General features: G+C 37.2%; 8 protein-coding genes across 10 annotated transcripts in view; 3 read left to right on the forward strand and 5 right to left on the reverse strand.

The window, feature by feature from the left end:
- Positions 1-17,358, forward strand: part of LOC306858808 (palmitoyltransferase ZDHHC17) — a 21,129-nt gene extending 3,771 nt beyond the window's left edge. The window contains exons 2-17 of the mRNA XM_079399551.1: positions 2,329-2,432; positions 3,773-3,895; positions 4,204-4,281; positions 5,782-5,926; positions 6,270-6,334; positions 6,412-6,574; positions 8,188-8,313; positions 8,394-8,536; positions 8,637-8,737; positions 11,255-11,379; positions 12,105-12,167; positions 12,313-12,406; positions 12,687-12,770; positions 13,380-13,537; positions 14,008-14,102; positions 14,559-17,358. Coding sequence (XP_079255677.1) covers positions 2,329-2,432; positions 3,773-3,895; positions 4,204-4,281; positions 5,782-5,926; positions 6,270-6,334; positions 6,412-6,574; positions 8,188-8,313; positions 8,394-8,536; positions 8,637-8,737; positions 11,255-11,379; positions 12,105-12,167; positions 12,313-12,406; positions 12,687-12,770; positions 13,380-13,537; positions 14,008-14,102; positions 14,559-14,697 — 1,806 coding nt within the window. The 3' untranslated portion in view covers positions 14,698-17,358. The remainder of the gene's footprint in view (positions 1-2,328; positions 2,433-3,772; positions 3,896-4,203; positions 4,282-5,781; positions 5,927-6,269; positions 6,335-6,411; positions 6,575-8,187; positions 8,314-8,393; positions 8,537-8,636; positions 8,738-11,254; positions 11,380-12,104; positions 12,168-12,312; positions 12,407-12,686; positions 12,771-13,379; positions 13,538-14,007; positions 14,103-14,558) is intronic.
- Positions 17,359-18,108: 750 nt separating this feature from the next.
- LOC306858813 (cysteine and glycine-rich protein 2) lies at positions 18,109-30,184 on the reverse strand. Its single transcript, XM_079399560.1, has 7 exons — positions 30,065-30,184; positions 23,861-23,981; positions 22,344-22,512; positions 21,114-21,243; positions 19,392-19,485; positions 18,637-18,812; positions 18,109-18,398 (listed from the first exon to the last, which is right to left on the reverse strand). The coding sequence occupies exons 2-6, from the start codon at positions 23,970-23,972 to the stop codon at positions 18,736-18,738; spliced, it is 582 nt and encodes a 193-aa protein (XP_079255686.1). The 5' UTR covers positions 23,973-23,981; positions 30,065-30,184; the 3' UTR covers positions 18,109-18,398; positions 18,637-18,735.
- Positions 30,185-33,685: 3,501 nt separating this feature from the next.
- LOC306858806 (transcription factor E2F7-like) lies at positions 33,686-49,353 on the reverse strand. Of its 2 annotated transcripts, none has more exons than XM_079399549.1 (13): positions 49,163-49,353; positions 48,575-48,673; positions 48,215-48,490; positions 47,952-48,102; positions 46,544-46,765; positions 41,043-41,201; positions 40,823-40,960; positions 40,581-40,733; positions 40,420-40,489; positions 38,598-38,916; positions 37,224-37,395; positions 35,782-36,104; positions 33,686-34,817 (listed from the first exon to the last, which is right to left on the reverse strand). In XM_079399549.1, exons 2-13 carry the CDS (start codon positions 48,671-48,673, stop codon positions 34,668-34,670), a joined length of 2,232 nt encoding a protein of 743 aa, XP_079255675.1. In that variant the 5' UTR covers positions 49,163-49,353; the 3' UTR covers positions 33,686-34,667. The 2 variants fall into 2 exon arrangements, with proteins under 2 accessions (XP_079255675.1, XP_079255674.1); XM_079399548.1 differs by having other exon boundaries at positions 40,581-40,739.
- Positions 49,354-49,684: 331 nt separating this feature from the next.
- LOC306858805 (conserved oligomeric Golgi complex subunit 5-like) lies at positions 49,685-128,322 on the reverse strand. The gene is made up of 22 exons (XM_079399547.1): positions 128,244-128,322; positions 127,945-128,084; positions 127,733-127,790; positions 126,583-126,637; positions 126,342-126,411; positions 123,157-123,277; positions 104,688-104,818; positions 84,041-84,200; positions 83,836-83,948; positions 83,191-83,268; positions 78,806-78,887; positions 74,036-74,237; positions 72,109-72,270; positions 71,011-71,110; positions 67,130-67,240; positions 65,487-65,549; positions 62,519-62,622; positions 59,808-60,045; positions 56,543-56,619; positions 54,662-54,788; positions 54,169-54,248; positions 49,685-52,243 (listed from the first exon to the last, which is right to left on the reverse strand). The coding sequence occupies exons 1-22, from the start codon at positions 128,290-128,292 to the stop codon at positions 52,132-52,134; spliced, it is 2,433 nt and encodes an 810-aa protein (XP_079255673.1). The 5' UTR covers positions 128,293-128,322; the 3' UTR covers positions 49,685-52,131.
- Positions 113,546-125,915, forward strand: LOC306858810 (G-protein coupled receptor 22-like). The gene is made up of 4 exons (XM_079399553.1): positions 113,546-113,850; positions 114,812-115,742; positions 115,977-117,309; positions 125,457-125,915. The coding sequence occupies exons 2-3, from the start codon at positions 115,693-115,695 to the stop codon at positions 117,271-117,273; spliced, it is 1,347 nt and encodes a 448-aa protein (XP_079255679.1). The 5' UTR covers positions 113,546-113,850; positions 114,812-115,692; the 3' UTR covers positions 117,274-117,309; positions 125,457-125,915.
- Positions 128,323-128,550: 228 nt separating the features above from the next.
- On the forward strand, positions 128,551-145,959 carry LOC306859056 (tRNA-dihydrouridine(20a/20b) synthase [NAD(P)+]-like). Its single transcript, XM_079399863.1, has 13 exons — positions 128,551-128,837; positions 128,913-129,034; positions 130,015-130,132; positions 130,525-130,647; positions 131,321-131,547; positions 131,964-132,213; positions 134,708-134,803; positions 134,873-134,973; positions 139,139-139,286; positions 139,368-139,503; positions 140,126-140,237; positions 140,323-140,423; positions 143,842-145,959. Exons 1-13 carry the CDS (start codon positions 128,731-128,733, stop codon positions 143,875-143,877), a joined length of 1,677 nt encoding a protein of 558 aa, XP_079255989.1. The 5' UTR covers positions 128,551-128,730; the 3' UTR covers positions 143,878-145,959.
- LOC306858807 (solute carrier organic anion transporter family member 1C1-like) lies at positions 145,768-188,991 on the reverse strand. The gene is made up of 15 exons (XM_079399550.1): positions 188,685-188,991; positions 180,592-180,743; positions 173,234-173,375; positions 167,453-167,585; positions 166,612-166,730; positions 165,616-165,762; positions 165,317-165,415; positions 161,933-162,178; positions 160,452-160,616; positions 159,841-160,036; positions 158,389-158,554; positions 156,092-156,261; positions 149,631-149,695; positions 149,389-149,506; positions 145,768-147,065 (listed from the first exon to the last, which is right to left on the reverse strand). The coding sequence occupies exons 2-15, from the start codon at positions 180,727-180,729 to the stop codon at positions 146,825-146,827; spliced, it is 2,145 nt and encodes a 714-aa protein (XP_079255676.1). The 5' UTR covers positions 180,730-180,743; positions 188,685-188,991; the 3' UTR covers positions 145,768-146,824.
- Positions 188,992-207,752: 18,761 nt separating this feature from the next.
- The window catches only part of LOC306858801 (cGMP-inhibited 3',5'-cyclic phosphodiesterase 3A-like), a 98,724-nt gene continuing 18,118 nt past the window's right edge, over positions 207,753-288,358 (reverse strand). The window contains exons 2-17 of one of the 2 annotated variants that reach the window (XM_079399536.1): positions 258,894-258,944; positions 241,533-241,796; positions 233,148-233,305; positions 228,882-229,003; positions 228,262-228,424; positions 223,713-223,786; positions 223,364-223,512; positions 221,850-221,987; positions 221,115-221,226; positions 220,821-220,922; positions 219,311-219,510; positions 216,747-216,950; positions 216,292-216,453; positions 209,263-209,545; positions 207,903-208,307; positions 207,753-207,852 (exon numbers count right to left, since the gene is read on the reverse strand). In XM_079399536.1, the coding sequence (XP_079255662.1) occupies positions 207,913-208,307; positions 209,263-209,545; positions 216,292-216,453; positions 216,747-216,950; positions 219,311-219,510; positions 220,821-220,922; positions 221,115-221,226; positions 221,850-221,987; positions 223,364-223,512; positions 223,713-223,786; positions 228,262-228,424; positions 228,882-229,003; positions 233,148-233,305; positions 241,533-241,796; positions 258,894-258,944 (2,577 nt within the window). In that variant the 3' untranslated portion in view covers positions 207,753-207,852; positions 207,903-207,912. Of the gene's footprint in view, positions 207,853-207,902; positions 208,308-209,262; positions 209,546-216,291; positions 216,454-216,746; positions 216,951-219,310; positions 219,511-220,820; positions 220,923-221,114; positions 221,227-221,849; positions 221,988-223,363; positions 223,513-223,712; positions 223,787-228,261; positions 228,479-228,881; positions 229,004-233,147; positions 233,306-241,532; positions 241,797-258,893; positions 258,945-288,358 lie in introns of both variants that reach the window. The other variant, XM_079399535.1, reaches the window with a different exon arrangement.

Genomic DNA, 288,358 nt, shown 5'->3' on the forward strand with positions numbered 1-288,358 from the left:
AAATCACGGTTGATATTGCTTCCTGTTGAACATTCATATGTTAACTAGTACGTTTGAAGTTAAAGATAATATTTACCATATCCAAACCGCAGGCCGTTATACATTTCATAAATGTTTGACTAAAACCTTTTTTCTTGATTTCAGAGGGCATAGTTCAGCCAGCTAGATCATTTTCAGCAGGGTTCTGGCTGTATGTTGTGTTATTGTGCTGGATCATTAACTTTTGATGGATGACCCCATTTAATGTACTTGCTGCTGGACTGACCTCTGACCTCTAGAAGAGCCTTTTAGAAATAAAGATTTGACTGTACATCCTCTTCATGCAGATTCTCATCAGAGATGCTTTGCTGTAGGGTAATTGTGGATTCGGATGATCTCGCTAGGCTTTTCTCTGGACGTGTGGCTGCTGGATGAAACTTTGTGTTGATAATATGTGTAATCGTGTCTAGACGGATCGGTGTGCGCGGTGTGTTTGTGAAGGTAACAACGAGTCACAGGGCTATGTATTTAGTGGTTTTTGGTGCAAGTGTGCAGGTTCTTGCCTATTTAGGTTACTCTGTCCCTGCTGTTTACTCTTCACTAATGAGTTTAAGGATTATTTGAATGCCACTGATTATAAATCAGCAGTCTCGTTTACAGTGTTTTGCAGTTTATCATCTTTATATGTGAATGACTGTGACTGGGGTGTGTGTGTGTGTGTGTGCGCATCTCTCACACACACACACAGACACACAAACACACAAAGGGAGCTCGGTGTGTTTGCCAGGATTCCCTTGTGTCCTATGGGTGTTTTCTGTTTGCCCTTTGCATGTGTTTCAAGCTTTTGCTATAAGGTGTCTATTTTAAATATGTGGTGTTTAAAAAATTTATGGTGGGTAATAATGTCTGTAGCCTAATATTATAATATTAGATATATAATAATATTTTAATGTTTTGGTTTACAGTGAATATTTTCTACATTTAAAAATCATAAAAATATTTTTTTTAGTGGAGTTTTGAGTGGTCCTTCAGTATATAAATCAGTCTAAAAGCATACATTTAAATGAAATAAAACCAAAAAATATATTAAATTAAATTATAAAATAAAATAAATGCAATTAAATAAAAACAATAATGGAGGTTCAGGTCAGAATGGCTTTTAATACAATGGACAGAGACCCTCCCCACCAATCAATAGGTCTGAAGCTTCTGGACATCTGCTGGTCATTACACACACACCCTGACCTGTGACCTGTGAGCACAAGCAGTCTGAGGGGTTTATTAGTCTAATTATAATGTTAGACAAAGTTTCTTGAACAGCTTTCTTGCTGACCATTAGTATTAAGCTGCATATTCTTGCTACTGTACTGTTAATTTGATGTATAAATAGCATTTGTAATGATTAGTTAACCTCCGCATACTGCCATAGTTTTCCTAGATGGACTGAAAAAAAATTGATTAGTAAATGTGGTAATGAATGATAGTTAGGTCATCATAACAGTGAAATAAGCTATATTTGCGGTTGTGTTTCAGTTAGGGCTGAACGATAATGAAGTTCTAAAATAACTGAAGATATCAAATATATACATAGATGGGGCAGATTTTTGAGTAGTGGTTAAAATATAATATAAAATAAAAATGAAACACTTAAAATGTAAATTAAAATGATAATAAATTAAATTATAATATAAAAAATAGCCTAAATAACTAAATAAAATGAACTGATTTTCTGTAAAAAAGTAATCACTAATAATCACAATTATTTTGCTTAATTATAACAGTTTTTAATCATGATTGTTTAAAATTGGGAAATGAATTTTTTTATTTTTTTTATTTAATAAGCATTATTGCACTTTCATGTAAGCACAGAGAAGGAAACTGTCAATTCAGGATTTATTTGACTTTATGTAGTTTCCTGATTCATTATATTTAGAATTTACATTAATAATAATAATAAAAAAAACAACAACTATGTAATGAAAACTGGTAAAACCTTAAAAAGCGTCTCTCTGGAGCTAAAACAGTGAAATTCGTAATATAAATTGTAATAAACTTACAATAAAATGATGTAGTAGAGATTCATGTTTGGATATCACAAATATCACAGACGATTATGCTTAAATAATTGTGACGAGCAGAAATTGTGATCTTGGTTGAAATATGATTAATTGCGCAGTTTTCTGTTTTCCATGATATGACGCCTTTAAAAATCTCTTTCAGTGTGTGTGTGTTTTTAGAGACTGACCGTATGTATGACACGTTGTGTCCAGGATCCTCAGTGTCATTCATCACTCATCCGTCTATCTGATGGCTCTATAGAGATGAACTGACTGGGATTCTCTCCCGCAGGAAATTAAACCCCAGAGTCACTATAACCATGACTACAGTGAGAGCGTCAGCCGCAAGAGCCACGTGGATGACTACAGCACTTGGGACATCGTCAAAGCCACCCAGTGAGTCCACACACACACACACATCGGAACAACTGTCTACACAAATATCCCCCACCCAGAAACAACTAGACGATAATCATGTCATCAAAACCATGTCAGATGAGCAGCATGATTCTGTATTATCAGAGAACGCAAAAGACTTTCCATTTTTTTGACAGTTGTTTGCTGGCCAGTGTTAAATTTAACAAAAACTATGACCAAAAAAAATAAAAACATTATTATTTTTTTCAATAACTAATAAAAACTCTGTATATCCAAAATGTCTCTATATTGCTTTCAACATAAGAGGAGATAAAATATAGACCTTCAAGAGTTTTCATGTTTTAGGTTGCCAGATGTCAAGAGTTTAAATCCCCCATTATGGAGTCCTATGAAATCTCTTATTTTTTCCCAAATTCTGTTTTATTTTTTCATAATTTAATACATTTTTTCTGTTTAAATTAAATTTTTTCTCTTCTTTCTATTTGAATTTTCTGGACTATGTTTTAATGGGCAATCAGAAGTCATGTTTAATCATTGATAATCATGAAACTTACACAACTTAGCAATAATTCATAAAACAATTTACCAAAAATTAAATTTTTAGGACCCTAAAAATCTATATGTGTTCTGTTTTACCAAATTCTGTGTTTTGCATTTGAATTTTTCTGGATTCCATTTTAATGGTTTAATTCAATTTTAATAATCGAAAGAGCATGTCCAATTAATTCATAAAAATGTATTTATATAAACTTAATTTATTTATTTATTTAACAATAATTGGCCCTATGATTTTTTTTTATTTATTTTTTTTATTGTGTGCATTTTAATTTTACTGGTAATCAAAAGAAGGCATAAAACATTAATTTAGTTGATCTTTTAATCATATGAAAATTAAATAAATTATTAATTGTTTTGGTAAACAAAGTGCTACACAACCTTGTTTATGATTGCGGTTGCTGAATAAATGTACTTACACAACCTATGTGTCACAATACAAAGACTTTTATGTTTTGATAGAAAGACATGAATATAATTCAGAATTATTGGAATTAATTCTAGGAAAGTCTCTGTTTTAGCTTTTGAGAGACCAGTTTTCAATGTTTTCAATGAGTGTTTGTTTATATTTATTGACTAAAACTAGACTAAAATTCCAGAACATTGTCAACTAAAACCTGACTAAACTAAAACAGGACAGGTTGACTAAATATGATAAAAAAAAAGACATTTGACACAGGACTAAGACTAATTAAAAAAAAAAAAACATCTGACAAAGCGAACACCAATGTTGGCAAAATAGATAAAAGCTGCTGTTCAGGGGTGTTTTAATATGGTGTAATTTGAGGTGTTTTTGTGCTCAGGTACGGGATATTCGAGCGATGCCGTGAGCTGGTGGAGGCCGGATATGACGTGCGTCAGCCGGATAAAGAAAATGTCACACTTTTGCACTGGGCGGCAATCAACAACCGCATAGACCTGGTCAAGTACGTCTCTCTCGTATTCATTTTATACACATTCCACGCTCTCTCCTGGATCCCTGGATTTTTTTCCTCACGTTATTAAGACAGAACACACATGCGCACACAGAGGAATGGATAGAGTTATTACTCTGTCAGCGCTCAGATGAGAAAAGCTTGAAATTCCATTAGAGAGGCTGTGTGTGCATATCCTCCTCTTAATAAGCGCCTTCTCTGGCACAGTCATTCATTTTACGCTGCTCTCGTTTCCAACTGTAAGATAAATCCTATATGTCTCGTTTCCTGAATGCTGTCTGTCGGTCCACTCTTTTTAGGTACTATATATCTAAAGGTGCCATAGTCGACCAGCTGGGAGGAGATCTCAACTCTACACCACTGCACTGGGCTACAAGGTGTGCGTTTGAAATGCAATACCAGCATACTGCTTATTGCAGACCACCTCGTATATACTGTATACTGCTTGCTATTTAATTAATTACTATGAAGAAATGTGGTTTCATGACCTCAGTGTTAATCTGTGTAAAAATATTGTGAATTTTTTATTTTATTTTTTTACTTAAATTTTCTGGTTTGTTCATCTCACTGGAGATGGAAGGGTAATTGAAATAAAGCGGAAATTAAATAAAAAACTGAGAAACTTAAATGATGAAACTTAAAATTAGCTGAAATAAAATATGTTTTAAGTTGAAGTACTAAAATTACAATAACTAAAGCTGAAACAAGTTAAAGTAGAAATACAAAAACTAAAACTAATAAAAAATAATGAGCACAAAATTTCTCAATCTTAAATTATAATTAAAACATTTTTCGGGGAATTGAAATGAAGCTGAAATGAAATATAAATATTAGATAAACAAATTATCTAAAATAAAAAGTTGAAGTTGAACTGAAATACGTTTAAGTAAATTTTAAATAAAACAAATGTAAATTACTTAAACTAAAAATTAAACCATCTTTGAGTAATTGAAGTTAAGCTGAAATTAAATGTAAATATTAGATGCAAAAACTTGCAAAACTTGTTAAAAAGGAAACATATCTGAAATAAAATAAGTTTAAAGGTGTAGTACTAAAATTATAAAAATTCAAATTGAAATAAGTAAATTAAAGCTAAATAGAAATATAAAAAAATTAAACTAATAAAAATGGCAATGCAAAACAATATTACTGCAACTTAAATTCAAATGAATACATTTTTAGTTAATTAAAATAAAGCTGAAATTAAATATAATAATTAGAAGGGGGGGGGGGAGAAAATTAGCTGAAATAATTTGAATGTGTAAAATTGCAAAAACTAAAGAATTAAGTTAATGAAATCTGAATAGAAATAAAAACAAAATAAAAATGACAAACAAAACAGATATGACTAAAACGTCAACTAAAAATTTGACAAATTTAAAATGAGAAATTAACTTTTTTTAAATTATTTAAAAAAAAAGTAAAACAAATAAATACAATAATAGTACATACCTGTATATTATACTAAAACAGGGATCCTCAAATCTGGCCCAAGAGTTCCATTTTCCTGCAGAGTTTAGCTCTAAACCTAATCAGACACACCTGAGCATGCTAATCAATGTCTTCAGGATCATTAGAAAATCACAGGTAGGTGAGTTTGATCAGGGTTGGAGCTAAACTTTGCAGCGCATTAGCTCTCCAGGACAAGATTTAAGGAAACCTGTAGTAAAACAGTAGTGCATTACATTGTGAGATGCATTGTGTTCTGTTGTAGTTTGTGCGATGTGTTAGGTTATCCAGTTATTCAGTGCATACAATAATGTGCATAGTGTGCACACTGCAAAAACAGTGCAAGTATGCCAGTACTGCATGTATGTTTAGTGTGTGCGTGATGTTTTATTAATGCACACACCTCTCCTCTGCTCTCTCTCATTCAGACAGGGCCATCTCTCCATGGTGGTGCAGTTAATGAAGTACGGCGCTGATCCTTCTCTCATCGATGGCGAGGGATGCAGTTGTGTGCATCTAGCCACTCAGTTTGGACACACCTCTATTGTGGCGTATCTCATTGCCAAAGGACAGGTACACTTGTTTAACGCTTAGAAAACGCTCTGTGGGGCACTGATCTCATCAAAACAAAAAATGACAGTCACAGCCAATCAGAATATTTTGATTGTGATTTTGAGCCAATGAGATTTCACTGTGGGTGGAGCTACTCAGGAAGACACCCTATCACTCAATACTGTTTATTAACATGCCAAAGAGTGGATTTATCATGCATTTTGTTGTGCTTGGTCCATTTTCAGCCTGCAGGGGGCGTTTATGACATTTCCATCCATGGAGGTTTGACCTCTAGGAAAGATGACACTGTGTTTGAACTCAGTCTGATCTTTCTTTTAAGTCTTCTCTGTGTCGTATTTTCCAGGATGTGGATATGATGGATCAGAATGGCATGACCCCTTTGATGTGGGCGGCTTATCGGATGCACAGGTGCGTGTGTATTGTGAGAAGAAATGTATTGTTTTGCCAATGCCAGATGTAAAGCTAATTAGATGGGATTTCTGCAGTGTTGACCCGACACGGCTGTTGCTGACGTTTAACGTGTCGGTGAATCTGGGTGATAAGTATCATAAGAACACTGCTCTGCACTGGGCGGTTCTGGCTGGAAACACTACCGTCATCAGCCTGCTGTTGGAGGCCAATGCTAATGTCGACTCACAGAACATCAAGGTAAAGTCCTACACTAGCATACTGAAATCAAGTGTGTAGATTTGAGGTACTTTTTTTTCTAAATTACCGTATTGACCCCAATAGAAGACTACTCTGATTATAAGACACCCCCCCCCCCCCCCCCCCCCCCCTTTTCAAGATGTACCTTTTGGAAACTAAATCTTGTTTTTTCTTCAATTATTTTCATATTGCATATTTTTCCTATTAAAATTTTTGTTTTGAAAGCAATCACAGTTTTAAATATACACTTTTTGATAAACCATAAAAATAACAGGTAGCCTGAATTATCTGAATTATACAAAAATAATCCTATCCATCTCATAGTAGCCTAGCAAAATGTCATTAACAGTAGAAGTGAAATCTTATTGTAGTCTTCAACTTACGTTTGAAAATCACTTATAGAGGAAGTTTGGTCCCATCAGGCTAACATGACAGTCATAACTCATGCCACTATAAGCTTTTTTTTTTTTTCTTTTGTTTTCACTTGCGATGTTCTAACATTACAACACACATACAGTACATGCGTATTTTATGGCACACTCGTTTTACACGTATTTGGCACCACCTATTGTTGTGGGAGTATTATTGACATGTCAAAGTCTAGACCCTGAATATAAGACGACCACGTTTTTTCAGATGCATTTGCAAGAAAAAAAAACATTGTCTTATATTCAGGTCAATACGGTATAATTATCGGCATCGGCCAGAAAGTTTGCTTTATGGCCACTAAATGCTGAATGCAGAACTTTTATTTTGACACCCATTCTTCTTTATTTAACCGTTCTGTCTGATAATTGAACAGCAAATGCTGTAACACCTTTTCATACTGTATGTATTCAACAAATATTAATTTTAAATAAGTATTTTAATATTTAATGCCACAAACCTCGCTAACTCTAGTTGTTAGGGATACAAATGCTTTTTTTGCTGTGTGCTGTATGTAAAATTAATGTTATGTGGTCTTTATTTGAGAAAATATGATTCCTAGTGCGAACTTTCAGTTATAGTGTTTACTTCCTTTTTTTTGGTATTTTTAAACTTCTTGATTTGTGAAAAGTAGTATGATAGGATTACACAATCAGAAGTTGCTATGCAAAGTATAAATCTATTTTACTTATTTATGAGCAAATAAAAAAAATAAAAAAAAATTCAAATTATTTATTTCAAATTATTTCAGTAAATGTTGTTTAAAATGAATATAAATTACATTGCAGTAATTAAGTATATGTTATATCTTTATATAATAGAGTAATTTCTGCTTAGTGTTATTGTAGTATTATTTTTATACTGTTGTAGATTTTATAAATTTTTTGTATTTTCTTTTTTCATTTTAAATGGTTTAATTTTAATAATTTGGTTATATGCTTTTGTCGTGTATGATTTTTTTTTTTCTTCAAATATTTCTAAATAGTTTAAATTTTTTTTATTTTAGTTTTTAGTTTTACCTTAATTTTTTATTTCAGTTAGTAATTTTAAAAGGTGAAATTAAATTCAGTTTATTTTATTTTTGATTTGGCTTTATTTCAGTGAACACAAATGTATAATAGTTATAGATTTAATTAATGATGACCACACTGGTGCACATGACATCTAATAATATTTATTGGTTGCAGGGGGAGACGCCACTGGATTTGGCCAAACAGAGGAAAAATGTGTGGATGATAAATCATCTGCAGGAGGCCAGACAAGCCAAAGGTTACGATAGTCCCTCGTACCTGAAACGGCTCAAAATGGACAAGGTAGAGCAACCGATCAATTACTATTAAGGAGAAATCACAATGTATTGTGTGCACTCTGACGTTTCTCTGTCCGTGTGCAGGAGTTCAGGCAGAAGGTGATGTTGGGAACTCCGTTCCTGGTGATCTGGTTGGTGGGATTTATCGCCGATCTGGACATTGACTCCTGGCTCATCAAGGGTGCGATGTATGCAGCGGTGTGGCTCATCGTGCAGTTTCTGTCCAAGTACGACGCCGTATTACCCATCTGTGGTGCTGCTCAGCCTTTTAATGCATTCTGATGTGAATGCGAAGCGTCATTGCTAATATTTGATCTCTGCTTCTAGGGCTTTCTTCGATCACTCCATGCATAGTGCTCTTCCTCTGGGCATCTATATGGCCACTAAGTTCTGGATGTACATCACCTGGTTTTATTGGTTCTGGAATGATATCCTTTTCAGTTGCTCCATCATTCTGATGAGCATAATAAGAAACTGATGCAACTCAATTAGGCTGATTCAACCCACTTAATTGGAATATTGTATTTAGTTCTTCTGACAAAACATAATTTATCAGCAAAAGCAAATCCAGCATTTGCCTTAGTGATTCACATAAGCATCCATTTATATGTTGGTTGACTCAGATGAACATGCGTATAAGAGTGCTGACAGCAGGAAACCAGGTCAGCTTTTTATCCAAGAGCTAAAGAATTTGATATCTTCCTTTGAAAACGCCTTCTTTTTCTGTCTTTGTTGTTTTCCCGACATGAAACTTAAAACTGGGTTACTGAAGTGACCCAATTTATTTGGCAATATCTCACTTTTCAGTGTTGAAAGATCTGACAATGATCTGGTAGAGAAGATTGTTTGTTTAAACGGACTTAATGAAAAGAACTGATGATAGAAATATGGAGTTTAGCAGTATGCTTCAGCGTCTGAATGTTTTCATCCATTCACACTTCATGAAAACAAACTGAGAATATCCCTCTTTCACCCACGGTTTACTGAGGCGAACTTGAGTTAGTGGGTTTTTCAGGAGATAATTCGTTTTAAGTTGTGTTGAAGTGGAAAAGTGTAGGCAGATACATCATCTTTGATGGGCTAATTTTCCACAGAAAGTTTTATCAGGAGTGACTCGCACAGTAAATGTAGTGAATTTGACACCTTAAGTGATATAGTGTGGGTGAGAGAAGGGCTGGGCGGTATTGTGCAATGGTAGAAATGTGTCAAATACTGGTAGATATTTCCACACGCTTATTGGTGCTGAGTGAAGCTTTACATTTATTTACAGGAGAGATAGACACAAAATTAGGTTTTGCAAAATAATAAATGCAATTGGGAACGGATTTGGAGAAATGCATCATTCCATCACTTGCTCACCAATGGATCCTCTGCAGTGAATGGGTGCCGTCAGAATTGCTGATTAAAACATCACAATAATCACAAGTAATCCGCACCACTCCAGTCCACCAGTTAACATCTTGTGGATTATTGATATGTTTTTATCAGATGTTTTGACTCTCATTCTGACGGCACCCATTCACTACAGAGGATCCATTGGTGAGCAAGTGATATAATGAATGTTTTCAAATCTGTTCCTGTAAACAAACAATATCATCTACAACTCGGATAGCCGGAGGGTCAGTAGGTTTACATTTTCGTGTGAATTATTCCTGTAAGGGGTCTTTGTTATTAAGCAGTCTTTTGTTATGAATAATCTGATCCATCAATTTGTGTCCATCAATTTGATCAATAATCAAATAAGATGGAGCACTTTTCATGTGTGATGTATTTATTTTTCTGGATTATCCAACATTTGGCATTCCTCTGTAGTTATTTAATATATATAAATGTTTTTTTGTTGAATTTCCAGCAAAAATATATTGTGCTATAAATGATGACTGTGATATATAATTACTCATACTGTGATATAAGATTCTGTTCATGACGCCCACCATTAGGTGTGAGAGAAAGCAAGTACAAACACAAGAAAGCCGAGTTCTTGTCTGGTAATGACAAAGTTGCATTTCTGTGGTTAAGGTGCTGTCAAACATTAGTGGTAAAATAGGATTTCTTCCTGAAGCTGACGCATTTTCTCATCTCCTGAGCAAACCAAGACGTGACTCGTGTCTGGATCTGCATCTCGAAGGAAGCTGCTGAAATGGGGTTCGTGTGGCTGTAATTGGAGGTTGTGGAGTGATGTTTAGTGTGCACAGAACCGCTGTGTGTCAAGGTACTTTAGGAATAGAAACGATGCGCTCAAACCCTGCTGCTGAAATCACTGAAATCAGACTGAGAGCTCTGGGTGGATCTGTTTCCCTCTCCCCTTTATCATCCAACAATAGATCATCTCCTCTGAGGATTGAGCTCTTATTTGTTTTCCTGCTGTAATTGTTGCCTGTATGCAGCTCAGCTCAACGAAACCACCGATCCCCTTACAAGAGAAACAGATTTTCTGCATTTGTCAATGTCTTTTTAGACATAGTTTGTCTTTGGTTGATGGAGATGCTCGTGTTACATCCAGATGTCAAAGCCACAAGGCAAACAGGAAATGTTACATTTTTAAAGAAATGATTCATTGAAATGTGGCAGCTCGGAATTCCACGGAACTTTCGGTCTCTGTTCAAAAAGTCATTTGTCAAACTCTGTTCTGTTTAAACGGGATGAGAGAAAGTACATTTCACTAATTTACTAAACTTGTGAAGTTTCTTAGATTTTTAATAGGACTATGAGTTTGCATGTCTTAAGAGGATCACAGTTTGATTGACTACTAGCTCAGTTATTATTTTTTGTTGTAAGATTTGCGAATAAATCATTCTTTTAAATAGGTTCTTTTCACTAAATCAGTGGGTCTTAAACGATACATTCAAAACAGTCTGATTCAATTAATTGGTCCAAAAAAAGTATTAACCCTGTTTATTCTTTTGCTGTGCCATATTAAACATAACTTCCTTAACTCTCCACACATCTCCCTTTCGTCACCGTCCACCTGCCCTTCCTGCTCAACAGTCTGGCTCTCTTCTACAACTTTGGCAAGTCTTGGAAGTCTGACCCTGGTATCATCAAAGCATCCGAGGAGCAGAAGAAAAAGGTAAATCGCTCTCAGGCCATCCGAGATGTAGCTGAGTTTGTTTCTTCATCAGATTTGGAGAAATGTATCATTCCATCACATGCTCTGCAGTGAATGGGTGCCGTCAGATTGAGAGTCCAAACAGCTGATAAAAACATCACAATAATCTACAAGTAATCCACACCAGTCCAGTCCAGCAATTAATGTCTTGTGATGCCAAAACCTGCACGTTTATAATCAACAAATCCATCATGATGATGTTGCTTCTGGCCAAAATACAAGTCCATAATCTATAATATTGCTTTCTCCAGTGAAAATGTTGTCTCATCTGAATCAGGAGAGAAATATGTACTGATTAAGCCCTGTTTACAAGCCAAAACAGTCCAAAATAAATATGTGGGTGGATTTTGATATGAGAGGACAAAAGTGAACATCATAAACATGCAGGTTTTGGCTTCACGAGACATTAATTGCTGGACTGGATTACTTGTGGATTACTGTGATGTTTTTATCAGCTGTTTTGACACTCATTCTGACGGTACCCATTCACTGCAGAGCATCCATTGGTGAACAAGTGATGGAATGCTACTTTTCTCCAAATCTTCAAGTGGTATGATTCAGGGCTTCTTAACTTGTGCCAGTAAGCAACCATCCGGAACACTGATGCTTTATGCACAGGAAAGCACCACTCATTTTCTTCAGAAAATGTAAAAATGCTCTGCTGTTTTCTCTTCTTCTCTCTTCAGACTATAGTTGAATTGGCAGAAACAGGCTGTCTGGATCTCAGCATATTCTGCAGCACCTGTTTGGTAATTATGACTCTCTTCCTTTCTGCACACCGCTGCTTGAACACAGTCAGTGTTGGCAAGCTGATAACTCAACAGTCTGATTTGCATTGCAATTTCCATCGAGGTGCCCGTGCATAAAACCCTCACTTTAACGGCCTGTTCACAGATACGGAAGCCGATCAGATCGAAACACTGCGCTGTTTGCAATCGATGCATCGCCAAGTTTGATCACCACTGCCCGTGGGTTGGCAACTGCGTAGGTGAGTTTTTCAGTCATACACCTAAATTAAGTCCCACCAACCGTCCATCTCACATGCTTTTCCACCTGACATTAACATGAAAAGTCAGAGATTGGCTAGGAAATTGTTCACTATTGTGAAGAAAGCCCACTTAGCATTCCATAATCCAAATCTTTGACTAATTTGAGTCAAATGGGCTCAAATTTACATTCTCTCAATAGATAGTTGAGGGAATGTAAAGCGGCAGATATGACTCATTCCTTTCATTTGTCTGTTTTTTCCTCTCGTTGTTTGCGGACAGGAAGTGGAAACCACCGTTACTTTATGGGCTACTTGTTCTTCCTGTTGTGCATGATCTGTTGGATGATATACGGATGCATTTGCTGTAAGTACACTTGGGTTTGCATGGTTTTATGCGATCAATGAGATGATAAATGCATGTAGATCAATTTCAGAAGAAAATAGTATTCATTTTTGTTACACTCTACAAACAGGTTTCATTTGATAACATGAACAATACTTAAACAGCATTTAGACTCAACTGTGAACTAACATTAAATAGTGTTAAGTGCTGTAAAAATATAGTTAATTCGTAGTTCATGTTAGTTAATGCTTTAAAGGGATAGTTCACCCAAATATGAAAGTCTTGTCGTCATTGTCAGAAGATATTTTGAAGAATGCGTGTAACCAGTTGACGGTAGCCATTGACTTCTATAGTATGGAAAAAAATACTATGGAAGTCAATGGGTACCATCAACTGTTTGGTTACCAACATTCTTCAAAATATATTTTTTTATGTTGAACAGAAGAAATAAGCTCATACAGGTTTGGAATGACTTGATGGTGAGTAAATGATGACAATTTTCATTTTTGGGTGAACTATCCCTTTAATTAATATTAACAAATGAGACCTTATTGTTTTTATTTTTTGCATTAGTAGCATACATATGTATAATATTGATGAAGTGAACGTGATTGTGGTGTGTTTCTGCAGACTGGAGGATTCACTGTGCTACCAGCTACACTAAAGACGGCTTTTGGATCTACGTCACCCAGATCGCCACCTGCTCGCCGTGGATGTTCTGGATGTTTATCAACAGTGTGTTTCACTTCATGTGGGTCGCTGTGCTCATCATGTGCCAGCTCTACCAGGTAAGACACACTCAAGTCCAGATCTGTTACAAAAGCAAGAAAGCTGCCTACCTAGGCTACCTGGGAAGGCGTGGCCTAATGGCTAGAGAGTCGGACTCATAACCCAGCAGGAATTGTAGGTGGGGGAGGTGAATGTACAGCCACCTCCATATATCTTCCACCCTCAATACCACGACCGAGGTGCCCTTGAGCAAGGCACTGAACGCAACTTCTCCCCGGGTGCTGCCCACTGCTCCGGGTGCGTGTTCACGGTGTGTGTGTGCACTTTGGATGGGTTCCAAGTATGGGTAACCATACTTGGCCACATGTCACGTCACTTTCCCTTTCACTTTTTACATTTCCAGAAGCCTTTGTTTAGGTCTTCAGAATCCGTTTTAGTCTGCATGTTAACCTGTAAAAATTGAGTCGACTCACTAGGGTTTGGAACAGTTTTTGTGGTTTGATGTGAATGTTTGATGTGTCCTCCATAGATCGCTGTTCTGGGCATCACTACAAATGAGCGCATGAACGCCAGAAGATATAAGCACTTTAAAGTTACAGCCACATCCATCGAGAGCCCTTTCAAGTGAGTCCTTTAAACTCATTTCAGGCACTGAACATAGAGGAGGATGGTTTGTTTGTCAAGTGACCGTGACCTTTATTTAATATAATATAAAATTAACTCAAACTTGAGAAACTAAATTAAAACTACTCAAATATTTGAACAATGACTAATACAAATTTCAAAATGAATAATGCACAAAATACATTTAAACAAAACATTATAAATAAATGCTGTGCAAAAAAATGAAAAGCTAATAAGCAAAATAGTAATAACACTTTCAGATAATAACTAAAAAAAACTATTTAGGAATATTTGAATAATAAGTAATAAAAATTACAAAATGATAAAAATGACAAAACCTCCTAACAAAATGACTAAAAATGAAACCGAAATTGCTAAACTGAATAGTTTAGTCAGAACTATGACAGAATCAGTTGTTTTTAAGTTGCTCCCTTAACGTTGCTCCTGTGTTTTCAGTCACGGCTGTATGAGGAACCTCATAGATTTCTTCGAGCTGCGCTGCTGCGGTCTGCTGCGGCCCGTGGTAGTAGACTGGACCTCCCAGCACACAATAGAGTACGGCCAGACGTCCGGCTCAGGATACCAGCTGGTGTAGCGCGGTGAAGGAGCGACAGAGCGTTAGAGAAGATGGAGCGAGAGGGAGAAGAGGGGAGAGGTTTTCCTGAAGTGCTATTCAACTGGGACCATCTCCTTCACCGAGACTGCAAACCTCACCCAGTCAGGATAACGCATGCTGTCATTGGTTACCGTCACCAACTCCACCCGCCCACCTACCCAAGACGCAGGGACACGAGGAACAGGAAGTTTAATGACATCAGAGGCAGATCCTCGATTGGTCAGCAGAGACGTTTGTGTTTTGTTTCGCACATCGACTACTTTTCGTTTTACCTTGGTTTTCTTCCTGTGACCCCTTTTTTGTTGCTTTTAAAGTGATATCAGCTCTTCGTCGTGTGCAAGTCCTGGTTCAACCTGGAATTCTGTGTAGGAATGAGAATTAGCATCGCAAAAGCATCAGGCGATAATAGCGTTTGTGGTTTTAAGGAATTGTTCTGGCCAAAATTAGACTTTTTATTAGTATTTATTCATCCTCATGTCGCATCAAAACCATGTGACTGACTGTCTTACGTGGAACACAAAAAGAGATATTTAGCAGAATGTTCAGGCTGCTCTTTTCCATTCGAGTAGAAAGTGTTGTTTTTTCCTACGGAGAAAGTAATATGCATATGTTTGGAACGATATGATGATTAGTAAATAACGGTAGGTGAACGATTCCTTGAAGCTGCCTTGATTCGTCTGATCATGAATCAGATCAAAACAGGCATCCTATTGACACGCATTCATACGACTAGAGAGATGCCCTGTTTAAATAATGTGACTTAACATATTTATTTGAACCTATTTATGTAGTATTTTTCGAAGAGTAATTATGGTATCATGAGGTCATTTTACATGTCTTCATTTGGGTTTTAACATTTGCAGCATGTTTAGTTTAGGTGGGGTGAATCCCACGAAACGTGTCAAGAATATGAAGCCAGGTCACGTTTCACCCAAAAGTCAAAAATATATATTTTTTTAGATTATATTGTTTAGAAAAAATGAAGCCTGTTTGTGCATTTTATTGTTTTCATGAAAATGAAGTACATTTTCTCCATAATTCTCATTACCATCATGCACAAAGTATTTATATTATACTGCTTTTAAATTATGCTATTTTTGAAATCATTGCATTACAGATATTGTTTAATGCAAAACAACAAAAATACTGTATTGCAATGAGAATTACAACAAAAACACCTGAACGCATTATGGTAATGAGCATTGGGAAAGAGCAATGTGCTGAATTTACATCAATATAATGTTACAACAATGCAGAACAGTCTTCACACACACATATATATATATACCCACATATGTGCACATACTTATTTTTTTTTCACATTTTAGGTTGAAATGAGACCTGGACACGTTCTTGATGCGTTAATGAGATTAATCCTTCTGCATTTACAAGAAATAACACGCTTGTATGTGAACCTCTATATTTATTATCTATGAGTAGTTTTAGGAAGTGTATAAAGTTGAAATGCTGTTGAATAGCCATTAAGTGGACCTGATAGCTGTATGAACTTAAAGGTAGATGCCGTTTAACACGCCAGAGGGGCTCCTTCTGTCTTTTACCTTTTTTTTTTTTTTTTTTTTTTGTGGCAGCGACATTATTCGTCTGCCTACAATGCACTGATCTTTTTTTGTTTTTGTTCGTCGTTACTGAAGAAGCAAGCTCGTTTCCCCAGCGTCGCTGAGGGATCTTCATGTTTACGTAAAAAGAGGAAGCTCCTCCCCCTTTTTCTCTCCTCCATTTCCTCTTCCTGTTGGTGTGGCGTTGTCTTGGCAGCAGCAGCAGCTGACAGGATGAACTGATGTAAAGAATGTGCATCTGTACATATACGAACTAGATTCATTATTCTGTGAGTGACTTTCGTTGGTTTTTTATTTTCGTCTCTGTGTTAGTTGAAGCTGCTCCTAATTTTTTTAATCTTACCAAAAAGCGAAAAAACAAAAAAATCGACTATCAAAGTGTATGACTATAGCTTTTAGTGGCGTCTGGCACTGCTGTGTATAGACCTTTGACCTTGCAAGTCTCCACTGCATGTGTAAAGCCTGGACATAGTGATCACCCTGTCATCCGAAAGATGCCCCCCCCATCCCGTCCCGTCTGTAAATAGTGAATGTTCAGTATTTGCAACCGGATTTTTATTTTTTTTAATTCTTTTCTGTTTGCTTATACATTTTAAACCCGATGTGTGTATCGTTCTTGCGTGTCCCTCATGCTCTGCGACCGATCGGAGCTCTGCAGATGTATTATATCTGAATGTCCCATTCTCGTTGATTAATATTCAGCCTAAAGGGTTTCTTTTGTATGTTTCATTGCTGGGTTTGTTGTACCACTGGATGTACAAACTGTAAATGCCAGAGAAGGAGACGTGAGCAGACGCGGTCGATGGGCCCTGTGCTGTAATTTTGGGATTAGGCACAGTGACGGTCATTCATTCATACATGTGACACTGTTTTTAGAGAATATATTCACTCTGTTGTCCCTCTGCCTTTACGGTTTGGCCGGCTGTTTTCCCACCATGTGAAAAGCACATGCTCATCTCCAGTGCCTCAGCTGAGATCAGGACGTCACCCTACTCTGCTTCAGATGTAACTTATTGGGCATGGTTCAATTTTAATGGCTTTATTAATAAAACATTCGAAGGTGAAAGGCCTGTGCGTTACTTTTCAATATCACCACACGGCAGAGGCAAAGTGCTCTGACACTGAAGATGCTCGTACAATGACTACTCTATGAAACATTAACGCCAGTAGAGGGTTCAAAAAAGAATATTTTGCATAAAGAAAATTTACTTTATTTTTTAGGACCATTATTTGAATGACAGTAACATTTTCCCAAATTCTAATTACTGTAAAAATTTAAAAATTTAGATCAAATACTTAATTGTATTTAATCTAAATGTATTTTAAAATGTTTTACATTATGGTAATTATAATTGGGCTCAATTGTAATGAAAATATAACATTTAATGGTTCTCTATAAACAATTAGAGACTGTAAAGGGTTAAAAGAAGAAACTTAACCCAATTTTTTTGGGTTGGGGGGGGGGGGGGTTGTCAAATTTAATAAAAAAAAATTTTTTATTTTTTTTTATAAAGATTGGGACATTTTCCTAAAAAGTAGCATTATATAAAATAATTGTATATAAAATTAATTTATAGTAAATATATCACATTATTTAATATAGAAATAATTTAAAAATCAATGATTTACATGCATAAAGAAAGCCATTGTTTATGTATAATTATAAAACATAGTTCCGGTCCTTGATTCTGATTGGTTGAGTCGCATTAGAAGCTGTTGTAAATTACTCAACATACACCTTTGTTTACATTTGTGTGTTGCTCGGCTACCACTTTGTTGGAACCACAACCATTTCTGAGGAACTACATTGTTTGGTGGAAGAATAATGATTTTATTAATATCATTACACTTTATTTGCTCTGTTTTATTTTCTTAAACCTTACTACTTATATGGAATAACCGTTTTATAAAAGCAATAAGCCCCGTGAAGCCATGGTTTACAGTGAATTTACAACAGCTTAAGGGGGTTGTAGACGCCCCTTAGCTCTTATAAATTCACTGTAAACAACAGCTTCTTGGGGCGTATTGCTTTAATAATTACTTCTTTCTTTTGAAAATTGGATTGTGACATTTTCCCAGTACTTGAGAAATGAGAATTAGAGACTAAGGTCCGGTTTCACAGACAGGGCTTAGACTAAGCCAGGATTAGGCCATAGTTCAATTAGGACATTTAAGTCATTTTTATAAACATGCTTAGAAAAAAAACATTACTGGTGTGCATCTTGAGACAAAACAAAGGCACTGATATATTTTAAGATCAATCAGAGCAAGTTTATTTCATCTGAAACAGCTCAGACTTACATTTTAGTCTAGGTCTAGGCTTAAGCCTTGTCTGTGAAACCGGGGGTAAATGTGCTTAATTATCATGAAAATACAACACTCAATGGTCCTTTTCTTCTTTTGAAATGACTGTATTATAAAAGTAAAGAAATGCTGACTATCATTGAGCATGAACCAGAGCTCCTGCTCCCTGACCGTATCCAAATCCTTTGGGTCCGAAGTTCTTTGCATAACATGCTGAAAAACAGAAACAAAGACGAAATTAAGCACAAATGTAGATAATTAGTGAGCGACATGTCATAGATGAGGTTTATATTCAAAAGTGATGAGCTTTCACTGTCATTGCTCAAAGAGTTCAGATGTTTTAAACATTAACCCTTGATCGTAATCATTCAAGAGTGTCTGGTTAATCTAGTTATTCCGCTTGTGGTTTTGATGTTGCTCCGTGTTATCAGAGAAACGTCCTGTATGTATATGACAAATAAATAAACAAACAATGTGGGCTCAAAACCACAAGCTTGAGAGGCTGATCATGATGCTTTATGGAATATTCCAGTTTATTCTTTATTTTACAGGGACATTTTGCCCCCCAAAAATGTAAATTAGTTTTTAATTTATCACCGCCCAAGAAGCGGGTGACTTTTTTTCTTCAGTAGAGCAGTAAAGATGATTTTAGCTGAAACTGTGGTCATCTTTGGACTGAGGGAGGAGTAAATTAACAGCAAATTTAAATTTTTGGGTGAACCATCACTTCAATGTTGTATATTACCATTTAAATCAGGATTGTCAAACCCAGTTAAACTACAGAAATCAGACCTTTGCAGTAGATTTCTCCGTCTTTCTCCGTCTGAGTGGTCGACTCCAAGCTCTTTCCACATTTGGCACAGCGAAAGCAGTTCTTATGCCACGGCTGCAAGACCGACACGAGAAGAAAAACATGCTGTCATGAAACTCAGACAAAGAAAAGATGAGTATAACCAGCTGACATCAAGCGCTCATGACTTCGTGGTGATTAAACCGAGAAAGACAGAAACAGGACGAGACGCTTCACACTCGGATCTGCTGAAGAGGTTTTTTGGCAGTAGATCTGTCCAAGCATCTGCAAGCTCTCATGAGGACATAAAGAAAGTGTCAGTTGAGTCACTGTAAACTTGGTGAACTTCTGAACCCGGTGATGTTTGTATAAATGTGTTACACTTCTGACCCGGTGACTTCAGAGTGAGTAATACAGGTGATGTCATTGTGCGTGTGTGATCTCAATAGAATGAGAAATCATGATCCCAATCTCATCAGTTATGCATAACGCATATGTAATAATATTATTTGTATTAGTTGAATACATGTCAGGGTTATTATCATTAACTAAAACCATTTTAAAAAAATCCAATCCATTAATTGAAACAAAATACAAAAATTTACATTTTTAAATATTTATAAAATGTAAAAACAAAACTATATATAGATAGATAAATACACAAATTAAATTATAAAGTATTAAATTACATAAATTGATATTTAAAAATATATTTTTTTAAATATATATATATATATATAGAGAGAGAGAGTTTGTTTATTTATTTTTATTTATTAGTTGTTATTGTAATACTTTAAGTTAATCTAAACAAAAATGAGACAAATTTCATTTCAACAAGCTGAAATGAAGTAAAACAAAATATGTTTTTTATGATTCCCATCTGATCAGTTATGCATAACACACCTAATAATATTATATTTATTAGTTGAATATCAATCTTATTAATTAGAAACATTTGACAAAATCCATTACTTGAAATAAAATACACAAATTGAAATTTAAAAATATAAACACATTAAATAACCATCAATGTTAACTAATTCATAATTGCATTATAATTTATTATATTTATTTAAATTTACCCCAAATAAAAGTTATGTATTTTACTATATATAGAGAGAGAGAAAGAAGGGGAGAGGGAGATAGTTTATTTATTTTTAATTATTATTTTAATAGTTAATTCAAAATATTTCCTTGGCCACAAGCTGAATTTTTTTACTTTTCTATTTTCATTAAATTATAATTTTTTTTATTGTTTTAGTTAACAATAATAACTCTGATATATTATAGTTAAACGTTAATAGAATATTATGATAATTTTATTATATATATATATATATATATATATATATATATATATATATATATATACTTTAATATATTATTAACAAAAACTGGGAGTGATGACAGATACATTAATTAACTACAGTTCATGTTGTGTTGTTTTAATTAAGTTTTTATTATTATTATATTAGATCAATTATATTAAATCCTTGGGCCTGTGGTTGAAAACCCCTGATCAAGATCAACAAGTATCAAGAAACCTTAATAAACATGTTTCTTAATTCTCTAAATATTTGAAATCATTTCTTGGAGTGTCTGTGTGATTGGAATCTGTTTGTTATTATTGCTGTAACAATGTACTACATTAACATGCACTGATGATGCTTGTATGTGCATGAAGAAAGTAAAATGTGTATAATGTCCAGGTCTGATCGGCTCACCTTCCCAGCGCTCATCACTTTCTCAGCGGCGTACACAGACTCTCCACAGCGCGCACACTTCTCCGAGCCGCCGAACTTCTGCGCAAACTTGGACGGGTTTGGGTTGGTGGTGGGTCGGTGAGTTTGGGTTCTGGTAGGAGACAGAGAGGTCAGATGCTGTTTTCTGGAGCGCAGCCTAACGAGGGGCCCTGAATGAGCCGCTTTGTGTCGGGTGAGTATGAAGAGGGCGCCTGGGTCTGTACAGGAGCTCTGCTTACATAAAAGATTCTTTCATAACAATAATCACCTGACGGCGAGCCTGAACACACCCGAGGACGGATTTGCTTCCACAACAAAATGACTTTACAAAATCCTCTAGAAATCGTACAATAATACACTTCTGGCCAAAAGGAATAATTATGATTTTTTAAATGTTTTTGAAAGAAGTGTCTTCTGCTCAGCAAAGCTGCATTTATTGAATAAAAATGCAGTTAAATTATGAAAAATTATTAGAATTTAAAAGAACAGTTTTCTATTGTAGTACATGTTAAAATGTCATTTATTCCTGTGATGCAAAGCTGAATTTTTAGCTTCATTACTCCAGATCCTTCAGAAATCATTCTAATATGCTGATTTGCTGCTCAAGAAACATTTCTGATTATTATCAATGTTGAAAACAGTTGTGCAAACTGTGATACACAACCATTCAAAAGTTTGGGGTCAGCAAGATTTAGGAAATAAAGAAGAAAATAAAGGTTACAAAAGATTTCTATTCCAAAAAAAATGCTGTTCTTTTGAACTTTCTATTCATCAAAGAATTCATCAAAAGTGTCATGGTTTCCACTAAAATATGAAGCGGTTTTCAACATTGCTAATAATCTGAAATGTTTCTTGAGCAGCATATTAGAATGATTTCTGAAGGATCATGTGACACTGAAGACTGGAGTAATGATGCTGAAAATACAGCTTTGATCACAGAAATAAATTACATTTTAAAATCTATTCAATTAGAAAACAGTTATTTCAAATTAAAATAATATTTAGAAAATTTATATTTTTTTTTTTTGTCCAAATAAATGCAGCCTTTTATAAGTAGTATATGTACCAAACCACGATGACACACATGCAATAAATTATGTGCATACCATTCATTATTTAACACTGACTACATTATAATATAGTTACAGTGTACAATATAGAATATTCACCATATGAACTTCTTTTTGAAAAACAATAAGTGCAAACGCTCACTCTTCTGGTTTGATGCCCAGTCTCTCACCGCGGTCCATGTTGAGCGTTCCTGCTCCCTGACCGTAGCCGTATCCTTTCGGCCCGTACTTTTTACCGTAGCAGGACTTGCAGTAGATTTCCTGGTCATGGATGGCCAGTGTGGTGCTGTCTAACCCCTTCCTACAGACCACTGGAGGAGACAAAACACAGATTTTTTTGCTGCTTTCCCCATGCACAACTCAATGCAACAAGTTTTAAATGGATTTTAGTATGTTGTTATGCAGCTTACAAAAGGAAATAATATATATCTCTTGAAGTTAGAGACTTAAACAAACCTTTAACTCAAAGTATGAGTAATAATAATAGTCATGCCACTACTAATAATCTATCATTTTAACCCCATGATTAGACGCTAGAATGCAATACCATGTGATTTTGACTGTTTTGTCAGCTGGTACGGGAGAGACAAACATGATTCCACAGCAGGATGGTCAATGCCCTTTACTATTCATTCAGCTCAACAAAACATCCCTGAACTCCATCATTCTCATTATAAATGTCAGGTGACTGTCCACATTTGACCAGTAAGATCCTCGAAACAGCCAGAGTCGATTACAAACTTTAGTCATTAGTCATAGAGGAAATGGTTTCAGCGCTCATTAACGCATCATCGTCTCGTTCTGAACAGAATGGCTTTTGTGGCCCATGGCAAATATACACCACTCATGTGGGCCGCATTGTTTTTGTCGTTTTGGTGTTGCAAAGCGTTAATGTGAAGCATGTGCATTCAGCCGTAGTGAGATCTCACTAAAACACAGCACTGGTGTTTGGACAAATGAAGTCAGAAAAATATGGCTGAATATTGAGAAATATAAGTTTTAATATTTAAATTTGAGCTTATTTTTATTTTAATAAAAAATGCTGTCACCAAATCTGTCCAGTTCATATGCAAATTAAAATTACAAACCCCCCCCCTTTTTTTGCCTTAACAAAACAAAAAGCACATTTAAAGGATTTTAAGCATTGCACTTTTGCAACAGCATTTATATAGTAATTTGTTACTTTTTGTGTTTTTTATAACCCTTAAGTATATGTTTGGTGAACTTAAAATGTATTCATTCATTAATTTATTTATTGAAGTAATGAGAATCACCACCAAAACTAATGGCCATTACAAATAAAATTAAATAATCTAATCAAATTAAAAAATACAATTATAAAATAAAATAAAGAAGCATCATTTATATAATCCTTTATACCTATTAAAGTTCATGTTTGCTGATTTATTTATAATATATTTTATTTATTTTTGCAGTAATGTGAATCACCACTGAAAAATGGCCATTACAAATAAAATAAGATTATAAAATAAAACTTTGGAGGGAAAACATGCTTAATCGTCACAAAAATAAAGGTTCTGTTTATGCAACGCAAAACACAATTGCTTTATTTTTTCCTTTGATTTTGGGGTGAAATGTGGCCTGGCCCTATATCATGAGATTTACCTGAACAGTAAAGTGCTTTTATATTTTACTTACTGCAGAGGAAGCAGCACTTGTGAAAACTCCTGCCGTCACACTGGACCTCTTCAGCGTGGTACACCGTCCCGCGGCAGGCGCCACATTTGTTTCCTCCACCCCAGTATGGCATGATGAGAAACTGTGAAGAACAGAGAAAATACAATTAACTCTGGAGTAGCATAGCTTTAAAAGGAAACAAGTCCATCCTGTCAACCTCAGCAAAACGTCCAGGTGTGCTAGATCTACATCTACAGGCATGACCACATATATATTTCCATAAAAACCCACTTCATCCGTCTGAACTACAAACTACAGACGGTAAACACCCTGGAGACGTCTGAGACCCCAACATAAAAACACACCGAGACCACCAGGAGCTACAGGACAATGGAGAGTCAAACAGACCCAATGAGCCTTTTGTTAAAAGGACAATGTCTGGAAGTAAAAGGCAAAACAAGCGTCTGAATAAAACAGCAGTCAGACATTTCAAAGGGTCATTTCAGTTTGCTCAGTTGTTCTAGTCAAATAAAATGATATCAGACCTCTCCAACAATATTCAAATAAAAGGGCTAAGTGCTCATAAACGTCATGGCCTCAACTCTCCAGGAAAACATGAGCTGTTCTGTGTAAAATGAGATCATAACTCAGAATATAAATGAATGTAGCATGAAAAGAGTGATTATGGGCTGAACACATGTGCAGGCATGAGGGATCTCAAACCATCATCATGTGTGAATGCATGCACGTGTCTTATATTCATATCTCCACTGTTAAAGAGCAGGCCAGTAATGTTTGTGTACATCTGAGGACATGAGAAAACAGGGTACCCCCAGGATCCTCCAAATTAAATTCAAGGCTTTTTAAGACCTTTTTAATACCATTTCAAATGAAATTCAATGCCAACTTCGTACCCATTCCGACAGAAGTATGAGGGGAAAATGTCAAATCTGTATAAATTTCGAACCCTAGAAAATAATTATGTACAAGTAGGCTACTTGAATTAAATAAAACATTTTATTTAAATTATCAGTTATATTTAATACATACGCAACAGCGTAACACACATTTGATTTGTAATAAACAAATAATGCCTTCGCAGCTCTTGGTTGCAATAGGCCTCGCGGTCATTTCCTGGCACAGGCTTGACCCAAACGTAATTCGGATTCCTTGGCCACAGCGGATTAGACCGACACTTTCCCATTTTATATAATATTACGAAATATGAAATATCCCATTATATAATATTGTGAAATATTATTTCAATTTAAAATAATTGTTTTCTATTTTAATATACTTTAAAATGTAATTAATTCCTGTCAAGCAAAGCAGTATTTTCAGTATCACATGATCCTTTAGAAATAATTCTAATATGCTGATTTTTTTGTTGTACTGCTTTTTTATTTATTTTTTTATACTGTAATTTTTGGGACCTGTGATATTTTTAAAAAATAAAAAAGTGAAAAAGAACAGTGTTTAGTCAAAATAGAGATTTTGTGTTACAATATTAACTATTCAAAATTTTGGGGTCAGAAATTTTTCTTTCTTTTTTAAAGATACTTTAAAAAAAGTTTAAAGAAAGTTAAATAAGCTTTATTCAGCAAGGATGTGTTAAATGGATAAAATTGATAGTAAAGACTTCTGTTGTTAGAAAATATTTCTATTTTGAATAAATGCTGTTCTTTTAAACTTTTTATTAATCAAAGAATCAAAGAAAAAAGAAACAGGTTCCAAAGAAATATGAAGCAGCACAAGTTTCAAGGCTGATAATAAATCAGTATATTATAATGATTTCTGAAGGATCATGGGACACTGAAGACTGGAGGAATGATGCTGAAAAATCAGCTTTGATCACAGGAATAAATACTATTTTAAAGTATAGGTATTAAAATAGGAAACCAATTGCAATATTTCACTATATCACTGTTTTATCTGTATTTTTTAAATGAATACAGCCTTGATGAGCAAGAGACTCAAAGTCAAACACCTGATAAATAATTGACCTTGTTTTTGAGTCTATAATATAGCCCTAACATAATATATTATCAAAACAAACTATTTAAACTGATAGAATAGAATAGAATAGAATAGAATAGAAACTGAAGCAAAACTTAAGCTGAGATCTGTAAATTAAATATAAAAACCGTGAACATATGAATTCCTCTATAGCTGTCTAAACATCGTTATGAAGTACAGTTTGTACAATACTCTTGTGTGTGACTGAACATGTTTCAGAGTTTTGTTACCGTTCTTTGCCCATCCTCCGTTGTTTCCAGCTCTTAATCAAGCCACTCTTCTTTAATACACGAGGACCTTTTATTTCACATGACGTTGCGTTTGTGTTGTCTCTCGTGTTGAGTGCCCTGCAACCATTGAAGTATTCAGTTTCTACAGCGACTCATTTGGTGCATCGTTCTCTTTCTATGAAACCGGTTCTAACTCGGTCGTGACATCAGCTCTATATCGGTTTGCCCGAGCATTGCTATTCTTTCCCTTTTACTGGCGGCATTCAATCAAATGCGCGGCCGCGGTGGAAGAAGAGCGCGGTCGCGCGTGCGCTCCGCTTAGAGAGAGCACTGCGTGGGAGCCCTGTATTTAAGACAGGGCAGTGATACATTTTGGTAGCCCGACTGGAAAACGCAATAGCCCCGGGACGTCGAGCTAGCGATTTTGCGAGCCCTGCACAGTAACGGGTGCGCACGCTTTCTGCTATGACGTGGAGCGTGAGGTGCACTCAACGTTACGCTGCATGAATTTTTAATTAGCCTACATTAGTAACAGCTAATTTTGTTACGGTATGAACTTAATCCTAGGAAAGGGGAAAAAAAAGACCTTCAGGGCCGGCGCTCCGCACACGCACATCACGCACTGCGCGTAGGGCACCAAGTGCTTGGGGGGGCACCAAAAAATCTGGGTCGTGAAAATATCATCACAATATAGGCTACTAGTATAAATAACAAATAAAATATTTCTAGCATGTTAATATACAAAAGTAATATAGGCCTAGACCAAATTAGTCGAGAAAAAGGTGAATCTCTGTGCCAGTCTCCCTCTGGTGCCCCCCCTTCCCCACCTCCCAGTGGTCTGTTCAATTATGCTTCAATCAATTTCAAATTTGGCCGACACCGACCTCAGACATGGCCTCGAAAAGGCACCAAGAGTCGGGGGCGGAAAAAAGAAAAAAGAAGAGACAGCGGGATGATGCTGGCGCGTCGCTTGCTGGTAAGACAATGTTTTAAATAAAAATGTTAGTTTTGTGCGTGTAGTATGCATGTCCAGGGGCGTCGGCGCGTCCGCGTCGCTAGTGCAAAAGATCCGGGGCTTTAGCCCTGCATGTTGAGTCTTTTATTTTAACGGGGTCCGGGGGTTTCTCCCCCGGGAAATTTTGAAACTTGGGCTGTTAAAGATGCAGTTTGTTTGAGAAGGAAAGGAAGGCCAATCGTTGGGGTCCTCATCGTCATATTTGAATGACAAATAAAGCTAATTTTCCCCCTAGGTAGGCTATACGTTACAGATGTGTGTGCATATAGCTATTAGTGCAGAACGTTCCCTATTGTAATTTCTTCGCTTCAATATAATGCCTATCTGCCTCTTGGTAAGGTGAACTTTAGAAAAACCCTGCAACTGAACGTGATGTGATTTTGCCAAATTAGACCGCTTAGATAAAGTTTTTTCGTTGTTCTATGCGGTCATTTTCAAGAGGTTCGGCCAAGGGCGACATCTGTTGGTGAAACTGAAATTAGAAAAAAAAAAACACACAATCTCAGTGTTTGTATATTTTCATATTCACAGAGTTGTCAAATTATTAGGGCTGGGAAAAGATTAATCTCGATTAATCGCATCCAAAATAAAAGTTTGTGTCTACATGATATATGTGCGTGTACTGTGTATAATTATTTTGTATATAGAAATTATATATACAAAATAATTATACAAAATTTTTTTTTCAAAGCTGAAACTCATCAAAACGTACCTGCGTTCATCAATGGGGCAGGAACGTTTAAGTGGTCTGGCTGTCATCAGCATCAATGGGGACGTGGCTCAGAAACTGTCATATGATGACCTGATAGCTGATTTTGCAGCTAGGAAATGTAGGCGTGTGCCTCTGTAGGGCCTCTGACAACTGATGGTAGTGAAAATGTTTAATATAGTTCTATAGAATAGCAGAATGGTCTCTTTATAGAGATGTAGTCCCTCTGTTGAGTAAATTCTACTGTGCAGTTATGTATGGTTATTTGCAGTTTAAAATGTGCACTTTAAAATTCATACTTCATAAAATTCATACACTTATACCGTCCCAGGAGAAAAACAAGTACACTTCCATAATGCACTTAAAGTGCTCTATTTTCGCGCACTAATTTTGTACTTAATATACTAAAAAGTATCCTTTAGTACTCCTTAAGATAAACTTAAGATCATCTAAGTGTGCTCAATTGTGCTATTTTGAGACACCATGAATATGAACTAAAATGCACTTTTAACATACTATCTTTGTATTTAAAAAATGTATTTAGCTACCACTTGTAGTACACTTGAGTGTACTAGTGTATGAAAGATGGGTTCAAGTGTACTACAAGTGGTAGCTAAATAAATTTTTTAAATACAAAGATGGTATGCTAAAAGTGCATTTTAGTTCATATTCATGGTGTCTCAAAATAGCACAGTTGAGCACACTTAGATGATCTTAAGTTTATCTTAAGGAGTACTAAAGGATTATTTTTAGTGTATTAAGTACAAAATTAGTGCGCGAAAATAGAGCACTTTAAGTACATTATGGAAGTACACTTGTTTTTCACCTGGGGTTATTTGCACTTTAAACTTTTTTTGCACTTTTAACTTTCTGTGTTTACATTGTTCTGTTCCAATTATTTATTTGCAGCAGTTATTTTGGAAGTAAAGAGAACCTAACTAAGAAATTCTGAATGGTAGTTATTTCTTTGGTGGTGGTGGGGGGGGGGGGGGGGGGCACCGCCAAGCGTTTGTGCTTAGGGCACCCAAATGGCTAGCGCCGGCCCTGTTTGTAACGAAATCCAAGACTTTGTATACCAAATTCAAGGCTATTAAGGCCTTAATTTGAGATTATCAAATGTAAGACTTTTTCAATGCTTTTAAGACCCCGCGGGTACCCTGGAAAAGTACAATAAATGCATAATACCAATATTTTGAACACTAACACAATGGAGAATGAATATCACGATCTATAGAGCAGTAACACACCAAATAATATGAATCTGATAGGTTCTGCAACATTGCTTTGTGTGTGTGTGTGTGTGTGTGTGTGTGAGAGAGAGAACGTGCATCAAATAATTAAGAGAAAATCAATCATATCAATCATGCAAAAATTGCATAATTATCGACGAGGAACATTTGTTCCATTTACATGTTTATAATGCACATTTGTGACCCTGGAGCACACAACCAGTCATAAGGGTCAATTTTCTGAAATTGAGATCTATACATAATCTGAAAGCTGAATAAATAATCTTTCGATTGATGTATGGTTTGTTAGGATCGGACAATATTTGTCTGAGATACATCTATTTGAAAATCTGGAATCTGAGGGTGCAAAAAAATCTAAATATTGAGAAAATCGCCTTTAAAGTTGTCCAAATGAAGTTCTTAGCAATGCATATTACTAATCAAAAATTAAGTTTTGATATATTTACAGTAGGAAATTTACTAAATATCTTCATAGAACATGATCTTTACTTAATATCCTAATGATTTTTGGCATAAAAGAAAAATCATTAATTTTGACCCATACAGTTGGCTGTTGCTACTGATGACTGCTTTTGTGCTCCAGGGTCACATTATAACTCCCAGGTAAATATTATACATGTATTGAATCCGTGAATATTAAATAGATATAACATACACGTTAAACGTAAATATTAAATAAGCAGAAAATATATAAATAAATATAAAGTAGTGCTTTCTTTCGGAGGTTTTGTCATATATTGTGTCAGTTTTAAATATTACAAAGAATGCATTTATTGATTTGAAGTATTTGTAGAACTGGCAGCTATCTGAAAACACTTTTCCACACAACAAACCTACTTCTTATTAATATTTAGCGGAGTTTTCTAACTTTGAATCCAACTGTTGAGAATGAGATCAATAGCAGAATGAACTCGATTCAATATAAACGTATTTTGGGCTCAATAATCAAAATCAGTTTCTCACACACACGCTTTAACACACGAGGTTGTTTAAAAACGCTCCTACCTGAGTTTTCCAGCAGATTCCCAAACTGTGTGCGAGCTTCAGACAACAGGCTGGAATATCAACCAAATTACAGAGGAAGAGGAGTGTCACACACACACACACACACACACACACACCCTGAACTGTGTGTTACTTCACGAACTTGACGCACATAGCAGTGGGCTGATTCATAAAGTTATGCTTCACTTGAACTTTTAACATCTTAAAAGATTTATTTATATGTATGCAAGTGTGCACTAAGAAACATAACCACTGACTGATGAGTCTGTTTACACTAAACCCTTTTAAAACGAGGCTTTGTTGGTAATGTGTTCCTTCTCTTTTGATTTATCCTGCCTGTAATGTGTTATCAGACATACCTGAAGAACATTAATGATCTGTAATGTGTTATCAGACATACCTGGAGAGCATTAATGATCTGTAATGTGTTATCAGACATACCTGAAGAACATTAATGATCTGTAATGTGTTATCAGACATACCTGGAGAGCATTAATGATCTGTAATGTGTTATCAGACATACCTGGAGAGCATTAATGATCTGTAATGTGTTATCAGACATACCTGGAGAACATTAATGATCTGTAATGTGTTATCGGACATACCTGAAGAACATTAATGATCTGTAATGTGTTATCGGACATACCTGGAGAACATTAATGATCTGTAATGTGTTATCGGACATACCTGAAGAACATTAATGATCTGTAATGTGTTATCGGACATACCTCGAGAACATTAATGATCTGTAATGTGTTATCAGACATACCTGGAGAACATTAATGATCTGTAATGTGTTATCAGACATACCTGAAGAACATTAATGATCTGTAATGTGTTATCAGACATACCTGGAGAACATTAATGATCTGTAATGTGTTATCAGACATACCTGGAGAACATTAATGATCTGTAATGTGTTATCAGACATACCTGAAGAGCATTAATGATCTGTAATGTGTTATCAGACATACCTGGAGAACATTAATGATCTGTGATGTGTTATCAGACATACCTGAAGAGCATTAATGATCTGTGATGTGTTATCAGACATACCTGGAGAACATTAATGATCTGTGATGTGTTATCAGACATACCTGGAGAACATTAATGATCTGTGATGTGTTATCAGACATACCTGAAGAACATTAATGATCTGTGATGTGTTATCAGACATACCTGAAGAGCATTAATGATCTGTGATGTGTTATCAGACATACCTGGAGAACATTAATGATCTGTAATGTGTTATCAGACATACCTGGAGAACATTAATGATCTGTAATGTGTTATCAGACATACCTGGAGAACATTAATGATCTGTAATGTGTTATCAGACATACCTGAAGAACATTAATGATCTGTAATGTGTTATCAGACATACCTGGAGAACATTAATGATCTGTAATGTGTTATCAGACATACCTGAAGAGCATTAATGATCTGTAATGTGTTATCAGACATACCTGGAGAACATTAATGATCTGTAATGTGTTATCAGACATACCTGGAGAGCATTAATGATCTGTAATGTGTTATCAGACATACCTGAAGAACATTAATGATCTGTAATGCTTGCCATTTTAAATAGATGTGACAAGAATCGTTTTATCAAGAGAATCGTTTGCCAACATGTTTTGTTCGTGAACATCATGAAAATGAATAATTATTTTAAGGAAAAAGACTCTTTCTAAAAGTATTTACATGCCATGTACCTATCTATTTACACTGTTTCTAAGAAAGGAAAATGTGCGTGTCTTCCAGTAGTTTTAGGCTATGATTTGTTCTTTTTAAAGCTAGCTGTTATGCTAGCTAGCTATTATGGACAAACGTTCTTCCAGTTTGTTCAAAGTTATCTGGTTTTTAATAATGCTTTTTAAAACGGAAATGTCATTTATACATCATCCATGGAACGTTTTCTGCAACATTTAAATTGAACGTTCTATCATTTTTCAAATGTTACTAAATGTTTCAGAGAACATTCAAATGTAACATTCCCACAATGTTTGCAAAAGGCTCAAATGGAACGTTCCCTTATATAGGCTAAGCAACAAAAAATATTTTAAACAAATAATAAAAAAAAAGGTACAGAAATAACGTTTTCATAACTCACTGGGAATGTAAGTAAAACGTTCATAGAACATATTGCACCCAGAATATTACACCCAGTGCACAATTGATATGAATAATGTTGACACACAGACGGGCATCATTAATTATACTAATTAACTGAGCATTGAGGACAATTTGATTCTGCATGTGTGAGGTGTGGTGGTAAAAGAATGTGTGTGAGAGCAGCCTGATGAATGATGAATTAAAGCTATGCAGAAATCAGCTCCTGTAATTACCCAGCATGCATCACTTGTCATTTTGGGAGCTGATACACTATGATATCAATAAAACTGACCAACATTGACCCCAGAAAGTGTTTGGAAATTGAATGTCACCGTGTAAACATAGAATACTAAGCCAAGTGTTTATTTGCACACTTTTCCATCAGAACATTTCTGAAAAAGAATTTTGTTAGATTAAAAAAAACAATAGGAAAAAATATACTGTGTGCATTGCATAATTGTATAGTTTAAAAACACATTTAGCTGTTTTATGTGAATAATACAGCAGCACTCATATCTTCCAGTCCTTCATCTGGAATGCACATAACACCAAATGAAGGAATTTATAGTGAACGGCACAAGATTGGAAAGAAAGAGGGAATGAAAAACAGATGTAGCATTCTGTCCATCCTCCTTTTATTGTAAAACTGGACTCAGGCTAAGGAATCTAGGAAGCGTGTGAGAAATTAAAACATAAGATTTGCTTATTTAGGTTTCCTGCATGGGTCTGTTTCTTGAAAGAGCTTCTGGAATGTAATCAGCTCATTCTTGTGCCACATTTACAGAGTCTACGGTATTTACCTTCAATGTTTTGTTCATTTTGTGGTCTCAGACATGATTATTTTTGAGAACTCAATAGTCTTTTCTGAGGTGTACTGGTCTCTTAATGGCAAAATTCAGGTTATTGCCATTCATAAAGGGTTTATTGTGATTATAAAATTGGCATGGGTTGTAATTGTGTGTAAACAGCATAAATGGACATTGATACGCCGCCAAGCGTTGTACTGTGTTGATCTAGATTAGATAATTATACAAAACTATAATACAGACCACACACACACTTCTAACTAGGGGTCTTTGCTGAGGCCTGCTCACTGTTATTAATGCGCACACCCAGTAATTTGAATGAACTTTTTAACCATAGGAATTAAAGTTAAGTGTAATTCTTGTTAAACATAATGCAAAAAGAAAAAAATAAACTGAAACTCTCTAAGCTAAGAGAAGTTTATGCCATGCTGAAACTGATATTTCAAGGAAAAAAAAAAAAAAGTTGTTTTAATCTCTTTAAAGACCATTATTAGAAAGTTAATGGGATGACATGGTTCCATGTGTTTAATTACATATGCACTGATAACACTCAGAGGACAAATTATGAAAGATTTGTCCCTTTGTTTCTGAGAAGAATCATGGAAAATGTCTTGCGCATCATTTGTTTTGTGTATGCTGCCATCGTGTGTTCGCCCTTTTGCACTGTGCTCATACACATATGAAAGATTTAACAAACATTACATTTGACATATATTTATTTTGTATTACATCTGTGTCCATACATAAAATGATTGAAAATACATCTGACAAACACAAAAGTACCATACAGATTCAGCTTTAAACATCCAACAAAGACATTTAAAAACAGATACAATTAACATGTATACAAAATATTCAATGCTACGAGTTACAGTACAGTAAAATAACTGTAAATACTGTACAGCTTTATGGATTGTGGTGCAATATTCAATCCAGATGTTTCCAAAAATAATTTATTACTAGTCTAAGAACAGTTCATCCATAAACATACTTTGTTTCAAAACAGTACAGTACTGTGATATTTCTGCTTTGCTCCAGTGACTGCAGATCATATTCACTGGTCATTCAAGTATGTCTTTGTTTCCATTTCGTTTCACAGATGTAGCATCTCAAACTTAAACAGTGTCAAAAATTACAACCATTATTTTCTTTTTTGTCCTAAATACACTCTGTGGTGAAGGCATCATGTAACAAATACATTTCTAAGGCATGTCGGCTTCACCAATATGGCGCTTGTACAAGCGGTTTACCTGCGAGATAGTGAACATACTATAGAGCAGATCTGTGTAGTTTTTTCTCAGAAGCCTATCCAGACTTAATTCATTTTCACATTTTTAAATACGTAGTGCTAAAGCTGGATTGTTGGTTTTAGCCTCTGGAATACTTTAATAAATAATAACGGTAAACAAAATCAGGCAATATACTGGTAGGATGACAAAAGAACTCCAAAATACTATCAAAAGTGGTGGCGGGAAAACATAAACACAGCCACAAGAGTGTGTGTAACAGACTATTTCCAATATCACACTAGTATCTGCCCTCTTATTCTGATGTTCACTAGTTACTAAACAGGAAATGGTCATTATTTCAAGTCAAATTTTGCGGTGTAATGCTGTTTCTGTCTTTGGCACTCTAGCACCACAGAAGCATGAAAACGTAATGACACAAATGCAGCGGCTAATTTAATTGGCTGAGGTGTGTCCGATGTCTAGCCTCCTCTGGGCGGAGCCTCTTTTGCGAGCCGCAGGTGGGGTGCTGAGAGACCCAAAGGTTCCAGGCGTCTCGAAGAAAGATTTGGACCCCACTGCCGCTTCCTTTGGTGTCACAGGAGTCTGAAATAGCAGAAGTGAGAAGGTCAGAAACACTATATAAAAAAATCTACTACCATTTATCATTGCATATTATTAATATTATCTCTTTTAAACAGTAATGATGCACCAAAATGATTGTTTTGTTTTTTTTGTTTGAAATTAAAGTTTTCATTTAGCCAAAAACTGAAAATAAAATTTATTGAATAATTATTTGATTATATTTATTTAATAATAAACACTCAAATTGCATATATTTAAATTGCACAAAAGGCTTTTTAATGACATAATTAGGTTTCTACTCCAATTCGTTGTTCAATGTAGAAAATGAACGAAACATGAAGAGGGTTGCACACAATGCATGACAGTGAGTTAATAAGACGTTAGATCGTGCAGGGATCATGTTTGTGACCGATTTTATTAGAGACATGCTAACTCCGACACCGCGCTGAAATGCTCATATATAATGTGTGTGTGTCAGTGAGAGTGAGAGAGAGAGAGAGAGAGAGAGAGACGGTAAAACAGGAAAAATTACAAGTGAAAGCTTATAATAAACCCTACTCTTAAAAGCGCTCATTTATTTCCTTCTTGGACAACAAACCAATCACAGTCTTCAAAAGACTGTGTCATAGCTAGCAACCACGCCTCCTCACTAAGATACAAGTTTTTGTCTTTTCCTCGCTCAGTTGCTCTCAGATTGGTCCTGAATCACTTTTAAACTAAGACTCCTAGTTAGAAACTTTTAAGCTAAATTAGGAGCTCTCTGAGAGGATTCTTAGAATCTTTAAGAATATGGGCCCAGATCAATTTGAAGGTTCTGTCAAGTAACTTTGAGAGAACCTTGCCAGAACGTTAACTGAGAAACGACATAGACTAAAAGATCTCAGTTCATCCAGCCATTAAAAGCAAGAAATTGACATTTTTACCTGTTGCAGACTGAAACCGGATAGTCAGTGCATCACTAAAGAGTAGTATGCAGTAAACTGACCTGTGTTTGCGCTGGCTGAGGGCTTTCTTGTGCTCGTGGTCCCTGTGGTGAGAGTGTGGCTGCTGGTAGTCCGTGCCCATGATGCTCAGGGCTGTTCAGTGTTTCTGCCACACCAAACGCCCCTCCTGCCATCACAAAATGAGCCGGTGACAACACGGTGGGCACGCTGAAACTCAGACCACTGCTGGCAGCCCCCTCAGCGCCAGAGGTGGGCACTGCACCCGCTATGAGCGGCGAATGCACCAAAAAATATGGCATAGCTACAGCTGGCATGTCACCCTGTGTGTGTCCCGCTGGCATGAGGAAGTTCAAACCGTTCAGACCTACAGAATTTAGAATCATTAGAACGAGTATGCAATCAGAAAGACTGAGTATGTGTACATGGACAACAATATTCCGATATTAACACGATTAAGACAATACTCTGATTAAGAATCTGCTATGAAAACATATCGTGATATCGTCAGTCATGGAATCTCTGATGTCAGCCCAGGTCCAGTTGTACGGGGGTACTAGACGGTGCTAAATACCCTCAAGCGAAAGCAATCAAACTATCCAATGTGTTTTTGAAGTGTTGAGCATTGTATCCAATAAAAGACATATCTGTTGATTTCTTCAACACAGTGGCCAATCAGAAACTATGTAGTTTTTCAGAATTCACTCGCAGCTGACAGCGCCGGAGTTTTGCATGCTCGTGAATCATCTCATGATGACTAACTAAGTGCAGGTCGCCCATGCACACAGCAGTGATCAACCGTTTGACGGCAAACAAAAGAGCATGGCTTTAACAACACCGCCGTCCGTTGGCATTACAAATAATTAACTGCACTTGAAGCATTCAATAAATTAAAAATGAAACACCCAAAACTGCATCATAACGAAGACGAACTATGTATATGTTTATATGTGAAATGCTGGAGGGAATGTCGCATGGCGTCACATGGGGATGTAGTTTGTGGATGAGTGCTTACTGTAGACTCAAACAGTTTCAAACGATTCAGTCTGATTTGGTGAACTGGCTTGACCGATTCACTAAGAAGAACCGGTTAAATAGAACGATTCATTCGTTAACCATACATCACTAATATGCAGATTAGAAACGATGTCGGGGAAGAAAGCATTGCATTTATGGGGAACCGAGGAAACAGAGTTCAAGTTGTTGACGTAAATAAATTAAAACAGCGGCCATGTAACACACCTATACTCTTTCTGAGTCCATCATTTGTGCTGTGCAGTGGCATATGTGAATAATGGCTGAAACAAATAACCACAATTCTTAGCGAATAATGGAAATTGCATGTAAACAGGAGTGAAGAGCTTTGCTCTTGACAAGTAAACATCATAATGCGATTAAGTCCTTACTCTGATTATTGGAAATAATCGCATTATTTGTGCGCATGTAAACGTACTCGATGACATTCATTGCTCAAGTTTTTGTCTACCTGCTGTGTTGGGAACATAGAGGTAATGAGAGGACAGCAGGGGGTCTTTAGGGCCGGGTGCTCCCGCATCTTCCTCATTCATCGGCCCAAACGAGGCCTCGTCCCACGGGGAACCTTCTCGAGAACAGATAGGAGACCTTCTGGCGCTGGAGCTCAGACTCTCAGTCTCACCCTGTGAGACATTCACAAAAGTTAGAGAGTTCAAATTACAGATTTCATAATGACAGTTTATAATACTGCGGATGCCGCCATTATAAAACCAATAAGCCACTCAAGACTGTGCATTACAGTGATTTCACCATGCTAAAATCGATCTTCACATATACTCAACAATTCATATCATACTCAATAATATATATACTGCCTTCCAAAAGTTTGGAAACGCCCTAGAAAAGTGGGGTTTTGGACAATATTGGCATGAATTCTTTTTAATTTGTGATAATTTTGCTCTGATAAGGGACAACACAAACTACGAAAACATATTTTATTACATAAACAGTTTATACATAGAAAAAAATTTCATTTTAGCAGCTATTACAGCTCTGCATGATCTGGGCATCCGAGCTCTCAGTTTATTCAAACTTTGACTTGATACTGTATATTACTCCAAGCCTCCTGAAGGATTGCCCAAAGATGATTCACACTGGTTGGACACTTCTTACGGACATCACGGTCCAGTTCCTCCCATAGTAGCTCAATTGGGTTGAGGTCGGGTGATTGGGGAGGCCATTCCATGACAGACATGATGCCAGCTGACTGTTTCCTCTCCAAATAGGATTTGCACAGCTTGGAAGTGTGCTTGGGGTCATTGTCTTGTTGGAAGTTGAATCCAAAACCACACTTTGCCAGGGATGTTTCCAAACTTTTGGAGAGCAGTGTATATATTATTATTATTTAATTACATTTTTTGTTTTTGTCTTATTTTATATATATATTTTTTTACTATTATTTGATTACGTTTTTTGTTTATGTCTTATTTTTGCCTTATATTTATTGTTTATTTTTGTTAAGCTATGTTTTATAATTACAAATGTATTTTAATGTACATTAACGTAAAGCTATATAAAATTTGTAATTATAAAGTTAAAATGTTCCGTGTGACTTTATTTCAGATACTTCAGTTTAAAACATATTTTATTTGTATAGCACCTTTAATTTTTTGTATTATTCTTTCCTTAAATTTTTGTCATTGATTATTGTCTAATTTTATTTATGGATTTTTATTTTTTATATTCTGAGCTGCATTTTGTGTATGAAAGGTGCTATACAAATAAAATGTTATTAAATAAATTGAAATATTCGACAGAAATAACCCATAGTAATATGCTAAAATACATATATGCATACAGTTTTAATCTGACTCATAACACCCACCATTTCACTTTCTATGGAAGCAGAGCGCTTGCTTCGTTTAGCTGCCTGATCATCATCCTCTTCCTCTTGTCTCTCTCTCTTCTTCAGATGTCCCTCCCTGTGGCCTGAGACGGGTGACCTCTGGGTGACGGCGTCTGGCATGTGTCCGCTGTACACCATGAGCAGGGGTGTTTGAGGCAGACCGGGCAGGTACACTAACGGGTGAGGAGAGAACTGGGCAGAAACGGGCAGTGATGCATACGGCACGTCAGCCTGAAGAGGGACTGCTAGTGACGCCAGTCCAGTAGACGACACTACAGCACTTCCACTGGGCTGAACACTACAAATGTACAGAACACAGTAGTTAGTGATCAGTGCTGTTGTTGTTAATTAAAACTAAAAATAGCTTTGGTAATTGAAATAAAGCTGAAATTAAATATATAAATGCTATATGAAAAAAATGAAACTAAGTAGACTGTTGCAAGGACAACTAAATGAAACACATAAGTTTAAATTAAGGTACTCTAATTTTCTCTCACACACACACACACACACACACACACACACACACACAAAACTAAAGCTAGAGAGATATGAAAAAATGGTAACACTTTACAATAAGGTGTCATTTGTTAACATTAGTTAATGTATTAATTAACATGAATGAACAATAAACACTACATTTATTACACTCTTTATTAATCTTGGTTAATGTTAGTTAATATAAATACAGTCGTTCATTGTTTGTTCACAGTGCATTAACTAATTAATCTAACAAACAAAACTTGTGATTTTAATAACGCATTAGTAAATGCTGAAATTAACATTAACTAAGATTAATAAATGCTGTAGAAGTATTGTTCATTCTTAGTTCATGTTAACTAATGTAGCTAACTAATGAACCTTATTGTAAAGTGTTACCGAAAAAATAAAAGCACTACAAAATTTAAATAAAAACCTGAATATAAAAATGCAAAATATTAATATTCTAATCAGAAATTTCTTAAAATCTAAGTAAAATTAAAACATAAAATCAAAAAATGAAAGCCAATTCAAAATATTAATATATTCTAAATAAGAATGACAAAATTACTGAAAATCTAATTAAAATAAAAATGAAATCTGAACCCCCCTCCCAAAAAAGCTAATTCAAAATATTCATGTTCTAATAAGAAAAATCTAACAAAAATTAAAAACTAAAAATGAAAAAAAAAAAAATAAATCTAAAAAGAAAATGAAAATCTAAAAATAAAAGCTAATTCAAAATGTTATTATAAATACTATAATACACTGTTAAAATGATTTTTTTTAAATGTTCAAATTATTAGGTTTAAAATGACAAACTAACATAATAAATTAACGCTAAATAGAGATACAAAAACATTTTTTTAATTAAATAATGACAAAAGCACAACAGAATTGAAATGAAAATCTAAAAATAAAACCTAATTTAAAATACTATAATGCACTGTAAAAATACATTTTCAAAGATGAAAATAAAACCATTATTGGAGGACATTTAATAAGAAAATACTAGTTTTTCTACTTGGGTTCAGTGTTACCTCGTCATTTCTTTATATTTTTTACTAGCAATTTCTGAGTGAATTTTTTTCTAAATGTATTTTCAGTGTAGTATATAAATAACACTGAATTAACATTGTTAGGGTAACACTTTACAATAAGGCCTCATTTGTTAACATTAGTTACTGTTAGTAATCAAGGGCACAATGGTTATGCTTCACGTTCGAACCCACAACCTTTCAGCCTAGATCTTTACCCTAAACGGCTAAAGTTTGAAATGTGTCAATTTCTTCAAATACAAATTCTATACAGGTGCACTCACCTGTCTCCAAACCGCAGTCGGCACACTGCGCCGGTGTTCACACTCTTCCTAGAATAATCCACCGGCTCGTCTGAAAACACAAAAAACATTGCCTAAACTACAGCTCCAACAAATGTAAATGAGACACTAACATTATGGAAAGTGTCCAGCTCAGCTCTCACCTGCAGAAGCTCTGTGAGGTGTGCTGGGGGCGGAGCTTATCCGCCTTTGATTGACAGGAGGTGCAGGAATGACCTGAAAGGAGGAGTGACGCGTTATCTTCTCCCGTCGTTCCCCAGTGGTGCTGATCTGAGCTGCTGAGACTCTCAAATCATCTGAATCTAAAAGACATGCAACAAATAATCACAATATATTCACACTGAAGAGACTAAAAGCAATTTTCAAGTGTTTAAACAAGACGTACCGCTGCTGCTGTGGAAATCGGCGGGTCCGATCCATTTGAAGACAGGTTTACGACTCTTTTCCTCTCGTACGTGAAGTTTCTTGATCAGGTTCAGGCTGGTCAGGACATTAGCGATATCATACAAACGTCGCACCTTAGCTAAACAAACACAAAAAAGATTGTGAGCTACACTTAATCAATAAAGGAATGCATATTATTTTTAACATTAAAATGGTCTTACTTTTATATTTGCTGTGGCTGGACTCATCCTGACCCTCTTCGATCAAAATCTTAGCAGCCATATCGAGGGTCACGGTCTGTGTTTTGGACACCAGAAACAGCATGACAAACTTCTGGCTCATGATTCGGAGCGATTTATCCTTTCGTCTGCTGGAGGCTGCTGTACGAGAGAGATAAACCATGCTTACAACACTGTAAAACATGTCAAAGTTGTTGTTCCATGCATTAGTCTTTAAAATAAAGTTCTTTGTTGAATCATACAGCAACTGAAGATACAGTAAAAAATATTTTTTTGATGGAATTATGCCATTTCAGTTTTAACAATTGTGGCGCTAGGGCTGGGCAATTTTTCAGATTTTATCAATTAATTCGAATTTAATGAATAGAAATATTACCAAACGTTAGAATTAGACAAAATGCCAATGATAACTAAAGATAAAAAGAACCGCATGTCGGTGCTGGTGATTAACCGCTCACATGTGACACGCTCATATCACTAGGAACTTATTTTAACTTGAGCGCCGTGTTTTTACAATGCCGTTTCATGCATGAGATGTGAGCGCAACAGTCAAACGCGTCCATGTTTACAAAGAAAAACTATGGAAACGCAGCACAAGGGAATAAAAAAACCTGTAACATATTGTATTTCTGATATTTCATGTTTGCACCATGGTGACAGACTGAAAGCAGTTGTTCATTGTTTTTACAGAACATTTATTAGTTAATAATACTGGTGCTATACCTTCAGTCATTTTGAATTACCTTGACTTATTTCTGAACATATAATATGTACAAGACAAGTTTTTACAAGATGTAGTTCATGCATCTTTTCTGCAAAGATAGTGAAGTGATTTGTTTAACATTTACATCATGTTAACAACTTCATGTGTGGTGCACTTGGAATAAAATGGTCTTTAACTAGATCGTTAACAAAGAAAAAGTTATGCTACTTTAATCATGTTATAGTTACATTTTCAAGTTGACTAGTTAAAAATCGTAAAATAATCGCAAATTGGTCAAACGATCTGAAAAAAATTGAGATTTTTATTTTTTGCCATATCGGCCAGCCCTATGTGGCACTAAAAAGACAATGGAAGACATGAATAAATTTGAGGTAGCAGAAAATTAGAGTTAGTGGACATGAGGAATGGCATGATTGCTCGGTGAATTGGCTGGTCGAGTGACTCCTGCCCTCATGACGGGACGTTAATAAGCTTTTGCTAGAAAGGAAAGCCGTTGCTTGGCGACAGCGGCCACATGAGACAAGAAGCCATCAAACACAATAACCACATCAGAGGAGCCAGACGAGGACAGCAGGACACTTCATTTCTTTATCAGGAAACACAAAGAGATTCATTTAAATGCTCAAATCTAGAGAAATTAAACACTTGGCTACTGATGTAGATTTGAGACATCTGTGTAGCATTTGGACCAATCAGACACTTTTATTCATTATATTTAATGAATAATCCAACAAACAAGCAATCTGTGAGGGTCTATGGACCCTTCCCCCTGAAAGAGCACCCTAAAGGGCTGATAAGACTGTTTTATTGCTCAAAAGTATGTGAGATGTGACGTGCCGTAAGAACGGACCCTTCTGAAACCCACGCAATGCCCATACAAACAAAACTTTCCTCCTTGTCACTCATAGACAAACCTTTCTACAGATAAACATGCATCCCAGGACATTGTGTGTATGATTTTAACTTGTATAGTTTCTCTTACATTGTATTTGTTTTACGCATGCTTTATGAGTGAAGTACTAGTTAATGTAACCCCAACTATATTAATGCTCATTTGATGACGCACACTTTGGCGTACACCACCTTCTCATAGAATGGCAGGTGTGTGTGTAAATTAATCAAAGTATAGACTGCCAGAGCCTTTCGAACCATGCTCTCAGACAAAGGGTCATCCCCCCCCCAATATTTCCAGCCTCCCACTTGGAAATTCAGCCTTTCTCATTGGTCAAGCCCACCCTGAAAGGTGTGACTCTTCCCAGACTTTAAAGGGCTCACGCACAGGTCCGCCTCGGCTCTTCTACTAAATCTTCCGATTGCTGTCTGTGTGGTTGGACTCACGGAGCACCTGAGCTGGCAGGCCACAACATAGAGCCGTGTGTGGTCTCTCCAGCCTGGGGAGATGGCTCCTGACCACTGGAGTTTAATACCACTGGAGTTCATCTTCACTCAGCCCTGGAATTCACCATCATGGAAAGGCCCTCGCTCAGACATGTCTCTCTCCCTGCTCCCGTCTCTGCATCTTCATCTCTGGATTGCAGCCTGCAGTTCCACTGCGGCCCACAGGCCCCATTTTACACCCAGCCATGTGCTTACTTAGGAGAGATGACTCTCTCAACCCCAACAGTCAAGAACAACCTTGGAGTTTCAAGAGATTGCAACTTCGGCTATCGAATGGAACCATCCAGACCTCCTACAGAAGCTTCACGGGACTCTCGTTCTCATTGCAAGTATCCAGATGCAAGTATCGTTCCCTGCACCACACAGAGGTTTGTTTAAAGCTATCGTATACTGTGCTTTGAATTAGAGACTGATGGTTCTTTCAGATGGTCAAGTCAGCCTCATTTCTCCTGTTTCTGTCCGGTTTCATTCATCCAGTCTCACTTACCCTTCCCATGTACCATGTATATGTGATGTGTGTGTGTATATATATATGTGTGTATGTTTAGTCATGCGTTTGTGATTTAGTTAATAAAACTTTATGCACAATACATGAGTATTTGTTTCTGATTCCCTGCTTGCAACAAAGTCAATTTAACGATTTCGATCTTGTTACATGCTCTGAGTAGTACTGTACCTTAAAAAGGGTATTTCTCTTACCCTAGAAATTAAGATTTCTTTGAATTCATAAATAATCAATACTGAGCATTCACTAGACGACCTGATCAATTGATTGTACTGTAAATTCAGCTTTATCAAGCTGATTCCATTAACTTATCCAAATATTATAATTGATTATAAAGAGTTATGGTTAATTATTAATATTCCCCCTTGAGCTAAGATTATTATTAATAGTGTATTAAAATCACTTGCCTTGGACAATTATAAAGTTTATCTGCATCATGCTAAATTATTTAACAGAATGACTGGGGCTAAAGTCATTAAGGGCTTTTATTTTGGAAGCAGAAAACACCAGAGATTTCAAATAGCCTCCATATTTTCTAATGAGCATTTTATAAATAAGTTGATTACATTTGAAGCATGGAAAATTACATAATAGAGCTTTTTTGGTAAAAATTTGTTTTGTTAACACAAACAGATTTAAAATGTCAGAATTAACAAAATTACTTATCATATTTACCATAATTTCTAAGTTTGTGGATCCGATAGAAAAAAACCACACAAGATTGCTACTACTATAATATTGTTTTTATTAAAATTTTAACTTTTTTTAATTTTTTTTTAGAATGTTTTCTTTTTAATTTGAGTAATTTTGTTGTGTTTTTGTCAGTTTAATATTTTCAGTTTTTTTTTTTTTTTTTAATGTATAAGTCTATATAGGTTTTATTTATTTTTTTCCCATTTTTTTTTTTTGTTATTTTAGTTAAAGTAGAAATGCTGCTTTGGCAACTAAGTGAAATAAGTATTTTTTATGTATTATTTCAGTTAAAGTTTATTTCAAGTAAAGATGTTACGGATATGGTTTTAAGTTTAATATCTCTATTATATTAAGTATAATAACCTGAATTTATTCATTTAAATTAAGATTTATTTGTAATAATATTACTACATATTCTAAACCCATGTCAGCTTACATTACACTATAGATACGTATGAAGTGTATTTTTACTGAATTGAGTGTAGTTTCTCCAAACAAAGGTCAACGGTGATGTGATTTAATCAAATCATCGTTACAAGAGCTCAGCAAACAGAAACACATCTAAACCTGCATCTTCCTCTTCCTCTGAATAATTAGTTTCCCTCCTCGGCCTGTCTGTGAGAGCGTGGCACATTTACAACAAAGAGTCCCGGTGCTGACCTGGCAACCAGTGTTGTGAAACCCGGGACGCTGTTAACGGGTGACCGATTAATGCAGCACATGGGTGAGACACTAATAATGGTGTTAATGGGGCAACCGTCACAATGGTTTTAATGTAAACGGTTTGTGCAATATAGTGAATCATACAAATGACAGTATATGGATCATGCAACCTGTTTTTGCAATGCATAACGAACACTTTTACAAAAAAAAGTATGAACAGGAATATTTGTGTCATACTCTAAAAAAATAATTAAATACTAGTTACTACATCTTCAACAGTGTAATTAGATTACTGTACAAATTACTCTCTCCAAAAAGTATTTAATTACTAATTACTTTCTAAATCCTATATCAACCTCGACAAGTTAATGATACAAGGATAGACTTATAGTTTATATTTCAAATAAATAATAGATAATTACATAAATTATTCTGGTCACACTTTAGATTATAAAGTGAAGTGACATTCAGCCAAGTATGGTGACCCATACTCGGAATTCGTGCTCTGCATTTAACCCATCCAACGTGCACACACACAGCAGTGAACACACACACACACACACACACACACACACACCCGGAGCAGTGGGCATTTATGCTGCAGCGCCCGGGGAGCAGTTGGGGGTTCGGTGTCTTGCTCAAGGGCACCTCAGTCGTGGTATTGAGGGTGGAGAGAGCGCTGGACATTCACTCCCCCCACCTACAATCCCTGCCGGCCCGAGACTCGAACCCGCAACCTTTGGATTACGAGTCCAACCATTAGGCCACGACTTCCCCCCCAAAGAGTCCATTAGAGTCCATAATCTGTGATTAGAGTCCAATTCGCAGTATTAACAATGACTTTTTCCTCAAAATACTCCTAATTACTGCTCACTTTAAGTTTAAGAATTGGGTAGGATTAAGGATTTAGAACAAGGTCTTGCAGAACAAGACATTAATATGTTTTTTAAGTAATAATAAACAGCCCAGTAATATTCATGTTAATAACCAACTAGTTAATAGTGAGAATTGGACACTAAAGTGTTACCAATATTCCTATTAGCTCACCAAAGTATTTAAAGTGAGAAGGGAACATAAAAAGCATGCATTTTAAGGTTAGACTTTAAATTTTGCTGTTAAATCCACTATTGTATTGTATATAAATGTTCGGTAACACTTTAGAATAGCAAACACTTATTCACTATTAACTATGACTTTTCCCTCAATAAAGTCCTAATTTGCTGCTTATTAATAGTTAGTCAGGTAGTTGTTAAGTTTAGGTATTGGGTAGAATAAGGTCATGTAGAATAAGGCATTTATGCGTGCTTAATTACTACTAATAAATTGCTAATATTCTAGTAATATGAATGCTAATAAGCAACTAGTTAAGTGACCCTAAAATAAAGTGTTACCAAATGTTCTAGTCTATATACAGTATTACGTTCAATTAAATAAGAAGTAACTGTAATTAAATTACAGGAAAAAAAAAAAGTAACTAATTACACCCAACACTGGTCATACCGTGCATGTTTTGCATGTGGTGGGCGGCATGCGGGCTGCTTCCTTCTCTCTGGTCCATCTGCAGATGGTAGCCCTGCTCACGGCCCGTCTGATGGAGATCCTGCAGGGTCTGTGGCAGCGCTGAGCGTCCGTGCCACACGTACAGGTTCTTAGCCATTCTGCTCACCAGCATCAGAGACTCCAGCACGTTCACAATGTCGTAGATCCGTCGCCTCTCAACGCCTGCGTCACAGAGACAGTCACTACTTGTGGACATTTTGCAATTTTTAATTAATAGCATTTTTAGTTTTGCTGATGTGATGGAAGCACTTTTATTTTGATGGCATACAGGACTTTTATTTTGTGCATGAGAACTGTTAAAGAAAGTAAACGCCAGTACATGAAAAAATCTAGCGTTTGCTTTTCTATTATTAGTAATAGATTGGTATAATACTTACCGTCAGCATTCAGCAAACACATATTTATTTGTAAAAAATACTATAATTGATTACAGAATCAAGAAGTTGCCATCTGAAGTATAATTGTGTTTATGTTTTAGATTTTTTTGATAAAGTTCAGATTATTTTTATGATTTTCCATCTTCATTAGTTTAACAAATTAATAAATTATTACACAGAACTGTTAAACAAAGTAAACTGTATGCAAAAATAGTGTTTGCTTTTCTATTATTGAAGTTGCCATCTAAAGTATGAATCTGTTTATTTTTGATCAAATTCTAATTTTTCGTGATTCACTTTCAAATTTTGTGATATATCATTTTTTCATGCAGTTCTCGTTCAAATAATTTATTTATAATTTTAATAATTAATTATCATTATCAATTTTTATTTGAACAATTACTGTATTAATAATTTAATAAATGACAGAATCAAGAAGTTGCCATCTAAAGCATAAATCTGTTTATTTTTACAGATTTATTTATCAAGTTCAGGTTATTTTTCCATATAATTCATTCGCTGTTTTCATTACTTTAATGTCTGTTTAACAGTTCTGTCTAATAATTATTATAAAGAACTGTTAAACAAAGAAAGCAAACTGTATACTGTATATATTTGCTTTTTTATTATACTAGTAATAGATTGGTTAACACTATAATACTTTCTCATCTACCGTCAGCATTCAGCAAACACATATTTATTTGTGAAAAATACTAGGATAAAAGAATCAAGTTGCCATTTGAAGTATAAATCAGTTTTTTCTAATTATTTTATCATGCAATTCACTTTCAAATAATTTATTTCTAATTTCTGAAATATGTAAATATATATAATTTTAGCAATTGTTCTGCATGACTTTAAATTAAATAGTGTGGTATCATATATATATCTCTGCCATATCCAACCACTAGTCATTGTATTTTATACAGAAATAAGGGATTTGATTATGATTAGGAGTTATTTTCTCTTACCCAAGCGTGTGGCCACCTCATCCAGAGAAATACTGATGCTTTCAGAGGTTTCTGGGTAATCAGGGTACAATGCCAGAAATTTCTGACACAAAAGCCCCAAACTCTTCTGTTTACGGCTGGGTCTCCTCTCAGAATCGTCTAACGCTTCATACTGCAATAAAGAGAGATAAAACCAGCTAAAGCTATTGAACATATTAAGATGAAATGCTGTTGATAAAAGTGCCTTAAGTTTCCAAACATTACATTGATTTAGACTTTGATACCTGACACGAGTCGTCGAGTTCTTCCTCTTCATCCTCCTCTTCATTTTCAATGGGTCTGAAGAGGGTTTTCTTCATCTCTCTGTCACGGATATCTGGGCTGGCGGCGCTGATCAGCATCTTCAGGTTGGCTGTCGGGGTCCAGGGGTCCGGATGGACCCTCTCTGTGTGTTTGATGGGGGTTATATGGGTGATATCTGGGCTGGAAACTCTCTTGTGTCCATTCACAGACTCACACTTCAGTGGGGTCGTTTTCCTTCTGTCCATGCATATGTTCTCCTGAAATCAGGTATGAGTTAAAATCTAATGCGGGAGGAGATGCATCATCATATAATAATGCTTTATTACATTTAGATCTCTTACTTTCTGGTCATTCATGTTGCCAGTATCATCTGAGCCGGTCTTATTCACTAGTGTCCTCACACTAAGCAAATCCTTCAAAGTTAAACACTTCATCTCCATCTAAAAACAGAAAAATGAATCAGTCAAAACTAGCACATTTAAGCTATTAGTAAATTACACATCTGAATATAAAGTATTAATGATATATTTGTTACACTATAGTTGCCAAAAGTAAAAAACACTGCGTTATTATATGAAATGATATCAATATTAAGTAAGAATCATATGATTTAATGACTAATGATCAAGATCTGAGGATGGTGGCAAGATTTTGGCGCAAATATCCAAACCAATCAGATTCTCAGAATAAATAATATGATGATTAAACTTTTAAAGTAACTTATATTGATATGATTGTCACTATATTTTACATTATACAGCTCAGCAGCATGCTATATCACATTAAAATCATTTCATATAAATCTTTTTCTGATTATTTGAATACTGGTAAAATGTCTGTCAGTGAAAGTTTAAGGAGATTAATTTACATTATTATTTTTTTTTTTAAATATTAGATCATGCAAGTGAGATTTAACCTTATATTCTTACCTTAAAGTTCCGTCCTTGGAACAGAAAAATCCTAAAGACGTAAATAAATCCTTTGTAAAGTTGATCCTTCCTTTTCCTCCTTAAATGAACATCATTTTGTGTCTAAATAAGAAGATCTGAACTAGTAATCTTCTTATTTCAGTCGCGCCGCTGATCAGAATCACCCGCTAAAGCTTGTTTTCTGGCGCTCTGAAGAGTTACACCCTCCCTCAGCCAATCACGTCGCCGTTGTGCAATTATATCGACGGTGATTGGCCGAGCGAGGAGGAAATGCCTCACAGCGACAGTCGTAGCCAATCAGAGACGCGTTCTGACCAAGCCTGTGGGGGTTTGTTGGCGGGGCAGTAGGCGCGCTCTTCATTGATCTTCATTGAGGTTTTAAAGGCGCCGTTGTAACTCAGCGGGGACAGAATTAATCATCACAGGTGATTAATTGACATTAAATAATTGCCGAGTGTCTCCTGACAGATTGTAATGACAAGCTCAGGCAGGACCAAAGATGAGTGACACAGGTGGGGTTTTGGCGCGACTGAGGGTTTTGTCGCGGGAAACAGTGTAATATGAGAAGATACCCCACATAAGCATACTTTCAACGACATAAACACAGAAATAGAATAATATATAGCTAATAATAGAATAGATCTAATGAACCTGTATAAACACCAAATAAAACCGATATTCAGATGTCATAAAATATACATATTATATGCATCTATGCACACATTGCCTAAAACGAAACTAGAAAACTAAATATGTATGAGTAAATATGTAAAATAACTATGTCAAACCATATCAATATCATAAAGCTTTCATTCCTAGTGTGTTTTCACTCAAGTTTCCCCTTTTAACCCAAATGTTTCACAGACATATCCAAATGATGTGTCATTAGTAACTTAACCCTTTGAAATAATTGTGTTTTATGTACTTAACATATTTCTGCAGTCATACAAATTGTTATACATCTTCACCCAGCAATTTTAATCTCTGATAACATTCTAGAGTTATTATTATGCATGAAAAAAACCTTATACAACATTGATAGGAACACAGAGATAAAATACAACCATCAACGTATTTAAAAAATGTTACTTTTTTGTAAAATATAACATACAATTTTTATATTAGTGCTACCAGTAGTACAACATCAGTATTGAAATTTTTGTAACATTTGAATTTTTTATTTAGTGCAATATTTTTGTGTAATTTTCACTAACAACTGCCATTGGATTTATATTGTATACCTAAATTAACTGTTATCCCACCGGTCACGATTGTGACTGTCAACATGTTTACTCATTCTGTGACCACACTCAACAAACCTGAATATATGTGAAGACGCCTTAAAGATAACGTGGACCAAAAATCTTTGTGTTAACATACTTTACTAGCCTTTCATTTGGAGCTTTGATGCAGGCATCTTCTCAAGGTGCAAACAGGAAATAAACTGTGACAATTTGCACTAATCATGTGAAACTGCACATTTTTAATTGATTTTTTCCATATTTGCAGGAAGTGCACTAAAACATCAGTCGGTAAGGTTTTTAGAGCTTTATAAATGAAAACCTTTTTTATGTGAGCGGTGGGATTAAACGGGTTAATGCACTATTGTTTAACTATTGTGATTATCAGATTATTGCTTTTTTTTTATTATTTCAGTCTCTTTTTATCAATATTCAAGGTCTTCATCCTCTGACTGCTTTTGTGAGAGCTGAAATACCATACCAAGATAATGGGTAAGACTTCATTTCCATCTTACATGGATTTTAATCATCTTAAAATAGCTGTATGTAAAATATCTTGGGGTTGTTTGGGTGCATGTTACATTGCATCATCTTTAATGCCATTTATGTGTCATAATCAGTTATTTATATGAGATCAAATATGCACTGTGGCAATGTGAAATATTTCAGATTAACTGTCTGTCTGAGACGCGCACACAAAATTCCTTTAATTTTTCAAGGAGAGGTTAGTCAAGTGGATGAATCACATTTGCATGATTATGCAAAACTGGAGAGAAAGAGAAGCTGAATTAATGTTTTAGAGCAGCATGCTACTGGTAAGCCCATAGACGGCACATATTAAACAATAAAATCTGGGATTGTGCCATGTAAATCAAATAAAACAGTGTGAAAAGAGTGTAAGAAGGAGATAGACATGAAAAGAGGATCTCTTGTCTCTGAAGATTGGCTGAAGTGGCCCCTGGTGGCAAAGGAAAGACATTGAGGATTCACAGACAGGAAGAAGAACTGAACCAGAGCCGAATATTAAGAGGCAGCTTAATATTCACCAGGCCTACAGTAATGCAGCTAACAGCCTGTTATGTACTATTATTAACCAATGCTACCAACTATTACTTAACATGCTTCTGACTTAAAAGGATCTCAAAAACGCCATCTATTGTTATTCAAAATTGTGTGATAGAGATAAATACAGGTCCTTATTCAAAGTCATTTTCCTTTTACTGTCTTGAATATCTACTAGCACCAACAAAAGTTAGTATTTGGACAGTTAAATCACAATTAAAATGCCCAGGTGTCATTGCATTAATTTTATAGTAAGTGTCATTGCAAAAAAATGCAATAAAAAAATTATCCAAACAATTTTCATCTGAAAATGTAAAAAGTTAACTCGTCAGATATATAAAGGTTATAGGTTATAGTAATCAAAACCTGTGATGAAGGCATAAGACGTTCTTTAATCAGCATTTACATAATGTGTTTAGTAATAATTTTGCAAAACAGATGATTTTTTTTAAATATGTGTAGACTTGTTTAGTAATCAAACTGACTTAGTAATCAAACAACCCATAAAAATACCTCATAAACCTATACACATTAATTTCCGACTTCAGCAAAATAATCATCATAATGTAATGAAATATAATAAAGACTTATTTTGGTGAAGACAAGTGTATTGTTATGATGAATTGTCTACATTATTCTGATGAGACATGGCTGTGTTTGCAGATCCTATGATATGCTTGAGGCCTTCTGCAGCAGCTGGAGCATGATGGGATACACCGGGGCAAACTCCTTCCCCTGCCTAGCTCGGACAGACTGCACATATGCCTCCAGCGCTCCCCTGCAACAAAGGAAAGTCACATTTTAATTACCTACTTTAGCTAAATCAAAGAAAAGCTGCTGTATTTTCTCCAAAGCACCACTAGAGGATGCTGATGTTGCACAGAGAAGTTCAGTTCTGGTCTAAACTACTCAATTATTACCATGTTTTCTATGAATAGGGATTTTTAAAAATAATTTTTTAGGAACTTTTGACTCATAAAATGCAATTTCTTCCCAATTAAAAATTTTAGAGCTTAGCTTTAAAAAAAAGAAAGAAAATATAGCTGCAAGCAGCGATTACCAGGGTTCGAGCTTTAAGGCCTTATGGTATAATTTTAGGGTTTAGGCCAACCAGCTGACAGTGAAACACATCGAAAATGGACAATAGGCTCACAGACACACACATAGAAATGAAATGGTTAAACTATCATATTAATAATCAGTAAGCATGCTTACACGCACACATTTTGTTGCAGATATAGATATTTGAAATAAATGATAGGTGAAAATACTTTTTGCAAGTCTTCTCTTTTTAAGAGTTTATATGTCATTTTCGGGTTTCTCTGTCATCATAATATGGCAAAATTGTAAAACTGTTGAACAAAATGTTAAACTTTAAATGTGATTTTAAATGTTATAAGAGTGATTTTATAATGTGATTTGATTGATTTTGAGTTAAAAACTGAGGGCTAGTTGACAAAAATAGTGTTTTTAATCAGAAATACTTAAAGAACAGTTTGATTGACAGCAGTGATCCTAGAGACAAAGTTGATCAGAATGATAAGATCTATCGTATGATATGAAGATATAGTGTATAAGTGAATAATATGAACATTTTACTGCAATTTGAGGTTGTGTTTTTGAGGCCTTTTTAACTGTTATAGCGCCACCTATGGTCCGATCTCCATGAAACTTTGCATGGCTGTTGAGGGTCATGTGCAACATGTTTTCACCAAGTTTCATAAAGTTTTTGTTTAGGGTTTATAAGCTTTTTTGTTTTTTGAGATACGCTAATGTCCTCATAGACACTTGTGCCACTTCGGACAAAGACACTGCATACCAATTTTCAAGTCGATCAGACCAACGGTTGCCTAGTTATAGCCATTTATGTGTTTTTCTGTCTTATAGCGCCCCCAAGTGGCAGTTTTTTTCTATTATTTGACCAAAGATTGAGCTTGTACACGTGTGTACAGAGTTTGGTGAAGATATCTCATTCCGTTCAGGAGTTATACTTCAAATAATATTTGGCTAACGTTAGCATAGACGTTAATTGGCGTACTGTTTTGTGCGAAAATTGAAATTTCAACTTTTTTTTGATAATTTACAGGTGAAAAACCTAGTACTATTTCGGAAAAATATGTTTCAGATATAGGTCAATTTTACGGGAAAGTGGTGCGTCGTAGAGCGAAAAACCCGCATATACACTTTTGTTGGTGCTGACCCACGGATCGCAACGATGTAACGTTTTTGAGTCTACGATAAACGGTTTACAAGCTATGGCCAAAAATGTCTGAAATTTTAGTTTTTTGCTTTGTAGCGAGCCAGACTACTACCATCTGACCAAGTTTCAGCTTTCTACGCCTTACGGTTTGGGCGTAGATCAGTTTTAGGGAAGAATAATAATAATAATAATTTAAAAAATCTTAATTACAAGAGGATTTCAGCACTGCGTGCTTGAACTCCTAAAAAGTATATTAACTTAAGAAATGTCTGTGATTTTTCTATATATGGAAATCACAGTCAAGATCCAACAATAATGGAAAACCTGGAAATATCATGGAATTTCCAGGCCTGAAAAAAGTAATGTCAAGTAAATACAATCTTTAAAAGCCATAGAAATATCAGGGAAATATCATGGATAACAGATGGTGTCACTGGAAAGGTTTATTGTAAAAGTGGTGGCAATGGACAATTTGAGGTGCAATTTTGAGCCTTAGATCTTACCTAATAAGAGTGAGACGGTCCTTTTCTGATGGATGGTCATCCAGCCATTGAGAATAGCGAGAGATTGACCACTCCGCTCTCTGTTTATAAGGGAAAGCAAGCAGTATTAGTGGTACACAAGAGCTCTACAAATCCACCCATGCCAAAGGTCTTTTAGAGAACCCTCATTTTATAAAATGGCTAAAAATATCTTCATCTTTTCCAGTCCGAGCACTCAAAATGAAATGTGTCATTTAGCAGAAGCTTTTATCTAAAGCAGCTTACAGTAGGTCAATCACAGGGACAGTCGCGATGGGGCAACTTGAGGTGAATTACCCCGCTCAAGGGCATAATAAACAGGATCTGACCTCAAAAACCTTTTGCTCACTAACACCCGAACCTAAAACCTCAATCCTTGAGGATCTATAACCAAGAGGTTTCAATCTCTCCGCATTAGTGCTACTCTCTGTGTGTGTGTGTGTGTGTCTGTGTGTGTGTGTGTGTGTGTGTGTACCTGATGTGGTGATTTGAGTTCAGCCGGGGCCCGAGTCAACAGGAAATGCAATATGGTGCTGTATGGAATCAAATCTCCCAGCGCTTGACTGCTAGCGATGTGCTCATTCGTTTGAAACAGCAGCGGTCTGAAACAGAGACAGACAAATATATTCATATTCACCGGGAATCACAATCCGGGTGTAATTTAGAGCCAGAAATGAATGCTGAAGATTTGAAATGTAGGTGCATATAAAAAAAATGTCAAATAAAATTCACCAAATGCCTGTGACATGTTAAAGTGGAGCTCATATGACGTCCTCCAGCGGGTTCACTGCTGACAAGATGCGAATGATATTTCAGTAACAAAAACAGTCCCAGTTTCAGCCTAATCTTAGATTTATTTTTGTGCCAGTGCAGTGCTTGAATACAATATAAGATTGTAGGGTGAATCTCATCTTAAATCATTTTAACTGCACCACTATTTTCATGAATGGAAAACAATGCAAGTCTATGCTTTTTTATACGCATTTTCTCCTCGCCAACCAAAAATCATACTCTCAACCAACCAATCATCTCTTCTCAACAAGCTGCGGTAAATACAACTTACACAGTTCAAAGTGAATCTGATTATACTATTTTTATTTAAAAAAGTGGAAAACACTGCAAATCTGTTTTTTTTTTTTATACGTTTTATCATTCACCAGCCAGAAATCACACATCCAATCACTTGCTGTAGGTAAGAAAAAGCTGCACTAAGTACAGATGAAATATGAGATCGCAAAGTGAATCTTTTTATATTATGAATCTTATTTTAAATCATTTTAATTGCATCACTATTTTCATGAATGGAAAACAATGTAAGTCTATGCTTTTGATACATTTTATCGTTCACCAGCCAAAATCATACATCTGATGGCTTGGGTAAGTAAAGGCTCGGTAATAGTGTAACCAGTTTTGCTCAGCCAGCAATAAAAGGGTGCTCTAACAAGAATGCAGAAGACAGAAGCCTCTTCAATAGTAATAGTAGTACTGATATTTCCATAGCAAACATCCTTTTCATATGCAACCCAAGACAAAAGAGGAAATTGTAACTTGTAATAACATCCTTCCCCTGTGGTTGTCAGAAATCATTTTGCATGCTTACACACATGCTTCTTGAGTAAAATAAAGTTGTTAGTGGGGAATCGGGCCTTGCTCATGAGGGATCCAGGCACGGCATTCGCTTCCAGAGCTGGCGTAGATAGCAACGCTTTAATTTGATTGGTGTTTATTCGATTGTCTGGAGGAAGTATGGAGAATGCATGCTGCCTTAATCAAACCTGAACGTTAAGTTGTTCATTGTACTATAAAAACCTAAATTCCAAAATAAATAATTTTTGGACGAAACATTAACACATGTATATAATGCAGCTTTGCAAAAGAAAAGACATGTTAGCGGTTTAAATGGTGGAACAAGATATTACATTCTGATGAAAGGTTGCAGCAGAAAACCTTTTTATTTGGAATAACATGCACCGATAAATCAAGACCAAGAACGTGGAGCGGTCATGAGTCAAACAAAAACAACAAAGAAGCAACGGAAGGTGAGCATTAGAGCATTATCCAGACAGATCATGTGACACTGACTTCTCCTCAGCTAATCAGACGAGCATCTCCATTAATAACCTTCCTTTCTCTCTCTCTCACTGTTAATTAACAGCAATATTCAGAGGGAAGACTCCAGGTGACCTATTTGTCTCAGCGGGGGAAGGACGGGGACAAAGGATATCACAAATTGAGAGCATTTGTGTGAAAAATAGACACACAATTACTGTGTGAGACATCAGGAGCTGCTTGTAGTCACTTGAGGACAGGAAGATAAAGTCACCTGACAGCATCCAGACTGTAAATAAAGACTCACCTAAAAGATCGCAAGAGACGGTACGCTTTCCCCAGGTCTGAAACCCGTCTGCAGAGAGGAGCCACAGCCAACTCCATCTGTAACATGCACGAGATGTTCACTCTCAGATGCAAAGAATCATTGTTTTCGTGACACATGAGAACTTGACTGTAAAACATGTAGACACTTTGCATTAGGGTGGATGTCAATTACCTCAAATGTCATTGCATCTTGTGACGTCAGACGTAATGTGACGAGTCTAAAGACGCCATGCATTTAAGCGCTACAGTGAGTGTTCAGTAAATTAATGCTTGAATTTTGCAGTTTCTCACAGAAAGTTAATGTATGACATCTGAATGCTAAAGAAAATTGATTATGGTAGTCATGATAGTTAAACTGAAGAAAAATATAGAGACTTGGCGAGTACTCCCTTAACAATGATTGGTCGTTGTTCAATCAAAACGGTTACTTTACCTAGATTTCTTTATTTGTTTCAAAACGTTCAAAACCCAGTCATTCTTTAAAACACTTGATACTGTGATCATGCCGTTTATCTGGGGATATAGAGCTCATGGTATATCTAAAGTGCATATTTGTAAAACAAAAGAGGTAGGAGGCCTAGGTCTTCCCTGTTTTCAGCATTACTACTGGGCAGCCAATCTAAGGGCATTAATGTATTGGTGGATTGCATGCCCCGGGAAATTGAACGCTACCATTCCTGCTTGGCTGGCTATTGAGAAGGATATGCAGGAATCCTCCCTCCCTGCTTTAATTTTTGCAGAAAACAAACCTATCAGAACATTTCAGAAATGTAACCCTATTGTTGTAAATTCTCTTAAGATTTGGTATCAGCTCAGGAAAATATTTAAACTCCCTCAGACTTGCTTATTTAAGGCCCCGATATACTTCAAAAGAAGTTCGTTTTCGTTCTTCGTTTGGGGGCAAAAAGAAGTTCGAAAAGGTGTAGATTAATGTAATCTAAACACAACAACGATGCAATGAAGGTGTATCTAGGTCTTTTATTAAACTGGATAAATTATTACACGTTTTTATGTGGTGTCATGATTTGATAAAAATTAAGGTTTATTATTGTATGTTCTTTTGGCATTTCATACTGTATACCTTTTAAATTCGCTTTTTGAAAGAACAACAGCAGCAGTATGGTGTAACATTTATTTGAAACACATGCGTAATTGCCATGGACCAATGGTAGCTCAAAGGTGTTTCGAAGCCAAAACGAAGTCCCCAGAAAGTTCGGTTTGGTGGGCTGTATCGAACTGCCAAAACGAACTTCGTTTCGGCCTGGTTTTGTTCGAAATGACGTCATATCAGTTCGTTCTTCGATTTTGTTTGAAGTATATCGGGGCCTTTACCCCTATAGCTTGCAATCATGCATTCCCTCCCTCACAGACGGATAGAACTTTTTTATCACGGAAAGAAAAAGGAGTTCTGTCTATAGGAGATTTATATATAGACAATGTATTTGCTTGTTTTGCTCAGCTTAGACAAAAATTTGGGCTACCTTCCTACGATATTTACAAGTACGGAATTATGTTAAAAGTAATATCTCTAATTTTGAAGTTTACAAGTCCCCTGAATATCTTTATTTATTTATGACCTCGACTCGAACATTTCTAAATATGTTGAATATTTTAATGATTCTAGAACTCCTTCAATGCAATACTTAAAGATGTCATGGGAAAAGGACTTGGGGATAGATATTTCAGAAGATAAGTGGATTAATGCCCTCCAAGGTATTAGGTCTTGTTCCGTCAACTCTAATTTGCAGTTGATTCAGTATAAAGTTGTCCATAGATTACACTATTCTCGTACCAAATTACATTCCATATATCCCTCGGTTTCATCTTTGTGTCTTAAATGCAAGTCCAATGAGGGTACACTGGCTTATTTATTTTGGTTCTGCCCAAAAATGTGTAAATTTTGGACTGAGGTTTTTTCTTTCTACTCAAAGGTACTTAAGATTGATTTTCCTCATGACCCCTCTTATTGCAATATTAGGCTGGGCCCCCTCCGTAGAGAAGTATACTCCCAACCAGATCCAAACAGTTCAATATGGGATGTCCATAGCAAAAAAGACAATTTTGTTGATGTGGAACAAAGAGTTTGCACTGAAATTTGAAACATGGCTCACAGAACTCAGTAATGTGTTACATATGGAAAAAATTCGATATGAGATTGCGGGTAAACCAAAAAGATTTGTACAGATTTGGAAATCATTCTTTGAATATTTGGAAGGTGACCCATGATAACTGAATTTAACCTTTTTCTTGAAGCGGGGTGGTTAATTAGATAAAATAGCAGTGTGTAACTATTATGTATTTCCATAATTGGGTATTTATTAGTATAAGATATTCCTGTTTTTTCATGTGTATATGTAGAGACGGCTGTATATGCTTTTGTATTGGTACACGAGTATGACTGAGGTATGTTTATGGAGGTGTATATGTTTATTATATGTGGGTGTATGCATATGTGCATCAGTACACTCATTACAATGTCATTACAGTTGTAAATTTCTATTTTTTTTCTCTCTCTTTGATTTGCTGGCATGGGGGTTGGGGGATTGTTCTCTAAAATGTGAAAAGCTTAAAATAAAATATTCAAAAAAGATTAAAAAAATGATTATGGTGTTTTTTGTTATTTTGGAGCTCGACATCCCTATTTCCAATTTACTTTGTGTTTCATGGTCGAAAAGAAGTTAAATATGGATTTGAAACAATATGAAGGTGAGTAAATGACAGAATTTTTACTTTTGAATTAATTATTTGGTCTAAAGGGACCATATATTTTATTTGAGATCTACATTGAATTTTCAGTGAATGCTTTTATTTTGCTTGTTTCTCACAGAAAGCTAATGAACAACATCAGAAGACTTCAGAAGAACGATTTTATGTTTTTTTTTTAATCATTTTGTTTGATAGCCACAGTTCCCATTTACATTGTTTAATTGGCCAAAGAAATCTGAATGTGGATTTTAAACAACACAATTTTCAATTTTCTTTTGAATTAATTAGTTGGTGTAAAGGTACAATATATTTGTTTTGAGAGCTACAGTGATTTTTTTTAATGGATAAATGCTTAAATTTAGCTTCTTTTTTTAAATCACAGAAAGCTAATGAATGAAATCAGAAGACTTTGGAAGATTTTGGATCTTAACAGCCCCAGTTCCCAATTACTTTGTGATTCATGGACAAAAGAAAATTAGTGAGAGCCACAGATTAAGTAAAAGTGACGAATGAGGAGGGCTGACCCTCATTTTTCTCACCTGAGCAAAGTCGGCCGCCAACCTCATCTTCCCTCCCTCTCCGAGTGAGCGCAAGAGGCTGGCGTGGCGGATGAAGAGGGTGATGGCGCGCTGGGCAATGATCTCTGTACTATCGTAAAGGAAGTCCAGACACTGCAGCGGGCGGAAGTAGTCGTTCATTACTCGTGCAATGAAGCCCTGCAGCTCACGCATGTACAGAGAGCATGGCACGTCCGGACGGCCACCTGCTGGTAAAGGACTGGGGGTACACACACACACACACACACGCGCAAAAATAGTGTACTGTAATCTTGTAATGTGAGCGTAGACTACAGCTACAAGCAACACATTGATTTCCTTTGTCACATAATCAATATCATAAATGTGTAGCTACTGGAACTGCTGAAATACACACGCACACAATATCAGAAAAGGAAGGTCGTGTTAATGTGTTCCTTACACATATAGGAAGGTCATTTTTGGGTGAATCTCACAATAACTTTATATTTTTTATATTTTCCATTGAAATAATAAAACAATTGTCTTTTAAAAAATGAATGTGTTAGGATCCAATTAACATTTATTTCATGCTTTAAGCATATTTGAATTTTCATCGTACTGTGTTTGTGCATCTTGTGAGTTTTCGTTTATAATTCTTATGATTCTCACTATTGTAATACAGCATGTATTTACTATATTGGAGTACAAATACTATAATACAGTGGGTTTCAAACCTCTCCATGAAGTACCCCCAGCACTGCACATTTTGTATGTCTCCCTGTATCTGATACACCCACTTCAGGTCTTGCAGTCTCCACTAATGAGCTGATGAGTTGAATCAGGTGTGATAGATGAGCGAGACATACAAAATATGCAGGGCTGGGGGTACTCCAGGACAGGTTTGAGAACCACTGCTATAATAGATTGAGCAGCATGCATCGCAGACACTATTATAAACACAACCATGATATATGAATAATTTCATAAAAAAATTAAGTATGCGTTTTCACAAAAATGTACCATAAATGGTACTTCATTTATATGCAATACATATTTCTTGTATTTATTTCTTTTCATTTTGGACTAACATATGACTCGGATATTGATTTTGTGAGATTAACCCTTTTAGCTCATCTCCAAAGGAGGAAAACTCTTGTGCGGCTGCTGCTGACAGGGTGAAACTGGGGGTGTTTCTGGACAAAACCGTCTCTATATAATGTTTATTTCTGTGCTGTCTTCCCTCAGGAATACCTGACAGCGGGGACAGAAATAAAACAAGCCTGACTCCAGTGGCTCTGTGGGGACGGGAGATGTGGACAAAAGAAGCCACGCTGAATCATAGGGGTGACGGTTTAAATGTTATCAAACGCTGGCACATCACTCTCTGTTGTATTCACTGGACCACCCAGACCAACCAATGAGAGCAAGTGCAAGAGAAAACGAGAGATGAATGCAGAAGACAGTCTTCAGGGAATGTGTCCATTATAACAGCCAAAACCACACATGTACATCCCCACATCACGAGGGTGTTCACGTGTCTGTTGCACTCGCAGTCTCATGGCATCAGAGATTCAGTCTTTCAGCATGAGGACATGAATAACTGAATGGTGAATGAATTTGTAAGTTTAAAGACTACATATAAGGAAATCATAATAAAAGTCAAAGAGGAGCTAATCTAATTTAGCAGCTAGTATTAAATTGCATCACCCTGCCATCATAGCACTGTGATTTCCAAACTTAGAAATACCGGCAGTGCCACCATAACTTTTTTAAATGGTGAAGAACTATGACGACAGCACACCCATTACACTCGGTCTCTGCTTTAAGAAACAATTTATGTTGAAATATAGTGAGCTAAAGGAGACCTGGTCTCATAACTGCCCTCAACAAGACTAAATAGGGCAAATAATCCCAAATGTCATGTTTAGTGTTTGAGAAAAAGCCCACGAGGGGAGAACACAGTCTTTGTACAACCATAAATTCCAATTTTGACATTTCTCATTTGTTTTGTGTGGTATTTTGAAATGGTCAAATATATAAATATGGGGACAATTGAGTAAACCTGGAGTGTTAGGTTTCTCACTTTTTAGCTGCAGAGCACTGATGCTGCACGGCATGAGGTGAATCATTTACATAACACTAACTGGTTAACTACTTACTAGTCCATTAGAAAAAAAAACAACTGCTTGGATTATGGTATTCCACAAAGCTTTGCACTTAAAGGGATAGTTCACCCAGAAATGAAAATTACCCCATGATTTACTCACCCTCAAGCTATCCTAGGTGCATATGACTTTCTCTCATGAACGCACATAGGACAGTTAGCGTAAGCTAGAGATTATGGTTTGTAAAGTTTTAAATATGGATATTATTCTTACACAAATGCACTGATTCAAAATCTCGACCACTATTCACTGCCATTATAAAGCTTGGAAGAGCCAGGACATTTTTTTATATAACTAAGAAAGTCATATTGACCTAGGATAGCTTGAGGGCGAGTAAATCATGGGGTCATTTACATTTTTGGGTGAACTATCCCTATCCCTAAGTTGAAAAATAACTATATTAAATTTCCAAGGTGATAAGTGGATACAACTGAAGTTCTTTAACAGTGTAACATGTACTGTTTATGCAGGCTGAGTAGCCTTACATGGAATGGTACGCAATGTATACAGTATATACTGAGCTGTATGCAGTACATATTATAGTAATACAGTGAATGTGTTGCTTACCCAAAGAAATCCTCCTGGTGCATAGTAATGAGTATTGCTTCGACAGAGTCGGTAACAGAATTTAGCAGTGGCTGAATGGCACTAGTCATCAGAGCCTGAACCGACTGCAAGAGGCACACAACAAATATAAGTTAACTAAAGAATGTGAATTAAACAAATGAGACAGAAATATCCATGATATCATTCAGTCAGACATTATTGAACGTGTGTGAAGGAGTAGTTCTTCTGAAGGTCATTGGTTCTTGTAGTATTTCCTCTCTCTCTTCCCATGTGATTGCCTGACATTTGCTGATGGGTCATCAGCCTGACCATCGTGTGCGTCACCGCAGCTGGCCCCCCTCGTCCAAGGCTCTTATCCGGCTCTCCATCTCTGAGCGACATCAATGCAAACCCAATAGGTCTCTCTGACCAAATAGGGCCGGTCATCGGCAAAATCCCCTGCAAGCAGGAGATAAAGAGCAAATCTCCGCTGCACATCTCTTCCTAAACTCCTTCACAACAAAGTAGGTAGTCACGTACTCGGCTTTCCCGGCATTCTTTGCTCAGAGTGGCAACTGGATCTTGGGTGGTGCTGGTGCCCCGTTTCGTTCTGTTGCATAGTTTAGTTTTGTTCTGGTTCAGAACAGTTCCTGTCGGTGCTGACAGCCTTATGGTTAGTGTGCCAACATGTAGCGCAACTGTACCTCTACCCCAGTTTGATTCCCAACTTATGGTCCTTTGCCGACCCTGCTCCCCTCTCTCTGCTTTCCTGTCTTATCTCCATTGTCCTACCAACAATAAAGGCATAAAAGCCCCCCCTCCCCCGGCACACATTCCAAAGGGAGCATAGGTGGTGCTCTTCTGAACTGTAAAATAACCATGCTTTCATGGACTTTATGAGTCATGTGCAAATAATGGCCACAAGACTGTACCAGGGTTTCTGCAAGTATCATCAAATCTAATTTAAATACTTTTTAATGCCATACATGACCCATATAAAAATCACACAACTGGTCAAAGATTTCTAATATTATAAATCTCTTCTGCTCACCAAGGCTGCGGTAATAGTACTATATATATAATAGTATTATAGTATAATATATATTGAGAAATATTATTTTGATTTAAAATAACTTTTCTATGTGAATACATTTTCAAATCTAATTGATCATCTGTGAGTATCTGTGATCAAAGCTGAATTTTCAGCATCATTACTCCAGTCTTTGGTGTCACATGATCCTGTGCTGATTTGTTGCTCTGTTATGATTACTGGCGCTCAATCATTCATAATGGTTCTATAGTCAATATTGAATTTTTTTTTCTGCTTCATAGTTTTGTGGAAATCGTGATACATTTTATTTTTCAGGATTCTTTGTTGAATAGAAGGTTCAACATAACAGCATTTATTTTAAATAAAATCTTTTGTAACAAAAATGTCTTTACTGTCACTTTTAATCAATTTAATTTGTCCTTGGTGAATAAGTTTTTAATTGTATTTTGAATGGTAATATATTATGGTGAAATGTTTCTTGAGCAGCAAATCAGCATATTAGAGCGATTTCACTGAAGTAATGATGCTGAAAATTCACATTTAAATCACAGGAATAAATTATTAGTTATTATAAATTGAAATAATATTTCACAATATTACTGTTTTTATTGTATTTTTGATTTAAAAAATGCAGCCTTGGTGAGCAGTAGAGATTTCTTTGAAAAACATCTTTAACACCAGTAGGTGACGTTAAGCCACTGTGTTAATGAGTGAGCTTTTGAGTCATTCGTTCAAGAGATTCATTCAGACGGCTGATTCATTCAAGAATCAAGGAAGTGCCTGTCTTTATGAATGGATTACTGACTCAAATGATCAATTCAAAAACGCTGAATCATTCAGTAACGAAACATCGCTGTGTGCTGCTCGGAGATTAGTGAATGATTATTACTAGTTTATAGAGTGAATCAAATCTATGTCAAATCTGCAATCTGGCTGATACTTGGGAATCAATACTCTCTTGGTCGCCTCATGATACATCATGATTCATATGATTCATAAAAACTCCATTTTCATTTTCAGTTTGTTCTGCGAGTTTCTTTGTGCTGTTGCGCTCTTTTGTTTTGATTTCTCCACGAGAGTCTCTCTTTTACACAGAAAGCCTCAACAGTTACTGTCAATCGATTATTCACCATTACCTATCGTCATTTACAACGAATGTAATACATTTTTTATGCCCTGCGGAAACGCTGTGTACCTTCACATCATGTGAACCATTCGAGACAGGGATATCGAGATAACATGCCCTGCATGGGAGGAGAGCACATCCTCAACTCTGAGGACAGCGGGTGGTAAAGTGTGGTAATTTGTTTTTACGTTGGACTGTTGTTTACTCTTAAAGATCTATGGTAAAAGCATGTGTGTATCCGTACAGCTGGCAGGTTTCGTTAAAAGAGACGAAGGGGAAGAGAATGACCAGTTTACTCATCTGATAGCCAATTTACCTCAGGGGACAGAGCACCGAATTCAGAGAAGCTCAATGTTTACCCAATTACTTTCCAAAACCACCTCTAGACTCTGTGTGTGTTTGTGTACAGCTGCAGCATCTCTTTCAAAAGTCTGACCCTTTGTTCGTCGTCCCTTGTGTTCACCTGTTAATCTCTGTCAGATGCACAAATGCTCACAACCTGATGGTGTATCATGCACCACTATCTGCATAAATAGTGCAGTGTACTTGTAGCCGAAAAGCACCATGAGATGAATGTTGTGAATATAGAGGACATTACCTGCTGAGAGCTGATATTTAAACCAAAAAGATGTATACAATGTTACTAATATGACCATGTGTAGTTAGGCCCTGTTAAAGTTACTAACATGTATCGCCAGTGACCAATTGTGATGTTTTAAGCATATTGGTATTTTAGTCAAGAAGCTATATGTCCCTCATATGATCTTTGTAGTGATTTTGGTGTAAACAGAATTTTGTTGTTTGTGTTTTACCTCTAAAGATGCTGTGAGGGATTGCTCTGCTGCAGGAGGGAAGGTGCCCTGTCCAGATATAACCTGAAAACAACTCAAAGTCAGCAATCATTTAATGTTTAGAGTCCTTGAACATTAATTCCTGTCTTCACTCAAAAATCCAGGCCCTAAAAAATAATCTTACTGAAACAAGCACCTTCACTTTTCACCAGTAAAACTTTGATCACCTCCAGTTTAAATATTTAATCATAGAGAAATCTCTTTTTATTAACTTATTAATCACACCAGCAAGGAAAAAGCTTTGGCTGCTGCTGGCATGTTTTTTTAATGGGGCAGACTGGGAACTACATCAGCTGGAGCTAAAAAAGCTACTTGTGAAAATATCACCACTCATATTGTACAGATATGACTGGTGGTGAGTCTGCAGTTTCAAGACTCTCTCCTGAGAAAAGACTGAGTAAAGGCATATGCGGTTTATAGACAGGTGGACTGTTTTCCGCACAGAGGAGTTTTATAATACAGCAGGACTCTATAATTTCATGCTGACTTCGATTTAAACTCCCCACACTTTCCTTGGTGTGAAACAGTGATTTCATACATCCTGGTGAGTGAATTTGTACGACCATCTGTTAATAAAACACAGCTTTAGGAAGCACATCATGACAAAGTATCTATGGGATGCCAAACCAGAACTTTGGTTTGATTTCTCATTATCCAGACGAATACTAAGAAAAGAAATTTAGACAGATTGACGCATTTTGCATTTTGTAAAATTGGCACATGCCAATCAAACTAACTGAATAACTATTATTTTTGTAATTGGAGTTTTAAAGGGGTAGTTACCTTTACTCACATACTTTATTTCTTTAATATGGGAAGCACAGAGGAAAATTATTATCATTATGTATGGAGAGCGATTCACAATACAATGGAAATGAATAAGGACCATATAAGTAGTTCTTAGGTCTTCTGGACTATATTTTGAGTGCTTTGAAAGCTATGTCAGCATATTTCAAAGCTTTGTTGAAGTCATTTGGACTATTTGTGATCCAGGAGCACAAAACCAGTCATAAGTAGCACAGGTATATTTGTAGCAATAGCCAAAAATACATTGTATGGGTCAAAATTATTTATTTTTCTTTTATGCCAAAAATCATTAGGATGATTAAGTAAAGACCATGTTGCATGAAGATATTTTGTAAATTTCCTACCGTAAATATATCAAAACTTAACTAATTAGTAATGTGCATTGCTAAGAACTGTTAAGGCGATTTTCTCAATATTTCGATTTTTTTGCACCCTTAGATTCCATATTTTCAAAAAGTTGTACCAAATATTGTCTTATCCTAACAAACTGTATATCAATGGAAAGCTTATTTATTCAGCTTTCAGATGTAAATCTCAATTTTAAAAAACTGAACCTTATGACTGGTTTTGTGGTCCATGGTCACATTTTTTGTAGTACTTTTAGAGATTTTTGAAAAAATTTGAGCATTTTTTTTTTTGAGAATACTGTTAAAATGAGACTCAAAAGAAACCTAATGTTTCTTAGAATGTAGTAAGTTATATGGGCTTGGAACAACACAAGGATGAATAAATGACATTGTGCAGTGAAAAAAATGTGTAGTAACTATAGTGTCTTGAATGAGAGCTAGTGTTCTTACTTTAACCACAGCTTGCTGCAGACGGAAAAGAGAGTTCACCACGGCAATGTTTCTCCTCTGACCCTCTGTCAGGGGTCCGATCACCTGACTGGCATCCCCCTGTGTACACAGCTGAGAGAAATACAGACGAAAGAAAGAAGGGAGAAAAAAATGAGAGATTAAAAAATATTGAGCGTCACAGCCAAAGACTTCAGTAAATAATCAAGGAGTCAACATCAAAAGCGAGACGACCACAGGCTCCCACTAATTTCCCCAGATGTCCCAGTGTTCGTCTGAGGTCAGAAGCGCGTTGCTCAGTGGTGGCACAGCGGTCAGCATGCTGAGACACGGGCGTCACCATGGAGCTCAGACAGCAGAAGCAGCTGGCATTGTGGGTTGGAGGGCGAGCAACAGGGAGATGAAATAGAAGAAGGATTTGCCCAGCTCAGTGCCACACCACAGGAACTAACAAGCAAAAGGTTGTCTCAGTCACGAGCGAACCACCGCACACAAACACGTATTCGTGCCGAACTGCTGCCTCCTGACACAAACAAACAGCTGCTACAGACAAAACAACTCAAAGCTGAAATCGTAAAAAAAACAGCACAACCTCCAAGACAAAATGAAAATAAAATCGGGGAGAAAACAATATCACACATCGTCTGCGAGGAAAAACCACATAGGATAGTGGCAGCAGGGGTACCATGGCAACAGTCTAAAAATGGCAAGGTAACGGTTAATTAACGTTTCCTGTGGCAGGTGTGGAGATGCCAAGTAAGGTGCAGTAACGTTAGTGATGATTCTAGGTGAGTTGCTCCTTTACACCTGATGTTAAATAAAGCGTAGCCTCCGGTGTGTATCTGCAGTCCAATACAGTAATGAACCATTCTGAGATTAACTGCTGTGCCACCCTAGGTCTGCGGTAAACGTGCCTGAATACCAAAAACATTCTCATACCTCTGTAATCCTCACGGAAGCGTGCTGTTGTCAAATATTTCCCCTGCAGCTAAACCAGATTACAGGAAGCTACTATAAAACTCAAACACTGACCTATTTTTGAAAGAAAGAAAAAACTTCCATTAGGGAGAATGTCCATTAGTTACTGTAACTATAGTTTAAAGGGACAATTCACCCCCAAAATAAATCCGTCATCATTTTCTTACCCTTATGTTGTTCCAAACACATAAATCTTTGGTTAATCTTAAAGGCATGAATTAAGATATTTTTAATGAAACCTGAGGGGCTTCTGTTCCTCCAATGAATGTCCAGGTAACAAAAAAAAAAGACAAAATTTAATATTCATCATTTAATGCAATCTCTTCACAAGATTTTTATTAAATCGCTTTATTCATATTGATTTCTTTTATGATGCTTTTATAACCTTTTTGGATCTTCTAAGTTTTGGTTGCCTGGACTTTCAATGGAGTAACTGAAACCTGTAAGGTTTTATTAAAAAATATCTTTTTTTATTTGTGTTTCAAAGATTAATTTAAGTCTTATGGGTTTGGAACAACATGAGGGTGAAAAAATAAAATGACAGAATTTTCACTTTTTTGTCCATTTAAGTAAAACCATATAGGATTTCTAAAGAACAGAACTGAAGAAAGCTGGCAATAACTGCTTCCACGGGATCAACTGATTGGATTGCGACAATGTACATCATCGGGACACTGGCTACAGCTCAGCTGAATCATAAGGAGAGGTTCTCTGATGCAAGAAGCACTCTTAAAGCCTGGGGCTATCATCTATATGGCGCATTGGGCAAATATTATCCCTATGTGTTGGAAATCATTCTCCTTGCATGTGCACTCTGCATAAATCTGTAGATCGGATTTGGTTTAAGTCCCATTCCATTATCACAGCAGGAAGGATATGAGAGGTCAATCACTTGAATACAGTCCTTCACTTTGTCTTCATTTATATCCATTTATTAACTGTTGGAGTCTGTTTGTTGCCTGTGTTAAACTGGGTTTAATCAAAAAGAAACCGTCTGTGTCTTTCTTGAATTGGAGAGCTTCTTGTTCCCTATATTGTGAGGACATATTTCTGACTGCTTGAAAGATTTATGCAATATACTACGGTGATATCATTTCCAGAAGTAAGTCCAAGGAGAGGTCAAGATTTGGCCCTGAACTGGCCTTGAATTGAGTTCACAGGGTTATGATGGCTCATCACACACATCTGTAATCCAGGAAAGAACAAAACCCTCGTTATTCATCTGCTTGCTGACATAAGACAGATCGAGTCAGTGGGCCAGTGATTCGAGGACAGACACCGGACTAATCCAATCACACCCTCCCTGGCGAGGAACAATCAATCACACCTCCAGCTCACAGTGAATGGAGATAGACCTATATGAACAAGTTGGGTCATTTCGCCACAGCTGTGAGGCAACTTAAACAGCTAAGAGGAAAATAAAAAGAGTTGGATAACATGAATCAGTATGCATTGAACATTGAACCTTCATAATGTTGAAGTGAAACCAAATATTCAGCACAAAATAATGTAGAGTCAAACTTGATTTTATAATACTTGGAAAAAGTCATTTAAGATACCAGAAGGTTACAGGTGCATTTCCATGACATTTCTCAGGCGTTAACGATTACTGGAAAAGCACAGAAAAACTAGATTACTTGATAGAGACCTTATAGTCCGGTCCTGCCTAACCCAAACCCGCTGTCCATCCATAATCAAACATAACTAAACCTAACCAAGGTGTTCATGAGTATTGAAAATTACAAGCATGTTGACTGCTCTCGTTCTATATGATGAAATATTTAGAGCAGAGTACACCTTAAAAAATTATTTTGCTACAAATATTTCCATGACTTTGTTTGGAAATGACCATTTTTAAATGCTTGACATCTCCAGGTTTGAAGAAAGTAAAGGGTAAATGTGGACTACATGTTGTCTTTAAATAATTTTTGGTTTTATCTCAGAAGTCAGCTGCATAATCTTTGGAGAGCAGGACACATTTAACTGAGACTGATTAAATGAAATGAGACTGAACGAAAGGATTCACTCACTTGTAAAGCTAGTTCAGCTTTGTAGTTTACTCAAACTCTATAGATCTACTGATTTACTGGGTAACACTACTTAAAGCCTTTATGTATAACGGATTATAAAAGTTTATTAAAAGTTACAATGCATTACTATTATTCATAATGTGCATTGTATCTTGTCATAAATAATTAGAACTGGATTTAAAATGCACAGTGTAACAGTGAATTGATAAGTGTTATAATGTATTAACTGTGGTTACAATTATTCATGAGTTTGTACAATGCATGTGCATTAAAACTACTTTTATAATGCATTATACATAAAGGTTGTAAGTAAAGTGTTACCATTTATTGATCTCATTTATGGATCTCATTGTAAAGTGATGGCTGTTATCTTCATGTAACTCAATCACTACTGACAATGAGACTCAAGCCACTCTGACCACTTCAATAGCTTAGCACACAAGAAGAACACATCTATGAACCACAATATAACAGCAGAGAAGTACATTTAGCAAACTAAGAGCATGAATATTGTGTTGCAAACTGATTTGTCCTCCAACTACTGCATTTATTTTTTTGGTCAACCAACTACCGACCAAGCATTGCATTCTCGATCTCACCTTTGCCTGATTTGTGTGGCTTCTATTTATAGACCAAATCAAGTAGCACCTCTAACTAGGTAGGTTGAAATCCGCCCTGCCTCTTGTCCAGGTCACAGCTCTCAGCAGGTTCTCGGATTGTCTGACGCTTGTTGAGATGAGTCCCACCCTATCTCGGCTCTCATAATGAGCTCAGTCGCCGACCATGTGTGTCACCTCCCTGGCAGGGTTGAGGGGCATGAGAGCAGACAGCCTCCTGCTCAGCCTAGCTCGTTATCTCTGTGTGTGTGTGTCTTACCAACTGCTCTGACTTGACGCAGAAAAGCTGCACAGTCTTGGCGGCGTTCTTGGCCACTGCGATCGTCAGGCCGGAATCCACTGATGCCACATTCAGCTCACTAAAGTGTAAAAACAACATATAGGATCAACCGTTAGCAAATTACAGTCAATAAAAACAATCAGAAGTCTGCTTCTGGTTAGTCTAATCACTATATACTTTCCAGTCCATTATTAGTCCTTTAGTACATTTTAGGATTATATGAAAAGTAAATATATTTATAATTGACATTTCTCTTGATTCCAAATGCTTGCAGTGCATTATTGGATTTTTTTCATGAAGGAAACATGTAATACTTTCATAATACTGGGCCAAAAATGAGCTTTCTTATGGCCCATTGCACGGCACGGCTCAGCTTGCTTTACTTTGGCTTGGTTTGCTTTTCCACGGCAGTTTAGTGCCACTTCAAAATTGGTGGGATTATAGACTGGTTGTTATAGTGCAACGGTCGTTTAAAGCAAGTCGTTTAAAAAAAGATGCAAACAAATGATACTGCAGTGGCTGTTGCTGACTATTTAAATCTAGCGGGTTGTCTCGTATCGCAAATCCAATGATGCTGGTGTAGTGACGATTCTCTCTGACCAATCTGTAGTGTTTACACATCACATTTTAGTTTCGGTACAGCTTGCTTGGAACCTCAACTGAGGTGGTATCAAAAAAAGTGCCAGGTACTGTACACAGTGCAAAACTCCCCAAAAGTGAGCTGTACTGAGCCAAACCATGCCGCACCATGCAGTGGAAAAGCAGTATTAATTCAGTTTCTACATTATACTTAGTAATACCTTATCAGTGGTTACTATCTCAAGTTATACTATCTCAAGTCCATATGGCAGAAATGTACGGTAAAAATCAAGCAGTTAGTTAATGTCATGTAATCAAACAGACGGTGAACACTATTAACAGCAATGATTATATATTACGATCAAACTTATAGCAAAGTTTGGTAGTTTTGTATGTCGTCTGAGGGTTGACAAAACTACAGGCAGCATTAGAAGGCAGCACAGTAGGGAAACGATGATGGAACAGAATTATAATATATTATGCATATTGGAGGTGTACCTGGATATTGTTTTTATGATGCTGTCAAGTTCATCAATAGAGGGTGGGTTTCGGCCCCCTTGAGGGAATACAAGATTGATGGGGTCAAAGAGGCGGGACAGAGACTTGGACAGGTAAGCTGCTTCATATGGCTGAAGGGAGTCCTTTAGGTCCTTCTCTGGACTGGAACAAATAAAATGTCAAAAAAGTTATTCCCTCGCTTAACTGTAACTGTAAAACAAGTAAATGACAACACGTGGTAAGACAAAGTGTTTTCTGACAGTTGCTCTACCCTGATGATTTTAGACATTCATTTCCAGTGTTCCTATCATCAGACTATCATCACTTTATGTAATCTGACTTAACACGATATGTCACATACTCTGTGTGTACTGCGTGTATGTATGAAAGATACCTAAATCTTGAATTTAATCAGAGGCATGCCCATAGAGATAATTACAAATTGAGACTAAATCAAAAGTGCAGCAGAGCAAACTGAACAACACTTAATGAAACCACAGCCTACTTACATCAACTTTTCATTATATTGTAAAGTCTGAAAATGAGGTATATTTTAAAATATTATTTGACAGCTCTCATTATAGTAATGCATAGAATCTCATTTTCATCCCTATAATGAAGTTAAAATAAATCATTTTTTAAAATTGTATTCATACATCATGAATGTATTAGCTGGCCTTTATGCTGATTTAAATAAACCATCTCAGACTTAGTTTTTTTTTTTACTGTAATACAGTAATGAATTGCAAAAAAACTGGACGATAATAGTAATGTGAATTAGAGGGCAAAAAGTCATTCATTATCATAAATTATGCACACACCTTAAAAAATATATAGTTTGTGGAAATCTTGACAATAGTGTTAAACAGGCTAAGAGAAACAGCATCATTAATATCAGAAACTAAAAACCAAATGAATCTTTCTATTAAAGATGAAAAGAGCGCAGTGAATTAACACATAATAGGTTTCTCTATAATAATAGATCTCTAAACGTAACTCAGCGGATGCTGTACTGCTTGCAGTACACTGAATTCTACCACAAAGCAAATCGTTTTATAAGAGCCAAATATAGATCTACTGAATCTCTCCAAAATAAAATACAAAGAAAATAGTTTACCCCCCACATCACCCTGACATATTAAACACATTTGCCATTTTTTGACAAGATGCTTTAATAATCTTGGCTTTAATTGCTGGTTGTCATGCATCTTGACATGCTTTTTTGAGCTGTATTATGTGATGCAAGCAACTGCGTAAAAATGTGGGCCGTTTAGGGGACAATTGTGATTATGGGATCTTGGTGTTTGATCAGAATAGTGGCAGAAATGTTGACTGCATTCTGAAAGATTGTATGAAAATGTGTCTGAGCGTAGAAGCTTCCTAAAGCATTTTTCCATTCAGGTGATAGACAGAAACACTGTCTGACTGATGAGAGCAGTTTTGAGAGCACTTTGCTGGTAAACAAAATCTTTGTTGTGCCACCAAAATGATTAGTAAGATGATAGTTGTGTAGATAAACTTCTGGCTTTTATTATGTGAAATTGTGGCATTTCTGTTTGACTGCTTGCACTTAGCATCTTAAATTTATAAGTCAGTCATCAATTATTTCAGCAATTGATAGCTGCAATTTAGTTCTAAAAACAAAATATTAGTACGGCCTCACCTTGAAATTTTTTTTACAATAGTTTCTACAAAAATACCATATTTATAACAGTTACTGTTGTAACCACAATAAATCTGCGGCAGCTTGGTATTAGCCACCACTGTCTTAAAAAAGAAATAATTCCTGTAGCAGCTACTGTATTTTGGCAGAAACTATTATTTATCATGGAACATTTCTGTATGGACTAAACTTCATTAAACTGTTCAATAATAAACAAATGTTGGAGAATTAGTGTACATGTAACTGTGTATGTGTGTTACTCACTCATAGTCTGGTTTGGTCCGGGTGAACAGATCTTCAGTATCATGCTCTAACAGTGGCAGTTCCACATCTAGACCTGCACCACTGCTCACAAGCGCCCCCTGTATGCTTGTGCTGTACTGCTGCAGCCTCTTCCATAGCTCATTATAAAGCCTCAAGAGTTTGGGATACTCTCCCTCCAGGGCCTGCTTCAGGAAGGTTGATGCTGAGAACAAAAGAAAAAATTAATTGAGAACAGGATGCATTTAAAGAGAAGATGGTCACATAAGGAGATTTCGCACCAGAGTAAATGCTGTGAATAAAGGCTGGTTCAGAGTTCCTTCTGCCGGTGCAGATGCAACCAGGAAAGCGTCCCAAGGGGGAAACTGGTTCTCTAGGAACCACCATGCTAGCTAGTTCCTAGAACTGAGATCCTAGAACTACACAGTCCGTAGTTGTGTCTGTCCCAATATTGACATTTTAGAAATACTGCATTACTACAGTAGTTTAAAACCGCTAAAAAGGATGCAAATGCATAGACTTGTGATTACAAAGAATACAACAACAGACACTTATTTCTTTTGAATGATATGTAGTGAAGAATCTAAAGTCAATTTTAAGTTCATGTTGACTTTAATGGTCAGTTTCACTCTAGTATAGAGATCAGGGTTATAAAGCCTACATTGTTGTAAATGCCATTTAATTAAAAAAGGTGTTGCCTGTGACAATGGCAAGCAGTGAATTAAAAAAATTCAAATTCTTTCTTTGTGCCTCAGTGAGCTGAAAAACCAAATCCCTCATCTCAAACCAATCTAACAAAAACAATGTCTGATAAAGAGAATACACTTGGCAAAATGAGAGTCAAATGAATGGAATTGCATAAAAATGCCTCTTCATTAATATGGTAATAACCCAACTTTACAGGTGATTAAATGCTCATTACGAATATTATGCAGATTGTTTCCTATGCAGATTGATTTGATGAATGCATAATTGAGTAGTTCAGAGGCGCGAGCATCTTAAACCGTTTCCATCTTTGTTTTGGTATCACTCGAACAAAGACGAGTCCTGGTAGTTCTACTCTACTGATGGAATACTGACTATGAGCTGCAGCCATGTTCAGCTGATGCTACGTTTCTGATTTATTGCCGGTAGTGAAGCTTAAAATTCCTCACTTCTTAAGACTGCCATGCAGCAGTGTTCAAACACAACCCATAACTGTCAAGAGAATCTTTCCTCAGGGAAGGTGATGAGGTGCATGAAAAAAACAACAAATAAACGTCAGTGGTTGAAAAATGGCATCTTCATTGAACAAGTGTTAGTCAGGAGCCAGGTTTTGCCTTTCATGTTGTGATACAATAATGAAATTAAAACATTAATAATAAAAACAGAGCAGAAATGACCCTAAACCAGCACTATTCCTGTTAGCAAATTAATTCATACGGGTCCCCAGGGTTCAAACAATGCTGAAGGCCAAGTCAGGAAGCCTACACTGAACACTGAGAGGAATATTGGCTTCATCCTTTGACCTGCTCTTTGAAAGGCAAACAGTTCAGGAAAGAATTCTGGGAAGAGGCAGGGAGCTGTCAGTAGTCACAAAACATATTTTAGGACAGAGGAAGTGATAAATCATTTATAAACAGATCTTCTTTGAAGGCTTGTGGAGCATTGATGTCTCAAGACCATAACAAGTCCATAATAATCGACCCGAGAACTAAAATGTTTTCTGATGGCCTCTTGGAGCCACAAAGTTTGTGAGAGCATCTTCACCTCGAATATTCTCATTTTGTGAGAGTATTTTGGCATAGTTCCCCTTATAGCTGTACAAGGTGAGCGCCCTAGGGTCTGTAGAATATCAAAGCAAGTTTGATTAAGAGGTTTCAAATCAAGCTTGATAATGGCTTAGAAGAGGGAGTAATGCACAAGCATTTGGATAATGAAAGTGATGCAAAGGCTCCTATTTGCCTTCTATTGATCAGGGGGAGTGAAGCACAAAGCATCATTAGGTTGTGATAACACAGGCAGGGATCAATAGAGCCACACCATCAAGGCCAATGTCTAAATTACAGTGTCTCTGCAGGGAGGACGTGCTGCCCGAGATCTTTAGCTCACTAATTAAGATGGGCACAGTTGCAATTATGAGTCAGTGTGATCTATTAATGTGGCAATTCTGTGATATTGAGTGGTTTTTGTTGTAATACAGCTACCGAAATGATGCATCAATAAAGTGAGTAATGATATTTACATTTCTTAATTTGACTTGTTCATCCAGAGAACATTTCCTCTCAAGAAACCTAAAGTTAATTGCCTAGATCAAGAGCACAGTTTTGAGAATGCATGGACAAATTGTTTTAGATTAAACTGTTTGTTAAACACACAAATATAATTGTCACCAGCCTAGAAAAACATCAGTTGATATACAATACAAGTGTCTAAAAGCTAGGTCTTCAACCCTGCTCCTAGGTATCCACTGTCCTGTTCAGCTACAACCCTAATCAAACACAACTGCACCAGCTAATCAAGTTCTTCAGGATAACTTGGGAAAAAAATAAATCACAGGCCAGGTGAGCTAAAGCAAGTTGGAAATACACTTTGCAGGACAGTGGATCCCCAGGAGCAGGGTTAAGCTCAAAGTATACTAGTTTTTTTTACACATACTCAAGCACAGTGCTTCCCAACCTTTTTTCTGCCATGGCACAGTTTTGATAAGTAAAAAATCCCACGGCACACCACTAAGCACTAAAAAAAGATAGAAAGGAAGAAAGTTTTATGCCCAATAATTAAAAAATGCGTCATCGGCGTTGGTGTTTTGGCTTTATAATATATATGATCAAACACTTGCAGTTAGCATTTTCTGAAAATTCATGCTCAAATTGAGTTAACTAGGTTTTTGACAAGCGAATGACAGAGATCTGCGTTTTGTCCGTCATTAGAACAGCCGCATCTGAGGCAGTAAATTAATCACATTCGTTTTGATCAGTTTATAGGTTATAACGTTTAGCCATATGGGCGTAGTGTTATCAAAAGTACAGACTACAATACCATTCGGTACTGAAATTTTAAAAATGTCCATTTCCCGCCAACATTTGAGCGCTGTTGAGCAGATTCTTAAACAGCGCTGATTGGTTACGGTGTTCACACGCTCAACAAATATGACTCTGATTGGCTACAATGATCATTGCTTCTCCCTCTTCACCGAGCGCTTACACAGACGCACATGGGAGTGTTTGAAAGTTGCATCTATCAGCTAAGAATCTGCTCAACAGCGCTCAAATACTAGCAGGAAATGGACGTCTTTAAAATTTCAGTACCGAATGGTATCGCGGTCGGTACTTTTGACAACACTCTATGAGCGCTCAGTTTTTCTTGTCTAATACATTTGGCCAAAATCTCATGATATAAAAGATGAACCGCTATGCACAGGATATTTAAAACATACCAAAGTATATTGGCTACAACTAGACGGCAAATACTAAGACTCTTTTCTGCTCTTCAAACACACAAAAACATTTGTGCACCGTGGCACTTCATTTTGAATGGAGGCGGGGTGGCATTATTAGGAGACAATTTGAAGATCTAATGGCGTTACGAGGTTAAGTCACATGCTCTTTTGAATGATTTTCATTGGTTAAATATTTTTAAAACCCACATACAGACTTAATGCTTACCAATAGCACTGATTTAATGAAATATAATATAATAGAGATATGAAGTTTTTGATAATTTTACACGGCACACCTGACAACCTGTCACGGCACACTAGCGTGCCACGGCACAGTGGTTGGGAAACACTGCTCTAGCGTATGCATACAGTCGAATGCACATCCTTTCAAAGTATACTTCATTTGATAGCGTGCACGAATGCAGGCAGTAGACACGTGCTCTAGAAAAGTTCACCTTACCCTGTCTGTGCTATATTTCTCCAGAAATTATGACTGATAAAAATGTCATTTAAACTAAAGTTGCTGCTCTCTCATAACCCCTTCACACAAGCTCTTGTCAATTCATCTGTCTGTTGTTGCAGTCTCCACTATTTTGTTGTTGTTCAGTCTCTTTAGTTTCATTTTCTACTGTGAAACAGCGGCACGGGCCAGTGTTGCCACCTTGTGGAACAACCGATTAGTGCAAAACCAAGTCAATGCGCATGTGCGACATGCTTGTAAAAAGTATGCACGGGTACAAAAAACGGGTGGTGCGCATGCTATTCTGGTAACAAATTTTGCCCAAGTAAGTGGGTCTAAAATCTATCCAAAACTGGGTGGAAAAAGCTATTCTGCAATGGTACTTCCCAAGTTACAGGCTAATTTAAAAAGCAATAAAGAGGGCCTAAAGCCTTGCTTTATCCTGCTCCTTTGTGATAACACCATGAGATCAGAGTAGAGATCATCGTTTTGTGTCTATATTAATGATGGCCTCTCTCTCATTGGCTGTATCTGAGCTCTAAAAATCATCAGAGGTTATGGAAGTGTAAACGCTTCTCCAAGGAGCCGCTTGGCTTGAGATTATAGTGTGAAGTGGAAGTGAAGAACAAACAATATCTGAGAAATCATACAGGCTTAGGTAGTAGAAATAAGGGTTAACAGAGTCAGCCTTCTCAAAAGCAACTCCAGAAGAGAGTACATGGGTAATAGAGTTTGAATCCGACTGCAGTGTGATGAAAAGAAAGCAAGAACGGAGAAGAGAGAGAGACTAGGCGCAGGAGGGGAGCTTGTGTAACACATTCACGCACAGAGTGAGCTTTTGAGATGCATGGCGGGGCATCGTCTTAAACAAAAACCCCAGACTGAGACTCACCAGCTGTGGCTTTCTGCAGCTCCTCGGAGAGCGTCTGAGTGACTGAACTCCAGAAGGTGTGCAAGATGTCAGGCTGCCCATCCTGATAAGTGAAAGAAAACACATGAACTTTACCATAATGGCCTCTGACACACATGATAACGTATGCATTAACACACTATGCAAACAAAGCTGATATGACTGCCTTTAATGGCTCCAACCCACAACACATCATAAAACTAATGTCCAGGTCACATTTCACCCTAAATAACAACTAGAATCACGGCAATTAAGCACATTTTAAACAAAATTACAATCTTTGACTGGCAATAAGTGTACTTTTAACCACTTCTCACTGTGTGTGTGTGTTCTCACTTTATGCTTCTGTTTTGCTGGAGACAAAAAGCAAGCATACTGTTTCAGTGCCACTGCATTCACACATCATCCGAGCAAATCAACCTGATATGAATGTCCCTGCTGAGTCACCATACATCAGCCTAAAGTAGTTTGCAGCGACTTTACAGTGATATAAATGACTCACCCAATTTCTGCCACTACAAATTTGAGAATTCTCCAAAGAAAAAGATGCGACAAGATGAAGTATATATACTAGTGGGTCCAAAAATCTAAGACCACATTGAATCTGGAAATACACAGCAAGTTTTTCTTTTTTATTTATTTATTTTTTAATTGAAGAAAATAAATTAATTAATTAAGTGTAGAGGAAATGGAGGAACATTTTTGGCATTGAGCATGTGAACTCCATTGTACAAAAGGTCCATTAAAGTTCACAAGATACCCTTTGGTGCATTATGAAATCATGCCAGATAATCAGGTTTTGCACAAACGTGTAGTGCCCATGCCAAATTTGTCTAGTAGCATACAGAGTGGCATAGTTTCAGTGCCATCATCAATGAAATAAAACCAATCTTGGAATCTCGTTCTTTTTTTTTTTTTGTCAAATACAAGTGAGATTCATATATGCTCCAGCACTTAAGGCAATTTCTTCTTTCTGATGTCATATTTCACATTTATAACACCTGAAGTGAACAAGAGGGCTATCCGTGAAGATGAACTCATGCCAGAGAGCCAGAAGGCTTGTTTGCTACATAAAAGCAGCTGGGAATCCAACAGGAAGGTCTGTTTTACTTGTGTAACTGTTAAATGTGGCGGTTTACAGGTTTTGCTTTCCGATGGGTGCCTGTGTGGGGAGTGTTTTTGCCACAAATAAAAGGTGTGAGATTGTGGGGGTTTGAAAATAGCTTCCGAAGTGGAGGCAGAGAAAGAAAACAAAAAACATGGCATTCACCCACCTTTTCCAGTCTCCAGGCAATCCGACAGCAGCTTTGTTGTGCTGTACATTGACTCCTGCACAAAGTTCCTGTATGTGTTTCCCTATACTGCATGTGTGTCCCGTCTCCTGCATGCACCTTGTTAAACTGAAGGTTCAGAGGTGTTGTAGGGCTTTTTACAGGCTTGCAAGGCTCCAAAAGAGGTGCCTGCCCTGCAACACCTTTCACGGGGCCTTTTAAATGTCGGCCACCTCTTTCATCTACAGCTGACGGCTATCTGAGCACCCGATGACACTCTGTCAGTCATTCTGGGTGGTTTGAATTTCAAGGTGTCCCTTTCTACTAAGAGTCCTTGAGCTTTTACTTTATACACAATGTGAGCTTGTCAACTTAAGATAAACACATTTCAGTCCATGAAGCATTATATTTAAATCAGCACAAGTATGATGTAACATTATTTTAATTTTTATCTCTGTTCATCCCATGTCATTTTTTCTTACATATTCAAAAGAGCCAAATTTTGCAAAAATTTTGCTTTTCCTTTGTGCTGTTCAACAAGGAAAGAAAAAGGTTTATGGGAGAGTGGGAGAAGGTGTTGCCATAGAAACGCCCCCACCTGCACCCCCCCCCCCCCATTCCTGCAGACCTCAATCTTCTGACCGAAAATCTCGATTTCCAAGAGGTGATTAGAAGCCGCTCAACTCATCTCCCCCGAAACTGTTTACTGAGTGAAAATGGGAGGAATACCAACAGAGAAAATGGCTAGGTTTAGAGACAGACTGTTTCTCTTTCTCACAAGTGCAAGACACAACTATGGCTGTGTTCGGAATAGAATACTAACATGCTGTGCAGTATACTTTATGCAACAGAAAACATTAGTATGCAGTAGTATGCTCTGTTGTTGTCGCATGACCCCATTACGTTTAAAGCCAGTGGCGTACAGTTATCATGAAACTGCATTATTGTAATCTAATTTTGTTGATTCAGCCAAACAATAAGTCAAGAAAGCGATGTTTAAAACTGTGGTTGATATTGTTTTTGGTTCATTGGTTGAGCGATGTAGTATTTTATGTACTGTGCTCTATATTTGAATACTTGTTCTACACTGTAAATTTAAAGGCTAGAGGAATGAAAGCCATGACTATTACAAACAGAAAAGCACTCCCTTGCATGCATTAATGGTTTTATAAATCTTAAATTATATCTAAATTACAAAATTATTGTGGACAAATTCTCATTGAAAAAAATGCACGTGTCAAATTTGCATGCTGTGCACAGTATACACACAGAACATATAGTACAAGTAGTATGCCATTCCAAATATATCCATGTCACAATGTCTCAGAACAAGCTGTTTCAGATTCTCCCTCTGTTCATGTCACCGAGGGGAAAAAGTCCCACCCATTAGTGACACTGCTCTATAGACACAGCCCTGAGTGAGAAGCTGCGGTCCGCCTCCGCCATTAACGTTACTGATTACTGTAGCTGCTGGAGATATAATGTTAGCGCCAAAGAGGCTTTTCAAGTGTTGTGTTTTGGGATGCACTAACGAACATAGTCTCCACTTCCTCCATCTGAGCCTGAGGAAGCTGTGGTTAAGTTGCATTGTCTAAGGAAATGTCCCGGAAAAAAATCGGTAAAGTCTCCAATACGTGTAGAGATCAATACAACGCTTCGTGCGCGAACATCAGCTCCAAACAAAGTAAGTATCACGCGTTTGTTTTCCAAATTGTCCTTCTGAAAGCGCTTCTTGGCACTCTGTAAGGCTAATGATGCTAAAGCTACTATTGTCTCTGTCTGTTTTCTCTGCTGCTGTCTTCATGAATGATCGTGAATAGGAATGTGGTAGTTAAAAGTTGCATATGAAAGCAATGTGAGTCGATCGTTTGAGTTTGTTGAGCTCATAATCACAAGTGGGACTTATAAAGTATGAGACCAGCTATGTTGTTATTTTTAATCGCGCTGTGCTCCCTGTCTGTGTAATTCATAAATGCAAATTTATTATGCACAGTACAAACTGATTACTGACTTTGAAACGGGGTATGTTTTCTGTAAAGATTGTGGAATATTTATTTGCAAAGGCTAGCACTGCTAATGTGGGAGCTTTAGCTCTTGAAGCTCCGCCCTCTTCTCCGGGAGCACCAGCTCATTTGCATTAAAGCAACATACTCAATATCAGAGCGTTTTGGCTCATACCCTAAAAGTGGCAATTTTAACAAGCTATAAAAAATTATCTGATGGTATTTTGAGCTAAAACTTAACATACACACTCTGGGGACATCAGAGACTTCAAATTCAAATTTTATTTGTCACATAGTACGACATGTAGTGAAATGTATTGTACATCTTGTAAAAAGGAGCATAATAGGTCCCCTTTAAGGAAATGCGTAGCTAAAGGCCAGCTCTAATTCCCAGCATTATATGCTCTCTTTGAAATCCCTCTGTGAAATCTTACCACCCCTTCCTAAACTGTTCTGATCTCACAGTTTAGCCCTTCATTTAGCAGAAAATAGCACCTTAATTACTGGCTGTAATTAGCCAAATTCGCCACTGAAGGAATGGAGAGCCACTGATGTCTGGGATACCAAAGGGGAAGCGCATTGCATATGCCTTTGCGAACACTGTTCTCGTCACTCAGCGTGCACCAACACACTCCTGCTAGTTCACAAAGTCGCCCAGAGCCAAATGGAGAATGTAGATAAAATTGTCCCATCACTGTCTGGCTGAAAATGTGTGGTGGATATATGTGCGCGCATGTGTGTGTTCATGTGTGTATGCGTGTGGGGTAGATAACCTTGTCACAGAGGGGCCAGCCACCTGCAGACACCAATTAGGATGTCATTTACTGCTAATGTGCCAGCAGCAAGTGAACCAGCAGGGGCTATGCAGGCAGGCCAGCCAAAATTCAAGGCCAACACACAAAAATCCTTTGTAATAAATCACTACATATCAAGGACAAACTCTTCACTCATGGGATACGTACATTATCAACACATAACTTCCCAGTGCGACTTTACAAACAAAATTTAACTGCTTAACTCTTCCATCATACACAACAAAACACATGTAAAAATCAAAACAAATATAGAAATGAAATCATATTTTCCATCTCACCTTGATTATCTCATCAATAAAGCACACATGAGACACTGGGTCCCTCTTTTTGGTTAGAACCTTCTGCAGGTGCTGCACCTGTTCAGGAACATAGCAGAAATATAAAACAATATATGCAAAGACCCCTTTCAAGCATGATCTAAATTTAACACTTGGCTTTAAAAAAAAATAGGTACAATTTTTACTGCATTCATACAGTAGATCTATTAACAAGTTTTAATATCATGCACTTAATTAATGCATCACGCTCATGTATTTAATACATAATAAGATATGTTGATTTGTTTATTTTTCTTTACCAACAATATATTTCCAAAAGCAACTTATGCATCAAGCTTTGCATCAAGTAATGCATGGTCTTGAACAGCATGTATGAGTGGAGAAGAGTGACAGCAATCTTCCCTACCCACTTAAGCATCCTCACTCTACCATTAAGAGGAGAGCCAAAAAGTTCATTTCGGAGCTTAATCAAGCTTAATATTTCATGGCTTTACAAGTGAACACCAGACAAATTGGAGAGGGACATGGTAATACCACAGCCATCAGTGAACTACTGGTGTTTTGCCTAATGACATTAACAGTGTTTCATAATAGCAACATATAACATGTAGTTAACATCAATAACATCTGATAACTTATGCATACCTGACCACATGCAGCACAGATCTGGTCCATTAGTTTCTCTAAATTTGTCCAAAGGGCAGCTCGAAATGCAGCTGTATTCCCTGGAGTGGGCATGACGGCTCTGCCAGGGGCACCTAAACACAGCAGACATGAGAGGCACACACTAAAACACAATGCAAAATCAGCAAGCACTCTAAAACAGACACAAATGCACCAAACTACAAACCTCTAGTGTTAGCAGGTTGAGTAAGGACTTTAATGTCCAGGGCATTAACAACCTTCTCCTGCACAGATGTCCTGTATCCATCCACTACACTTCTTATGGTCTCTCTCAGACTGCCAAGGTTGTAAAACACCTGTAGGGCCGTTCCCACCTGAGATGGATTCTGTGGGATAAACAAAACAAAACCATCAAAATTTCAAAGAAACAAAATAAAAAAATACACTATACATGCTACAATATACTACAAGATTGGTTTAATCACATACAATACTGTGGCTTAAACAGAAGCAAGGTTATAAGTTTAATAATTTTCTCATAATTGTACAGAAAATATGTTTAATAGTAGGCTATAACATTCTCCTCCATTTTGTTACTGATGAATTCCCACTTCACATAAAGTTCTTTAATACATTATCTCCCAGTTAATATTTTGTTTCACCAGATATGTTAATTTTGTATTGTGTGTTCAGTGGTTTTGAATATTTGAATAGAATTGATGTGGGGAGCAGGCCACTGACACACAGAAATCGAAATGCATTCAAATATGCCTGACCTGCCAAACTCTTCACATTCGTATCTTCAGTTCAAAGTCAAATTTACACCTGAGACTAGTCTTCTCCGCATGAGGGGAACACAGACTGTGCACAGTACTTGCCGCGAGAGCCACCGATTGACGTCACTGCACTCAACACCAGAGCACATGTTAGGAAAATAGGTCAAATTCAAATTCTTTAAATTCAACTGTCTCAGCTTAGCAGTGACGACAGGACATTGGAGTTTAAAATGCAAAACAGGAAGCTCTCCAATGCTGCATTCAAAGCAGCTTCTAGCAGACGGTCCTGATTTCTGATCCTGCCTTTAATTTAATCTTCCAGGATGAAAGCGCCAAGCATTAAAACCAATTCAAGACCCCCGTCCAACTTCATTCTAATCCCAGTGGATCATAGATGATCAGGCCCAGTCTCTTTCCCAAACGGTACACGGAAAACTGCAGGTGAATGGATATATGCATGTGCTTAAAAAAAAAAGAAAAAAGAACAGATGATAGAACGTGATAATCCAGTAAATCTAACCTTTTTGTCCATATGCTTGACTAATGGTGCACAGATTGAATTTAATAAGCAGGAGGGGTAGGATAAAGCCATCAGTGGTGGCTAAGTACTTGGCGGCAATCAGCGTTTTCAAGCTCTAATCACGCAAATGATGCACATGCATTGCTTCCTTCATGCTGTCTTCAAGTCCACTTGAAGTGAAGGCTAAAACTGAGGACAGGGCTGCAACAGCTTCTCTGAGCTCTTAATTTCATCCCTTTCAAGAGAAATATGCACAATTGTGAAAGAGGTTCCACTCTAAAGTTCTAAACAACCGCAGAAAATTTGGGTTGATGAACAAAATGGATGCATCAAGACGAAACTTCATTTTTAAGGAGTCAATTTGATTGAAACACTTTTTATGCACGAAACACTGAAAAAACCCAAGGGACTCATTGACTACAGTAAGTACAAGAGGAAACAGCAATCCCTTGTGATCTCATTATAGGTGTTGGTGAGGGGCCGTTCCGATTTGCATTGTTTTTGTAGCTACTTACGATCTTAGGAAATAAGACCAAATGGGAAAAGCGGTCCCTGTACTTGCATTGGTGCCTTTTTCAGCTTGTTTTCTGCAGGAAAAGAGAGACTATATACACCATGACGATAAATACTACGGTGGCCGAAAGAGCTCAACGCGCTGCAAATGAAATAACATCAGCAAATTAAGAGAACAACATCTGTTTGACAACACGTGCTGCAAATTCATGACGTGTTGTCATGAAGATGTTTTCACAATTTGCTTTCGTAATTTTCTATTTGCATGTGTTTTCTTAAGTTGAGCTCTCTCAGCCACCTTATGATACAGTCTGATTTAAACTGCAAAAATTTGTCCATCGACTTTTAATTTTAAAGTTGACTGTTGTCCAGCAGCATAAATCATGTTGTCACTTATGCAACAGTGAGTGTAGTTGTCAAAGAACAGATGTGAATCACAGACATAGGAAAACAGAGGATTGGGAGAAACCTAATTGCTTGCAGCAGATTCACTCGCAGCATGTAATGCGCTAGCCCTCATTTACCCTGAACTGCGGAGGGATAATGGTTTAGCAGGGACATGCACAGTCACCGTGGAGATGGATTTGAATGAGGTGTTTTCACATTACTCACATCCAGGCAAGCACTACGCTTTTGTTCCCAGAATTAGCACTTAGCTGGAACAGGTGGCCAACGATTGCTTTCTTTACTGGCAAGAGGGAGAAAAACATATTTGGGCTAATGCTTTTAAGCTCAAACTGTAGAAGAGACCAATATTTGATTTGGAAAATAGACAGTTAGCCATCACTGGGAAGGTGAAATGCAACTAAAAATACTCCTCGGTTCCATGTTGATTAGATTGGCTTGCATGTTGTGGGCTATTGTTGCAAAGAGTGGGAAATCTTATACAGCGTGTTTAGTTTTGTCCGTGCCGGTCTCACTCCGTCCGCTGTCCAGTAGATGCGAAATTCATTCTGTCCAAGGGATCGCATGAACTTGCGTAGGGTGTAGCACCCTTTCTTGATATGTTTCTTGGGAGAATTACATTTCATACTGGAATGAATACGTTTAGATCATATAACCCCTCATAAACAGTGAAGGTCAGAAAAGGTCTTGCCATCTTCCAGGCCCGGATTAACACAGTGTAGTGCCCTAGGGTGAGCACATTTGAAGTCACTGATTTTTTATCACTGAAACATTCATTCAATGATTCGTTTCAATGGCTGATTCATTCAGGAACGAAGCAAGTGACTGTCTTTATGAATGGGTAATTGAATCACTGACTCACTCGATTCATTTAAAAACGCAGGTTCATTCATAAACGTCAATGTTAAAACTGCGTATTTATACCGATTTCATACCATGTATCATGTCATCCTTTATTTTAATGTGTAACATTTGCCTATCTGTGCGACGCGACTGTCAGCGCTGCCAGTCAGATTAATGAAGAACACGCAGTTACTGCCAGAGCAATAGGCCTACTCAGACTGATTTGATTTTATTTTTAATATTATTTTGTTTATTTTTGAATTATATTTACTGTGATTAACCTCCTGCTCTTGTTCACAGTATAATGATATTCAATCACGGAGAATAACTCGATTAAGATAACCAAACTTATTTTTTATTATCGTCTATGGGCTGGAAATATTTCTTTATTTGAACAACTTCAATTTGATGCAATTATAGAGGATTGCATCATAAAGTCAGCGCGTGAAAAAATGAGAGCATTATTTTTATTTATTTATTTAGTCATTTAGCAGACGCTTTTATCCAAAGCGACTTACAAATGAGGACATAAGAAGCAATCAAAACCAACAAAAGAGCAACAACGTGCAAGTGCTATTACAAGTCTTGGTTAGCCTAACGCAGTACAGATAATTATTATTATTATTGTTATTTTTTAATAAAAAGACATAGATAAAATACAATTAGAATAGATAGTGCTAGAGTTAGAGGGTCAAGTAAAGATGGAACAGATGAGTTTTTAGCCGTTTCTTGAAGATGGGTAAGGATTCGGCTGCTCGGATCGAGTTGGGCAGGTCATTCCACCAGATGGGAACAGTTAATGAAAAAGTCCTTGAAAGTGTTTTTCTGTGTTTTTGGGATGGTACAATAATTCGTTGTTCACTTGAAGAACGCAAGCTTCTAGAGGGCACATAAGTCTGAAGTAAAGAATTTAGGTAAAGGGGTGCAGAGCCAGTGGTGGTTCTGTAGGCAAACATTAATGCCTTGAATTTAATGCGAGCAGCTATTGGTAGCCAGTGCAAATTGATGAACAGAGGCGTGACGTGCGTTCTTTTCGGCTCATTAAAGATTAATCTTGCAGCGGCATTTTGGATTAATTGTAGAGGTTTAATAGAATTGGCTGGAAGACCTGCCAAGAGAGCATTGCAATAGTCAAGTCTGGACAGAACAAGAGCCTGAACAAGGAGTTGCGTTGCATGTTCCGAGAGAAAGGGCCTGATCTTCTTAATATTATATAATGCAAATCTGCAGGACCGGGCAGTTTTAACAATGTGGTCTGAGAAATTATTATATTATCGCATTATATTTAATACAAGTTTGCCATAAACCTTTCATTTAATCCTCCTATACAGCCTTTGGTCATAATTAATGTTTTAAGCTTTGGCTAATTCTAATGCTTATTAATGTGATATGTTGTTTGTATAGTTTTCTCGCTGTTCTGTAATGAAATAAGGTGATCAGACTGTGAAGAATTGCCTATACACATACAGTATGGCTCGCGCGCTCCTGTTAAAGTCACGAAATACACATCCGGGTGTCGTGACAACATATTCCTTCGTTTCATAATACTCAGTTAATTGTTGTAAACTGAGATTGGTGTCTTTAGAAGACGTATATGTGCTGAAATCTACATAAATAATCCATAACAATGCTATGGGCACAGCCATTGATAGAGGCTGCAGCGGAAGTTCTTTTACGCTACTATCTGAATCTTCCACTTTTCGAATGCGGAAGTGTGATAAAGGCCTATTACACTGTGACCTGACCCAATCACAGTTCTTTATATGCAAGCATATATTTTATATTCTCTCTGTATACATTGCACCATTAACTGTTCATTTCTACGCATCTGCATCTCTTCCAGCAAAATAATATATATCTAAAAATATTTTAAAGGTCTAGTCATCTTAATCACTCGGTGCCTCCTTATTGGCTGGTGCCCCAGGGCACTCGCCCAATCCCGTCAATGGATAATCCGGCCCTGCCATCTTCGTGGCAAGGCACTGCATGTTCATCTGTACCATAGTGCAGATCCAAAAGGTTCTTACATAATTGCAAAAGGCAGGTGGCATGCTTGGCAAACACGTCACTGTATTTGATTCCTACAGATCATATGTATAAGGAGGTTTGAGATGTGCCAATGTTATTTTTGCCATCTTGAGATTCAGGCGTGTTTCTCCAGGGGAACGTAGGAGACAAAATGCATGTGAAAAAGCATCTCACTGTTTCTTGTATTTGCTCTTTGATGGCATTGGTAACTTTCATATTCCTCTCAGAGTTGGTTCATAAGAGTAACAACAAGCTGATGTATTAGTGTTTAACCTGGTGGAAGAAACTGGGTCACATAAGGTAAACAAGATAGGGTGGGATGCCAAGAAGGAGATGTGGTAGATCATCCTTGGGTCATTATCACGGTCTTACCTGCCTATATCATGTATCCTACCTGGGCCTGTAATAACTATATCACACTGATGGTATCACCTCCATTACAGACACTGTGTGGGGGCTTGATTAAATTCTCTCCTGCTTGGTAGAATTCAATTCGGTCAACCCTCATCCTGCATGAACGCTTCAGGTAGATGTCCTTTCTCTGGAGAAACCACATTGGAAAAAAAAAATACACAGCCCAAAAAGGGAACTGGCAATGATATCAAGTATGCCACCTCAACAGAAGCATGGTGAGAGTTTGCCCATAACGTAGGGGGGCACAATGCCTTATGAGAAAAACAACAGTCATTTACAGCCAATTGCTTCCTTTCATAAAAACACCTGGTCACCATGCCAAAGTCATTAGCTTCTGGCTGTGTTTGTTTTGTCACCATATGGAAGACTCAGTCCGGATATTTGTCAAATCAACCAATAGCAGATAAGTAGATGACACCAGGGGTCTTGCCCAGGTAATTCCTACTATGAGAACATTTCCATGTGCCCATTATATGCAATGCAATACTGGATTAAATGTTATACATGCAAATAAAATACAAATAACTGGGAATTTTTAAAGAAATCACGTTAGATAAAAATTCCTTCAAGAAGTGACGTAATTATGGGTGGGAAAACAATTGCACAAACATCAGTAATTATTAGCAAGCGATTTCAGCCTGCTTAGTAACATTACAGATAATAAAATCATAGATAATATCATATCAAGATACTTAAAGATTAAAAAAAAAATTTGGCATCCTCAATTTAACTGTCAATTCCTTGTGCAATGGATAATTTTAGTTATTTGTTTACACAAATAAAATGAATAGGGTGGAAATAATCAAGTATATAATCATGAGACAGCTCAAAACATCAAATACTTGATCAAATACTTGCTTATGTTTGTTCTGTTACTTTCACTGTAGTCACTTCCTAGAGGATAATGTCATTAAGGCACTGGCTTGACAAGAGGACATTTTTAAAAGCCTGCTAAATCTTTTGTAGAAATACTTCCTAAAAACTACAATACAATGTGTTTATGTTTTTAAAAGTAACAAAGTACTGCATAGCACAAATGACCCAGCCAATAGAATGACATGAATCCTATGGAACATACAGGCACATTTATTTTCCTTTTGGTCTAGTCTTTCCCAATCCAAAAACAACAAGAAATATGGCTGATGACAGCCCATAGGAACATGCAGAGTTCGTTTGCTCACACTTAGAAAAGTGTCATGGAACATGCAAGAGTACTGCTGAAGAACAGAGAGAGGGCGAAAGTGAGACTTTGAGTGTGAGGAAAAAGTGAAAAGATGATGGATCACTTAGACATTCATTTACGTGTCGTGTTTCCACAGCAACCCAAAAACAAACACGATGAAGACCGATTAAAGCCTTTTAAGATGCACTTGGTAAATGTCACTGCAATACCAGACCAGGAAGAAATTAACTCAATTTGGGAGAGAACTGATGATTATGGAAAGGAGAAAGGTGAAAGATGAGGTGTGCTCAGCATAACTAATGAGAGAGAACATCTTCAGCGATAAAAGAAACGTTGATTTGCACCGGCATTAAAAGTAAATTAACTCCTTTCATTCATGCACTTTTTAAGACCTGAGGTTAAATGCATCTTGTATCATATGTCATTTCTTTTATGTCAGTGTAACCCAAATTTAACGAACATCTTTTAGTGATCCTTTTAAGTGTTATTAAAAATTGGAATACATTCCCATTATGTGCCCTTATATATTTGTTCAGTGCTAATTCAAGAGTGTAGGTTAACCTACTGAAAAAAGATGGACATGCATAACCATAAATAAAATATCTATTCAATCTTGTGAAAGCAGAAAACTTGTTCAGACAAAAACACTTTGTCAAAAAGAACGGTGGTGACTTAGTCACAAGAGTTCCTCCTCCAATGCAAATCTATGGATTTATCACCTATTTTATCATCCACCAAGCCAAAATCTTAATCTGATCTAACATACTCATATATTAAGGCACTTGAATGGCGCTGGAATAGTGTATTAACAAACCATAATGCAAATAGCATGTTTATCGGTACTAGAGGATACCATTTCATGGTATCACAGAATACAAACCTGTAAAAATCAATGATAATCAGTCAAAATATGGTAGATACTATCACTGATCGAACGGGATCGAACGAGCTCATTCTCAATGACACTATAACAACTATAAATAAACTGCAGCATCTTTATGCTTTTAACCTTTGTGTGACATTTTTAATTGTGAAGAACAGACACCAGGCAGAAGGGATGTTAAAAAGCATGTGCATATGGTCTCCATGGTAACAGTAATTTGTCAGGTGGGTGCTTGGCAGTAATGTGTTGCTGATGGGCGAGAGAAGTCGACGTGCGAGAACGAGAAGTGCTAATCAGCACACATGGGAACCAGTTGCTAACAGGTCTCTGATCTGTAACAGTGTACCAGTATTCTTTCATTATATCATACACAACCCTGCTGAAAAACAAAGCTTTAATCCAGTCTACAGTAGTTTGTTGGTCTTAGCTGGCTTAGCAGGTTGGCCTGATGGTCTCCCAGCTTCAGACATGCCCGGTTTAGGCTAGTTTAGGGTTGCAATGAAATGGAAGCAGCGACAGATCTTTTCTTTCATACATCAGAGTGTATCAGATTATCGAATTGAAAAATTGTAGGATGGGGTCTTGGTTCTGTACATTGATTGTTGACTGGATGTTGAGATGGCACTCAAAAATGGAAGACGACGAACATGAGTTTGCAGGGATTTAGGTGGACTAAATTATTCCATCTTTAATGAGTCCCTTGCTACCTCCGTGGTTCCCACCGCATTTAAAAAATCTGTCATTATCCCTGTGCCTAAGAACAATAAACCCTCTTGCCTGAATGACTATCGCCCAGTTGCCCTCACATCTATAGTCATGAAGGTTTTTGAGAGACTTGTAAAGAGCCATATCTGCTCCTGCATCCCTGATACTTTGGACCCTCTTCAGTTTGCCTATCGCCCAAACAGATCCACTGACGATGCCATCTCTCACGTCCACTCTTCCCTCACACACTTGGACAGCAACAATGGGAATTATGTAAGGCTGCTATTCATTGACTATAGCTCAGCTTTCAATACTATAGTCCCCATCAAGCTGGCTTCTAAACTCACAGACCTTGGCCTAACTCCTCACTCTGTGACTGGATTCAAGACTTCCTCACCAGCAGACCTCAAGTGGTGAAAGTTGGCCAGTTCACCTCAAACCCCATCACTCTGAACATAGGAGCCCCACAGGGCTGTGTCCTGAGTCCCCTGCTCTACTCTCTCTACACGCATGACTGCGTATCCTCTCACAGCTCCATTCTATTGTCAAATTCGCTGATGATACTGTGGTTCTGGGCCTCATCTCCAACAACGATGAGACCGCATACTTGGATGAGGTAGAGAGACTCACATCATGGTGCCAGGACAACTGTCTCTCTCTGAATTTGAGCAAAACTAAAAGAGCTGATCATGGACTTTAGGAAGAGACAGCAGCAGCCCTACACTCCTCTTATGATCAGTGGGACCCCTGTGGAGAGGGTGAGTAGCTTCAAGTACCTCGGTGTAAACATCTCCGAGAACCTGACTTGGACTACACACATCCAAACACAGGTTAAGAAAGCCAGACAAAGACTGTACCATCTGCGACAGCTGAGGAAAGTCAGGGTCTCACCAGCAATCCTGAAAACTTTCTATTCAGGGACCATAGAAAGTGTATTGACTCAGTGCATCTCAGTGTGGTATGGAAACAGCTCCAATCAGGACTGCAAAGCACTACAGAGAGTTGTGCGCTTAGCTGAGCGCATCTCAGGGTCTGCTCTCCCCTCTCTGCAGGACATCTACCTCAAACGCTACAAAAGTAGAGCTGTTAAAATCATCAAGGACTCAAATCACCCTGGTAACCGTCTATTCACTTTGCTTCCATCTGGTAAGCGCTTCCGTAGCCTGATGGCAAAAACTGAGAGACTTAGGAGGAGCTTCTTCCCCCAGGCCATCAGGCTCCTAAACTCTAACTCTGTGTCATAACATCACATGACTCCATGTATTATACCACTATATCAATAGCTATTCATAATTTTTCTCTACCTCATATTGCTGCTATTTAAATACCCTGGACAACTTTTTGCACATTCCTCTTATTACTACCTAAATCAACAACATACTGACCTGCACATTTATATTTATATTTTTTATCTTTTATTTTATTTTTTCTACTTTTCTTCTTAATATTTGTATACTTTATAATTGCACTGTCCTTGGAGCGGACCTGACCTACATTTCACTGCTGGTTATACTCTGTATAATTGTGTATGTGACAAATAAAAATCTTGAATCTTGAATCTTGATTGGAGAAATCCCTCATACTAGAGCTCTGCACGGGGCCGCTGAATTTATGGCCGTTACCGCCAACTCCCACAACGTGTGTGCTCTGGTCCTGTGATTTTTGTGTCTAGTCCCGCCTGCTCCTGCAAGCATTCTAATATTGTATATAATTTTCGCACATCGGGAAGCCACTCTCAATAAGCGGTGTATTGAAATTGCTTTTGAATGGAGCACTCACTCTTTACTTGCACTTTCCATTTCATGATTTTGCGTACTCTGTGAAGAGAGCACATCTTACAAGATCAGATATTTGTCAATGAGCTCAGGATGTTGAGCAGCAAATCCTTCAACATGGTCTTGTCAGTCATCTCTCTTTACTTTCGACCCCTGATTAGTCAAATCTGCCTCCTGCAGCTTGTGTTGGATGCAGTGTCACCAAGTCTGGGTTGCAGTGGTTTGAATTCTCACCGTTTTTATTTCTAAAACAAAAGTGCAAAATGACAATGGGGTGGTGTAAAGTAATCGGTGGGACTGTGGGATCTGTGCTATATTTTTTTTGACCGCCCACTTCTGACCGCAGTAAAGATAAAACCACCTGCTCCCGTGAGATTTGCGTTGGGTCTACTTCATACGTCACCAGAGAGAAGTCTCAATTTTCACCAAAAGATCCTGTTACGACATTTTATTTGACCATTACAAGGTCAAAACGTTTTTATTTTTTAATGAAATGTACAGATTTTAATGAAATAGCTTGATTATCTTAGTTTTAACTTTTTGTATTATTATTATTATTCTTATTCTTATATTGCTTGTTTCTGTGTTTTTAAAAGGCACTGTATAAGGTAAAGTTATTTATTATTATTATAAAAAAAACTATTATTATTATCAGCTGTTTACATTAAGGCTTGAAATATGCATTTAGAAACTGGATAGGGTACATTTTCATTTCATGCAGTCTTAAAATGTGCTTTATTCAGCAGTGAGATTTTATTCATGCAAGTGTCCTCCAGGGTATCACTTATGGAAATGCATAAAGAGAAAAAGGCATACTGAGCACAGTATGCATACTGTAAATATATATGAGTAGTATGATCATTTGGAACAAGACTTTTGCCTTCTTTCCACTGACAGAGCAGTGTGGAGACAAAAGCAGTCATACTGGCAGAACAAGACACAGCTATATGAGCAATGCAGTGCATCTATATTCCATCTTCATGGTCTTTAAGTAAAGTCGTGACGTATTGTCAAGTATGGTGACCCATACTCGAAATTGGTGCTCTGCGTTTAACCCATCCAAGTGCACACACACAGCAGTGAGTAGTGAACAAATGCACGCACACACACACACACACACACACACACACACACACACACACACACACCATGAACACACACCCGGAGCAGTGGGCAGCCATGCTGCGGCGCCCGGGGAGCAGTTGGGGGTTCGGTGCCTTGCTCAAGGGCACCTCAGTCGTGGTATTGAGGGTGGAGAGAGCGCTGTACATTCACTCCCCCCACCTACAATCCCTGCCGGCCGGGGACTCGAACCCGCAACCTTTCGATTACGAGTCCGACTCTCTAACCATTAGGCCACTTTCTAAAGCAAACGTTCTGTTTGCTTTAGAGAGCAAACAGAAAGAATGTGAGAGAGCGACAGAGATGTTATGTTTGAAGTGAGTGAGAAGGTGAAGGAAAGGGAGGCACAAAGCTTTGTGAAAAAACGGCAAAAGAAAAAGACAGAAGAAAGACTTAATGTGCGCACAAAAGCAATGATTTCACTCCTTAGCAGCTTCAACACCTGAGAGACATTCCTTTCGATGTAAAGGTTATCCAAACACATGCCTCAAAAATGGATGAACCATGAATATCAGGGGGGTGACTGCGTAACCTTTTCAGTGACCATCACGGTTGAGCCCATTGGAAAATGTGAGAAAATGAGTCAAGATTTGAATAGAGTGCAACAATGACATCCACTTTTTTTGTGACCTTGGCATTTTCCCCATTCATTTTCACCACAGGCATTGAAAAACACCAAACCAAATCAACCAGCTCTAACATTATACACTTTTATTTAAAGCAAAATGTGCATTAAAACCAGCAAAAATGTGTGTATTTCTTTACTCTTTATAAAGGAATGATCTGCTTGATGCATCCAAAGCATTGTAAATAGCAAAGCTAAAAAGCATGGTATTATTGATGGTACTGCAAGCTATTGACTTAGAGTTATAAATTATTAGTTTATTGCTAAATATTAATTTATACAGAGAATGTAGGATGAATGACTCAATTTTGTCATTGAAAATCATGCATGAGAGTGAGTAGTTATTCAACTCTTACACTCTACAGGCTGGATATTTTAATTCAGAGTAAATTAAAACTGATTTACCGTGCCGTTTTTTTCTCTTGTTTGGAACAAGAAAGCAAGCTGTCATATCCTGACAAACCTGACCTTATAAATCTCAGGATAAGGACCCATCTGTCACATAACAATGCAAAGCCTCTTTCAAAATTAGACAGATCAGATCATTCAAGAACACCTCATTTTAACCCTGTTTGAATCCTGACTGCGTTAGCTTAAAGGGCAACACCGTTTCCTGTCACCTTAGAAAGTCAGCATGCAAAATGTAGTCAAAAGGAACACAAACGAAGGCACACATCTCTGATCAGACATTTACAAATACCAAATGTGCTTTGAGTCCTGCCATTCGTGCTAAGCTAAACTGTGCGCTAAAAAGACATTTCTAAATGATTACTACCCTCTTATGCACAGTTTGAGTCATGCATCAAGATCAGCCCTGAAGGAGCAATAAAAAATGCTGTTATCAAATCATTAGTGACAGGGATTGCACATTAGCAATTGCAGGAGATGTCTATAAATAATCATGCATGAGCAAAAGGCATTTATTTACATAGAAATAAGTAAAATTCCCATGTTGTATAGCAGAGAAAGAAAAGAAGCATTGAATCGATTTCACTTAACATTCTTGTCAGTATTTGTTTGGCCCAAGGCGGATAACATTTTTGTTGTCTTTTTTTTAGCAGCGAGTGAGAGAAAATTCCATTATATGCCACAGGTACATGGGTCTATTAAGCTCCGGATGACAAAAATCACATTCCACCATGACAATGGACAAAACTAAACAGATCAGACAGAATGGACAAATGCAGAGAAATGAAAATCATTTCAATCCTAATAACCTCAATCTTAGATTCACTCTAAAAATGAAGGTTCCAAAAGGGGCTTTTCACAGCAGAGTTCTCCAAAGAATCTTGCAATGAAAGGTTCTAAACCATTTTTCTTAGTGTAAAGAACATTTTAGTAATTTAAAAGAACCTTTTTACACTATAAAGAGGCATTTGCTTTTTTATTCTGGGTTATAAAGAAGTTTTATTTTTAAGTATGCATAACCCAAAATCTCAAATGAAGGCAAATCCTGAAAAACATTCAGGCAAAACAGTATATCTGGACTAACTGGAATGTTTGGTAAAATGACTATTGAAAAATAATAATGTGACCCAATTGATTGTGGCAATGTGGACTACTGTATATCTGCACCTTATAACAACAGAACAAAAATCTATGCGAGACAACCATCAGGTGCACTTTTGACCTCTTGTAATGGACAAAGGTGACGTATTGTTTAAAGGGTGCATGATCAATGTTCTGCTGGGGCTGCTTATGTAACACACAGTTACTCGTGGTGGGGCAAGAGGCGCATCTGTCTGTCAAAGCAGTGGTGACTCAGTTAAAACCCAGACTCATTCGTTCCCTCCTGTCATTGATTATACCATCATGCCCTTCCAATGCAGGCAGTGCCTAATCCATTATGTGGAGGAACCACACTCCTGTGATTTCACTAGTTATGTCTGCAGCAGGTCAGTTCTTTCCTAGGTTTAGGATCATGCATGAACCTGGTCAAATGATTTCCTAAGAATGTGCTGGTCAGCAGTCAAACTACGCTAAAGACTAGCTTTTTAACCTCCCAAATACATCAGCAAATTAGTCCTACACTCGGTGCAATAGAAGAACCATTTTGGGGTTTCCAAAGAACTTTTCAGTGAACAAGTGATTTTTAGTGATTTTTTCCTGAGTGTAGAAGCTCGTGTGGAACGGAAAGGTTTCGTGGATATTAAAAATCTTTCATAGAACCACTATACAGTATCAGCATACTTTATAGTTCCTTGTAACGGATACAATGAGTTACCATCGGTAAAAGACTTTAAAAACACTACTTAGTTTTATACAGGAATCATGAATGCGTAAAAAACAATACCCTTGCTAGTCTAACGAACAGAGACATCTTAAGTGAAGATGTTTTTAGGAATACAGAGGTCCCAAAAAGTATATGGACACTTAAATTATTGTGATAAATGTGTGAATATCATTGCATCAGATAAAAACATAAAAAAAAAATGCATAATGCAAGATCCTCTCATCACTTTCTTTTCATATTTTTGCTCCGTGTCATTTTATCAACTCTTGTTTCGTTCATTTTTAGTGAATTTATGAAGTAAAGGTTCACTCAAGTGTACTAATATTTCACAATTCATTGTCTACAATTTCAACAAGATCTATTATTTTATTATTTCAAAACTCATTTTTGTGAGATGTTTTGCTTAGAAAGTTTTTCTTTAAGTGACACATTTTTAAGGTCACTGTATTGTGGATGGAGAGATTGTCATTTTTTCTCTTCTGTAAGCGAGAAGGCTGCATTAATGTCCATTCCTCTACGAGCATCTGAAACAGGACACTGGCCCCGTGAGTACTCTGCTTTCCTGGGTCAGGAAGACAGGAGCCAAGGTGAGATTAGTCATTTGTATATGTGTGTCTGTGGACACACTTGTGCGACTCCACACAGTGAATTTTTGGAATTTTTTAGAATTGCGTGGAAAAACAGTATGTCCAGCTATAGACAGGCTCTAAAAGCTGCCAGGGCAGAGCATATCCGCAAACTCATAGATAATAACCAAAACAATCCAAGGTTTTTATTTAGCTCAGTGGCTAGATTAACAAATAAACAGACGCCACCCGATCTAAATATTCCCTCAAAGTTTAATAGTAATGACTTTACTGATAAAATAGATAACATCAGAAATAAAATATCAAATGTAGATTCTACTGCGTCTAGTATTTCAGCTTCATTCATCGCACCCAAAGAAAAACTGCAGTGCTTTACAACTAAAGGACAGGAAGAGCTAAATAAACTTATCAGTGCATCTAAACCAACAACGTGTTTATTAGATCCTGTACCCACTAAACTACTGAAAGAGCTGTTACCTGTAGCAGAAGAACCGCTTCTCAATATTATTAACTCATCGTTATCTTTAGGTCACGTCCCAAAACCATTAAGCCTCTTATTAAGAAACCACAACTAGATTCTAATGAACTGGCAAATTACAGACCCATTTCAAATCTTCCGTTTATGTCTAAAATTTTAGAAAAAGTTGTGTCTGCTCAATTGTGTTCCTACTTGCAAAAAAATTATCTCTATGAAGAATTTCAGTCAGGTTTCAGGCCTCACCATAGCACAGAAACTGCACTTGTTAAAATTACAAATGACTTGCTTCAGATCAAGGCTGCATCTCATTGCTAGTATTACTTGATCTTAGTGCTGCGTTCGACACTATAGACCATGACATACTCATAGATCGATTACAAAACTATACTGGTATTCAAGGGCAGGCTTTAAGATGGTTTAGATCCTACCTGTCCGATCGCTACCACTTTGTTCATTTAAATGGGGAGTCATCTCAATTATCACCAGTAAAGTATGGAGTACCACAAGGATCTGTCCTAGGTCCTCTGCTATTTTCAATATACATGTTGCCTCTTGGTAATATTATTAGACAATATGGGATTAGTTTTCATTGTTATGCTGATGATACTCAACTATATATCTCAACAAGACCAGATGAAACTTCTAAACTATCTAATCTAATAGATTGTGTAAAAAATTTTAAATATTGGATGACCAATAATTTCCTCCTATTAAATTCAGATAAGACAGAGCTATTACTTATTGGACCAAAAAACAGTACACAGAATCTCTTGGATTACAATTTGCAACTAGACGGATGCACTGTTACGTCCTCTAAAGTCAAAAATATGGGTGTTATATTAGACAGCAACTTGTCCTTTGAAAATCATATTTCCCATGTTACAAAAACAGCATTCTTCCATCTTAGAAACATTGCCAAGCTTCGAAACATGCTACCTGTTTCTGATGCAGAGAAGATAGTTCATGCATTCATGACCTCTAGACTGGACTATTGTAATGCACTGCTAGCTGCTTGTCCTGCATCTTCAATAAACAAGCTACAGATAGTCCAAAATGCAGCGGCTAGAGTTCTTACCAGGTCAAGAAAATATTATCATATTACCCCAATTTTACAGTCTCTGCACTGGCTACCTATTCAGTTCCGTATCATTTACAAAATATTATTACTTGCCTATAAGGCCCTAAATGGTTTAGCTCCTGCGTACCTAACTTGTCTTCTACCACGCTACAATCCAACCCGCTCCCTAAGGTCGCAAAACTCTGGACTTCTGGTAGTACCTAGGATAGCAAAGTCCACTAAAGGAGGTAGAGCTTTTTCACATTTGGCTCCCAAACTCTGGAATAGCCTTCCTGATAACGTGCAGGGTTCAGATACACTTTCTCTGTTTAAATCTAGATTAAAGACACATCTCTTTAGCCAAGCATTCACATAATGCATCTTATAATCTTGTACTGCAGTTATATCTGATCAAATGTACATTATTATTATTCTTTAGCTTGGGTTGAACAAATAATTTTTGCTTAGATGGAACAGCAGCTACGCTAATTATGTCTCTATTTGTTTCTCTGTTTCCGCCACGGGATTAACATCAGCTTCAGTCTGGATCCAACCCTTAAATGATCTGAGATGACCGAACACCTGAGAAAAGATAATGCCAACCCCTCAGAGGACTTCGGAAAATGCTAATGCTCAGACAACATACAGAATTACCAAATTTTGCCATAAGTCAAACATATTAAGGTTCTGCAATATATAAATATATTGTGGAAACTTAAATTCCTGTAGAGCTGCTTTGCAACCATTTGTATCGTAAAAAGCGCTATACAAATAAACTTGAATTGAATTTAATTTTGAGCCCCTAGTATGCATCTCCAGCTGGGACCACACACACACACCTCAGTGACCTCCAACCAATGTTTGCAGCGTAAGCAAAAACCTTCACTGCGGTAATGAGAATCCACTTCCAAAACCTCATCCCCTCATACACACCAACAAAAGAAAAAGGAAAAAAAACAAACCCCCCCCCCCCCCCCCCCCACCATCATCCCTCTTAAGCAGCTGATATAAATGTATGAGCAGAGAAATAAAAACAGACTTGAAACAAGGTGGATAAAAAATTTAGCAGACCTCCTCTTGTCTCATCCCATCTGAAATTAATGTGCAGATACAAGCTACACTTTTTGTTCTGCTTCCCTGCACGTCAATGTCTAATTTTGACCTTCAAACGCACTCCCCTTTCAATTGCCCTTCTGACAATATGGCAGCGAATCAGATAGCTGATGCTTTCAAAACAGGAATGCACTGATATAAAGTACCGCTCTTCCATATGATTCTAATGAAATTTAGAGGAGAAAAATAGACTAAGCACTGTCACTATGCACCAAAAAGCAATTAAGAACAGAAGAAACCCTCCAATCCTCCAAGAAATTTTCAAAGAAAATGCAAAACAGTTCCTGCTGCTTTAAAACGATTAGTCAGATTATGTTTTTCTTTTCATCAAAACTTAATTACAGGAACCCTCTCCTGATATGCTGAAAAAAAAATTTATTAATAAAAAAAAAAAAAACTACTTTATTGATCCTATTAAATCCCACTGGACAAAATCACGTTTACATTTGCATTATTTTCAAATGAATATTGTTTCACTTGCAAATGTGTTATTACAGAAATAGAGTTAATCTTAATATACAGAGTTAATCTTAAAAAGAGAGACAAACTAGGTTTACAGTAATGCACTTACAGTGTAAGTCAAGGCACTGTATGGGAGTAAATGTCAAAATAGACAAGATTCTTAAATAATCTTACGAAGCTTCTAATCATTTAACTACTGTCAACATGCAAGAAAACAACATTTACAAAAATACGAGCAGCACAAATATCTTTGCTCCAATTTTACACAGTAAGTGCATTACTGGAAGCACATAAATTGAGGGATGAGATGCTCTCGATAAAGCTTAACTTGCATTAAACCCAGTACGATTCCATTAAAGGGCATTAAAAGATTTGAGATATCTTGGTTAAAATTCACAATTGAAATTCCTCTATTTTTTGGTTAGACTAAAAGAGTGAAATGAAGTGGACCATCTCTTCATATGAGCTCAGGAATAGCGGTTTATGTAACCCACACAATTCTAAATATACTGATGCAGGACTGGCCGTGGAGGAGTGGAGTGAACTACATGATAAGATCCAGAACAACAAATACATGAACAGAGGTCAGGGGGCTCTTGCATCACTTGATTTTATAATGAGTTGCTTATAGGGCAAGAATGTGTTGTAGGGAGACAGCAGAGAAGGAATTTGTTAGAGATGCATGGGATAGAGAACGGAGACTGAACTAGCCGTTCACACTTAATTGAACAAGAGATAAAAAGGATTTCTGGTCCTTGAAAAAGAACATTTCATAACTAGATTTCTATGGAAAAAAATAATACTTCAAGAAGCGAAGTCTTAACTTTAATTGAAACAAAACATCCCTAATAAAAAAAATAATGACAATAAAGAGAAAGTAATATATTTCAAACATATGTATTTCATACTAAGTATAGTTCAAACCTACTAACATATTTACTGACATCGCTTGAGACTTACTGACATAAAAATTATAATGAAACTTTATTTGGAGTACTACTTGTGCACAAAGCACATTTCTTAATATTAAGCCTAAAATGTGTTTTAATGTCACTACTGATGAGGATTGTACAATCTTTTAATAATATCAGGCTTTAAATGCAAGAACATTTAAGTGTACCTAAAGTAAACTTACAAAAGTTCCACTTTAGCACAATGAAATATATTTCAGTATATCTTTAGTTGGACTACAGCCCAACTTCTGCATAATTAAAGTGCATTAAGTACAATATTAGTTGTTCCAATTTAGCAGACTTTAAGTATAGAGACAGAGCAACACGTGTCATAATCTGAAAACCACACCCACCGGGGGGGAGGGGGGCACAATCCAATCCTCTCCATTGACCTAGTATTGCGGGAAGCTGCCTCCTTGTCATTTCTGACTTGTAATAAAAAACAGCCTAAAAGCTGCTATGTGACAACAACCCAGAACTACGTTACCCCAAAAAACTAGCATTTAGGAACTCAAAAGTAGAGTGCAATGTGTCTTACTCTGAGAACTGAGCCCACTAGAGGGAAACGTAAACGGCGTCAGGAAACATTCCTTATTTTTAACGATGTCAAATGATCATTTCACCACCCTATGTGAACCTGAGAGGAGGAGATATATTGAGAAACTAAATTTTATTGGTCTACGTCAGTGCCCCTTTTCCTTACCTTCTTTTTGTTTGAGAAATGATCCAACTGAACGGCCCAACGTGAAATACCCCGACATCTACAACTATTTGTGTCCTTAAACACCTGTTTTTTGGGGGTCGACAGCTTATATAAACATAGTTCTGTTTTTTTTAGCTTGTTTGCTGTACACCTTGTCACACAGCAGCTTTTAGGCATTGCTCAGTTTTTTGTTATAAGTCAAAAATGACAAGGAGGCAGCTCCCTGCAATGCAAAATCAATATTCAATTGGATTGAAAAATGCAGCGCACTAGGTTTTGAAAGACAACCACTATAACCAGAAACTTCCATTGCCCAATATCTAAATTTAAAGAGATCACACAGTGGTCAACGCCATTTTCTTGTCTGCAGCCAATAACCTTGAGACATCATGTGAAAGATGGGGGAGACTGACCATCATACAATCAACCCGTGAAGCTAAAAAAATAAGAATAAAAGAGAAAAAAATACAGCCGACAGGCACAGGGAGGCTTATTTTACCAAGCGGCCAGCAATGGAAACCATTAAAGATGCAGGAACAAACAAAACTATGCTTCACCTAAACTCCCTGAATGGTCATGCTTCCAAAGACAGCTGATGGCCCATGAGATATGCATAAGGCAATCAATTTTTGACCTTGTAGCCAGTATTTCAACAGTCTTGTCATCTCCAACTAGAGCTCTGCATTGATGTGCTACACAAACCGTGCTGAAAAATTAAACTGTCAATCAAAATAAAAAAAGAGACGCAATGAGCAAAACATAAAAAGGGCCATGACAGCTGCATTCATATGATGATATGCAACTGATTATTTGTGAAGGCATTTTAAAATGGTCATTTATTAAAAAACAGATATATTCTGCATCTTTCAGCCCCTGAGACAGCTCCATGCGGCAGCTGAATTTCTGAAATGTGACTGGACAGTTCAGTGTGATGCCTGTGTGTCTGTAGACAGGGGAGAAAAGGCCAGAGCGGCCCATCTGCTGTGTGTGATTGCATCGTGTGACAGAGAACCATGCTGAGGGAGAGATGGGGAGAGACAGAAAGAAAACTGGCACAGGTTTCATCCATTTGAAGTTTTAGGTCAGACACGGCTTTATCAATTAAATTTTAAGAGCAACTAAATGAACGCACATCTAACCACATAAACTCTATTCCATTCGTGGTTGTGTTTTGAAATATGTTGGACGACAATTCATAACACAATGCAAATTGGGCATTTTCAGCTATGCTTGTACTTGTAAACAGTTCTTGGATTTGGTGTTGGAGAATTCTGAAATTGCAGCCTGACAAGTGACAAACTCATAAATTAAAGCAGTTAATCTACCCCTACAGTAACACAAGTATCTTTAAAGTAAAATCAAATCTTTTTTTTTTAAGTAGTCAGCTATGCTACAATTTACCAAGTAGCTGACTACACTGAAAGCTTTTTCAAAATGCTGTCAAGTTCTGCAACAGTTTGTACTTTGTTTCTCCCCGACATTGTTTTATTTTTACCTGAATTTCCATGCCTTGTTCCAGTAACCGTTTGGCTTGGTTCTCAACCTCCAGACGAGCTCGACTGATGAACAGCAGGTCATTTTCTATGACGTCAATACCTGACAGATCAACACCTTGGGACAGGTAGTCTGCAAGAGATGGAACAAAACATTTTTTTAAAGTTTTGTTGTTGATAAAAACTTCCATATCTCTCTCTCTCTCTCAATGGACAAGTCATTAACAACACCATTTCTTTCATAAACAGTCATATGTTTATGTGATAGATAACATGTCATATGGAGGACGAGCGTGTTTGCACACCCCTAGGATCCCGTTTGAGCCGTTAGCATGCAAACCGTCTTCTTCGCAATTGTCTGCACTAAGCAGGGGGTCTGGAAGCCACTCGACCCATCTTCGCAGCAGGCTGTGGAAATTATGCTTGATTTAGGTTTTCAGTGTGAAACACATCAAAAACTGTTGGAAGAGATGAGAGGGGCTTCAGAAAGCACACGAACAATGCTCATGTTGGCAGTTTCCTACTTAGGGCTGATTAAACTCATCGAAAAGAGCAAAGCATTCATTTAGACAGCAGCATGCCCTGGAATGAATACATTGGCAAGTAGGGCAGCAGCTCCTAGGATGGTGTGGGATACAGATGGAGGAGGATGAACGTCCCAGTTACACCTGAAAATATTCCATACGGGAGACCAGATGTTATTCACAAATGTGTGCTCATTCAGGTAGTCATGGATTTAACAACACCTGTCCTCTCAGGTGTGCTGCATGAGTGAACTAAGTACCTTAGGAGACCACTGTGACAGAAACAGTAGCTGTTATCATCTCAGAAGGTTTGTGCAGAAAATTTTGAATAGTTTAGTGTCAAAACAGTGAATCTGAATTAGTATAAAATGGGAATAGTTCCTTAAAGATGTAGTTTACCCTCCACATTGGACCCCATTGAATGGACAAGCACACACACACATTAATATTATATTATATATATATATATATATATATATATATATATATATATATATATATATATATATATATATATATATATATATATATATATACACGTATACAGCTGCACAAAAAAAGAGAAATCCATACAGGTTAGGAACATCACGGTTTAACTATCCATTTAAGACCAACTAGTCAAGTAGCTGTTCAGACAAGTACATTTTAATAATGTAGTTGTTTATATCTGTAATAAATAAATACATAAATATTTTTTACGCAATAATAATAATAATAATATGCATTAGAAAATCCACTTTGTGAACTATAAAGACTCTTGAAAGTAAAACAAAAAAAGATTCTTGCAAGTAAAACAGTGTGTAGTTGTACACATCTCTAATAAATACATGTTTTTATGCAAGAAGCATACAGCACAAGAAAATCCACACTGTGAACCTTAAAGAGTAGAAGATTCTTGCAAGTAAATGAGAGGGAAAGAAACAGCGTCTCTAAACACAGGGTGCCATACTGAACTGGCCACTGAACAGACAGCCCATGAGTCAGATGCTGACTGATACGGATACAGTGGCACCAAGCAGAACAATGTCACTACATAGATCCACTCATTAGCGCCTTCTGAGGGCACACACACCAGCTGACGACTCTGTGACTCGATTCGCCGACTGCTAACAAAGATATCATAAAGAACCCAATGCTGTCTCATTAGAAGAGGTCAGATATCTTGCTGAGGAAATGACTTCATGCTGTAGCACCCAGATGCTAAGAATCGACCTTGAGTTTGTGGTTCAAAATCTGGAGAGATCGAGAGCTATAGGAAACAGGTGGCTTCTACACAGGAAAGCAGGGGGGAGTCTTTGGCTCTTGTTCGTATACAGGTAGGCCCAAAGCCAGAATATAATCAACGATCCCTGCCAAAAATCCCTGAGTTTCAGCACAATTTCATTTCACCCTCTCCTGCTTCACCCTTCTAGAGTGCAAATGATTACATTGCCCTAGAAGAAAACCACAATACTGAAGGGGGACTCTCAATTAGCATTCTATCATTTGCACTTTGATGACAAGTGCTGAAACTGTTGCATGTTGCTCTAAGAGGGATTTAACGTGACATGATGACTCTGTAACTCAGGCTATGTTTGGAATACCATGCTACTAGGGCAGCACAATTAAATTCATCAAATTCCAGTGGGACCTTTTGCGATTATTAAACTGCAAAAGGCTGAGATTTAATTAAATATAGCATGCACATGAGGCATTCCTCATGCAAGGGACAGCAGTCTGCTCTGTCTGTAATCTGCTACTCATACTTGCATGTTTTTACGCAATATTGAGTTCAAATTACAAAACAAACTCTAGTTATTTCTAAGATAACAGTAACTGGACACCACTTAAATTAAAGGGGTACACCACCCCAAAATATGACAATTACGCCATTATTAGTCATCCCTATGCCTTTCCAGTTGTACACAGTAAAAAATAAATCCGTAAAATAACAGAAAAAGTACTGGCAGTTAATCACACACAACATTATCCATTCATTTCTGTTAACTCACAATGCAATGAAGTGTGAAATTCAAAATGCTGGTAAAACACCTGTAAAAAATAAATACAGAAGAATTCCTTCAAATTATACAGTATATTGTGCCCTATTTTTACAGATTTTTTTAGAGTGTACAGTAGAGATCAAAATTAGAGAATAAACTATAAATACTTAATAAATAATGTTAATCTTCATCGCTCAGTTTGAAGGAATATTAGCTGTGGGTATACCACTGTTGTACTAACTTGTTTAACAAAATAACCATGGCATTTTAATAAAAACCTTTATTTTGTGGAAACCAGCGATCAAAATTAGAGAACAGTAACCACTGTAGAACAAAAGAAGATTACAACTAAAATTATGGAGGGCTACAGCTGTCGAAAATTTGTAGAAATTGTAGAGGCCCCTGCTTTGAATGACTTCAGCACATCTGCGTCTGCAAGACATCACTAGTTTCTCAGACTGCGCTGATGTGATCTTGATCCACTCTTCTTTCAGTCTCTTCCATTGTTTGGGAGCTGTAGTGGGTTTCTTAGCCATAACTTTGTTGCCAAGGATTTTCCAGAGATTTTCAGCTGGGTTTAGATCTCTGGGCCGGCCATTTCATTATTTCAGTGTTCTTACCTTCAAGGAACTGCTTTATCTGTCTTGCAGTGTGACAAGGGCATTGTCTTGCATGAAAATTGCAGGTTGATTGGGAGATGCTTTCATGGAAGGTACTGCATGTTGCTGAAGGAGGTTCTGATAAATATTTACATTCACTCTGACACGTAGCTGTATAAGAGGACCTCGTCCTCCACCTTTCAATGATTCAGGTTCAGTCTTTCCCCAGTTTGACGCTGAACATAATGTTTCCCATCGGCCCTAAATAAATTAAACTTGCTCTCATTACTAAAGTGAACTTTGGGCCAGTACTCCTGTCTCCACACAACATGCTCATTAGCAAAGGTGAGTCGAGCCTTTTGATTCTTTTTGCTGATGAGAGTCTTGGTCACTGCAGAGTGCGTTTTCAGTCTGACTTTTCTTAAAAATGCAGAGACAGATCCATACCCTATTCATAGTTGAACTAGGGAGAAATTCCATCTGCAGTATTGAACCGATTCACCATTGAGAGTCTCTGCATTATCCTGTCTTCTTGTGCATTTGACTTACGTGGACGACCAGTATTTTTTGGGGGGACTTGCATGAATTAGTGCCATTGTAAAGTTGCAATATTCTGCCAGTCAAATAGGGTTTGTCATATAACTCAGGAAATACTAATAACTTGTAGGTATCTTTAAGTTTTTTGTTTTGTTTTTTTACACTGTGCTTCAGAGTACAATTAATTTATGAAATATGCTTAAAAAAGTGCCCTTCTACTCCTGCTTGGATAACTGCAAACAGGATCAAGCAGTGACCTTGAAATTTAGGAAATTGTGGGTTGTTGATCTCCACGGTATATACACCTTTCATTATTCAGATTTTTAGAGAATAATCCACTCTCTTTTAAACTTCAACTATCACTTTCGGCCAACTGTCATAAGCATGTTCATTAAACCACCATGAATCGATGTTTCAGCATGTTTTAAAGTGTGAAGTAAAGGCTTGACTTCTAGCGTGAGCTTCAGACGCTTCAGTATTTTTCCCCTCACACAAACCTATCGGTACTCTGGTGTCTTCCCACAGCCCAAAGACATGCAGGTTATGTGAACTGAAGATTCTAAATGGTCCCTCTCCCAACTTGTGTTCAAGACAGACTTGTGTATGAATTAACCGGTGCTCGTCATGAATATAGCCATAGATGCTGGAATGGCTTTAAGAAGAAAATAAACACACAAACCTATTGAAGACATTTTCTAAGAATCAAAAGAAAGTCATGTGGGACGGCAAGAGGGCAAGTAAAAAAAAGATTTTTTTTGGGTGGAATATACACATTTTAAACAGCAGATACCCCGCAGTGTGCAAAAAGACATACAGTAGTATCGGTTTTGAATGCAGTGACAGCTCCTCTCTCCAAAACCTAATCATGGTGGGGTCATGAAGGTCAGAGGGGATGCCAGGGGGAGGGGCATAGGTGCTTGTTCAATCACTGTTCTTGACTCTGTAGTTTAGGTGTTGCAGATAAAAAAAGACACTCGTATCACCATGCGTTGGCTCTTCGCATATCCTTCCTTTTTGTAGAGGCACTAGAGGACTGTAGGCTCAGCATCAATCACAGTTATTACCTGCATTTATCTGGAATGGAGCACAACAGCCACTCCACAGAGAGAAGGTGCGGCGAGCAATATAGTGTAAAACGATTCTAACTGTGTTATGGTGTAAAAACAAAGGGACCGATAAGAAACATTAGCGCAAATTCAATATGGGGTCTGTCTGAGGAGGTGATTCCTGCAAAGCAGGGCACTCAATTTGTTTGAGATTAAAACTAAAGTGAAAAAAGGTAATTGCTGTTGGTGTAGACAGTCATCTCTAAAATTACAAGGAAGAGCAAGATAATGTCAAATAAAAGCGCAATACTAGGATCAAAAGCATTTAAATTCAAGAACTCAACACCAAGCATAGCAATGAGTCACAAGACATACCCAAAACCAAACAAATTATGCTTTGTTTTCAGCGTAAAATAAAGCAGGAAACATCTGCAGTGCCAAAACATCTGGATAATCTAACTGAAAGAACATCAAATGTTAACTGACGGTTTCTGTTTCAAAGAAAATTAAAGCACTTAGGATCACGTATCATACCCCAGCAGCAGTGGAGGAAAATGGTTTTCATTAATCGGTGACCTGCACAGTGGCACATGACAGACATGAGAACAGCCTACATGCATTTCTGAGATCACGCTAATATCATGTGAGAATGTCACGGCAAGTCACTTAGCCTGAAAGCAACCTTGGATCACTTCTCTGTCCAATGACTTACTCTCTCACCAGACCCAATGTCTCCTTTCACCTGGACGCTTCATTGCTACGATACGTGGCATGTGAGGGAAACACAAAGAATTCAGCTGGTCAGAAGTGACAAGACAGTGAATATCGCTCCAGCAACATCTTGGCAGGATCGCTACTTGCACACTGAAATCACATCTAAAGGTCATGCATTGTTCTCGCACATCAATTTGACCAACTGGAAGAACTAGCTCAGCGCTTTCAGACAAGTGTTCAAGCTACCATCTTTATACCTCAATAACATACCCAGTTCACGTGTCACCAAGGTGGTAAACCACTGCTGCTACTGTTCATGGTGTAATAAAATCGATGATGCACTGTAAATGAGGTTCGGAAGAGACCAGAGGAGAAGATTCTGGGAATATGTACTTATACTTTATGAGATTACATATTGTTAGATGTCCTGTTTTATTTTATTTAATAATGTTATGGCTATACCACTATATTATCATAACAATATTACATTTATTACAAAAGTGAAATATAAACGTAACAGAATATTTATGAAGAATATCTATAATTTACAAGGTAAGTCATTTCGTGGGGCGTTCTCTGAAGAATGAAAAAGCACTTGCGAAAGATCTTAAAATTGCAAAAATAGTAAAAAAAAAAACATTTGTTTTATTAGCATGAGACTCCAGCAGTAACAGATACAAGTGCTTCTGTCCTTGAATCAGAACAGATTAGGCATCAGGGAGGTGATGGAGCTCTCTGAAGGTCACCCCTCTCATAAGAGATGGCGTTTTCCCATGCCTCCCCTCCCCCCGGTACAACAAAACGCATAACAACACAGCCCTCTAGATTGATGAACTCGGAATGCTTTGTTGGGATTGGACAGAATCCCTATGGGGTGACTAAGCAAAGCTGAACCAACATACGCAGAAAGCAGAAGTTCACAGTGAGGGTGTCCCTGCTAATCTGCCACCATGAAAACACAATGTGGGGGATCTAGACTCACATTAACACTAACCTTGCCTCACAGAATGACGTGTTGGCCCTGCAGAGGCTAAGGGGACTTGACACTGTTTATACAACTAAAGCCTCTAAAATCTGCTAAATACAGGACAATCCCATTTCCCACAGACCAGACCCTTCCACTGCATTTGAAGCTGTCTGCAGACAAATTATCATCTAGCCATCACTATTATTGTTCATAATAACTCTGATAATGAGCACTGAAAAACGCAACTTAACATTTCAGAATATGAAACTGCACTATATTTAGTATAACCATCTGTATCAATTCCATTGGTTGAAAGAGTGCTTGAAAATATGTTTAATGCTGTAAAAGCATCCAAAAACTCCTTGCATCTGCTTGCATCATTGAATGTCAAACACCAATAAGTTTAACAGGATAAACTGCTCCAAAGTCAGTTCAGTCATGTGCCTAAATGTTTTCTATTTGTAGTGCAGCGGTAAACTGTAGTTCCACTTAGACCCAGCTCAACAGATGTGCAGTTCTTACACTGAGCCGTGATGGAACAGCTGTAGGTCTTTAGGGACTGTGGACTGCCAAAGGCGACTTTGACCACTGGGTCTGTCATCTGTATTTGGTCTGTCCCAAGTCCACATGCAAGACAGCCCTTGGAGACACTGGGAACGTGACCATGAACAACTCCGAGTCTCTGAGGGAGTAGTGAGCAAACAAAATACAACACTATAGGCCAACCAGAATTTCCTGTTTGGCTTTGGTTTTAGGTGGCCGTTTTCCTTAAGCTTCTGTTCAAACATGCTTGTTAAAGTTAACAGCATGTACCAATAAAAAAGGAACAGTATCTCTCAAATATAATAGCAGATAAGGGAGAACTGCCTTGGGACAGCGAATCACATTCGGATAAAGCTCTCCAACTTGTCCTACCTGACACATGACTCTGGATGAGAGTAGTGCCAAAAAGGATACAGAAACATAGGTTTTGAAGCAGAGCCAGAAAATGAAGTATGACCCACCACTCACACCGGCTCTAAAATCTGATTGGATGCCCTACATTCAAAGCTGCTGTCAAATAGCAGACGTACCAGTGTCCATGAATCAAATGCAAATTCTGCCATCATTTACATTTTCACTAATATCATCACAATTCTATATGATTCTATATACTTCTGTCGAACACATGAGCACATATTTTGAAAAAAAAAAAATAATAATTTGTGCATACATGTCAACAGAATCAAATGCTGTTTAGGACCCTATTAAATGAAAAAAGATTTTCATATATATTTCATAAAATATCTGTGTTCTGCTGAAGAAAGAAATTCAACAGGTTTGGAAAGAAAAGGGTGTGTAACTGATGACAAATTTTTTATTTTTAGGTGAACTGTGAACTGAACAAGATGAGAAGTGGCAAACTGCAAGGCAACATCCCAGAGAGCCGTGCCAGAGACCCAATGGGCACGCTTGCTTCCTGGAGGTTGCTCCAGGGAGCAGAGGCGTAGATTTTCCACGACTCTTCATCCCTCACGCCTCTCCCAGTGGGCTGGAACCTGGCGTCTTACCTTCCGCTCCTGGAACCTGCAGTTGCTAAGCACAAGTTAATTCACCCAGGGCTTCTGGAGTTCTGCTTCCACTCAATGAGCATCAGTCACAGTGGCATTATCAAGCTAGAATCACACAAACACACTCAATAGGGCAGTTTATACAACGGTAGAGAGATAACGACATAAAGAGAGTGGTCATTACTGACTGACTATGTCGAATGAAACAATAGCTTTTGTAATCCAAGGAAATTGAGCTTTGGGCCACTAGTTTGAGGAATTGTCTAAAAATATTAGAAATATGAACACATACTCTTTAAATATTAATGCTCACCTTGAAATATTTACAAGTATGTTCAGCTTGGTAATTTGAAGCCTTTTTGTGATATTTGTGTCATCTACAACAATAGAGTTTTGAATTTGGTGAGAAAAGTGATGTTCCATAATTAGCCCATTCCTCCTCTCCACAGCAGTGTGCACCAACACGCCCACACAAGTGCGGCAAAAAAGGCAGAACCTAAATCACGCTTTACGCAAGGTTTGTCATGTTTGCATTGTGAAGACTCAGATGGAGCCCATGCCTTGCAAGTAAACTCACCCACATGCTGCTCAAGGCTATTACATGGATTTTATTTACTCACTCCTAAACTGACGATGCATGGACAATTTAAGAATTTAAATAAAAAGTTTGCAAGAAAGCAGAACAGAGAAGTAGTGTGTTTTGTGATAATGTCAACAAAGAGTAAAATTGACCTGTTGGTAAAAGCCCTATTTGAGCAACAGGGGAAGAAAGGGTTACAACTATTACTGGAGACCAATCGGGAACCAGAACAGTGTTATAAACCACAGCAGAGACAGGGAGGAAGGGGGAGGGAAAGCGAGAGTGATGAGGGAGGTGGGAGGGAAGAGAGAGAGAGAGCGAGAGCAAAAAGAGGAGGAGGAGAGAGATGAGTAGGTAGGGCATTTTGAAAGTGTTGAGCGTAGGGATGGTGAGAGAGAGAAAGACTGAGAGGGAAGGAACAAGGGAGAAGGAGAGGAGCAGATCTCTAAGCGAGATGCATGGCACAACATCCTACAACATCTGACTTCCCTGCCCCCCCCCTCCTTGACAGGCAAGAGAACGCTCACAGCAAGGCAGATGGAGGAAGACAGCCAGACTCATCCCGTCAGATAAGCATGCCCTTTATTACTGGTCCTGGCATGGCTCTACTCAAACTGGGGAATATATGGGCTACCAGGTCACTCATTCTTATGGCAGCAACGAGAGGTAAAAAGCTTCAACTTTCTGTACTCTCACATCTGCTAAAGGGAATGAATGCTATTCCATACAAGGCATAACTTTAAAGATCTGTACGAAGCTGACAACTTTTACTTTTTAAAATACTGTGCAGGGTTGCTACCAAGAATGAATAAATTTACGTGACAGTATGCTTTAAATTCAGAGCAGTTAGATTCTATGCCTTGGACAGGAATATGAATTGATTTAACAACTGTTTTGAAGAAAAACTGCACTGTCTTGCTTAGATGCTTGTATTGCGAAAAAAAAATAGATGCATGCTGTATTTTGATGTGAATGCTCCAGTGGTAAACACAGTAATTGACACATTTAACTCAATTAATGTATGTGGAAAGAGCAAAACTGAGTAATCGAAACCCATCCAACCCATTATCCTCTTAAGGGGAAGATGATGTGAGCGCTCTTGTCGCTATTACGGTCTCTGGCTAGTGCTGAAAGTTGCCTTCCAGCTCAGAAAAATAGAGGAAGAGTGAGGGAGATGCTTAGAGATGTATAAGTATTCTGCTTCACATATATGGAATATTGCCCATGTAAGCATGGTGTGGGAGTACTGCAAACCTGCTCTGCAAACAACCACTCACAGTCGCTGTGGGAGTCCATTATTCCAAAGGAAAATGAGTTTAATGAGTTGGACTTAAGGCTTCTCAACTAACAAATTACACCAGAGACACCTTCAAAGACAACAAGTTGGCTTTGACTGGGGTTAATCTTAAAAAGGCAATTGGAAAGGTGCACAATCATTACAAGGTCTTGGAACAACCAGAAACCATTGATTATGGACAAATGTTTTATGACAAAATTAAGTTAGCGTAAAATTACTTATATCAATGCTAAGATGACAAAACTAACCTTAAGAGATTTTCAAGATCATTTATGACTTGGGTGGAAAGACAAAAAGTAATTCTAACTCTCACGTTTTTGCACCTACCAGCAGCCAGAGTGTGAAACCACAGAAGATGGAGCCCCTGTTCCGGTGTCCTACATGAACACTGTGAAAAAAAGAGGGTAAATATATGCCACGCAGTGCACCGGCCAGACTACCTCCTTCCCTCTGGAAACCGGTGACCTTGTTGTGATTACGGTGTACTGCTGTCTACCGGCCTGGTCTCCTGGAGCTATATTGTGGCACAGCAGGTGGGAGTGTGATTAACTCAGGCGGAATACAAGGGGCCGTGGACTCTGTAGGAGTCGGTGCAACTTTTGTTATATAGTGAGGAGGGAATGCCGGTCCTGACCTGTCACACTGAGGGAGATAAACTTCTTCTTGTGGTTCGCAAAGTCTTGGAATAAACAATGAAAAGAGAGGACTTTTGCAAGGATGGGACATGGTGCTGTCCCTGATCATTTCTGCAAGATCTGTTCGGCCAACACAAAGGACAAAAGGCTAAAAACAAGCCTGAATACAACACAGCTTTCATGTCAGTACCACGTGGATATTACAATGCACAAACCCTTCCCATGCTCTGAAAAGGAAGAGCAGAGTGTTTCCATCTCCCACATCCTCCCACAGAAATCGGAGGATGCAAGGGAAAGAGGTATGAGCTGTTTAGATGGTGTTTAATCAACCCTACAGAGAGGTGTTTGTGGAAACTGGGGTGTCCTCGCTTGTCCAGTCTGTGCCATGCTGGGGTTGAGGACAGCCTTAGCTGATGCATTTGGTAAATATTAGCTCATTTAAAAAAACTAAAAAAAGCACAGAACGAAGCAAGTACATAACAGAATGGCACTGAAGGAGCAAAGGACACTGCTGAGATAGAGGCGTTGGAGTATGGTTGGCGTCTATGACAACCTGCCAACACATCAACGCTTTGGATGCATTTGCTACACAAGCTCCTAACGAGGACAGTGAACACAAGGGAGGGGTGAGTTTCGTTTATCTGCATGTGCAAAGCAGATTAATGTTTCATCCTTTTTACGTTCATAACTGTGGTCCTTTCCATTCACATTCTTGTTAGTTGCCAGCTAGAATTTGACTAAATTAACTTCAAGTCATATTTCAGAAGCTAAACAGTTCTGGCATTATCATACACTCAGTAGCATGTCAATGGAAATACATGTTGTGTTTAAACAACCATCTTCTGTCTTTGCGTGTGCAGGAGAATGCATACCCCTCCTGTACTGGGATTCCAGACCATCATGAGCAACGTCACTGTCCTCGATAACGTTGAACCTCTTGACTTCGAAATGGACTTGGACACTCCTTACCCTGTCAGCTTCCAGGTGTCTCTAACAGGTTTCCTGATGTTGGAGATCGTGCTGGGTCTCAGTAGCAACCTGACTGTGCTGGCTCTCTATTGTATGAAGTCAAACCTGGTGAGCTCTGTCAGCAACATCGTAACCATGAACCTTCATGTGCTGGACGTCCTGGTGTGTGTGGGCTGCATCCCACTTACGATTGTGGTGGTGCTTTTGCCACTGGAAGGCAACAGTGCGCTCATTTGCTGCTTCCACGAGGCTTGTGTGTCTTTTGCTAGCATAGCTACTGCTGCCAATGTCCTGGCCATCACACTAGACCGCTATGACATCTCAGTTCGGCCTGCAAATCGAGTTCTAACAATGGGACGAGCAGTGGCCTTATTAGGGTGCATTTGGGCTTTATCGTTCCTAAGCTTTCTGGTACCCTTCATAGAAGAGGGTTTCTTTAGCCAGGCAGGTAACGAAAAGAATCAGACAGAGGGGGAGGACCCGTCAAACCAATATTACACTGAATTGGGCCTCTACTATCACCTGTTGGCACAGATCCCAATCTTCTTCTTCACTGCTGTGGTCATGTTGGTTACTTACTACAAGATTCTGCAGGCGCTCAACATCCGCATTGGCACACGTTTCCATTCGGCGCCCAAGAAGAAACCGAGAAAGAAAAAGACCATCTCCATGACTTCCACTCAGCCAGAGTCCACCGATGCCTCACAGAGCAGTGCGGGCAGGAATCCGCCTCTGGCCATGCGTACCTCTGTGTCTGTGATCATAGCCCTCCGCAGGGCGGTCAAACGGCACAGGGAACGCCGTGAACGACAAAAGAGGGTTTTCCGCATGTCGCTTCTTATCATCTCCACCTTCCTGCTTTGCTGGACACCCATCACCGTGCTCAACACGGTTATCCTGAGTACAGGGCCGAGCAACTTCACTGTGCGTCTCAGACTGGGCTTCCTGGTCATGGCTTATGGAACCACCATTTTTCACCCGCTGCTCTATGCCTTCACTCGGCAGAAGTTTCAGAAGGTTTTAAAGAGTAAAATGAAGAAGCGTGTTGTGTCAGTTGTAGAGGCTGACCCTATGCCCAATAATGTGGTCATCCACAACTCATGGATTGACCCAAAAAGGAACAAAAAGGTGACTTTTGAGGAGACAGAGGTCAGGCAAAAATGCCTCTCATCAGAGGATGTGGAATGAGCTACTGGGCCAATTTAAGGCAAACATCCGCATCAGGTACAGAATCATTAAAAAGGGAAACCACTAATCCAAAGCAGTAATGAATTTAAGTGTATTAATTGTACAGTATCTCAAGAGGAATAATTTATTACTATTTATTGTAATGGTGACTATTGTAGATGTCATAGATGGTAAAGTGTAAATACTGCATGTGTTTTATTGAAGTGGTCCTAGAGATTGTACATACATACCCAAGTAAAGTAGAAACCACAAATGTAAAGATGTTGAAATTGATGCTCCTGGGTTTGTTCATTTGCATTAAATACTCCCAAAAACAGCAGAAGATTTATTTTTGCTATCAAGATGAACCCTGCACAACTGTGATAACACTGGGTCGTATTTCTCGAGTAGTTTTTTTTCACTCTGTAGATGTTCTACGTCTTTGTTATCTTTTGGCTTCAGCCACCTCAACTTTTACTGTTGCAAAATATAAGATAAGCACTGTTAAGAATTCACTCTATGAGTTTCATTAAGTGGATATTACCTGCCCTCCTCCCTGCATTAAAAGGAACAAGATGGCTATATTATTCAGGTCAACAAGTCACAGGGTGCACTTACAAAGCAAGGTCTGCTTCTTTTCAAAATCACTTGCATGGCCAGTTGGCATAAAAATCTGATCTTTTTATAGGGATGAGGGACGTGGCTCACAGAATATCGTCCAATAAAGCTGCTGGAATATGAAGTGGATGGGGGTGTCAATGAAAAGGTGTTGATTCCAAATACTTGACTTTATGAGACCTATTGAGCTGATGGCGTTTGATTATGGGTTAGACTGGATTAGAGGGTGATAACTGTATCTTTTGGCAGCCTACAAAAATAATCACCTTTGCATTGCAGCAATGAAAGGTCACACACTGTTCAGTATGAGAGGCAAAGTCATGTCATTAAACAATGAAAATTAAGTAAAATACATAGTCATGAGGGGCAGGTTAATTCCTGACTGAGTTGACATGTTCAGTTTCAGGAATGGATGCAAATGGTGTTGGATGATTGCTTGCATTAATAAAATGCTATTACAATCAAATCATTAACAGTGCTGAGACTAATATAATTTGTGTTGTCATACAACCAGATAATGTTCTCAAGGGGGTATCTAAGGTTAGTAAATAGAGGTGTGAATATCTCAAGGGTGTTACATATGACACTGTAGAGCCCCTAAATGCTAATTGAATATACTTCATCAAATAAAACAGCTTTTTCAAGCACTAAAAGATTTTCACACATTAATTCTTTCAGTTCATGCTGGTTTAAAATGCAAAAATTATATACACAGGGACTGGCAGTTACCCAAAGCGCATCTCAGTTGGGTAGGCTTTAAACTTGATTGAAAACCCATCTGACAGTTTGCTTATGATTACTGCAGTGTTAGGAACTAAACATTACTAATTTTCAGCTTATATCATCAAGTAACTGTTCTACAATTATACGTTCTTGAGTTTATCTATAGATAAAGGGTCAGAGCCAGGGCTGATTCATATTTAGAGATCACACAGTGAGCCGAACAAGAGAAAGTGGGAGCTGAAGTGCATGATTGATGCATGTCTTTTATGGAGTACAGGTCTCTCAAAACAGTGACTTACTGTAATAAAAGCTGCATAATTTGAAAAATCTGTCAATGCTGTACTCGAGTCCCCGCTATCCTGTGGCTCTATGCTTTAACATCAAGGGCAGCTTAGATGTACTCCCAGACAACTCCTAAAACTCACATGGCAGATTCTAAGAGTCCTTTAGGCTATATGCAACAGATCATACAGAGGCCTGTGGAGCTGTTACCCTGTGATGACTTGACCGAAGGTTTAAGGTTGGCCATGAATAGAGGCTTTCTTGTTTTGCTGTAAACAAGCTGTATAGACATTTCTGAGAGGTATGTGGGGAAAAACATAATATTTGCAAGCGAGCAATGGGCCTTCTGCCAGTAAAAAGGGCTGGCAAAACTTGGACGGCTCTGCTTACAAGTCGCGTTCAGGGCCTGAAAGCATCCAAAGTCACGTTAGCTCTAATGCAAAGTACTGTTTCATTGCTAATGCCGATAAAAAGAGGTTAAGAATGCTGAACTAACTGGTATTGTTAATATTACATGCATCTTGATTTAGACCCCGGTAACTTGGTTAGCTTTTTTTGTTTGTTTTACACAACACCAACCAAAAACTTAATGCACCTAGAAAAAAAAAAGGAGGATAAAATCTTATTTGAGCGGCACCCAAGAGTCAAATGTTCTCTCTGCCAGTCCCCATATCCACAACCACACCACAAACCACATCACCTCTTCGTCTTTGAAAATCTAGTTAATTGGAGCATCCTTACCTTTCCATTGTCTGTTTTCATTTACTCAATCTATTCCTCTTACCTTGCTACACTGATCGCGACATCCATATGTCACTCATATATTCCCAGAGGAGTGAGTCACTGAGTCCAAAGTCCTGTGATTGACATTCCATCTCCATCTGACAGGCAGATGCAGTTCAAGTGATGTAGAAAACAAACAGAATTAAATCCCTTGCACTGAATCTTCGGTATCTGTCCACTGAAAGCCATTCGCTTTGTCAATAGACAAATTTAGCCAAGGTACTATGGGAGTTTTAAATGGGTGATCAGTAATAGCAAATGCTGTTATGTATATACAGTACTGTATAAATACAAAACACACAATATTATTTCAATATATAAGGTAACAATGTACGACTTTTAAGTACATTAACTCACATATACCCCCGGTTTCACAGACAAGGCTTAAGCCTAGACCTAGACTAAAATGTAAGTCTGAGCTGATTCAAATGAAAGAAACTTGCACTGATTGATCTTAAAATATATCAGTGCCTTTGTTTTGTCTCAAGATGCACACCAGTAATGTTTTTTTTAAAGCACGTTTATAAAAATTACTTAAATGTCCTAATTGAACTATGGCCTAATCCTGGCTTAGGCTAAACCAGGTTTTTGATATATGACTGTTTCCCAAATCACCTTTCTTCCTGTCAATTCTCAGCTCTTGACATTTATCTGACTTTGATTTCCTCTCCCCAATAACAGCCTCATTCCTTCAGTTTGCCCATGTTATCCCACTCCAATCATCTCATCACGGCTGACAGCAGTCACACACATGTCCTCCACCAATCAAAACACATTCACCTCCTTCCACTGCCCTAGTCAATCTTCCCTTCAAGCCATTTAGAGTTCTCCCTCAACTGTTCAATCCATCTGGCCATCCATCCATACCTTACATCACTGGGAAGGGATTCATAAATCATCTTAGCAAGATGGTGAGCTGTCATTATTGTGTTAGGACCGCCATAATTCAGAGCTATTTCAGGCATATGTTTTGTGTACGCAGTGAGATAAACCAAGAAAATAACAAATGGGCTGCAAAGCTAATGACAAAGATGAATGGAGTGTTTTGAATTTATGCCATACAGGCCACTTTGGTAAAAAATGATATATGCTGCCTATCCATTCAACACTACGCTGGAACACAATGAGGTCTCAGTTAACGTCTCACACAGTTATGGTAAACAGGAAAGCGATTTGCCAATTAAACCTTCAAGGGTCCATTATCATTTACTGATTGCCTTGTTTACAATCCAATAACATGATGTTATCAGCATTTCTATAAATTCTCAAGCTCGACCCAGTCACTGTCCAACTGCACCTCGTCAGGTTTCTTGAAACAGCGTCTGAGGACAGCGTGCACTAGACAGAGACTGACTTCGAAACAAAGAAAGCAGTTTAATTGCTTCTACGGTTTCAGGGCTGCAACCTGCTGTATTTGTGATCTAGCATGTACCGTAAAACACAGTCAAAACAGACAAAAAGCTTTCCTTGTAAGGCAGCGTGTTCTTAAACAAGTTGCCTAATGGGAGATTTGTTAGACAGCTTTCTACGTTGGATGCCAGAGAGGCGCACATACAGATAATGATATCATCTCAGACCCTGGCTGGTCATGTTATACCTTGAGGGGGTGGAGGGAAGGCATAAAAGCTGAGCATCCAGTAAAAAAAAGAAAAAAAAAAGACGGGTGCTGTTAGAGCAGTCTAATTGTCTCTTCTTGGATGGTGACGCTAATGCAAAGATGTCTCTGTAATCCATTAGCTGGGTGAGACGAACCCAAATATGACCCTCACTTTGACATGATAAATAATTCAATGGATGGAAAACATGTTACTGAATCATATTGTGTCACAAAGAGAATAAGTCTACAGCTCAGTTCCAAGAGCTAGACTGTTGCCTTTTAAGGAATTTCATAACCGACTGATTTGGAGCTCTAACAGGAAGCAACTCACAAACAGAGCTTATGCATGTGGTAAATGCAAAAATCAGCATGCCCTCCGTATGCACAATCGGAAACTACTGTCCGCCTGCATTGATTTAGCTTCATTTGAAAACAATATGCAAATAGAAACCGAGAAAAATCACCTTGCTGATCTTCCCTGGAATTTATCCCACAGGGCCTGGGACTCAATAATGAAGCATGTGTTTACTGTATCACAACTTGGAATAAGAGCACACTGAATTTGCATTGCACTATTTATCGGTCTGTATGACATCTAGGCAAATGTACAAACAAAAGGTCAACAGAGTATGAGTCAATATGAATCTGATATTACAGCCATTAAACCCATGACCGAAAACAAATTCTCTCATTTCAGATCGTCTCCACAACCACATGAGTTCCAGACAATAATATGCCAATGTTCTATGTTCTCATTTTACTTTTGAAATGTGGCTTTTATAGTGAAACAGGATTGTCAAAATCTGTGGGACAGGCTTTAATTTGATGCAACAGAAATTGATTGGATCATGAAAGGTGCTCTCTATATAACACGAGAGGGGTTGAGGGCTGACGTCACCAATACGACCTGGAGCGTGCATTAAGAAAGTAAATGGGGTCAACTGTGATTCCATGTCTACTTTAAGCTCTGTGAGATTATTACAATGCACTCAGGTCACTATTGGAACTAAAGTCACTTGTAAACGCAATTCGGGTCATTGCGTTAATCAAGGGGGTTTCGACGACGCATAACCTAAAATATCTCCTAAGCAGGTCAGACAATTTCAGACGGTCCTCACACCTGCGTTACAAGCTCAGTAAAACATTTAGGCCACAAGAACAGGGCTGACCTGGAAACCGTACAAGATTGAACTAATGGCATTTACACAAAAGTGGAAGTTGCTATAGCTTTGAATAATTGCCATTAGTGGCCTAAAAACAGGAACACAAAATTCAACATTGCCAAATGCCCATACAACCAAATCCTATATGAAAAACTGCCATGATGTTAGAAAAATAGGTACACTTTATGGTTTCATGAAGAACCTTTAACTTCCATGGAACGCCTCCATTCCACAAAATGTTCTTTATAGTGGAAAACGGTTCTTTAGATTATTAATTTTCTTTAGAACAATTGGAAAAATGTATGTATTTTTTTTTTTTAAGAACATTCATTGAAAGGTTCTTTGGAGAGCTCAAAATGGTTCTTTTATGGCATTGCTGCAAAAAAAAAAAAAAAAGTAAAAAAAAAAAAAGCGTTAAGGTCATTGCACACTGAATCTGAAATTTTCGCTTGCGATTTTTCGTATTCATCATCCTTTCCTATCAAAATGCATGCTACGAATGCGAAAACGCAGAAAATTTATCCGAATTTTTTTATGACGGACGAAAATTTCGCACTCAGTGTGCAATGACATTTACACCAACTTGCTTTCTGATTAGCCACCATAGACGTGATACAACCCAGTAAAGACAACAGAGGTAAAGTGCTGCCACTCGTGCAGAGTGCTCCATTATGAATAACCGTTTTGAAGGACACGAGAGATGAGTAAAGTAGAGGCTCTTCGTGATCGGTCACTCACCCAGCTCGTTGAGGCTCTGGGCAGCTTTAGTGATCTCTCTGCTGCCCCCCTGCAGTTGCCCCTGCAGTCGTTTGCTCAGGTACAGGATGCGAATAATCCTTCTCAACAGGTCACACGCCACCTGTCAGACAGAATAATATAAGACATCTCATTCCTGCGTTCATCAAATAACATAAACCCCCAGTTTCACAGACATGGCTTAAGTCTAGTCCGCAACTAAAATGTAATTCTGAGTCGTTTCAACGGAAAGAAACGTGCTCTAACTGATCTTACAATATATCAGCGCCAGTAATGTTTTTTCTAAGGCATGTTAATAAAAATTACTTAAATGTCCTAACTGAACTATGGCCTGTGAAACCAGGCCAATGACTTGTGGGTCTATGATAGCCAGCACAAGCAAATATCAATGATAAGCTAATGACAATGATGTCTACATTATGATAAAGTGAAATCCTCCATCTAAAAAATTTACCATGCCAACCATAGTTTCCACACTAAAAAAAAAAAAAAAGATTAATTGAATTTACTAAATTTAAGGTAAGTGGTTGCAATCAATTTATTTTAGCTACAGTACATTTAAATAAACAAATTTAGTTCACTGACTTTCAGCATATATCTTTTTAAATTAATGTAGCTAAAATAAATTAAACGCTTACCTTAAAAAAAATGTAGTATTTTTTTCAGTGCATGATATAGACTAAAATCTGGTATTAGTGACTCATTTCATGCTACTAGTGTAAAATCACGGTATTAATATCCCTTGTAACACACATTTTGTGCTACAGACAAGAATGATAAATAGTGTGGCTTGTTAAAGGGATAGTTCACCCAAAAATTAAGATCATTTGGTAACCATTGACTTCCATATAGAAGTCAAAGGCTAACAGCAACTGTTTGGTTACCAACATTCTTCAAAATCTATTCTTTTGTATTCAATAGAAGGAAGAAACTCATACAGGTTTGGAACAACTTGAGGTGAGTAAATGATTACAATTCATTTTTAGGTGCACTATCCCTTTAAGGAAAAGTGTGGTATTACTAATCAAACTTATCATTTTTGTCTGGCAGACTTAAAATGGATGAAACCTAGACCTAAATTGAAGGAGGGACCTAACCTACATCTAGAGTCTAATTGGGGGTCTTTAACTAGGATAATAGCTTTTTTTCCCCCTTGCATAAATCTTTGTTAATAGACTCAGAATTAATTTTTAAGAGGTGCTTTAATCAATTTTAGATTAATTTAATTAAGGAAAAGGATGTGCATCATCCTAAATGATGTGTATCATTTAATGCATTTCACACACATAGAAATACTACAAACAGGCATTAATAAACATTTAGTTCACACCCTAACAGCCAACATAAAGCAATGCATTTGTGCTAAAATCATGCAACTGAGCCACACATTCAGTATAGTGTGGCGATGATCAAGCCTGTGGGCAGACAGCAGGTGGATGAAGGACTCGTGAAGGTCACTCTTTTTTGGTTTTCAGTGAATAGGTGCCGCTGAACTGTCCCAAAGGTACGTGCATCTGATTTTGTGTGTGTCTGAAACTGATTGTTTCGTCCTGGGGTGACAGTGCGTCAGATATTGTGACAGAAAAATTACAAAAGGATAACAGGAAAGAAAAAAAACAGCTCTGTCCCCATCGTCAGCTCTGGTCTTATTCTTACGAGGAATAAAAATAAATGATAAAAATGTGTTGCTAAAGGCAAGGACAGGAGAGACCCAGACACAAAACCAACATGCCCCATGCTCAACAAACTATAATCCCCCCCCCCCCCCCCCCCCTGTACAATAACACTGGTGCAATTCCTGCATTCATGATTTTTTTTGGTTTTGTTGTGTATTTGCCAATATTTTAAAGAATAAAAGGCTATCCACAGAAATACTATGACAACATGCCCTGCTCTCCTTTACAAATGTATTTCCTTTATATAGCTGCATGCAAAACCATGATCAGACCACTGATGGATCATCATGGTGCTATGCTGATTAGCAAACACAAAAATGCAAATGTGTTTCTACACTTCAATAAAGCTGCACAAGAAAAGGAGCAGAAAGGGGTTTTGAGAGTAAAGGAGCATTTCATAACCACAGAAACCTTTCCACAGCTGTATTTCATTCATATTTAATAACAATTCCCCAAAGCAACTAAAAATCCAGGACTGAAGACCCTGTAAATCCACAAGATGTGTGGAGTGGGACAGCTGTGGGTATTCATGCGTGTGACTGATAGAGTGTGAAAGAGACCCTTCTTTTCCAAGCCCAAATTGACTTTTTTTTTTTTCTTCTGCAGACTTGAAGCTTCACTCATGATGACATCATGAAAGCGAACATGATAAAAGCTTGGTGCAAGGGTGCATTTTCTTGCCTTGCAACACAAAGATACCAGCAGGTGCACAAATGACTTTCCTTCAGCCAAAATAGATGTTTTGAACTCTTTTTTTTTTACTACGACAATACATAGTGACCACATCTGTCAAGATACACAGAGAACAAAACGTACAGTACAAGTAGACCATGCAAGCTTCAGAAGATATGGACTATGGCACACAGGCACTATGGACTTTTTTATTTGTTGTTTTGCTTGTGGAACTTGACAGAATTTAATTCTGAAGGTCACTATGAGCGGTCACTGAAAAAAAAGACTGTTAATCTGCACAAAGATACTAGTTTTATGTTTCTCTAAGGAAACAAAAGTATATGGATTTAGAGTGACATCAGATTGAATAAATAATTACAAATCATTTAAGAGATATATGTTCATTTAATCATTTAATAGATTTATTTTTTAGATATGCTAAAATTGAGATCAATTTTTTATTCATTTATTTATTCTTTTTAGATGTGTTAAAATATTTCGAAAATCTATATTTTGTATTTTATTTATTCATTTTTTGGATGTGATCATCTCAAATCAATATTCAAAAACATCTATTCCGCTAGAATTTTTTTCCACATGCTGGGTGTATTACAAAATCTGTCTTGACTGCAAACAATTGTGAAGGCAGGGTTGTCTCTATCTCCGATGTCGAGCCAATAAACATGGAAATCAAGCCTCTGAGCGAAGGCGCAACGTGTTTATAAAGCAGGACCATGAAGAAATAATAGTTCTGCAGAATGTCTCTGTTGGAATATCCAGGGATAGACAGATATGAGATGACAGAAGTAATAAAATAACCTGTAAGCGGGCGAGCTGGGCTGTCCGTGCCACAATCTTATTGTAAGGGTCAACAATTTTGGTCCTTATCCTAAGAAAGAGAAATCAGAAATGCATAAATAAATTACTGCAAAGCATCTGACTAATTGATGCTTGCAATTTTCAATTTATAGCACATTTTCTGAAATCTATTAATCGTGCATGTGACCACCACTTTTTTAAAAACATGGACCATTTCATCGCCTTCAATGAAGTCATTTACCTGTCCACAGCACTCTGGAGAGCTGCAATTCTGGTCTGCATCATTTGTAAGACACCTAGAAGCAAAAACAGCCATAATTTCCATGCTCAGAAAGAGCTGCACTACATGCACTGCGCAAGAATTTGAGATGTGACAAGGGATCTCCCTGGTGGACAGCTGCGGAAACTGCACGTACATTCAATTCACATTTATTTGTATAGCGCTTTTCACAATACATATACCCCTGGTTTCACAGATAAGGCTTAAGCCTAGTCCTAGACTAAAATCTAATTCGGAGTGAAAGAATCTTGCACTGACTGACCTTAAAATCTATCAGTGCCTTTGTTTTGTCTCAAGATGCACCCAGTAATGGGTTTTTTTCTAAGCATGTTTATAAAAATGACTTAAATGTCCTAATTGAACTATGGACTAATCCTGGCTTAGGCTAAACCCTGTCTGTGAAACCGGGCCATAGTTCCAAAGCAGCTTCACAGAAAATGTATTTCTCTACATTAATTACAATCTGTTATCTGTCAAAGTAATGTCCATGCTTACAAATCAGCAAAAACAACAAATGCATTAAAGCTTTGATTACATGTTGTGATCATAATGATTGCAATATAAAGAAAATTTGACAGTTTTGCATGTTGATTTAAAGTTGGCATCATCTGAAGTCACTCAAATTTATCAGAGTGATTTAATGTTAATTATTTTTCAGTATCCTAGATTATAATGCTGAGACCGCTATAGGCAAGTCATAGATTATTCTCCTGAAAATTGAGGAAAACTATTTGTAAACGTACTAGGAGGAAATATATATACGCATGTCATCTCAGAATACTTCAAATGTCATTTTTATATGAAGAGTTTATTTGCAAAAAAACATTTTTATTGTGTTAGTTAGTTGTATTTTTTTTTTTACCTAACGAAAATAACCCAACTGCTGTTTAATTGGAATGCACAATGAAAAACTTGACTTTTGAAAATGGTTAAAAACGGAGTTATCCTTTTTTGCAAATTAACTCATGTTTGTGAACTATACATTTCCAACAACTTCAAATGAGCCATCATGCAGATACAAATGGTTTTGAAATATTATAAGATCACATAAAAAACCTGGTGCAAATGAGGATTGTGATCTCAAATTGTACAGCAGATAATTAAATATTACCTTCAAGAGATTCGATCCCTGTTGCCTGAGCTAGCAGATCCTCATGCCTGGCCACTACCTGTGACCAAAAACAATAATAAAAAAAAATGTGTGTTACATTTGGTATTTTTGTTAATAGTCATGTAGTTTCCAGTGCTTAGAGACGACATATAAAGCATTAAGGATATTAAGAGATAATTAATAGATCTGCACTGACAGCTGCTGTGCCTCACCTGGCAGTGCAGCTCTTTGTCCAGCTGACTGATGCCCTCTGCCAGCTCTGCCAGCTGCTCTGCGATGACAGCATGATGAATGGCTTGAGCTGTGTAGGTCTTCACATCGAAATGCTCTTTAAGGAAATCAGTATAGCACTCTGGAAGGAAAAGGATCAGGATTTACATTACTATACACCGGATATGTGTGTTACTGTGCTATTACTGCAGCTAAAGGCGCCCATCGAGATGATTAATCAACCTGGTTAACGTACAAACACATGCACACATACAGACCATACAGAAAAAGCTGGATTTACCATCTTTCAGCAGGGAATTCGCTGTTGATTCCGGACTTGCCTCCATCATTGCCACTTCAGCAGTGACGTACAACTCCTGCGTCTCAACCGGAATAGAGAGCAACGGCGATTGGTTATGAATATTAATTAGCTTGACTGACGTAACCTCATTATAAATTCGCGAACGGACAGAATGTTAATTTAACTCATTTTACACAGTTTTTATAATGTGTTCTGGTCAATTATGTAAATTATTTCTCACATTAACATTGTAAATAAATGCGAATTTCGTTTCTTGTGGATACGCGGTCAAAGGTTAAACACACCCACCAACACGGAAGTGAGAAGCTACTACGCATGTGAAGCCGGTTGCATCCGCACGTGTTTTACTCTAATGTTTTACTGTTCAGAACTCGGTTTTTAACGGAATACATGCGTCTTGTTTGTAATAAAAATGGAATATATTTTTAATATTGAGTATTTGAACCGCGCGTTTTTCCAGTGAATCATGACGGAGGTCCAAAGTAAAGTCCCAGAGGACAGGGGGAATATGATGGAGCTGTTTAACAGGGGAAGGCCAGTCCGAGTGTGTGCACCCATGGTCCGCTACTCGAAGTGAGAGACGCAACACTGGATTGATTCCTGTAATGTAGGCGGGTGTTCTGAACGTTGTTTATTCTTGCTGTTCAGGTTGGCTTTCAGATGTTTGGTGAGGAAATATGACTGTGATGTGTGTTTCACCCCAATGATCATTGCAGCTGATTTCATGCGCTCTGCAAAAGCCAGAGACAGTGAATTCACCACCAATAAGAGTAAGCTTTTTCTTCTAGTTGTCCTCTAAGCCAGTGGTTCTCAACTGGTTTTACGTCGTACATCAAAATTGTCATGCTTTATTAAAGTGATTTATCAAACAAAACATTGCCATCAATCATGAAAATGCATGCATATTACCATACACTACATGGGTGCAGCAATATCAAATACATAGTTTTTTTAGGATGGGAGGGGGTGAAATATGTATTTATTTACTTATTTATTTTTAATGTGATCATCACAAACAAATATTCTACTAGAATGTTTTTATTTTTGTTTGTGTGCATTTCTCTGTTTTTCATGCTGAGTTTATTACAGTATTACCGCATGGCATTGTTTAAATGGGAAAATTTATAATTTTGGTGATGCATAAAAATTGCCAGCTTAACATATGCAGAAACAGATGGCCAGATATTATTATTGACTATATAATCAAGTGACAGTAGAATCTATGCTAAAATAACAACGTTTGAGCATGCAAACTTTAACATTAACAGCAAGAATTAAGTATTTATTTAATTTTGCATTATTTTATGCATGCATTTTCCCTGCTGTCTGCAACAAGACTGATTATTTCAGCTAAAAACTCAGCTTTAGGTGTAGTGAAAGTAGACAAATGTAAATCTAACAGACCTAGCTGAACCACTGCAATATTAGTGAATCTTTTCAAATATAATTTGTTTTACACACAAATACAAATCATTAAACAGCGAAAACCATGCATCATCCATATGTTGCTGCACAGTATTAACATTTTCAGTTATTTCCCCTAATCATTTCCAGACAGGAATACATTTAATTGTCCGAATATTTTATTGGTGTAAAATTTCCCCAAATTTGTTATTGTGGAAATTATCCTGGTTTCTCATAAACTCATATTTGACCTCAGTGAGACTAATTTAATGCGAGGCAACCTTTTACTTTTCATTTGCACAGCTTTCTGCTCAATAATTACAAATGACATTTGTTTGCTTCTTAGCTGACCGACCCTTGATCGTCCAGTTTGCGGCGAAGGATGCACAGACGCTGGCAGACGCGGCGTGTGTGGTTTCCCCTTTCTCAGATGGCGTGGATTTGAACTGCGGCTGTCCACAAAGGTAATGCTAATATTCACAGTATGTTTAAAACGTGTGCAAATATTTACCCTGAATGACAGTTGACACAAGATTTTAAAAGGAGTGCATTAAACAGGGGATGTGGGTTGACTTTTTCAACATATATGTAAAAAAATTGCTGTGCAGGGTCAGATCTGCTGAATGTTTTCTGAATTTAATGCAAAACCTGGATTTAACTGTGTTAAATGGAGACAAGGGCACTAAACTTAAACTGTAATCAAATTACCCAAAATAATTAATAAACAAACACAGTAGGGGTGATAAAATGTCCGATTTTGTAATTCTATTTAATGGTTTAATTCTATTGAGGTTTGAACATTTTCTGCACAAATGGCATTTGTAGCATCTGGAAATTGCTCTGGTTTTCGTTGCAGGTGGGCCGTGTCTGAAGGCTACGGTGCGTGTCTGATTAACAAACCTGAGCTAGTCAAAGACATGGTTCGACATGTCCGAAACCAAATCGACAATCCCAACTATACAGTATCCATTAAAATAAGGTAAGAATATGATTTCTTGACTTTAAAATGTGCTCATGACAAGGAGTATTCAGGGTTGCAAGTGAAGTCAAAGTGACACAACATTACAGAGATTTACAAGCAGAAAATATGAAGCTTGTATATTTTTTTTTGAAAAGTTGAAATGAATTTTGAAACTTTTAAACACTATTTAAAGACGTCGACAGAGAATATAACTATATAACAGCTGTTTATATAAAGTTGGTTATTAAAGTATGTCCAACTTTATCTGCATGCGTACAGGATACTTTCATGAAGCTATATATATATAGCTTTCCATTGATGCATGGTTTGTTATGATAGGACAATATTTGGCCGAGATACAACTTTTTGAAAATCTGGAATCTGAGGGTGCAAAAAAATCTAAATATTGAGAAAATCGCCTTTAAATTTGCTCAAATGAAGTTCTTAGCAATGCATATTACTAATCAAAAATGAAGTTTTGATATATTTACAGTAGGACATTTACAAAATATCTTCATGGATCATGATCTTTACTTAATATCCTAATGATTTTTGGCATAAAAGAAAAATCAATAATATTGACCCATACAATGTATTTTTGGCTATTGCTACAAATATACCCCAGCGACTTCAGACTGCTTTTGTGCTCCAGGGATACACACACATATATAATAATGTGGCTTGTCCTCAGAATTCACAAGGATATCAGGGAGACGGTGGATCTCTGTCAGAAGGTGGAAGCAGCAGGAGTCTCATGGATTACAGTTCACGGTCGTACATCTGATGAGAGGCACCAGTCCGTTCACTACGATGCCATTAAGACCATCAAAGACAGTCTTTCCATCCCGGTCATCGCTAACGGTGACATCAAGAGCATGCAGGACGTGGAGGCCATCTATGAGCTCACAGGGGTGGACGGTGCGTGTCATTTAATTGGCATCTGATTTAGTTTCTATTGCTGTTTGTGGGGAAGTCGTGGCCTAATGGTTAGAGAGTCGGACTCGTAATCCAAAGGTTGCGGGTTCGAGTCTCGGGCCGGCAGGGATTGTAGGTGGGGGGAGTGAATGTCCAGCACTTTCTCCACCCTCAATACCACGACTGAGGTGCCCTTGAGCAAGGCACCGAACCCCCAACTGCTCCCCGGGCGCCGCAGCATAAATGGCTGCCCACTGCTCCGGGTGTGTGTTCACGGTGTGTGTTCACTGCTGTGTGTGTGCACTTTGGATGGGATAAATGCAGAGCACGAATTCCGAGTATGGGTCACCATACTTGGCCGTATGTCACTTCACTTCACTTGTTTTTGCTGTTTTGTCTCTGATATTTTTGGACTTCAGGTGTGATGGCTGCTCGGGGATTGCTGGCCAATCCTGCCATGTTTGCCGGGTATGAGGAGACGCCGCTGCAGTGCGTGTGGGACTGGGTGGACATCGCTGTGGAACATGGAACCCCATTCACCTGTTTCCACCATCACCTGATTTACATGCTGGAGCGAATCAGCTCTCAGCCCGAGAGGAGAGTGTTCAATAATTTATCCAGTACATCTGCCGTCATTGACTTCCTTCACAGTACATACGGCTCCACATAGTTGTTTTTAATGAATGCATTGTTTTATAAGTTGTAATAAAGGCACTAATAAAAAAAACATCTGCATATGTTTGCTGTTTTATGCTGAAAAATGAATATCATTGAAAAAAGATGAATTAATTTAAAAATAAATGTTAAATAGTTTCTTACCAGGGTCAAATCATCCATTTCTATATATTTTTTTGTCATTTGAACCTCTTTCACCTAACATATTTACTTGAAGCACTCCTCAGATTTTAAAATAAATATTTTAATAATGAACTATCACATATGCATATTCATGGGTCAAAGATCACATGGCATGCAGGTAAACAATTAAAATATTTCATGTTTTAGTGAGTTATTTTAAATGTTAATATCAATTTTATTTAAAAATTATTTTAATTTGACATTTTTATGAGCGTTAAACTCATAAACCCTCTGCTGTTCCTTCACAAACCCCAGTTTGGGAAACCTTGACATAATGTAATGTTCAATGCACTTCATATTGTTAATACCAATCTCAATACCACGACTGAGGTGAGACCCTTGAGCAAGGCACCAAACCCCCAACTGCTCCGGGTGTATGTTCACTATAGTGTGTTCACTTGGATGGGTTAAAATTGGGTATGGGTCACCATACTTGGCCACACACCACATTTTTTTTTTTTTTTTTTTATTATCCTATTTAAATCAATGTCACAAATGAGTTAGGTCAAAAGTAATCAGAAGTATATATATATATATGTAACTAATCTACCCAGATAGAACATATATACAGATGTGATCATTAGCCAATGTTAGAAATCTTTTATGTTTCAGATTGAAATTTGTAACCACTGAGCCACAGAGGATGTTAGATAACACTGGTTTTGTTTTTAAGGTGATTTAGTATAATTTTAGACTAATTAAAAGGTGGTGATTGGAGGATTTGAACACATCTTTGTCACAGCTTCACTTAACTACTACACCACTGAACCTCAGATAAATGGAGTTGTTTTCTTTTTGTCTTTGTTGTTTAAACCTTGTAAGCATGAACAATTATCTCTATACCACAGAGTTGTTTTTGATATTTTTTTTATTATGCTCTCTCTCTCTCTTTTTATTGTTTAAACCAGGGCTGTCCAAACTCGGTCCTGGAGGGCCGGTGTCCTGCAGAGTTTGGCTCCAACCCTAATTAAACACACCTGAAGCAGCTAATCAAGCTCTTACTAGGCATACTAGAAACTGGTGATTTTAGTAAATTGCATCGCTGCAAATTGAGTCGAATAAAGTTATTTGCATTTCGCTAGCCTGTGGTGATTTTTGTGAATTATTGCCTTGCAAATTAAGTCTATTGAAAAACAGGTTTGCATCACTGCAAATTGTGCAAAATAAACTTAATTGCTTTTATGAATTACAGTGCTACAAATCGAGTCTATTTTAAAAAAAAATTATTAATGATTTATTGTCAACAACTAGCATGTGCAATGCCATCTCCCACTGTATAACAAAGAACATTTCACATGCATCAACAAGAAGGAACAAGGAGAGGTACATAAGCATCAGTTTACAGACAAATGTATAAATAAATGTATAATTATACATATTTTGCACTTCCATAGGATACAAATCGAGACTATTTAACTTATCTGATCAAACAAAAATATCTGGGTAAGTTGAGTTATTCTTTGTTAAATGTTTAAGATGCATCTGAGTGCATTATTATTATTATTAGCGCCACATGCATGATTGTTCTGTTTAAAATATAGTTGTTTTCTATTAGCTTTTGGTTTTATTTATCAGTTGCTCGTCTGCTATTAACAATAGCATGATTGCAATTATAGCATTTCAATATTTTCTTGTGAAAAACACTTTATTCGGTTAGTTTTGTCTGTTTCATGTTGATTGACAGGCGCTCGCGCAACATGAAAAGTGCGCGGTGTAATGACGTCACTCGCGTGAGACGGAAGTGCTGTGTTCAGTTCAGTTCAGTTTACTTTTCCCGAATTGTGTGCTTCGTCCGAGATTTCCCTGGAGGTTTTCTTCTTTCGCAGGTGAGATGTAAACATACCGCCTTTCCGCTTCTGTGGATGGTGGCCTAATTGCTAGTTTATCTGCGTTTGAGTTTTGCTGTATGTTCATTTCCTGTTTGATCGCATCTTATCCTGAAAGTTATTCGTTTACACTTAATATTCAGTATAATTCAACACTTATGCGTTTGTACAACATGAACATGGCTATATGAAATCTGCACTGCTGTCTGATAACTGCACTGTACTTCTAAATACTGTTATTATATGTTTTGTGTGGTAAACATGAGACATGTTTCCTGTTAATGAACATTGTGTCAAAGTGTGGAAGACCTTTGATTCAGGCATAATGCCATAAATAGATTATCTGAGAGTAATCACAGCTTTGATTAGTAAGGCATTATGCATTTTTTTCAATCTGTTGCATCATTACCTAAACGTACAGGTATATAAAAGACCAACACATTTGTTTCTTTATTACTATTTTTGTCATACAGCTGATACAAAATGACATTGCAGTGGACTGCGGTTGCATCTTTCTTGTATGTGGAGATTGGCGTTCTTGTCATCTTATGTCTGCCTTTCATCTCCGCTCAAAGGTAAAATTTCAATCTACTTTTGTTTGCTGTTGTTGTCCTCTTGCTCTTTACTGATGTCTATGTTTGCAGATGGCAGAGTATTTTCAAATGGAGCATCTGGAACCGTCTTTCTCAGTTCTGGAACAAGGGCTTTCTCACCATGATAATAATCCTCATCGTTCTCTTTCTTGGTATGTCATTTTCTAGATTTATTGCCTTGTCTTAAAGAAATAGTTTGCCTAAAACTGAAAATTTGCTGATGGTTTACTCACCCTCAGGTCATCCAAGATATGAGTTTGTTTCTTCATCAGATTTGGAGAAATGTAGCATTACATCACTTGCTCACCAATAGCTCCTCTGCAGTGAATGGGTGCCGTCAGAATGAGAGTCCAAACTAGGGCTGGGCGATATGACGATATTATCGTATATCGACAATGTCTTGTAAGTATCGCGATGTCAACAGTCAGGTAAAAGGCGATTATCGAGAAAAAAAAGACGAATGATAAACCTAGTAAATTGCAAACACAAAAAATTATAATTTTACATGACCCCATAGTCACTATACAGGTCTTTTTGCATACAAGAATTAAATAATTTAGTAGGAGGGTTGGGAATCGAAAAGCTATTCCAATTTATGAAATCAGATCAGATGGAAGGTCAGGAACCGAATTACCTGTTATAAAATTAAATTTCGATTCTGCTTCTCGATTTCTGTATGCGCATTTATTGTGATTTCAAAAGATTCAACTACAAGACGACAAAGAAATAGAACTCGCTTCTGCACTCGGGCGCTGTTTTCCGTGCTGCACGCGCACACACACACACACACACACACACACACACACACGCCGCCTCTTATATATACACGAACACTGGACTCAGCTCTCTTTCGCGCATTCTTACACATTTGAATGGACAAATACACACAGAATGATATCAAAATATCCCATAAATACAATCGGTTATGTCTTAAGTGAACTTAAAGAGTTGAGAAAGAATACAAGGGTGCATTGGATCCGTGCATTGACAGCAGCCGCCAGTCATTAATGTTAATCAAAGAACAAAAGAAAAGAAAATCCCTCACTGATCTTGACTGAATCACTTTTGTAGCCTCGGTTTATATTTTATTTGTCGTTTTTCAGCGCTGACTACCATAATGGCAACGTGCATCTGTGTATGCGATTTTGGAGATGCGTTCCAATCCTATTTATTAGGGCTGGGTAAAAAATATCGATTCTCCGATTTTAATCGATCTTCAGTTTAACGCAACGATATCGATTCGGGAAATCCCCGAATCGATTCTTAATGCGCGTGCTTCACGTAAGAGGATATGAATATTCACCTCGCGTCCTGAAGGTGTCACCATCTATAGATATACTTACCTGGCAGGGGAGACACCATGATCAAGAAGGCGGTTCACCCAGGGCGAGGCTTGGCCACGGTGTGTGTGTTCACTGCTGTGTGTGTGTGTGTGTGTGTGTGTGTGTGTGTGTGTGTGTTCACTGCTGTGTGTGTGCGCGTTGGATGGGTTAAATGCAGAGCACGAATTCCGAGTATGGGTCACCATACTTGGCTGAATGTCACTTCACTTATCTTTTGAATTGCTCCACTAAAAAAAACAACTGTGTGCACCCTATTATTAATGTAGATGTGTATTTCAGTAATAAACTTAAGTAGGAGAGTTTCAGTTACCAGCATTTATATCAAAATATGGATCCCATGTCTGCAAAACTAACATTTTAAATGAAATATTGATAGCTAATCGATATCGAATCGAAACCATAAAAATAAGAATCGAATCGCAGAATTGGTCACAATACCCAGCCCTACTATTTATCCTTATTTAGGGTATAGACCTATTGGTCCCACTTTATTTTAGGTGGCCTTAACTACTATGTACTTACATTTAAATTAATCATTTGGTACAATGAAAGTATTGTGTACATACATGTTTTTACATTGTACTTATATTTGTAAAAATACCTATATGTAATTACATCTGTAATTACATTTATAATTACACTGTTGACCCATCCCTTACAACTTAACCCACCCTTAAACCTACCCATACCACCAAACCTGTCCCTAACCTTACCCATATCCCCCCTCAATTGCAGCAATAGTGTTTTGAAATACAATACGAACACAATAAGTACATTGTACTTATTTTTTGATGTAAGTACATAGTAGTTAAGGCCACCTAATATAAAGTGTGACCGACCTATTCTATTTTGATCTGCAGTTTAATAAAAGTTAAACAGAAAAAAGAAAAATAGTAGCACTGCATGTGTTTCTGAATATTTATTTAAACAATGTATAACGATGAAAAACCACAAACATGACGGTTATAATTAAAATATGCAAATTCCTTCACAACGCACATTTTTACAGATTTTTTTAAACGGTGTATGCAGTATAATTAAGCTGAGATATAGCACTTTAAATTCTTAATTCATTTGCAACAAAACTATAAAGTTTTGTTGCAAACAGATTAAGGCATTATAGTTCTAGCCTAGGCTTATCTCAGCATGCACGCGTTCAGAGTTTCGGCAGCCCAACACTGAAAATTATATTGTGGGCATTGTATTTTGAATAATAAAACAAAAATTATAAAAATTAAAATACAAAAATGAAATTTAAAAATTACCCCGCTTCTAAATAAAAAGTAGTTATTTTTATTTCGTTAAAAACGGGCCAAAAGAGACCTCTGAACTAGGCTACCGGAAAAGAAAAAAAAACCCGTCAACGTTTTTGCTCAGAATTCGTTTTTAATCCCTGCATGATTTTAGTCATACATGATAAATATCAAACAGCCTACGTTATAGCTTGACTACAAGTTTTAAAACAACGCAACAATTGTTGTATTCAAGGACATTATACTTACCATCATGAAATGTCTACAGTGCCAAAAAGAAAGAGAGACATCGGAAAATAGGCATATTTTATTCAAGATATTAAATGAATGAATGAATGGAGGCATTTATTAATGACATCAACATGCATTTATTATGTCCAACTTCACCATGATGAACTTAAAATTGGGTTCTATTATTTTTCCTCAACAGTTCTCCTCACAAAACAAAATTCTTTTCAAACTTGATAAGAACAGAATGGAAATTATTAGCAACACCAATATAACAGTAAAGCTAATGTTTTCTGTTAGTTTAAACACAAACTATGAAAAAGTAAAAACGAAACTTTAATGTGGCAATAATTAAAACCAAACTGAACTGAGCTGTGTTTATGGTGCATGTCGGCAATGTTGCCTCGGCTGGGGCGGGGCGTGGTGGAGGTGGAGCTTGGGTAGAGGATATTATCGGATATCGGGATATTTTTTACGCCGATTATCGATAAGATATTTTTGACATATCGCCCAGCCCTAGTCCAAACAGCTGATAAAAACATAACAATAATCCACAAGTAATCCACACCACTCCAGTCCATCAGTTAACATCTTATAAAGCCGAAAGCTGTGTTTGTAAGAAACAAATCCACCATAAAGACGTTTTAATTTCAAACTTACACTTCTGGCCAAAATATAAGTCCATAATTCATTATAATGTTTCCTCCAGTGAAAGTCCATCTCCTGTTGTCTCTCACATTAAAATCCACCCACATATTTGTTTAGAGCTGTTTTGGTTTGTAAGCATTACTTGATCTGTGCAGATTTCTCTCCTGATTCAGACCAGATGACTTTTTCACTGGAGGAAGCAATGCTATGGATAGAGGACTTATATTTTAGTTGAAAACGATAGTTTGAAGTTAAAAACATCTTAATGATGGATTTGTTTCTTACAAAGACGCAGCTGTATGTTAACTGGTGGATCGCTTGTGGATTATTGTGATGTTTTTATCAGCTGTTTGGACTCTCATTCTGACGGCACCCATTCACTGCAGAGGATCCATATTAATGATTTATTGTCAACAACTAGCATGTGCAATGCCATCTCCCACTGTATAACAAAGAACATTTCACATGCATCAACAAGAAGGAACAAGGAGAGGTACATAAGCATCAGTTTACAGACAAATGTATAATTATACATATTTTGCACTTCCATAGGATACAAATCGAGTCTATTTAACTTATCTGATCAAACAAAAAATATCTGGGTAAGTTGAGTTATTCTTTGTTAAATGTTTGTTAGATGCATCTGATTATTATTATTATTTTAAGCACCACATGCACGATTGTTCTGTTCTGTTTAAAATATAGTTGTTTTCTATTAGCTGTTATTATTGGTGAACAAGTGATGTAATGCTACATTTCACCAAATCTGATGAAAACAAACTCATCTGTATCTTGGATGAATTTAGATTAGAAATTACCCAAATGTGTGTTGTAACCCGCTGCAGATGCCCTGCGGGAGGTGAGGAAATACTCGAATGCTGATCAGAGCAAAGACGCCAAACTGCATCCCAACATGTTTGACCACATGCACATGAAGCTCTTCCGAGCCCAGAGGAACCTCTACATCTCTGGGTTCTCACTCTTCCTGTGGCTGTACGCATTAATCGTCATCAATGACATCGCCCGTTGGCAGGGTGTCTTGTGATATTGAACTCTGGTGCTGTTTTCTCACAGTGTCATGAGGAGAGTCATCATGCTGATTAACCAGTTGGCCACGGCCATGAGCACCAGCGCCGCGCTGCAGACTCAGGCTGAAAGCGCCAACAAAGATGCCAAGAAATACATGGAGGACAATGAGAAGCTCAAACAGGTCAAAAGCTGGAATCCCATGAAACCTGCACCACATTTCACACTGAAATCAAAAGTCTGATCTATAGAAATAATATTTTCAATTAAGAATTTATCTGTGATCAAAATAATGCAAAACATGTATAATGAAACCTGCACCAAATTTCACCCCAAAATCAAAAGACAGAAATAACAAATGATATTTTTAATAACGCCTTTCATTTTTATCAAAATAATGTAATAAAGTACTCATTATGTAACTTTTTTTCTTTTGGGGTGAAATATGACCTGGACATTCACTTTTTACAGCAGTTAATTATCAAGTTATCCAAGTGATTAAACATGGATGAGAAGGAATAAAAGTAATATTTTCAAGAATTTAATTGTCATATAATTGTCAAATAATTTTTACTTCAATGAAATCTGCACAACATTTTACCCAAAAATCAAAAGACAAGAAACAAAATAGTTTTATATTTTGCAAAAAATTAATTAAAATAAAATTTTCGGGTTAAATATAAATAATATCAAGTTATCAAAGTTATAATCCTGGTTGAGGCGGAATAGAATTATTGTAGTGTTTGAGGAACTGGTGTCCATAAAGTCCCTTTAGTAATAGAAGAACAAACTGTTGTCATCCTCAGGCTCTTACAGATGGTAAAGGACAAGGAGGGAAGCCACAAGATCCAGAAGAGAACAAACTGCTGAAGAGAGAGGTGCAGGGACTGACGGAGGAGCTCAAGAGCAGCACAGATGGTGAGCACAAGCCCGACCGACACTTCACACTCGTTCTGCTTCACAATTACAAACAAATGATCTACGGCTGTTTGCTTTTCTGTAGCTCTGAAAAAGTCAAAGTCAGATTTGGACGCCATGAAGAAACAAAGTGAAAGACTGGCCAAAGAATATGATCGTCTCCTTCAAGAGCACCAGGAGCTTCAGGTAACACTCACCTGTATTTCAAACCAACCGTATGATATTATACATGTGCTTAGAAAGTAGCAGTTATTATCATTAATTAAATACAAACCCGATTCCAAAAAAGTTGGGACACTGTACAAATTGTGAATAAAAACAGAAAGCAATGATGTGGAAGTTTCAAATTTCAATATTTTATTCAGAATATAACATAGATGACATATCAAATGTTTAAACTGAGAAAATTTATCATTTTAAGGGAAAAATAAGTTTATTTTAAATTTCATGGCATCAACACATCTCAAAAAAGTTGGGACAAGGCCATGTTTACCACTGTGTGGCATCCCCTCTTCTTTTTATAAGAGTCTGCAAACGTCTGGGGACTGAGGAGACAAGTTGCTCAAGTTTAGGAATGGGAATGTTGTCCCATTCTTGTCTAATACAGGCTTCTAGTTGCTCAACTGTCTTAGGTCTTTGTCGCATCTTCCTCTTTATGATGCGCCAAATGTTTTCTATGGGTGAAAGATCTGGACTGCAGGCTGGCCATTTCAGTGCCCGGATCCTCCTCCTACGCAGCCATGATGTTGTAATTGATGCAGTATGTGGTCTGGCATTGTCATGTTGGAAAATGCAAGGTCTTCCCTGAAAGAGACAACATCTGGATGGGAGCATATGTTGTTCTAGAACTTGGATATACCTTTCAGCATTGATGGTGCCTTTCCAGATGTGTAAGCTGCCCATGCCACACGCACTCATGCAACCCCATACCATCAGAGATGCAGGCTTCTGAACTGAGCGCTGATAACAACTTGAGTTGTCCTTGCCCTCTTTAGTCCGGATGACATGGCGTCCCAATTTTCCAAAAAGAACTTCAAATTTTGATTTGTCTGACCACAGAACAGTTTTCCACTTTGCCACAGTCCATTTTAAATAAGCCTTGGCCCAGAAAAAACGCCTGCGCTTCTGGATCATGTTTAGATATGGCTTCTTTTTTGACCTATAGAGTTTTAGCCGGCAACGGCGAATGGCACGGTGGATTGTGTTCACCGACAATGTTTTCTGGAAGTATTCCTGAGCCCATGTTGTGATTTCCATTACAGTAGCATTCCTGTTTGTGATGCAGTGCCGTCTAAGGGCCCGAAGATCACGGGCATCCAGTATGGTTTTTCGGCCTTGACCCTTACACACAGAGATTGTTCCAGATTCTCTGAATCTTTGGATGATATTATGCACTGTAGATGATGATAAATTCAAACTCTTTGCAATTTTTCTCTGAGAAACTCCTTTCTGATATTGCTCCACTTTTTTTCACTGCAGCATTGGGGGAATTGGTGATCCTCTTGCCATCTTGACTTCTGAGAGACACTGCCACTCTGAGAGGCTCTTTTTATACCCAATCATGTTGCCAATTGACCTAATAAGTTGCAAATTTGTATTATATTGGATTGGATTGGATTCAATTTATTGTCATTGCACATGTAGATACAAGGCAACGAAATGCAATAGAGAAGAAAAATACAGCACAACATGAGGAAAGGAAGGAGAAAAAAATAATCCTCACACTATGCTCCTGAACGGGAGTACAGTGTGAGAACAGACAAAAAACCTCAGCATAGAGCACAGTTAATACAGGAACTTGCAGAGAATAATCCAGTTCAGACGACCAGCCATCCGGTCTGCAGCCATTACAGCGCTAACCCAGACCCGTTATCAGACTGACGGGACACAGCAATTGCCATGGAAACGACCTTGGCCGGAGCCCAAACGCTCGACAATCACAAGGTGTCTGTTGAGGGGGGGAGGGAAGAAAGAGCGTCTCCCTGCAGCATTCGTCCGGGGAGTTAGATTCCAGAACAACCTTGCCAAGCTGTTCTGTTGTTTTGGGAAGCCGAAAAGAGATAAGATTGTTTGGTCTTTGGGCGAACAGCTGCCTAATTTCACAGCTATTCTCATTGTCCATTCTGATCTCCTTGTCCATCAATTTTCCTTTCCAAAGCCGAGAGCTTATCCGTGATCGAATCCATATTGCGGTTAATAGTCTCTGTCTCAAGAGGCGACCGCTCTGCCGACTGCTTCAATCATGACGGGCAGCCTTGTGAGGTTTTGGACAGCTGTTCCCGTCTCCTTAATTCTCCGATAATTCAGGGCAACGCCTAATCCAATCAGCAGAAACCCAGTTATCATGGTTCCGAATAGGTAGATGTCTTCAATGTCCTCCACGGAAAGAGCCGCCAGACACACGACCCGCCACCTCTCCCATGCGTCCATCGTGTAGCCAGCTGCGAAAGTTCCAGCAGGACACCCGGGCTCTCCCGATCCCAAACTTCTAGTCGAGAAGATGGTGTCAATTGCGTTAAGAGACCAGTTGATCAGATCCATAATTTCGGTTTTGTCGAATAGTGCAGAGAGAGAGTCTCTTCAGTGTTAGACAAGGACAACATATACTTATATGTACATTTAACTTTCCCAACTTTTTTGGAATGTGTAGCTCTCATGAAATCCAAAATGTGCCAATATTTGGCATGACATTTCAAAATGTCTCACTTTCAACATTTGATATGTTATCTATATTCTATTGTGAATAAAATATAAGTTTGAGATTTGTAAATTATTGCAATCCTTTTTTATTCGTAATTTGTACAGTGTCCCAACTTTTTTGGAATCGGGTTTGTAAATAAAAAAAGTAACTGAAAAAAACAAACAAACTAAAACTGAAGTACTAAAATAACAAACTATATAAACATTTACCAAAAACTATAAATAAAATCAAAATTACTAATACTCTTAAATTAAAGTGAAAATATAAATATTTAAATATAACTAACACTTAATAAAAACTATATAGACATTTATAAATATTTAAATATAACTAACATTTAATAAAAAACTATATAGACATTTATAAAAAATACAAACTTTAAAAATAAAAACAATACAACTTTCTTATACATCTAAAGTACTAAAATTCCAAACTACACAGACAAATCAAAGACAAAATTGCTAAAACTTTAAAATTAAAAAGTATATATAAATATGAACTGTGATATAAAAATAAATATTTTCAATAAAAAAAATCTAACTTTTATCAGTGATACTAAAATAACGAAGTAGTGGATATTTTAAATCTATATGGTTTCGCATGTTTTAAACCAATACTGCATGTTTCGGATAATCCCATCAAAATATCATAATAAAATAACAGTAAAAAAAGATTAATTATCATTTGAAATCTAGCAGATAGAATATAAATAATAAATAAATATTAATAAACTACACTTATACTGTAAATGCTTAATAAACTACACTTATACTGTAAAATTTCGACAAAATTAGTAAAAAGAGGTTATTTGTTACAGATAAACAGTAAGGAATATCATATGACCAAGAACAATACAAAATCACGTATTTACAAATTACATAAGAATTTTTCTTATTTTTTTAGAATCAGCTGGACAGTGGAGACAAAAAAGGCAACTAGGCAAGCGGACGCATTGGAAACCTGTACGTTATTGCACGATAGTCACGATCATGCTCAGTTCCTCCCACATGCACTCACCTCGTAGCATGACATGCAAACTGTTATGAGTTTCTCAGTTCATGATATCACATCCTGTCAGGTTACCTGCTCGCCACACATCTGATATAGCAGTTTTTTGGCTTTGATCCCTCTGGTTTTGATGTTGAAGCGGTGCAGCGCTGTATTTTGAGATTGCTGCATAATGCAGCTGTCTGCGAATAGAGCGACTGAAACCCAACACTCATTGATGTGTTTACAGGAAACCACAGTCCAACAAAGCCACAGTGACTGATGTTTGCATGTCGCTTTGTGATATCCCTCGTGTTGCTTTCCTTCTCCTCTGCTTGATTCTCTCCCTTATTTTGTTTAAAAGTGCATATCAAACCAGGTTAATATCCACAAACGTGAGTCAACAGTAGTACGATTGTAATGCTTCCTCAAGTACTTTTCCACAATATTTCCATTCATATTTTCCAAAGAAGACATAATGCAAGCCTATCTAAGATGACATGCATTACAGGCTACGTTAGTCATTTGATCAACTTTAATTAAGAAGAATAAAAGCGTATACACATAAACAACGGGTAAGAAGTAAACATCACAATGAGACCATTTATTTCCGGGCTGAGCAAACGGTCTGTTAGTGAGCGGTTAGTGTGTTTGTTCTAGAGTCTGGAGAGGTAGGTCAATTACACCTGAGTTCAAATGCTGTTAGTTGTTAAACAAATGCTAATTGATATAAAAATGTTTATTACTATTAAGCACATTTTTATGGAAACTTGTTTCTGCCATGGGATCAAAATCTTTAAGGTAATTGTGACTTTTTAGCTCACAAATCAGACTTTTTTTTCTCAAGAGTTGCAAGATATAAACTTGGAATTCTGAGAAAAAAGTCAGAATTACTAGATGTAAACTTGCAATTGTGAGAAAAAGGCTTATTTTTTAGTCCATTGCAGAAGAAAAAAATAGCGAGAACAAGAAATGCACATATAATCAGAATTTTGAGTTTATATTTTGTAATATATCTCTTAACATTTTATATCTCACAATTCTGAGTTTACATCTCATTTCCCCCCCATAAAATTGCGAGAAAAACATCGGAATTAATATCACAATTATGAAGTTTTTTTCTTGAATATACATAACAATGAATTAAAAGAAAAAAAACTCCAGATGCATTACACTGAAGATAACTATTCATTTTCTTTATGTAAAACATAGCTTGCATTATTTTTTCTTTTCTGATTGTAGGGTTAAATCTGACCTGGACATGTTTTGGTGAGATTCGCTTTGTTATTAGGGCTGGGTATTTTATGTCATTGTTCGTCTATTCTAGTCACAAAATTTTACAATTAAAACTATTTAGACTTGTGTGAAGATTAAAAGACTGAAAATGTAAGACAGAAAAAAAACGCGGCTAAATCAGATTTTGGTAATAAGATTATAATTTTTTTCATTTACTAAGAATAAGCCGTCACCCACCCCGTGGGTGTTAAAATCATGCTGTCAGTACATGCGTCTATGATGCACGAGGCTACCACGCTCACTTCCTCTCCCTCAGACGCAGGAAAATTAGGACAAAACCAAAAATGTTCTTAGCTGTCATTGCTATGCAAGCTTGTATGGTCGTCTGATTCCTTAATGATGGAAAACGGTCTGAAATGTCTTATAAGGGGATTGTTTATGCCTTTCCTGTCAAATGTGATCGAATATGCTATTTTATGAATCCTATGTTCTTCTAACGGGTGCAGAAATCACCTGTCTAAGTGCCTCGTTTACATTCTGCTTTGATTGTATATGCCATTTTCACGATTAAAGTGAAAAACGCTACTGATTGTGGATCTTTCTCGAAATGTAGTAAATCATTCATTTTATTTTTGAGAACGTATCTAATATTTCACATAAATGCATTTTTTCACACATCACTTTGAAGTATACAAAAAACATCAGCAAATAAAATTCTGTACTGCCTAACGTAAAAGCAAGTAATAAATGCCCCTTGTTTTATTTGCTTAAGTCACAAATAAAAACCCTTTGCTCGGTTGTTACTGGTAAAAGTCCGTTGCCCGAAATGAACAAATCTTGCCAAGGACAAAGGAACATTTTCGCCAGCTGAAACCAGACAACGATTTATACAAGTATATAAAAGAATAATTATTTGCAAATTTGAGGAACAATTGATTGAACGACCTGAGAATAGACCATGTTAACTTTGACCTTCTTGTACTTTTTTTTTTTTTTTTTTTGGCACAGGAATGCACCCGTTCACACATAACGACACACACACACAACATTTCTCACAGTGACATTGCACAACATCGATCATGAAGATGATTACTTGCATACCCACGGCGTTTGCACAGTTCTGGCCCGTTCCTCGCGCGTTTCTTAAACCGAAGGAACTGGTGACACTGAAAAGCACAACGGTGAGCGTTTCGTTCCTTCATGACAACACAAATGGGACGCAATTGGAGTTATCCAACAACATAGTCAACCTGTAGCCCGCTTAACAAGGCCTACCTATATTAAGCACACAGTATCGTGGTCAACTGTTTCAGGCATCTATCTGAGTGTATGGCAGAAGAGAGAGATACGACGGACGTGATCATGTGCCCACAAGGTGTTATCCTTATAGGGCCTGTGCACGACGATGGCTTAAATGAGAGGAAATCCAATGCTTAATTGCCTCTAGTTGGGCATCTGGCGCTTCTAAAAGCATCTTCACGTTAAATCCATACGAGTTAGGTATTTTAAGACATTCTTCTTCTTCTTTTTTACCCAAAACATCATGTACATTCAAGAAATAAATCTACTATATAAAAAACCACATTTCACATCATTTGCACGAGTCTGATAGAAAGTGTGGAACAGGCGGCGCATCACGGCCCTGTTGCTCCCTGCGCAGACGTCACAGACGCGTCTCCCGCTCCGGGTCGTAATCTGCGGTCCGTGGGTATTGGTCCGAGTTACAGCTGTTGTTTTCTTCTTTCTTGAGGGCCTGCAGTTCGCCGGCCATGGCCCCCGTGCCTCCGTTTACCAGCGCGTTGCGCTCTTGCCGCTCAACGTGCCGTCGTAACACCACCAGACCGAGAAAGCACAGGAAGAAGGAAGCGCTCCGTAAGCCCATCGTCAGGCCCAGATATGCTATCCTGAGTGATGAAGAGTGAAAATACAGGATAATCAAATGAACACAATTACAAACTTAATCATACCAGGGTTTCTGCGGGACTTAGGAAGTCTTATTTCAGAGCAGAATATCTTGAAACTCAAGAGCATTAAATGTTGCATGCATTGGAAAAAAGAGAATATTTTCCTCAATATTTCCAATAACTGAACATCCTTAAAGGTGCCATAGAATGAAAAACTGTCTTTACCCTGGCATATTTAAATAATAACAGTTCTGTACATGGAAATGACATACAGTGAGCCTCAAACACCATAGTTTTCTCCTTCATATGTAAATCTCGTGATTAAAAAAGACCACTGAAAAACAGGCGAATCAGAACATAACACCGACTGTGACGCAACAGTCGGGATCACTACGCCCCCAACATTTGCATAAACCCGCCCTTGTTCTAAGCCGGCCGAACCATCAGAAGCTCTGCAGGTATTGTAAATAAACAAGCGCGGACAACAGCGAAAATAACCAAATAAATGTTATGTTCCAGGCCGTGCAGGGGGTGTGAAGTGCAGGGATGGGTTGGTGTCTGTATTCAGAAAGGCACAGAAAGCAAATAACGCGAGCCACTAAAGGGACATGGTTAGCTCCTTGCTAGCGGTAGCCTGTTACAGTACATAAGATTTCACTCTCAGTAAGGAGAGATGAGGATGATGGCGAATGACTTACAGATCCTGAGCACCACTGACAAGCATCTGATCTTGTGAAATGTGTGGTAAGTACTGTTGCTCCATAATGTAAACATAGTTTGTGTGATCGCGTCTCTTGAAAGTGAACTATAACGCGATCGATGGATCGTTCAAAAGCAGTTTCAATGCCTCGCATATTAATAACGGCTCCCTGATGCCCGCGTTTTATATACAGTATAATTACCCGACGATATAACTGCGAGAGAAAGCATTTAAATATATATTTTCCTCCCTGTGCTTCCTTCTTGCTGATGAGCCGTACTGTGAAACAGCCAATCAGAGCAGAGCTCATTATTATTCATGACCCTGCCAAATAAGCCAATAACAGACCGTTTCATTCTAGGGAGAAATCCTAGGGTTGTAAATGGACATGTAAAATCGTTTCTGGAGATTTTTTGCCCTTACTTAAGCCACATACCTTCTGTGTAGATATCAGAAAACAATTTAAAATACTGTATCAATGCATTCTATGGCACCTTTAAATCAAGATACATTTCCTTAAGATGCAAATGTAAAATGTCTTCAAATATTGTACAAAATTAAGTAAGCTTGTGCTTAAAACAAGAACAAAATATGTTAGTGGGGTATGAAAACTTGCCAAGTCCAGTTTTTCAGTTTTTTTTTTTTTGCAGGTTTGTTCTTGTTTTTTTAATCATAAACTTACTTCAGTTGGATTCATTTAAAACAAGACTTCTTATGTCGCTTTGTTTCTCAAGTAAGTGTATCTTCATTTAAGAATCATTTGCAATGAAAAACAAGACAAAAATATATTAGGTGGCCTTAACTACAATGTACTTTCATTTAAATTAATCATTTGATACAATGCACTTATTGTGTACATGCATGTTCTTACATTGTACTTCTATTTTTAAACATACCTATATAGGTATGTTTAAAAATAGAAGTATAATTCAAAAGCAAGTTTTACGGTGTAAAATTGCTAATTAAGCGCACATTAATGCTTTATTCTACATCCCTAATCCTACCCAATACCTAAACTTAATTACCTTACTAACTATTAATAAGCAGCAAATTAAGAATGTATTGAGGGAAAAGTCGTAGTTAATAGTTAACAAGTGTTACCTATTCTAAAGTGTGACCGCATTTTTTAGCAAATATTCAATCCAGTATTCACTGGCCAGTTTGTTGAGATGCGTGATGTAAATGAACATTTGTAAGAGTGCATGTAAACGTGCATCACGGCCCAAAGTATTTCTGAATCTGATTGAGAAAATTTAGATTCAAGTACACTGTAAAAAAAAAAAAATAGTTGAGCCCACTTAAGTTTAAGGCAACCAGCTTCAGAAGATTTTTAAGTTTATACAACAAAAAGTTGAGAAATTTCCTAAAAAAAATAAGTTGAGAGAACTCAAAAATCATTTTATATAATTTTTCCTGTTGTTCAGATTATTTCAGGTTTACACCTGAAAATTAATTCAAACCAAGCTAATTTGGATCAATTGAGGTGTTTACATGAAGGCTTTTCAGTCTGATAAAGTTTTGAAAAAACAATGCAAGTTAGTTGTTTTGCTACTTTGGCTTATTCCAACCTACACCGCACTGTAGTATGCATTTATGCGGAGTGTGGTGAGCTGAGCTGAATACCTGTAGGCAGCAGTGTTGTAGATTCGACAGGCTCCTCTCCCTCCGCATTTCTTGTGACCCCATTTCAGACAGGTGCTGTCTATGATGGCTCCGAAGTATATAGGAGCTGGAATTCCAGCTGTGGAAGACAAAAAAACAGCATTCCATCTACTACTGCTTCAAAACAAATCATCATTACCACCGTGACTAAAAAATGATTCAGCAGAGATGTCAGCAGCTTCAAACACCAGAGCGTCTCTCACCTAGAGTGCGCGTCGTCAACGTGTGAAAACCCAAAGCTAAAGACTTCAGCTGAGGTCTGATGCATCTGTCGATGAAACCAGAGAAAGAGCAGCTAGATTAGCTCCTTTCAGAAACACGTTTGACAGATGTGCTGCTTACAAGAAATTTAAGATTCTATAAATCGCAAAAATAATGCAAATATAATAAAAGAAAATAGATGCTGTAAAAAAATAAATGAATACAATTGAACCAAATATACTACCTACTACGACTACTTCTAATAGATCATATTTCAATAAATAATTGCATAGTTTGCATATTGAATAATTGCATAGTGATGTATTTGATTAATTTAATGACTAATAAATAATATATAATAAACCCTATTTTTCTGTTTGTCATAATAAATTGAATAATCATTGCATGTTATAAAATGTATTTATTATGAAAATAAATAGAAATATAGCTGCAAGCAGCGATTAACCGGGGTTCGTGAAATTGACACCCTTTAAGGTTGGCCAACCTGGATGTATGGCTGACAGTTAAAAACATCCAGAATGGAAAGCAGGCTCACAGACACACAACACTCATGCACACACAGTGAAATTAAATGATTAAACTGGCCTATTAATACTCTATGAACATATTCACACACACACACACACACACACACACACACACACACACATTTAAATGAAATGGTCAAACGGTCACAGTAATAATTATTAAGCCTGCTTACACACACACTCACACATACAAACACACACAGAAACACTCATACACGGACATACATGCACACACATTTTGTTGCAGATATTTGAAATAAGTGATAGGTAACAAAGCCTATTGCACCTATTCGCTTTTTAAGAGTTTAGATGTCATTTTCAGGTTCCACTGTAATCATAATCTGGCAAAATTATAAAAACTGATATGTCTGTATGAACAAAATGGTAAACTTTGACTCAATGAGGTTTAAAATGTTATAACAGTGATTTTATAGCATCTCCATAAGCAACTTATGAACAGTACTGTTTAAGAGTTTAATAAGCCCATTAGTGGTCTTACGCTGCCATCTAGTGGTTATAAATGCCTATTTCTCATACAACACTGTGTTTTTGAGCTTTTTAACTGTAAGTGTTATTTTTTGCCCAGTCTCTGTTAAATTATCACATTTTTTTGATAATTATTGACCTAGAGAGTCTAAAGAACAGCACTGCAATGATTTGATTGATTTTGAGTTAAAAACTGAAAGCTAGTTGACAAAAGCATGTTTTTCAAAATAATATCAATCTCAAAATTATTAAACTAGCCTATTAATACTCTATAAGCATATTTACATACACACAAAAACACACATGCACACACACATAGAAATGAAATGGTCAAACCATCACAATAACAATCATAAAGCCTGCTTACACACATACACACACACACACACACACACACAAACACACTTGTATACACACACACACACAGAAAAACACTTGTATACACACACACACACACACAAACACATACACAAACACACACAGAAACACTCATACACAGACATACATGCACACACATTTTGTTGCAGATGCAGATATTTCAAATAAGTGATAGGTAACAAAGCCTATTGCACTTATTCAGTTTTTAAGAGTTTAGATGTCATTTTTAGGTTTCACTGTAATCATAATCTGGCAAAATTATAAAAGCTGATATGTCTGTATGAACAAAATGGTAAACTTTGACTCAATGAGGTTTAAAATGTTATAACAGTGATTTTATAATGTTTTAACTTGAATCCTTCAGTAGCCATTGAACAGTGCTGTTTTACAGCTTAATAAGGCCATTAGTGGTCTTCCGCTGCCATCTAGTGGTTATAAATGCCAATTTCTCATACAACACTGTGTTTTTAAGCTTTATAACTATTATAGTGTTATTTTTGGCCCAGTCTCTCTTAAATTATAAACATTTTTTGATAATTATTGATCCAGAGACTCCAGAGAACATCACTGCTGTGGTTTGATCGAGATTGAGCAAAAAAACAGAGACAAGTTAGCAAAAGTAGGTTTCTAACACATTTGTAAATAATTAATGAACGATTTGATTGACAGCATTAGTCCAAGAGGCAAAGTTGTTCAGAATGAGGGTATCTATCAGATGATATGAAGATGTAGTGTATAAGTGAATGTTATTAATATTTTATTGCAATTTGAGGTCATTTCCCTTAGAAATACTGTTTCAGAAGCCCTTTTTCACTGTTAAAGCACCACCTATGGTCCGATCTCCATGAAACTTTTCATGCTTGTTAACGGTCATGTGTCACATATTTTCACCAACATTCGTAAAGTTTCAAGTTTTTGTTTACATTTTATAGGCTGTTGGGTTTTTGTGGCCACGTGTCCTTTTTTAAATGAGCCAATTATAGCTAACCAAAGGACAAAATTCAACATGTTTTCGATAACTATTGATCTAGAGAGTCCAGAGATTATTACAGCAGTGGTTTGATCGAGATTGACCAAAAAACCAGAGACTAGTTCGCAAAAGTAGGTTTTAGACATATTTCTGAATAATTAATGAACGATTTGATTGACATCTTTGGTCCAAGAGGCAAAGTTGTTCAGAATGAGGAGATCTATCATATGATATGCATTATTTGTGGATATGTAAAACACCACGTGATCACTAGGCCAAAAATCTCGTTAGCGCCAACTTGAGGCCGATTTCTTTCAAAATTCTTACAGACCTTTGGAGTCATGAGTCAAACATGCCCACCGAGTTTCATTCCGATCGACCTCCGTTAACCTTGTCTAATAAGTGCTCAAATTTTAATGGCCGATGGCGGCCATGTTTTTTTAGATACGCGAATGTCCTCATAGATTTTTCAGCCACGTCGGACAAAGACACTGCATACCAAGTTTCAAGTCGATCGGACTAACGGTTACCCAGTTACAGTTTTTTCGATCTTATAGCGCCACCAAGTGGCAGATCAGTGGTATTTTTTGTTGTTTGACCAAAGTTCCTACTGCTATATATATGTACCAAGTTTGGTGAAGATATCTCATTTCGTTCACGAGTTATAGGATTTTTCGTAAAATAGGTCCTCGACTTTTAAACGTTTTTGGGCCCCATTACAAAAGTGAGTGGATGTTTCAAAGATTTTTTTGATAATTATTAATAAGCCCTGGACAGAGAACATTTTGGCAGTAGATTGGTTGCGATTGGGTGAAAAACCTACGACTAGTTCACCAAAGTAGGTTTTAAACCTAATTGCGAATAGTTAAATAACGGTTTGATTGACAGAAATGCTCCTAGAGACAAAGTTGTTCAGAATGATGAGATCTATCATGTGATATGAATGACTTATGTATTTGTGAATATCTAAGATGTTTTTTTTACAGTTAATTTCATGTACAGTTGAAATATTGTGTTTTTGATGGCTTTTCTGACTGTTATAGCGCCACCTATGGTCCGATCTTGATGAAACTTTTCTTGCTTGTTCACAGTCATGTGACACATGTTTTCACCAACTTTCGTAAAGTTTCAAGTTTTCGTTTAGGTTTTATAGGCTGTTGGGTATGTGTGGCCACACCTCTTTTTTGAAATTAGCCAATTATGGCTAACCAAAGGACAAAATTCAACATTTTTTCGATAACTATTGATCTAGAGAGTCCAGAGATTATTACTGCAGTGGTTTGATCGAAATTGAGTGAAAAACCAGAGACTAGTTCGCAAAAGTAGGTTTTAGACATATTTCTGAATAATTAATGAACGATTTGATTGACAGCTTTGGTCCAAGAGGAAAAGTTGTTCATTATGAGGAGATCTATCAGATGATATGCATTATGCGTGGATATGTAAAACACCACGTGATTACAGAGCCAAAAATCTCGTTAGCGCCAACTTGTGGCCGATTTCTTTCAAAATTCTTACAGACCTTTAGGGCCATGAGTCGAACATGCCCACCGAGTTTTGTTCCGATCGACCTCCGTTAACCTTGTCAAATTGGTGCTTAAAATGTTTTGGCCAATGGCGGCCATGTTTTTTGAGATACGTGAATGTCCTCATATACACTTGTGCCCCTTTGGACCAAGATGCTGCATACCAATTTTGAAGTCGATCGGACCAACGATTGCCTAGTTATAACCATTTATATGTTTTTTCTGTGTTATAGCGCCCCTAAGTGGCAAAGCTTCATAATTTTTTTTATTTGACCAAAGATTGAGCTCGTACATACTTGTACCGAGTTTGGTGAATATAGCTCATTCCGTTCCAGAGTTATACTTCCAATAACATTTGGCTAACGTTAGCATAGACGCTAATTGGAGTACTGTATCGGCCGAAAATCAAAATTTCAACTTTTTTTTGATAATTATTGATATTCAGTGTCCACAGAATATTTCTGCACTGGTTTGGTTCCGATCGGGCGAAAAACCTAGGACTAGTTCGCAAAAGTAGGTCTGGGATATAGGTCAATTTTAGGGCAAGAAGGAAGCGTCGTAGCTCAAAAATTTCGGACTCCACTTTTGTTCGGGCTAACCCAAGGATTGCAACGATGTAAAGTTTTTGAGTCTACGACACACGGTTTACGACTGTGGGCCAAAAACGTCTGAAATTTTAGGTTTTTGCGCTGTAGCGCCCCCGTTTGGCCGATTGGGCTGAGACTTTGATACGTTCTCCCCAAATTGAGCTCTACGATCTGTCCGAGTTTCAAGTCTCTAGGCCTTACAGTTTGGGCTGCACGATTCGTTTTACGGCGGAATAATAATAATAATAAAAATCCTAACAATTACAATAGGGTTTCTGCACTACGTGCACGAACCCCTAAAAATAGGGTTTTGATTTTGATTTAATATGAAGGCATTTGCATTTATAAAATATTGCATAATGTTTTGATTTTTACATGCCAGTAAAAAAGGAGCAGAAATTATACTTTGTTGAAAAAATGTTTTCTTTAAAATTACATGCATTGCTAAATTGTACACAAAAGATAGTTAGGTTATTTATTTTTCATAATAAATGTCTTGAACGGCTAACAATGTTCACTGTGACTTTATCCATTGTATGTAAATTGAGAAATTAAAAAAAATCATTCAGCATGCATCAAATATTGTAAAAAGTTAGATTGCGATATTATTGGTTAATTGTATTTTTAAACAGACGAAAAAAGTAGCATAAATTATTCTAGTTTGTTCAATTAAAATCTTTAACATACACTGAATTGTGCATAATACCAGGAACATAAATTGGTTTATATTGCTAACATGATGAATAAACGTGAACCGATTCTATTGAATCAAGCCACTAGACTTTACAAAAGCACTATATAGATTACTTCATGCAAAGTAATCACATCTTCTCTCAAAAGCTACAGACACACAGGAATTTTTATTTCACCAAACAAAGCCGGGCCAGCGATGCTGCTGCTGCCGCCGCTAACCTAATTTAGCCCAAGGGAGGCTGAGCATTCCAGCAGCGTCAGCTGACTGAGCTTTGGGAGAAAGCTGACAATCCCTGATGCTAAAGCTTTTCCTTTCAAGACACAAGTCTGATTACTGAACTTCACAAGTGACCATAAACTTGTCTCGACCGATTTTGCATTCAATCGATCAACAGTTTTGACTGGCCTACAGTCCTCGACTAAGACATGGAATAACGAGGGGAAAATCACATTAGCGCCGTCGGTTTTCATCAGTAATCTGCTTGAACTGAGGAGGAGGGGGGAAACCAAACATATGACTGGACGAGCTTTCTGTGCTTTCATTCTGTATTCTATGAAACGATAATTCAGCATGCAAACAAAACGTTCACTTTACCAAGACTTTCTAATATTTAGAAATTTTCAACCATTCCATCACTTGCTCACCAATGGATCCTCTGCAGTGAATGGGTGCCGTCAGAATGACAGTCCAAACATCTGATAAAAACATCACAATAATCCACAAGTAATTTGTTAACATTCATAATAATACTTTCTTCAGTGAGTCATCTCATCTCATCTGAATCAGAAGAGAAATCTGCACAGATCCAGCACCGTCCAAAACAGCTCTAAACTAATATGTGGCTGGATTTTGATGTGAGACAACAGGAGATGGACTTTTTCACTGGAGGAAGCATTATTATGGATTATTTTAGCAGGGAGCAATGGTGTGAAGATAATGTCTCGATGGATGTGTTTCTTACAAACATGCAGCTTTTCTCTTCACAAGATGTTAATTGCTGGACTGGAGTGGTGTGGATTATTGTGATGTTTTTATCAGCTGTTTGGACTCTCATTCTGACGGCACCCATTCGGGATCCATTGGTGAGCAAGTGATGGAATGCTACATTTCTCCAAATCTGATGAAGAAACAAACTCATCTATATCTTTGTTGGCCTGAGGGCGAGCACATTTTCTGCAAATGTTTATTTCTGAGTGAATTATTCTCTTAAAGTGAGCAGTAAGTCTCTGGACCATCGGCAGTTCCTGAAAAATAAATCACAGTCAGAAATTCACCTGATGAGCAGCATGTATCCCGGCGTTCCGCCCAGCGAGATGATAAAGGAAGTGATGACAGACAGAGCCAGGAAGTAGGGGAAGACTCGATGGCAGCTGTCTCTGTTGTTGCATTGGCCTGCACTGGCCGTATGATTCCCGCCATCTACACAACTGCACTGCTCGAACACCTGAAACACACAAACACAGCACATCAGACACTACTTAAAGCAGCAAAACAACCTCACAATGCAGTGCTCTGTTGGTTATTACTGCATTGCTGCAACTAACCACAATTTTAACAAGGACTTTTCTAGGTCTACCATCACATTTATTGTCTGATAAAGTATGGGCGTTTAAAAAAAAAAAAAGTAATACATTTTTATTCATGGTATTTATGAGCTCATATTAAATAGCAGTCACCCATTTCTATTAATAATATACCCACTGGTTCTTTTATTCCTTGTAATCTTTGATTTGGAACAGAAAAAGAAAAGCAGACAAAAGGTGCAAGACTGTGCTTAAATTGTTTGTGGGAATGAGCTTTTCACCTAATTATGTAGCAGAAATGACTGTTCAAAATGGTCACATGATGCACAAATACTATTGATGATTCTCTCATGGATTGTGGTTACTATATTTATATTTATAAATAAATGAAAAAATCGAATGAAATCAATTGAATTTCGATGAAGTGTGCCGTTCAAGTTACTTGCTTGCCAATAATATTTATTGTAATTATATATATATATATATATATATATATTTCTTATTTGTAAGTCGCTTTGGACAAAAGCGTCTGCTAAATGACAAAAGTGAAAGTATATATATATTTTTTCCCTCTTTCTCCTCTTCTAAATATCACATTATTTTCAATGTGAAGAATGAATATTAATGCATTATTTTATCCAGCCATAATAGCTTCACAGGCAAATGTAAAAATGTACAATTGTTTTAAATATAAAAAGCAATGAAAAAAGTAATTTTAAAAGTTATTGCAGTTGTTTATCAACTAATAAAATCAATTTAGATTAAGTGCATTGCTCAAGTTATTTACCAATTTTCATTTATTGTATTTTTATTTTCTACTTTTCTTTACTGCACTGCATTGACTATTTTTAATGTGGTATATGAATATTAATGCATTATTTTATCCAGCCTTAATACATTTTCCTATGAACTTCACAGACACATATAAAATGTAAAAATTTACAATTTTGTCAATGTAAAAACGCACTGAAAAAGTTATTTTAAAAGTTATTGTAATTGTTTATAAACAAAAAACTAATTAAATAATGAATTTAGATGAAGTGCATTGCTAAAGTTATTTATTTACCAATTATATTTATTGTAATTATATATTTTTTCTACATTTTCTATTGTAGAGTGCACTGCATTGGTCATTTTTAATGTGGCATATGAATATTAATGCATTATTTTGACCAGCTTTAATACATTTTCCAATGTACTTCACAGACAAATGTAGCATCTAAAAATGTTAAATTATTGTAAATGTAAAATGCAAAGAAAAAGTTATATAAAATGTTTTTGCCGTTGTTTGTAAAAAAAATAAAAATAGATTAGAGTCAAATCAAACTGACTTGCGGCTTCAACAGAAGCATATAATAAATTAATAAAAATCAAAGGTAGGTCTGTTTTGAAATTTTTAATCTTACTATTAAAAATCTCTCTCTCTCTCTCTCTCTCTCTCTCTCTCTATATATATATATATATGGAGAAAACAAATGAGATGCTTACTTTTACATAAAACATATACAAAAAAAACCCCTATCATCTAAAAATATACGCTGTCCACATACTGAACAAATACAGTCAAAATATGCTCTTTGGTTGACTTCACTCATCAAAAGTCTGAGATTACACCAATTCGTTGTTTAGCAGCAGTCTGAAAGGAAGGGACAAAAGACAGTGCATATAACAGATGCTGGAGATATGAAATGAACACACAGGATGGGAGCGAGGAAGCACAGACTTCAGATTAAAGTCGCAGAGTATCGCAGCCGTTTAGAGGCTATGAAACTCCACAATGTTTAGACAGAACCGAGCAGGTCTGCACTCTCAAAGAGAGACGGGGAAAGAACAGTCTCAGGAAGTTTCAGAGAAGGCTCAAAAATTCAATATAGCCTTTGAGCTGAAGACAAACAGGTTGTGCACACCCTTCAGAGAGTGCTGGGAAAAGCTTGAGTTCAAGGCATACGAAACACAACACAATGTGGCTCGCATTCTTTGAAGGGACGGGACAACAAACACATGCCATTGTTCCAGAATCACGCTCCCGGTTCAGAGGCCGTGCTTACCGTGTCTATTCCAGAGCCGTGGGACGTCCGGCATCCAGCCAGGCAGGGGGAGACGTAGGTGAGGCCGTTCTCACCGCACACGGGGTCCCAGTTTGTTCTGGGACAGCCACAGTTTGTGTTGCAGGAGGCTAAGAGATATTTGTCCTCTTTGTACAGACTTTCCGTCCTGTTTGTTAGACATAAGCAGATTGTTACTGGCTCATCCAGCTCTTATCATTTTGCAAATGAAGCACATCATATAATTCACACCTTTGTGTCATACAGGTCAGTAAAAAGGTCAATGCTGACTTGTACTTCAGTAAAACAGAAAAAAATGCTCACTTCCATCAGGAGTAAAAACAATTTTGATGAAGTTGATTTTATGATTGGTGAATCTCTCTTGGATTGAGAATCATCAAATTTTTGATGAATTAACAGTAAATTTGTTTCATTTATGTGCAATTTTTCCCCTCTTTCTTTCTATGGTAGAATGCATTACAGGGTTATTATATATAGTTAACTAAAACTAAAAACAAAATCATTATCAAAACTAAAACATTACTAAAAAACATGTTGTTACTTAAAACATAAAAAAAAAATTGTTCCATTTATGCATTAATAATGCATTAACTGACATGAACTACCAATAAACAATGTATTTTTACAGCATTTATTAAACTTTGTTGATGTTAGTTAATAAAAATGTTCATGTTAGTTCACAGTGCATTAACTAATTTTAACAGACCCGATGTTTGAGCTTAAAAAAAATAATTAATAAATGCTGATCCTACCATTAAAAAAAAAAGATTAATATGTGCAGTGAAAGTTTTATTCATTGTTAGTTCATACCAACTAATGTAGTTAACTAATGTTAACAAAAGAAAGTGTTATCAAAAACTTATTTTATTTCTTCTACTTGCCAAGGCAACATTTCTCATTTCCATTTTGATGTACTAAACGAAACTAAAACTAGAAAAGAAGAAAAACTTTATAGAAAGACCTAATAAAAATGACAAAAACAAAACAGAATTACTATTAATTAAAACTATAATAATATCTCAATGATACTAATATAACACTGGGGCACTGTGCTGATTGTGTTAAACATATATTATTTTTTTTGTATGAACTTCACAGGCAAATAAACAATGCATTGCAAAAATATCCAACTTATGCATAATGATATATAGTTGCATTTTATTATTTGCATTTAGCATTATTTGGTTGACCTCAATAAAGCTGATTAATTGGACAAGTCAGTCATTTTCACCAAGTCATTTTTTTCACTAAGTAACTTTTTATACATTATTTTCCTAAAAATGTAGACTGGACTAATTGGAATCCATTAAGTAAGATCGATTACCCATTGGCTAACTGAAGTGGGCAGACTAGATTTTAAGACACAACATAATGACTGTTTTTATGCAACTGGCCCAGATTTGAGCAGAAGCCAAACTGAAAGTCTCTTCCTACCCATTGTACGACCTGGTGATGCCGGCCACGCTGGCATTCTCACATCCCATGGCGAAGAAGAAAAGCGACAGGAAGTAGCCCAGGAGAGACGTTCCCAGCGCAAACTTGGCTGCTCCCATGATGCTCAGCTTGAACTTCTTCATGATCACACCCCCCGAGAACATTCCCAAGGCTACGGCTGGGATGTTGATCACTCCTGAAAAAACAGACGGCATCAGGAAAACCTGGATCAAAGCAGCAGCATCGCAGATTTGAAACAAAGGCGAAGGCTCTTCTTGTGCTTGAAAGGTTAAGGGATACAGAATAGGTCTATTTGTTTTCCCTCCATCTGATTTTCAAACGCTAATGCCGTTTCCCGAAACGCACAACAGTCTCTGGTGTCTGCATACGTTGTGCTGATATTATTTTTGGATTCCGTTCTCTTTCATATGCAATGTTGGGCCATATCATACTGTGATTTAACCGAGCTATAAAACCTTTAGATTTGATATCAGACCCATAGATTAATGTTTAACACGCATTAATAAAATACAATCAAAACATGTAGCTCTAAGGTCACAGCTGCACTGTGAACTGTAATATATCCGTGTGTTTAGAGGAAGACGACGTACCCATTAAGAAGTTGGCTTTGGATGCTGACTGTCCGTAATGTTGCTCGATGTATTTGGGCTTGTATGTCACCATACCGATCAAAGAGTTGAACTGGATGATGGTGATGCAGAGATACAAGAAGTAGACTGGGTTCCCTAAAAGGGATCTCAGCGTTGGCAAGAAGTCTGAAAAACATGAACACAAAATGTTTAAGAATGATGCAAATATTTGGCAGTTTGTTTGGCATTCGACAGCATACATGCTCCAATGAATCAGTATCATTGCATTGAAAACAAAATGATTCACAAACTTTCTAAGAACTAACTTGAATTTTAGTGGATGTATGAAGTATTCGAGTTCACAACTGTGTCCTAGTGATGTATAGATATGGGGTTTTCTAAATGCCACATTGTTCTAGAAAAGTAATTCTATTGTTTTGTCATTTTAAATCATGTAAGCAAAACTTTTGACTGAAAAGCTTGCCAATGCTTTCTTTAACCCTGTAAAGCCTGACATACGGAATAAGTCAGAAAAATTAAAAGGTTAAAGTGTTTATGGAAAAATATACATATATAAAAACAGCAAAATGTGTTTCTTGATCTGTTATTTAATTCATCAGGCTTTTATGGATCATATAGTCTGATATAGTGAGAATAAGGAGGAAAAACAGCTCAGTTTCATTCAAAGGCCCAAACTGAGCAAAAATATGCAATTCGGTGCAGATTTATGGACAAAAAGTGATGAAATTCTGATCAATCAGATCTTTATAACAGCATAGCAGATTACATAAAATGCCATAAATATCAGTGGTCACTTTATATCTCCAATAATATGTCTTGGTGAGATGAGATTGAAATGATCCAAACATATAATGCAATGCAATCCAATGATGATTGAGAGATGAAGAAACAAAGGTTCCTCAGAAGATGTGAGATGTTTTGGAGGCTTGTGAAGATCATTCCTCCGCTGAGAAAACAGTGAACGTAAAGCTTCTGGAAACAAACGTTCCTCAAAAGATCCTGATGATCAGATTTGAGACGCACTGATTTATCTACAAAATGATTCAATCAAGTAAAGCCGAGCTGCTTCAGACCAGTAAGTGTTTAAATTGAAATATTACTAGTTATTCTTACATTTACTTCATAAAAATGTGAAGTACGTGAAGCACGAGCCGAAGGTGGACATTTGTACAATTATAATGAAAGGACTTTTACTTAGTACAAAAAAAAAAAAAAAGGATAGAAGGCATGCAGTAGATAGTGTACTACAGGTTTTTCAGCAGAATTTAGACCATTTAGAGGCCTTAGAAATTTGCCTATCAAATATGATACAATAAACTTTATAGGGTGAAAATAAATGCCAGTTGGTTTGATATTTAATGCAATAACATTCCAGCACTTTACATGGGTCATCAATGTCCAAATACGCTTTTTATGCAGCCTGGACCAGCGCAGACTTCTGATTTTTTGGTGAATTTTTCTGTGAATTCTAGGTGATTTACCTTTGGCCATTTCTAAGAAGTTGGCTGGCTCGTCTGCCTGGTACTTGTGCTCCAGCAGGGGCGAGTCTTTGATGAAGCTGCTCCGCTCTGGAGAATACTTGGCAAGCCGTCTCTCTGGCAGGGGCAAAGACTTGGGCAAGAACCAAAACGGCACCGCCGAGAGCAGGGTGATGAATCCTGCAATAAGGTATCCCAGCCACCAGGCGCCTACCCAGCGTGCATCTCCCGGGGTGATGCTAATGCTGTCTGTGAGAAGACAGTCACACACACACACGTCAACAGTGAGAAAACAGACGCTACGAGGCTCGCTGCAGCTTGTCACATGTTCAGAATATTTGGGCCAGGCAGACAGCCGAGGCAGACGCAGACTGTGATCCACAGACAGTCTTAGATGTCTCGCGCTGTCTCTCGACGCTCTCAGCTCATCATGTACGCTCAGACAGCCTCCATGCTGCCAGGAGATCGAAACGTTTGCAGCATTTCACATAAACACGGAATGGATCAATCAAACAAATTTTTTGCCACATTTAATCCTGAAACGCAAAACAAGATGTTCAGCGGAATGCTCAAACTGCTTTTTTCCAAACAAAAAAAAAATGGTGAATTATGCATCAAGATTACAAAAAGCAGTATAAAAGCAGCATCAAAGTGGTCTATATAACCACTGCATCGTATAAAGCGAGTCACCTGATGTCGCACTGTATCTTTCTGTGGAAAAGACTGAAATTTAAGTTGTTAAATAATGTTCCAGCCACATCTTTAAACATGCCATGACTGAGTAGCAGAGTGAAGCTTGATGTCAATGGCTCAACCCAAAGCTGAATTAGCTGACATTCTGCCAAACAACTCATCTTGGTGGTTTACTGAAGAAAATGAAAACAAAACGCATAATAAAAACAACATGAAGGTGAATAAATGTTCATTTTTCAACTGTATTTAAAAAAAAAATCTCAGTCAGATTTTTTGGGGGCATTTTGAACAGATTTTCTGCAGTAAAGCCATATCAATAATAATCACAAAAAAGTTATTTAGTACTTAGTACTTACACAATCAGTCAAAAGTTTGGCATAAATACGATTTTTTCTTTTTAAATGATCTTATATACTCACCATTTGTGGCTCAATTATTAATAATGGTTCTTATTATCAATGTTAAAAACGTTTTTAATGCTTAATATTTTTGAGGAAACAGTAATACATTTTTATCTGGGAATCTATGATGAACAGAAATCAAAAGCATTTATTTGAAATAGAAATGTATTTGAAATAGAAATCTTTTGTAAGGTTATAAATATATTTACTGTCGCCTCTGATCAATTTAATGGAAAGGGGGGAAAGGGAAGTGGTGTTTGGCCAAGTATGGTGACCCATACTCAGAATTTGTGCTCTGCATTTAACCCATCCAAGTGTACACACTCAGTAGTGAACATACACCTGGTCTGGAGCAGTGGGCAGCCAACGCTGCGGCGCCCGGGGAGCAGTTGGGGGTTCGGTGCCTTGCTCAAGGGTCTCACCTCAGTCGTGGTATTGAGGGTGGAGAGAGTGTTGGTTATTCACATCCTATTAATACATCCTTGCTGAATAAAACTATTAATTTCTTTCTTTTTTAAGCTTTCTTACCCCAATTTTTTGAATGGCAATTTATCACAGTTTACAAAAAAATATTAAACAGCAAAAACAATGTTTTCAATGTTTTTTAAGAAATGTTTAAAAACAGCCATTTTAAATTGCAATAATATTTAAAAAAATTTTTTTTACTATTTTTTATAAAAAAATTACAGAAGTTCTAAGCGGCCATGCATTATTATAATTTTTCTGTCTTGTTTTCTCGTGATCTCGACATAACGAAAGTTGTTTTGTCGTTATCACGACTTAATTTTCTCTGTGTATTCGGCATTAGAAAATGCTATAGAAGCAGCATCATCGCAGCATCATGGATGATCGTATTCGCTTTCACTTTGATCAGGGACTCACTCAAACTGAAATAATAAAAATTAAAATATGGTATAAGTGCCATCCCAAATATTGAAGGTGTTGTGTGTGTGACCGACTACATTGATCCATGATAGAATACTTTTCATGCATATTCATACTCGGCCATTTTAGCTCTGTGTCTGTCAGTGATTGACGACTTACACATAAGTGTTCGACACTTGAGAAGGAGGCTGTCGGGTCTGCAACTTTATCGTCGAAGACAATATAGCGACCCTGATTTTCTCAGGATAGCTACAATTACGTCGTGAGAAAACGGTTTTTACGTTGAGATCAACAACTTCCGTTATGTCGAGATAACGACAAAACAACTTTTGTTATGTCGAGATCACGAGAAAATTAAGTCGTGATAACGAGAAAACAAGACAGAAAAAATATAATGCTGCATGGCCGCTTAGAACTTCCGTAAAAAATGCAGCCTCCCTGAACAAAAATCTTATGTAATCTTTAGTATCATTAAATGTAGAAATCTCTATAGAAACAATATTCCTGCAAGGATTTATGCTTATGATGCAAATGTTGTGGACTTTGTTTTATTGTCCATTAAATAAAATTAAAGCCAAAACATTTGATATTAAGGTATGTGATATAGTTTTTATTGGCTGAATATTTACTATACGATATCTTACAACTTAACTTTACTGCCAAATGTCTTGACTTCAGGGTGTAACGCAATATTATCCGTGAAGAAACGGCCCGTGTCTCCAACGCGCATTATTTCACATATATAAACTTTGCCAATGCCAAAAGTTCTGGAAGGAATCAGCTTCACACATCATGATGTACTGATCACTGATTACTGAACTTTCTAAGTACACACGCACATATCTAATATTAATATCATGCAATTTAAGGATATTACATGTTTCAGCCTATGCCCCCTTTAAACTCTTAGTCTCATTTCACAGGCACATCTCATCCAAAACAGCTGTTGGATAAATCGCAGCTTAACATTTATGACCCTTTACATCGTCCCGAGTCAAATAAAGAGCGCGTTCGGATGCCAAAAACGCACTCAGATCCAACATAAACAGCCTCCACGGCTTTCAAACAAGAAACAACAAAGTTTCTTATTTCCTCCCACTTTTGTTTGAAATACAAACAAAATAAGACTAATATGAATAAGCTGGATTTCCTCCAGATTTCCTCTTGATTTCACAGCGAATTACTTCTTTAAAAAACTTTTAGGAGTTTGAGATTGACTAGTCTGGTCTAGATGAGCCAAAACCCATGAAAACATATAGAACAGAAGCATTTTCTATTATTTTTTTTCAAGAAAACCTGGACTACATTTCCAGAGACGTACGGCACAATATTCAAGGCATTCAAGTCATCCAGATGCAACTGAACTCAATGACTCCTTTAGGAAATAGTGCATCACTGTTTCACTCACCCATGTTAACAAATCCAATGTCCACGTATATCTTGGCACAGACAGATCCCAGCAGGTAGCCAAACACCGGACCGATGACTGATATCGTCTGGACGCATCCTAAAGCAGATGGCATGAATCGATTAGTTTACTAAGAAAGACAATGCTCTCTAGGAAAAACAATTAGTACCAGGAAGCCGTTAAAAGGGCAAAACAGTCTGGGATTCTCTCTGAATGCATGGTAATCGATTAAGCAGCAAATGCATATCTGTCCTATATTCACTCCAATCTCATATGCATGACCAAACGTGTAGATGTACCGATGTAGAAGGCTGCGTTCTCCTCCAGAGCGTGATCATCGATGTATGAGATTCCCAAAGGCTGCACTGGGGTCTCGCCGATTCCTCGCAAGATATTCCCTAGGAAAACATAGATCCACATGGACAACCTGGACTCGTGTTCGCAACCTAAGAAAGAGGGAAGAGACGGTGAGAAGGGTTGCAAATGACAGGCGTTTCGAGGAACTGACACGACAAATATACCAAATAAAATGAGACTGGATAAACAAGCGAGGATAGATTATAGCATAGCCATGCATCTTGAAAAAAAGGCCTAATATGAGCTAATTTGGTGATGCTGAATTTAAAAAAAAAAAGTTTTTTTCAACATAATGAGGATTTTTCAAATTATACAACAAAAGCAGTCAAATGTCAAGTTTTGCGTTTTTTTTAATGACAAAAAGTATTTAAAATGCATAATTTAACTTACAATCTGCAAAGGAGTGAAGAAATGTGTTCAAATACTACATTTAATGTCAATGTCAATTAATTAATTACAAAATAAGCTTTTTCACAAAGTCTGCTTTTTCTGTCAGTATCTGTAGCAAAACACCCACAGATGTAGCAGAAAACATCAGGGTCACTAATTCTAACCTTGAAATCAGGATTAGGCATCAAATAATGTCCTACATATGACAATCAGCTGAGAATTGAACAAATCGTTATATATCCTGGCTCAGAAGAAGACAGAAAGCATGTCTTTATGGCAGTTTTTCTGGTAATAAGACTTCACCGCACAAATGGTTGTTAAAGCAAAAATACAACAAAATGCACAGATTTTGTAAGAAAGTGTGTCATGCTCGAGCAAAACAGGCAGTATTTTTGGAACCTCATTCAGCAAATATGATGCATTTGCATAACAAACAAGCAAGACTATATTAAACCATATGAGGCCCTACACGGCACCAGCGTATGTTAGGTTTATAACTAGTTTAACCAGCAAGACTCCAATCTACCAAGCCGTAGTTGGTCCTGTACCTGAGCTCGGTCCTGCAGTAGTGCTGGGAGCTGTGGCCAGAACGCTTGAACTCACTGGACATGGAGAGAGGTTACTGCTCGAGTTCACTGACGATCGAATCGATGTTTCAAACTTGTAGCTGCACATAAAACATCAACAAGTTGGCAGCAGAAATCAGAAACCATGTCACATGACACAAAAAATACATATTTAGATCAGAATACAGTTTATTTTGTCAACAATAATGATGATGAAAAAGATGCATCATTAATAATGATAATTACAAAATAGCTGATAATACAAATGTTATTTTTTATATTGTCAACAATAATAAGGACAGAAAAAATATTTTAATGATAATTAAATAAAAATATATTATATATATATATATATATATATATATATATATAAATTATTTATATAAAATTAAAAAGAAAACATGCATCATAATGATTATATTAAATCATACATAAGAAAAAAAGTGTTAAAAATATATATTATTTTGTCAATAATAAAGATGGGAAAGGTTCATCATAATAAATAATAAAAAGTTTATATATATGGCACACTTTCAAGGTTGAGACTGCATGTTGATTTGCAAGGATGAAGTCAAACTGGAATGTGCACAGAGAGGTCCTGCAAAATTCTGTTCTGTATATCAACTAAAAATGTTTCCTTGATGCAGCAGCTTTACGATGACAAGAAACAGACACGGCACACAGCATCTGACCACAGACACACACACTAAACACGGCATTCATGGGCTTTAACGAGATTAAACTGGATCCATGTGACCCTTTAAAACAGCTCACCCTACTGACATCACGCACATCTTCACTCACGGATGAAATTTTGGCTTACCGTCCGATTATAAAATGCGGCAAGGCAATTAGAAAAGTCCCAAGTGACATCAACAGGCAGCCGATGGCGATGATCTTCGGACGGTGAAGTTTGGCACCAAAGTAACTCACGAAGGCGATCACTAACAAGTTACCTAGAAGCAGAGAACGGGAAAAACGGTTCGGACAAACATTTAATGATGTGGAAATCGCAACTGAGCGGAACATGCTTCGTTAATTAAATTATTTCTACTGGCATAAAGTTGGCTTGACGTTGGACGTTCGATATTCGCATATTTAGGGACCGTCTCCAAAGTTACATGCGATATTGGTATACATTTTTCTAACTTCAATAGCATAGGAGCAGAATGACTTACAGTCATGAAAACAACTGTACACTGTTCATCTAGGTGTCAACTATAATGCACACCTTTTACATTTTTTGTATTTATTAAAATCTACTGTAAATCATACGTAAAATAAAATATATTTATTTAGTACTGAATGGACTAAAATGCAAAATAGGGCATAATTTAAAGCCCAATAGCATTTGAGGAGAATCACTTACTGTCAAAAAAAACAACTACTGTAAAGCGTCAATCTAGGTCTCAGGTCTGATGCGGTCACATTCACATTCTCCAGGCACTATGCCTGTCACCTCAAGACAAAGACTGTTATACACTCAGCTAAGTGTTTCATTAGTCTATTTCACTCACCTGTTTGCTACATTTATACTAATAAAAACCTGATTATACACATTACCTCAGAGTCGTCTTCTTCTGCAATTGTGACAGATGCACACCATTAAAATGTTTGATATTAAAATAAACTGACAAATTAAAAAACGTACGTATTTCACTACCTAATGGGCTAAAACACAAAATATGCACACCTTTTACATTTTTAATATTTACTATAAAACTGTCAAAATTATATTGAAATTTTGTTTATTATAAAAGTTTGGCCAAGTTCTGCAAAAACACTTTTCTGATAAATACAAATACAGTAATAAATCTGCAAACATTTTATATTAACTTACTGGCACCGGCTGGTATAGCGTTATATTTACAACAGTGTCTTATATATAGGAAGGGACACACACTTTAAAGTCACAAAATCAACTTTAAAGGGTTCATGTAAGTGTCATAATTAAAATCATCAGTCATATTTGCTAAACTGCTGATCTATAATATGTATGTGTTTCAAAATTATATATACGTATGTGTGTAAAAAAAATTTACTTGACAGGATGATAGAAGTATTTTAAATCGCTTGCTATTACTTGAAAATATGGCTACTGTTGATATGACAATTGATGTCATGTGACCCGTCAGAGGGACATTCTTGGATGCTACCAAGGGGGGAAGGGGCTCAAGAGTCAATTAAGAGCATGCTGTTAGCAGACTGCAGTAGCCATCATGGCTAGATTTAAAAAAGGAAAATATGAAAAAGAAAACAACCTTTGGGCAAAGGCTGGTGGCAGAAGTAAACTAGTTAAGGCATTTGCTACACATGGAGAGGCATATTGGTCCACCCTAGCTGTGCACATTTTCAACTCCCATCCACCAAATGCAAAATTGGCAAAGTGGCTGCAAACTGTTTGGACAGAGGACAGGAGAGGTGTTCGAAGACAGATGCTTCAAACAGACAGAAGTTCTGGTAAATATATATATTTTTTGTGATAATGTCTCTAATTAATATAAGCTATATTATATATAATATAGCTATATAGCTAATATAAACCGTAATTAGCTTGATTTTTTTACCCAATTTCTTAGCCATGTGACTCAATTAACTTAGCATCTTGGTCTAAGCTACTTTATTTTAACTTAGGTTTTTAATGCTTTCCTTTTAATGTGTTATAGCACTCCATACCAACTCTCACATTCTGGCAGATGGAAACACTGAGACAACTGAACGAGATAACAACACGGAAGGTCCACCAGGTTGAAACAGATTTTAGTTGGGCACTCATTGGTAGTGTCCTCCTGGCCTTCAATAAAGAAAGTGTCTCATCCTACATAAACAGAGCACATCTACTTGTCAGCCAAAAAGTGAAAAAAACAGATGTGATTTAATAAATATCAAAAATGTAAAAGGTGTGCATTATAGCTGACACCTAGATGAACAGGTTACAGTTTGTTTTATGACTGCAAGTCATTCTGCTCATATGCTATTAAAGTTAGAAAAATGTATACCAATATCGCATGTAACTTTGGAGACGAAAGTTAACTTTCTCAGAAAATCCAAATAAAAAAAGCATGACCTTAAGTAAGCAACTAACCTTAAAGTGACAGTTCACCCAAAAATTTAAATTCTGCCATCATCAGTTGTTCCAAACCTGCATGAGTTTCATGGAACACAAAAGAAGATATTCTGAAGAATGTTGGTAACCAAAGAATTGATGGTAGCCATTGACTTCTATAGTATAGAAAAAAATACTATGGAAGTCAATGGCTACCGTCAGCTGTTTGTTTACCAACATTCTTCAAAATATCTTCTTTTGTGTTTAAGAGAAGAAAGAAACTCGCACAGGTTTGGAACAACATGACAGTGTGTGAATGATGACAAAATGTTCATTTTTGGATGAACCATCACTTTAATGCAAGCACATGAGGCTGATTACTATATAGACCACAATCTTCACATATTTATGTTATTGTACAAAGGCTTTTAAGGTCACTTTTATCTTTAATCTATGACTGGTATATTGATTTGTTTGGTTATTTTGAGATCATCTCTTAACAGAACACGTGATCACACCACATTATCTGTTTCCAAAAATGTTAGGGGATATTAAAGGAAAAGTTCGCCCAAAAATAAAAACAATTGCTGAAAATTGTAGATGTTTTTGGTTCTTTAATCAGAACAGATTTGGAGGAATGTCGCATTCCATCACTTGCTCACCAATGGTTCCTCTGCAGTGAATGGGTGCCGTCAGAATGAGAGTTCAAACAGCTGATAAAAACATCTCAATAATCCACAAGTAATCTACTCCACTCCAGTCCATCAGTTAACATCTTGAGAAACCAAAAGCTGCGTGTTTGTAAGAAACAAATGCATTATTAAAGTGCTTAAAATGCTTCCTCCATAACATTGCTTTCTCCAGTGAAAAGTGATCTTTATCAGGATAGAAATCTGCGCAGATCAAGCTCTGTTTACAAGCCAAAACGGTCCAAAACAGCTCTAAACAAATATGTGGTGGGATTTTGATGTGAGAGACAACAGGAGATGGACTTTTTACACTGGAGGAAGCGTTATAAGGATTATGGACTTGGCTAGAAGTAAAAAAAAAAAAACGTCTTAATGCTGGATTTGTTTCTTCCAAACATGCAGGTTTTGGCTTCACAAGATGTTAACTGGTGGACTGGAGTGGTGTGGATTACTTGTGGATTATTGTGATGTTTTGATCAGCTGTTTGGACTCTCATTCTGACGGCACCCATTCACTGCAGAGGATCCATTGCTGGGCAAGTGATGCTACATTTCTCCAAATCTGATGAAGAAACTAACTCATCCACAAGTGAATTCTCAACAAATTTTCCTTTAATAGGTGAGCAAGTGTGAAATAAAAGCAATTCCGAGTGCATATTATCAGGCAATAAAACCCCATTACGATGACCCGTGAACGCACGTATCCGCTCCACAAACTCTCCGAACATGACGCTTCCCAACTGATTTCTACATGATTGACCTCTTTGTCTGTGAGGAACATTTATTGGCAGATTTATTTGGATTCTGAGTTTCACGGTTCCATGAACGGAGGTCTTTGTGAGGACGATTATAGCACAGTTCTGTACCCAGGACATTGTTCAGGACATTTCATGGCTTTAATGGGAACAGGAATTCTCAGACATTTAGACCATGGCTCAGTTTGTTAGGAGGTCAGTCTAACCAAAAAGAAACAACTCACCCAAACATTTACAAAACACACGCACTGACAAACAGCAGCCTTTGTTTGGCCTGTTTCTGAGCACTTGTTGATAACAGGGACGCAAGGCAGCGAGACAGTGATGCTAACTCTGACACATGATCTCTGCAAGGCTTCACGCCTTTTCCCGCTCCTATGGAAACACTGGTTGCTAGGGCCACGTGAGCGGCGGCTGCAGCAGCTTTCACTACTCTAGATTATGATTTTACATGCACAAAGATGAATAAAGAGCTGAGTTACTTTTGAAGCTTGTTGGAATAAAACTTTGATTAAAACAATCGTTTTATGGCTGCTTTAAGGCGTCCCTTGACAACATAAAAATTATTTTTCATCCTAATCCTGGCATCCATGCATACCTGAAAAGGTCAAAACATTAAGTGATTAAGATTTTGGGATAATCTTTATAATAATTAATAATAATATAATATTTTAATAGTAATATGTAATAAAAATGAATTATGTAATATTATTAAATAACAGATCAATATCCAAATGTTATTTAGTAAATATTATATTTATATAAATATGTGTAATTTTATTCAGCAAGAATGCATTAAATAGATTAATATTAATATTTTATTTATTTTGTACATTTTAGATTTACTTTCTAAATATTTGTAATTTTATTCAGCAAGAATGCATTGAATAGATTACAAATTATAATTTATTTAATTCATAAATATATATTTTCTAAATATTTGTAATTTTATTCAGCAAGAATGCATTGAATAGATTACTAATTATCATTTATTTAATTCATAAATATATATTTTCTAAATATTTGTAATTTTGTTCAGCAAGAATGCATTGAATAGATTACAAATTATAATTTATTTAATTCATAAATATATATTTTCTAAATATTTGTAATTTTGTTCAGCAAGAATGCATTGAATAGATTACAAATTATAATTTATTTAATTCATAAATATATATTTTCTAAATATTTGTAATTTTGTTCAGCAAGAATGCATTGAATAGATTACACATTATAATTTATTTATTTTATATATATATATTCTAAATATTTGTAATTTTGTTCAGCAAGAATGCAACAAATAGATCATTATTTATATTTTTCTTTTTGTAAATATTATATTTACATTTATTATATTAATATTTTATTCAGCAAAATGCATTAATAGATGAATATTTATATTTTTGTAAATATTATATTTGCATTAATTATATTCATATTTGTAATTTATTTGGCAAGAATACATTGAATAGATTAATATTTATATTGTATTGCAAATATTATATTTATATATATTTTCTAAATAATTAATTTTATTCTGCAAAAATGCATTAAATAGATTAATACATTTATTTATTTAATATTTATTTAGTAAATATTATAATTATATTTATTCTATAAATATTTGTACTTTATTCAGCAAGGATGCATTAAGCGGACCAAAAGTGACAGTAAAGACATTTGTAATTTATAAAGATCTATTTCAAATAAATGCTGTTCTTTTGAACTTTATCAAAGAATCAAAGATTCCGACTGTGATGCAAACAAGTACCCTGGTAATACCCTATTTTCTTTGGGACCATGCTATATATATATATATATCAAAGTAAAGCCTTTCATTGCAACGTAATGATTTATGCATGTGTAAACTTAAAAATGCAATTTGCATTTGTGAAGATGAGCGCTTTACGCTGCAGTTTAACGCTTTTGCAGTTGCGTAACTGTCCGATCTGTGGATGACTGCACTGCAGACGATGACAGGCGTAAATTGCAGTACACATGGCGCATCTCAGTATTTTTTTGTGGGTAGACGAGAGCCTTGGCAACTGCTTGGTGGAGGTGACGGGATCGAAACACAGCGAAAGGTCTGCTGACGCATGAAGATCCGGTTCTTACCTATCTCAAAGCTGCCATCAATGACACCTATTAAGTAACTGGGGATGTCGAAGCGTCTTTCCAGCTGAGTTATTGTGCTTTTCATATAGCTCCCGGATAATGCCTTGGCAAAGTAGGCAAAGGACAAGGCCATGAGGAACATCTGTAACGAGACACAGAAAGAGAGAGGTTTTATTCAGCAGTGCATGCACAACTCACACGCTCCCTCATTAACCTATTTTTGGACATGGAAGCAACTCTTCATTAATATGCATTTAAAATCGTAGGGGATAAGAGAACTGGAGTAGAGATGAAGAGATGGAGGGGGGGATGCATTTCTCAAACTGCATTGCATTATGGGTAGTGGGGACAAAAAGCAGATTAGGGGAGCTTATGTCTCGTTCTTGAGCGATGCTACTGCATTCAACCACACTGACTTAAGCCTCCATACGAGCAAAACAACGGCAAAAATGAGTCGCTGCTTTTGATGATGAAACGCAGACACTTATCGTCTGTTGCTGTGGTTTCTGGGCCAAAATCATCAGCATTCGCCAAGGTTTCACCTTGGCACAGTGGTGCATCTTCACTCTTGTGGGGTTTCCCGCACATATGCACACTCCCTGCATCCAAATTAATAATCAACGGAAAGGTGGAGAAGAGATGGACGAAGAAGCAAAAAGAGAAGAGGGGGGGGGAGACAGGCCAGAGGAGAAGAGACGAGGCGAGAAGCCTTTGATGATCAAATCCTTAGCTATACCGTCGTCTTTCAACCCACACTTGAATTTTCCATGTACAAAGACGGGGGGAAAAAAAGAGCTGAATCACTTTTTGAGGCTCATTGGCGTAAAATTTTTGATTAAAACAATCTTTTTATGACTACATAAAAGTCCTTTTATAAACTTGTTTTTTTTTTTAATTACCTTTACATTTTTTTGCATCGCTGAATTTTTTAAATGATCATTATAATATCAATAAATACTTTTTATAGTAGATTAAATTATATATATATTTATATAAATAAAAATATAAATTTGTATAATTACAATAAAGTTATAAATAATATAAAATGATTTATAATATAGCAAAATCATAAATAATATACAATTATTATTAATATTATAAATTTATAATTTTATATATTGAATATTCTAATGATAATTTTAACAAGTTCAGGGATGCTATACTTATATATACATACAGACTGTCATATTTCTGAATAAAACCATTACTTTCTATTAAAACACACACATCCCAAACGGTTTCTGCAGAAATATGAAGTGGTACAACAGTTTTCAACACTGATATAATATAATATAATATAATATAATATAATGTAATGTAATATAATGTTTCTTGAGCAGTAAATCAGCATATTAGAATGATTTCTGAAGGATCATGTGACACTGAAAACTAGAGTAATGAAGCTGAAAATACAGCTGCAGATCACAGCAATAAATTACATTTTAAAAAATATTCGCATAGGAAAAAGTTATTTTAAATTGTAAAAGATGTTCACAATTTTTACTGTATTTTTGACCAAATAAATGCAGCCTGTGTATAAATAGACTTCAAAAACATTAACAAGTCTTACCGACCCCAAACTTTCTCCCAAAAAAATAAAAAATCAACCCAGACAATCACAGCTTCACTGAACTGACACGTTTGATTTATTTCAGTCCAAAGTAATCATTTGACAAATCTAAAGATGTCTTTTCTAACTTCTTAAATCGATCAATCAATTAGCTGAGTTTTTCTCACAAATCGCTGAAGTGTTTACAGTCTGCGCCCTTCACTTAACCAAGTTATCACAACTTTGTTCTTGGTCACGCAACCCTGCGTCATTATGGATTGTGTTCTTCAACTGGGACTCGAGCACTCTCACATTGCTGAAAGATTTATGCTTACTTTAGGGGATAGCGCAGAGCATGCTGGGATTTGGGAGGTTTCTAATGCTGAGTGTATCTAAAGACCTAATGTCTTAAAGAAAGATAAAACAAAGAGAGGGAGTGTGTAAAGGACACTGGACGTTTCAGGCACACCACACATGTTCTCCCATGACGGGACGCTCAGAAACACAGCTGAAAGGTGAACGGTGACAATCACAAACGAGCAGCACAGAGTGTACTTGACAGAAGTTTGGAAACATTATAGTTTTGAAATGTTTTTAATCTCCTCACCAAGGCTGCATTAGTGAGCTAAAAAATACAGTAAAAGAGATGATCAAAGAGCTGATAAAATATAAAAACTGTAACTTAAATGCAATGTAAGTCGCTTTGGATAAAAGCGTCTGCTAAATGCATAAATGTAAATGTAAAAACTGAAATATTATGAAATATTATTACAATTTAAAATAACTGTTTTCAATGTGAATATATTGTAAAATGTAATTTATTCTTGTGATCAAATCTGAATTTTCAGCATCATTTCTCCAGTCTTCAGTGTCACATGATCCTTCAGAAATCACTCAAATATTTGCTGCTCTGGAAACACTTTCTATTCTATCCTAAAAAATGTTGAAAACAATTGTGCCGCTTCATATCTGAATGAATGATGCATTTATATAGCGCTTTATATTTATGCAGAAACCATGAGATACTACCATTCAAATGTTTGGGATGTTTGTGTTTTAATACAAATTAATGCTTTTATTCAGCAAATATACATTAAATTGATCAAAAGTAACAGTAAAAATGTTAATAAATGTTAGAAATATTCTATTTCAAATAAATTGTTATTTTGAACTTTCTATTCATCAAAGTGTCCTGAAAAAAAACGTTTCTGCAAAAGATGAAGGAGCACAACTATTTTCAACATTGATAATAATCAGAAATGTTTCTTGAGCAGCAAATCAGCATATTATTTTAAATTGTAATATTGCACAATCTTACTGTATTTGTGATCAAATTAATGTAGCCTTGATGAGCAGAAGAGACTTCATTAAAAAGATTTAAAAATCATGTTTCCAAAATTTTGACGAGTAAGTAGATGGCGAATATGAGAGCAGACCCCTCAACCAAAAGTTTCAAATGCCAGAGGATCCGTGCACACACGCGAGCATCTGTCACTGACTCCAAATCGTCATAAATTTACTGTCAATGCAGTGGCACATCCCTCATCTCCTCGGAGCGTAACTTGTATCACATTATACGTGTAAGTAATCTGACCGCCAGCCAACAGCAACACGTGCTCGCCGCGGCCTCTGGGCTAATTTTCAGCTTTTACAACAGTCCAGAGATTTCCTCACTCAGGAGCACATGGGTCCCTTCACGCGCTTATGGATTTCCCAAGCATGCACCAGAGCGGCCGCCATGCACTGACGTCTGGAGTTTACCCTCCGTAGCGCTGGAACAGCACAGAACTGAACACCTTTATATGATCTTTACAGTCTAATGTCATTACTGGATATTAATTTTTACATTCATTTATGTATCATATTGCCATTTAAATGTCTTATATATATCATGGTTATTATTGCTAAGTAAAACCAAAACCATAAATTTTCAATAAAATAAATAATAAAATGATAAAACAAAATAAAACTTATTTTATTTCAGCTAGTTGCCAAGGCAATATTTCTTATTCATTTAGTTGAAACAATTATAAAAAATAACTAAAAACTATAAGTTAATAATAAACTTTATTGACATATTAATAATAATAAAATAATACAACACAGTCAAATTGCTAAAACTTTAACAAAAATTCAAATGAAAACAAACTAAATATAATATTTATAAAATATAAAAATAAAAATTAGGGTTATTATATTTAACTAAAACCATACCGTAAATATTAACTGAAATAAAAATACATGTGTTTGAAAAACAAACGTCAATTTTTTTTTTCTAAACTAAATAAATTAATCTAAATTAATCTTCTAATCTAAACACATTTTAAAAATTTACTCAACTAAAATAAAATAAATTAAATGAAAACAAAAAATATAAAAATTAAAAATTTTTATACTAAATAAAATTTAAAAAACAACTGAAATAAACAAACACACAGGCAAACAAACAAATAAATAAATTTGAGCCAGCTAGCAAGGAAGCATTTCTCATTTTCGTTTAGTTTAAACTTAAGTACGAAAATAACTAAAACTAAAGAAACAATCAACACTATATACATATTTAAAAAAAATAATAATGAAAATTACAAAAACACAGCACAATTACAACAACTTTAACAAAAATACAATACAAAATACAAAACCTCAAATAGTATAACAACTGCACTAAAATTTTATTCTACACAAACATTTAACATGCTGCAATTTCAAGCCACTGAAATATTTTAGATGGGAAAAGGCAATGACGTTTATTTTTAACAGTTTTAATTAATTTTCCATGTCTGGATATCAATGACAATTTGTTTAACTTTTTTTTCATGGCTGTAGCGACTTCCAGAGATCAGATAAAACTTCTTAAACCCTTTATTTAGACCAAGCGATATCATAATTCATAAATATTTGGTGTTGGTAAGGATCATAAATAAACTATAACTAAATGAACTGATCCCCAGATCTTTGAATGTGGTCCAATTTTTTATTTTATTTTTTCCGCTGGACATGACAAAATGTCTTATTTTTGTTTTATTGAGAGAAAAACTTGTAGAGCTATAACCCCACTAGAAACACTAATCGGCTTTACCATAAGAGTCTTTATGAGTGCAATTACAATACCTTCATTCATCAGATTAGCCTGTGCTCCTGAAGCATGCAGATCATTTCTAAGATCAGACCTCGGGCTAAAGCAAAGAATTTGGAAATCAGAACAGGACTCCGTAAAGGTTTATTGGATTGGATTATTATCAGGACACATCTAAGATGTAATTTACCGCACCTCTGCGTGGTCTTTTTTTCTTAGAAATGGCCATTCTCTCTGTGCGAAATAATCTGATTCTAAGCAGCTTTAACACTGTTATCTCATGCTAATTTAATCCCAAGCAAAAACAAGCCCTAAATTCGGATTTCATCTGCTTAATGTGTAGAAAAACTTTTTATGTCACTGATTAAGTACTGAGCTTTTCGCTGAAAAAAATGATTCATTGAATTTACTAAACATTTTAAGGCAAGTGGTTGCAATCAATTTATTTTAGCTACATTTAAATAAACAAATTTAGCTGGCTAACTTAAAAAAAATAAAAATAAATTAAATGTAGCTAAAATAAATAGATTGCAAACACTTACCTTAAAAAAAATTTAGTAAATTCAATAATTATTTTTTTTCTCACTGTAGCTCATCTGAGAACTCAACAATAGCTCTTTCTGAACGCAGAAACATTCGCTAGTCATTCACACATTAAAACCCAGAGGGTCGGAGGTTCGATAAGTCAGCTGATAACATCTTCTGTTATTGCTGTTATGCTCTTTAAAAAGGCATTTAACCCCTCGATGGCCTAGAGAGCAACTTTCAGAATGCACTCTTGGACTTCTGCCATCGCTCATCATATCTCTTTGCTGTAGTTTGATGCAAAAGGGTGCAGAATAGTGTTTGTATATGCAATTATGTGGGGTGGTGATGGCGCAGTGGATAAGACACATGCCTTTGGTGTGAGAGACCCGGGTTCGAATCCACTGTGAGACACCAATGTGTCCCTGAGCAAGACACTTAACCCCTAGTTGCTCCAGAGGCGTGCGACCTCTGACATATATAGCAATTGTAAGTCGCTTTGGATAAAAGCGTCAGCTAAATGAATAAATGTAAATGTAATTATCTGTATAACAAACATGTCACCATAACGGGAAAAAGTCAAACACCACTTAAATTGCGGTCGTGCATGAGTGTATGCAATGAAAACAACAGTGTACTTCCACCTGATATCAACTAGCATTAGCAAACAGCAAATTAGGGTTTAGTGGTGTTTTAAATTAAAGGCTCAACTACATAAAGTGGTTAAAGACATCTTTTGATTCAACTGGATATTTAATGAGAAAAAAAACTGCATCCATCATAGTAAATAGAAAAACTGAGCGCTTCAGAGGCAGAGAAAGTGATATTTTAATGATATATAATAAAGTCACATTTTTTTTCCCAGTCGAATAGCATGCATAACATGAATTATTCACAATAAGGAATGTGTATTATTAAAGTAAACAAGGCTGATTTTAAAATCATGTTGACTACAAGAAAGAGAGGTAAGTCTAAAGGGAAAAATCGCATGCGCATATATATATATATATATATGTGTGTGTGTGTGTGTGTGTGTGTGTGTGTGTGTGTGTGTTTCTACATAAAAAAAAATTGTATTTTTCTACTAATATGTGCACTTTAGCCAATAATTGATTCAATTAATAATTTAAGGTACTACTATACAGTAAATAAGCTACAAATGTGTACCTTTTAAAGACAAACAATTATTCAAAATAAGACCAAAAATGTAAATGAATAAAGTAAACAAGGATGAATTTTGAATTCATGTTGACATGGATCGGTCTGTGCAAGAAACTGAACATTATTTACAACATTATTACCTGTAATCCAGAGCCGCAGGCAAACAAGGAAGTCTGATTCTTTTCTATGAACTGGTTCTATCGGACAGTTCATTTCAATGAACTGGTTCAAATATTGGCTCATTTCCAGTGACTGTCAGGCGTCTGAAAGTGAGTTTAGATCGAGTAACTTGTAGATCTGTGCTGCTCGAGCCACGAACTGACGATTCAGTCAGATTTGGTGAACTGGTTCAACTAGTTCGGCAAAAAGAACCGGATCAAAAGAATCATTCATTCATGAACCGGACATAACCCCGAACCGTCTGCTTCTGGATTACAGTTAATAATGTTGTAAATAATGTTCAGTTTCTTGCATAGACCGATTGTTTAGCTTCATAAGACCTCAGTATATCATTAGGTGCCACAGGGATTAATCTTGTGATTTGCATGTACATGTTTTTTGACCTTCAAAGTGCCGGTAATGCTTATTAAGTGATATACATGATCACTAAATACCTCGAGTAAAGCTTGAGTAAACCTTTACATTAAAACCTTACAATACATCTAATGGTCCACATGACTGTGTGTCTTATACAGAGAGCTGAAAGGATCTTCTGTGGCCACGCTCATGTGTTCATGACAAAGGAACTGCGGAGCATGACTCTCTCATTATTTACATCGTTAGCCATAATCATCTCATCAGAAGCGCTGGCTCAAAACCCCCTCTGTTCTCAGTGCTCAGCTCTTCAGAAGAAGATTCCACCACAAACTGAAGCTAAATATTGTTTGAACTCAATGACGTCACACCGCCAGAGGCCTTCAAAGCCTGTTACGTGGAAAGCGACGGACCTGCGTGCTCGCAGACATACCAGCGCTTCTGCTTCAGCAATCAACACGAGGTGACAATTGAGAATAAAGCTCCTTTAGGTGTTCAATCCAATAGATTTACCTTGAGGCTTGAGCAGCAGGGCCGAGCCGAGCTGGGGCCATTCTCCGATGACCTTCTCTCCTTATTCGGCGGGTCCATTTTCCACAAAAAAATCTCGTTTTCTTTGGGTGATGTCTCTCTAATGCAGTTTCTTGGCATTTACGCATTCACCCCTGAAAGAGAAACAGTTTGCATATGTGTGTGATCAATTTCTCCTGCCATAAACTGCTTTTAACAAGAATATATTGTTCTTGTAAATGTTTAAATAGAATTGGAGGAATTTGGCACATTGTGTGAAATAAAAGTTCTGAACTGTGTTCTTGCAATGCAATTCTCGTTCACTTCTTATAGACTGATTGAAGTGACAACTCTAAGAATAGCAGTGGGAAGATCAGCTCCCAGGAGAAACGTGCAACTTTCTGCGGAGAGCATTTTCTCCTATAACATCCTGGTACGAGTTTCATAGCAAAATTTCTCAAAGTATTTCTCAAAGCATGTTTGAATTGACGAAATCTTGGGAAAATATTACAGTGCTGTTGCATTTAGAATAATTAATATAATGAAGTCTAGTGAAGTACTGTGCAAACTTTTCTTTGCAAGCATGTAAACAAAGGCATGCCCTATGCTCATCTAATCTAATAGCGCAGGCATTCACTCAGTGCTTATGTACCTTATGTCTCGCTTCAGGAATTTTAATCTCAACGACCACTTTGAGATTAAAGAGCAATGCCAAACGAAACCAATGAACTTGTGCAACACATGCGCCGTAGTTTCTTTAGGATTTAAACTCAGGGTTAGTTTCTGCAAATACTTCTTTGTTAAGTGTACATATACATATATATACATATACATATACATATATATATATACACATATACATATACATATACACATATATATACATATATATACACATATACATATACATATATACATATACATACACATATATATATACATATATATACATATATACATACATATACACATATATATATATATATATATATATATATATATATATATATATATATATATATATATATATATATATATATATATATATATATATATATATATACACACACACACACACACAGTGGTGTGAAAAAGTGTTGGCCCCCATCCTGATTTTTTTTTTTTTTTTTTTGCATGTTTGTCACACTTTAATGTTTCAGTTTCTCTAGCCACACCCAGGCCTGATTACTGCCACACCTGTTCGCAATCAAGAAATCCCTTAAATAGGACCTGCCTGACAAAGTGAAGTAGACCAAAAGCTACACATCATGTTGAGATCCAAAGAAATTCAGGAACAAATGAGAAAGAAAGTAATTGAGATCTATCAGTCTGGAAAAGGTTATAAAGCCATTTCTAAAGCTTTGGGACTCCAGCGAACCACAGTGAGAGCCATTATCCACAAATGAACCTTCCCAGGAGTGGCCGGCCGACCAGAATTACCCCAAGAGTGCAGCGATGACTCATCTAAGAGGTCACAAAAGACCCCACAACAACATCTAAAGAACTGCAGGCCTCACTTGCCTCAGTTAAGGTCAGTGTTCATGACTCCACCATAAGAAAGAGACTGGACAAAAATGGCCTGCATGGCAGAGTTCCAAGACGAAAACCGCTGCTGAGCAAAAAGAACATAAAAGGCTCGTCTCAGTTTTGCCAGAAAACATCTTGATGATCCCCAAGACTTTTGGGAAAATACTCTATGGACTGACGAGACAAAAGTTGAACTTTTTGGAAGGTGTGTGTCCCATTACATCTGGCTCATTACATCTGTGTGTCCCATTACATCTAAAAGTAACACAGCATTTCAGAAAAAGAACACCATAGCAACAGTAAAATATGGTTGTGGTAGTGTGATGGTCTGGGGCTGTTTTGCTGCTTCAGGACTTGGAAGACTTGCTGTGATAAATGGAACCATGAATTCAGCTGTCTACCAAAAAATCCTGAAGGACAATGTCCGGCCATCTGTTCCTGACCTCAAGTTGAAGCGAACTTGGGTTCTGCAGCAGGACAATGATCCAAAACACACCAGCAAATCCACCTCTGAATGGCTGAAGAAAAACAAAATGAAGACTTTGGAGTGGCCTAGTCAAAGTCCTGGCCTGAATCCTATTGAGATGCTGTGGCATGACCTTAAAAAGGCGGTTCATGCTCGAAAACCCTCCAATGTGGCTGAATTACAACAATTCTGCCAAGATGAGTGGGCCAAAATTCCTCCACAGCGCTGTAACAGACTCATTGTGGATGCTGGATCCAAGTGGATGCTGCACACTGGTGGTGGTTGAGGAGAGACCCCCCATATGATTGTAAAGCGCTTTGGGTGTACAGCAATACACAAAGCGCTATATAAATGCATCATTCATTCATTCATTCATTCATTGCAAGTTATCGCAAACGCTTGATTGCAGTTGTTGCTGCTAAGGGTGGCCCAACCAGTTATTAGGTTTAGGGGGCAAACACTTTTTCACACAGGGCCATGTGGGTTTGGATTTTGTTTTCCCTTCATAATAAAAAACTTCATTCAAAAACTGCATGTTGTGTTTACTTGTATTATCTTTGATTAATATTTAAATTTGTTAAAGTGTGACAAACATGCCAAAAAATAAAAAATCAGGAAGGGGGCCAACACTTTTTCACACCACTGTAATTTATTCTTTTTAATTGTATTTTTGGTAAATTTTTAGGAATTGAGGGTTTTATTAAAATATATACATTTTTATTAATTTTCAGTTATTTTAGTACCATTTTAGTATCTAGTAAACTAATAAAAACGAGAAATTGAGAAAATCATTTTAATATATATTTTTATTTTATTTCTTTTTTAAATGTATTTCATTTCAGTTTCTTTATAGTTTTATTTACCTATAACAAGCCTGCTGTCATAAAGTCTGAATGTGTTGACAAAGCTATGACAGAACAATCAACTGCAACCATAACTTAAAGTTGCAACTTGTGTTATTTGGTAAAAAAAAAAAAAAACATTTCACAACTTTGGGTCCTTTATAACTCACATATGCAGGAACTTCATATAAGCAACTTCTATAAGAGTCTCCAAGGTCTCTTGAACCTTATGAGCTGGTAATTTAGCTATTCCAGCTCTGATTGTATATTCTGATTGAACTTGATGAGTCGGTGAGCACAGCCAGTGCAGTAAATGAAACATCAACTGAACTATAAATTTCAGAGGCAGCTTTGAATTCATAAATCATTGGACATATAAAGCATTCAACTTAGAAATATTGCAGTTTTCTTCACAAGCCGAGATGTTTACATTAGTCATTTAGCTGATGCTTTTTCTAAGTCACTACACTTATGACAGGGATAGTCCCTGTAGAGTAACCTGAGGTTATGTGTTTTATATATATATATATATATATATATATATATATATATATATATATATATATATATATATATATAAAAAATAAATAAATAAATAAATAAATAAATAATCGCATCCAAAATAAAAGTATTTGTTTACATAAAATTTGTGTGTGCTGCGTATATTTATTATGTGCATGTAAAGACACACACATGCATGTATATATTTAGAAAATATTTACATGTATTTATGTGTATATATTTATATTCATATAAATTATATCATGTATAAAGATATTTATGTCATGAATCTGGTCTATAATCTTCCGTTAACTCACCACCAGAGGTCACTCCCTCACCACATGGACTCTTTCGCCACACTAACTGTTGCACGCCACCTCAGACTACAATTCCCATCATCCATTGCACTGATGACACAGAGCTGATTGCACTGATCACACACCCTACATAAACCATGGACTTCCTCTTCCTCTCGCCGAGTATTGTATTGCGTTTATCACTCCCCTAATGTTAGCTGCCTTACCGAGCCATTCTGTGTTTTTCTGTTTAGTTCCAGTATTGTTCTGCATTTATAACTCTCCTAGTTTTAGCTGTGATATGGAACCCACTTTGTTGTCATAGTCTTGCCTTGTGTGTTTTTCTAGTGTTTTGATTCTTGCCCATGTTTCCTGGATTTACCCTTTGCCTTGCCCTGTTGGATATTGTTCGCCGATCGTTGACTTTCGCTAGCACTAGGATTGCTCTGTGTCTTGCCCGTAACATACCTGTTTGCCTTGGTTCGATCCTGCCTGTTTATTGACTGTTTATGAATAAAAGTTTGCACTTGGATCCGCACGTCTCACGTTGTGTTCGCCCCGTTACAGAATACTCGGCCACACAAGGATCCAGCAACTTTTCAGACGGACATTTGTCAGGTATGGACACTACAAGACTATTGTTTGCCCTTAAACAAGGTCCACGATCATTGGAGAACCATATTAGAGTTTTTAGCCATCGCTCATTATTCTGATTTACCTGACATTATCTTGATTGAGATTTTTTGTGATGGCATTCATCAGCCATTGCAATCTCAGCTTAGACGCGAGGGTCCGCGTTTGTCACGGAGTGTTTTTTTTGGATTTTGCTTTGTTGACTGTTGGCTCACTATTCACTGTGGGTGTTGTGGATGAGGATCGTGACACCGCAAATATGACTGAAATGGTGACGGCACCAGAACGCACTCACAAAATGGTGGTCACAACTACCGGTCACGTCATTACTGCCATTCATAAATCAAGTAAGGTCACCGCTGATCTGCCAGAGTCTCACCACGTCACCGCTAAACATCCAGAACCACGTCACGTCACAGCTGAGCAGCCAGAGTCTTGTCACGTTCTGTCTGTCACACCCAGATATTCAGGGACAGTCTTTCAGTATCCAATTCTGGTGTCCAATGTGAGGGATGCATCACTGGTGTCTGCACGTGCAGCTGGTATCCCCAAACCAGCTCACTTTACCCCTCCTGTTCCTGCACTAATTCCCCTGTCCGAAGCGCTTTCCATGATGGGGATCGCTTTATGTTGTGTTTGGGCTGCGTACACCACCATAGAACTCCCAGAGGTAACGGTGGCCACTATTATGTTTTCAGAGGTGGTGGCTGATGCTGCAGAACCTCCTGAGGTAGTGGCGCTCGTTGCCGTGTTCCCTGAAGTGATGGTACCTGCTGCAGTCTCTCCAAAGGTGGCAGCTGATGCTGCAGAACCTCCTGAAGCGGCGGTACTCTCTTCAGTTCCTTGCATGGTGGTGGCACCCAGCAATTCATGTCCAGTCCGTCATATCACAGTCGGAGGAACTGTAGATGAGCACTGTACCTGTCCTGTTAATGAACTTTACCTGTTTCCTGATGTTACCACTGTAGAACCTCCAGAGGTGGCGGCATTTGCTGCAGAACCTTCAGAGGTCTCAGTGGTAACCACCTATGAATCCTTGTCCTGTCCAGTCACGGCTATGGATGCCATCTGCAAATCCTTGTCCTGCCTTGTCACGGCTATGGAGGCCGTCTGCGAATCCTCGTCCTGCCCTGTCACAGCTATGGAGGCCGTCTGCGAATCCTCGTCCTGCCCTGTCACAGCTATGGAGGCCGTCTGCGAATCCTCGTCCTGCCCTGTCATGGCTGTGGAGGCCGCCTGTGAATCCTCGTCCTGCCCTGTCACGGGTATGGAGGCCGTCTGTGAACTCTTTGCCTGTCCTGTTGCAGCCAAAAGGGCTGTCCCTGAATTCTCTTCCTGTCTTGTCGTGGCTACAGAGGCCACTTATGAATGTTTGTCCTGTTCTGAACCGGCCGAGGAGGCCATCTCTGAACTCTCGTCCTGTGCTGAATCAGCCTTGGTGGCTGATTTTGAATTGTCCATTTGTCTAGTCTCATCTAATGTATCTGATTTTGAACTGTCTGTCTTGCCAGGTTCTGTTAATTAACTATCTGTCTGTCTTTATTCATCTAATGAACCTGAGGGTGAATTGTCGGCCTGTCCAGTTTGTCAAAGAGCATGATTTTGAACTGTCTTCCTGTCCCATTCCAGGCAATGAATGAGAGGTTGGAATGTTTGTTAGCCCAGTTTTCACCAATAAGTTCTATGGTGAATCGAATGTCCTCTCAGTTGTAACCAGGGAATCTGTGGATGAACTTCTTGCATTCCCTGCCTCGGTCTTTGAGACCGTAGATGCTGTCTCTTGTGTCTCAGTTTTCCCTAGGCTCCAATCTCTGCTGTGGGTTCCTGATCCGTTGTGGTGTTCTCCTGTTCCGCCGTGGTGCTCTGCTGATCCGTCGTGGTGTGTTCCTGATCTGTCGTGGTGCTCTCCTGCTCTGTCTGCTCTGCCGTGGAGGTCGGCTGTTTCACTCTGGTGGTCTTCTGCTACGCCGTGGTGGTCTTCTGCTCAGGTCTGGTGGTCATCTGCTCCGTTCCGGTGGGCGCCTTCTCCGTCTACTCCGCCGCTGAGGTCTTCTGCTCCACCGTGGTGGTCGTCTGCTCCGCCCTGGTGGGCTCCAGTCCTGTCTGCTCCGCCCTGGTGGGCTCCAGTTCCACCGACTCCGCCCTGGCTTCCTGCTGTACCGACTCTGCCTCGGTCCCTGGCTACTCCACTTCCACGTGGACCTGGCCCTCCGTCCCTCCCCCTGTTCCGCCTCCGCTCCACTGCCCTCCTGGATTGTATAGGAGCGTCTGCCTTACCGAGCCATTCTGCGTTTTTCTGTTTAGTTCCAGTATTGTTCTGCATTTATAACTCTCCTAGTTTTAGCTGCGATACGGAACCCACTTTGTTGTCATAGTATTGCCTTGTGTGTTTTTCTAGCGTTTTGATTCTTGCCCGTATTTCCTGGATTTACCCTTTGCCTTGCCGTTTGGATTCTGTTTGCACCTCTCTTGGACTACTGCTCGTATACCTGGATTATCTCTCTGCCTTGCCCTGTTGGATATTGTTCGCCGATCGTCGACTCTCGCTAGCCCTAGGATTGCTCTGTGTCTTGCCCATACCATACCTGTTTGCCTTGGTTTAATCCTGCCTGTTTATTGACTGTTTATAAATAAAAGCTTGCACTTGGATCTGCACGTCTCACGTCTTGTTTGCCCCGTTACAATTTAATATATAAACGTAACATTTTTCCTAAATATATACATGCATGTGTTTGTATTTATATATACACATAATAAATATACACAGTACTGGCACATATTATGTAACAAAAACTTTTATTTTGGATGCTATTAATCGTTTGACAGCACTAAATATATATTTATTTATTCGTAGTTGTAAATTAAACTTAAAGGTCACTGGAGTACATTTTACAAGAAATTATTTTGTATAGAAACAATTTTCACTCAGAAACTGCTACATTTTACACACAATCACAAAGAAACCACAAGTAACATTGAATTTTGAAGCAGAAAAAGTAAAATAATATTTTCTTGTAAAACGTACTTCAATAATCTTTAAAAAGTAATTTTTCCAGTGTGTTTCAGTCTTTCTACTTCAAAATGTCAAAAGATTAAATGCATTACGTTTTTAATTATTTGTAAAATTGAATAGCAATTTCTTTATATGTTATGTTAAAAACCACATTTTAACTAGTGTACCAGGCAGACCTTTTACCACTGCAGCGCACTGCACAACTTTCCAGAATGAAGGCATCGCATTAATCTCGAAACTAGGAGCTCACATTTACATCAGACTCATGAAGAAAGTAAACAGTCTGTAGGCTGGTGAATTGATGTGGATGAGCGGTCATGACAACCAGTGAGCAAGTGCGTCTAATTAACCAGCAGCTGATATGAATCCACGCCGAACCCACGAGTGACCAGAGGAAGAAAAAGAAAACATCTCACAGACTGTTGAATGTATAAAATCCATTGCACAGACTGAATGTTAGCAATAAAAAGCACGCATTATTCTCCTGAACCCAGATGAGCATGCATAATTAAAGCACGCAGTAAAATGGTTGTTAATGTAATTGATATGATGCACAATAACTCTCAATCGTTCAAAGTAATCTAGTAAACAGCACAAACACACGGCAGTCAACATGCAGACCTACTTTTAACGAGCAGACGATGGCTTTCTCCTCTTCCAACACAAACGCACGCAGCTTTGCGCACCGCCAGACCCATTTTAAACCATGTCATGTCTAGTGCGCAATGCATATCCATAATTTGTAAGCAAGAGATGAATTAGGTCAAATGTCTTGTGTCTGTGTTGGTTATCTAGAAACAGAACTGCGATTTACTCACCAAATCTCACAGTTCATAAACGAATGCGCGATCCGGTGTCGTCTTCTCGTGGTTGTTACACAATCTATGGATATGTAAGTGTCCCCGGTAGCCCAGAATGAGCGCGTAAGGAGCAGATCATGTGTGTCAGATGGTTTTCACATGGAAAGAAACTTCCCACGGGCTGCCGGAGACGAGGAAAGGCACTTGGTCCTGGAGGTGTTCCCCAACACTTCCACTCGCATCCGATTCCTTCGCGTTCAACTCGACGCGTCCGAATAGTTTAATCGTTTTGACGTCAATCTTGCAGGTTGTTCACGAGCCTTTCCTGAGAGGTGAGATAGTTTCTTCTGCTTGAAGCGGCTGGATGCATTGAGCTGAAGCACGTGATGAGCGCGCACAGGGGCTCTGGATGATCACATCATACGCGTTAAACGCGCGCTGACCGTTTCATCACCGTTTTAATAACTCGGCAACACTTTATCGTAACTTACATTAATATATGTCTGACAAACATTATGTGATTCTTTACAGACCATTAGATCATTGCGAATTCATAAAACGCATGACGTGACACTAATATCTAGCCTTATATAATTGAATAATATTTGTCTGTGAAAGTTGTGTATGAAAACACTCGCTCATGATTTACATTAAAAACACAAACTGTGCAATTAACCCTTTTTTGCGGTCTGAGACAATACACGGCTCTTTAAATAGCCCCAAAACACACGCTATTAAAATATTAGGCTTGATCATTAAAGATTCTCATAATTTTATTGCAGTGACTTTCTGTTGTATTGCATGTCTACAACAGGAAGGTCAAATCTTCTTTATCTGTAAAATGGGTTGTCATTACGTCAGAGAAACATGGAAAAAATTAAAATGAGATTTTTAAAATAATTTTATTTATTATGTATTATTTCAATTATTAAGCTATTATTTTAAAGTATTATTTTATCAGAGCTTTTTGGGGTCTCTAGCACATACATGATGGGTATTTAATCAGATCTGTAAAATGGGCTTTCATTAGGTCAGAGGAATATTAAAAATATGCAAACATTAAATTATTATTAATCTTTACAATTAAATTACATTTTAATGTATTAAATATATATATTTTTAATTATATTATCACAAAGTCTCTGAGAACCTGGACATAAAGTCCATTTTAATTTAACGACTGATTTTATAAGCTTTGTAAAATGTTTCCTTTTTTTATTCATGATTAATGTTATTATATTTATTAACATTAAAATGTGAATAAAATATAAACATATTTGATCATTTTTTCAATTATTATTTTATCACAAGGTCTCCGAGGCCCTGAACATAAAGTCCATGTTAACAAAACATGATTTGATGTGCAATAAAACGTTAAAATCTGTGTTCCAAAGCAAAATGTTAACACTAATTCTAACAGGTTGCAAAAAGACAATTTCTTAGAAATGATCCTTGTAAGCTCAGTCTCAGTCAGGTTTGTATAATATAAATTTAAAATGAACATAAGTTGTTTGTTTGTACAGAGATTACTTGCCTTGCTTCAGTTTCCAGACGCTTTTCAGGAAAACTGTGCCTGTGAATCAAAAGTGACGTCAATGTGAGAGACGGACCAACTGGCTCATTCAATGCCAAAGCAAAATGTCAAACTGTGTGCAAAGTCAGTTGTTTCTCAAGGCCATCAACCTGCATTTAACCATCCTCGCATACAGATCAATTATACTGAACCTGGATGTCCGAAGATAAACATTTAAGGAACGGCTGGCCAAATGTGTGTGTACTCATACAGATCATATTTATCCACAGCCAGATGATTTTCTCTCAGCCACATAGTATTTACAGCCATACTTCTTAGTTTAGAAAAATAGTATTTTTTTAATAGCATGTTATTTATTCAGTCTTATAGCCAATATGGAGGCCTCATATAACGTTTTCAGGAAAGGGTGGATAGAGGAGAGACCATGCACATCACCTTGTTTCCATGGAGATGACCAAGCCATAATATGACAGTTGTTATAACCTTCTGACTGTGGATTATACACATCCTACTCTTGCTGATATGTGGATAATCCATGTAGACTCAATAGCACCCAAAGGATAAAGCCATTAATGGACCAAATGTCTCTGTATTTCTCATTTCAAATATGAGATGACGGTCAATGCAATCACGTGGAGCAATATGGTATTAAATGCACTTCCCACCTACTTCATGCTCATAAATCGATAACCGCTGTAAATAGAAAATGGAAATGCATTGCATATTTAAATTGGCAAGAAATGGGGATTTAAAAAAAAATAAATAAAAAAAATAATGAACAAACATGCATTAAGCCTTAACATTTGCATTAAGCAAAAACATTGCAGTGTTTTCTATACATCAGTAGACTCTAAATGTTTATGCAGGCGATCCAATCTGTGGGAGTATGCTGTTAAAACAGTCAAAATATAAATACTATAATATAAATTATATAATGTAATTGTTATGGTTAGATGGTCCAGGCAGGCAAGAAGTCGAGGGTTTCACGAAATGCACGTATTTTAATAATCCACATCAAGCACGAATATACACGTTCAGAACAACGCCAGAGTACAACAAAACTTTGACATGATTCTAACCGACATAACATTAAGACACGACAGCGACATGAGGAGAACTGAAGACTTATAAAGACCTGGAAACAAGAGAAAACGAGATAATTAACACAAAGCAGGTGACAGGACTAAACAATGATTACTGATTAACTAAACCAGGACAGGAACTACCAAATAAGGTAAACGCAGAACTGAACAGAAACTGACACGTAACAGATATCGCCCCCCTCCCGGAAGGTGCGTCCCGCACTGTAAAACATACACATAACGGGCAGGGGGGTGGGCGCTCTGGAGGCTGGAGCCGGGCCAGGACAGGGAGGAGACCAGGGAAGCCTCCAGGGCGGATCAGGGGCCTTGGGAGGCCATGGCGGATCAGGAGACACGGGAGGCCATGGCGGATCAGGGAGCTTGGTGGCCTTGGCCTCTGGCCTGGCCACCCGGGCCGTGGCTATATAGCCCCCCCAAAAAAAATTCTTGGGGAAGTTCCCTGTGGGGCGCTCTGGAGGAGCGGGCTCTGTGGGGCGCTCTGGAGGAGCGGGCTCTGTGGGGCGCTCTGGAGGAGCGGGGCTGGACGGGACCAGCGGAGACGCAGGAGGGCTGGACGGGACCAGCGGAGACGCAGGAGGGCTGGACGGGACCAGCGGAGACGCAGGAGGGCTGGACGGGACCTGCGGAGACGCAGGAGGGCTGGACGGGACCTGCGGAGACGCAGGAGGGCTGGACGGGACCTGCGGAGACGCAGGAGGGCTGGACGGGACCTGCGGAGACGCAGGAGGGCTGGACGGGACCAGCGGAGACGCAGGAGGGCTGGACGGGACCTGCGGAGACGCAGGAGGGCTGGACGGGACCAGCGGAGACGCAGGAGGGCTGGACGGGACCAGCGGAGACGCAGGAGGGCTGGACGGGACCTGCGGAGACGCAGGAGGGCTGGACGGGACCAGCGGAGACGCAGGAGGGCTGGACGGGACCTGCGGAGACGCAGGAGGGCTGGACGGGACCAGCGGAGACGCAGGAGGGCGCTCTTGCAGCGCGGACTCTCGGTGGCGCTCTGACAGCGCGAATTCTCGGGGGTACTCTGGGAGCGCGGATCCGTACGGGACCAGCGGGGATGCAGGAGAGCTGGGCGGAACCAGCGAAGACGCAGGAGGGCACTTGCGAGGCGCAGGCACTGGAGGGCACTGGCGAGGCGCAGGCACTGGAGGGCACTGGCGAGGCGCAGGCACTGGCGAGGCGCAGGCACTGGCGAGGAGTACGGGAGCCGAGAACTCCAGGGGCAGAGCCTCATCCAATAGCCCCTTATTTTGTGTCGGCGGAACTGTCTTCGCCTCGGACGGCGGCACAATCATCTCCTCGTACGGCGGCACCATCTTCGCCGCGGGCGGAATCATCATCGCCCTGGACGGCGGAAAGAGTACAACAAAACAACGCCAGAGTACAACAAAACTTTGACATGATTCTAACCGACATAACATTAAGATACGACAGCGACATGAGGAGAACTGAAGACTTATAAAGACCTGGAAACAAAAGAGCAAACGAGATAATTAACACAAAGCAGGTGACAGGACTAAACGATGATTACTAATTAACTAAGCCAGGACAGGGACTACCAAATAAGGTAAACACAGAATTGAACAGAAACTGACACGTAACGGTAATAAAATACTAATATATATATATTGTGCTGAGAATTTTCAATATTTCTGCATAAATATTACCCAAAACATTATCAGATTTTCACCTGAAAGTAGACAAAGGGAACCAAATCAAACGAATGGGACAAAAATATTTTCTTTTTTCATTTATTTATTCAGGAAAATGATCCAATATTGCATATCTGTGAGTGGCAAAAGTATGTGAATCTCTTGGATTAGCAGTTATTTTAAAGGTGAAATTAGAGTCCATCTGTGCAGAGTTATTATCAGTCAGTGCAATGACTATCAAATGTCAGTACGTGACCTGTTTTATTCAAAGAACAGGGATCTATCAAAGTCTGATCATGTTTGTGGAAGTGAATCATGTCACGAACAAAGGACAAACTGAGAATCTCAGAAAAAGAGTTGATGTTGCTCATCAGGCTAGAAAAGGTTACAAAACCATTTCTAAAGTGTTAGGACTCCACAAATCCAGTCAGACAGATTGTGTACAAATTGAGGAAATTCAAGACCACTGTTACCTTCCAACAAAGATCACTCCAAAGCAGAACATGTAATAGTCTGTGAGGTTGCAAAAGTTCTCAGAGTAGCTTCTAAGCAACTAAAGGCCTTTCTCACATCGGCTAATGTTAATGTTCATGAGCCCACCGTCAGGAGAACAATGAGCAAACATGGTGTGCATGGCAGAGTTGCAAGAAGAAAACCACGGTTCTCCAAAAAGAAAATTGCTTGCTATTTCTATTGAGAAAGTTTTAATGGATGGATGAAACCAAAATAGAATTTATTGGTTTAAATGAGAAGCTATTATGTTCAGAGAAAAGAACACACTGCATTCCAGCTTAAGAATCTTATCCCATCTGTGAATCATGGTGGTGGTATCATGACTTGGGCCTGTTTTGCTGCATCTTGGCCAGGACAGCCTGCCATCACTGATGGAACAATGAATTCCGAATTATACCAGCAATTTCAAAGGAAAACGTCAGGACATCTGTTTAAGAACTTGGGCCATGCAGCAAGATATCAACCACAAGTACACAAGTCATTTTACCAAAGAATGTTTAAAGAAGAACAAAGTTAATATTTTGGAATGGCTGAGTCAAAGTCCAGACCTTACTCCAGTTAAATGTGTGGAAGGGCCTAAGCAAGCAGTTCATAGGAGAAAACCGAGTTTAAGTGGTTCTGCACTAAGGAATGGGCTAAAACTCCTACATGTTATTGTGCAGGACTGATCAGCATTTACAAGAAACTTTACTCAGTTACTGCAGCAAAAGGGGGTCACACCAGATACTAAAAGCAAAGTTTCACATACTTTTGCAACACACAGATATGTAACACTGGATAATTTTTCACAATAAATAAATGATAAAGAAAATATTTTTCTTTCACTTATTTGATTCAGTTCTCTTTGTCTACTTTCAGGACTTATATGAACATCTGATGATATTTTGGGTCATATTTATGCAGAAATACAGAAAATTCTAAAGGGTTCACAAACTTTCAAGCAGCATTGTATGTATATATTTGACCCTGGACCACAAAACCAGTCTTAAGTGTCAATTTGTCGAAACATCTGAAAGCTGAATGGACAATATTTGGTCGAGATACAACTATTTGAAAATCTGGAATCTGAGGGTGCAAAAAAAAAAAATCAAAATATTGAGAAATCGTCTTTAAAGTTGTCCAAATTAAGTTCTTAGCAATGCATATTGCTAATCAAAAATGAAGTTTTGATATAATTACGGTAAGAAATTTACAAAATATCTTCATGGAATATGATCTTTACTTAATATCCTAATGATTTTTGGCATAAAAGAAGAATCGATAATTCTGACCCACTCAATGTATTTTTGGCTATTGCTACAAATATACCCCAGCAACTTAAGACTGCTTTTGTGCTCCAGCGTCACATATACATATACATATATCCTAGGATTTATTAATATTAATCAACCATTAATGATCTATTTTGAAAATTTAAATATGCAGTGCATTTTCTACATAATGAAAATAACACCTATATGAAAATACATTATGAACAAAGTAGATGGGCAGTGCATTTATCACCTTAAAGCTTCACACGATTGAACAAATTGTATTTTAATAAATACAATTTGATACTGAAATACGGATTTTTATACAGTAGTCACTTATGTATAAAATCTAAAATAATATAGCTTGTGCAGTAATTCAGGTGATTACACTGTAAAAGAAATGATATTTTTCAAAGCTGCAAGAAAAACAAACATTATTGGACAAGAAAATGCAATTTCAGTCTTACTACTACTTGCCGTTCCTTTGTAATTGCTTGTGAAATTTACTAGCAATATCTTAGTGAAAATTGTTTCAAAGTCAGGTGTTTTATCATTGTGTATAAAATATAATTACATTTTTTTTTTATGTGATTATATAAACTTGTAGACTTTCCCCTTATAGGGACATTTCAAATGTAAAGAATTTTAGTCTGGGAAGCCAAACAATACTTGGTTATCCACAGACAGACAAAATAGAGCTCTAGAAAAGGGTTTTCATTTTCTCCGTCTGCACTAGACAGAACTGATCCAATCAAGTTGTCCGATCTGGTTTTTCATTTCTCCTTCAGTAATTTCAGTGAATGACTCAGGGGTTGGCGTGTAACTGATGTGCGTGCTGTTTAATATAGGTGTCAGGTGTATAACTGAGCTAAAATAAGACAAATCCACGTTAGCACTCGATTCTGGATTCTCTTTACACAGACACACAAACTGCAGTCGCTTCACAGGTTTTCGCTGCTTGGCTTCGACTGATTTTGGGCGTTAGTAATCTGTTTGTGGTTTACGGTGGTTTGAGACGGTTTGGAGAGTATGGCAGAATTCTTGGTCTGGTATTTCTAATAGGATTTCACTAATCCATTCTCACCCGTCGCAGCGGCCTGTCGAACAAACGGCTACTTCAGCTCCGTACTCCTGACACGATGCTTTATAACTGGGTTAGCCCGTTTACAGTAACATGACAAAACAAGCACAGGATAATCTATGACGTTAGAATAATAATTACAGCTGAAAATATGAATAATGTGCTAATTGTCCTAATTGTCCTGAGTTTAATTGCATCAGAGTTAACTCAATGGGTTTATTTGTGCAGTCTGACCTAAAGAGAAGATAAGAAACAAATGCTTTAGCTGTAAATATGACTTTGACTTTCATGACTTTCATGCACATCACAAGTCCTTGAACTGATTGTCTGCATACTGTAGATACAGTATAGCACAGTTTGCATTTGAGGGCCACGTGTGGAGTCATAACCAAATACGAAGGAAAGTATTTTTGTGCACAGAAGAAATGCATGTAAAGTCAAACTGTTCTTGTACCTTTTTTGTCTGTGAAACCAAAAAATCAAAGAACAGGGGCATGGCTAAGCCCTTATTGCTGTCAAATATTACTGATAAATCCTGTGTCAATGGCATTGATGTATAACAACCCGAGAATCATTTTCTCTGAATATATTTCAGCAAAAGTCGTGTGCTTTCAACCAACCGTTTAGAATAAGATGACAAATTTGTGAATCAGTCAAACGGGTTTGCAAAAAGGTCTTAAATTGTTCGTGATTCAGTTTGATTCATTCGGACAGTTCACTGAATCGTTTGCAGTGCTTTCTCATACTGGGTTATTTTATAATTTTTATTACTGTCAAATAGCACTGCGCTTTAGTAAATATTAAATATTTATGTGTCAATTGAACTGACGTATGCAGACCTGAGAATCATTTCTCTGATAATATTTCAGCAATCAAGCAACCAGCTGTTTAAAATCAGATGCTAAAAGATTTTGCAATCCATTTTTATTTTCCATTTACAGGAGTAATCAATTATGAATATGAAGTAGGTGGGCAGTGCATTTAATAGCACAGTGTTTCACATCATTGAACATGACTAAATAAAACTGCAACTCAAATTATGAACATTTGCTACTTGAAATAAATGTTAACTTAATGTTAATTTCAATGCAACATTTTTCATTTTAATTTAGTTTAACAATGTACTAAAATAAAAATACTGAAATAAAATGAATAAAAAACTCTATAGATATACACAAAAAAAAATTGCTAAAAGAAAAAAAGACAAAAACAGCAAAATTACTAAAGCTTTAACTAAAATTATAAATGTAAAAAAAATAATAAAATGGTTAGAGAGTCGGACTCGTAATCCAAAGGTTGCGGGTTCGAGTCTCGGGCCGGCAGGGATTGTAGGTGGGGGGAGTGAATGTCCAGCGCTCTCTCCACCCTCAATACCACGACTGAGGTGCCCTTGAGCAAGGCACTGAACCCCCAACTGCTCCCCGGGCGCTGCAGCATAAATAAAATAATAAAATAAACTAAAACTTTGAATATATGCTCACTTTTTGGTATTTTTGTATAATATGTGATCTGCTTATAGCGGGGAAGTCGTGGCCTAATGGTTAGAGAGTCGGACTCGTAATCCAAAGGTTGCGGGTTCGAGTCTCGGGCCGGCAGGGATTGTAGGTGGGGGGGAGTGAATGTCCAGCGCTCTCTCCACCCTCAATACCACGACTGAGGTGCCCTTGAGCAAGGCACTGAACCCCCAACTGCTCCCCGGGCGCTGCAGCATAAATAAAATAATAAAATAAACTAAAACTTTGAATATATGCTCACTTTTTGGTATTTTTGTATAATATGTGATCTGCTTATAGCGGGGAAGTCGTGGCCTAATGGTTAGAGAGTCAGACTCGTAATCCAAAGGTTGCGGGTTCGAGTCCCCGGCCGGCAGGAATTGTAGGTGGGAGGAGTGAATGTACAGCGCTCTCTCCACCCTCAATACCACGACTGAGGTGCCCTTGAGCAAGGCACCGAACCCCCAACTGCCCCCAAAGTTTTCTCAACTTCTTGTTTTAAATTTATACAAAAAAAAAGGTGAGAAAACTCAAATCTCCTAAAAAATAAGTTGAGAACTCTACAATCTTTTTTTTTTTTTACGGTGTAGTTCACTTGCTTTGGTCCGGACCAATTACAATGTAGATTTTATTTTTGCTTGGTGCGGTTTGCTGTCACACTGCCCTTTTTGCACATGACCCAGAAACTGTAAACCAAACCACATGTGTGCTTAAGGTCATCCATTCATTGGTTCATCCATACCAGAGTTTGTTTGGAAGTGGACCACCTCTTCAGCATGGTCTCAGTGCGGTTGTTTGATGCGCACCTGAGTGCGATTGCTGTACTCACACCTGCCCAAAAGATCCGCACCAAGGGGGGAAACGAACTTGAGTACGATTCAATCGAACCAAACAAGACAGGTGTGAATACACCCTAAGAAAGTACAGTATCAGTACTGATGAAAGGCCAGAAACGCTCCTGTCAGGAACTGAAAATAATCTGATTAATGTGTATTTTGAGAAAGTCCCTGCTCCGTATGTCACCTGCAGTACGTGCTCAGGAGGCTGCTTTATGCATCACTTACGCTCCTAACGACCTCGATGGAGAGGGAGTAGCGTTCCAGTTCTGTGACTCATTTGTAATCAGCACAAGCCCTTCTTACTCCCCCAGACGAGAGATTTGAAAACCTACAGTTTGTTTCAAGGCAAACGTGTCATCTTGTGTAAGAGCTGCGGTCAACTGAGTGCATGATATATACTGCTAATCTGCCATTGACAAATGGACTCATGAGTAAGTGAAGTATTGCAGAATGGGATCCCCTGCTGACCCTTCACTAAGCCTAAGAGTATTGACCAATCCTAGCATAGCAACTGTTGCTATATTAAAACAAGCTTTGCTTTTTTTCCTAATGCAAGTCTATATGGAAGCCGTGTGCGTTTTGAATGAGAGTCAAAAACACAATTTACACATTTTTAAAGAAAAGCGGAGGATGACAATTTTTTGCATGTCATATATTATGATTAATATTCACTCGCTCATTCATTCACTCATTTAAAATCCTGAACCTAAATGGCTTGTAAATCTCTCATTATGCTATATTATTACCAAATCTTTGTCAGCTTGTTTTCTTTCAATTAGCGCAGGTTTTGTATTTCTTTTTGGTTGTAGGCCTCACTGATCTGAAGTTATGAATCTCAATGATTGAGCATTATTTTTGGATAATTTTTGAGGTGCATGTGCTCAGATCAATAAGGCCTATGGTCAATAAGTTTCAAAAAGAAATACAAAATACAAAAGCATTTTTGTAGGCCGTTCATTTTTGTCCAAGTGTAACAAGGGGGTAACCCCCCCCCCCAAAAAAATCCACATTTTCCATCTAATTTAATGTGGAAATTGTCCTGTATTGTGGCTAGATTCAGCTTGAACTGTTGCACAAAAACATTAAAAAGGAAAATGTGATACAAATACAATTTAGATTTATATGCATGATTTAATTTGGGTCTATTTAAAAAAAAACAGGATGGTTATGAATTTAAATATTACCTAAAATGTCTATAGAAAGTGCAACCGAGTCTATACTAAATTAAATATAATATTTAAAAGGAACAAACCAAGAATTTTTATTTTTTTTTAAATAATATAATAATTATGAAACTGTGACCAAGCCCAATATAATGACCAAATACTTCAAACATACTTGTCCTTTAACAAGTGTAATTTTTAATCTAAATCACTAAAACAAAACATTTGTCCACATCTGTAAACCCATATCACTCTTAAAAATAAAAGTTAGAACCTTAATTTATACAGATCTTAAAGAACTTGCATAATCATCCCGCTGATATAATAAAACAATTTTTACAGAAGCATTCAGAAAAAAAAAAACTGACCTATGATGCAGCAAAGAACCACTGAAGAATCTATACTTTTAAACTATATACACAGTTTAGCATGACGTTTATAGCAAACGGTTTGAGGAGTCTGATCATAGGACGAGTGATCATAGTGACTAGGGAGAATGGCAACGCTGCTGAATCTGTACGTTTCATTTGTAAATCTGCCTGACGATGCAGTAATGGAGGTTCCCGGCTTTGGAGAATCCTCTCTGAAACCTCTTCCAGTCTCATGAGCTTCAAAACAACCACTTGAATACAGACATCTTTCCCTCCATGATCTTGATCACTTATATAATTCATCACTTGTCTATACAAAGTGTTTGGTTTGCTAAATGCTTTGTTTCCTGTAACTGAAGTTCAGATCATGTTATTCATGTCTGATTCAGATTCTGGATCTTCAATTAATGCCAATTAAGTTAGCTGCTGCTGAGTAATTCATGCACGGCATATCTATCAGAAACGATTGCGTTTGACATTCACGTTCAAAGAAATGCCTGAGGGATTGCTGAAGGTGAACGGGAAGGAAACATAACTTCCTAGTGAACGTTACTCGTGTCTGGAACACTTACATAATCAGTATTATTTACACCAATTTAAAACAGCTCAATATTATCTTCAGATATTTTAATATATGAACAAACTGATTCAATGATTTTGAACATCTTACCTCCACTTCAAGAAGAACATTGATGAATCATGTTATGGCCATCCTTATAGGGATATAAAAACTAATTCAAAGTATTAATATAATTTTTTAACTGTACTTAATGGTAGTGTGCCTGCCTTTTAGTGTTATGTTGGAACATCTTTCCATTTCTATTAAAAAAACTATTTCTTATGCTAAAAAATCTTAACATTTGCACTGTTGTAATAAACCAAACTTTCCCAGGATATGTTAAACCAAATTTTTACAGTTTCTGTAAAAAGTGAGTGGAGTTTGCTTATGAAAGGCTGACACTGAGGTCATGAGGGGTCATGCAGTTTTGGCCAATCAGTGATGCACACAGTCACAGCTACACACTCCAACAGAAGACACGACTCCTTCATTGATCTGGAGGTGGATTAAGCAGGTGCTCCAATTAGTGAAAGTGCACTTCTTTCACCGGTCAGCGGATGTGAGCGACGCTCCTGACCAGCACAGTCAGCTCAGTTCCCACTGCAATTAACCTTCCAGACACTGAGGTTAGGATCAGAGGATGAGAACAGCTTAAATCTGGATCAGAAGTTAAAGGAATGACCCAAAAGCCAGACCTTAGTGCTGACCTCATGTCATGTGAGCAAGACGTTTAGTCATCTTGTTATTCTGGACTCACAATCAGTGCCGAAAACGTGTCTACGGTAACATTTGGAAAGTTTAAAACAAAGAAAAGTTATAAAGAATAAATATAGTGGTCAGTTTCCCTCGCAATACGGAACATTTGGCCCTCTAGCGGTCAAGACGTAAAGGTTACTCGCGGAGGAACATTATTTTGGTAATTCCGTTTCGGTTGACTTCTTCACCGCGGATGAATATGGTTTCACGATCATACATGTCAGAGAGATATCTCTTACGAATATCTGTAGGCCTAATTAGTTGTTTTGGCTAATTGAAAACAAGTGTTATGAAATAAATAAAGTTACATCTTACCTGTTGAGCAAGAAAAAGACCATTTCTGGTTTTAAATCCTTTGAAGTTACTGTCATCTGTGAAAAGCAGTCCGAGCTTTTTGCTTGTACTGTACGCTATTCTCTGAACAAGGTTTCTTTGTTTTAACAGTTGTTTTCCCTCTTGAACAATCATCTGTGTTAATAATGTTGCCTATTACTGATGCCTACAAGCTGTAGGAATTACTAACTACTTTTTTTTTTGTTTACGGATGTGACTTAATCATCGCTATTTCCCGCGATATTCGACCCCACGACTCAAATTATAAATCATTTTTCTAAGTTTACTGTTAAGGCAAGTTTTTTTTTTTATCTACTTGGTCAATAGATATGTTTTTTTTAAACCCCAAAATCTCCCATACTGCAGCCTTTTACTCAAATAGATCTTTTTTTTTTTTTTTTTTTTTACCAAAAATCTCCCATACTGCAGCCTTTTACTCAAATTGTTATGCATAATGAAATGTGTAATGAAAATCTGGTATTAAATTAGAGTTTTGAATCCCACTATACACATGTGGGACGTAAGTAAGCGATTAAGAGAATAGAATTTACATTTATGCATATAGCAGGCGCGTTTATCCAAAATGACTTATATTGCATTCAAGATATACCTTTTAGTTTGTGCATCCCCTGGGAATCAAACCCTTCAGCCTTGCAAACTTTCTTTAGTAGTGTAAGGATCCAATTACCACGACAATTAACCACTTTACAATAGACTTTCTATACATCACTCTGCAAACTGTGTGTCCAGAGAATAAAGCAGTGACAAGATTAGGTGAAAACCTTTGATTCCTGAAGACATCTAGGGTGAGCTGCATTTAAAGGTTGCCATGTCCTTTTCTTCTGTACAATACAGTGAGATGTGCAAGTATGAATTACACACACCTCAAGCTTTAGGAAACACATGGCAGCCGCTAATCAGGGACACGACTAATCTCAGAACATGATTCAGAACATTGTGGCTGTCAGCATAAAAAAAGTCTATGGTTTTAGACAAATCCGCCTCTAATGAGTTCAAAGCAACACGTCCCTCAAGCCTTGTTCATAATCCACTTATATAAGTGTCCTTTCTCTATGTTCTTTAGGAACACAAGCAAACAATGTGCCAAACAGCCATAATATTTAATGCCGAACACCAACTAATTCTTCTAACTCTGTTCTTCATTGAAATGCTTCAATATCAGGTTGGCAAGCACCCTAAACATAGATCAATGCTGAAGCTAAATACTGAACATAAAGTGATTTAAATGAGCTTGGTGAAGTTGAGTGCATTTTTTTTTTTTTTTTTTTTGCAGAACAGATTTAGAGAAATTTAGCATTCCATCACTTGCTCACCAATGGATGTGAATGGGTGCCGTCAGAATGAGAGTCCAAACAGCTGATAAAAACATCACAATAATCCACACCACTCCAGTCCATCAATTAAGGTCAAGGCATTTTTAACTTCAAACTATTTCTTCCAGCTAAAATATGAGTCCTCTATCGATAACATGGCTTTCTCAAGTGAAAAAATCATCTCATTTGAATCAGGAGAGAAATATGCACAGAACAACCACTGTTTACCAATGAAAACAGTCTAAAACAGACCTAAACAAATATGTGGATGGATTTTGATGCAAGAGACAACAGGGGATAGTCTTTTATAATAGGGAGGAAGCATTATTAATGATTATGGACTCATGTTTTGGACCGAAGCAAAGATTTTATATGAAAACGTCTCAATGGTTTTGTTTCTTACAAACATGCAGCTTTTGGCTTCACAAGACATTAACTGATGGACTGGAGTGAACTGTAAAAAAAAAAAAAAAGTTGGGCAAACTTAAAAGTTTAAGGCAAGCAGCTTCAGCAGATTTTTGAGTTTTCTCAACTTGTTTTACAAAAAGTTGAGAAATTTCCTAAAAAATAAGCATCTGCTAATAAAAATCTGCTGAAGCCGTTTGCCCAACCTTTTTTTTTTTACAGTGTGGTGTGGATTACTTGTGGATTATTGTGATGTTTTTATCAGCTGTTTGGACTCTCATTCTGACGGCACCCATTCACCAAGCATCCATCTGATGAAGAAACAAACTCATCTACATCTTGGATGACCTGAAGGTTGAATACATTTTCAGAAAATACTAATTTCTTTAATATAAGAGCTATTTGACCTGGCATAACGGGAGCCATTTTCAAGACAAATACACCTGCACAACTATAAGAATATTTGACATTTTACCCTTTGTCTTGAGCTTGTTTAGTTGAAAACCTTTGGATTATCTCGTCTTGAATGAGGGGTGAAAATCAATGAAGCAAGAAAGATATAATTAAGAACACAGAGACATTCAATACCACAGTATTTCACTCGTATTATTAAACTGTATTCACATTACAACATCCACAATGTTCAGCTTGTGACAGGTTCTAATAATCTCAATATATATTTTCTGTATGTTACATTATACCAAGAGGCACTTCCAGTAAGTCTGGCAATAGAGGAGCTACAGTATAGTGTCTAAATTACAAAACAGTAAAAATAAATAATGTTTATCTAAAAGACTTCTGTTGTTGTCTTCATCTTTTCATCCCTTTTTTTTGGCTTTGTTTTTGTTTCGTATCATTTTTAACCTGTACACAATATCGTTTTGTACAAAATGGAACAACAATCAGCGATAAAATGAATATTTCACTTTACGAATACTGGTGATTTACACAGTTCCCCTTTCTATAGGTATTGCTACATGTGTTAAGTGCAAGATACAAGTGAGAAGAAAAAATAATTATTTCGTCAGTGAAGTGCCGACTATATATATATAAAAAAGTACAAGTCTCATTTCTCTTTCTCAGAGAGGTGTAAAGCTTGTTTGGTTCTCGAGGTGAACGAAACGTGTGGACACGGTTATCAGACGCGTACAGCTGAAGATGAAGGAACGAGCGTTGAATAGGAAATACAAAGGAAAAATATAAAAAGATCAGCTTCTCAATGTGACGTGTAACCTCTTTATGTCTCTAGTGTCGACATCCGGTGAACCTGACATGCTAGTCAAACCACCTGCTGTCAATCAAACAGATCTGGAAGGATGAACCAAGCTTATCGGACTAAAACTTCACACACAATCTATCAGGTCATCATGCATTTCTGGAACACCTGCACAGGTATTTGAGCCGAACCTTACAGAATGTAATTTATTTCACTCCTAAGTGCATCTGCTGTGTAAATGTGTAAAAAAATGAATTTAGTGAAAACGTCCAAACCGGTTTTCTCAAGACTGGAGAATCTGGAATCAGAGCCACCGAATGCAGATCAGAGCTGAAAGCCAATCGATGGTAGGCATGGTGGAGGACAGGGACGTTTGCTGCCATGCCAACACGCATGCAATCATGCAGCACACGCACGAGTGCATCAAACGTGTAAGATTCGCTGGCCAATTCCACAGTTTTTCCTTAAGTCTCCCTGAATGCTGTCTGGGTGGAAGCAAATCTGGGCGTTTTTGATGATTCTGGGTTTGAAGACATCAATATCGATGACCTTTGATCATCAAAGACTCGCAGTAAGGTAATTCCCAATCCACGTCGCCACGTGTCCCCACTGCTCTTATGCTAATCACCAGTAATGACATAAATTTCCCAAACGGAGTGAAAGTAATATGGGCAACAGTAAGATGAAAGGGGCGGAACTATATTGCATAATATATTCTTCCATAATGTTGCATATTTCTTAGTGAAATAATTTATTTAGAGACATTTTATTCCTTGGATTTGATTGTAGGTTATGATATTATTTTGGGAAATAAAACAGTTGTATAATTTAACACTTTGATGCATGATGTACAGATCTTTAAAAGCCATTTTTAAGGTGATAACCTTTGACCCTTATCCATACTTCATTGTGACAATCTTTTTTTGTTATTTTGGGAAAAAAGGGAATTAATATAATAATTTTTGTTTTAAAAAGGTAATAAGAGACTTTTTATTTGTGATTTTAGTAAAGTAATGCACCAAACGGTTAATATCTTTGGCCTGGGGTATGATGGGGGGGATTCAGGGGGATCTAACAATGTGCTTAGGATTTCATTGTCGGTTATGATTAAAGGGATAGTTCACCCAAAAATGAAAATTGTGTCATCATTTACTCACACTCAAGTAGTTCCAAACCTGTATGAATGTCTTTGTCCTGGTGAACACAAAGGAAGATATTCTGAAGAATGTGGGAAACAGAGCAGTTCTGGGGCACCATTGACTTCCATTGTATTTTTTTTCCTACTGTGGACGTCAATGGTGCCCCAAACAGCCTGGTTACAAACTTTCTTCAAAATATCTTGCTTTGTGTTCAGCAGAACAAAACATTCATACAGGTTTGGAAATACTTGAGTGTGAGTAAACACTCAAGTATTTTTTTTTTGGGTGAACGAACCCTTTAAGTTAATTTTGTTTTGGGAAATACACAGTAAAGACAACTGTATAATTTAACACTTTAATGCATGATGTCCACTACAGTGGACAGATCTTTAAAAGCCATTTTCAAGTTGATAACTTTTGACCCTCATCAACAATTCATTGCAACAATCCTTTTTATATGCTTATTATGGCAACCTAAATTCAAAATGGGAAACAAAAGTGATGCACCAAATAACTACTACTACCTTTTATTGCAGTGGACAGTAACGCTCTAAAATGCATTATTAGACTGGAAATCTTAATATCTTTAAAAAAAAGGTAATAAAAACATTAAGACTATTTTAATTTGTGATTTAATAACTCATGCACCAAAGGGTTAGTATCTCTGGCCTGGGGCTACAAATCTACGGCCTAATGCAGAAATATAATATACCCTCTAAAATTGGGGCCATGTACAAATAAAAAGCACTCATACTGCATTGCAAGCACACACAACCTTTACATGCTCCTGATGGGGTTTCGTACTTTGGGGAGAATGGATTTTAAGTCATATTTGGCACACGTACACTTGAGCTATGTGAGATCTACACAGCAACCAAAAGAAAGTGCAATTGGAAACGCTACCAATCTGCTGTACACATAGGGTCGGTATTGCTCAAATAATTCGCCGGACTACATTGCACCACATTGCCTGCTAATATTAAGGCTTACACTGCATTGAGATCGAAGGGGACATTTCAAAGATGAGCACGTTACCATCACGTCCTACCTAGTCGTTTTTAATTGGCTCTCCTTCAAAGCGTCTGAAGTGTTTCAACTTGCTGTCATGAGCAATCTGCCTCTTTCGGCACATCAAAGGTGAGCGCGGACAGCCGCATCGACTGGTGCGCGCATCTCATGTGCGGCACATGCTCTCATGTGAGAGGGATGGCGTTTGCCGTTTCATCCCTCGGGCTGAGGAGCTCGCAGTCGCTCATATGCCTGCTTGCATGACCACAGCGGTGGCTGCGTGAGAGGGCTGTGAAGAATTACCACAGCCTTCTTCGGCGGGAAAACATGCAACTGCGGGGGAATGCGGGAGCCTGAGGCCTTCCCATCATCCCAGTTTGCGCCTTTGTTCAGCCAAGCTTGCTAGAGCAGTTCACTTGGCTCTCAAACTTAAGAACAGAAGGAGGGAGAATAAGACCGTCTGTAGATTCGGACGGTACAATGTTTGATGACTAAGGATGACGCGATGTACTATTGCATGCCGTATGCCTTTGTGTGTGTGTGTGTGTATGTGCGTATGTAGGTATGTAGGTATGTATGTATGTATGTATGTATGTATGTATGTATGTATGTATGTATATATATATATATATATCTATCTATCAAATCACCTGGTAAAACAACGATTGGGCTAAAAGGCCATTGGCGTTTTGAAGAAGTTACAGTTTTAAAAAACAACTAAAGATTCCCTTTGTCCACAAATCAAGATCCAAAAGATTAGAAAGCTGCAAGAAAGTCTGTAAAAACCAATGACTCCTTGTACAGTTATCTGAAAACAGTCTGATCCTGAGAAACGCAAAATCTCAGTTCGTGGAATGCGAGGGAAAAAGGTGAGGGAAGGGAATGACAAGCATTCGGCTCGACGCCTTCGGAAATGAGACAGTGGAGCAAGCGTTTGTTGTAGTGATGCTCTGGAAAGGAAAAAGAAAGAGCAATGGCAGGACAGACACGCAAACACAGAGTATCTTTTCACAAACGCATGCAGTTTCTGGAGCGTTTGCTTTTGTCCGCTGCTGACGATGGGATACGCCAACCGGCGAGAGTCACGGTGGATTGGTTTCTCGTTTCCCCGACTTTGACACTGAGCTCCTCGGAAATGCTTGTTGAGCCTGCCAAACTTCAGGTCATAGGGACCCCTGTTGTAGTTTTGGGGGTTAAGGTGCAGCTGGAGAAGGACTTGCAAAACTGACCAACGTAAGTCTAGAAAATATAGGAAACCCCCTGGAGAACTCCTTGTCCCGGCCAATTTTAGCATCAAACCTAAAAAGTTTGCCGCTTGCTCATTGTTAGTCGAACCCTTCATCCTGAACCCCCCCGTCCCACCCTGTTTCCTTTAGGCACATGTTCCCCAAGCATCTACAGTGTTGTGTCTAAGTGATGTGCTGGCAACCATTTCTTAGAAGTTTCGCTTGCCGATGAAACGCTTCTAGACGACGTCTAAAAACGGCAAGTCATTCATTCCGGATCCTCTTTCTCATCTTCCTCTTGTTTTCCCATTAGCTCCGCTTCGTCTTCTACAGTCTTTGTAGTCTCGTCTGCCTCCTCTACAGTCTTGCCATCTGTTTCCTCCTTTTCATGTGTCTCGTCAGGTACAGGACTCTCCTCCTCCTCCTCCTCGGTTGTCTCCTCCTCCTGGTCGTCTGCAGGCTCCTCCTTGCTCCCTGGCTCCTCCTCCTCCTCATCAATGGCTAGGATTGGCTCAGGGGTGTTAGTGAGGCATGTGGACTCCTCCCCTTCTGTCTGGCTTTGGGACTCTTCAGCGATGACCTTCTTCCACATCTCGTGGTTCTCCAGCAGGTGCTGGGTGATCTGGCAGAACACTTTCCGTCGTTTCTGAGGTGCTGGTTTCTCTACAGTAAACACAGTAATGAGAGGGAGTGTTAGTGGCTTCTTTACACTAGCAGCTTTAATGAGGACTTTAATTTTTGTTTTGTAGAGAAATGTTGCATATACAACAAAAACATCATGCAATGCAATGCGCCTTAATTTCTTAAATACACATTGATCCACATATACCTGTATAATATTTAATATTCATAAAATAAATATTTGACTAGCAACTTTAAGTGATGATTTTGATTTTAATTTTTGTAATGTTGCATATAAAAGTATTTATGTTTATATTTCTTAAATACACATTTAAAGACATAATATTTGATATATAAAAGGATTGAAAAATTTCATAGACATATTTTATATCTTTATCTTATGTCTTTACTGCTTAAATACACACTGATCCACATAAAATGTAATTAATATTCATGCAAAAACTTATATATTTATTTTATATATAGTAGTCAACATTTGAAGTGAATCAAAAAAGTTCAAAGTTGTCCTAAAACAAGAACGCATTTTGGTTTTAGGTTTTAGCACAACTTGGATGAAAGGTTTTGATCCACTTCAAATGTTGACTACTGTATATTATTTAGTATTGCAAATATAGTTTGTCTTAGCAGTGATTACTTTTTTGTAGAGATATGTTGCATATTTAAGTTAAAAAAAAAAGTCTTTACTGATTAAATAACTTTGATCCACATAAATAATATTTAATATTAAAAAACAAGAAAAAGTCTGTGATCATAATTTACGTCAAGCAAGTGTGTCCTGATCTACAGATTGTTATGGAAATCAAAAAGGGATATTTTAACTCCCCATACGTCACTGTGTTCATTTTCAGCTTCAATTCAGATCAGTCTAAATGAGGAAAGAATATAAAACTGAGTCCGTGCTCCTACATCAATGCAATTTGGACCAGATTTTGTACTTGATCTCCTATAACGTTTGAGGAGAAAAACCTGAACTCACGGGAAAGTTCTGAGCTGGTGGAGGTGTCTTCCTCCGGTGTGTCCTCCTCCTCCTCCTCCTCCTCCTCCTCCTCCTCCTCTTCATCCGTGTCTTCCTCAGCATCCTTGCCGTCTTTGGGCTGAGGGTCGACCCAGTGGCCGGGCATGAGAGCAGCTGAATCGTATGAGCTGCAGAGAGGCCCCACGATGTGTGTGATGAAGGACTCCTGCAGTTTGGCCAACTGCGGTGCTGAGCGGTCCATGAAGGGGCTGATGGGAAGGCCCAAACTTGACTCTTCGTCACCCTGAAACACCAGAATGAAAAGAAAAACAACACTTGTAAACATGTGTAAAGTCCTGTTCACCCCAAGAGTGATAACTATAAAGATAATTATAATCAGATAACTATATTAGCATCCAGACCAATACACAATATATGTTTACTATAATCGCATGCTGCAGTTTTGTCACCTGTTGCTTTAAATACTCAAGCGCTTCAAAGCAGGACGGATTCTGATTGATGGTCTGACCATCCGCGACGCCCTGAGATCCCGCTCCGCTGCCTACAACACAGGGCTCATCACCGGGAACATGGATGATTACAAGGCTGCATCTTACAGCGTGCGCAGATCGGTGAAGGAGGCGAAGCAGCGCTACGGGAGGAAACTAGAGTCGCAATTCCAACATGGCGACTCTAGGAGCCTGTGGCAGGGACTTAGAACCATCACGGACTATAAAACACCACCCTCCAGATCGGGGAATGCGGACGCCTCTCTGGCTGACGAGCTGAACACTTTTTATGCTCGCTTCGAGGCTGCAGCTAATCACGCTAACGGCGCTAGCAGTGCTAACCGCATGCACGCTGAGGAAGCCGGTGAGGACAACGTATTCACCATCACGGAGCATGACGTGAGGAGGGCATTCAGGAGAGTGAACATCAGGAAGGCAGCAGGACCAGATGGCATCACAGGTCGGGTTCTGAAGGCCTGCGCTGACCAGCTAGCACCGGTGTTCACCGAGATCTTCAACCTCTCCCTGGAACAGTCCATAGTCCCCTCATGCTTTAAGCAGTCCACCATTGTTCCTGTCCCCAAGAAACCGCAGCCCACCTGCCTAAACGACTATCGCCCTGTAGCCCTCACATCAGTGGTGATGAAGTGCTTTGAGAGACTGGTCAGAGACTTCATCATTGCATCACTACCAGACACACTGGATCCACTACAGTTTGCATACAGACATAACCGCTCCACGGAGGATGCCATCTCACACCTCCTCCACACCACAACAAGTCACCTGGACTGCAGAAAAGGGAATTATGTAAAAATGCTGTTTGTGGACTACAGTTCAGCGTTTAACACCATAATTCCCTCCACACTCACCTCCAAGTTGGAGGTCCTTGGTCTCAGCACATCCTTGTGCCAATGGATCTCCAGCTTCCTGAAGGACAGACAGCAAGCCGTACGGATGGGTAAACACACCTCATCCTCCATCACCCTAAGCACTGGAGCCCCTCAAGGTTGTGTTCTGAGCCCCCTGCTGTACTCACTGTACACTTATGACTGTGTGGCCACTTCCAACTCCACCACCATCATTAAGTTTGCTGATGACACTGTTGTGTTGGGCCTGATCTCAGACAACGACGAGACGGCCTACATACAGGAGATTAAGAACCTGGAGAGTTGGTGCCAGGTGAATAGTCTACACCTGAACATCAGCAAAACTAAGGAGCTGATAGTGGACTTCAGTACGAAGCAGGAGCGGTCGTACCAGCCGATCACGATCAGCGGGACTCCAGTGGAGAGAGTGGACAGCTTCAGATACCTGGGTGTTCACATCACGCAGGACTTGACTTGGTCCTGTCATACCAGCACCCTGGTGAAGAAGGCCAGGCAGCGTCTGTACCATCTGAGACGCTTAAAGGACTTTAGACTTCCCTCTCGGGTGCTTAAGACTTTTTACACCTGCACCATCGAGAGCGTCCTGACGGGCAGCATCACTTCCTGGTTCGGGAACTGCACTATGCAGGACAGACGAGCCCTCCAGAGGGTGGTGCGTTCAGCGGAACGTACCATTCACACCGAGCTCCCTAACCTGCAGGACATCTACAGCAAGCGGTGCCTGACCAGGGCCAGGAAGATAGTGAAGGACCTCAGCCATCCCAACAATGGACTCTTTTCTCTGCTGCGTTCAGGGAGACGCTTCCGCTCCATGAAGGCGAACACAGAGAGAATGAGGAGGAGCTTCTTCCCGCAGGCCATTCGGAGTCTAAACCACTCTCCACTCTAATCACATCACCCCACACTTCCACTTTGCACATTTTTCAAGTACAATCTGCACTAATTTGTAGAAGGTACGGAAGGATAAATGAGTGGGACTTACATACCATTTGTCTTTGTCTTTAGTATCCTTTTACTCACTTATACACTTTACTGCACTGCACAGCACAGCACACGGACACTTTATCACTGACATACACTTTACTTTTTATAGAATCTATATAGAATCATATTCTATTTTTTATTCTCATATCTATTTGTTATTTTATTTTATTGCTAGTTTATTCTGTATATATGGTTACTGTACTTTTTCTATTTGTATTTTTGTAAACTTGAGGTTTTTCTAATTTTGTTGGACAATTTGTTGGACAGTCGTACAATACATTTCACTACATGTCGTACTACGTATGTATATGTATGTGACAAATAAAATTTGAATTTTTTTTTTTTTTTTTTTTTGATTGGTCGTCAATGTTTTAATCGTTCATCAGATGGATGAAATCATTCTGAATGTGATTCCAACGATATTGTTTCTCTTTGTCGTTATAGTTATGGTGTGCATTTACCTACTCTTTAAGAATTAGAATAATTATTAAAACATTATAGTTATCGTTATCATTATAGTTATAATCCTTTTAGGCTGCAAACTCTGCAACAGAACACTAATTTTCATGATTCAATCAATTCACAATGGATTTATTTCTAACAGAAAAATCATGTTCTGCCCACATTATCGAAGTAAAATGGTTTACAAATGTTGTTTCATATTGACCACGTGGAAAAACATTTGAAATCCTTTTTGGTTGCTACAACATGGAAGCCTGTTTCCACCACAGGATAAAAAAATAAATGCCTCTCAATTTTAGCTCACAATTTTGACTGTTTCAGAATTCAGAATTGTGAGATATAAATGCAGAATTGCAGGACATAAAGAGAATTGCGAGATATAAACTCAGAATTGCAAGAAAGAAACTCAGAATGGCTAGATTTAAATGAAGAATCGCGAGAAACAAAGTCTGAATTAAAAGAAAAACAAAAGTCAAACATTTCTTCTTTCAAATTCAGTTTAAACAAAGTCTTTGTGAGATGGTTCAGTCAGGTTTTATTTGGCAATAATAAAAGACTGTGATTATAATTTACGTGAAATAATAAGTGTGTCCTGATCTACAGATTGTGATGGAAATCAAAATGGGAAATTTTAACTTTACACGTCACTTTTTGTGAGATGTAAAACTTGAAATTGTGAGGAAAAAAAAAGTCTGAATTCTAAATTTACATCTTGCAATTTTTCCATTCTATAAATAAAATCTTCTGGAACCAAATTAAATCAACTGAAACTAATATTGTCCTTCATCTGCACTGCCTCTCCAGTAGTATTTGGATGAAGAGCATCATGGGAACTGATGTCACCAGACAGCATTCCTCATATTAGCAAGCAAATTAAATCAATATCATTTCACATCTTTAAAGTTCATCCTGAGAAAAGAAAAGCATTCAGTGATGCTGCAAATATGCATTTCATTTCGATTCATAAATGCCTGATTTGAAGCATTTTTATTCACATCTTCAAAGAAAAATCTATTTATGAAGCAGCTATTTTATATTTAACTATTACATTAAACAAGTAACGATATTACCAGGCAGGGAACAGTATGCTCAGTATATTCAAGCACAGCTGAAGAGTCACACTCTTGATTGGATTTTTCCAGTTCAGGAGAGAAACATACTTCACAGACATTCGACTGCTATAAAACTAGGTCAGCCTTCCCACAGATGGGGGAAATGCACCCAGCCACGCGAGGTCTGGCCTTTTTATTATTTATTTCAGATTACAGTATCGAAACAAATGAGGCATCAGAGATCGGAAGACTCTCATATTGTCGGTGTGAAAACATATGCTCCGCAGTACTTGGAAATAAACAATGAGAGTGTATAAGAGGCAAGGTCTCATGTTGCCATGGCAACTGCGCAGCGATGTCAGTAATGTATGTGCGCTGTGTTCTGTCAGGTGCTACTCAGAAGTGCTGGAGAAATGAATCATTCAAGAAACGAAACTGGGAGGGGAGAAAACAGGCTCCTTTGAAGCATATAATTTCTGGTCCCTTTTGAAATGCTCTGAATATGGCCAGGGGTGGTCATATGACGCTTTGTAGCTCTGTGATGGGGTCCTGACACAACTGGGTCATCCTCACTCTGTGTTCCTCACAATAATAGACACAGTGTTTTATTACTCATCGCCGGCATCCAAACAAGCCCTTAACTCTTTGAGAAACGCTAACGGAAGATACCAAATCATGACTGGTTGAAAAAGCGCGCATGATGTACCGCAGTGGTCAATCTACTGGTTTGGCCAATATTATCCTAATAATTAATGCACTTTAATTAGGCTAAATTTAAACACTTCTAAAATAAACATGTACACAACATTTATTATTGACGAGAGCAAGTGTCTTTCTATACATATATACATATATACAGTGCCCTCCAAAAGTATTGGATGAAGATGAGGGAGCTAACTTTGAGAGAAAAGCAAACAATTTGGATGCTAAAATAAGAGAGGAAGTCAATTAGAGCTCTAGCAAAAACAAAGGGCATGGAGAAATCAAGAGTTTGGAAACCACCAGCAACCAACAACGACCTGATCGACTGAGAAAACAACAGTAGTTGATGACAGACAAATCATAAAAGCTGTGAAAATGAATCCTAAAAGACATGTCTGTAAAATCACCAACAACTTCCAGAAAGCTGGGGTGATGCTCTGACAATCTACTGTCCTCAGGAGACTTTGACACAGAATTACAGATGCTACACAGCAAGATACAAACCTCTGACCAGCACCACAAATAGAAAGGCAAGATTAGAGTTTGCAAAAAAAGGGAACTGCAAATGATCCCAAGCATACAGCCTCATCTGTAAAGCATGGTGGAGGTGGTGTCATGGCATGGGCATGCATGGCTGCCTCTGGAACAGGCCCTCTCAACTTTACTGATGACTTGATGTATGATGACAGCAGCAGAATGAATTTGGAAGGGTACAAAACCATCTTGCCTACCAATATTAAAGAAAATGACTCCAGATTCATTGGGAAGTGCTTCATATTGCATCAGGACAATGACCCAAAACACCCTGCCAGTTCAGTCAAGGAATTTATAAGAGCAAAGAAATGGAAAGTGTTAGATTGCCCAAGTCAATCTCCAGATTTAAATCTGATTGAACGTGAATTTCACCAGCTGGAGAGGAGAGTAAAGGCAGAAACTCCCCAAAACAAGCAACAATTGGGATTGACTGCATTAAAGGCTGGGAAAAGTATTTCAAAGGATGAGAGCAAGAGTCTGGTGATGTCTATGGGTCACAGACTCACTGCTGTGATTGTGTGCAAGGGATCTGCAACTAAATAATAGCTTTTACTCTTTTATATCTGCCTCATGTTCAACTGTCCCAATACTTATGCTCACATCAATGAGTGGGATGAACTCTAAAAGTGCTGTTCTTTTTATTTGGTAAAACATGTATGTGTTGAAACGGCTAATAATAAAATGTTTCATTCTGTAGTTTTGTCTCATATTCATCTTTTAATCATATTTGCAAATGTCTTGACTCCACAGCCAACAGAGCAATTTTGTCTTTACTGTTCCACCAATACTTATGGAGGGCACTGTGTATATATATATATATATATATATATATATATATATATATATATATATATATATATATATATATATATATATATATATATATATATATATATATATATATATATATATATATATATATATATATATATATATATATATATATATATGTATATATATACAAATCTGGTTTTCTGAAACCACTGAAAAATGCTTTTTTGTTTGTTTGTTTTAAGCATAATTGTTTTGAGATATATCACCAGATATAAAGCAAAATTGTGAGCTATAAACTCATAATGGTGAGATATATGCACAGAATTGTGAGATATAAAGCAAAATTATGAGAATGTCGTATGTCATCTTGCTCCGCAAGTAAATGTATCTTATTAAAAATGTTGAGATATTTGTACTGTAAAACAAGACAAAAATACTAGATTTTTTTGTAGTGCAGTGCAATAATAAAGTAAATCAAAAGAGGAGAGGCGTTTGCATTATACTCTTCTAATTTGACATATTTCTGACTGATAAAGGATTTTAAATGGACAAAATGTAGCGTAGGATTCAGTTTTATCCAACAGTAAAAGCTTCTAGGTTGAAAAGGGAAAAGACAAGGATTGATGACGTCAGCTAAACAAAAAATTAATGTTTTGATAAATGACTACAAACATTTTATTCTTTAGAATAACATGCACCAACATGTATTAACAAAGTGAATAAAGTCAAGTGATTTCATGACAACATTAATTGGTCAAATATCAGCGTTTATCATCTCTGAATGGCTTGTTTTGCCAGCAAAATGTTCTCCATTTCCAGCGCTGTAAAATTTTGCTTACTTTCTGCCCTACATTCTCATTACAGCTGTGATCGCGTTCCTTCAGCACTGCTAGAGGAGGATGTGGACGGTTGCCAGGCAACAGCGTATCCTTGCCATCCTCTTCATCCCCTCGATGTGAATGATAGCGAGATGTCGCGTAGCTGCTGAGAGGTTACGTGCGCCCATGATCACAGTCTCTTACTATGAGCGCAAGGTGTGGCTGCCAGGCATTTTGTTATCGAGAGAGCTTCCTGTTTGTCTCTGCTGTGACCGAACAGCTCGAAAATGACTTCAGACGGAAACATGCATCAAAGAGTAACACTGACCTGTTCATAAAACTCATTGACGATGCCTTCAGTCCACTGCAAATGAAGCTCCTTGCTTTTCAACGGACCGTTTATATCCGCTAACTTGATACACATCTGACAGACCAGCAGACGATCATTCTCGTTCGTCCAATCAATGCCTGAGCATCCATCATCTCCCACCTGCAAACACAAAATACACACAGAAATAGAATGCACAGCATTTGTGAAGCGTTCAGATGCAAAAGCCTCTAAGTGCCATCTGAAATTTTCATAAAAAATTTGGATTTTTATCAGGCTCCTATGTATACTGTAGGTTCAGTAATTTTACTCAAATGGTCCTTTTCTATGCAATTAAAGTGAAATAACTGAACATAAATATAGGAGCTTGATAAAAATGCTCATTTTAGAAGAAAATTTCAGATGGCACTTCATATGAACTCTTCATATGTATATCTGATATCAGAGGTGCTCACTTTGGCGTTGAATTCAGCCAGAAAGTCGAAGTGTTTCTTGAGGTCAGTGGCCAGGATGGCCTCGATGACCAGGAAGCGAAAGCGTTTGAAGTCCATGTGGTCCAGACTGGCCAGAAAGTTGTACTCGGGCCGCGACATGAACAGATTCCAGGCGGATGCTGCGTGATGATTCTCCAGCACCGAACGGTCATTATAAAGAACAGCCTTCAAAGACACAAAAGAGTTGTAAGGCGCTTCACATATTTCACACATATTTCAAGTTCACAGAACATTGTGATCAATCACTGAAGCTTGAAAACTACAGTTGTGTATACTATAGTAATATCATAAATATCACACTGCTTCCAGTGTATGTATGCATGCATGTATATGTATGTATATATATTACACACACACACACAGTATATTAGTGGTGTCAAAATTAATGCGTTAACGCAGGCAATACATTTTTTCAGTTTAATGCATTAAAAAAAGATTTAACGCAATCAACGCAGGGGCGGAGCTAGGGATAGCCACCCCACTCACAACTGCTATTTCTGTCACTTTTTCTCTTGACAAGAAGTGCATTTATTCAGGTCGCAGAACGTCTTTACGACCACATCAAACGGGAGACATTTCAGACGCGTGCTCCAGCTTCACTTCAGCGCAAAATAAACTACGCGCATGCAATGTCGTGGACAGTTAAATCATGATGTTACCAAAAAGGTGATTAAAGCTGCCTTAAAACTGTGCGTTTTAGATGAGTAACATTTAATAACATGTCTATGAAGTGGTTTTCCAAACTGTCCTGGAGCATCCTAGCAGTGTCTCCCTCATCTAACACACCCGATTCAACTCGTCAGCTCATTAGTAGAGACTTTATGACCTGAAGTGTGTCAGAAATGGTAAAAAGAGTTGAGAGAAAATATGATGCGTGTCAGATCCGCGTCACGTTCAGCAGCGGCAGCTCTTAAAGAAATAACAGCCAAAATAACCTAATAACCAGCTGCTGTGATGTCTATTAAATCAAATGACAAAGAAAAAAAATAACTTTTATAGCTTTAAGGATTCATCTATATTTAATTCTGTATTTTAGTGTTTGATAACTTCAATTTCTGTATATTTCTGCTGAAGGGCACAGGGAAATATGACATTATAATGGGTTTATGTGAAGATAGTTTTAAGTTCCCTTAAATTAAAAGTTATTTTTTTTAAAGTCTAATAAATGTTAAAATTGATATCTCTCAATTATATGGTAATGTTGAATGGCTATAGTCAATAGGTAAATATGAGGGGGGGGGCAGTTTTATAGAGAAATCAGTATTGGTATCAGTGATACTGGCCTTCAGTCATGAAGATGCCATTCAACAATTATTAAAAAATATACTGTCTTTATGTTGTTTGTACATTAATTTGAAGATTGAATGTGAAATTATTGCAATAGAAAAGTATATTTAAAAATGTTAATGTTTGGTGGGATTAATCACGATTAATTTAAGAAAAATATGCAATTAATTAGTAAAATGTTTTTAATCGATTGACAGCACTAATATATTTTTAATGTTTTTAAAGACCACTCTACTGCTCACCAAGGCTTCATTTATTTGATCAAAATACAGCAAAAACAGTAATATTATGAAATATTATTACAATTTCAAATAACTGTTTCCTATTGGAATATGTAATAAAATATAATTTATTTCTGTGATCAAAACTGTATTTTCAGCTTCATTACTCCGGTCTTCAGTGTCACATGAGCCTTCAGAAATCATTCTAATATGCCGATTTGCTGTTAAAGAAACATTTCTGATTATTATCAATTTTAAAAACACTATATTTATAAAGAAACAATGATATAATGGTATTGAAATGTTTGGGGTGTGTGTGTGTGTGTGTGTTTTAAATATAAATTCATGCTTTTATTCAGCAAGGATGCATTAAATTAATCAAAAGTGACAGTAAAAACATTTATAATGTTACAAAGGATTCCATTTCAAATAAATGCTGTTCAAAGAAAACATTAATAACATAAAAAAACATTAATAACTGATGACCAGTAATAACTGAGCAGTAAATCAGTATATTAGAATGATTTCTGAAGATCATGTGACACTGAAGACTGGAGTAATGATGCTGAAAATACAGCTTTGATCGCGGAAATAAATTACAATTACAATTTAATATATATTTAATTAGAAAACAGTTATTTCAAATTGTAATAATATTTCACAATTTTACAGTTTTTCAAATGTATTTTCGATCAAATAAATGCAGCATGTGTATATACATATATATAAATGTAATGAATTATTATGTGTATGTATATACATAGTATTTCATTACACCTGTCAAATTTGTAAAAGCTTCTATGCTTCACAGTATTTTTAAATATAAGACAAACACCAGTATTCATCAGTTTTGATTTGATTAAATCACATATATTATTATTAATTAGTATAGAAGGTACTTTAGCAATTTATTCTACCTCTGAATTAGTATAAGTGCCTCTATGATTCCTAAGACAGCATGACTGGGCTGAACTGAACTGAAAGCAGAACGGCTGTGATGATGGTGTGGTGTGTCACCTGAGGAGCGCTGGTGGCCACCAGGAACGCGTTGGTCCTGCCGGGATGGTCGTAGTCATGCATGGCGGCTGCTACGTAGAGCGCCATCAGCTCCAGCGCGGGGATGAGGCTGGACAGACAGCCGTAGCCCTCCTCCTCTGCAGGATACGTCCTGGACATCAGGTACCTTGTGTGGCCAAGAGCGAGTCCACCATCAGAGTCTAAACACAGACAGAGTGATTAACAATCTTTATATGCTTTCAAACACTGTTGCAGCATTTCATTTTGTTATTATCTTTTTTTGTTTTGTTTATTTTGTTTGTTTGAACCTACACTGTAAGAATTGATTTCAAGTTGTAAATAAAGGAGCATGTTTTACAAGAAAATACTATTTCAGTTCACATTTAATTTAATGTGTCACTTGCCAATTCTTTATAATTGCAATTTCTGAGTGAAAATTGTTTCTATGTTCTTCTAAATTCTATTGTTTCTATTTTTTTTTTTTTATGTAAAACACTCATAATTTAGTTTTCATAATCATCTCTCTTACAATTAAATACTGAAATAAATTTGCCATATGATCTACTTTACTAAATAATGACAAAGAAATGGCAAGTGACATATTGAATTAAATGTTACATTTTGAAGTAGAAAGACTGAAATGGTATTTCTTTTGAAATCGTATTCCAATCATCTTTATTTACTTCAAAAAACTAAAAAAAAACCTTCAATAAATAAATATACTGATAAATAAATAATAAGTAAATAATGATGTTATTGTTATTCATTTTAGTAATTCAACAAAAACTACAAAAAAATTACAAAAACAAATATATAAAAATCTTTTTATTTAATCTAGCTGGCAAGGCAACACTTCTCAACTTATAATAAAATATGTAAAACTGAAACAAAACAAACAAACAAAAAATTAAATTATAAAAAAAAAAAAAAAAAAAAAATTATATATATATATATATATATATATATATATATATATATATATATATATATATATATATATATATATATATATATATATAAAAAAACAAAAGCTACAAAAACATAAAATAACTAAAACTAACTAAAATTTAAATGAAATATAAAAATAAAAGCTCATAAAAGATTTTATTTCAGCTAGTTGGCAAGGCAACACTGATTTAGTTTAACTTGATGTACTAAAACTGAAATAAAAATGACTAAATATATAGTTATATAGATTTAATACTTAAAAAAAAAAAACTACAAAAAAGACAAAAACACAACATTACTTAAACTTTGACAACATAAATATACAAACTGATTTAAATATGAATAAAAACTATAATAGCATCTCAATAATACTAAAATAACACTGATGCCTTAGAGGACCATGGTGTTACATATATAAACAGAGAAAATATAAACATATAAAAATACACTTATCTAGTCTACATAAAAAGAAGTAAACAAACTAAATATATACTTTTGAATTACAGGCATGAAATGATTTCTGTTGTAACGCATCCAAACAGTGATGAAGTGTGATTGTTACCCGAGTCACTCAGTGATGTCAGAGTGGGTAAACCAGGCACAGGCTGGGTCGTGAGGTACCAGACCGCATGGAGGACGTCTGTGGCATGAATCCTGTTGTGATCTGAAGAGGAAGACCAGGTTTAACACTGTCAACTACCACTAGAGGGAGATACAACACAGCAGAAGTGATGATTTAGGGCAATTTATTCCTCTGGAGGTGAAGCTGCCTGCACACAGCATCTGTTGTACATCATCAGTTATTTCATTGTTAACATATTTCTGTACACATGTCTCCTGCAGCACCAGGACTCACATGGGATGTCCCTGTATCCGTTCTGCAGAGCGTGGAAATAGTTCATGAACTCCCTCACCGGAATCTTGAACGTCTCGAAGAGTCCCGTATCCACAAACAACCGGTAAGACACCTAACCCACAGACAAAAGGGTTAAACTTCTTAACCATGTCTGAAATTACACAAAACAGTTACTCAAATGGACATATGGTTTTTATACACATGCAAATACTTATGTTCAAATATTCATTGAGTTTGTCATGTTTGCATATTTAAAGATCAATGTTTTTGTTATGTTAGGCAACATTTTTAACTATTGAGAATGCATATTATCCAATGGCACTAATTTTTTTATTATTTCATAAAATGTATTTGCTAAAAATGCAATATAATAAAATAAAATAGATAGAAAATATGCACTAATGAACAACAATTTTACACTTGTTTATTCAATAATACTTACTAAACTTTTTTTTAATACTAATTTAATATAATAAAATTATATTAAACATATAATTAAAAAACAGTTATTGTATAATGAAATGTATTATTTAATCATTATCATTTTTAATCTTCCTGGCCTTAACATTTAGACAAAATGCATAAAAATTAAAAAATATATATAATTTTAATTATTTTTTATAAATTTTAATAAACATGCACAATCCAATGACGCTCATTTTTTCTATGTAATAAAAACATATAATGCATAAAAAGCTCTGTACTCTGTATCTCCTCTAGATGTCAGTGTGTCACCTGGCTGAGGATGCAGCCGCATCTGCCATCGGTCTTCTCCACCAGACTGAAGATGGGGAAGTTCCAGTTGTTGATCTGACTCATGAGGGGCTCCAGGCCCTCCATCACCAGCGGCTCCGGGGCCAAGATGGGCTTATCCTGCAGAGGAAATGATTTCAGATCACAGATGGTGCCATCTTACACCAAAAACCCACTAGACATAAATGGAATTACTACAAAATCAAGTGGCGCATATGAAACTACTACAGAGAGCAGTTAAAACAGCATAAAACACAAAAAGAGTCTGTCATCAAACCACAGCGAAAACAAATCAAATGCTCAGTGATTAGTTTTGACGACTATTTGATGACAGTTTAGTTTTACTGGAACAAACAACCCTGTGAATTGCACGTAACAAAGCTATTGCCGTATTTTTGTGCATTATATTTTCTGCAGATTGCATGCATACTGCATATTTTATGCAACACTTTATACTGTGTATTTTTACTGCTTGTAGGTCCTCTAACACTGACCAGAAAAATGAGATGAAAATACAACATAACAATAAAAAAGAGAAAATATGCACTGTACACTGATATTAATTTTTATTATTTAACAAAATGTATTATTTAATCATAATGGTCAAATTCCAGCCATTTAATTATCCAGACCTCAACATTTAGACATACAAATGCTTAAAAAGTAAAAACCAAAAACATATTGAAAAACAATGATATCTAATAATATCTAATAGTGTGGCTGATATAATAACATTAGCAAATAAAAAGTACACAAAGTTGCTAAATCTAAATAATAATCTTTTTACACTTGTTTATTCAATTAAATGTACTAAAAAAATTTAATTCTTTAAGAAAAATATATAAAAATATAATTAAAATGAAATATAACACATATAATTTAAAAATGTCATCTATGCATTTTTATTGTTTAATAAATTACATTATTTAATCATTAACACTTAATAATCTCGGCCTCATAATTTAGACAAAAACAATGTTTTAAATAAAATAAATTAATCAAAAATCACTATCCACTGTCACTCATTTTTATTGTTAAATAAAATGTATTATTTAATCATTATCATTTAATTATCTTGGCATTTAGACAAAAAAAAAAAAACCCATAAAAAAAAAAAACCTATAATAATACGAAACAATGCAATTTCTAACAGGGTGGCCAATATACTAAAACATGTATGCAAAAAAAAAAGAAAAAAAAAAGGTTGCAAAATTTTAATGAACAATTATTTTACAGTGATTACTTTTGATGACAATTTGATGAGTTTATCTTTACCGGATCGAATATACCCTGAGAATTGCACATTAACGTATTTATTTACTATTGCAGTTTTATGCATATTACATGCATACTGCATATTTTATGCAACTCTTTATACGGTGTATTTTTACTGCTTGTAGCCTTGTAACACTGAACAGAAAAAAAAAACTACCTGCCTGAACTAAAGTGCAGTGATAAAAAATCAATTTGTCCCGCAAAACCCGTGTTTACTGTACCTCCTGTGGGATGAGAGTGGTCAGCGGAAATGTCCCGCAGGCTTTCCTGTGACCCTCTCTGTCCTCCTGGTTCTGTGCAAAGTCGCTGCTGTCACTGTGGTTGGTCTCATAGGTGCTGTCATAGTCTGACGACATTATCAGTAGCTCATCTGCAAGGTTATTCAAAAACTTGATCACGCCTCTCGTCATATTTCACGTTCGAGCAGACCGACAGCACTGAAAGACTCGTAAAGACATCAATTACACATGAATTCAGATTCAATCCAGGATCCAGCTGTAATATCACAGATCACAACAGCAAAATGGATCATAAGTGAAATGCATCTAAATGTAAATTCAGCGGCAGTACCTGACTGTTGGATTCGGTCTCCTGCGTCTATGGATCCGTCCCCGTGTCTCAGTTTACTGTACGGTCTTCCACAGCTACAACACACACAATTATCATACAGAAAAATTTAAATCCCAAAATCTTTCATCAAATTTCATCATTTTCACAACCGAATCAAGTCTAAATGGATAAATTCAAGTCTCTTTCTTTCTACAACAATTTACTTTTTCAGTAGGGTACAAAAGGGGCTAAAGGCCCACCTTAAGAAAAAATGTGCTATTCACTGTGCCTAAAATGTATAATTGCAGAAAAAATATATACGTTGTATATTGAACATTAATGGAGGAACAGATTTTGTGTGAAAATAAATGATTCAAGCTGTTTATTTTGTTTAAAAATCGTATAAATGTATGAGGTGGCAAGGGGGGCCTTTTACCCCACACACGGGGCACACAGTATTGATACAAATACTTCAGCTAAAATAATGTTTTTTAAAATAATGTCTACATTTTTGTTTAATAAATACTGTCATTAAAATGTTAAAATAAAAAAATATATTTTAAAATACAGAAACAAAATCATTTTAATAAGTAAAGATTCTGAAAGTATTGAAGGAGATCCAATAATAATTGAACATATATTTACAGTAGTAACAACAAATTATATTTTATTATATAATATGATTAATATCATGTTTTTAAATATGATGGTTTCATTTTAAACATGGTGGTTATCTCTAATATGGACACCCAACATAATATATGATATTTACCATCTGAATCTAACCATGTCATGTCAACAAATGGAAAAGTCAGCCATCTATTAATTACTGTGCACCTTTAGCCCCAATAACAGGGGTGCTTTTTTACCCCAAATACCATATTTTACATATTCTTTCATTATTTAAATATCTTAAACAAAACTGAAAATCATAAAGAACTTTTTTCCTCCAAATATATGCATTAGTTTTAGCAAATTTTAACCATTTGCTCCTTAAATCTACAACATTTAAAAAAACTAAATATTAGATCAAGTGAGCACAGATTCAGCTTTGCACTGCTGCACGCGATCGCGTCAAAGATCAGACAAATCAACACGTGCATCTTGAAAAGAGTATGTTTTGGAAAGTGCCACGCCACGTTGTACCATACATGGTCCTGGTCTCACAGTGCATGATTTGTCATGATTTATTCTAAATCCATTCAAATAAATAAATCAAAATCTTTTATCAAATTTAATAATTTTCCCATTCTTATGTAATGTTTTATTAAAGCGATAAGCCCCAAGAAGCTGTGGTTTACAGTGAATTTATAACGACGCAAAGCGTAAAACACAGCTTCACAAGGCTTATTGCTTTTATAAAACCAATCAGAATCAAGGAACTATCCGTTTTATAATAAAGGTTTCGTTGCCTTTATAGGTTTTTGTGTTGCATTTTAACAACAACAATTAATAATATAATATAATAGCTATAATATAATTTTTTAATTGAATTGAATCAATTCCCAATGATCAAAATCATCTCACATTCTGCTAATTTTATTTCCTCACAGAATATCTTTTTCACTCAGAAATAAGCCACATTATGACTGAAAAATGCGTTGCGAATGCCATTTCATGTTGACTTCAGGAAAACTTTAAGAACAAGAAAAAGCCACAATCCATCATCGCAGGCACGATTCTGTTCATTATGCTTCATGTTTTTATGCTTTATGAGTTAGGAAAGCCAGGAAACGGCTGATGTGTGCATACTGTATGCATTTCATGATTGCATATTTTAATATTTTGCATTGAAATTGAGAGGCGTCTTCTCTGGGTGACTAACCCCTGATGATATGTGCTGTGTGTGTGTGTCACTGTTGTTTAGTTGAGCTCTCTGAATTAGCGGGCCAGACAGAGCCTAATCAAGCTGTTCCTCTGTGCCCAGCATTCATTACGGGCCAAGGGGAAGGTGACCTTGTCCCATCGCCAGGACATTAGTGATCACTGTGAGTAAAACCGATAGAGAGAGAGAGAGAGAGAGAGAGAGAGGGATGGCAGATCTGACCGTGTACGTCCATCTGTTAATATTTAGACACAATGTCGGGTATTTTTCACAGTTAATGATCAGTGGTTGTTCAGTAACCACATAATGGCCTGAAGCTGCAGTCCGCTCTTGTACTACATCCAGGGCCACAGGATACACTCAGATCTTTGGAAACAGCGACCGGAGTGATGAATTAGGCACAAAATTAGTATTAACTCGCTGTCCGTTCTCAAAATTACTCATTAGTAGTCCTGCATGGAATCCAAAGAAGCTAAATTCCTCAAAAAGACTTTGACATTTCCTGGTACATTATGAAACCTTATGCAACAGCGGTCGATTATATTGTTTGGGTAACTTTTTAATCAAAGGCTGGGCTTTACAGCTGGTTTGGTGTGTTCTGTCAGCAATTTCACTGAAATACTAGCTGTAAAACTACACGACATGGCAGTTGCACATATTTATAGGTAAAAGAAGTGAATATAATAACTAGACTGGAGTATAATAACAGTTCTGAATTAAATTAAAGCAAGAGTTGTTATTAAAAACAGATGTGACATCAAGTATGCAAAGATATGGGAAAGAAATTAATATGCAAATGATTAATATGCAAATATGAAATTATAGTTCTGTGGACTCTACACCTGCATGTTTGTGTATTAAATATAATTTTAAAACAAACTCATTTAAATAAACCGCAGCAGGAGTTTAAAAACATTGAAATATTCACATGAAAATGAATATTTCAAGTATTAGAATTAAATTATTAATCTGCAAATATGACATTATAGATGCGATTTGCTACACCTGAAAGTTTTATCAAATATTTTGGATAATATAATAAAATTTTATTTTAATTAAATTGCTGCAACAAAATTGCATTTAAACAAAAATAGATATAAAAATTAATATCTAAAGTAAGTGAACTGTATTAAGAAAATAAGAAATTTTGGAAATAAGAAATTAGAGATTTGAGTTCTGTGGGTGTTATACCTGCATGTTTATTAAATATTTTGGATAATATAACAATAAAAGTTAATTTTAAATAAACTGATGCAGGAGTCCCCCCCCCCCCCCAACAAAAATAGATAGGACTATTTCAAGTATGAAAATTGTTATTATTTATATTTATTATATTGTTATTATTTAATTATTTATATGCAAATGTTAAATTATAGTTTTGGGGGTGCTACACCCTCATGTTTGTTTAATAAATTTGAGTAATGTAATACAAATATAATAAAAAAACGCAGCAAGATTTTTTTTTTTTTAAATAAACAGATATGAAAATGATTATTTCAAGCATGAGATTTAAATTATGTATATGCAAATGTTAAATTATAGTTTTGTGGGTGCTACACCTGTATGTTTGTTTATTAAATATTTGGCGTAATGTAATAAATATGTTTTTTTTTAAACCACAACAAGGTTTTTTTTTTTTTTTAAATAAACAGATATGAAAATGAATATTTCAAGTACGAAAATTAAATAATTTATATGCAAATATGAAATTATAGTTTGTGGGTGCTACACATGCAGGTCTATTAAATATCTTGGATGATATAACAAAACTTTGTTTAAAATAAACTGCCAAGAGAGTTTTTAACAAAAATAGATAAGGAAATTAATATTTCTGGTACGAGAATTAACTTCTTAATAAACTGATATGAAATTACAGATTTAAGTTCTGTAGACGCTACACCTGCATGTTTATTAAATATTTTGAATATTATAACAACAATTCATTTTAAATATATTTCCATGGGTGTTTTTAACAAACGCAGATATGAAAATGAATATTTAAAGTATGAGAATTAATGTGCAAATATGAAATTAAAGATTATAGAGTTCTGTGGATGCTACACCTACATTATTGCTTATTAAATATTTTGAAAGATATAGTAAAAAAAAAACATAATAAATTACAGCAAGAATGATATGAAACAATTATTTAAATCATAAAAAGCAGATGATTAATATGCAAGCATAAAATTACAGAATAAAAGTTTTGTGGGTGCAACACCTGCATGTTAATTTATTAAATATTAGTGCTGGGCAATGATTAATTGCGATTAAATCGCATCCAAAATAAAAGTTTTTGTGTATGTAATATATGTGTGTGTGCTGTGTATATTTATTATGTGTATATAAATACACACACATGCATATATATATTTAAGAAAAATATTTTGTGTTATATATATATATATATATAAATTATATGAATATAAATATATACATGTAAATACATATAAATATCTTCTAAATATATACTGTATATGTGTGTATTTATATATACACACATGATAAATATATACAGCACACACACATATATTACATACACAAACTTTTATTTTGGATGCAAGTGATCGCAATTAATTGATGCAATTTAATTGTTGCCCAGAACTATTAAATATTTTTGAATAATTTAGCAGTTTGGATGCCAATACAACTGCAGTACTCTCAATCTCTGCTTAAAACTAAATGAATTTCCCTCAAAAATCAGTACACAAATGTGTGAAGCGGAGCAGAATGGTGGGGTTTTACCTGCTACAAAGTGGAGGCGGCACCCATTGTGAGGTGCTGGAGCTGGGGGCGCTCTGACTGTGGGTTAAGGCTTTATGGGGGCTCCGTGGCGGCGGAAGCTCTGCGTCTGGCAGCTCCACTGAAGGGCTTTTGTTGGTGGGGCTGGTGAGCGGAGTGCCCTGGACTGGAGGGGAGTGGCAGGGTGAAGCCAGAGGTGAGATGTTGGAAGAAGGGTAACCTGTCAGAGAGCAGAGGAATTACACTGGCACTGCCAGAGCCCATTTATCTCCTTTCACTCCACACACACACACACACACATGTTGGTTTTTGTGGTTTATGGGGACTCTCCATAAGCGTAATGGTTTTTATACTGAACAAACTGTGTGTGCTATTGCCCTACACCAACCCTACACCTAAACTTAGCCCTCACAGGAAACTTTGTGCATTTTTAGATTTTCAAAAAAACACCATTTAGTATGTTTTTTAAGCCTTTTGAATTACGGGGACATAGGCAGTGTCCTCATAAACCACCTTCATATTGTAATACCTCTGTCATACCCATGTCATTATACAAATTTGTGTCCTCATAAACCACATAAGCATGCACACACACACACACACACACACACACAGCGCTGTACCTCTTCGGCTCTTGCTATAGATGTGGTTGGTGGTGGAGGAGGCAGCGTATGAAGCGGACATGGACCTACTCTTGGAAAGGCTGAGCATTATCGAGTTGTTCCATGAATCACTGTTCACCAAACTGCAAAAGAGGAGAAAACACATGAATGAGATATTTACCTGGTAATGTTATTTATTGCCAAAGACATACTGGTGTGTGTGTGTGTGTGTGTGTGTGTGTGTATGTATGTATATATAAAATTTAGCGTTTGACAGCACTAATATATATTAGTGCTGCAGGACTCGCAAAATCGCTAGCCCGACGTCCCGGGGCTATTGTGTTTTCCAGTCGGGCTACCAAAATGTATCACTGCCCTGCCCGACGGGCTACCTTAAATACAGGGCCCCCATGCAGTGTTACCTCTAAGCTGACCACCGCGGCCGCGCAGAAGAAATAATGTGCCTCGCGCACACAAAAATGAGCTGGGAAGCCATTTGATTGAATCCCGCCAGTAAAAGGGAAAGAATAGCAATGCTCGGACAAACCGCTATAGAGCTGATGTCACGACAGAGTTAGAACCGGTTTCACAGAAAGAGAACGATGCACCAAATGAGTCGCTGTAGAAACTGAATACTTCAATGGTTGCAGGGCACTCAACACGAGAGACAACACAAACGCAACGTCATGTGAAATAAAAGGTCCTCGTGTATTAAAGAAGAGTGGCTTGATTAAGAGCTGGAAACAACGGAGGATGGGCAAAGAACGGTAACAAAACTCTGAAACATGTTCAGTCACACACAAGAGTATTGTACAAACTGTACTTCATAACGATGTTTAGACAGCTATAGAGGAATTCATATGTTCACGGTTTTTATATTTAACTTACAGATCTCAGCTTAAGTTTTGCTTCAGTTTCTATTCTATTCTATTCTATTCTATTCTATTCTATTCTATTCTATTCTATTCTATCAGTTTAAATAGTTTGTTTTGATAATATATTATGTTAGGGCTATATTATAAACCTGATAAATAATTGACCTTGTTTTTGAGTCTTTGACTGAGTCTCTTGCTCATCAAGGCTGTATTCATTTGAAAAATACAGTGAAATATTATTGCAATTTCTAATATTGGTTTCCTAATTTAATACCTATACTTTAAAATAGTATTTATTCCTGTGATGCAGCTCTGTATTTTCAGCATCATTCCTCCAGTCTTCAGTGTCCCATGATCCTTCAGAAATCATTATAATATACTGATTTATTATCAGCGTTGAAACTTGTGCTGCTTCATATTTCTTTGGAACCTGTGTTTCTTTTTTCTTTGATTCTTTGATTAATAAAAAGTTTAAAAGAACAGCATTTATTCAAAATAGAAATATTTTCTAACAACAGAAGTCTTTACTATCAATTTTATCCATTTAACACATCCTTGCTGAATAAAGCTTATTTAACTTTCTTTAAACTTTTTAAAAGTATCTTTAAAAAAGAAAGAAAAAAATTTCTGACCCCAAACTTTTGAAGAGTTTATATTGTAACACAAAATCTCTATTTTGACTAAACACTGTTCTTTTTAATTTTTTTTTTTTTTTTTTTTTATATCACAGGTCCCAAAAATTACAGTATTAAAAAAAAAAAAAACAGTACAACTGTTTCCAACATTGATTAAAAATCAGCATATTAGAATGATTTCTAAAGGATCATGTGACTCTGAAAATACATCTCCAGCCTAAACAACTAACACAGGAATTATTACCGGTGTTCTGTAATTCATTCCCCATCTCTAATTATTGACTCTCTCCCTAGTACTTTTTAAATATATATATATATTCATATTTTTCTAAACAGCTGTATATATAGAATAAATGAGGCACAAATCTGTACATAAATCTTCTGTTCCAGATTCTTACACACTATTATTATTATTATTATTAAGTCTTATTTAAATGTTTCTGTTCTCATGTCAGATATGTATGTATGCATGCACCAAGAGCTTCTTACAAACCACAACAAATTCCTCGTGTGTTTGCGCACACTTGGTGAATAAAGCCGATTCTGATTAATATATAAACATAACATGTTTTTCTTAAAAATATACATGAATGTGTGTGTGTATTTATATATACACATAATAAATATACAAAGTACACATTTGTAAACAAAAACTTATTTTGGATGCGATTAATCATTTGAGAGCACTAATATATATATGTTTGTATTATGTGTGTGTATTAGTAATTTCATGATGTTTTTGTTCTTTTTTTAATTATACAATTTTTTTTATTTCTATATAGTTTTAATCACTTTTTAGTTTTAGTTTGTTATTTTAGTACTTCAACTTTTATTTTTCAGATTATTTCAGTTTATTTTTGTTTTATTTTCAGTTAGCGATAACAACCCTGCTCCAGTGTTTATTTATCGTTATCATTGTTTCCTCGATGAAGACGCTTCACTTTTCACACAACTCAACACGGCGTAACCTTTTTCCTCTCAAGAGGCGAACTTGTAAATGAGAAAGTTCACAATGCACTTGTCTGGGGTTAAAACAGTCCAAGTGGCTTATTTTTGGAGAGGGGTTTAAACTTGAATTTTCCTGCCAACTTTAAAATAAAAAAAGGGAGCAAACAGGCCTCCTGCTGTGGGAACACTCTTCAGATATCCATTAAGACACTGCGCAGGAGACCTGCCACTTTAAAACCAGCCTCAACATGGTAATGCAGGCAACCGTGTGACCCTCCATTTTTCACCGGGGATTTTATTTCGACAGGGCCCAAATCTAAACACAAGCCGGGCTCTCGAGTCTCCAGGAAGCCTCTTTAAACTCTCTGTCTACACAGTGCAGATGGCTATCTGGATATCAATATTAATGGGCTGAACTTTAGCTGGTCTGTATAACTCGAGCTGAAATAAGAGATATAAAAGGTGGAGAAATGCCCAAAGATGGACATTATAGAATCTGAATCAAACATTGGGATGGAGTGAGTAAGCCTGCGTGGAGGAGCTCTGGAAAGTTCAAGCTCTTGACAGCGATCTGCAACAGCTGTGCGAAACACTAACGTACGAGACAATGATGACAAACAAAACTAAACGAGGGCAAATGGATAAAAGTGTTGTCAGATAAATCCTGAGAAACTCTCCGTGGACTCATATTTTCAGAAAGTATGTACTGATGCTTCAAAACACTTCATGCGTCACATACGGCGAGCCGGGAAGTATTTGGACAAACGTGCAAATGTCATTGCATTAGATAACCAAATATCAAATAAATTTAGACTGCACAAGCGTACAAACAAAACATTTCATGAAAAAGGCTGTTTGTAACATTTGACATAATAAAACAATACATAAAAGGCTTCACAATGAAGCAAATGGACACTTTTGAGTTTGCAAACTCTAAAGACACTGAACAAAAATAAAGGAAGATGGTGAAAAGATTCTGGGCTGGTCACCAAAAGTATGAAGAAACACTTAAAAGCTTGATGATATCACCGCATCAAACCTCTGCAGTGAATGGGTGCCGTCAGAATCAGAGTCTAAACAGCTGATCAAAACATCACAATAATCCACACCACTCCGAGTAGTCCAGCAATTAACATCTTGAGAAACAAAAAGCTGTGTGTTTGTAAGAAACAAATCCATCATTAAGATGTCTTCACTTCAAACTGTCTCTTCTGGCCAAAAAATGCATCCATAATCCAGAACGCTTCCTCCAGTGAAAATCTCCTGTTGTCTCTCACATCAAAATCCATCCACATATTTATATAGGACTGTTTTGGCTTGCAAACAACACTTGATCTGTGCAGATTTCTCTCCTGATTCAGATGAGACGACTTTTCCAATGAAGAAAGCTATATTATGGATTATGGACTCTTATTTTAGTTCTTATTTTATCATGGTTTGAACCATGGCTTGAAGTTAAAAATGCCTTAATGATGGATTTGTGTCTTACAAACACAGCTTTTGGCTTCACAAGACATTACCTGATGGTCTGGTGTGGTGTGGATTATTGTGATGTTTTTATCAGCTGTTTGGACTCTCATTCTGACGGCACCCATTCACTGCAGAGCATCCATTGCTGAGCAAGTGATGTAATGCTACATTTCTCCAAATCTGATGAAGAAATAAACTCATCTACATTTTGGATAACCTGAGGGTGAGTGCATTTCAGCAAATTTGTATTTTTGGGTGAACTATTCCTTTAAGTCATGTTCATTTGTAAGTTAGTTTGATGAACTAAGTGACTAAAGGTAAACACAGATTGTTCTGGATAAGAACGAGGTGTTTATTACCTGCTGGAAGGGCCATCGTGAGGGGCTTTGATGCTGGCACTGCGGTCCCGTCTGACCGGCCCGGGTTCGAGGGTGGGCAGGCCCGTGGCTGAGGTGGTGGTGGTCCACGTGGAAGAAATGCGTCTCAAAAGCCCCGGAGGCAAACTCCGCCTCAAACGCTGTTATTTAAGGAGAACACACATCAAGTTTAGACTAAAACAATGTTGACAGTGGAGCAAAACACTTAGAGTCACAAATTCTCGGCTAAGGTCAGTTTTGAAGCTTGTCAAACGTCACATCACCAATTATAATCAATTAACACTGACTCAGACAGAATAAAAACATGTGTATGACAAGCCGAGAGCCAAATTAACACTTTTTGGCAGTGCGGCTGTTAAACAAAGCGCTTGTTTAGATTGAATTGGATCACATTTTACGTAAATGATGTAAATCTTAGCGAGTGTGCGTATTTTGAGAGCGAGTCTGTGCGTTAAGCCAAACATCTGAGGGTGGCAGATGACAGCGGTCCGTCAGGGAATACTGAGCCTTTCCCCCATCTGGGAAAATGGGAACAGAACAGATGGAAGACCCCGGAGAAATGCATCATCGCATTTCTTTTTACATCACAAACTTTGAACCAATTAAAAAGCTTGGCTAATGTGGCACGTGTGCGCGCTATAAAATAGACAACATAAATGCACTTAAAGGGACAGGACACTCAAAAAAACTACATTCTGGTGTCATTTACTCACCCTCAGACAAAAGAAATGTATAGAGGTTTGAAACTCACATAAAAATTATGTGTTTAAAATAAAAACAAAACACTATAACAACTAAAACTTTAACTAAAATTAAAAGTATATATAAAATATAAATATTTGAAAATATAAATAAATATAATTAAAATATAGAAAACATTCAAAATATTAATAAACACCACACACACACACACACACACACACACACACATACACATACATGTATAAAATAAAAAAGACAAAACACCATGAAAATAAAAATATAAATTAATATAACTAAAATATAAAAATAAAAAATTAAAATACGCATAAAACTATAACAGTATCTCAATTATACTAAAAAAGCACTAGTTAAGTAAATGACAACAATTTTAATTTCATTATCCCTTTCAATGCAATGTAAAATAAAATAAATGAAAATACTTAGTTTAACTAAAGATGCACTACAATAACTAAAACTTACAAAAATAAAAATTAAAAAATTCACAGACAAAAATAAATATGTAAATATAAAAAATGAAAATCTACATCATTTACACTATAAAAATAATATCAATAATAGTAATAATAATAATAATAGCATCCCAATTATGCTAAAATAACAGTAAATGATAAATATTTTTAATTTTGTGTGGATTATCCCCTTTGAATTCAAAGTAATGCAATGCAGATTACAGTAGAACAGAAACTAAAGTAACTGTCAGTCAGTTTTCTCTTGCAGGTCAACTAGCGTCATGCAGAAACAATAGTTTGGAGAAAAATTTGCTGAGAAAGTTTCAGCATGTTTGTCATCTGAATAACACATCTGGTTTAATGGCACATTTAATATATTTCAAGGAAACTTCAGAACGGTCAAGCATTTGCATATCAAAGTTAAGTATATTTTTGACTATATAAAATTGCACAATGTTGCACAAAAAGTTTGCGACCTGCATTACCCTGAGAGTCAGGGCAGGGAAGAAACTCCTGACAGCAGCATGAATATTTCAGATGCAGAGCAGGGCTCCGGCTCACGTAGAGAACCACAGGGCACATCCTCTCGCCCCAACCCTAATCTCCCAACCGCCCCGAGTGCATGCCCTGGGCATTCTGGGAGACCAGCGCCGTCCCGTTACAGACAGAGGCGGTGAGCGCCGGGGTCAGAAGTCACAAATCGCATGTGTATTTTTAGCTCAGGAAAATTCTCATGCAACAATTTACAACAACAAACATGAAAACTTTTGCATCTGATATTAATTCAGCCGGAGCGGCTGTCAGCTGGAGTTGGGAGGAGCATGTTTGAGTGGATGTAGCAGGCCTTATGTCTGAGAAGGTGCTCGGGACGTGCGTCTCCTCTCCTGCCGTAGAATCTCTCTCTCTCGTTGCAGACGTACAGTGCTCAGGCGTCTGTGAGCCGAGTCTCGTCCGATCAGGGTTCTGCGCTGTCTGATCGAACCGGCTTCTCCAGCCGCTGTGACAGCTGGGAGCTTTGTTCCCTATCACAGTCTGAACTAACCTAAATGAGAGAAACTAAAAATTTTAAAATTAAGCTATTTTAGGATTATTAAGATGCATTATGCTATCATTTTCTAAAACTAAAATTCTTAATACTGTAGCAAAATGATCACAATTTTAAAACTGTATAGTCTTAAAAGTGGTATGCAAAAAAAAAAAGATATATTATTTAAACGATAAAGCAATTATACATCTTGGTAGTATTTTGTGCTGTTTTTAATTTTTTTTTATTATTATGATTATTACTAATTTAACAACATCAATTACTTCTACTGCATTAATGTGCTTAATTGCCAATCAACATTCAAATAATTAATTGCCAAGAATGATCAAGAACTTGTCTATATATTGTTATATTCCGTTAAAAAACTAAGCTATTTTAGGATTACTAAGGTGCATTATGCAATGATTTTATTAAAAAATTAAGGACATTTACCCTTCCGAACTGTTGCAAAATTATCAATTTAAAAACGGTATTGTCTTTACTAGAATGCAAAACAAAACAAACAAACAAAAAATTATATTTTATTTCAGCAATAAAGCAATTAAACACCTTGGTAGTATTTCTTATGATGTCTTTATACTGGTTTAAAAGATTATTAATCTATTATTATTATTATTAATAAAATTAATAATAAAAATCCATTAAAAATAAAATACAAATGATAAATAAATAAATACATAAAAATAAATAAATGCATCATACACATAAATAATTGCTCCTAAAAATAGGCTTTGTTTTCTTTATGTAAAACATAATTCTTTAATTTTTTTTTAACCTTTAAATTTGGGATGTAACATGACCCTTGATAGGCTTCACACGATTTACCAAATATCTGCATCAATGCTGTTTACATGCATGACACAAACATATATAGTTTAAATTGATTATCTAATACCAGTCCCGCCACCGACACATAAAATAGCCACAGAAACTCACAATCTTTCATTAAAACGATGCGTGCAATTTTTCCAGCAACCACTTTAGCATTTTTGCACAAACTAGCCTCGTACAGGGAGCTGAAATCACATCCTCAACACCAGCTCACAGCAACAGTCGTCTCAACGCTAATCATTTGTCATTTTGCAGCAAAATACCACTGATTACAGGTATAAAAAGACCCTCAAGAGATGTGAAATTGCTCATGAAATATATTAAGCAATTTTGTTGAATATTTAAAAAAAGAAAAAATATAGTGACTTTATATAGTTTACATAGTGATTTTTTTTTTGTTACACCTGCATGCTTTACTCTTATGCACTGTAGGTAAAACATTTTTTTATTTATCCACCATTTGTTTTTTAATTATCTAATTACTACAAATTTTACAAAACATATTATGCCCTTGTATTTATTTAGCTTTGATTAGATTTATACTTTATTTTACTTCTTACACTAAGCATTTATAAAATATTTACAAATATTTTAAATATTAAAAACATTTTAAATACTATCAAATATTTAAAAATATTTAAAAAATGTTCATAAATATTTTAACATTTAAATTGATATTTATACATAAAATATCTTTATAAAGGCTGAAAAACATCAAGATACACAATTATTTTTAACACCCTAGTAAAAAGTAACAAAACCTGCAGGGAATAGTCCAGGGCCTGAGAGTGCAGTGAACCGGTCAGTTCAACAACTTTCTTTTCCTATTAGCTCTCGAATAGATTAGCATTTGAACGTGTACGACAAAGGTATGCTCTCGCTCAAAATCCTAAAGTAGGAAAATACCGAAGGAATCTGCCTTTAAATCTTAATAGTACTTTCTAAGGCGGAGAGATCATGCATGTATAATGCGTTAAAGGTTTCTGACCTACGGTAACCGTGTTGCATGTTTACCGGCTCTAGAAATGTAACACCTTAGGAAAAATGCTTTTCTTTGCCGAGTTAAAATATACAGGAAAAGTGATTTGGGATTTATGAGAAAAAGCCCCGTTTCCTGCACCGCTGCCAAACTGGACACCCAGATAGGCCACAACTATTTGACCTTCTATGAAAATCGTGTCACCATCAGTTGCGTTTCGTGCCGTTTTTATTCTGATATTGACACAGCTGTAGCTCTGACAGATAAAACGCTGCTTAAAGAACCAGACTCGCTCGTGTTTTTCTTCATACTGCCAAAATATCACATTATATACACTGTGGAAAAATAATAAGGCCGGCGCTCTGAATTCTGTTCAGTATCAGAGCGTAGTGAGGTGTGACCTACATATGGACCAGGTGTAATGAATGGGCTTTAATAAACATCTCTTAACGTTGTTTGCTGAGCACTGCAGCATGGGAAAAGCGCTGGAGAGACGGATAGTGACTTTTGCCTCACCTACTCTTTAAGTGCCGGCATGCATTTTTAACTGCAGTGCTGGTGAAACATTAAAAGGCTTCTGTGAGAATGTGCGTCATTGTCTGCTACATTAGAGACCTGCCATGCTGGCGTGAATGAGGAAGGAACGTGTGTGTGCGTGTGTGTGTGTGTGTGATGAAAAATACAGAGCATTGGCCGTAAACCATTAAACACAATGGAGTCTTTTTCTTTTGTCTCAAAGTCTTTGCCGGTTCCACCAAGAAAACGGCGAGCCATTCATGAATTGCTGCAACAATGCTAAGAAATAATGTAAAAACACCCTAACCGGTGAAAAACCATTAATTTTCACAAACGAAAGCCTAATTGATCCGTCGCTAATCTCCGCTCCCTGCAGAACAAGCTTTACAGAACGTCCCATAGGTATGAACGACATGATTTTCAGTAAAATGAACTCATAAATAGACTGAATATTATTCATACATGGGCTAGAGTTAATTGTGGCATGTTCAAGCATTTTATGTCATTTATCTTTAAAGAAATGTATAGATTACTGTTCAGTACGGTTCTACTGTACTAAACGTTTTACTGTACTTTTGAATAATTTCTCAATGGAATTCGATAAAAAAAAAAAAAAAAAAAAAAAAACTATCCAAACACACAGACTTCCAGACAACTCCATTATAAAAGTGCAAAAGCTTGTCTGATAATATATTGCAAAAAAAAAAAAAAAAAAAATTCAAAATGGTAAATAAAGATTGCAGTATGTTTTTCAAGAAAACACTATTTCAGTCTTTCTACTTCAGAATTTCGTGATTTATTCAAAGTGTTACTTGCTACTTGTAATTAGTATTTGTAATAAAATTCCCTAGTCATTTGAAAATGTTATTTACAAAAATGCATGTTATAGATCTTATTGTGAACACCTCTTTGTAAATGTTTAATTTAAAAAAAAAAGTTGTGACCTCATATCTTTTCATCTAAATGTCATAACCAGATCTTCTGGTGAAAACGGCATGCTTCTCTCGACACACATATGCAGGCTTCTCCAATAATTAAGTCCGCTTAAACTTCACCCACGCAAGCTCAAGTGAGTGCCACGCCCACATCTCAACATCCAATCAACAACCGATGCATAGAACCAATTTCCGTCCACATTTTCTGCTTTAAAAAATCTGGAAATGCAAAAAGTGGGCAGGGCCACAACAGCTGCAAAGCTCAGTCATGTTTTTTTAAGGTGGGGCTTAGCAAAGGGCCAATTGCCAATCAAATCCCGGTACCTGAGAGGGTGTGGCCTTACCTATGGGATGTTCACCCTCTCTCCTTTCTCTGGTGACTGTTCTCACATCACAACATCCAATCAACAACAGCTGCATAGAAGCAAGTTCTGCCTACATTTTTCTTTTTACATAATCCATTAATCTTATGTGTGCCATAATACGGAGGAAAGAATCTGTTGCTTCTTAAAAAAATCTCTATGAAATTAAAGAATGGAAATGGAAAAAGTGGGCAGAGCTGCAACAGCTGCAAAGGTCAGTCAGGTTTTTAAGGCAGGGCTTAGCGAAGGGCTAATAACCAATCAAATCCTGCTACCTGAGAGGGTGTGGCCTTACCTACAGAACATCCAGCCTCTGTCCTTTCTCTGACATGTCCTCTCACATCTCAACATCCAATCAACAACTAACCAGAACCAAGTCCCGCCCGTGGTTTTCTGTGTCATTAATTAATTAAGCTCATATGTTTATCACAATTTGGAATAAAGAATCTTTTGCTACTTAAAGTAGAAAATAGAAACAGGTGCAAAGATTAGATTGGTCAGTCATATTTTAAGGCTACATGTTTTTAGCAACATAAAAGTCACACCTAAATATTTCTCTTTCACAATAATTTGTTAAAATCGAATGTTTGTCACAATACAGATTCTTTGCTACTTAAAAAAAAACTATGAACAAAATGTATGGAAATGGAATAAAGTGGGTGGGGCTGCAACAGCTGGAAAGATCAGTCATATTTTTAAGGCGGGGCTTAGCGAAGGGCTAATTACCAATCAAATCCTGCTACCTGAGAGGGTGTGGCCTTATCTTAGGGATGGCCAGCCTCTCTCCTATCTCTGGTGCCTTCTCTCACATCTCAACATCCAATCAACAACAGCTGCATAGAACCAAGTCCCGCCCACATTTTTTACGTCATTAATTCATTCAACTCATATGTATGTCACAATATAGCAGAAAGAATCTGTTGCTACCTAAAAAAAACGTCTGGAAACTAAAAGAAGTGGCTGAGGCCACAACAGCTGCATAGATCAGATTAGCCAGTCATATTTTAAGGCGGGCCTTAGCAACAATTAAAAACTGAAGCATAGAAATACAGAGTTCTGGCATGAAACTCTAGATGGCGCAGTCCTATAGGTCTAACTCAATCTGACCTAATGACATCATTATCACATGGCACAGCTGATTGGTTCTCACCGGTATCGGTAGCCAATGAGCTCGCTGCTCACCATTCAAATATATGACTAGTGCTTGCTGTAGCAATTTGTAGTGTGGTTCAGAAACCCTTCACCTTCCCCAGCTCCACCTGTATAGATCTGCTACGAGGTGATACATGTATGTTATATTTGCAGCAGCATTATTTCTTACATGCTCACAGCAGCATGTTGTGGATGTATTTCAGCAGCAGCAGCAGTGTAGCAGATCTATTCCGACAAGACCAAATACATTAACACTGTCGTGTACATTACCATGTCAATCCCTCCAAGAGTTGTTATGACAGAACTAAATCCTGTCTTTATCCTTTTTATCCTATGAACGAAATGAATGGAAATTGAAAAGGTGGGCGGGGCTGCAACAGCTGCAAATGTCAGTCATATTTTTAAGGCGGGGCTTAGTGAAGGGCCAATTACCAATCAAATTCTGCTACCTGAGAGGGTGTGGCCTTACCTACAGGACATCCAGCCTCTCTCCTTTCTCTGGCATGTCCTCTCACACCTCAACATCTAATCAACAACTAACCAGAACCAAATCCTGCCCACAGTCATTAATTTATTAAAGTCATATGTACGTCATAAATTGGAATAAAGAATCTTTTGCTACTTAAAAAAGTAGAAAATAGAAATGCAAAAAAGTGGGTGATGCCGCAACAGCTGCAAAGATTAGATTGGTCATTCATATTTGTGACCCTGGAGCACAAAACCAGTCTTAAGTCGCTGGGGTATATTTGTAGCAATAGCCAAAATAACATTGTATGAGTCAAAATTATTGATTTTCTTCATTAGGATATTAAGTAAAGATCATGTTCCATGAAGATATTTCGTAAATTTCCTACGGTAAATATATCAAAACTTAATTTTTGATTAGTAATATGCATTGCTAAGAACTTCATTTGGACAACTTTAAAGGCGATTTTCTCAATATTTAGATTTTTTTGCACCTTCAGATTCCAGATTTTCAAATAGATGTATCTCGGCAAATATTGTCCTATCCTAATAAACCATACATCAATGGAAAGCTTATTTATTCAGATTTCAGTTAATGTATAAATCAGTTGACCCAAAAATTGACCCTTATGTGGTCCAGGGTCCATATTAAGACGGGGCTTAGCAACAACCAATCTGACAGATAGAATCAAGTCGCACCTAAATCTTTTTCTTTCATGATAATTTGTTCAAATAGAATGTTTGTCACAACACAGATTCCTCGCTACTTAAAAAAACCCCAAAATGAATGGAAATGGAAAAAGTGGGTGGGGCTACAACAGCTGCAAAGGCCAGTCATATTTCTAAGGCGGGGCTTAGCGAAGGGACAATTGCCAATCAAATCCTGCTAACTGAAAGGGTGTGGCCTTACCTTCGGGATGGCCAACCTCTCTCCTTTCTCCGGCACCTCCTCCGAGTCGGAGCAGGCATGTCCTTCACTGAAGGCCAGCAGGGGGCTCAAGCGTGGCCGGTGGTGCAGCGGCTGGAAGGTGAACTGGGTGCTGAGCAGGTTGCTGACGGCCCGCAGGGTGCTGCAGGTGTTCGGCGGGAGGGAGGGGTCAGCCAGCAGATCTGAGATCAGTCCGTGGGCCTCGCCCATCACCGCGATGTCCACCGTCACGCTGGTGCCCGAAGACTGGATGAGAGAGACAGGAAGTGGGCGTAAGGCAGAGGTAGAGTTAAACGCACAGGTAGTGAGAGTGGAAGAGACAAAGGGGGAAAGAGAAAAAGCAACGTTAGCTCATCTGCACCTCAGCGGTGACGCGATGCAGGGCTGACGTAATGGCACACTGACGCAGAGAGTGACGCCGCACTGCTACACACGGGGGAACGAGAGACACACAGAGAACGAGAGAGAGAGAGAGATTTCGAGGGCAAGAGAGAAGGAGGTCATAAGAAGTACAGAAAGAGGACACATTTATAACACGTCTCACACTCGGCCTTTCCTCACTAGCCCTCAAAAACAGCCACGGGATACAGTACTCACACACACGCATGATGAAGAAAGAGAGAGAGAGAGAATCAAAAGCAGATGAAGGACTGACACATACAGAGAATAACTAATGGAGGAAGGAGAAACTGACTTGCATTAGGCCGGATGGCTGCTAGTATTGGGCCGTGCGGACGTTCATTGTTTGAGAAAGAGAGAAAGAGAGAGAGATCTTCAAAACTCAGAGCATCTTCACGACAGGCAGCATCTGCTGGGGCATATGTTCAGATGCCAACAGAACGTGCTTCATTTTCAAAGATCCCCAAAAGCCCTCAACTACAAAGTGTGTCATTTCTGCACTCCTAAAGTCATCAAATGGAATTGCAAAAATATATTTATTTTTAAGAGTTTGGGGTTAATTTCTCTTGGCCAAAGTAGCAAAAGACAAAGCCTCTGCATTTAAGCCAATCAATCAGTCAGGACTACCGACCGAATGTCACGTAATTAACATTCATGAGCAAAATCGCTACGGTTTGTTCCTATGACTCTTGTTTGATATGTACATATACAAAAACAATTGCTGGAAACTAAGCTGCAAAAATGGCTCATTCAGAAATACTCATGATACAATTAAATTAACATTTGACCACCCACATTTACATATTAATGTCTATTAAAAAAAAAAAATACATAAATTATTAAATAAGTAAAATAAATAATAATATATAAAATTTAAATATGTTATTTTAAAATTTATATTAAATTATATTCTTTAATATACATTTAAAAATAACACGCATATAATACAAATATTATAGTATAATAAGTACAAAGTATAATAATAAAAATAACAAATAATAAAAAAAAAATCAGTGCATTGCAAGCGAACACCACAAGATATGTATTAAAAGTATTGGGCTTTTAATTTTTGTTCATTGTTTTTTTTTTTTCCATATTTTTCACAATAAATCTGTGACATTGTTTTTATAATAAATTAAAATATTTAAAAAGACAGCCTGAATGAAGATAATCTGCTCTGTCTTCATCAGCACCTTCTGTGAAATCTCATAAAGCTTGTACAAGACATGCATGAACCAAACAGGAAACAGAGATGCAGGATATTGACAGTAGACGCGTGTGTTTGTTTACATTTTTTCCCTCCATCAGAAACTCCTTGATTCGTTCTGTCAGCTCATGTGCCGTTGACAGCGTGGTGCACATCTCTGACAAATGAGTGGTGGCTATGACAATAAGGTCATGTCAGCGGGTTGGGTTTCTACTCGCTCTATGTTTGTGTATTAATCACACACACACACACACACACACACACACACACACACACACACACGTATTAAGTGCTCGGTCTGATATTACTGTATTGGATTTTCTCTGTCACTGACCCCTGCAAAAGAACTACCCTTGTTGAATAATGCAAAATCCTTCACTTGGATTATATAAAAGAAATATTAGATAGAGCTGCATTAAAACAGATCACGGAGGCTAGATTAGACTAATAATTCAAACCTCGGTACATGCGAAAAAAAGGATAATTACTGGTGTCACATCAAAGAAAAGGAATACAAATGAGTACTTTTGCATTTCCAATCTGAGTGATTTGAATGATTAAACTTATGTGATCATTTTGGGCTTGTAGCTACAGCAAAATTACACAGATTGCAGTCTATCAAGACCAAATTGGTGTGCTTGGCATACAGTAATCATATCTAAAGTCCTGAAACATCTAGTTACGTTTATCATTCTATAAAACACATAACAGCATCAGACAAAAACTGCAGTTGCAGATAAACGCTTAAACACAATGACTACATTCATAATGCGATTTAAGCAGCACTGAGATTAATTTGCAGCTCATGTAAACAGAATTTTGTGATTATGTTATTATGATTATGCAGCAATCATAATCACAGTAAAATGTTGCGTATTGCAGTTTTATACACTTTAATGTCCACTCTGATGAAAACACGTTTGTGCTATAGACAGATGATGCATTATGCAAATGCATGGGTTTGGAAACACTGAATGAACAGAAAACAATATTTCTAGTGAGCTCAGGGATTATTATTATTTATTTATTTTTGCGCACTTGAAGCAGGTTCTGAATTTGAGGCAGGTCAACGATAACAGCAGCAGAAAACATTGCATTTGAATTTATATTTTATAATATGTTATAAATAACCATGAGAAATTATTGGCAATAATCAGACTATTAGTGTGCAATTAATTTGACTTTAAAGGAATAGTTCAACCAAAAATGAAAATTTGCTGATAATGTCCTTACCCTAAGGCCATCCAAGATGTAGATGAGTTTGTTTCTTTATCAGATTTAGAGAAATGTGTCATTCTATCACTTGCTCACCAATGGATCCTCTGCAGTGAATGGGTGCCGTCAGAATGAGAGTTGATAAAAACATCAAAAACATCATCTGATAAAAACATCACAATAATCCACAAGTAATCCACACCACTCCACTCCATCAATTAACATCTTGTGAAGTCAAAAGCTGCATGTTTGTAAGAAACAAATCCATCATGACGTTTTTAACTTCACACCATTGCTCCCAGCTAATATACATTGAGTCCATAATCCATAATAACGGTCCTCCAGTGAAAAAAAGTCCATCTCCTGTTGTCTCTCACATCAAACTACATACGTTTATAATTATTTTGAACTGTTTTGGCTTGGAAACGGTGCTGGATCTGTGCAGATTTCTCTCCTGATTCAGATGAGACAACTTTTTCTCTGGAGAAAGAGACATTATGGATTATAAAAAATATCTTTATGATGCATTTGTTTTTTACAAACACGCAGCTTCTGTCTTCACAAGATGGACTGGAGTGGTGTGGATTATTGTGATGTTTTTAATCAGCTGTTTGGACTCATTCTGACGGCACCCATTCACTGCAGAGGATCCATTGGTGAGCAAGAAATGTAATGCTACATTTCTCCAAATCTGATGAAGAAAAACTCATCTACATCTTGTATGACCTGAGGGTGAGTACATTTTCAGCAGATTTTCATTTAAAAAAAAAAAAAAGTTGTGACGTATTGTCAAGTATGGTGACCCATACTCGAAATTGGTGCTCTGCGTTTAACCCATCCAAGTGCGCACACACACAGCAGTGAGTAGTGAACAAATGCGCACACACACACACACACACACCCACACACACACACCGTGAACACACACCCGGCGCCCGGGGAGCAATTGGGGGTTCGGTGCCTTGCTCAAGGGCACCTCAGTCGTGGTATTGAGGGTGGAGAGAGCGCTGGACATTCACTCCCCCCACCTACAATTCCTGCCGGCCGGGGACTCGAACCCGCAACCTTTCGATTACGAGTCCGACTCTCTAACCATTAGGCCACAACTTCCCCTTTTTGGGTGAACTATTCCTTTAGAATGAAAGCAAGCATCACAGAGATTGGCGTGTGGCATTGGTGTGAGATCATATCCAAGAGGTGTTGCTCAAGCTCCCTCTGACTAAATAAACCTTCAGTGAGGTGCAGTAATTAGCCGCTGCGCTCAGGGCAAAGTAATAGCATGGCTGGAATGACAAACTCAAACACACACAGGGAGTTAGAGTGTGACCCAAAAAAAAAGCTTTCCAGGACTCCTCTGACATCCTTCATCCTGCCGTGAGTCACTACAGCGAGAACATGTGGAGGATGTATGCGCAGCGTCACGCTACATATCTCAGAGCTAGCCGCTGTCAGATGCCAAAAAACTGCGTAAGAGAGACTCGGATCGAGAGTTTCCGCGAAACGTTGGAGTTGTAAAACTATGTAAACACAGAAAGTGTCACATGTCTGCCGATGTGCATATTTGGAAAAAGAATGGCTGCTGGGTTTAGCTTTAACTGTCGGAAACAGGCTGGCTCATCGCTTCATCAGTGGCACAGGTCAGGGGTTATGAGCATGGTGAAATATTAATTGAGAGCTGCATGTGTTTGAGGAGGAGAGCGCTGTGACCTCAGCATCTCTGCTCTCACCTCCCGCAGTGGCAGGTCACGACCTCACGACCCACGGCAGGGGGCCTGCTAGTGACTCTTGTGGGAAAATAGCAGTGCTTTCTCAGATTCATTTTTTGTTTGTGTAGGTGAGTCTCGCAAAACCATGTTCAGGTCACATTTATCCCAAAATCAAAAGATTTTCATTATGGGGGACGGGAAATATTCAATAAGTTACAATTAAAAAATTTATCAAATTAAATATAATGTTAATGTGAATGTGAATATGTGTATGTGTACACACACACACACACACACATATGGTAGCTGACAAATAAAAATTGGACTGTGTCCTATGGTGTGACAGCAAAAGTATATATATATATATATAAACAGTACATATGGTCATATTTATAAGATCAAATGTGCTTGAATTGTCACGACAGTGTGACTAAAAAGTTGTGTATATTTTAAATGTGGGGTGAAATGTGACCTGTGCATATTCCTGAAATGAGACAGAAATCTGTCCTTCCATCTGTGGAGAGACTGAGAAACACTTCCTCTGCTCTCTGTGTTACTCAGGTCTTCCACTAGGGTCACACGCAGACTGCCGGGAAGCCAAAAAGGCCGATTAAATATAGAAGGCACGGAGAGTGAGTTTAAGTGGACTGAGACAACATCGCTCCTTTCGTGGGAGTCTTTCAGCTCCTTCCTTTCATTACATTTTTCCCCCTCTCTCCTCCCGTCTCAATCATAATCAAAACAGCGTCCGCAGCAACCAACATCAAGAGACGTGAGTCACCGGCAAGCTTGTCAAACAAGAGAATGTTCTGTGCAAACAATGGGCCGTAAAATCAAACTTGGGCTCTCTTAAACTTTAGCACGTGTGTGTTTGTGTTTTACCGCCGACTAAAACAAGAGAGGTGTTTATGGGAAATTTGCTCAAGCACTTTGGCTTGGAGTGCGGCTGACAGATCCCAGAGAGGTCGGGCTTAAAAAAAAACACATTATCTCACTCTTCAGTGCAACCTTTACGACATCCTGTGATAGCCAAATCTGCCCATTACCTGCCTGAAATGGACTCTCTCCACAGCTAATGTCCTCGGATTAGTGTGATTGTGTCTCTGTGTGTGTGCGCGCATAGGTGATATCAACAACACATCCAGGGAACAAAACGGGGGTTGCTGCTGGAAACCGTATCGATCCGAGCAGGTTGATCAGGGCCTTTGTGAACAGTGGTACAGGACAGCCGGGAGGGAAAAGACGTCTAATAGCTTCTCATTGATCACAGGGCTTACAATAGACACAGAGAGATGCTGAGTCATGTTATTCTCCGTGCATATGCATTCAAAACACATCGGCCAATGGGATGCAAATGTGCATGAAAGCAAAAGCGAGGGCTTTGATGCACTGCATTGGCAGGCACGTGTTTCTACACTCGGATCTTCAGAGGAACACGCACATGGGCCGGCGTCATGCGGAGCCGCTGCGCAGATGCCAAGGTGCAGTGAGGCGTGAAAGAGGAAGAACCCTTTACGAGATGTTTCCCTTACTATGACTTAAATGCCACACCAGGACCGACCCGTCAGAATACTGCATAAATTAATGCTTTCTGTAATTTGCTCAAAAACTACAATCTGACACTGATGCGCTGCTTGTATCCAAAACGATTTATAGTATGTGTGTGTATATATAATATAATATAATATATATATTTTTTTCCATTCCAAACTAAAAGGGAAATCAAACATTTAGCATAAAAAGCCTGTTTTTAGGACAATTGAGCATTTTTGCAAAAAAACTTAACAAAAATAAAATAAGTGCATTACTGCAATGCAAAATTACATGAATATATATACGGTGTGTGTGTGTGTGTGTATATATATATATATATATATATATACACACATACATATACATACACACAGTGCCCTCCATAAGTATTGGAACAGTAACAAAATTGCTCTGTTAGCTGTGGAGTCAAGACATTTGCAAATATGATTAAAAGATGAATATGAGACAAAACTACAGAATGTCACGTTTTATTATTAGCCGTTTCAACACATACATGTTTTACCAAATAAAAAGAACAGCACTTTTAGAGTTCATTCCACTCATTGATGTGAGCATAAGTATTGGGACAGTTGAACATAAGGCAGATATAAAAGATTAAAAGCTATTATTTAGTTGCAGATCCCTTGCACACAATCACAGCAGTGAGTCTGTGACCCATAGACATCACCAGACTCTTGGTCTCATCCTTTGAAATGCTTTTCCCAGCCTTTAATGCAGTCAATCCCAATTGTTGCTTGTTTTGGGGAGTTTCTGCCTTTATTCTCCTCTTCAGCTGGTGAAATCCATGTTCAGTCTGATTTAAATCTGGAGATTGACTTGGGCAATCTAAGACTTTCCATTTGTTTGCCCTTATAAATTCCTTGACTGAACTGGCAGGGTGTTTTGGGTCATTGTCCTGATGCAATATGAAGCACTTCCCAATGAATCTGGAGGCATTTTCTTGAATATTGGTAGTTAAGATGGTTTTGTACCCTTCCAAATTCATTCTGCTACTGTCATCATGCATCAAGTCATCAGTAAAGTTGAGAGGGCCTGTTCCAGAGACAGCCATGCATGGCTGCATGGTCATTGGTGTTTGGTGATGAGTTTTTGGCTCAAGGTCTGCATATAAAGTCACACCAGAAGTGTTCAGCTGGGATCAGGACTTGGCTTTCTGCAGACCAGTCAAGTTCTTCCACACTGACTCAATCAATCATGTCTTTTTGAACCGTGTCTTATACACAGAGACTGTCATGTTAGAATCGAAAAGGGTTCTGTCCAAACTGTTGCTATAAAATTAGAAGCACACAATTCCCTAGAATATCATTATATGCTTTAATCATTTCTATGAGTACAAATCTTAATGTTAAAGTAGTCAAACATGTTCATTAGAAGGGGGTGACCCAATACTTTTGGCAATATAGTGTGTGTATACAGTGTTGGGGGTAAGGCATTACAAGTAACGCGAGTTACGTAATAATATTACTTTTTTCAAGTAACTAGTAAAGTAACGCATTACTTTTTACTTTTTACTTTTTCAAAAAAGTACCGCCAGTTACTTTTTCCCCATTTATTGACTGACAGTGCGCTGTGTGAGCATGCTGTTACTATAGATCTAAACGTGAATGTGCATGAATTCATCCCACTCGCAAAAAACAGATTTAGTATTCATCAAAATGAATTAAAACAGTCAAATGCAAACTCAGAATATGACGCAAACTGCAATAATTAAATGTGTTAAACAACACAAATGTATCTAATCCCATTTTATTAACCAATGTCTTTGCTGCTGACCTTTGATGATCCAGTTCAACCATACTAATAAGCAAAAATGACTTTAGATAAACTAACAATTGTGCTTCATTGTTTTTTTATTGCCGAAGAGTGTTAAACCTTCTTATCCTGAGTTTTACTTTACAGACGTGAATTTACTTTTCCTTCACAAGATACAGGGCTTTTACATTTGTATTAATGTAATTTCTTGCATTAAAAACAATCAAGCCCTGCTCATATTTAAAAAGTAACGCAAAAGTAACGCAACGCATTACTTTCCATAAAAAGTAGCTAGGTAACGTAATTAGTTACTTTTTTAGGGAGTAACGCAATACTGTAACGCATTACTTTTAAAAGTAACTTTCCCCAACACTGTGTGTATGTGTATGTGTGTGTATATATATAGATGAGAGCACAGATGAGAGCAAGGAGAGCAGCGATAACCCACCAGGGTAAACAGAACAGAACCAACAAAAGTATTGCAGATTTGATAAAAAGTTCAGTAATTTTAGGTATACATTTTTGAATTTGTCTGATTCAAAAGAGAATCAGAAGGCTGGATCCTGACTGACAGAGGAGGAGATGGGGATGGAGGAGGGTAATTTGCCATAGAGCAATGCGAAAACTGCTCATAATACTGACGACCTTATATATGGATGCTTAGATAGGCGTCATATTCCTATAGGTAGATGGAGATCAGCTGAGAGTCAGCTGACGCAAGCTTGACTAACGTGACCTGCCAGAACTAACGCTACGCTCGTTATATATATATATATATATATATATATATATATATATATATATATATATATATATATATATATATATATATATATATATATATATATGCCATTATGTGCTCAATTAATTAATTTAATCATATTAAAAATATTTATTAGAATTTTTGGGGTGTAATATATGTTTAAATGTCATGCAAATAATGCTAAAACAATCAAATATATACACACTGCTTAAAAGTTTGGGGTTGGAAAGATTTTTAAATGTTTTTGAAAGAAGTCTCTTCTGCTCAGCAAGTTTGCATTTATTTGATTAACAACAGTAAAAATATTATTACAATTTAAAATAGCTGTTTTCTATTGTAAAATGTAATTTGTGACCCTGGAGCACTGGGTCTTAAGTCGCTGGGGTATATTTGTAGCAATAGCCAAAAATACATTGTATGGGTCAAAATTATTGATTATTATTTTATGCCAAAATTCTAGGTTATTACGAGGTTATTAAGTAAAGATCATGTTCCATGAAGATATTTTGTAAATTTCTTACCATAAATATATCAAAACTTAATTTTTGATCAGTAATATGCATTGCTAAGAACTTCATTTGGACAACGATTTTCTCAATATTTAGATTTTTTTGCACCCTCAGATTCCTCAGATTTTTTTGCACCTTCAGAATAGTTGTATCTCAGCCAAATATTGTCATATCATAACAAACCATACATCAATGGAAAGCTTATTATTCAGATGATGTATAAATCTCAATTACACTTAAAGAAAAAAAAATAAAGTGTAAAAAAAGGGTAAATCGAGTTACACTTAAAGAAAAAATTATACTTAAGACCCGTTTTGTGGTCCAGGGTCACATTTATTCCTGAGATGCAAAGCTGTATTTTCAGCATCATTACTCCAGTGTTCAGTGTCACGTGATCCTTCAGAAATCATTCTAATATACTGATTTGCTGCTCAAGAAAAAATATTATCATCAATGTTTAAAACCGTTATGCTGCTTCATAATTTCTTTGAAACCATAATGCAATTTGTTCTATAAAAACAGAATTGATTTGAAAAAAAAAAAAAATTTTTGTAACAATTGTCTTTACTGTCAGTTTTGGACAATTTAATGCATCCTTGCTGAATAAAACTACTACTTTCAGCAACAACAAGAAATTGTTCGAACAGTAGTGTACATAAATAGAAATAAACATGTACACAATAAAGGACACAAAAGCACACACAAAAACAAGCCTTGTGCGATTTGAATGCTCAACCAACCCAGTATTGATATTGCAACCTTGGCTGGTGGAAGGTATTCATGTTTCTGCATGAGAATGAGTTTTTAAGCATGCAAAATGACTCAAAACAAGCGTGACAAACTGTCATAGCACTTCAGCGCTGCTCTGATTGTGTATCGCCATTGCTCTGCGCCCCTTGACTGCAGTTTTAACAGCCAACGTGTCACAACAGCATCATAAAAATTACAGCAGGACTAAATTGTGAATGAACTGAGCTGCCTGAGGTCCTCACAACACAAGAATGTTAATGGCTGTTTGTGGAAAGAGCAGTGTTTTAAAGGCTTCGTTCTTCACTTCATAATTCTGAAGTGGCTGAAGGAGTCAGTAATTAATTTATGTCACATCGCTTTGATTTGAAGTGATTTTCACCCTCTATCTAGACTACAAACCATGTCAACATTGTGCGCTGTTGAGAAAAAAAGATGGTTTTTATAGGTGGGTTACTTGAGGTTTTGTGGCGTCCCACAAATTCAGTGACGTCTGACTGTGCTGATGCTGGATGCAGACGTCTTTATTCCTGATTCAAACTAATCATCTGAATCCAATGAGCATCCAGCTTCGAATCTAAATATACTTGATCTTGTTCCATTTTTTCTCTGTGCAAAATGTTAACCATCATTTTCATCATCGTAAGGCACACGGGCCGTTGCGTCAGGCGAGTTGGCTGGGAAGGACCGAGACACGGATAAATCCGTAAGAGGACTAGTGATTTACAGCACCTCTGAGAGTCCCTGACATACCACAAATCTCCTTTTCCACAAAAACACACGACGTGATTCACAGGAAATACTGTATGACAGAGAAATCCTTCCACTTGATGCCTTGGAAAACCTGTCTGCTGGATCCCTGTGGATCGCTTTGCTTATTGGATTGTGTGTGAGTGAGATCTGAACAGCATTATTATCATTAACCAAAACTAATACCATTAAAAATAATAATAAATAAAATGAACTGAAATAAAATAAAATTATATATATTTTTTTTTTTGCAGCTAGTTGTGAAGTAACAAATTTCATTTTCATTTTAGCTAAAATTAAAACTAAGACTAAAGACTAAAACTTAAAATGATAAAAATGTCAAAAACACAAAAACAAACTCTGAAATTAATATGAAAAACAAGTGTAAAGAAAAAATTAAAAGTAAAATATAAAAAGCTTACATTTATTTCAGCTATTTGCCAATGTTTTTTTTTTGTTAGTTTAAGTACTAAATTTACCAAAACTAAAACTTACTAAAAACTACATTAAAAAAAAAAAATACAAATGAAAAAAACAACAAAATACTAAAACTAAAGATAAATGATACTAAAATAACACTGTATCTTAGTCTATCTTATTTACATAATACAATGCACAAATTTCCAGATTATGTAATTAGTTTTCATTTTATGTGCAACTATTAACACAGTGGAGTAACAGTTAAAACTGTTTAAATTATCAAAAAAAAAAAGTACAAAAATTTAAATAAATTAAAATTATAAAGAAACATGTGTAAGCACAATGTATATTTGCCTAATTCATTTCAAGCATCTTCACAAACCCCAAAAGGCTTTTAAGCTCCAGCAAAAACATTTCAGTAAAGTGCATTCAATCTAGTCTCATGCACAAATGAATATTAGCAACAATGAAAAGAATACGGCGTATCTCCCACCTGCTGGCTGTGATACGGGCAGAGCGGCCCGGCGGTGGCACGCCTCTTCCTCATGATGCCACCGTCACTCACAGATCAGTCCGTCTGCCTGCTGGAGCGGTGAGAGAGACTGTGTGTGTGTGTGTGTGTGTGTGTGTGTGAGAGAGAGAGTGTGTGTGTGAAGTCCACAGCTCACGCTTGCTCCGCTGCTGTCAGATACTGTAGGTGCTCCACACGCCACAGGAAGCATTTACATTGAAAATAGCCTGTTGCTAAGTGACAGCCGGGCAAAGAGCGTTACCTCAGGGCCCACACAATAAATAGTTGTTTGGACTAAATTGGTCAACAAAAATGCCTTTCCACTCCTTCACAGTTTTTTTATGACACTTGATAGTTTCTCTGAAGGGACGTTAAAGCTGAGTGAATTTGCAGTGCCAAAGTAACCGTCATTTAGTTTCAAAGAGTTAGAGATTTCCAGCAGTGACTACTGATGATGAACGGGTCCAGCACTGGATGTGATAAAACTGACAAAAGTTTATGTTTATGCAAATGAGCAGTGATGTAATGTGACAGCTACCAATGGGATGCAAACTAAACAGCACAGAAACCTGTACTGATCATATTTCACCCCAATATAAAACAATAATAATCATGCAAAAAATTAGTATATATTTCTATTATAGTATTTATACATTATGGTACCATTTTAAATGACCACTTTGTGTTTTAAATCTATATAATATACAGTAATTTATTACTTTATTTCTTCAAACCATTTATAAGATCTTTTAATATAATATAATAATATATTATATAAAATTCCATGCAAAATATCATTTCTTATTTCTTTTCACCCCAAATTATGAATATATTCAAATTTGATATATACCCGTTTTACACAAATTAAAATTAATAATGTATTACTGTTATGCACAAAATAATAAAATGTATTATTAAAAGTATTTATACATTATGGTACCATTTTTGTACTCTAATTCTTTAACTCTCTTATATTATTATTATTTAATTATTTATACATTACATTTCCTTGATTTTATTTGGGGCAAAATATAAATGTGAATGTTTTTTAGTTAGAAAAGTTTATGTAAAAGAGCAGTGACGTGGAGGCTGCTAATGAGAGTGACGGTAATTGAACACAAACACCAACAATACAGCCACACGGGGACGCAGTGCACCCTGGGAAGGGTGAGAGGAACAGACGGGTCTCCTGAGGTGCACACACTGGCTCTCCGTCACTACAAGGGTCACAGGTTCAGCCGTCAGCCGTGTTTGCACTACTGCACACCTTTATCAGCCTCGGGATCCTGGAGATGGCTGCTTTCCACCGATCAATGAGAGGAAATCAGGCAGAAATCATGCACACCATTGGCTGCACTTTGAAAGATGGTGGGTGAACGAGAACTTTGAAGTGATAATCAGTCTTTCATGCAGCAAATACGATCCAGAGACAAGAGAAAACCAAGTCCCCTAATTGACTAATGATAAAACAACTGGGTAATTAGAAAAGAGAGCGAGCTCTGGTAGCTCTCACACACACACAAATAATGTCTGTGTATCATGTGTCTCTGAATATGGCTATGAAGCAGAAAGTGCAGCATCGATCCTCAGCGGGAGGATATTGTTCTGATAAGAAGGCTTAGACACTGAACACACACACACACACACACACACACACACAATTCATTTTCCTGAAATGCAGACATAATCTAGTTATGCAAGCTTGATCATTGTGCAACAAAATGTGCACATATTGCACTGACAGAATTGTCATGAGACGCTATAGCTGATATTAACAAACTCTCTGCTTCTATAGTCAGTTTTCACTTTAAGGTCGAGTACTGTCACAGCAGAAAACAGTTTGAAGAAAACTGTATTAAGCGTGTTAAAGGTAGTCAGTTTCACGCCGCATAAAACATCTAATAATATAAATAAAATATGAATAATTTAGAGTATATTCAAATTGAATATGTTGATTGAGATATATACACACACATACACACACACACAAATATTAATTATATAAATTAAAAAAAACGAGACCGTATTGTGTAAGTTTTCAGCTTTTAGGAGCCTACTGCACATACATACAAGAATAAAACAATATAAATGTAAATAATTTTATTAACATGAAATAATTCCAATTTATGTGTCTTCGGAACATTTTTGGAATACAAAAAATACATAAAGTCCGAATACAATGTTGTTTTTCATTGACCACAGTGTTGTTTTAGTATCATCGAGATTAATAAAATAGTTTTTATTAATATTTTGAATGAGTAAATTTTTTTTATATTTTCATTTAATTTTAGTTAAAGTTTAAGTAATTGTATTGTGTTTTTGTAATTTTAAGTAAAAAAAAATATATAGATTTTTTATTAATTTTTATTTTTAAGTAAATTAAAACAAGAAATGCTATTTTTATATATATTAAAAAGGTTTTTTATATTTTATTTCAGTTAAGGCATGTTTTATTGCGGTAAAAGTTTATTTCAAATAATGTTTTAGTTTGTTTTTTTAGTTAAGTTTTTTTGGTTTTAGTTTTAGTTTCTGTTTTAGTTAACTATAATCACCCTGAATGACCGTCAATGGAGAATGCATAAATGAAGTAGTGCATTAGCTAAACCTCTGTTTGTAGCTTGATATCTTCACCTATTGTTACTGCTGCCTGTCCAACAGGACCAAGCACTGCGTTGGCATTAGCAATAGCATACATAAACACACATACACATACAAGATGCTCACTAAGAACGGCGATTCCACACACACAGCATTCTTTCCTCCTGTGCATTGTTCGTGCTATGAGCTCACGGCCTCACACTTCTCCCAAGGCCCAGTGCATTATGGGAGGCGCCCTCACTGGCCCGGCACGCTCTAACAGCTCTATTGTGAGACTCTCTGACTGACGGCAGATTTCTAAGGTCATGTTCAGCCGTGTATTACGCTTTAATGTATGTCTCTGTCAGCGTCGCAATGGTCTTAACTGCTCTCTGGCGGTCTAGTTTCACCTCAGCGGCTTTTCACACAAATCCCCTCGCGCAAATACTGCTAGAGCTATGGATGGAAGCGGCATCCTTTCTGCCGTGCAATGTCACGGCGTAGAGCAGTCCGACGGAAAGAAAAGGACTCGAGAGCTTCCTCTCTGTCGCAGGCAAAGGCAGAAATAGGTGGAGGTTAGACTGCTGGGAATTAATAAAGAACCGAGGGACAAACGCACGGGCAGCGAGAACAGAAACACGTCACTACAGACGTCACTGCTACTCCCTGATCTCACCCAGCCGTGAGGAGAACTAGATCAAAATTGCAAACACATTAGCATGTCCGCGCACACACACATGCTGGGGAGTTCCTGAATAAAAACTAGTAAACTCGCACACAAAATTATCATTCCTTCTGTCATTCTGGGTCATGTCATGCTATCATAATCTACTGAGTAATAAATTATCCATTGTATGTATATTTTATAGTAAGATCCCATTAGTTGACATTACTTGATGCATTAACTGATTACCTAAAAATGACAATACATTAGTTTGCTCATTGTAAACTCAGGTCTATTAAATAATGCTAACAGAATCATCATGGGATTTTAAAAAAAATTCACAAGAGACCAAATATAGATTTATAGTACTTTACCATAGATCCACCTATTATACATTATTTATATATATTTATATGCAACCACATTAGCATGTGTGTACACATCCAAATGAATCATTCCTTCCAGTCATTCTGGGTCATAAAATATAATATATTAGTTATATATTACAAAATCTATATTGTAAAACATGTCTTCCTAAAAAAAATATTTTGCCTTGTAATCAATTCGTATCAATTTGTAATCGTCGTTTTTCTCCCCAAATTCCAATACCACTTTTCTTCTTGGTAGTTCTTTTTCTTTTCTTTTATTATTATTTATTTCTTTTTTAAATTAAAGGTGCACTAAGTGATTTTTGCCAAACGATGTTGATATTCGAAAGCACCAAAACAAACACTCCCATAGCCCAACAGGACCTCGCCCCTATTTTGATATCTCTGCCCACAACCCTGACATAATGACGATCGCGGAAACAAGCGAAGATGACACACAAGCATATTCAAACAAAGGCCAACACGGATAAGTTGTGTGAAACAATGCAAAATCAACATTACTCGCCTATCAAGAGGAAACAATGCAACTTCGGCGACCTTGAGCTGGAAAGCTGCTCCGGTATTTACGAGGGTCCTACCTCTTGCCTGATCGTAACCCTTCTTTTTAATGTTTTGTTCCTCTGATATTTTCCTCTTTTTTATCTTCCAGTTCTCTCTATCTATAGTCGATCTGCTAATATCCGTCCAATTGAGCGCTCTCTTCTCGCTATCGTTCCAAGACACGCCCCCTTACTGCTGATTGGCTGCAAGTGTGTTTTGGAACATGGTCCGACACTGCGGTCAAAAGCGTTTTTTAAAAATTGCTTGGTGCACCTTAAATAGTACTTACTCGTTCAACAAGATGCAAAATACAGATTCATAATACTTTACAATAGCCAGACCTTTTATCCTGGCAGTTCTTTACCAACATCATCCTCCAGGAAGCGACACAATTTTGGTGGGAAAACACTTTTTAGCATGAAAGAATGATTCTGATGCATGTCCTTAAATTACACAAGCATATTAATATTTTGCAGTTCCAAAGTTCAAAGGAGCAGCAGAGCAGGCCAAAAGTGATGATGTCACTAGGATGATTGAAAGACCTCATATCCCGGTTACAAGCACGAGGTCTCACACAGGTCACCAGCTCACAGACTTATTTACATTGTAGTCATAATGATTAATCAGAGATCTAGCAACAAAACAAAAAACCACTCCACCCCAAAATCAAAAGAATAAGATTAGAAATTATATTTAGCATAAAGGATAATTCCGGACGATTAAGACTTGCTAGAGTGTGACATTATTTTCTTGACAAATAAGCACAAATGAACCACAAATTAATGCAATGCTGAAAATCTCCTTGCATTTGAATGTTTTTTTTTTATTCTTACACTGTAAATGATTTTTGAAGTTGAATAAAAACTAAGGCGTTACTGGGGCGTTTTAAAATAAAATACTGAGTTTTTCTACTTCAAAAGTTCATGATTAATTCAATGCATTACTTACCATTTCCTTGTAAATATTTGTGAAATATACTAGCAATTTCTGAGGGAAAATTATTTAACCACCAATTTTTAGTGCATTATTTTTAATGATTCTTCATCAGATTCTCGTTATGCTTAAGTTTATTAATAATAACAACAGTATATTATAGTTTAAGAAAGAATAACTAAAAAGCAGTTTGACAAATATTACCATGATGAATACACAATTGATTTATTTTTTTATTTTATTTTAGTAAGAGGCTTTCTGTGAATTTTGGTAGTATATGCGTATTGTAAAATAATGTCAAAAGGCACCGTAATGACTCTAAAATAGGTTAACTATTTATTTTAAATTATTATTATTTATTTTTTTCTTTAAGTAAAACAAAATGTTATATTTTCTTCTGTGAATTGTAGGAGAATTATGCTTAATTGTTTTGAAAATAATGTCACAATGCAAATAAAACGGGCTTACATTTTTTTTATGTAAAATCATTAAAAAAAAATTTGCGAGGATTATGCATAAATTTAAGTTTTTTTGGTTGTTTAAATCACATCAAGGCAAATAAGACCTTCATAAATCTAAATCAGGCTTCATTTTCTTTTAGTAAAAAAATCTTTTTTTGATTTTAGGATGAAATATCACCCAGAAAGGTTCTTTCAGATTCACTCTCAGACATTCATCAGCTCTTTTTCAATCATCCAGACACTGACCTGAGATCCTCGGGCGCCTCTTTTGTGGTCCCATTCTTGCTGTGGGAGCATCTGTGGACAGACAGACGGGATGTTATAGTCACACACACACAGCGGCACAGTATATATTCCATTCACTATTCAGCATCTAGTGAGGCTACACGCTCTACCTCGCTCACTAAAAACACAGCACAGAGAGAGAGAGAGATAGAGAAGGGAAGTATCAGGGCTCCAGGGATTCCTCCTCCCCTCTCTCTTTCTCTCGCTCTCTCCCTCCCTCCTCCCTCTCGCACACTTTCCATTTTGTTCAGTGACACACGCTCATAATTCAATTTCACAGTCAGGCTGCCTTTACTCGCCGTTCTTCGCCGCTTAACAGCTTCTCAAAGGCTGTAAACTTTACACACTCTAATTAACAGACAGTAGGAGGTTCCCACAGGGCGAAAAAAGCAGGCCTCATTGGCTCGGGTCTCGCACATAAAAACATGTCGCCCGCAACTGAAGAGCACCCTGTCCGAGAAACACACGAGGACGAGACGCCAGGGACGCCCTTTCAACGCCGCCGAAATAGCCTCAGGACTCAAGCCTGGGAAACTGGACTTTTAAAAATGGTTTGAAGGGAGAGGAAGCCAAACAAATGGCATTCTGTCTGGGTTTATTGTATACGGCGGGACAGGCTGTAAATCAGGGTACTTGCTTTCATTTGGGCCACCCTCAGACCTGTCAGCTCTGTGGCACTGCAGGGAAACGCCACGGACATGACAGGACTACAGGTGTATTTACAGCCGGAGAACGTCTTAAAGGGATCCCTGGGTACTAAGACTTGTATGGCTTAATATAACGTAAATGATGTCTCTTACTGAAATATGTAGTAGAAAAGCCATCAAAGATTTATGTTATTTTAAAAAATCACATCGTTTTTATACATATTTTGAACTATGGGGGGTGCCATTATTCTGATGACGTAAAATGGTTGCACTCGATGAGCAACTAGCGCTACCTGTTGCTATTTTTACCACAACACAACTTGGAAAATAAAATACTGATATGATGACCACAGCTACTGAAAGAGCTTACAGGTGGCGATGGATATAAGTATAGGTTTAAACCAAATGCTGTACCATGGATTTTTCCCCACAAGGAGTCTAAACGCCCCGGATATTGAGGCAAATCAGCGCTGAGGAACTCCTCTAGCGGCCGCGAGTCATGATTAGCGGCGGCATGTTTACATCCTAACAGATGGCATCTAGCGTTTCTTGTCTCAGGCGTTTGCAAGCTCTTTCAGTAGCTGTGGTCTACTAAAAGACTCAAAGGCATCAGGGCTAAAGTGGAGAGAAAAAAGAAGCGGGTTTTTAAGAAGTTTTATTCGTCCACAGGCATCTTCCCAAGCAGTCTTACATTGCTTCTCTTGTTGCCCTTTGACTGAAAATGACAACCAAAAGCCACACAATGTGGTATCATATCAGTATTTTATTTTCTGAGTTGTGTATTCTGAGTGGTGTTGCGGTAAAAAGCCAAAGACCATAGAAATAAGTGCCAGTAGCTCACCATGTGCAACCATTTGACATCATCAACGCAGAATGTACTGTGCACATAAAATAATGGCGCCCCCTTATAGTCCAAAAACGATGTAGATTTTTTTTAAATAACAGATTTTCATGGGTTTTCTATTACATATTTAAATAAGAGACATCATTTGTGTTATATTAAGCTATACATGACTTCCCCAGGAAGTCGTGGCCTAATGGTTAGAGAGTCGGACTCGTAATCCAAAGGTTGCGGGTTCGAGTCTCGGGCCGGCAGGGATTGTAGGTGGGGGGAGTGAATGTCCAGCGCTCTCTCCACCCTCAATACCACGACTGAGGTGCCCTTGAGCAAGGCACCGAACCCCCAACTGCTCCCCGGGCGCCGCAGCATTGGCTGCCCACTGCTCCGGGTGTGTGTTCACGGTGTGTGTGTGTTCACTGGTGTGTGTGTGTGTTCACTGCTGTGTGTGTGTGTTCACTGCTGTGTGTGTGTGTTCACGGTGTGTGTGTGTGTTCACGGTGTGTGTGTGTGTTCACTGCTGTGTGTGTGTGTTCACTGCTGTGTGTGTGTGTTCACTGCTGTGTGTGTGTGTTCACGGTGTGTGTGTGTGTTCACTGCTGTGTGTGTGTGTTCACTGCTGTGTGTGTGTGTTCACGGTGTGTGTGTGTGTTCACTGCTGTGTGTGTGCACGTTGGATGGGATAAATGCAGAGCACGAATTCCGAGTATGGGTCACCATACTTGGCAGTATGTCACTTCACTTAATAGCCGGGGATCCCTTTAACAACTTTCAATATATTCTCCGAAGTTGAGGGAAAAAGTCATGCTAAATGACTAAAAGTAAAACGTAAAGAGTGTAAAGACCATCGACTCCACCGGGCTAGGACACCGGCAAAGGATATAAGTATCACTTTTTATTTTATTTCTTTTTTTCCTTTATATGTTTACTATTGAAATGTTGTTGTATGCATTTGTCAATTTTATTTAATTTCTGTATTTTCTTAAATGGGTGTGTATAGAGTATTTACAGAGTGTTAACTTTTAGTTTTAGGTACTTTTTCTTATTTGTAAGTTGCTTTGGATAAAAGCAGCTAAATGACAAAGTAAAAAGTAAAAGTAAAAGGAAAAGACAAAAACAAAAGTTCACATTTGATACATGTGTAATCTGCACTATAAAAAAAATATACATGTGAGATTTACGGCAAGCAAAAAAAAAAAAAAAGTAGCAGTGATTGCCAGAAATTTACCATGAAAACATGGTACAGACATTTTAGGTTAAACTATTCATCTAACAAAATTTACATAATCTAAAAAAACATTTATTTTAAATAATTATAAACGTTATTGTATTATTAACGTTAAGTTGTTATTTTTGTATTCAATATTGATTTATGATTAAATATTCTTATATATTTTATATTTAATATATTTATTTTTGGGGTCTTTTAGATCTAGCTATAGTTATTTTTAATCATTCATTCATAAAAAATAAACAATAAGTCCCAATGTCAGTCCTCTGTGGTGTGTGTCATGTGTTCCTGCCTCTTGTGTCCATATTTGGTTTGTTTCCTGTCCTTGTTAAATGTAATTTGTTAATTCTTGTCCAACTGTGTTTGTCTCGTTATCTATGATTTACCTGTGTATTTATAGTCCTGTCTATTCAGTTGTATTTGGTCTGGTCTACTCGTTACTCCCCGGTGTTCCTGTCTGTGTCAGCCTTGCCTTGTCTTGCCCTGCCTCGATGTCTTCAGTAAAGACTGTTATTATTTGAGTTACATCCTCGTCTGCGTGTTCCTTGTTCCTCCCTGCTGTGTGCACCGTGACACCCATAATGTACAACAAAAATAATAATATTTATTATTTATATTTAATTTTATTAATATCATAATGATATTAAATATATTATAAAAATATATTCAACTGTATTGAGTGGATTTAACTTTAAAGGTACATTTACAGAACTTTATTTTTTTATTTTTAAATTTGATATTTATTTTTTATTTTAGATCTATTTATTTACATTTTCAATATCTTTTTTTTTTTTATTATCTTTAATATTTTTATATATTTGACACCTAGATAAAATATTAAGTGATAAAAGAGCACGGTGCAAATGGCTTTATGGATATTTTTAATCAAATATAGAACTAAATAAAAAATAAAAAATAAAAAACATTTTAGAGCCCCATAATAATAATAATAAATAATACTAACAACAACAACAACAATTTAATGATATTATATTAAATAATATATCTTAATGATATTATAATATATTATAAAAATATATTGAACTATATTGAACTTTTGACATACTAAAATCTGTTTTGTACCTTTATATAACAGACAAACGCAAAAAAACTAACAAAAAACAAACAAACAGAAAAACAAAAACAAAAGAAAGTCATGTCATCATTCAAAAGTAGCTTTTTCACAAGCTGAGGAAAACACTAATAAAAGGTGCACATTATAAACAAATACAAAACATTAATGTTTGTTGCATTATTTTACCGTCATGTGTTAATTTATCAACATAAGTTGTAACCAATTCCCCTAATGTACATAGTTGTTGTTTTTTTTCATAATCACTTAAGAAACTACAAGATGACATTCCTTTTCACTTCCAAATCTAATTGAACAGTATTTTACTGTAAAATTACATGAAATGTGCCATTAGTTCTTTTTCAGTTTCTCATTGTACAGAGAAAGGGAACTTACTTCAGGTAAAACAATTATTTTTTTAATTCTGAAGTCTTAAAATATGTCTTCCTTCTTTGCACAGTAAATACGTACAATGGTACATGAACATGGCTATCATGACACCAGCACTGTACTTTTCTGCTAGTTTTCTTTCTGTCTGTCACACAGAAGCATGCTATTTTGACAGGCTGGAAATGGTTCTGTCGTTAACTCTGTGTCAATCAGAGGAATCTCTGCCGGGTTACATAATGTTACGTAAAGGCTCTCTGGCCGAGGGTCAAGCCGTGTCCTCAGCTGCAGCTTTAGGAAACCAATGACTGTCATTAATGACATTGCCATCATGCATTCATTCATTAGTTTGACCGCTTGCTAGGCAAAAGGCTTTTCTGGTTCTTAAGAGGCCTAAAACACAATGCTGTCTCTAGGGATTGGCAATAAAACTACAAGGTTATATGTTGAAGCATTATATGAATTTTTATTTAAAAATATAGATTTATTATACATTTAGAATGTCAGAGTGACATTATGAAACAAAGTTTAAGTTATTTAACAAAATTGAATGAATCTGTTCTCTGGAATGAATCAGATTTCACAGTGTGATTTGTAGCTTAAAGGAATAGTTCACCCAAACATGAAAATTGGCTGAAAATGTACTCTCTGCATGGTCATCCAAGTATGTTTCTTCATCAAATTTGGAGAAATATAGCACTCCATCACTTGCTCAGCAATGGATTCTCTGCAGTGAATGGGTGCCGTCAGAATGAGAGTCCAAACAGTTGATAAAAACATCTCAATAATCCACAAGTAATCCACACCACTCCAGTCCAGCAATTAACATCTTGTGAAGCCAAAAACTGTGTTTGTAAGAAAAAAAAAATCCATTAAGATGTTTTTAACTTCAAATTGTTGCTTGGGTCTAAAATATGAGTCCTTCTAATGGATTATGGACTCGTTTTTTAGCCAAAAGCACAGGGTTGAACTTAATGTCTTGATGGATTTGTTTCTTACAAACACACAGCTTTTCACTTCACAAGACATTAACTGATGGACTGGAATGGTGTGGATTACTTGTGTTGTTTTATCAGTTGTTTGGGCTCTCATTCTGACGGCACCCATTCACTGCAGAGGATCCATTGGTGAGCAAGTGATGGAATGCTGCATTGCTCCAAATCTGATGAAGAAACAAACTCATCTACATCTTGGATGGCCCGAGGGGGAGTAAATCCTCAGCAAGTTTTCATTTTTGGATGAACTATTCCTTTAAAAACTGTTTTTTAGCAACAGCTACATCAACAACAAACATTAGATCCACACCTGCTGTTTTCCCTCAGTTATGACCAATATTAAATCAGAAAATAAGACAAACATCAGTAAAGTTGAATAGGCAAGTCATTTTAGTTGAGCTCGAGCTGCAGGACAGGTGTATCTGTGGTCCAAACACAACACGTTCAGTAGGCAATAGCTTCCACGAGGACAAAACACATTTTCAGACGACTTCCCGAGAGAACACTTCTTTGAAAAGTCAACACAGCACAGGCAAAGCCTTGAGGTTTTCCAAAACCTGCCAGCCTTCTGGTCTGGGGTTTATTTCACAGAAACGGCAGTGTGGCATTTAGCTGCTATATTAACAACAGAGCCTGACGTAGATCCACCCTCATCTACCGCTGTTAAAATCATTAAACTATTCATAAAACGCAGGAGAATGGGCAGAGAACAGATTTTCCAAGGTATTTCAAAGGCTTTCCTGCTCGCCGCGGCCAGCGCCGTCACTCACTCAAATCAGCCTTTATTTACAGATAATTGAACTATTAGTCCACTTGGCCTCCATTTTAAAGCAACAGAAAGATATTTGCAAACACAAAACAGCAGCTAAAATTTAACAGCATCTTCACAAATATTTATCTTCCCTGATACAAAAGCAACGCTCGCTAGAGAGGATTTCTCAAGGGACTGACACTAACGGGCCGTGTTAATGAGATTTCTCTTTATTCAGATATCATTGTAGCGAGGACAGACAATAATCTGCCATTAATAACCGAGCTCTCCATTTTCTAAGCAAAAGGGGTGAATGGAGGAGAACTAGTCGTGACAGAGCGGCGTGGCTCTCAGAGGACTAAGTGACAGATGAGCCAATCCTCATAATAAGGTGCCTGATGCAGCAGCGCTTTAATATTGCATGAACGAGCTGCAGCCGGCAGTCCCGCTAGCAGCAAAGACACGCTCTTCTCTCGCTCGCTATTTCTCCATCTCTCCAGTTGTGTTCGGAACGACATACTACCCTTCCACTGCTATTTCTGCAGTATGCATGCTGTGCACTGTGTGTGAATGTTCTCTATGAATGCAGTGAGTACCTGCTGTGGAGTATGCACTGTATGGGACTTTAAAGTATCTTTTTATTATGCATTTTTATTTATTTATTTTTCTTAATTATCATTGGATTAAAAAGCATTGAGCTAAATAACTCAAACTCAAAACTATAAAAACAATGCTATTAAATATAAATTTTTACTGTTATTATTATGGAACTCTTTTTATTTCCATTTTTATTCTTCACTGGATTATATATATATATATATATATATATATATATATATATATATATATATATATATATATATATATATATATATATATATATATATATATATATATATATATATATATATATATATATATATATATATATATATATATATATATAACACACACGCATATAAGTATTATTCATTAAATATAATTTATAGGACTCTAAAATACCTTTTTATTGACAGACTTTTTTTAGCGGTTATTATTATTATTATTATTATTAAAATGCATAATTAGAGTCCCATAATTTATTATATAAATTAAGGGAGCCTAAATAATTTATTTATTGGCATTTTTCTTATGATAGATAAATGTAGAAGGAAAAAATGTATGCAATATGAAATATTTTGTAATTATTTGTTGTGATTACAAATTTATACATTTTAAAAGTATATTTTATTTGCAGTTTTATCTATTTAAACATCCATAAATAGATCACAAAATAAAATAATTTGTTTATACTGTAATTTTATAAAATATTTGACCCCCCCCAAAAAAACTAAATTCCGTTAAAAATAATGACTATATAACTGAACACTTCTCTAGGAAATTAGGTGATGTGACAATGTAACATGCTGACGTGTCAAATGCATATGACACCGTTTCACAAACTCTTAATATAAAACAGTAGGCAGTATGCAGCATAGTATGCAGTAAGCATTACACTAGCATTCCATTCAGGACGTTGTGCGTGTTTTTGTAAATCTGTCAGGGTCACGTGACCTTCCTCAGCTGCAGCAGCCGAAAGCAGGACTTGAGACGCCGCTAATGCGGTTTTAATAATGTAGAGACTGTGGGTGAGCTGGAAATCACACAGGACCGATGCGGCCCAGCGCTAGATTACCGCTCGCTTATTTCACAATGATTCATTCATAACCAGCGTCCCGCGCGTTCACGGGTTACTCCACACACACTCGTGTTGTCTATCGCTTCATTTAAATGAGCCATTTCTCAAGCCCTGCGAACTAGGCTTCTCTTTTGTCACTTTCTGTCTCTCTTTTAATGGATTTTATTTACTGATGCTGTTTTTGGTGTCCTGCAGGAGGCGCAGTGAATGCAATCCTAATGGCGTCACAGCAGCGATACTATGAGAGGAGTTACTGTGAGGAAAACACTGCTGAGCTGCCAAAACTATGGAGCGAATTTTGTGCCAATATTTATCAAACAAATCCAGTGTTTTGCAAATAAACAATCTGCTTTGCAAAGAAAAACTTGACTTTCAAACAAACGCAAAGTGACTTTCAAATACAAAACTCTATTTGAGAGAAAATGCAGAGGTATGGACAAATATATGTATTGTGTGTTGCAACTGTGAGACTCATTTGCCTTTTTATGAGGAAACTTTGCTTGATTTTCTCACAAATGCATGCAGGCTGATTTTCTCACATGTGCAATTGAGCAACGTTCTTTTCCAAAACAGCAGATGGCGCTGTTGGTCAATTTACGCTAGTCTCCCGAGACCTGAAACACCTCTTTACCTTTTCAGACCAATATGAGTGGGGAACAGGTGAGTTTCTGTCTTACTAGATCTATAATTAGCCATTTAGATGTGTTCACAAAGCGACCCTACTACAATGTCAGTGAAAATCACAACAAGTGCTGTAAAGTTGTTAACATGATTGATTAGTTCAAAAATCAGAGGTGACCTGGCTAAACATTTAACTAGGCTGTCTTTCCCTATCAAATCTGATCCATTCTCCGTACCTCTTATCCTCTGTTGGATCGCGGGATTTGAAAAGATCTCAGTTTCGTTAGTGTTGATACTACTAATATGCATATCACAAACCATTTACTGCCATAATCGCACATATTTTAGGGAATAAAGCAGGATATTCAACAAGAAAATGTGCATTAGATACACAGATGTTATTAGAACTAAATAAAATAATTGCATTTTAGCAAGGAAAGGAATATACATATAGATATGCAAGCCCATTTCTGCCACTGAATAAAAAAGGTAATTGTGACAATTCTGACTTTTTTTCTCGCAATTGCGAGTTTACATCTCCAAGTTCTGCTTTTTCTCAGAATCACATCATATGAACTCGCAATTCTGACTTTTTTATCAGAATTGCGAGAAATAAAGTGAAATGTTTTGAAATATATGAAATGTTTTATCGTATCATTTGTTTAAATAAAAAAAAATAGCATTTTAGCAAGAAAATATCAGGGGCGTTTCTGCCGAGGAAGCAAGGGAGGCAGAGTCTCCTCTCCTCAAAATTGGATGAGAAAATAATCGATATTACAAAAATAAAACAGCGCAAGATATAACTATTTGACTAGTTAAATATAACTAATATGATATTAAAAGTCTAAAAGTCACTAGTTTTTTGATAAAACAACACTGTTCAACAGTGACACCCATGGGTAAAGTTACAGCAGAGACTTGCCTCCCTTCGGTCCATAGACTTAAAACAGAGACCCTAGTCTCAGCCTCAGATGTCACGCCCACGGACTGTTGGCTAAACGTCTGATGCATATGGCACACTTTTCTGGAAACACTTCAGGAATGTCGAAGTCATCATCTGACTTGTTGAATTAAACCGGATTTCCGGGAGACGCGAGTGTCGCGTTTATTTTCGGTCCACCGGGAAACAAAGATGCCTTGGCGCCAAACCCCCTCACGAAAGAAGAAAGCCGTCGTGCTTACAAATGACAACGAATGCTATCAGCGTCAACTAAATGCTGGATTTTCAAAAGTATGTGAAATATTTAAAGTTCGCGGCATAAAATATTTAAAATACATCTGAGAGTTTTACACACCGGTCTGTTATTGTGACGACATTTCCACGCTCCCGAAACGTGACGCTAAACGAAATGCACTATGATTGGTTGTTTGACATGTCGGTCAAACGGTCTCATGATTGGGCCTTGGCCAGTGAAAGCGGACATCTATTCCAGACTTTCAGCCATCAGTCTGAAGGTCTGGCTACGCGAGACTACAGAGACCCTAAAGCGCGCGGTGGCTTTTCTGGAGGCTCATTGAGATGAATGGGGGAAAGTCACGTGAGAGGAGGCAATGCCTCCATCGCGCTATAATTGGATGTGATTGGTTCTTGCGATAAATCCCGCCTCTTGTTTTCATGAGTGCTCTCGATCTGAATCACAGTCTATGGTCTGAATGAAGATAATTATGACGTTATTGACTAATTATAATGTAAGTAACTCTCCCGCTTAGATATTACTGCTTTGTGCCACGTCAAAATGAAACATGAAATGGCTTGAAAACGTGATGACTGTCGGTTTTTTAGTGAGCATTCAGCTTGATGAAACGAAAGATGTTTTATGATGATGACCCGAAAATAAGTTGACTTAACATCAGTTCACAAATAAAAAACGGAGTCTGTTTACAAGTGCATATAGGTCGCTTGTGGCAGAGGTTATTTACACTAACTCCGCCCACCAAGGTGTGATTACAAATCATTATAGAGGACTATCATTCAGTAACAGCTCCAGTGGTGCAGCTGGTGAAATACACGTTAAAGTCGTTTTTGACGCGCTCGAATCCACGTTTTACCGAACTTTTTTCCCTACCTTTTCAAATCAGATAACATGTCAGAAAGGCGTGCATTTTCAATAATAATGAAGGAAATAATCTAAAAATTGAACAAAGTATCAAGTAGGGTTAGGGTAGGTGTAGGGAGGGATTTATTGTCCCAATAAGGCAGCATCCATTTAATAATTTGAATTAAAAATATAATTTACACTCAATATGTTATTATTGCTTACTGTTTTATAATGTACTACAATACTGAGGTGCAGATAATTGCCACTATTTGCAAAAGGTAGTATAAATATCAGAAAACACTGCTAGGTGTAAATATAATTAGCTATTTCACTACTGTAAACATTAGTGTATCAGGAACATGAATTATATATAACTGCCTCATTTTAAAACACCATCACACGTCACTGATAGATATATGTAGCATTTAGTTAATGTTAGCTTTAAAACTGATAATATGCATATCACACATTTGTAAGAATTAACATGAAACCATTTCACTTTTATAATTTTGATATATTTTAGAGAATATAGCAGGATATTCCACAAGAAATGTGCATTAAGAAAATTATGTCAAGACCATTTTTTGATTTGATGTTGACTTTCATGAACATGAAATCAAAATGAATAAAGCTGCCATTGCATTCAGAGTCAACTGATTAGCATATATGCATTTACCAGATGCTTTTATCCAAAGCGTCTAAAATTGCACTGGAGGTATACAATTTATCAGTTCAAATGATGTAGCCTAATGATTCATTTTTAAGCAATCTTTAAGATCTTAGCATGACATTGAGCAACACAGTGATAAACAACACTGGCATTAGTCACTTATCACAACAACTGCTTTCTGCTGTGTTAAAAATATTTATAAAAATGTGTTTAAAAATAATAATAAACAGCCTAAATATTTGTTTAAAGACAACAGCAACTCACCAAAGCCCATAAGAGTGATTTGTATGTGGTCATATGGTGCGATAATGACTTTTCAGTGTCTGTTCTAGGTCACTGGGCCTGACTGGCGGTGGACATCCCTGTGCGCCTGTGAAAACTTATCTCTGTCAGCTACGGTCCGTTCTGTCTGCTGCTCCGCGCACCAGGGATTCTGTCCGCACAAATATCCCGGCCTAAAGACAAAAACAAGAGAGCTGGACAGGAAATGCTTGGCCTCCCCTGAGACCTTGACCTCTGACCTGACTCAGATCCAGTCCCAGAGGTTCGGCGGAGGGGTGTTGGGTAAAGGACCAAAAGACCCCGGAGAAGATAAATCAGAGATAAATCGAGAGAAAGAATTATAAATAGAATGATAGAACGATCAATAGAACGATCAATAGATAGATAGCAAGACAGACAGACTATCTATCTATCTATCTAGGTTTGGCAATATCCTTCATTGTAGTACCACAAAAAAAATCTCTTTTTAATATTTCATGCTTATGTTTATACAGATGATAAAAAAAAAAAAAAAATCAGGTTCACGTTGAACCTCTCACATCATTAACTCCACATGCTAATCATAGTGAGTGTGTCTGGCTAAAACACGTAACGCCAGTAAATCACCTACTGTATTTGCTATTTGACTCAGCTCAGCCACAACTCCAGCCAAACTTCTCTGTCACACTTGCGTCACTCCGCAGGAAGGTCAGATTTACAGTTCGTATCAATACACATCAGTAAAAGTCGACACATTCCAAGCCATTTGCAGTTTGCGTGCAGCTTTGCAGAAAAGCCCCAACTTTTAATGACGCCAAGAGTCTGACTGCTGAAACGTATCCTTCAGTGCCACAAGGGCCGCTGTTTAAACCCGCTGAACAGCTCAACACAGTAACCCTCTGTGCTCCAGTCAAAGCAGTCAGAGGAACAAATTGCTCCCCGGGACTCCATTTTCTGTTTTTTAGCTGCGCGGAGCCACAACAGCGTTCACACCATATCATTACATGTTACACAGCATGAGCAATGGAACGGACTGAGCTAACGTGACCAAATGCACCGAGCCATAAAACCTCGGAAAAGACAGTGGCGTTTGGCAGTGCGGGGCCATTTGCAGAACAAAGAACCGTTCGTTTCAAACTACGCCGTGTGGTAGCACGACACGCGGCACTGACAGAGCGTGATTAAGTTTACTCGCCGCTTCTAATATATTCTCGGGCTGTGAGAGCTGCCAAGTAAAGGCTATTAGAGGCCACTTGTAGTGACCAGATGAAGGATTTTCTCTCGCTGAGGTGTAATTGACTGTATTAGGGATGATGGGATTGCGAGCAGTAGTTTGGATCTGCTTACAGCGGCTGCTCGCTGTCAAGCTGGGGTGGTGATGGCGCAGTGGATAAGACACATGCCTTTGGTGTGAGAGACCCGGGTTCGAATCCACTGTGAGACACCAATGTGTCCCTGAGCAAGACACTTAACCCCTAGTTGCTCCAGAGGCGTGCGACCTCTGACATATATAGCAATTGTAAGTCGCTTTGGATAAAAAGCGTCAGCTAAATGAATAAATGTAAATGCAAGCTGATATGCCCTACGTTTTGGAAATGTCAGGTTTGTAATGGATGAAATGCATTGGTGATTCTAGACAGGAATGCTTGAAATGAGCTTGATGGAGCTTTTGCATGCTCAATTGTGACTGACGGCCACTCGGAGATGTGTTCGCACGGCATCAACACCCTGTGAAGGATCAGTGTGTGTGTGACAGAAAAAGACAGACGGAATGTGTGTGTCGACATCATTATTAGCGCTGGTTAGCGAGGCAATAGAGGAGAACAGGGACTGTAAATTGCTATTCTTCAATTCGTTCATGTGTCACTGCTTTGTTAAATGTCAAACGCTGAGCAGAATGTGAAATCTCGCTATGACAGATAAAATTTAGTCAAAGAAACAAAGTCCAACTACAATGATACAGGGATTTATTGCATAGCGTATGATCAAAAATATAAACTAAATACAAAGCTGAAAAAACAATACTAATCTAATCTTTTAAGAAATTAAGGTTTTTTTAAGCCAAAGTTCAAACTTTGCGTTTTTAAATCTTTCAATGTGAATCCATTCATAATTCAACTTCCTTACATTTAATTTTGAAAATATGAAATTTTATAAATAATTGTGTTTGGAATTTCACAAATATATTTTTTGATTTATCCAATAAATCCAATAAATAATGAAATAACATTCTGAAAAGCAATAAACAACCTAAACAAACAAATGTAAATATTTTTTGATTTATCCAATAAATAATGAAATAACATTCTGAAAAGCAATAAACAACCTAAAAAAACAAATGTAAATATACTATAAGGAAAAACAAAAAAAACAAGTGAAATAGAAAACAATAAAATGCTAACAAGTCAAGATATCTCTCCTACCCCAAACCCTCAGAACTCAAAGAGGTGAACTATTTCTTTAATTGCTGTTGAAATTGCTGTTAAGCTTGTGCAGGTGAGGACAAGCAAACAGCCCCATATATTGACACACGTTCAGGTCGGTTCGCTCACAAACACAACACACACAAACGGTCATAAAGATTCCGGCTCAGGATGGTGTCTGCTCTAACAAACTCAAGCTGGACCACCCAGCACTGTATATGCTCACCGCTGTGAGTTACAGCACATAAATATGGCATCCGACGTCAGTGACAAACCGGCCGGCCGCTCTTCAAGAGGTGACAGTTGGCGCCTTGATTCTCACCGTCTCCAAATGCTTCATCTAAACACCCTCTGCTCTCTGTTAAAATGTCAACAAAACACACAACCATCACACGTCACCTGTGGGCACAGGTTAAAACAGGGCATCGCGAAGCAAGTGACGAATCGGTTCTTTGTTCGTACGACAGGCCCCGAGAACATTGTGTTCACTCAAGGTGCTCCTGGCCAATTAAAAGCCTCCTCTCTCAGAGCTGCCTGCTGCTCTCCAGGTCGCTTTGGGGTAGTGAGTGAGAGTGACGTAGGCCTCACATCTCATGCGGTGTGCACTTTGCTTCTGGCAGGGCCTTGTATGGAATAAAAGCACTGGAAAGGAGACTGCTAGTCACACAATGGCCTGGGAAGAAGAGCCAGTGAACGAGAGCGCGGCACGGGCACGGCGCTGAAGGTCTTGACCTCATTAGTGTAACTAGAGATGCACAATGAGGCTCATCGAAGCATCTGTCGAGTCCCCCGTGCGCCTTTGCCAGACGAATTGCATTTACACAGCGGCATTTAGCCTGTCAACAGGCTTCGCCTGCTTCACAACAAATAATCCCTCAAGTCAAATTACTTTTTGTATAGTGCTACCTTAGTACTTTACCACAGAGCAGGTTTTAGGGCTATATAACAATAATACAGGTGGTCCTGCAGATTTTTAGATCTAGTTTTATTGTATTTAGTGTTGTGTAGCACACATATCAGTGCTGGAGATACTCAAACATGCATCGGAGCGTTCAAGAGATTTAAATGTTGGTTGGTTTTGATCTATTAAGAGATTAAAATATCGGTTGCTTTTGTTCTATTAAAAAGAACACTCCACTTTTTTTGGAAATAGGCTCATTTTACAACTCCCCAAGAGTTAAACAGTTGAGTTTTACCATTTTTGAATCCATTCAGCTGATCTCCGGGTCTGGCGGTAGCACTTTTAGCTTAGCATAGATCATTGAATCGGATTAGACCATTAGCATTTGGTCATCAAAAATGACCAAAGAGTTTAGATAATTTTCCTATTTAAAACTTGACTCTTCTGTAGTTACATTGTGTACTAAGACCGACGGAAAATGAAAAGTTGCGATTTTCTAGGCTGATATGGCTAGGAACTATACCCTCATTCCGGCGTTATAATCAAGGAACTTTGCTGCCATACCATGGGGGCAGCAGGCGCAAAGTCAGTCTTTAAATAGGAAAATTATCGAAACTCTTTGGTCATTTTTGAGCGAGATGCTAATGGTCTAATCCGATTCAATGATCTATGCTAAGCTAAGCTAAAAGTGCTACCACCAGACCCGGAGATCAGCTGAATGGATTCAGAAACTGTAAAACTCAACTGTTTAACTCTTGGGGAGTTGTAAAATGAGCCTATTTCCAAAAAAAGGAGTGTTCCTTTAAGAGATTTAAATATCGGTCAGTTTTGCTCTACTAAGACATTTAAATATTTGTCAGTTGTGTTCTATCGAGACTTAAATATTGCTTGGTTTTGTTCTGCAAAGAGATTTTAAACATTGGTCGCTTTTGTTCTATAAGTTATTTAAATATCGGTCAATACTGTTCTATTAAGAAAATTACATGTTGGACTAATTTCTATTAAGAGATGAAAATGTTTTTGTTCAGTTTTTTTTCCAGATGGTATTTTTTGTAGATTTAAATAGAAGTCAGTTATATTTTATTTAGAGATTTGAATATTGGTTGATTTTGTTCTATTAAGAGGGCAAAACTAGAGCAAAACTTAAGATATTTAAATATCTTAACAGAATAACACCGGCCGATATTGAAATCTCTTGATTTAACAAAACTTACCAATATTGGATTCTGTTAACAGAACAAAATTGACCAATTTGTTCTTATAAGACATTTAAATAATATTGGTAAGTTTTGTTCAACTAAGAGATTTAAATATCGGCCAGATTTGCTCTATTAAGAGATTGAAATATTGGTCAATATTGTTCAGAAGTTTAATTATCGGTTGGTTTGTTCTATTAAATGGATATCTGAAGTTAAAAGCCTGATGCTCTGACATGTTGAGCGAGAATAATTAAGAGATTTAACCAATGGTTTTGTTGTTAGCGAGAGTAGACAATTCTGGCTGGATCTACCTAAAGTAGTTCCCTGTGCTTTTCTCAGAAAGGGTGCGCATTTCTCCTCCAATGCATTATCTGGTCTTGTGTGCATGTGTACCTATTCATTTGACTGGAGGGTAAATATTTGGCTTGGCAGGGTCAGCGGGGGCCCAGCCTCAGTAAGTGGCACTGAGGGAATTCTCTGTGTTCCCGCGGGGAGAGACAGGCAGTGAACTCGCTGCCAGTGGTCTGCACGTGGAGCCGGCATGCTGTTTTTCCCTTCATGCATCTCTCGAATAAAAAGTGGACACACGGCTAGTTACTGCAGCTCTAAATGTCAAGTGTGATACAGAGGCACTTACGTCAAAATAAGATAAGATTACAGTGGGCTCTGCTGGGGCATCGAAAGCAGAACCCTCAAGTGCACCAGGAAAATGCACTGACAAACAGAGCGAAAGAAAAGTGTATTGCTTATTTTGAACGCATTGAATGGATTAACGTTGCCCTGCACCAACTGAAAGAATTACCGCAACTAATTTTATATATATCCCAGCAGAGCCCAATGTAATCTTATCTTATATTGACGTATAAATAAAATAAGATATATATCTTATTATATGACGTATACACACACACACACACACACACACACGTGCATGGCTGCAATTAAAAAATAAAACAAAACTAATTTATTGTATTAATTAACTATGCTGGTGGTTCATTTTAACTGAAGTAGTTCTAGGGCCATGAATCTTGATGATAACTGTTTAAATATGTTGTTGTTGTTTTAGAGTGTACAGTCTTAAAAATAAAGGTTATTTATTAGCATTGGTAGTTCCATGAAGAATCAATGAAACCTTTCCATTGCACAAAAGGTTCTTTATAGTAAAAAATGTTCTTCACACTAAGAAAAAATGGTTATTTTAAGAACGGTTCACTGAAAGGTTTTTTGGGGAAACTAAAATGGTTCTCCTATGGCTTTGATGCGAAAACCCCCTTCTGAAAGCGTTGTATGACATGCTAATCATCGCAAAGCACTATAAATCCATCTTTACTGTTTGCTAATCCCTCTCGGATTTGATTTGCCCCCCTTGGAAATGTGCTTAACTCTTCCTTGTGCGTTCCTGCCTCTCATCTCAGTGCAAATCTCCACACCTGCCTGGCTTCCGAGGATTCCCCCTCATCCCGGACAAACCCCCTATACTAAGCGGGTTAGACTCACTGCTCATGCGAGCGATGACTCATGCTGCTCATCAATGGTGTAAATCCCATCAGAGATGCTCATCAATGCTAATTAGGCCCAAATGGAGTGGGCAGGAGGCCTGTCGATCTGCACAGCACTCGCTCTCCGATTGCTTATTGATTCGATTTGCCTCTTGCATCACGCAGACCAGTAACGATTCAAAGGGACAGGTGAGGAGGATCATACGGAAGATCATTAGAACATTGGTTCATTACTAAGGAACAAACAAACAACACGGGCAGCTGGAGAGAATACAGACGTCTCCTAGCTCATTAGCGAGGGATTTGCCTTGTGAACTGGCCACCACTGATTATTCATGAGGCTAAAATGTAAAACTTTTTGAACGTATGCACAAGGGTTGGACAAAATTCAGAATAGAAGAATTTGAGAATTTAGATTGTATAAAACGCAAAAAGTTGAACTGGAATTTGAATTGAAATGGCAGGAAGAGGAATTTACTGAATCGTAATAAAAAAAAATTGTATTCTGGGAAATTGTATTCCATCCAATAAATAAAATATTTAAATAAAAAAAAAATGTAATTTAAAATTTATTTAATGATATATTACATAATTTATTTATAATTGGATTTAAATGTATAATTTAATATTTACAATTTAAATGTATGAATATTCAGTTTATGATTAATTGCATTATTTATTTACTATAAATAATTCCAAACACATCTACATTTTCATTTGAATGGCAATTATGCATCTTGTTTGCTACCTCAACCTCACATAATTCCATTCCAGTTCTAAAGGATGCATCCAAAAGCATGCATGCAAATCTATACTGTGGGTCATCGCTAGTATCATTAAGTATTTTTTGTGTTCAACATTGGCTATCCCTCAGAAAGAGGCGCTCGCTATTAAGCAGTCAGGACAGACTGAGAAGCACATGCTCAGTGCTAGTTAGTGTAAAAGCAAGTTGAAATATACCCTCTAAAATGAAAACAGAAAACTGGGCCACATTTGCACTGTAAAGTCTGAAGCCACCCTGAAGCACACAAATCTGGGCCCCTGGTCAAGACTGATTTTACTCCATATGGGAAATTTGCACTTTTTATTACAAATTGCGCATTAGTCTAATAAGAACCAGACAAGACACAGACTACACCTCCCCGAAATGCCAACCCAGAGCCAAGCACATCTGAAAGGGTCTTTCTGCTCGGAAAAGTCATTGCGGGGCAGCCAAGTCTGCATTTTTCACAGCATTTACCTCGATTTAACCGTTTACAGTATCAGTGAAATCACAATCAGAAGCATTTTTAGAAGATTATACAAGCCTCGATCCAAAATAATTGCCCGCTGTCGTTACGGACCCCTCTCTTGGGACTGAAAGACGCACCAAAATAGACCAGAAATGATGCACAAATTAAAGTCAGATGCGTCGGAACTGTGATCAAGGTGGAGATTTGATGTCTCATCTGTCCTTTGAGGCTTTCTGAGCTTGCCAATAAGGTGATGTGCTGTTTTTTCCACTTGTTTTAGCACGGGTGACATCAGCGCGGGGCAGCGAGGAGCTCTGGACGACCTGTGATTGGGTTAGTCCAGACTAATGGCCGAGTCTGTAGAGGGACTGCATTAACCTCACACACAGCCACACTACTGATTACATTCATAATACTAATGAGAACGTGTCTGGTGTCCCAAATCAGAGTAATAGAGCCTAACAAAAACCCGAGAGGGAGAGAGAAACACACACACACACACACACACTCTCACACAAACCTGCTGTTCTCCATTCGTAACACCATCCAGCTGCTAGAACTGCGAACAAGATCTCTGAAAATCTCTGCAGAAAAATCAAGTAGTTTTGCTTTGTTTTTCAGGAAAATATCTAAACAGTCTTACATCAAGATACATTTACTTGAGAAGCAAAATGACATTTCTGAAAAATGCATCAAAATTAAGGCACTTTATGCCTAAAACAATAAGAAATATCTGCAAATGGAGTCAGAAAAACCTTTGAATTAAGTTATTTTTTCTTTCTTCACTGACATTTTTTTTTGTGTTTTAAGTATAAACTTAAAAAAATAAAAAATAAATTCCCAACAATAATAATAATAATAATAAAAAACACTGCTAATAAAAATAAATCGCAATTTGCCAATAATAAAATAATAGCATCAGGGCTCAACAATAAGGACTGCCCGATGGCCTGGGGCCAGCGTGATGGACGGCCAGGACAGTAGACGGAATTGTCACTTGCCTGATCGGGCCACTGCAGCGTCGTCGCAAAATTTTATCATTTGCATGTGTTAAAGCCTTGTTAATATAAAAATTCAAGCCATTAAAAAGCATTTCTGCGTGAAAGACAACTCCATTCAGTAGTACTCGCTCGCTGTGTTCTGTTGTGTGAACAGCGCACGCACAGACAGCCGCATCTCTGACATGCGCGAGCGGCCTGAACGGGCAAATACATACAAAAGTATGTCAAAATACCCATCTTGGCAAGTAACTTTGTAGCTTTAACAATGATTAGTCTAATTTATACACTGGAGTACAGATGCACCGATCGACCGGACATATTTTGCTTTATTGCAGACTCTCTCTGTCCCGTGCTTGCACACAAATTGCACTGCAATCATTTTCCCAAATGCCATTTGTGTGGAAATGTTACGTTATTATTATCATTGTCTGTAAACGGCCGTTAACAGAGGCAAGAGACGCTGAAGACGAACGCAGAGGAAAAAATACTGTAGCAGTCAGATCAAGATCACGATGCACGAGATATAGAAAATATTGATTTTGTATGATTCTGAGGGGAACTGGCTGTTCTTAGAAATGGCGTTCTCTTTTCATTTTGTCTCAGCAGCGCCACCTGCTGGCAGAGAGTGAAATTGTGTTTCATTCAGCCTGCCTGCTCTTTCGGTGTCATCCATGCAGATGTTTTATGTGGCATAATTTCACAAAGCTAAAGTCAGGTCATTCATTCTCGCTGTAGTGTTGTTGCTGCCGCCGGCGCCATGTCCTGGAGATGCTGTGTTTCGTTGTGAAAGCGAAACCATTTTGTTTGGGCTTCCAAAAGAGGACACAACTACAAATCAGTGGTTAAGTTGTATTTACAACACTGTTCCAGAAGAGTTCAACCCAAATATTAGTGTGTGCGCAGCGCATTTTATGGATGACTATTTTCTGAACCTGGGAGAGTAGCCTACAATGCCATCTGTGCACAAAAGGCTGGTTCTATAAAGTGGGGCAATTCCAACTTTGCAAGGACAGACTCACAGCCTGTAATTATGTTTTCATATTTAAAGAATTTGCCACTGACGATTCAAATGCGAGTTTTGAGCAGTATAGAGTAGTGCTTGTTGTTTGTCGTTTCTTCGATCACAAATGCAGACATGGTAATGTTTACGCGGCGCGATGCAATGCGGCCAATCAGAGGACACCTCGCTTCTCAGAACGATGAGCTTTGTAAAAATCTATGCATTTCAGAAAGGCGGTGCATAGGAGCAACAATAATGTACAGTATGTGGAAAATAATATGTTTTTTAAACCTTAGACCACATAAAGACATTGCATTACACCAAATACATTACACAAAATAATGTTCTTTTTAGCAACATTATATGACCCCTTTAAGCATGACCCCTTTATGACCTCATATTAATTGACACTGCATGCATTATTTGTAATTTTGCTTCTTAAGTAAATGTATCTTGATATAAGAATGTTTAGATATTTGTATTGTAAATACGGAGTAAGAAAATTATTTTTTGCAGTATACTGTACATGCCGCGCTTGGTTTGTTGAAGCACAACCGACTTTCCAGGTATGTTTTATATTGTTTGGTTTTATTTGTTTTAGTTTAGCATTAAAAACCTCCCAACTAAGGCATTTTAAGAGATTTAGTATTTCATAAAGTTAGAAATCGTAAATATTTACTTAAAAGATGACAATGCTCATGAATGACAGCAAGAACAAGCCATTTTCCAAAACTTTTAAAAAGCCTACATGACAACAAACTCTGTTTTCTGAGAATCTCTGAGCATTCGGGACACCGGCTTCATTGTCCATCGAAGGTTCAGAGCCGGCGTTGCGTTTAGAGCCAGCGGTTTTCTCTGAAGCCTGGATAAGAGTCTTACAGGAGCACCTTACTGAAGCTACTGTTTAACGAGTCAGAGAAAGCATGCATGATCGAGCAGACACCATCATTCACAGGCCAACATCCATCTGCAGGAGCCTGTTAGCCTGATGAATACAGGAAATGTCCTCATATACGTCAGTGATGTTTACACAACTGCTGCTGCTTATGGACCAACGCTTTGCAAAAACAACTGCATACAGCTTACCGCACAGTATATAAAACGAACAGCTATGCCGTATGCTACAATTTACAATAGAAGTATGCTGCTTATCATCCTTATATTTGCATGTTGTCATTATAATACATATTAAATAGTACACCGTTCGTATTAAATAATAACAGTTAAATAAAATTATGATAAAGTACAATGAAAAATACGATAAAAATAAAATATGCTAATCATTTTACCATCTGTACTACTACTACTAATAATAATAATAATTATTATTATTATTATTAAGCAACTTTTATGACTTCAAATGAACTGAGACGCTGCATGCAGTATTTGTACTGTAAAACCACAGGTCCAGAAGGATGACTCTAAACAAGACTGCATACTACGGTCTTTCAAACATATGCAGTATCCCATATGAATGTACATTATGTAGTATGCAATAACCTTAAATTGATATATAATTAGAGCAGATCCATATCCTAATCTCAGAGAAGCAGCTGATGGGGGAAATGAAGGAGTGGTGCTTGAGTCAGCATCGTTCAGAGCGAACTGGGACCTTGAATGTACAGGAGCGCATCTTTGTGTGTGGAGAGACTTTAGCCAGTCTGCGGTAACCATGACAACGAGAGTGGCAGGTGACGTGTGCGAGACATATTGTGGTGTGTTACTCTGAGGGAGAGAGTCGTCTACAAACAGCAAGAGCAATATTATCAACATCCTCTCCGGCGTCTGACTCAGCATGAACACAGATGGGAGGACTGGGAAACAACTTCAGAAACAAATCAAAACTACACTATCACCACCCTAGCAACCAGCCAAAACACCATAGCATTGAGTTTTGCAGTGGTAAGCATTGCTTTATGAAGTTAATACTGGGATACCTTTTTACATTAAAAGTTTTTAATAATGCACATATAGTGGGAACACTTTCACCCACAAAACAGCTGATGTCCAACATTTACTTTCCTAGCATATTCATCAGGGGACGCACAACAGGGAAGAGTTCGACTAGAGTTCATATCAGAAGAATTAAGTTCATAATTATCGTTCAGCAGGAGACGATCATTAAGCACAAATGGATATTTACCCTGATTAGCAACTCCATTTTGGACTCTTCTAAAATAAATGAATAAAATAGGGAAAAATATCAAATAAAATAAACAAATAAATAGCACATCAAAAGTTTGGAAGACAGTGATGTCATAAATATTACTAATAACGATATCAATTTATAATATATGGTTGAGTGCATTTACATCAATAAAATATTCCTATACCAGTAGTACTGATATCAAACAAACGAGCATGCCAGCGCTCGCTTTTCCTTCTCACACCAAAGATCTCAAACAAACGCAAGCGTTAAGTGTCTAACGAAGACACGCCACTTTTCTGGCTCATATCTACCATGAGACGAGAGATAATTGGGGAAACTGGGACAGGGTGGCTCTTTCAATCACTTTCTCATGCTTTTAGATCTCCAGAACGAGATTAGAAGCAGACTGTTCCTGAGTTATCAGCGCGGTGTGACTCGGTAATTTAGTTTTAAATCCCAGCCAAAAATAAAAAATGTCTTCCTTCAAAAATTGTCAACCCTCATGTTGTTCTGCAGCTGCAGATTCTCTTCCAGGGAACAGAAAACAAGCAGCTCTTTTCCATATGAAACCGAAAGAATAGCGATACAGATTGTTGACCACAAAAATGACCATCATAAAACTTATATCACTGTGTGTAAACAGATGGAAATGAGCTAAAACCTTCCATCCAACTGCATCCATTCATATACAGTGCCATTAGATGCAACATGCCAGTTATGACCAATCATAGTTGAGCAATGCATGTCATGTGACCAACTGCAATGCAGCAAATCTAAATATTCTGAAAGTACAAGGTGAAGATTATTGGTGAATAACGAATTATATTTTAGTCTGATCGTCACACAAAGCTACACATTTTACAATTACAAAAGAAAATGCAAGTAACACGTCAAATTAAACTCGAAAAAAAGCATTAAAAAATATTTTCTTGTAAAATGTACTCCAGTAACATTTGAAAACAATTTGCCAGTGTATTTTTTATAACTAATACTTTTATTTAGTCAATAATGTTAATAGAACATGAATTTTAAAGTGATCTGGGCTGCGTTTCCCGAAAACGTCTTAACGCCGTCCTTAAGATGTACCTTAACCTGTACCTTACCGTTAATACGTGTTTCCTGAAATGTTCTTAGTTAAGTATATCTTCTGTAAGTCATACTTTCGTAAGGTTGGTCTGGACCACTCTTAGCTATACCTCATCACTTTGACAGTTCCCAGTTCTTTATATCCCATTCTATACGAATATAATAGTTGTGCAAAAATCAAAGAGCGCTGTCCGCAGAGCCATACAGCATACTAAAACTTTACAATTTAACTTTTTTTTTTTTTTTTTTTAAATGCCGGCACGGCTGAAAATTCAGAAGCTTTTAGATCTTGTTGGTCCGATTTTATCGAGACAAATTCAGCTGCTGGCAGCTCTCCTCTTTTTCTCCATAATAGTCTAGTAGCTGTACATTATATGTTTCTCTTATTGCGTTTTTATTGAGTAGGTTATTTAATTAGTTTCTGTATTCATACCAATATGCAATGCAGCTGCTGGGCGATCAACCCTGGTTGTGGCGAATATTAAGACACTATGGAAAATATATTATGATAATATTAACGAACCATTCAAAAGCCAGTGAAGGCATACTGCCAGCTACGTTTGGTTACGAGGTTGCGGGTTCGCGCACTCATTTCAAAATTATATAAAATATCCAGGGTTGGATTTAGTTTGCAATTTGGATTATTTTTTAAGATTCCATGAGTCCTGATAAATGCAATTTCAACTATTTCTGAAGTGCTTCTTGTTGGAAAGGTCTCTTACCAGAATGTTTTTCTGTTGGACTCGTGTAGGCCCAAGGTGTTATTTTTTTCTCTCTTCTGTTAAAAGCTGTTTTACATTATTAGGAGACATATTATGATCCAGTTTACAATATTTAATATAAGTCTCTGGTGTCCCCAGAATGTGTCTGAAGTTTCAGCTCAAAATACCCCACAGATCATTTATTATATCACATGGAAAATGCCTATTTTGAGTGGAAGAAGAAACACTCTGATTTTCGTGCCTGTTTCTTTAAATCCAAATAAGCTGCTGCTCCCACCCCCTTTCCAGAATAAAGCTGCGCCATTTCAGCTCGTACCTGCTATAAACATCTGTTTTGGTTCTGATTATAGTGTTAATCGCACTGAAATCATGCGTTTTAAACCATATTAGTTTAAACTTCTGATGTACGGTTTTCTGAGCGCACCCATCCGAAGCACACGGACAGAAAGCGGCTGTCACAGCATGTGAGTAAACTAAGTTCTCATTCACACACAAGTTTATGTTAAAAGCACACGAGTTACAAAAACTGTCAGTTATGTCTGTGAAGGTAAACAGCTGGGAAATAATTTGCATGATTATTTTAGATCTGTGTGGCAGCAGCATGCAGTAAATAAATCAATAAATCCCCTGCTCTCGTCTCCTCTGAGGCTGGGACTAAATAGTGTTCTGTGCTCGTCTGTGCAGCCAATGACAGAACAGTTAGCATGTTTTGCTCAAACTTTCACCATGGCATTAGAACTGGTACACCGCTGTCACTTGGTAAATCAAAATGACGATGCAGCGGGTGGAAACTTACAGATTAAGGAGCAGTAATAATAATAATAATAATAATGAGATCCCTTTGCCACGTCACCAAGGGAGCGAAATCAGACACGCTCGTTTTTTCAGAAGCTTGCAGAAAAAGCCTTACTAAAACAAAGTTACTGGGTTAATCTTTTTCACGTTTCCTTGGTTGGTAGATGCACTGGGGACCTGATTATAGCACTTAAAACCTGGAAAAGTCAGATTTTCATGATATGTCACCTTTAAATTATTAAGCAGCGTCTCGTGTAGGCTTTTTTTTCTTGTATTTTATGTGGTGACCACTTGGAGGTGCTCTGGGCATATATTTTTCTTTCTTGGTTTTCTTCCCTGATGTGATGAAGGTTGCAAAGCGAAAGTAAAAGTTTCATGGAACTCTTTCCTGTTAGAATGCAAAGAACTTGCATGTCTTTATTTAAAATCTACACTTATAAAAAAACACCACTTTCTCATAACGCAGTGAAGCAGCCCGTGCATAGAATGAATAATCGATTTTCGAGCCATTGATATCAACCAATTCAGCACCACCGCCATGGACAGCACTTGGTAACGTCGCACGTAAGAAGGTATATCTTAAAGGGGTCATCGGATGCCCATTTTACACAAGTTGATATGATCCTTTAGGGTCTTAATGAAAGGTCTGTAATACACTGTGGTTAAAATTTCTCAATGGTAGTGTAAAAACACCTTTACCCTGTCAAAATCAGCTCTGTCTTCAGCACGCTGTGCTAGTCCATGTTTCTTTAAATCCTAGTGAGCTCTGCTGACTCCGCCTCTCTCTTCTGTGGAGTGACGAGCAGACCATAGATACGTGTAGATTCCCTATTTGACCACTCCAGAAATGTTGACGCGTCAGCCATCTTCCATTCACCATAATAATCAATGAATATTCAAAAGATATACAAGCGTATAACTTGCTGTTGTAGACGCACAGTCAATGTCCTCAAAGACTCGAAGAAGATTCACAGAAACAGTCGATAATGAACTAAACTTTAGCCACGAAACACATTATTAGGAAAGGCGATTTGCAAAGATTCATAAAAACCCTTATACTCACTTCTTCTGTAGCTAAAGCTGGATCACGAATGATTCACGAGAACATTTAGGCAATTCGGGGATCGGCGCATTCACTTCAAAGCAAAAGTTACGTTAATCCTCTGCGTCTTCAGCAGCTCAGATGTCGGGAGTAACTGACGACTGCTTTATTCATTATTACATCCAACAAATAAACACTTCAATCGCTTTAAACCCTTGCAGCGGAGGCGGACAGCTCTCAGCTCACTCAGGGAGGGTCTAAGGTAAGACGGTCTTGTCAATCAACTCTCGTGGGAGTGATCTGTGCAGAACTACATTCTGACAGGACTCTCAGAACAGCCTGATTTGAGAAAGGAGATTTTAAAATAGGGATTTCAAAAAAAAAAAAAAAAAAACACTGGGTGGATTTTTATCATTATAGGATAGTGTACACACACTTCCAACACACATTTGTTCAAACAACTTGTAAAGTGAATTTTGCATCCGATGACCCCTTTAAAGCAACCTCGCAAGGCAGGGGTGTCAAGGCCAGTTCCTGGAGGGCCAGATCCCTGCAGAGTTTTGCTCCATCCCTGCTTCAAACACAAACCATGTAGTTTTCAAATAAGCCTGAAGGACTTGATTAGATGGATCAGGTGAGTTTAATTAGGGTTGCATCTAAACTCTGCAGGGATCTGGCCCTCCAGGAACTGACTTTGACACCCCTGTCCTAAGGTATAGTTCGGGGAACACGCCGAGAAATGGTACACCTTTAGTTAAGGCATAGGTTGTAAGACAGTGTTATCGGGAAACGCAGCCCTGGTCTTTAATAAAATGTTAGCACAAAAAAAGTTGGGATCTGTTCAGCATGATGAGCTGAAGCCAAACCAGCGTGGTATAGTTGCGCAGGCCGTGCTGGACGGCCATTCCTGCGGCCTCCTGTATTCCCGCTCTCGCTCTTCTCAGCCAATTTGCTAAGTGGAGCGTTTCTCCCCACACTAACGGCACGCTGCTGTTAAATTACACACACGGCTCTCCCTTCCATTAACGTCAGACTGAATCACGTTGAGAGAGTCAGAGCTTGTGTATTAGCAGTTTTGCTCCTTGATCGACATGAGAGTGCGTGCAGACGGGACCTACACACAGAAACTGAATTTCACGCAACGATATTGATTTAAGATGCATGTGACGTGTCTAAGTGATGTAAACAGCAGCCTTGCTGAGAGATATGAATGATTTATAACTCTTCATGGAAAAAGATGAAGAAAAACAGCAGTTTTCATCATCTATAATCCACACGATTTCGATTTCAAATAAATGCTGTTTGTTTGAATTTTCTATTAATCAAAGAATCCTGAAAATAAAATGTATCACAAACATACGAAGCAGCAACTGCTTCCAACAGAAATGTTTCTTGAGCAGTAAATCAGTATATTAGAATGATTTCTGAAGGATCATGTGACACTGAAGATTCAGCTTTGCATGACAGAAAAAAAAATTACATTTTAAAATATATTAAAAGAGAAAGCAGTTATTTTAAATTGTAATAACATTTCGCAATATTACCGTTTTTACTGTTTTTTTTTTATCAAACAAAGTCAGCCTTGGTGAGCAGAAGAGACTTTCAAAAACCTTTTAAAAATCATACTGACCATAAACTTTTGAAATGTATATATATTTCAAGTATGCATGCATGTATATATATAGCAGTAAAAAGCATAAGCATAAGTAAAAGCACAAATATATAAGTATAGGTAATATGTAATGCTTATTTATGTATATTACAGTGAATTCAGTATTAGTTCACAAATGACAAAAGATCAAATTGCTCATAAAAACAGAAGGAAAAACAGCTTCATACATGAGACAAGACACTAAAAGCTGTAAAACTAATATCAGTTGAGAGTGAGCTGAAGCAGACAGTATGTGTGCATTATGCAAATGTGTAACATGGTGGCGTAGCTAAAAATCACAGAAAAAAATGGCAGGACTACAAACAAGTGTTTTCTGTTAGAGAGATGAACTCCGTTTGACATCGATTTGCTTTGTAACTGCAGATGGTTTACATGCACAAACACACTAAAAGGAAAGGCACAATAGATGCCCTTTAAATTGAGCTCCAGATAACTTTGCAGGGAGTCTCTCATCGACTGACGCAAACGCAGAGATGCAGTTTTGATGAGAGCCAGCTGTGGCTCCTACAGTTTCCAACAACCAGATATGTTGGCGTTCATGTCGTACTCTGTATGATCGCACCTCACTTCAGTGTGAATATAAAGTTAACGCCAATGTTTTCTTTTGGTCAGCGCAGCCAGTTCCCAACCACAGCGCTGGGTTGCCCCAACGATCGCCATGACCGAGTTACACTTACATTTCAGTATGATTTTAGTGTGTATTTAAAGTCAGGCGGAGCAGAACAGTTTGGCCCGTCCATATCGATGGCAGTGAACAAATGAGCTAAACCCGACAGATGCTAGAAAGCAGGAGGCTTTCCAGGACTCGAGGCGGGCAGAACCGCAGACCGCGGGTGGGACGGACCCAATGGAGGTTAATGGAGGTTGTGTGTTGTTTTGGGCCGGAGCTGCTACGAGCAGCGAGTTTCCCTGTCCAGTACAGTACACAACCCTGATTGCAACTTCTGTGCGGCTCTCATGGGAAAAACAAGCCCATGTAACTGCACCGTGATCCACGTGAGGCTTGTTCTGAGTGACTGGCGCTCTTGTAGCCATCACTCTGACAATGTACACACATCTGTACTCCGCATGCGCTTTCAGGAGAAGAAAAAAAGAGTGAATTATGTTCACGAGGGGTCACATTTTTGAGTTTTCGGCCTAAGACAATCATAGAAATCCATATGAATATCACTGATTGAAAACAAAAGATGATCAAGATATTTTTTGACATAATGCTCAGGTAAGTTGATCAACGAAAGCATTTGTACAGTAATGATCTCTCGTGATTCATTCACAACAAAACCTTTCCATGCGAATGCCATGAGTCAGGGCTTATCATTCACACACACTGAGATGAGGGGATTTGAAAGACGAAATCCTATTTTAACCTACTTACCACCAAATCACGTTTCAGAACAACAGAATGAAGGAATACAAATATAAAATATGCCAAAAGTGCAGCATGCACACTGTCTGTGAATAGTACAGGCTGCTTTTAAAGTCAAAATAAAATCAGAATTGGCCCTATTTATTTCT

This window comes from Barbus barbus, assembly GCF_936440315.1.
Source record: "Barbus barbus genome assembly, chromosome: 39".
NCBI lineage: Eukaryota > Metazoa > Chordata > Actinopteri > Cypriniformes > Cyprinidae > Barbus > Barbus barbus.

Coding starts and splice junctions, on each gene's coding strand:
- LOC306858813 (XM_079399560.1), bottom strand. CDS start 23,972: ATGCCATACTGGGGTGGAGGAAACAAATGTGGCGCCTGCCGCGGGACG. Junction 21,244..22,343: donor CTGGGCATCAAACCAGAAGA/GTGAGCGTTTGC, acceptor GTCTCCTACCAG/AACCCAAACTCACCGACCCA. Junction 19,486..21,113: donor AAGTGATGAGCGCTGGGAAG/GTGAGCCGATCA, acceptor TCGGTCTTGCAG/CCGTGGCATAAGAACTGCTT.
- LOC306858806 (XM_079399548.1), bottom strand. CDS start 48,673: ATGGAGATGAAGTGTTTAACTTTGAAGGATTTGCTTAGTGTGAGGACA. Junction 41,202..46,543: donor CCACATGCAAAACATGCACG/GTATGACCAGTG, acceptor TCTCTCGTACAG/CAGCCTCCAGCAGACGAAAG. Junction 40,740..40,822: donor CGATTTCCACAGCAGCAGCG/GTACGTCTTGTT, acceptor CATGTCTTTTAG/ATTCAGATGATTTGAGAGTC.
- LOC306858810 (XM_079399553.1), top strand. CDS start 115,693: ATGCATTTGCTACACAAGCTCCTAACGAGGACAGTGAACACAAGGGAG. Junction 115,743..115,976: donor ACAGTGAACACAAGGGAGGG/GTGAGTTTCGTT, acceptor TTGCGTGTGCAG/GAGAATGCATACCCCTCCTG.
- LOC306858805 (XM_079399547.1), bottom strand. CDS start 128,292: ATGATGGAGGCAAGTCCGGAATCAACAGCGAATTCCCTGCTGAAAGAT. Junction 56,620..59,807: donor TGGCGGCCGACTTTGCTCAG/GTGAGAAAAATG, acceptor TGCATGTTACAG/ATGGAGTTGGCTGTGGCTCC. Junction 54,249..54,661: donor AACTCAAATCACCACATCAG/GTACACACACAC, acceptor CCTTATAAACAG/AGAGCGGAGTGGTCAATCTC.
- LOC306859056 (XM_079399863.1), top strand. CDS start 128,731: ATGACGGAGGTCCAAAGTAAAGTCCCAGAGGACAGGGGGAATATGATG. Junction 130,133..130,524: donor AACTGCGGCTGTCCACAAAG/GTAATGCTAATA, acceptor TTTTCGTTGCAG/GTGGGCCGTGTCTGAAGGCT. Junction 134,804..134,872: donor CCTTTCATCTCCGCTCAAAG/GTAAAATTTCAA, acceptor CTATGTTTGCAG/ATGGCAGAGTATTTTCAAAT.
- LOC306858807 (XM_079399550.1), bottom strand. CDS start 180,729: ATGCCAAGAAACTGCATTAGAGAGACATCACCCAAAGAAAACGAGATT. Junction 165,763..166,611: donor TACTGCAGGACCGAGCTCAG/GTACAGGACCAA, acceptor CCTCTTTCTTAG/GTTGCGAACACGAGTCCAGG. Junction 156,262..158,388: donor ACGGCTCTGGAATAGACACG/GTAAGCACGGCC, acceptor TGTGTGTTTCAG/GTGTTCGAGCAGTGCAGTTG.